This window comes from Candoia aspera, chromosome 1 (assembly GCF_035149785.1).
Source record: "Candoia aspera isolate rCanAsp1 chromosome 1, rCanAsp1.hap2, whole genome shotgun sequence".
Lineage (NCBI taxonomy): Eukaryota > Metazoa > Chordata > Lepidosauria > Squamata > Boidae > Candoia > Candoia aspera.
Genome location: NC_086153.1, coordinates 166,462,161 through 166,750,518, shown reverse-complemented (window position 1 = coordinate 166,750,518; position 288,358 = coordinate 166,462,161). Strand labels below are relative to the sequence as shown.

Sequence of the window (288,358 nt, the reverse complement as noted above, 5' to 3'; positions counted from 1 at the left end):
AAAGGCCCCAGGAGTTGACAACATCCCTGCGGAATTGCTAAGGCCAGGGCCAACTGCAATTATCAGAGTTCTGTGCCAGAAAATTTGGGAAACCAACACATGGCCACATAACTGGAAACAATCAGTGTTATTCCATTGCCAAAAAAGGGAGTGTTCTAACTACCGCACTGTAGCTCTCATACCTCATGCTAGCAGGATTCTACTGAAAATCATACAACAATGCCTGGCTCCAGTCATTGAAAGGGAACTGCCAGATGTCCAAGGTGGTTTCCGTCGGGATCGTGGCACCCGTGATCACGTTGCAAACGTTCAACGGATAATGGAAAAATGCTGCAAATATCCAAAGAACATTTATATGTGCTTCATCGACTACAGGAAAGCTTTTGATTGTGTTCATCATGACAAACTATGGAGAGCCCTAGCAGACCTTGGGGTGCCACTACATTTGGTGAAGTTGGTGAAATCACTGTATGTAAATCAAGAAGCCACTGTACAAACTCAATATCGTGACACTGATTGGTTCAAGATCGAGAAAGGTGTGTGACAAGATTGCATTCTGTCACCTGTCTTATTGTACGCCAAAGTGATCATCAGGAAACTGGAGCTAGACAAATCAAAAATTGGAGTAAAAGTTGGCAGAAGAAACGTCAATAACCTTCAATATGTGGATGATACAACCCTCCTCTCAGAAACCCAGGAAGGCCTAAAGCACCTAATCATGAGACTCAAAGAAGGAAGTGAGAAGTTTGGCCTCTTTCTGAATATCGAAAAGACCAAACTCATGACAACTGCAAAGAATGGAAACATCAAAATAATAATTGATGGAGAGGAGGTGGAATGAGTGGAAGAATTCACCTTTTTAGGATCACCAGTCAATCAAAATGGTGAATGCAGCCAAGAAATGAAACGCCGAATCATGCTGGGTCGCACAGCAATGATGAGTATGAATCAAATTTGGAAAAGCAAGGATGTCAGCTTGACGACTAAGTGTAGACTAGTCCGCACTATCGTGTTCCCCATAACTACATATGGCTGTGAAAGTTGGACAATGAAAAAGTTGGATAGAAGGAAAATTGATTCTTTTGAACTGTGGTGTTGGAGGAGGCTCTTGAACATCCCTTGGACTGCAAAAATAACAAAAAGTGTTGAAGCGCATAAAACCGGACATGTCACTAGAAGGAAAAATAACAAAACTCAGACTTAGTTACTTCGGTCATGTCATGACATCAACATTGTTGGAGAAAGACGTTATGCTTGGAACAGTCAGTGGCAAAAGACGACGAGGAGCCAAAGAACGTGTTGGTTGGATGTAATCAAAGCAGACACAGGCCAAAATATAAAGCTGTACAAGATCGGAAAGCTTATGGGATCGCCAAGGGTTGGATACGACTGAATGGATAATTCAAATATACATACATACGTACATACATTTTTTTTTTCAAGAAGACCTGCCCACAAGAAGGAAAGTGATTGGCAATTGTTTTCTGGGACAGAAAGGTGGGAGGGCACAGAGGCAGGGGAATTGTACAATAGGAAGATTGGTAGCCTGCAGTCTGGACAGAATACCTTGCAAGTTATGGTCAGTGTTTCATTCCAGATAGGATTTTCTTAAGAGATAAGCTGTAAGGACAAGAGCAGCTTAAGTGTGGAGTGCAGATCTGCCATAGCATATCAGAAAATAATATAGCAAATTTCAAATTCCTATGATATCCACAACATAGGATGTATTTTCTTTCTGTGTAGCAAGTTGTAACAGCACCATTTTCAGAGTTTATAATACTGTGGTCCTCCCTGGCAGTCAGGGCAAAAACAGACATAGATGTATAACCGTATTCCAATGTTGGGTTCATTTATATTTGGTTTATATTTATATTTATTTGGTTATTAAGGACAGATTAATATAGCGGTGGGGAAAAATTTCCCTGGAACAGTGATGTGTATTTGGAGGAGGGGGAGAATAACATCTTTGTGATTAACTGTTTTCCAGGTGGTCCCCAAACAGAAAAAGATGTGAAAGTACAAAAGAGTCAATACAAAATATAAAAATCAGAATAAATAATTCAGTGTTCTGTAACTGCAGATAAAAAGGATGTAATAAGCATGTAATAATAAATTGCTTGTGAATCTGTAACAAGTTAAATGACAAGTTTTCCTAAGACTCTCTAAATAGTCAATGCAACAATTTGAATATGGAAGTTACTTCTAATATGGAAGTAAATTATGATAATGCCTATGGTATAAAGACTGTAGAATAACGTTTCAAGCTGTACATTTGGTGCACTCCAGTCTTCTTGAGAGATTTAAATGTAAGAGTTTCAATTACATCCTTCCCCAATTGAGGCTTATTATCTCACTGGTACTAAAAGGCAACATCTGAAACCTCTAGGTATCAGCAACTTTGTTCATTAAAACCTTTCTTAACTAAGAAATGCATAACAGTCTAACTACAGATAGTAAAACACTTCTAGAATTACCTTTTGCTCAACTGAGATGCTTAATCTTATTTTCCTATTCAGTGTACCTCTATTGTCAGTGATAGAACAGTTGAGAAGGGCAATTAGAAGTGAACTCTCTTGTGTCCCCATTGCTCCAATCAAATTCAGAGATTACCCAAACTGCCTGTTAAAAGCAAAATACACCTCATGGATTAATGGTTCGTCATGTTGCATGTACTGTGAAAGCATATAGAGAAATTATTTTGGTTCTTAATCTGAAAGAAGTAATTCAAACAACTTTGCTGATACCACTACAGCTCCTAGTGAAAGAGGACAAAACTAAGATTGACCAGATCTATATGTCGATGAAGATGTTAAAAAAAGATAGGTGGGTTGAAATGAGCCAAAATAATCCCCACTGAGAGTAACAGTGGTTCCATTAAAGACTGATGGGCTTTGTGGGATATTTAATTGTAATTCCCTGAGCAAAAGGAAAATAAATATTCCACTGGCATCTAATTAATATCTCGGTTTGACCCTTCTGCTTAATATAAACTTGAAGGTGAGCCAATATTTAGTTGTATTGATTTAGGAAGTAGATTTGTTTCTGTGGTATCATGCCCTAAGGGAAGGCAGAGTTCCTGAACATTTCTTTCTCTGCATTGTTTCCTGCTTCCTCTTCACGCCCTTCTGAAGTAATTAGTCACAATGCAGTGTCCCTCATGCAACATGAACAGGACCAACCTTGCTAGGGGCAAAGAGGAATGACTACACACACACACACACACACACAAACAGGATGGTACAAAGAGGATTCGAACAAGGGTTTCTATGGCAAGCTGTACTCCTCATGAAGTTCACCCAAGTTCTTGGCAGTTATTTACAGTACATGTCATTACCAATTTCTCTGATTAAGTTTTCAAATATGTGTTCCAAAAACCAAACATATTGTAATTGATTAAACATCATGCATGGATTGCTTTTTTAGTCAAAAGTAAGATAACCAACATAACATCAGTGAAAAAGCATTGACGATGATGGTGATGATGATGGTGATAATAATAATGGTGGTGGTGGTGGTAGTAGTAGTAGTAGTAGTATACAGTTAGCACCAACAACCTATTTCATAGCCTCTTGATACAGAGGGTAAGAAAGCAACTTTTGGAGAGGATAAAAGTATCCGCTAGTCTTTTCTTTTGAAAGATTCTGAGTGCCAGACTAGGAAATCATAAAGAAAAAAACGTTCAAGAATTTCAAAGGAATAAATAAAGCAGTGAACAATGGGATGAAATGGGATTGCAAGGTGGTAGACTGATCTTACGGGTCTTTGTCATTTGTTTTGCTTTTAAAGACTTTATTAGCACTTTTGTACTTTTGTGGGATCACAAAGGAACATTATGTTTCTAGAAAAAAGCAAAGCAAAGCAAATGAAGCCTTAAACAAAATGACAAACTTCAGAAAGACATAAGGTTAGTCCTGCTAGTTCAGGACAAAGCTCACCATATTGTAAAAAGTTAAGAATCCATTATTAAAGAATTCTAGCAACTGCCATGTATCAACTGTGAGTTCCATTTTTAGTGAAATCAATGTTCGTATTCACCACCATGATGTAAAAGGCTGGAAGTGATTGTCTTTTGAGTGGGACAGTCAGTTCCTGTATGTTCCTTGTTTTGTTAACCAGTTTTGGAACCGAGGTGTTTGCCCCTGAACCACTGAGAACTTATTCTCACAGCTTGTTCCTGTTGTTGCAGCCTATCAAGGTCTTTTTGAATCCTAATACAGTCCTCCAATACATTTGCAAATCTCCCCTAATTTTTTGTTATTTGCAAATTTGAGAATCATATTTTCTAGCCCTTCATCCAACTGCTGCTTCTTCATTCAACACCTCTCTACAACCTGAGGCAGTCACTGATGTCATAGGGCCTTGAGGGACTGCCTGTCTCCCATAGCATCTCCCTGGCCGATTTGATCCTGGAGGGTTGGCACACTCCAGTTTTCTTCAGTTAAACAATGTCATCTATCGGGATCCTGGAAGCACACCTCTGTAGCAATGCCTGCCCTCTGGAACAGGGTTCCCCCCAAAATCCAGATGGCCCCCATTCTGTTGTTGTGTAGAAGAGCCATGAAGACCTGACTCTTCACTCAGGCCTTCCAGGAGGGAGAGTGAGACTTCTTGCTTCATCATGCTTGCCATCTTTTATGTTTTATTGATTTTATTGCAATTTCCTTTTTTTGTTTGTTTGTTGTGAGCCCCCCCCCCCCGAGTTATTGGGAGCCAGGCAGCATTCAAGTTTAATAAATTATTGTTGTTGTTGTTGTTGTTGTTGTTGTTATGTGCGGGTAATCTAGAGTTAGATTCACAGTCTAAGACTGGTGGAAACTTAATAATTCAAGTCCTAACCAAGGACCTAAGAATCATTAAGTGTCTAAGAATATAGGCAGATCCAAGCAGCATGGTTTTTTTGTAAAATTAGGGTGTTCAGGTCTGATAAATTCAATATTTCCAGATATCAAGGCAGTCCTTTAGTTATTGCTCTGAGGGCTCCAATCATGACTGGAATAACAACGGCTTTCTTTTTCCATACCAGTTCAACTTCAATCTGCAAGTCCCGGTATTTCTTTATTTTTTCCAACAGTTTTTCCTCATTCCTAGCATCACCCAGTACTATATAGCATCATCAATGAACCAGACTTTCTTCTTTTCAATAACTGTTATATCAGGCATGTTATGAACATGATTCCTGTCTGTCTGGATCTTAAAAGTCCCATAAAATCTTAACCCTCTCATTTTCCAAAACCACCTTAACTTGATGGTAGTTTTTACTACATTTGAATCCAAACCTCTGGCAAAGTTTCCAATGAATAATTTTGGCAACTGGGTCGTGATGCTGCTTGTAGTCTGTGAAACTTTGCTGGAGCTGCTTAGTTGGCAAAGCTTGTTCTTGAACCACTAAAACACTCCTGATCTTAACCAACTTTATATGGGGTTTTTATTGGCTTTTCCTTCTATATTGTTCAAGCATTCAATCATCATCATCATCATCTATAGGATTAGTTTGTTCAGCCAGCTCTGTACCCATCTGGTGGTAGCCTAGTCCAGCCTACTTTTTGTTGTCATCTCTACTAGAATCTTATGGGAAACCTGGCAAAAGATTTTTCTGATGTATGCATCAACCTCATTCCCCATGTGAAATAAACTGGTCACTGGGTCAAAAAAGGAAGGTAGGTGCATCATTTATTCTTGATAAACTCATGTTGAGTCCTGCCAAGCAATGCATTCTTTCCTAGATGTTCACAAATGAACAATTTAATCATGTTGTTGTGGGGAAAATAGGAGGAAAAAGGATTATTAGGTCTGTTCCCCGCCTTGAGTTATTTATAAAAATAATAAAGGTGGGATAGAAATACATTAAATAAATAAATAAATAAATCTGCTCCGGATCTTCTTTTTGTGACATGTAGAGGGCCTCTGACTTGAGTACTGAAAATTGCCAGCACTAACCCTAATCCTTTAGAAGCTCTCTGATCACAAGATCTCATTTGCTCCCATTTTTATGTCCTTATGAACACACATTGATAGATCCCTGTAATAGATTTTAAAGGTGTCTATCAAGAGCATGTGAAAGAAAAAAGAAAATTACGTAGGATATTCAGTCTGTTGGTTTCAGGACTCAAAATGAATTGTACAGAAAGGGTATCTTAGACAAGATATACTTAGAGTAGTATTTTCTAACCTTGGCAACATTCAGTTGTGTGGACTTCAACTCCCACAATTCCCCGCAATGCCCATGCTGCCTGTGGGAGTTAAAAGTCTACATATCTCGAGGCTGCTCTGATTGGGAGATAATGGCTTACAAATCATGAAATATTTTCACTCACTTTTTATGTTTTTATATTTGCAATATGTATTTGCATTTGGGTAAATCAGTAAGTATTTCCAGTGAGATACATGGTTGTGGTAGTAGTAGTGTTCATGTGCACAGGAAAACTAGGCACATTACATGACACTACTGGCAAGATTTGATTTAGCTAGAATTGTATGGCTACTGCAGTGAGCCTGCCTACCCACCTCTCACAGATGTTCAAATTTAGAATGTTTATCCTCTAATCATTTAAACATTCAAAATGATGAAGAAATAATTCTTGGCTAATTGCTGGATCCTACTGCCCAATCATTGGAAACTCCTGTATGCTGAAGCCTCCTGGCCTAAGGGCAGGTTATTTGCTCAGTGACTTTTAAAAGATGTCAGCAAAATGACAAAAACATCACTGTTGGTTACAATTCATTTCAAAGAACCTAAAGGATTTGGGAGAAAATAGGTCACATGCACTTCATCTCACATCACATGCTTCCTATCGAGAGGCCAATGAGGTTTTAGACCTCTATACATTTGAACAGGAAAATTTTATCCATTCACATTTTCATCTTTTCTCAATATGAAAAGAGTGACCATCTGTTTGAAACCCACATCAGTCTAAATCATTTCTAAAGCAGCTTTTCCTTTCTGAGGTAAGAAGATTGCATATACTGTTTTGATAGAATATAGTGGTTGTTGATGCTTCTCTTAAAAAAAATAGTCTCCTAGCCCAAAATGTGTCTTATTGGGAAGTATGAATAGAAGAATCCTAAAGTCTTCTAAGAGGTATTCTGAATAATTTTTTCAAAATTTTAATGGCAGGAAACCTAAAACAAGGTGGTACGTTTAAATGAACAGGAACAGAAAAGAATTAATTGAAGTGATTTAAGGGAATAAATGTCATTCTTTCGCTTGTGTTTTGGTAGAATAGTTGTGTGTATGCTTCTTTGTCCATGCATATACACCTTTACATCCAATTCCTTCACATAACATAATAATAATAATAATTAATCATCATCATTATATAGTGTGCTATGATGATTTAAGTTGATGGGAGATATATACTTTTCTCAACATGCCATTTCATATATGATTAAGTATATAATTAACCTAAACACAGAAAGTATATTATTATAAATAGTATATTATTTATCAAATCTGGTAAAAATAAGATGTTATGAAACAAAATATAAACATAATTATAATAGAAAGCTACAGTACTTTTAAGATCTGTTTGATATACATGTGAGGAATAATATAGTAATATACAGTCGCATTTTATTTGTTCTCTTTATGGGAGAAAGCATGCCAGTTAGGGAAGGTGGGGTTGTTTTCTAAAATTGCCCGATCAAGTCAAATTACATTTCAAAAATTACAGTTCTGATATCAGTTTGATAATAGGTATTTGTTTTAATATCTCAAAAGAGCTACATGAAAACTTGAAATGAGAGCACTGTTGATTTTCACTGATTACGTAAATAATTTTAGAGTAATTATTTTGTGAAGTGTGTTGGAAATTAATATATCAAATTTCAGTAACATATTTTCTTTGACTTTCCCTTCTGGATTTCATCCTTTAGGTTACTTCATTTAATTTTCACTCATCATATTTTTTTTATTGTTGCGCAGTTTCCTAAAATGAATTTAATATTATGTATCACATAAAATTTATATATGCATCAGTTATTATATTATCAGAGGAATGTTAAAGATTAAAATTGGTCTGTAAGTTTAACTTAATTTTTACTTAAATGTTAAAATTAATAGAAATTGTAAAATTGGGGAGATATATGCTATAAAGGAATCATAGATAGATAGATAGATGATAGATTAGATTAGATTAGATTTCTTTATAATACTATCAAAAACATTTAGATATGTTGTTTTATCAGTTAAAACCTAAATATTGCTAAAATGGCTGATATTAAAATATCATACAGCAAATTAATCTGAACCAAACATTTTAAAAAATGCCTGAGTTGCATGTACTCATCCCCACATTTCAGTTAAGCATAGGAATTATAAAGATGTGCAAGATACAATACTAATTTATCTTATTAGTGTTTATTACCTAATAACTGGATTTAAGATTGTAGCATTAATTATAAATACAAATATTCCATTTTTTTCCCAAATCAATTATGTATCTGAACTGTTTGAAAGTGACTTGCTTCTCAGAATAAACTATTGTGGTTCCATAAAATCAGAGAAACATGCGTTCTATTCCTGTGCTTTAATTTGGGGTTCAGATTGACTGAGTTCAAGGAAGCTTAATTCCTTGTCAGTGTGGTTAGAATATCAGTTTAAAGAATCATTGAACATCTGGGTGAAATATTAGAAACAAAGCTGGGGTTTATGTGCATCAGTGCTAGTAAAGAAATGAAATGACAGGTTGTTGTTCAAATAGAAAATGGCATCCACATTTTTTTCATCTAGCCCAGAATATCAAAACCTAAATAGAATAAAATAGAGATGGAATAAAATATATCCTATCTAATCCTTTGTAGGACAGAATATATATACGTCTACTTAACTTTTTTTTAATGGCATGATTTATGATTTCATAACAGAAATATTTCCCAGTGTCAGATCTGTTGGAACACCTATGGACTAATTCATATTATAAACGTAATAGAAAACATGAAACCATTTTTTCATCATAGAATGCAATTAAGTTAATGATGTTTTAGTTATTTTGCAGAAGAATCAGTATCAGAATATGATGGACAATAAATACAGTCTCAAAAATTTTACTATTCAAGTTTTATAAGTACATGATTTCCATATTTTCTGTATTTCTTTTCCTCCACCCCCATGCTTAAAATATTCACCAAAATCTAATTATGAGTTTGGTGAATATTTTAAGCACAGGAATGGAGGAAAAGAAATATAGAAAATAGGGAAATCATGTACTTCTAAAACATCTCTATAAACAAACACTGGTGCACAAAGGATATGGCAGCATTGGTGAAGAATACTGGAGATTAATCTGACAGGCGGGGTGCAGACATTTCATTTCAGATCTTGGAGGTGGGCTCTGGATTGTATGAAGGGTAGGATATCTTAGAAATGCCCAAAGGCGATCCCTGGTATACATAACATTTACACACATCTGTTAAAATGTTTTTTTTTAAATAATGAGATTTCATTATAATTATTTTCATTGCATGCCCCAAAATTAAAGCAGCAATATAACAATCATATTCTCTCTCCCTGCCCTGCCTTCTCTGTACACACGTGCACACGTGCACCACGCCCACATATACCAACATTTTTATGTAGACAAAGATACACACTTTCAGTTCTGGGTCATTAACAAGAGTCATTAGATGTTCAGGTGGAGCGATGTTGGTGGGTGAGCCAGAGCCAGTACACTTAGGATATCTATGCTGAAGAAGGTCCCTGAGGGTTTCCTTCAGCCAAGAAGGGAGTTAGACTGATGTTCCTGACATAGTCCCTGCACTAGATTCACTCTCCTGAGCTTAGCTCCTTAGCTTTTGATTTCTTAAAGAAAATGATGACTTCTCAGGATTTCCTCCAGATCCTAGGATTGCTAGAGAGGAGGTTGTTTATCCCCTCACCTCGAAAATGGTCATTCTGCCTCCTCCTTGCTGATGTAGCATTGCTGGAGCATTCCAAGCACTTCATATCCACCGACTTGTTAGTGTCTCCTCTAGTGCCCCAGCAAACAGGTCCTCAGACCATCCTCAAGCACAGATCTGAGCAGGCAGCTATACTGAAAGAAATGGACTTGATAATGAAAGGTGGATTCAGGGCAGACATAGATCCCCAGCAGGAAGTCGAACCCTGACTCTAGCAGGTGAAGGGAGTCTTTTAGCCGTGCCCAGCACCATTACCAAGCAACATATCATTTTAACTGGAATGCAGTAACAGTTAAATATGAATCTTCATAGTTCTCTACTCTAAAGGTGCTTAATTCAGTGAATCAATGGGACAGTGGTTTTCTTAAGACAGCTGGTTGATGCTTTGCTTATTTTACATACATTTCTGTGTTTTACAGAGACGTGTACCATAGTCCTACACAAAATGAAGCTGTCTGAAATGAATGGTAGCTAAGCAGAATTAATTGTGCTCTGGATTGCTCCTAACGAGCAGGCTGCTTTAAAACACAAAGAAAGACTTACCATTATTTTAATTCAGGCTGAGACTTAGGTGAAGTGAAAACAGGCATGGAGTGACAGGTTTAGAGATGGCTATGAGGGTCAGGATGGAAGCTTCAAATATTTGAAGGATACATACTGATTTCTGATGTCTGTTAAAATCTGTAAGATGGACTATTTATCTAGAATGGACTGTTTATCTAAAATGTAATACCAGTTAGGTCACACACACAGACACACACCAAGTTCATCTCAGCAATATAATTTAGGTAAAAGATGAGTCTTTTGTACCTATTGTTAACAATTAGAGCAAAATAATCTTGTTCTCCTCCTTCAAATCACTCAAAGATCTGCCTTGTGCCATTCCCTGATATCAACGTCTAGTTATTATTTGTTAGTTTTATATGCCCCCTTTTCTCCAGAGTTTAAAGCAGCTTATCTGGGGAACTTCCTTCATTTTATCCCCATAACAACAATCCTATGAGGAGCTGACAGAGAAGACAACTGGCCTGATACTGCTGAGAATAGGCTAGCTTCTGGGTCCGCCCAGTCTTAGTCTGACACTAGGTAGTACACCATGCTGGCTTATTGACAATTTAATCTGTAGCAAGAGGAAGGAGACAGAATGCATGGACTGGTCCTACTAGCCTTAGTTCCTATTGTAGTTCTGGAAGCCATTTCAAAATGAAAAAGGTAATTTTGAATTACATGAGCAAACTTTGTGATCTTTCAAAAAATCACATTTCTCTGGTATTTTCAGTGTATACTAATCTATCTCATTAGAAGTATTTAAAATCAGTTTAAAATATATTAGGGACAAGTTTGTACAAAATACATACATATTAATGAAAACAATGTAAAATAGTGCATTGTATTAGGAAATTGTTTGGACAAGGGAGATATATTAGAAATAAAATATAGTTATTAAGAAAATCAACTTAAAACATTAAGAAAATGTATAGCAAAACATTCACTGCAATAGCACATGACATATTTGCAAATTATCCAGGTCAGGTCGTAATCATCATCATCATCATCATCATCATCTTTAGATGTTTTAAAACGTTACCTATTGACACAAATTCATGCTGTGATTGTAAGTGGCATGGATTATTAAATACAGAGCCATATCTTGATTACTTCTACACAGCGTGTGCATTCAAATGCTACATTACATTTCAAAGGATTAAAAACAAGGCAAATCTGCAAATGAAATGAGGCCACTGAGATTGCTTTGCTCTTGAACAGAGGATTTGAGGAACTGGACTAGATCAAGAGATTGGAGGCCCAGGCCGATTACGCTTATCGATGCTGTGTCTGGGATTAAATCAAGAGCCATGAATGGTTTCAGGATGAGTGAGAGAGACTGCCAGATGTGGAAGCCACTGGTTGGTTCGGTAATTATGTTCTGATAACATCAAGGTGATAGGGATTTTGTCACATGCGGAACATAACTTATCCAGCTGTCATAGCAAATGGAACTCTTGTTGGGAGGGATGGGGAAAAGGACCCTTCATTTTTTATGTACAACTTGCAGAGAAAATATAGATATTTGCATATATACATACATACATACAGAGGAGGAAGAGATGTTCTAAGAGATAATTGCAAAACATTAGTCACAATTGCCACAAAAGCAACAGAGGCCTCCTCCAGCATACTCTATACCCAAATGCCTATCTGTATTAGTGGTCTCCTTACAGGAATAATATTCATTTCTCATTAAAATCCGAATAGAAGGCATAATTTAGATGGGCTTCAGATTGGGCCTTAATAAAAATACTGTAGAGCAATGGAGGTTTAGTCCCTAGATCGTGTAGGGACACGATTTTTCACACAAACAGAAAAAGAACGTGTTGAAACTCAAAGAGGGAAAACCTTAACATGGGGCTGCAAGAGATCCACAGGAATGCAGAATTAGGGCTGGATTTACTTTCCACTGTCAACAAATGATAGCAAAATGTGAAATTTTCTATCCCTCTATTTACTTGCCAGAGCAAGGAAAGGCAAAATTATCCCTATCCTTTAGCAAACATGTCATTTTTCCTGCCCGAAATTTAGTTCCTTTGCACTACGCTACTATACACGGCACCCTACTGTATGCATGGCACTGTGTGTCTCGACAGTGGAGGCAGGAAAGCCGCAGTCAGAGCTTTAGATGCTCTAACCCCACAGAAACCGAGGGATTTAAGCAGTGTACTGCTGGAGCCGGCTCCTCCTTGCTCAGGTTGCAGTCAGAAAGGGTAGTTACTGCCATTTTCCTTCTCTGTCACCTAGTCGATTAGAGCAGTTTAGAACAATCACCAGATCTCACAAGTCTTTTAAAATTGCTATAAAGCCTTTCTTCTTTTCTAACATGGCCTCATCCACACATCATTTAACATGTTTCTGTGTGTGTGCACGCACACGTGTGTGTGTGTGTGTGTGTGTATAAAGTTTTGCTGCATTACAGTTTGCATTACCCTTGAAGCCACAATATCAGATCCAAAGTATTGATCCAGAACAGTGGCCTGAAGTATGATCTGTGGCAGATTTTACACAAGGAATAATCACTACTGTGTCAATTTGGAAGAATTACAGAGTAATGTGCAACCACCTGTACTATTTTCACTGAAACAAAACGCAGTCTGGGGGAGAGGCCTGGCAAAAGTACAAGTTGCAGCAATATTGAGAATATGAAATGTGTGGCTTGACAGTGTTCAAGAGAGATTTCATTCTGTTGTACCTGACAATAATTGGTAAAGGAAAGATGGGCATCTGGAGGGAGGGCGCTGCAGCCTGAGGGTCTCTCTGTCCTAGACACTGAGGAGGTCAGAAAAGTAATAAAATATTACATACAGTTACATACAAACACAATTCATCTTTAAACATATTCGGTTGAATCCATATGTAGTCATATGTAGGATACTCCAATCAAAATCAATGGAACCTAAATTAGCCTGAATCAATCCAACCAAATGCTATGTTTTTATGAGAACATACTGTAATTGCAGAACAGCAAAACAGTTTCTCCAGGCATTTCAGATGCCCACAGCAGCCCTGCTTGACCTGGGGGAGGGATGTCCCCCTTCCCCTTCTCCGTTACTGCCTCCCCTGCTCAGAATGTTCCACAGAGGTGCCATATCAAGGCTCACTCTCAGTTGGCTCCCATATGAACTGACTATCCTGGCCTGTTACCACATTTTCATCAAGGCCAATACATTATCCGGGTATTTATTTCTTCAACCCTTTCCTTAACAGTTTTTACCCAATTTGCTTGTGAGTCATAATCAACTTGCCACACCAGTCCAGGAGTATGTATCATCCTTGTAGCTGTCTGGCACTGAAATTGGGGTTCACCAGATCTCAGTTCCAAATTATGTCTTCACAATTAGGGCTCATCGCTAGTAACATATGTAACATCTGGAAGATATAAAGATGAGTGTTTCTGAGTAAGAGTATTTTCTTCCTACCAAAAACACCCCACAGCCAGTCCCCATGTGCTGGTGTTTAGGTAGCATTTCTAAGTGAGAACGTAGGATACCTAGAGAGGCTTGACCCTGATGTATTTTTTTCAGAACAGACCGCTGCATGTGCAAGGTCAAGCTCCCCCATTCTGGCTAAAAGTACTGTATATAGATTAGGCAAGATCCCAGCCTGAGACTTTGAAAACCACTGGAGCTGAAATAAATGATAGAGTTTGGTTAGTTCAACCACTGAATTTATAACACAGCTTCATCCATAGGTGTAATTCAGATTGGTGTCATGACACTGTGTAAGATACGGAGTGAAAGTTCTCTTCACTTGTCTGCTGTGGTATCTGCTGTTAAATCTTAAGACCTTTGGTTAAATCTTTAGCATTCCTCTTTTAAAAAGATTAAGTACAGTAATATTAAGACAATTACAGCTCTTGCATTACTAAGCAATCATGATTATAACTCTTTCTGTTTTCCTCACTTCTCTTGTAAGTTTGCTTTTTTTATGCTGTCATGCAAAGGCAGCAATAATAATAAAGCAAATACAAGGAGGCATGTATTATGCCATTTTTTTCTCTTTTCCCCTTTTCTGGAAATCAGGATTGCATGGATACAGATTGACTGTATCTAGTGTGTGTGTGTGTGTGTGTGTGTGTGTGTGTGTGTGTGTGTGTGTAGCATATGGATTAGTGCTGTTAGACAGCTTTGGGGTTTGGTTTTGTTTGTTCGTTTTAGTGAAACTCCACCTCCCTCCTGCCTTGTCAAACCTTTTGGTAATGGGTTGCATAGCACTTCCCACTGTAAATACCCATCTTCCTGGAGGGAGGAAGTGCCTTGATTTGGCTCCTTCCCCTTAACATTGGCTTGCAAGAGAGACAAGTCTTCACAGGGCATGACAATAGCAATAACGGTGAGAATAATTTTAAAACAACAAGAAAAATTAAATAGTGTAACATTGCTTATTAGTCCTAGTAGCTTTGAGGCCACAGAACAGCAGCCTCTTCTCCTTTTGAGGAGTTGAAACAGAAGCATCAGTATAACTGCATGGAATAAGGCACTGGGTGTTTATAAAAACCTAAAGCAACTCAACCTTCAGTCTCCCATGACACACAATGGGTGGACAGGTACAGATTCTGTTGGGAAAGGCATGAGACTCAAATAGCTTAAGATGGTACCAAATAAACACAAATGGGGTTAGCACAAAACACTTCTGGTACAAAAAGGCAAATTCCTAACTAATCGCTGGCTTACATAAAAGGCATCCTTCAGCTTTAGAAACACTTCTTAAGACATGTGCTACATTTTAATTAAAAACATGCATCACAATAAATCCTGAATCTTGAGCCAATTGACTGATTCAGAATGTCTGGTTCCTGGTCTGGCACCTTGTCTCACTTCTAGCCCTTGGAATGGAAAAGACTGTGAGCACAGACAGATTCGGTGAGCAATGTCTCTCTGACATTTGGCTCAATAGGTAGCAGTGCTGTTCAGATGGATTATATACTCATAAAACTTTCTGCTGATTTTGCACCTTAATACTGAAATTTTGCACAAAGAGCATCATTTTTTAAAACAATGTTTTCTCAATTATAACAAGCAATAGCATTTTTTTTGTAATTTAAAAAATAAATAATACTGTCCTCCAGTATTTTTTCTGTGGGTCCATGAAAGTGCTCTACTGCTTTTCCTTGAGTCAGTTTCTGGCCCTGTCATTTGAACCTCTGTTGAAGAAAATTCCACCCATTTTATTTTCTTGCATTGGAGTGTAATAAGTTTGAAAGGACTTCCCTTTTTGAATGTAAAATTCAAGTTCGAACTAGATTTGATAGAGTAACTATTCTACTTGCTTCTCTTTTAGCCCTATAAAGAAGTCCTTTTTCAGGGCTTGGGAGGTCTGAAGGTTCATTTGAGACCATTCTTATGCATCATGTCTTAATTAAAAGCATGCATCAGAATGAGTCCCAAACCTTGAACTGACTGATAGATTCAGAATACACTCAAAACAGATCAAGAAACCATTCCAATACTTTGTGACCCTTTGGAATATCTGTAGGGATATAGACACACAGAGCACTTCCAGACCTGGAACCATTTGGTTGGAACCTGGCTCAGCCACTTGCAAACAGTCCTGCTCAACTTGGAAAGATCCACCACCCTGGTTCAACTCAATGCTAAGTTAGCAAGATTCAGAAATTTAAATCTTTATCTCTCCTGCTGACTGTGATAGGAAATTCCCAAGTGTTTTACAACTCTCCTTTCACTTTTAGCCAGATGGGATGCAATTTGCAGTCCTAGAGTAGCTTTTTGAGGCCAGCTTTCTGACAGAGGGAGAGTTTTATGCTAATCTGTTTACCCACCTCTAATAGAGAAGCCAAGGAACAGAAAGTTTACTTTCATGAACTGCAACTGCTCCTCTAGCTCAACATCCAAATGGCTGTGATCAGAGGTGACAATATTGACTGCTGTTGAAAATATTATCTCACTTGGATTGATGGTTGGTGGGCTGTTAGGCAGCCATGACTAGGTCCTATCATAATTGGTTTCAGATGTTCTAGAAGAAAGATCTATGTCTATATAGGAAGGAAGCAGATTAAACATGATTTAGAGAAAAGCTGGGGAAAAAGTAACAATGATGGGAGATGGTTAGTTAGTTGGTTGGATTAGATCAGAGGCAGAGAAATTTTTTGGCCTAAGGACAGTTTTTAAAAAATCAGGAACAGGACAGAAGGACAGAAAATTGTCAGCTGTTTTTAGAATGATTGCAAAGTTTGCAGATTCTTTTAAGAAAAGTATAGCTTTTGTCTTGCACAGTTTAATGCACCTATTTACTCTTTAGTTATTTTTGTTTAAAATCACACCACTGAATTTGACTGTTTTGCTGTTCTATTACAGCAGCATGATCTGGAAGAGCAATGGCAAAATGAGGGCCAAGAGCTGTGTGCGGCCCACAGGCTAAGGGTATAAGTAAAGATGTTCTCTGGAACGAAGTGAGACAAGAACCAGCAGTTCCCAAGCAAGGAAGGACCATTATGTAAACAAATCTCATCTGCCTCCCATTGCTTTGGAAAACAAAAATGGTAAAATATCCATTGACTCAGAAAGTGGGACGAAAAGCCTACAATTTAAACCCCCAGGCATCCACCTGTATATAGGCTTTTGTTGCATCAGGCAGGTCTTCTGTTGCATATAGCTTCATTCTTGCCTACAATAAAATAACTAACTCAGCTAAGTCATGTTTGAGAGCTTTCCACTGAGTAGACGATTCCTAAATAAGATTCTAGGGATCATAGATGATAGATATAGATAGATGATGGATGGATGGATGGATGGATGGAGCCATACCAGGTGGAATCAGATAAATGAATACATAAAATCATAGATGGTTCTAGAGGTAGATGGACATCTTAATGACAATAATATGTTCTTTCTGACTACTCCTGTGAAAAGGTTGATATTAAATGTCTGACACTTTATATAATAGCTGATGTTTCGACATCAGATAAATAATAATTTAGTGATTACATTATTACTTCATAATCAACAGATTCAATTACTGCTAGTTGGTGTAATTTAATATTCAATTTAATTTATTTGTTAAGGCATTATTGCAGAGAAACTTGATTTAAATCATTGGTATATAATGATTGATTTTTTCCCCCCATCAGCTTCATGGAACTCAAGCACAGTTAATTTTTTTCCACAGAGTGACCTTGATATTTAAAAGCAGCCTCACATATTATGCTGTTATGTATAATAGAGAATTATTAAATGTTCTGGGTATAAAATGGAAGGTGCTATTATGTTGCTTCTATATATTGTCTTATGAATTCATTATTGCATAGTTGCAGCTCATATTAGTAACCAGTACCTAACATCTGATACTTATATTTAAACTCATTGTAAATGTGATGAGCCTTTCTCTTCATTCTTTCCAATATCTGGAGCCAGCTCACTTCCATTTGGGCTAATATAGAATGAAAATAAATCAGTGAAGACCCAGTTTATGTATAGACTGTTTCTGGATAATTAGATATATCTAACAGTTTGCCTTAAGTTTCACTTGGAGATAAACATATATAGAACATTTTGAGCAACGTGACTCAAAAGTTTCTATTACTTAAATGATACAGCTTGTGAAGGTCCTAGCTTTTGGAAGGAATTTGAATGACTGCTTGTTGCTTATCCAAAATGAATATGATAATTCTTCCCTTAAGTTGTAAGGATAGTACAATTACCATGAGCAACTACTGTAAAGCGAATTCTATTTTGCCCCCTTGTTATTTCATGGTTGTATTAACTCACACATCAAAGGTCTTATCAAGTTAACGCCTCCCATTTTGCCTAACGAATTGCTCCCTGAAGATTTATATGCATATGATATAGTACTTCATAACATTTATTGGAATAAGAAAAGTCTTGCAAATGCTCAGTGTTAAGGAAGAACTGTTGTTCATCATCAAAAAATGAAATGTACAAATTAATAGAACATTAAATATCCATTACATTAAATCTAGACACATCATCTATATTATGAATCGGAGAATAGACTACAGGTGGTGGAGTGTTACTATATGAAAAGGAATTCAGTGTCTGGTTCAAATCATCTCACTAATACATACGTATAGTCACTATAGTGATACTAAGAACAATTACATATTGTTGTACAGAATCTGTTGAGGCAATATAAATTCAGGAGTGGTAGATATTGATCATCCATTGTGACAATTATTTAAAAAATTGTCTTCTGCATCTGATATTCCTTCTTTAACAATCAGTGTAGAGTTTCTTCTAATCAAAGTTGAAACTGCTCTTGCATGTTTATAATAACCATTTGCATAGACCATTCTCATGTGAGCTTTCTGTAAAGGTTGTTTAAGGAGAAGATGAGTCTCTTGCAAAAATACAGTTCCACTTCCGACTGGTTTTCATGTTTTTGCTAACACTTGTCTATACATAGTTTGAAACCTCAAGCTTTTACAAAGTTACAAAGAAGATTGTCATTGAATATTATCAATTTTAAAATGAGCAGGAAGAAATAAATATATATCCATTCATGCTCTAGCAAAACATCAGCCCCCTCCCCAGCAAGTGAGAACAACAGGATAAGAAAACTTAAATATAGTTAAAATTAAAAATAAAATCTAAGCATGCTGATCAGCAGTAATCAAAGATTGTGCAGTGCATCTTTGATATCCCCATACATAAGTAAATTAGGCAATTATTATTGTTACTGGTACATGAATCAGTGGAGGAAAAGAAAGTTGTACTGATTCATTTATTAAAGTACATAACCCTCCAATGAAGGCAAGTTTAGAACAAAAGTAATAAAGAGCAAGGGGATGGGGAAGAAATGGGAAGAAAGAAAAGAATATGTGGTTGCAAAAGAAATTGCAATTACTATAGTAATCTTTTTGTGTAGCCAAAAACATTCAGCTGCCACAAGCCAGTATTTAGTTAGGAACCAGATACAAAATAAAAATGTTTAGCAGCCTAGATGCAAATAAGCCAGAAGAAGCCACAAGAACATGATTTTTTTTAAAAATCTCATCTTCCACCTAATTATGAAATGTTTTCAAAGTGTCATTTGATAGATGTAGAACAAAAATAGCTGGAATGTTGATGAACTATTGAAGATTCATTTCTTAAGCAATGCTTTGTTGAACCTCTTTCTACATTTTTGAACTTCCTTGATATACTCAGAGGAATGAATCTTTTGAGTATTTTTATTTCCCTATTGAAATAAATCCCAAATGGGCTTTTAGTAACATGTCATTTCTCTAGTAAAATCCAAGGAAATTCTCAGTAAATGCTGACAATGATTTACCAGTATGAAAATGAGAAGCTGGAAATTCATGAGAGATCTTAAATCTACTGATAGTCTTCAGGCAAAGACAATTGTTTTTGTGTTAAAAGTACAGTAAAGAACATCTACTGGCCTTTCGCCTCTACTGCCACAATTCCAGTCACACAATTCCAGGGACCTTATTTTTTCCAGAATAATTTTAATACTCCAGAATAATCTTTCCAGGTAAATCAGGTACAGATGAATCAATTATAGCTATACCCACTGACTGCCCATGATATTCCAGCTGAGATGTTCTATTCATAGCCACATCCAATTTGATTTAATTTATAATTACAGACCCTCTCTGAAAAAAATCAAAACATAAAATAATAATCAGTTCCTTTAATTGCAATTAAAGTTGCAATTAAACAGTTATAAAAATATAAAAATATCACAGGAGGTGATGAAGGCTGATACTTGTCCAGCTATGATGCCGTCTTAACTAGAAACATTCTTTATTATGCCCATATTCATAAGCATGCCAGACAAAACTGACTTATATGTCTTTTACCTTTTATCAGAACAACTTTTGAAGTAGAATGTCCAACTTTTGTTCTGTTGTCTGCATTAAAAACAGCTAGCTGGTTTATTAGATGTTAAAATTAGTAAATATTAGCAGGATTTTAAAGGATTTTAAAGATTTTTAAAGCAAAGATGTCAATATACAGTATTTGTGTACAACATGTACTCCCTGAAGTATGAATTCTGGATGTTTCTTGTTCTCCTTGTTTCCTTGTTGATGCTTGAGCTTTCTGCAGTAGTCTAATTAACTGAAATAAACGAACAGAAATTAAGAAGACTAATTTAATTCCCTAAATTAAAGAGGGGTGGAAAAAATGAAACTACATTTGATTATATGTCCCTTATCCCAGAACTTATTTCCTGGCATATGCATCCGGTAGTCCAGTACTTCAGGAAAGAAGCATAAAAGCATAGTAATCCATTTCACAATTTCTTTAAAACTGAGCATAAGGCAATGAAATATACAAAGAATAAAATCTGTAAATGTCTAAGCTACAGTAGAAAATAATACTAAACAGAATCAAATAATACTTCCTTAAAAATGGCTTTCAAACTTTTGTCTACATCTGTATCTACAAGGAATCATCAACATACATATCAATGGATACGTAAATAAAAAGTAAAAACTGTTTTGTATTGTAGCTCATGTGTCCATTGAGCTTCTGAAGAAAATGCTTATCTTTCACGAGTACAATGAAGAAAAGGCTAATGCAGCTCTCCTGCACGCTGAAGCATGAAGTGTGCATAATTTAATAGCACTGATAGATCTTTAAGCCAGGAGCATTTGGCTAACACATGACCCACTTTTTCAATCAATTGGAAATATTTACGTAACAGCTTGATTCTCATGCTTTACATTTTCCAGGCAGAAAGAAAGGGCTACCATAGCCCACATGAGCAATTCCCAGAATTGGGGGCACCTTTCATCAAAATAAATTCCACTATTAAAGATTTATAGTTCCTTCTGCTTTCTGAATTCTGAGCTTTGCAACAAAAAGATTTGAGGATAAGAACAGTTATAATCATATCTCTTGATTATAAAGCCTTCCTCTTTCTATGAAGAACCTATAGTACATAGTGCTTTCACATGTGAGAAACTGAATTATGTTGGAGGGACATCTGTCCCTGTCCTAGACTGTCAGCCTCAGGGTGGCACTGGGTAACTGTGGCAGCTACGCAATCGAATACCACAAGGTTACCAAATCCTATATATCATTTATATGAAACCACTTGGCACTATCATCATGGGGGTTGATTATAAGTGCCAGCAGTTTGCAGATGACACAGCTTTACTCCATAGTAGGAATAAAGTGCATGCCCTGAGCCAAAGTCTGGATGCAATGAAATGACAGGTGGGGACTAAAAAACCTTGTGAGTGGGTTGGTAGGTAGAATTTACCTGTTCTAAATAGAGTAGCAAACCAGTTTTATGTGGTGGTTAAGGCATCAGGCTAGAAACCAGGAGCCTGTGACTTCTAGTCTTACCTTAGGGGCAAAGCCAGCTGGGTGACTTTAGGCCAGTCACTCTCTCTCAGCCCTAGGAAGGAGGCCATGGCAAACCACTTCCGAAAAACCTTGCCAAGAAAACCACAGGGACTAGTCCAGACTGTCATCAGGAGCCAACACAGACTCGGAGGCACAAAAAATATAAATAAAAATTAGAGTAGCACCTCCTAGGAAAGAACAGGTACATTGGAAATGCTTCTAGAACTGTTACTGTCACTGCAGGCCCAAGTGGCCTGCATGGTTACAAGTGTTTATTGGTGTACCTCCCTGAAGAGGGAAAGCCTGGCTGGAGATGTTCACATGCTGACAACCTTGTGTTTAGATTGCGGTAAGGAACTCTGCCCTTGCATTTGGGCTGGAAGCTGCAGCAGATGCACAGAGTGGTAGCTGGGTTGCTGAGTGGCAGCAAATGTTTATTTCTTATTAGATATTTCTTCTACCTTTATTTTACATATTACACCTTGGTGGACACAGCTGCACAAAGGGTTTCCTTTTCTGCCTGGTAGCAGGACTTCCCCAGCCATACCTTTCATAATTACTGTTAATGTATGCAATTTTATACAATATTTTTGAATAAGATCTCTGCTATTCACAAGATCACATCTTAGGACAGATCTAAGGTTGTGTCCTAAGGTTGTGGCAATCTTCTTTTGCCCTTTATCCTTCCCAGTCTGCCTCATTGAGTTCTGACAGGTGAAACAAAAAGGGCATTTTTTTTTCTTTTACAGGTGATCTCCTGTGGAGATACTTCTTTATTTCTTTGGGTCTCCAAACTTTCCACATCCAACATTCCATAACAAAAGATGGAATCTAAAGTCTCTGAAGGTGGTCTAAATGTGACTCTCACCATCCGGTTATTGATGCACGGAAAGGTGAGCGGGAGAGAAGTGTTTTTATGTCATTCCTTCTAATCCAAGCATGGTAATGAAGGCTTACTTTGTTTATATGTGAATCCAAAAATTGTGCATGTATGCCACATTTTGATTCCCTGAAAAGCACATGTATCTCATCATTCCTAAATATGGAATATTCTTTCATTGGGAAGCAAATATTACAGATATGGCCATAGAATACTTAAAAGAGCACTTAAAATGCCATGCTGTGGGGCATGCACGGACTTTGGGTTTGATCCCAATTTGATGATTTAGAGAATATTCTATCATGAGATTTCTGACTGACTTGGATTTCTGCAGGTCAATTTCTTAGAGTTCCAAGGCTCATGTAGCATTCTACTCACATTCTTCAAAATGTGCATAGGCTTGTAGTAACTGTCATTTGGGAACAGATCGTTAGCTGTCATCACCAGTGATGATATCCAGTTTATATCCAATGTTGGACATAGGAAGGAGGGGGGAAGAATATTATAGTGTCTGAATACTATCTGTACTAAAATACAGATGGAGTAAGTAGTAAAGTAGAGAAACTATAAAAAAAATTCTTTGCATTAACAGGTAACAAAAATATGTTCAACATATAAATGCAACAAAGTGATTCTGAACGTTTATGCTCTCTCTTTTTCTCTCTAAATCTTTTGTTTTCTAAACTTTGACATGTCTTCATCAGTATACAGAGAACATTTCCCTGAGCATTAACAGCTGTCCCTGTCTTTGAAGTCCTCTAAACATTTACATGCACAGAAGCCCCCATTATCACACTAAAATGACCAATCAAGGTGAATCAGCCCCATCCTGAGATTTCCCTTAAAGAAGGAGCATGTAAGGCATAGCAATAAGGCAGAGGAACTGACCCCTGTAAAGCAAAGCTCCTCATTGAGATGGATTACAACCAATCTCCAGAAACATGCTCCATATAAGTCTGGGACCAAATTGATAAACTTAGAGAAGGTCAAACATAGGCAATACATCAAGAGTAGACTTAACAGTGAAATGCAGAACTAGACTGCTGTTATGGAGAGTTGAAAAGAGTTGATGCCTTCTGGGGGGTTCATGATAAAGCTCTGACTGTAAAGATAGGAAGTCCATACTGAGGTTTATTCTGAAAGTACTAAAACATTAGTTACACAGCCAATGGTTACAATTAGCATGGGATTTTATGAAGCATTATCTCAAAAATTATATGAATTTTATTTATCCATTCAAACCATTGATCTGAACTGGGTTTCAAACCATGGCTTTGGATCCTTCCTTGACCTGCAGTTGAATCAAGGAAAATACTGTATGAACAGTCTGATTCTGAAAATGGGAGTTTAGGCAACAGATTAGAAAGGAGATTATATTAAGTAGGATGACAAGGACTTGATTATCTGAACAACTAACTGGGAACAAAAGAGAATCATTGAGGCTATGAACTTAACTTGGAAAGAAAAGATAGGTTTTATGATTGGACTATTTTGGGGGTTAGATTAGCTAGTTCAAATATTCACCTGTTTGTATTTATTTGCAAGGTGGTTTTATTTCGCCTTTTGTAAGACCTGGCTCTTCTCCCCAGGCATTTGGGCTGGGAGGTTGAGGCAGTTCTGCCAATTAATTGTTTTTTAATTGGGTTTTTTCCTGTAAATACTATCATTTGTGTGACCTCAGATATTTGTTCTTTGGATTGTTGTTGTGGTTGTTTGGGCTAGTTTTAATCATTGTACACTGCCCAGAGTCATTGCCATGAGATGGGCTAAATAAATCAATAAGCAATTATTTGAAAAATCAAGTATAATTTTGCTACTTCTTTGTGAGGAATGTGGCTTCAGGTATCCCAATAGTAAGAAATCTCTCTGGAACCAGTTAGGTCTCAGTAAAGTATTTCGTTTATTGAAAGATACAGTAACATCGCCCTCTGCATCTAAACACTCAAGTAATTGTATTGTCCTCTTCTTTTATCAGACCCCGGTCCCCACCTTCGTTTGAAATTGAATATTTATAACTGCTTTCAGTTTTACAACCTGGGCTTCAGCAACATTCTTCACTGCCCATTGGCAGATAACACTTTAGCCAAAGCATTCTGGCGTCAACTTGCTGGCTCTGTGATGTTTCCAGCTCTCAGTCACATCAATGAAGCCTCCCCACTCCCTCCTTTACAACCCATGACAGAGGAAAAGGCCCAGAAGGGGGGGTTTATGACTTCTGGGGCCAAACCAGAGATATTAAGGTGGCTTTCTTCAGCTGTGCATGGAAGTGCATGGAGATACACAGACAAAAGCAGTAAAAGCCTTTTGTGCTTGGCAGTTCTTCTGTCTTTCCCCATCCAGGCAGTCAGGGTTTCTGAATAATATCAAGCAAGAGACAAAGCATCAAAATACATGTATACAGAAAGCCAGCAGTTCTGAGTTCCTCTGTATCGATGCCGTTCTAATCACTATCCATCAAGATGGATAGCATAGAGTTGAAAAAGCCAGAGAAGGGAACAATCAACAGCATCATTATATATTTGTAGAAAATTTTATAGCAGCAATTTTTGTCTTCATGTATATTTGTATATTGTATATATGATTAAGACAGATTTGCTACTTCAGATGTAATGATGGAGGGTTTTAAAAAGGAATATGCATATTCATGTAGGATAAGGTTCTTTTTGTATTCAATTATTATTATTATTTCAAGAAAAGGAAAAAAAGAGTAAGACTGTTACAAATACGTATTTAAAAGAATGCAGAAAATATGATAAGGAAAACGGTATAAGCAATAGAATGCAAGTGGATAGCCAACCAATCACAATGAACCAGCAACTTGAAGATATCACATGGCTAATATATTCTAGTACACCATTAACAACTACTATAAGACATTTCATATCCAATTTCTGATCAAGAGATATATCTATAGAACTGTAAAAATATCTGGTTACACAATTAAGTTCAATAAGGAAAAAAAAGCTATAAACAGTAAACAAGAGACCTAGTCTGGTATAATGGTTAAGGCAGCAAGCTAGAAACCTGAAGACCATAAGTCCCACCTTAGACATGAAGCCAGCTGGGTGACCTTGGTCCAGCCACTCTCTCTCAGCTCTAGGAAGGAAGCAAGGGCAAACCACCCCCAAAATCCTGCCAAGAAAACTGCAGGAGTCACTACTGACTCAAAGGGACAAAAAAAAAAAGTGAACAATAGATTAAAAGAATACTGTAATAATGTGTAGATTATATGTCTGATCCTCTGATTCTGGAGGATAAGATTTTTAACCTGGAGAAGTATGTCTGCAGTTGCAGGCAAACTTAGTGGGCATTTCTCATATTGTGAAGACTGTTCCCTGGCACTCCCTCTCTCGCCAAAATATTGTAGGAGGAGAGCAGTGAGCAGTGTTCGTCCTTCTGACCTCTCACCAAGATGCTCTCCATCCTTTTGTATTGTATAGAAAGTCCAGAGGAAATTAAAATGATGCTAGAAGTTAGCGTTTTGCTTCACAACACGTGAGCTTCCCATTTCCTTTTTTCTTATTAAAAGAAGCTTTCAAAAACTTGAATGCCAAAAGTTGGAAGAACTAGAGCAAGTGTCCATAAACATCAGATTGCCAAACTGTAACATATTGGGTTCATTAATACTCCTGTTCTTGTTTACAACAGACCTGTTCATGCATCACATATTACTGTAAATAGTGGCAAAGGAGTGGACCCAGCTTGATAAATTCAATTGGGGTTGTTATTTTTGGCCTGCATGGTAGAATTCTTCTTTTCCTTATCTACTAATAAGGTTCAAATATACAACCACTGTTGCAGTACAGGTGGGGAGGGGATGCCTCACAGAAGACAAACATCTCTACTGATGTAAGTACCAAACAGCTACCTTTGTGGATTGATATCAAAGGCTGGCAGAGGTTCTCTCTTAATATCCAATGCAGTTTTCAGTTTCGGTTCTACCTAGCCAACATTAATATACAGTAATACCTTTTTATTTAATTCCAAATATGGCTAATACACTGGAATTTTTTCTGCCAGTCACAACAGCAAGAACTAGTGGTCCAAGAGAGGGTATCAGGGCAGGGGATCCTAAAATCTTTGGAATCCCACCAATCTTGCTCTTTTCTTCATTGCTTTATATTCTTGCTAATATAGAAATGGCTTATTTTCCACTGAGTAGCCATGTGATTGTGATTGCAGATTAATAAAGCCAAGCCTACCATGAGCAGACTAAATAACATTTACTGATAATTAAAGCTCTAACATTCTTACACTGTTGCCATTTTCTTTCCAACAGGAAGTTGGAAGCATCATTGGGAAGGTAATGTGTTACACTGTACATCTGAATGCTTGTACTTATTCTCTGTGGGCAGAGCTATGCAGGTGGAGGGGTCAGCAGGAGGCCCAAGACTCCTTCCTCTCCCCCTCCTCCTTCCTAGCTCATCTTGTGAGCATGACAGCGATATATAATTATAGCATGAGAGCTATAATTGGTAAAATAGAAGCCTGTGCGTTCAGCCATCTCCCTTTTTTCTAAATGTAAACTTCTGCTTTCCTCCACTGAGCTCTTTGCCAATCCTCTCCCATATTAATAGCAGAAGGCAGCAGGGACTGATCAAGCCACATCTGCATTCACTTAGATGGAATGTGGAAGGAAAATGCAGATATTCAAATTGGATCTTATGGAGTGCTGAGACCATATCTATAATAAACAAAGGGTCAATAATTATAGAAAAAGTCTGGAACAAAATGAATAATTGCATATAGGAAATTGATTTGAAAACATTTTGAGGAAATGCTTCTATCAAGGAAATTTTCCTAATATCAGACAATTCACTTGCCAGGAAAACTACATGGATATGTCCATGAGGTCCCCAGGAATCAGGCTCAGTTGAATGTAGTATTCACACCAGTTAAGTATTCACACCAGTTAACTATAATATATATAGCCTCATGTGGCGCAGAGTGGTAGGCGGCAGTACTGCAACCGAAACTCTCCCCATGACCCAAGTTCGATCCCAGCAGAAGCTGGATTCTCGGGTAGCCGGCTCAGGTCGACTCAGCCTTCCATCCTTCCGAGGTCGGTAAAATGAGCACCCAGCTTGCTGGGGAAGGTGATGACTGGGGAAGGCAATGGCAAACCACCCTGCTCTATAGTCTGCCAAGAAAATGTTGCGAAAGCAGCATCCCTCCAAAAGGTCAGACATGACTCGGTGCTTGCACAGGGGACCTTTCACCTTCACACAACTATAATGTATTTGAAAATACTTCTGTTGCTCAATTTCCTTTTGTTATAAGTCAAGTTTTGCATCTATCAATCTGTTATTGTTCCTGATCTGTCACCAATGAAAATCATTTAACATCAAGTACAATGGAATTTTGAGACACAGATAATCTAATAAAGCTAATATCCTGTTACTGTCATTTCTCCAAACAACATATATAAATAGCCATTATAAAGCTACAGTTTCAGAGCATCATGCAAATAAGAATTATCTGATTATATATATTAACACTGAAACTGTTTTCAACTATTCATACATTGATTTGCTTATACCACAGGAGATCATTTAATTGCCCTTAGATATAGATATAGATATAGATATATTTACTAAAGTCTGTGTCTGTGTCTGTGTATGCACACACATATTAAACAAAGGAGATTCCTTGCAGCTGTTACCATGTACAATGCCAGTTCTGTGTATTTTGAAGAAATGTGTAGTTTGGTGAAGTATAATAAAAATATTTCAGGTTGAAATGGGTTATGACTTTCAAGATTTGTTCCATTCAACAGTGAATTAATTTCCAATATTGTTGAGCTTTGCAACATTGCCACTGCAACTTGTTCATTGCATTTCCAGCATTTTGGGGAAAAGGTGCTACTCATTTAGCATGACTGGAGTGATAAAATTGGTGATAAAATATCTTAAACTAGTTGTCTCTAAATACAAAGTTTAAGGTGTACTTAATGTTCTTTTTCACTGAAATGCCCACTGTTTCATCTCTATAACTGTATACAAAATTTGCATTCATTTAATCATACAATTTTTGAGTTGTTCAAATTCTGAATTATATTTCATAGATTATAAATTGTGCATGTACAGTATTATGAGTTACAAGGTTTTCAAATGCAGTCCAATTTCTCAATATTCCCCCTTGCTTCCATAATACAACTTTATTGATTGGGCAGGGCTTACCAGTATTACATAGATTCTATACAAAGGATAACAACCTTGGTATTATCTGTGGCGTGGAGAATGATGATCGGTTTGTTCTTACGGCTTTTCTTATTTCAGAAAGGAGAGACAGTGAAAAAGATGCGTGAAGAGGTGAGCATCAGTACAATTCCATAGAGTAATATGGGAATAAATATAATAAAGTAGCTATTTACAGGTAACATAAAAATCGAGAGGGAAAGGTTTGACATTTGTTCAGCTGTGTTTCTTTTCACGCAGCTGCATCCTTTAATACTGAAGGAAGATTGGCTTCCCTGTGACAAAAAAAGTACAGATAACCATTCTGAACCACTAGAGAAAACCTGGATCCTGCACCACCATTTTTCCTAGTTATTAGGAAGCAGGTCCAGCCAACACAAGCTGTTCTGTATTTCTAAATGCCTGATCAGGGTTCTTTTCATAGGCCAAAAGGAGTTAAGGCTAATAAACACTTTGGGCCGTTATACATTGTTGTTTGGCTGCAACTTGGGTTAGAATTTGTGTGGTCTATGCGAGATTGTAGTTAACATATCTTTTGGTGGCTGGCTTGTCCTAAAAGCCATTCTAAAAACTCCTGTATAAAAATAATAGGTAAGTCATAATTAAACATAACCAATACAAAATATGAAATCTATATACTTTGTAAGAACCTCCTGTATACATAAGGCCTTCTAGTCCAATCCCCTGCCCAGTGCAGGAATTTTCATTACATTCTGGACAAATGACTGTGTAGTCTTTTCCTGAAAACCGCTAGTGAATCTATCTGGTGGTAGGACCATCCAGCCCACATTTTTCCAGTGTAGGAGACTATGGTCTACTTTATCAAATGCCTTACTGAAGTCTACATATACTACCTCTACAGCATTCCCTATGTGTATGACAAGATGTGGTCTTTCAATTGTAGAGTGGAGCACGAATCAATATCTCAGAAGGAAATTGTCCAGAAAGAATTGTGACCATTACAGGCCCTACTGATGCCATCTTCAAAGCTTTTGCAATGATTGCTTATAAATTTGAAGAGGTAAGAAAAATGTTCAAAAACTGTATGGAAGAATTATGCTAATTCCTCTGTTAAGGTTATTGTGAAGAAAGAAAGAGGCAGGGAGGGAGGCAGAGAGTATTTATCTTCACCTGACCCTTCCTTGGAAAAAACTCCTCAAAATGCTTTTAAAAAAAACATTATAGGAATAGGAACAATTGGTATATATGCACCAGGCCCATCCTTCATTATGGTTTAGTTTGGGATCTGTCTGGAGTTAAATATGGGTTCTAATAAATTTGATTTCCAGAGAACTTCTTGTGATATGGGCATATCAGGATGTGTCAGATATTTTTTTTGAATTCACTGAATTATACAGCCATTTTTTTCAGGAGATTAGCAATGCAAAATAGCTTTAAGGTAAAGGATGTTAACATGAAGTAGTCTTCTTTTAGTTTTCTCATATTCTGTGCCTTTGATGTTGTCCTAAATGTGTAATGGTGGTAAAGGTGAAGAACTACTGTAAAATATAAGATACAAATTTTCCTAAATGTGGAAGATCTGCTTGTTTTAACAACTTAGGCAGAAGAAAACTAATTCTCTTTTCTCACTTGCCCATTCTCACTTCCACAATGTGATAAAAATGTTTGGCTCGTTTCTAATAAAATAGCATTCAAACTTGTTTCATAGAGTCCTTCCTCCCTCCCTTCCTTCCTTCCCAAAGGATATAATCAACTCAATGAGTAACAGCACAGCTACAAGTAAGCCCCCAGTTACATTACGGTTGGTTGTACCAGCAAGCCAGTGTGGATCATTAATTGGCAAAGGAGGCTCCAAGATTAAAGAAATAAGGGAGGTAAGCCTCTGATTTCCTTGTATGCAAAGCGAGTTCTCTTCTGTTAGAAATGGAAGGAAGATAGGTCTTTAAACCGCTCTTCATGAAGTCAGTTACAAAGTGAAGCAGCACTCACACTGAGAAATTTCTTCATGTCTCCTGATAGCTATAGCTTCCACTTACAGAAAATCTCATTTGGCTGCAACCTATTTAAGTTCATCTCTGCTAAGTTGAAACAGTGTCAATATTGATGACAAAAGTCCAATTAGAAATGTATTACTTATATCTTAAAATAAATAAGTAAAATAGCTGGACGTTCCCTGGGAATAACTGCCTTCCAGCCATTCCTTTCTGTTTTATACAACATTGTTGAGGAACCAGCAAAAATACAATACTAGCAATTTACATTTATTTATGAATTTGAAGAATTTGAATTTGAATTTGTTATGGCCACCCACTCCAGTAAAATTTAGCTGGCTTACAAAATCTAAATAATCAATTAAAACAATTAAAAACTTAAAACAAAACAGAAAGTCTGGACTAAAAACAGCCATAATAGTAACAATAAAACACAACAGGAGCCCCAAAAACACATTAACCCCAGACCTGGGAACAGAGTCAGGTTTTAAGGGCTTTCTGGAACCCTAGGAGAGGGGGCACCATTCGTCTCTCTGGGGAAGAGCTTTCCAAACTGTGTGTCGCAACATGTTAGTGTGTCGGCTGCAGTGTGTAGGTGTGTCACATGGTTGAGGGATCATACAGGTACTGCACATGCACAGTATGCGTAATCGGGTCGAAACAGCTGTTTCCACGTGACTTCCGGTGACACGGCCTCACCTGCAGTGTGTTAGCGTGGCACCAACATGAAAAGTTTGGAAAGCTCTGCTCTGGGGGATGCTGTTCCAGAGGGCGGGAGCAGGAACAGTCAACTGCCTGCAATGGCTGCATGAGACAGCTGCCTCACTCTGCCCAGGGATAAGGCTAGCCCAGGTTATCAGAGTGATTTTTGATTTCAGATACTATACAACTAAAACCTGGACAAAAATATATTGCAGTAGTTATTCTATGATTTATAATATCCTGTTTGGACTATATGTTGCAAATTGTCTAGAAACTAAAATTGATCCAAAACTGAGCAGTTGACAGTAATCTAGGATTGGCTAATCTGATCACGTTATCACTGATTGAAATCTGCCCTGGATGTCAGTCCATTTCTAGGTTCAATTCAAAGGGCTGGATGGTTTAATCTCTAAAGCCCAAGGGCATTGGAGCAGGGTACTGAAACAGGATCACATCCTGCCCTCTCAATTCATTATCCAAGGCTTTCATTGAGCTGCCTCCTCACCTAGGTCACGGAAAGAAGGAGGCACTGTGGGGTGGTTGCACCGTGCCTGTGGAATGCCGTCCTGAGAGAGGCTCTCTCAACACCTGCATTCGTATCTTTTTCATGCCAAGTTTATCACTGGTTTTATTTTTTATTTTACTGATATGCTGTTCCTAGTTTAACTTATTTGCAACACAGTTGTTTTGTTGCAAATTTGTTGTCACCATTTATTTTAGTTTTTTACTTTCACAGAGAATCTTGGTTCTTAGGTAATTTCAAAGTACTACACACCCACACCCACAAACCCACAAAGACACACACACACACACACACACACACACACATATATATATATATATAGAGAGAGAGAGAGAGAGAGCACACAGACTGATTATACCTGGATGTTTAGGTTCCTGTGCAGAAATAATAAGCTGTTCCCTTTCTTTCTTCCGGCCTTTCTTCAGTCCACAGGTGCTCAGGTTCAGGTGGCAGGGGATATGCTGCCCAACTCTACGGAAAGGGCAGTGACCATCTCAGGGACCCCCGATGCAATTATCCAGTGTGTCAAACAGATCTGTGTGGTGATGCTGGAGGTACAGTCTGTAACAATAGGGGTAAAGTATAAAGGAACATATGTAAATAACTGAACACGCAAACAAACAAGAATGGATTGTACTGGTCCTTGCCTGCTCAAGTATTCAACCAATCAGGGGTTCAAAACAGCTTTGGGTGGCTACATGAGAACGTAATTCTGTGAAGACTTGGAGTAAAGTAGTGCTCCAGGGAGACAGAGCTGTCAGAGGATCCAGTGTGGAGCCTTGCAATGCCTAATAGCTAATTTGGTTATGGAGATATATATACATACACACACACACACACACCAATTATCATTAAATATAGTCTAGTTATAAAAGACGCAGTGAGATATGTTTATGCAGATTTAATGTGAAACAATTATATTCTTCAGAAACCCAAAGAAACAGAAATAAAAGAGGAGTGAACTAATAATATCACTTCTATTTTTCTAATTCATTAATTTTCCTGTATTATTTGCATTCTTCAGCTCTCAAGGATCTTCCTAGCATCAGACCAGTACATCATTTCTGTTGTCTCCATCCTGTGCTTTCAGATGAAAGCTCTCTTGATTTTAGAAGTTTTATCCAAAAACAAAAAAGAACGGATCAGTGCTTACTAAGGGGTTTTGCTGTGGAATCACCATCTGCACGTATGTGCTAGTGTATGAAAAACTAGAGACCAGAATGGGCATTGATCATACTGGATTAGGCAGAGGTTGCAGGTGGATTCATATTTATGAAAAGATGTTGAAGAAATCAGAGCAGAGGCAGATTTCTAGTAGCTGAAGTTAGTGAGCAATTTTAACTAATAGTGGGGTGCTTAAACCTCACTGAAATCAAAAAGAGGCTTCCCAATATATCCAAAAAAGTAAGTGCTTTGTGGGGGGGGAGGGTTGCAGATTTGCAAGCTAACATTTCATGAATATTTCAGCTATGACAGTACTTAGATCCATCTCCAGCACATTAATTTTTTCATCTAATTAAATAATCTTTCTATGTATGACTTCATTATGCTCCATCAGCTCCAGGGCAGGATTCATTATTTTCAGAATTCCGTTTTACATTTTTCCTTCATGAATTTCATTGTCCTGAACTTCACTGGTAAAATTAATGGTTGCTACACTTGGTACTGTTTTCTGATCCTGCTACAGCCCTGTGCATTTCTTCTCAGAAAATCCAAATATTGTGGCTTATGGAGCTTCTTTTATGCAGCATCAGAAATCACATTCATTCTAAATATTAGGGAGGAATTGAAAAGCCAAAACTATAATCTTCGTATATGCAAATATTGAAAGAAGGTGAAAATTCCTCAGACTAATATGCAGTACATGAGAATAAAAGCAAAGTTCACACAGTGCAAATCTGTTCTAGAAACCTGTTTCTAGTCTGTTCTAGCCAGTCATTGAAAGCTAAAAACGAAATGAGCCTCACATAAGAACTGCATGATGTCTAACGGTGTTCCATACAATAAGGCCTTACTGCGTTCCATTCAACCGCCAAGTGGAGGAGCCGGCGTTTAATTCAGCAATATGTCACTTTACCACAGGGATGCACAATTCTTTCCTGGGCCACACTTGCTTTTGAGTAGTCACTAAGGGCAGCACTCCCCCCAAAAGTAACAGATGAAGCCAGGACAAAAACTGAATTTGACTGTATTTCTATTTAAATGTCATTAAATACTCTTGCTATGGTTACTTTCCAGTTATATATTTAATACTTTTCTCCTTCTCCCCTATTTAAAAATTACAATTTGGTAATAATTTTTGGAAATTTCAGGGGGCCACATTCAAGCCTTTTGGCTAAACAGTTTATACCACATTGGTGGCTCTGTGAAAAAAATGGGGGAGGTGGGCTATACTACTAAACAGTTTGCAGTAGTTTTTAAAATGTTTATTGTGATTGTCCAGAAATACAAAGCGGCAGCTCCATGGCAACAGAAAAAATTGAGGGCACAAATGAGTCTAAGCCCCAGTGGAACCCTTTGGAAGTGGTCTTCAGAGGGCCGGAAATCTTCCCACCCACAGTCCCCCTGCTGCTCCCTTGAGCAGGTCACTGAGGGAGGGGAGAGCCTTCAACGTGGGCCCAGCTGTCCCCAGGCAAGTAAGGTGCCTGGCCTAAACCAGAGACAGTCGTCCTCGTCGGTGGTCCCAAAGCAGAACTCCCCACTAAATGATTCTTTCCTTACTTTCTGGACTGGTAACAAAGCCTTGCAGAGCTAACATTATCAGTTCACGTTCAGTATGGTTTGATCTGTGCATGCTTGGTTGCCCTCTAACTCTCTTTTTGCTACTGTTCCAGGAAATGTGGTCTAATGTTCTCTCTCCCTCTCCTTGTCCCTTTTCCTAGTCCCCACCGAAAGGTGCCACCATCCCCTATCGCCCAAAGCCTGCCTCCACCCCTGTCATTTTTGCAGGTGGTCAGGTAAGAGCCGACCCACTCGCAGCCTCCACTGCCAGCCTCAGCCTTTTACTGCAGCACCAGCCGCTGCCTGTTAGTGCACTCAGGTTTTGTTGCCTTTTCACTTGCATGGTGTCATCCCATTCGCATTGCGCCAGGACAAGTGGACTCAAAGCTCTTTGTTGGCAAAGTACGGGGGGTAGCTACTGAATAAGCAGCATGAACACCATCTGTTACAACAAAAGCAAAGAGGGGTCTAGATCACACAAGGCAGACTCTCCCCCATCTTCGTGCGAAGTGCAAGACCAGAGGACAGCATATGCTGTAAGTCCCCTCCCAGCCACCCTGCGAGAACAGATGCTTGCAGAGAGCTAGCCAAGAGGACTGAATACCAGGACTGATAGTTTAGTATTATTTCTTATTTATGTCCTTTGTCCTACAACAAAAGTTATCAAGTAAGATCTATAACAATATATGTGAGCTGATCCTACATACATTCGTCACCTATAAATGTAGTGAGGGGTCTGTTGACCTCAGAGAAAGGCCAGGATAGTTCATAAAATTAAAGTCAGAAAGAACCTCTGAGGTCACAATACACAGCAAGTGATTGTTCTGTCAACTACTTCTAAGAAAAGAATTGGGGGAAAATACCCTCCAAATCATGCCGCATTTGAATCCATTACACTATGACCTTTATATTTTTAGTGAGATGCTGGCAAACAGTAGGAAAGTAATTCCTGTTTATCTTGTCTTAGAGTTTCACAAGCTTTCCTTTATTTTCACATACAGCATTATAGTATGTTATCTGTTTACTTCAGTGCTCATGAAGCATATCTGAGGTAAGAAGGTACTTCATGGAATGAGAGGTTGTAAGGTTTGGAAGAGCTCTTGGAGATCACCTAGTCCAATCCCCTCCCAATTCAGGAATCCATTACTAAAGCACTCCCACCGGTGGTCGTGCAGCCTCTGTTCAAAGACCTCCAGCAAGGGAAGCCCACCATCAACCAAGGCAGTCAGTTTCACTGCTGAGCATTAGGAAATTCTTCCTGCTGCCCAGCCTTGCCATTTAAACCCGTTGTTTCCTTTTTTAGTCTTCTGAAGCGATTCTGAATAATCCTGCCCCCTGCCCTTCCCCCCATGACAACCCTTTATATAGTTGAAGACAGTCATCATGTCTTCCTGCAGTTTTCTCTTCTGCAGGCTAAACATATACAGTGCCTCCGACTGCTCCTCGCTAGATGTTACTTCCAGGTCCCCGATCATCTCTGTTGCTCTCCTCTACACATGCTCTGGGTTGCCTATCTCCTTTCTGAAAGGCAGTGACCAGAACTGGATGCAATATTCTAGATGCTACATGACCGACAGAGAATAGAGAAGAACAATGACTTCTCTTGATCTTGATGCTATTTCTGTTGATGCAGTCAAGGGTTGCATTGATGATTTTTGCATCACATTGTTGATTCATGTTCGGTTTGTGATCCACCAAGACACCCAGATTCTTTTTGACATACTGCTATCCAGTATAGTCCCTCCATCCTATACTTATGTCTTTGATTTGCATTTATCCTTGCTGAAATTCTTTTTGCTGGTTTCTCCCCATTGTTCCTGCCTGTCAAAGTTCTCGTGGCTCTTGGCACTTTCCTGTAAGGTATCCTTTCTATATTTGTAACATTTTGTAACCTCTTATCAGTTTCATTTATAAATATGTTGAACAGAATGGAGTCCTGCAGTTCACCATTTGACATTACTTTTCAAATTGACATGGAGCCACTGATGTATAGTTGTTGACTACAATTGTTCAACCAGCTCTATAATCTACTAATGGCAACATAGTCTAGCCCTCATTTTGCCATCTTCTCTACTAGAATTTCATGGGAGACTTTGCTGAATGTTTTGCTGAAGTCAAGGTACATTATGTGTAGCACATTCGCATAATCAACTAAGTGGTCACTTTATCAAAAAATATCAAGTTGTTGGGCATCATTAATTCCTGATAAGCCTCTGCTACCCTTCTAAGCATTGCATTCTTTCCTGAATGCTCACAAACCACTTAATAATCTATTCCAGAATTTTCCCAGTATCAACATCAGGGTGACTAATCTGTAGTTCCTTGGGACCTCCGTTTCCCTTTCTGAAGATATCAACATTTGCCATACTCCAGTCCTCTAACAATGTGCCTTTCTTCCATATTTCCATTTTCTTGAGCCAGGCCTCTTTTTTTCAGATTGAGGAGGCCCACTGCTAGGAGAAGATGCTAGAATAGTCAAAAAAGCTCTTTTTACTGCTTGCAGCTTTCCTTGGGAGGTGCAGTTCCTTTTGCATTTTAGCCCTTCTTAATTTCTTTCTGCAAATATTAACTACTTGCTGATACTTCTTGGAAATTACAACCCATTTTTGGTTTCCTATGCATTTCACCTTCAACATTTAGCTCAGTCAAAAGTACCCTATGCACCCACAACAGTTTCCTCAGCTGCCCCATTTTTTCCTCATTGGAATGGTGTGTTACTGTATTTCCCATACTAACCCTCCTGTACTTCTTTTGACATAAGGGTTTCTGTCAATGCGATCACACTTAGTATTTCTCTCAGCTTGTTGAAATTAGCTGTTGTGAAATATAGTGTATATGTATGATTTCTTTCAAATTTCTTCCAATTTCTTTCTGTAATATCTTGAACTCCAAGATGATGTCAACACTTCCTTCCAAAGTTCTCATTGGTTCTGCCTCTTCAACAGCTCTTCCCTATTCATCAGGGTCACCAATACTCTTGTCTCTTCTTCAACTTTCTGGAAAACGAAACAGTCAGACCACAGAAGAATTTTGGGAACCTTGCAGTCTTGCTTGAAATGGTTTTCCAATGGTAGTTAAAATCCCCCATTATTACCATTTCTTCTAAAAATTGTCACTCTAAATAAAACATTCTTTGGACTGCTTAACTTTTGTATAAACTTCAAAAAATGTTCCGAGTGCACTGGGGTCTGCTCGAAAAGTTTGTATCACCCAGGCTTGATTGTTAGCTAATTTTAACAATATAATTTATCTGGATGAATCTCAGTTTTCCATATAACATGTAATTGTACATTCTCATCTGATTGAAAAAAAATGTTCTGACAGTTCCAATGGCCAAATAAGATTAGCGCTAGAAAACAGGAAATATAATATTTTAAAACAAAGTTAATGATGTGGTTGAATCACTAACAGACATACGATCTGAAATATATCCACAGCTAACATTCAACAGAGCCTCTGAATGTACTGAGCTAAGCAACACGTCATGTTGGAGTTTCTTCTCCAAAATGCTGCTTTCATGATGGTGGTGGTGGGGTGGATTTGGTAGCAATATGGAAGAAGAGGTCCATCCCACCAAAACTGTACCTGTATGTTTTCCTTTGCAACTGACAGAGATTTGGGTGAGTCAAATTGTTAAACAGAAGATTATTTAACAACACTCCCCACTCATTTTTTCTCAATCTAAATCATATTCTTTGCCTCACTAACTTATCTTTCCCAGCTTACCTAGCAATTTAATACATTTGCACTCTCTCTGTTATAATTATATATTAAAAAGAAATAACTAAAGTTCAGTTGTGAGGAACAGAAATGCCATCATGACCCAACCAACTGTAACTGGAAATATCTGTTCAGGGCAGCCTTTTCTCTTAACTCTCAATCTGGTGAAAGAGCTTTGGGTCCAGCTTTTGCTTCTCAAAAGGGAGAGTAAAACAGAAGGAACTGTTATAATAAATGAAGTATAAGTCTCTTGAGTAGAAGATGTTTCAAGAGAAAGAAGAAATTAGGGACCCTCATCACGTAATATACATTATGTTATGAGCAAATGTGAGCTGCCAAGGAAATCAAATCAAATAGGAGGAGGCACACGAACATCAACCTGCCTGCCTCTTGCAACAGTACCAAGGCAGCTAACAAATATTCGGTATAAAATGGAATAATAACATTATTGCTACTATTTAAATACAAGAGGTTCATACGATATTTTCATATTTTGCTATTTGTCAGATTCAAATCTTGATCATAAGGTCAGAATCCAACAAGCCACAAAACTGGAAACACAGCAGGAGCCAAACCCAATTCAGCAGCCAGCAAGAGGCATTAACAAAGAAGGGCAGTAGCCACATTCTACTCTAAGCCAACACTCTTTGGAATTAGTTTCACCCATCTAGCAGGGAAATGCCATAACTAAGGTTTTCACACAGCAAGTGACATATTGAGCCATTTTAGCAGTCATTAAAATTGATGACTATAGGCTCAAATGTAGGGGTCCTGCAACAGGGTCGCTGGCTTCAAAATGAGAAGTGAGATTGGGTGAACAAACCTCATCCTTTTTCATATGCATGCAATTTGCGTGACACACATTAAAAAAAAGGGTGAGGCTTTGATTTCCTGGTTGTGCCTGCCATTCTGAAGCCAATGACTCTCACATAACCCCCTGCTCACGCATGGATGTAATTACGTATGAATATGAAATCTCCTGGTGGTAAAAGCCTGATAGCTGTGCATCTAGTTCTTTCAGGCTTCTTGGGTGACTGCCACCAAACCAAGGGAAATAAATTCAGCCAGCTGATAGGTAGTTTTCCTTCAGGTAGCAAATTATCTCAGGATTGCCAAAAAACAAAATTTGGCTGTCTGCTGTGGAAGAGGAAATGAGACCCCCACATACCCTACAGCTAGCCCAGGGCCACAACTGGGGGGGGGGGCAAGTGGGGCAGGTGTCCCGGGCACCATGCTGGGGGGACGCCAAAATGGGCGCGGAATCCATGTTTGCCCCGGGTGACAGAGACCCTAGATGCAGGCCTGAGCTAGCCAATACATTTTCTTTGGCCCTGGAAGGTAAAGATCCCATAAAGAATCATTCTGCTAATAAAAATACAATAATAAATAAGACTGCAAACCTTTCTCCATATGTCCAGAAATAACCCCAGTGATTGGACTCTGTTGCACTTAATTCCAAACTGGACACATGTGAACTTCTGAAAGTGTACCTGTTCATGTGACTTTCTGCCCCCCATCTGTAGACACCTGACAGCAACGTTAAGATTACATATTCAAAATTATCAAATATCAATACCCATAAAATAAAGTCAATATAAAAAATGTACTAACTTATTACACCCAGATACAGTACAGTATCAAAATAATCCCCCCTGAACCTGTGAGAAAGGTCCTTGCTTCCTTTATTTTGATTTACTTTATGTATCAAAAAAATGGCCATGTCTTCTACAACCTAAAAGGTTGATTTGTTGGAATGCAAATAGGGAATTGCTTTGCTTAATGCAAGGTAACACACTGTTCTATATTATGTGGCTTAAATATTTATTTATTTATTTATTTATTTTCTATCCCGCCTTTATTATTTTTAATAATAAGTCAAGGCAGCGACGCGGTGGCGCTGCGGGTTAAACCGCTGAGCTGTTGATCGGAAGGTCGGCGGTTCGAAACCGCGCAGCGGGGTGAGCTCCCGTTGTTAATCCCAGCTCCTGCTCAACTAGCAGTTCGAAAACATGCAAATGTGAGTAGATCAATAGGTACCGCTTCGGCGGGAAGGTAACGGCGTTCCGAGTCGTCATGCTGGCCACATGACCCGGAAGTGTCTATGACAACGCCGGCTCCAAGGCTTAGAAACGGAGATGAGCACCGCCCCCTAGAGTCGGACTCGAGGGAAACCTTTACCTTTACTAAGGCAGCGAACACACCTAGTACTCCTTCCTCCTCCTATTTTCCCCACAACAACAACCCTGTGAGGTGAGTTGGGCTGAGGGAGAGAGACCAGCCAAGGTCACCCAGCCGTCTCTCATGCCAGAGGTGGGACTAGAACTCTCAGTCTCCTGGTTTCTAGCCTGTTGTCTTAACCACTAGACCAAACTGGCTCTAAATCTTTCCTCTTTTATTGGTGTCAATATTTTCAACAAGGGCAACTGATAAAACATGCATATTAAAAACCAAGGAGAAATGAAAAAAAATAGACAAATGCATTGAAAGAGAATCCCTCCACCTCATCCCAAGCACTGCTTACTTCTCTGCAGCCACAGTATTATATTGAACCCTAAGTTAAGGACCCCCAGCTGGTTTGATTTTGAAATTAAACTAAGTTTTTCATTCATTTTCCTTTGCTGTCCTTACTCTCCCTTTATGTGTGATTGTTCATCTTTTTAGTCTATTTAAATGGAGCTGTCTTTAAATCACTTATGACAAGTGCCTTCCTTTAGCATCTTTATTGTTGCTTATAAAGTGTTCTTTATTTCCATTTTTCAATAAAAAAGAAAAAGTTAATCTGCAAACTTTTCATTTAGAAATCCCCAATAGAGGAGAAGCTAAAAGGGAATGGTGTCTGCTCCAAAACTGGCCCATTTGTAAGAATTAGGGCTTAGGGGTGTTGTGGTTGTGATTTTTTACTGTATTCTACTTCCTTAAGTACATCAGTGATTCTCTCTTTTTCACAAAAAGGAAGTGTGTAAAACAAGTATATGTGGAAAATGTGCTAATACCACATTTTTATCAGCCAAAGAATAGAAGGTACATCGTCATTTACTGGGCAATAAGTTTAAGCTCTTACACTTAGGGAGTCTAGCACCACAAATTCGACCACAAGGGAAGTATATGAAGCCAGTCTAGCATCTTGCACTAAGAAATCTCACAGCAGGTTCTTTGTTATAAGGCTACAGATTACAGTGCTATTATGACTGTTGTTCTTGTTGTGGTTTACATCCCTTTATCAAATACTTACGTTTGAGTTTCAGAAACTGAACATTTGATTGGAGATTTTTTTGAGCTGGGAAATCCTAAATAAGGAAAATGCAAAATTAGGTCCTGGAAATTCTATTTAGTTCAGTCATAAACTCTTGGGAAATGAATTGCTTTTCTGCCACACTTCCTCATTCTTTATAATGGAAATATTCATATATATTCATTGATTGCCACCATAGCCTTTTTGTGAAGAGATAACAACAACAACAACAACAACAACAACAATCCATCTATTGAAAAAAGGTACTTTATGGAAAAAATCTTGCAAGGTCATCCCTATAGTTACTGGCACATTAGGCAGAATAACGAACAGAGTAAAGAAATTTTTACAATAGCTAAATATTCTAGGTGTATCAAATGCAGATTAGCAAAAAACTACCTTGCTGAGCACATTATGGTGTTATTTGGAAAAGGCTTAGGTTCCTTGCTGGAACTCAAATTTCCAAAGAGCACCAATCAAATGTGTGATTCGTTTTGTTTGTTCTCTGTATTGTTTTATTTCTTGATAAAACAACAACAACAACAACGTCCAACTGCACAGAGGGAACTGGGGTCCACAAAAAGTCTTGGCAGCCCCACCCTCCAGTCCGGTGTCAGACCTCGCCTGTTGCCTGACCCACCAAGAGCAGCAGTGCAATGGGTGGGGGGTCACTCAGCCATCACTGTTTTCACTCACAGCTGAGTGCCTATTGCCAGGCACAGCAACTGTGCAACATAGGAAATTATGGCTGCTCAGGCTTACACGACTGAATCCAGCCAAGCAGCTCTCTTAGAAGAGGTGGGAGGACGTGCATAGTCAGGGCACAATCCACTTGACTAGCTCTGAGGACCCTTCCCTGAACTCCCCATTGCAAACTTAATCAAAGTTGCTATTTTTTAGCTGAGAAATCCAGGAGGAAATACTGATCGCTTGCTACCACCCAGCTAGGACAAATGCCACCCATAATGGCCTCTCTAGGCAGTCCAAAGCTTAGTGGAGACAAATATTTATTCTGGGTAGAAGTTAGAGTGGAGAGAAGAAATCAGGGACGCAGCTGTTTCAGAGAGGACTTTTGTTTACATCTGAACGTAGGATACGTATGGCAGAGTCTGTGCCGAAGACTCTCTCCCCCTCTCCTAATGGAGCTGTAAAATGAGTTAAGGTTGAATTAAGAGGGAAATTAAGGTCAAGACTTAATTGCTAGAAGAGAAAGGAGTTATTCTTATGGGCCTAAATGTGGGCCTAGCTTGTAATAGAGTTTAAACTTGGTCTGTATGGGAACAAATACCTTTTTGGAACAGGAGATGCCCAGTTAACTGGGCTCTTCTTCGCCCATGCCTCTCATGCCACGCAAGGGTTAGGGTGGGCCATCTCCCAGCCGCCAGCCCAAGATCTCTACTCAGCTGCCAGGTAATGAGGTGAGGTCATTGCACAGAGGGTAACCCACAGGTCTGGCAGGAGTTTTACTATCTACTCCTTTTCACTCATACAAGGACCCACTCTTAATGGAAACTCTTTAATTGTGATGACCTACCTAGCTAGAGAAATTATTCAAATTTTTTCTCCCTCTAATGCTGGCCCTCAAAGTAGGATGAAGAAATGCTGCAGAGTGAGTGAAGGGCCTGCATTAAAGGGAGGAGGAGAGACGCCTCAGGCTGCCAGGTAGTCCTCAACTTACGACCACAATAGGGACCAGAAGATTCATTGTTAAGTGGTGCGGTTGTTAAGTGAGGCATCATGTGACCACACCCAATTTTATGACATTTTTGCGGCAGTCGTTGGCAAATCACATGGTCATTAAGTGAATCACGCAGTCATTAAATGAATCACACAGTTCCCCATTGATTTTGCTTGTCAGAAGCTGGCTGGGAAGGTCACAAATGGTGATCACGTGACCTTGGGACACTGCAGCCGTTGTAAATACATGCCAGTTGCCAAACACCCAAATTTTGATCATGTGACCGCAGGGATGCAGCAATGGCTGTAAGTGCAAGGAACGATCATAAGTAACTTATTTCAATACCGTCATAACTTCAAATGGTTGCTAAATGAATGTTCATAAGTTGAGGACTACCTGTAAAGAGGATACGGAGGCTGTGCAACTGGCATTTGGAAATGCCATCTGGTCCCATTCTTGGCTTCTGGCTCCGCTATTGGTTGATGGATCCTCCTTTGAGTTTCACCGGCCTCCATTCCTAAGCGGGTCAGAGGCAAACAGCTTAGGAGGTATAGAAATGGTTGTTACCAGCTTTAGGAAATGCTTCATTGGGTAGATATATTTTAAAGGGTTCAGTTTAGTTCCAGTTTATTATATAGGCCTAGACCTATTTTATAGTATCGTGTTATACATGTATATGACAATGTCCTTGCTGTGCCAGACTCTGGAGGATGCTAACATATTGCTGCTATGTAGATTAGTGATAAAAGGCCAGCATGGAGTGAAGTAAATAGCAACTGGCTGTTATGTCAGTAACTTACCCTACTTTTTTTTCCAGGCCTATACAATTCAAGGACAATATGCAATTCCACATCCAGATGTGAGTTTATCTTCATTATTTGTATATGCATTTTATGTCACCTGCATGCTTTGTCAAATGAGTAATATTAATATTAATATTTAATATTAATATGCTTTTCTCAGAATAATTGGCCATGTGTGGTATTGGTAATAATTAGGATTCAATTACATTTCTAATGAGGACTTGGCCTGTTGTTAAATTATCAAAATTATTCTGTGCTATCCCTTTGCTATTTTTTTTTGTCCCCTGATATTAGCTGTAAAGGAGCTTTTCCCTTTATTTTTCCTGCCATAGAAATTGCTGATAATGAGATAAAACCACCTGAGTTTATGCGTCTTCTTATTTTATGACGTGGTTATACCCAGAATCCTCACTGTTTTTCTTAGTCTTTGCTTATTTATTTATTTTATTTATATTCCACCTTTTCCCCAGGAGCTCAAGGTGGCTTACATTTCCTTAGTTCTAATGAAAGAGAAGAGTGAATTCCTGCTTTGCTGAATCCCTTACTTTTAGATTTCTGGGGGAGGGGCTATTGATTGTTCTCCAGTTGTCATTCCAGTCCAGAGATGGACATTGTTATTTGCATTACATCTTTAGCAAAAATATTTTTCTTAATGTTCCTTCCTCCCTAAAAAAACATATAAACAATATCCGAAACTACTTTTGTGAAAATGCTTCTTGTAAGTGAACTTAGTACCAACTGTTGTCTGTAAGGCTGAGATTATGAATTAGTTTTATTTATACCATTCCATGCTGCCAAAGGGTGCCCACACTCAATTATTTATAGGGAGAAAAACTCTAGTCTAGGCTTCATTTTGATCTGTTTCCAGTGTCTAGGCCTGCATGCTTGCTTACGTACGTACGTACATATGTATGTATGTATGTATGTATGTAAGAGAAAATATGTATACTCTAAATGAATTGGGAGAGCAAAATTAATTGGGTTTGCATTCAAGGCAAATCTTACTAATTTTTATTTTTGGAATGAGTGCTCAATTTATTATGCAGTTACTGTTTTCTGATCAGGAAAAAATGTAATAAGATGTAGTTATAATAAGAATATTGCTTAGAAAATGTCTATCTGATCAACTGCATACAACAGTGAGTGTAATAGGAGAAATATACAACACACAAAAATATGGAAGGAATATGGAAACAAGTCCGAACAAACTTCAGCCTACTTCTCATGCAGGTACACTCAACATGCTGGGAGGAGAAATGGAGATGGAGATGAAGGTGCTATCTCCCTGGAGTACAGTAGAGTAGAGTAATGCAGTGCAGTAGTGCAGCTGCCTCTAATGGAGAGCTTTGCACAAGAGCTTCAGGGTGATACAGAACACTGGATAATCTGAAATTAAAACTTCAGGGTTAAACCATATAAACAATCAATATGTATTGCGCAGCTGTGATTCAAACTCCCCGTTCTTGAGAAAAAGAGCCCAGTGACCACTATTCATGAAGTTGCGGGGGGGGGGGGCAATCCACTCTCTCCCTCCTTTAGTTTAATGAAATTCCACAACCCCATGCGTATTATAAAAGTGAGAAAGTAAAGTCATTGCAGATTTGTACCATGGTTAAGTCGGAGTGGAGAAGAAAACTGATGCAGCTATAAGGGAAAAAATCACAGCATTTTAATAATTTGTACTCAGTTGTTTCAGTCCCAAACTAAATGAGAGAAATGAATAGGAGCGGGGCAGGAGATAATAAAGACCATATCAGCCTATGGAAATCAGTGCCATTATTTCTCAAATAAGGAATGTTATCACATCTCACAAAGCACATCCCTAACCAGAGAGAGCAACCGAAATAGTCATAACACTTTCTAGATGAAAGAAACATCATCAGCTTAGAAAAAGGTCAGCTGCTAGAGGAAGATTTTATTGATCACATATTTCAGTTTAGACTGTAATCAGTGAAACAGCACAATTCTTTCTGTGCTGATTTGGAGGTCTCTCTCAGTTCTAGCCAGTGTTGTCTGATCTAAATGTTTATTCATAAATCCAAAACATTGGCTCTAGAGAGCTTCAAAGAAGGCCTTACTTTTTTATAAACACAGTTGTCCACTTCAAATTTTGGATTATTTATTTATTTATTTATTTATTTTCTATCCTGCCTGTATTATTTTTTTAAATAACTCAAGGCAGGGAACATACCTAATGCTCCTTCCTACTCCTATTTTCCCCACAACAACCACCCTGTGAGGTGAGCTGGGCTGAGAGAGAGTGACTGGCCCAAGGTCACCCAGCAGGCTTTCATGCCTAAGGTGGGACTAGAACTTAACAGCCTCCTGGTTTCTAGCCCGTTGCCTTAACCACTAGACCAAATTCGTTCAAATTCTGTTATCTTAATCCTTGCAATATTTCAGTCCAACCCAGTTTCTAGTTCTTTTTTTAAAAATGTGCAGAGTTTCATAACTGTTAGCTGAGGTTTAATACAAAAAGTCATGTTAAAAAGTACCTATATTCATTTGCAGTCTCTCAGACATTTGTAATGTATGCTTATTTGTGTATTTTCCCTAGTGTGCTGTCAAGAGTTGAGTCAACGAGGGAAAAGAGATTGCGGTTTTTTTATTGTAGTATCTGTAATCAATTTGCCTAAACAAATGATTACATAAGTGGTTACACAAATTACATAGCTTCTAGGGAATATATAACATTTGCAGTCTGGCTTTCAAAGTCGTGGAAACCCCTGGTGGTTGAACGTCCAGAATAGTGAGCATACTTCACAGAACAGCAAAGTTCACACTGATATAAGTCTGCCAAGGAGCTAAAACCAGAAATCTAAAACAATTTCTTTTTAATGCAAAATTCTTTTGCATCCTTATTAAAATATGGAATTAATTAATGGAATTAATATTCCATCTTCTCTCTTTCCTCATTCTCCTTATATAAGAAACTTGCTCAGAAGACACACTGATTGGTTTGGAGCTATTGTATTGTATATACCTCACTGAGTTGTAATTGTGGCCTATTCAGGTAAAATAAACCTGGGCTTCCATGGTATGTCTTCTGAATATACTCTAAATTCAGGATGTTTCAGTTCCGAATTCACTCCACTTCAGGAAGCCCTACTTTACTTTGGCATCCCCAGAATCTTTCTGAATCAGCCCTGAGTTCAGTGCACATGCCTAACTGAAGCATGTGTAAGTCAAAGAGATGTTCAAGTGTGTATGTGTGTGTGTGTGTGTGTATACACACACACACACACACACACTGTACATATACACATTCACTAAATAAACAACAGTTTCAGGGTTTAACAAAACACTGTTTCATTGGGTCCCAAGTCCTAAAGTTCTTGATAGAAAAGTTAGATTATATTATAATACTTTACAAATAGGCCTGCAATGTAATGCCCAAGAACCTATAAAATGTATTTTAAAGTAGGATTTCTTTCCTCTCTGTATGGACAATTTGCAGTGTCTTTTCCTGAATCATGTATATCTGCATTATGGACACACAACTGTAAAACCCTCAGATCATGATAAGCATTCTACTTTTTCAAAAATTTGGGGCTGTGGGTGAGATTTGGAGGGTTGGGACAATCCCCTTGCTTTCTGCTTCATAGAGCTGGGAAGTGGACAACCATTGATCTCTGGGTTATCTGCAATTCAAACCCTTATTTTGTGGTCTCCAGCCCCTGAAATCTGGTATCACCAAGAGGAAAAATTTTCTTTAGAAAATAAAACATAAAAGATGAATGAGCTATAAAATAGCCTACCACATTTTCAAAAAACCCAGAAACAGAAAGCCCAAAAGCCCAGGTATATATACCAGAAATTTCAGACTTACCCATTTCCCTGTTGTGGTATCATTGCTTCTCCATCCACTATGGCTTTTAGGGGATGTCCCAACTTCCTATCTTGATCGAGAGGGCGCAGCATAGCTTTATATGTTAGTTGATACTACTTCCTTCTACTTAGAGATTCTGTAAGTATCTCTCCCACCATGCAGTAAGATTTCTTTTGACTGGGGCTAAATAAGTTTGCCACCCAGTTCCCAGCATTCTGGTTTATTTAGATCAGACTGCAAGTATTTATTTATGTATGTATGTATGTATTTATTTATTTATTTCAGTTTTTTTAATTTTATTATTTATTATAAATAACTCAAGGTGGTGGACATACCAAATACTCCTTCCTCCTCCTATTTTCCCCATAACAGCAACCCTGTGAGGTGAGCTGGGCTGAGAGAGAGGGACTGGCCCAAGGTCACCCAGCCGGCTTTCATGCCTAAGGCCGGACTAGAACTCACAGTCTCCTGGTTTCTAGCCTGGAGCCTTAACTACTCGACCAAACTGGCTCAAATAACAAATTTGGTTATTTTGGCAGGATTTGGGATGCTATATGGGAAATAGTGTGGCCCTCAGCTCTTATTTCTCAAGTGTGTTATAGTTTCCAATATATTCTTATCATAATGCCTATCTACATTTACCCACCCCCATGTATGGACACCCAAGCATGAAGCACATTTAAGAAGTCTTTGCTGGATTATATCAGAAGTCTATTCGGACTATTGCTTCCAACAGTAGTCAACTTACAGCTCCTCCATTGTATGTTCCCTATCTAGTATTCAACATCTCACCTTCTGAATATGCATAAAACACAGATGTTCTCTTTATCTGTCATGGCAAACATTTTCCCACCTGATTTTTTACCTTCTGTTAAATCCATCTGAAACACAGCCATCACATCTGATGGCAATAAAATCACAATAAGTTAGCTTGGCTTGAGAAGGCTTTTCAGTTTGTCTGGTCTTAAGGGTCACTTAGGCCATTGAGTTCAACTGCCTCTTAATTTAGGAATTCAAATTAAAATATCCAAGACAGAAAGCTGTCTAGATTCCACTTTAAAATGTCCAGTGAAGAGGTGTCCACCACCTCACTGGGTAATTGGTTCCATTATTAAAGCACTCTTTCTGTTAAGATTTTTTTTCTAACATTCAATCAGAATCTACCTTCTTGTTATTTGAATCCATTACTTAGTGACCTGCGCTGTGGAATAGGAGAAAACAGGGTGTGATCTTCTGTGTGACTATCATATCCCTCCTCAATTATCCTTTCTAAAGATATGTCCAGCTTCTTCAGTGTCTGTTCATAGGGCTTAGTGACTAGTCCCCTGATCCTCTTCATTGCCCTTTTCTGAGTCTGTTTCACATTCTCTGAAGCCTTAAAGTATGGTGCCCAGAAATGAACCTAGTATTTGAGGTGGATATAATCAAATAGAATGGATTGGGTTATTTTCTGTGATTTGGAAACTAAATATCTGTTGATACAACCTATAATTGCATTTACCTTCTTTGCAGCCACATCACATGCATGGCAATAAATTCAGTTTGCAATCAATTACTAATCCAAGATCTTTTTTGCAAGTAGGTATCCCCCATCGTATATCTGTGTGTGTGATTTTGTTTCCTAAACAAAGAGCTTTGCACTTGTCTGTTAAACTCCCTTCTGTTACTTTCAGACCATTTCGGCCACTTGTCAAGATCATTTTGAATTTCATTTCAGTCTTCTAGGATATTGGCTATCCCATCCAATTTTTCTATCATGTAAATCTGATAAGCAGACCTATACCTCTGCACCCAAATCATTAATGAAATCATTAGCAAAGAATAGAGGACTCAGAATTAATCCTTATGAAAACCCATTTGATACCTCTCTTCAGTTTGATGAGGAACCATTGATCTACATTCTTTGAAGAAGTTTGAGCCAGCTATGAACTGTCATGCCATTTAGTCCATGCTTAACTAGCTTGCTGATTAGCATGTTATGGGGTAATTAACTAATGCTTTGTTGAAGTCAAGATATATTGTGTCTACAGCTGTGAGGTTTCAACCAGCTTCTGACTCAGAAAACAAAACTCATTCCAAGTCAGGAGGGAAAACATAAACTTACCAGGCAGAAACCAGGAAACCAGCCTTGCCCAGGATCTCCAGTCCAGTTTCGTCGTTCTCCTAGCTTCCAGCCTTGCCCAGGATCTCCAGTCCAATTTCATCGTGCTCCAAGCATCCAGCCTTGCCCAGGATCTCCAGTCCAGTCTAGTCATGCACCAAGTATCCAGCCTTGTCCAGGAACTCCAGTCTTGTCATGCTCCAGGTTCTCAGCCTTGCCCAGGATCTCCAGTCCAGTCCGGTCATGCTCCAAGCTTTCAGCCTAGTCCAGAATTTCCAGTCCAGTCCTGCTCCTAGTTCTCCATCTTGTTTGGAATCTCTAGCCCAGACAATTCTGGTTTCAGGTCCCCAGCCTTGCCTTGAGTCTCTAGTCCAGCCCAGCCTAGCCTCCAGAACTAAGCCTTGTCTAGAGGTTCCAGTTCAATCTCGCCTAGCCTCCACATGCCAGTCCAGTTTGGTTCGTGTTCCAGATTGAGGACTCTTGACTTCAGTTCCAGTCTTGCCACACTTCCTCAAATCATCCAGTCCCACAGCTTCGGTCAGTGAATCCTGCCCTGTGGTTCTGCCACAGTGTGATCCTGCAACCTTTCCTGTTCTTCCATTGTTGCCTGGGTGGTCTTGATTGGAAACAGTCTTACTTCATTTATCACATGGACTTATTGTTGTAAATAGTTGTCTTAATAAAGAGTAGTTTTGATAATAATCCTGTCTGGCTGCCTCATAGTCTGAACAGGACAACAGCATGCTCACAATCTATTAAGGAAGCTTCTTGATCAAAATTTGGCAATATTTTTCAAGATCTTTAGCATCTGCTCTGGGATCTTCCCTTGTATCAGTGTCAGACTGAGTGGTCTATAGTTTGCTGGATTTTCCTTTTGCCCATTTTAGCAGTCATGGACAGCATCTGCATTTCTCCAGTCATCTGGTACTTTACCAGTTTTCCACAGTTTCTCAAAGATAATACATAAGAATTCAGCTAGACCACCAACAACTTCCTTTGCAATTCAAGAACTTTAAATTTATTCAAAACAGACACTTCCTGCCCATGTTGCTATCATTTTCAACTTTAATCCTGTCTCTGCATCCTGTCCTACCAAATATCCTGGTGGAACATATAGTTTCTTGTTGGAGAAGGCTGCATCAAATTTATATTCATTAGGTGATGCCAAATTTGAGACAGACCTTCAAAAGAAGATATGACTGAAGAGTAACTACATTTTGTTGGCAAAAAAAAAAAAAACCATAAGAAAGAAGCGCTACTGAATCATCCAAGGATTTGTTTTCTTTTTAAACTCCTACATAGATGAGATGATGGCTTTTACAAAGCAAAATCTTCCCAACCTACACACAGTGGTTTTGATCATAATTGTGTATTCCCTCCAGTGTACCCAATCATAACTGAAATCAGAAGGGCAGCTCTGTGTTACTTCCTGTCTATGTTTACACTTCATATTAAAGTAAACCAACCATATTATAGCTTAGCATGATGTGTGAATTTGACTACTGTGTAGTTTAGTCTTCCAGCAAGAACTTCTATATCCCATCACAAGTCCCTTACTAGAAATTAAAGCCATAAGTTGTTGAATAAGCCAGAAGAAATCTAGAAACAACCTTCTGGTTAAGCAATAATAATGGTTTGGTCAAATCTTGATTTGTTTTTCCCCAACTTTACTTGTTCTTGCAGAATCCCATGGAACTCTCACTACACTGACATAGATTAAAAACAACCTAATTTGTGCTTAAGGACAGATTTCAGCACAGTAAAGGTTACATAGAGAGAAATGAACGTCACACTTCTGAAGAATAGAACATTTGTTTTCAAAGTACTTCATATATAAACTTAATTTGCTTTGGATTTTTCCCCATCTTTAAAGTAATTTAAAGACAACATAGTTTGTAGGATGCCATTTCTTTCTCATGTTTTGCTTGCCAGCTTGGTTAACTAATAAGAGCTCTGTTTTTCAAACTCCTTGTAACTTTCCTGTCTTCTTTGGCCTCCCAGGTATTCTGGTTCCAACGCTTCATCTGACTGTTACAGCTCCTATGTCAGACTTCCCTGCGGCCTTCCCTCAGATATGCTGCAGGAGTAGGAGATTGGGGGGGTTGTTTTTAATCTTTTCCCCTTCTGAATTCAAAGGATCAGAGCCTCATATTTTAGCATGCTGACCTGGTTGGCTTAATGGTAATTTCCCATAGCCAATTACTATGGCTGTAGGGGGTTTCTGTAATGATATTGAAATCTAATTATCATCCTACCACCTCAGGCTGTTACACAGCATGGCTTTAAAAGCAGATTTGGGTTACTGTTATTTTGTTGTTTGAATAACAGCACAGATTTGGCACAAAATATATTGGAAATGCCTTCCTCTTTTGGAAATCTTTGTGAAAGAGTTGTTAGAAGTCTAACATTAAAAGCACAAGAAGGGATGAACAGGATCTGAAATACATACCTATTTTGGCCAAAACAAATATTGGACTTTTCATTTGGGTCATTACCTAGTTACAAAACTTACAATGTTTCGAAGTCCCCAAACTACCAATTCCAGGTTACAGCTCCAGAAGCACTGTTGGTACCCATGCAGTAGAACCCCCTTGGGAGCTGGCAATGTCACATCCACATATTCTCTTAACTGGCTCAGGTTTTGCGATGACCACATATTTACAATTTCATCGGGAAAGACACAGCACCAAAACTAGCTGCTGTATTTCAGATCCTGACTGAGCACATCTGCCAGAAATTTGAGCAATTGTAATTTTCCAGGCCAAGTCCTTCTATAAAACCTGTATGTTGCCATGATTCCACATGGCTTCCTGGTTTCTTTCTTTAAAACACTACTATTATAATTTTGTTCTTGGTTTTCAGTGTGACTTGTATTCTATAACAATAACCTTCTTAGTTCTAATATCCCTCCTACCCCTCAGCAGTTGACCAAGCTCCACCAGTTGGCTATGCAGCAAACCCCCTTTACTCCCCTTGGACAGACCACCCCTGCTTTCCCTGGTACGTACCCAAATTCCCTTTACAGATTTCCTTCTCTTTTTACCTGTGCAGTTCTCTCTTTTTCTAAGCTTGGTTTGTTGGATTAAAAGAAACAAAATATATAATCAAAGTGGAATTATGAATGGAGGACAAGTAAGAGGCAGACCCTAGAGTCTTCCTCTCTACCCCTTTGAGAAAAGGTCAGGTCATGTGTTTGCAAGTTACATGTTGCTATTATCTCCCCAAGACACCCATGTCATAACAGTCCTTTATTTAGGGGGTAAGGGTGCATCTGCATTGAGAGGCTAATGTTAATTTCTCACAATGGTCCCTGATTGTTTGGGCCATTCTAAGTGACACTACTAAGATTCAAAGATATATAGATGGTCAATGAATGCCTAGAATGTGAACTGATGCTTTTATGGGAAAACTAAGAAAGCTCCAGCCCTGTATCTGAGGCATCAACTGGATTTCTGACAGACATTTCTGATAACCTCAGAAATATCAGGAAAAAGAAATATTTTCTGTAGAAAACTAGGGTGGCAGATCTTATAATTTATGTGTTACTGAACATATAGTTTGATAGAATTGCATTTGATTTAGATGATCAGTACTTGCTTTTTCTGCCATTTTGTTCATCATATTTTGAGCTTCCTAGATGAAGTGACATTGCTTCTCTCCTTGAAGGCAAAAAAAAAAAAAAAATTAAACGTGTTTCTTCTTTGCTCTTCAGGAGAAAAGCTGCCCTTACATTCCTCCGAAGAAGCTCAAAATCTGATGGGCCAGTCCTCAGGTAAAATAAAGCCTACAGGAAATACAGTCATAGAGTCCTTTTTGTCATTGCTAAGGTCATATATAAAGCAGCTGCTCTGATTATATTGATGGTATAGTTTTACTGATATTCAGAAAGCAAGACAAAGTGCAATTATAATTATACCTACTACAATATAATGAAGAAAATGGCAGCAGTTAAGACAAGTTGTCCTTTTTTAGAACAACTTTCCAGCAGAATGACATGTCACTGTTGAAATGGCTCCTCTTTAGACCTTAGCTTTTTCATCTTTCTGTTTCCCTTCAGCTTTTGAAACTGTTCTTCCTTCATTCCTCAATTTTGGCTTGGACTAAACAGCACCCTCCCTCTCTCCATTGCACACCACACACTCTTTCTAAAGAAATCTGTGATTTGGCAGAAGCAATAAAAATAAAAAGTATTCCTGGGCATGTCCAAGTCAAAACTACTGCTCATTCTTAGATCCTGGCTTTGGTTCATGGAATGATTTTTTGTGGGTTTTACAGCTGTATAAAAGATATTTGTTAGATACTGTTACAAAGGAATGTGGAAAGTAAAAATTACTTTCATATAAAAGACATCTGCATAAGAAAAAATTATCTTCATTTCCTAATGTAACATTCTGTAATCAAGGATCACTGTTATATAAAATTATACAAAACTCTTACAAATGAAAGACATTAGGATTATTGTGCCATTGTGCCAACACAACACTTACAAGGGACACAGGTAAAGTGTGTGAAGCCCCCTTCTCTACCAATCTGAAGATTCACACAAATTCTCCTGGAACTAGGAGTATCTCTGAAAATAAATTCAGCCATTTATTAATCCTCATATGCACCAGATCAGGTCCCAAGATTCCATAAAATGCCTATAAGCTATATGGCTTCATTAAAAACTTTACAAATCAAATCTGTAAGTTGATGGGTGAAGACTTCAGCATTACTGTTTCATTTTTAGGTTTCAGCAGACTGAACTGGCGTTTAGATATTTGCTTAGTGTCTCTCTCCTCTCATGCTCCTACTTATTTCTTCCCAGGTAGTGGGTAGCAGACAATGGCTTCTCTCCCCACCCCTTTCTTTTTTGTTTTTTGGTTAGTACCGTGTACTATGCTGAAAACTCTCAGCATCTAGCATGGAGTAACTTACCTTCAAACAATTCAGAAAGAGGCACAAAACCAGATTCTGTTAGCTTGCAGTATTACAAATACAGATTCATATTGATCCCAGCACAGTTCCATGGAAGTAAATCTTATTAGTCTTAATGGAACACACTTCCGAATGACTATGCTTTACCTGAGCCTGCAAACCATCATTGTCAGCACTTACAAATATTATGTATGTATATTTCTTAATGGAGATCCTGAAGTTGGAATTATACCACGTCTTCCTTAGCAAGTATTCATTATCTCTTCTGGGAAAAGTTATACTTCCTCTGTTTTTTAACAAAGTACACATTATAGGATTGTTCACATGTTTTATTTGTGCCTGTTATGAATTATTCATAACAAAGAGCTTGCTCATTTAGATTTTTAAAATTACTGCATGTACCTATACCCTGAAAAATTTGTGATTAATTCAAATGTAGATTTGTATCCTCAGCCTATTCACCTGGCTAAGATTGCATGCAATGTTCTAACACAAAGCAATTTAAGCACAGGAAATTCACTATATAAATACAGATTTTTTTATGACGATTAAGTTGAATCAGGTGATTAAGAATGTATTTCATTCTTTCTCTTGGAGCTGAATTCATTTTAGAAAGCCATATATTGCACATACTCTTCCATAAAAGGTTGCCCAACAGGCTGCCCAGAAGATTTTATGCACTTAAAGATTTTATGCACTTATGAAAGTTTTCAGAATACTGTTCATTCTTACACTTGGACAAGAGACTGTGGTTCTGTGGCTCTTATTAAAAAGCAGAAATCCCGGATTTCATGGTGGCCCTTATTATTGGATATTATTTGGGTTTTGAGCATATGAATTTTTAGGCTAGATTAAGTGGTTAGGTCATTGTTTTCAGCTGTAAAGCATTTACCTTGCAACATGCTCCTGAGGGAACTATGTGGAATCATAAAGAATTAATTGTAGAAGTATAGTTCCAGTATTACTGTAAATTAAAAAGAAACACCACGGTTTTAGAAAACAGATTATGATGTTCCCAGTTTATTGGCTGAAATCCACATATCTTTTTGGATCTGTGTAATTTCAATACAAAGAATATATTATCATAAACTGGCGAAAGCATTCATTGTACTGTAGTTTTAGTGCCTATAATAATTTGTTTTCACTCTTGTACAAAAATATTCCTTGCTATTAACTCCCAAGATCATAATAAATTCTACTTCCCCACTGGCCAGAGTGGGGAAGTAGAATTTGTGCAGACAAAATGAGGTGAGGTTATCATTCATGCTATATACATTCAGAATAATTTTGCTATAAAAACTCAATTATTTCACTAGAACTGGGTTTAAAATATGCTTCTTCCTTGCAAATGTCATCAATACACAATGAGTAGCCCAGAGGGTATTAATTTGTCCTTTTGGTGTGTATTTGGGGACAATTTAAAATATCTAATATCACAGTCTAATATATCACAGTCTAAACACAATCTGCCTCCTAAATAGCCCCATGTTCTTCACTAATATTTCTAAGCAGATATATCTTTTATTTCATTGACCAACAGTAACATCTTGAACACTGAAAAATAGAAATATAGGCCAATATACTGATAACCTCACCTCATTTTGTTAATTCCAAAATGCAGACAAAATGAGGTGAGGTTATCAGTATTCAAAGAACATGAAATCACTGCATTAGAATCTACTGGACTGTTATCTACCAAAACATTATGGTAACTATTTTCAGAGCTCTAATTTTTATCTGTTATTTACTGAAACCTTCAACCTTCAACCTTCCTTATCCTATGGCCCTAGTTCAGTCGGGAAATTCACAAGATCTGCTATTTTGGTTCAATACCATCAAATGTACAGTATTTTCTCTTCAAGCAATAACCATTTTCCCTTGCATATGCTCAGGTTTGGATGCCAGTCCCCCGGCCAGTACTCATGAACTCACCATTCCCAATGATGTGAGTATCGCATCTCGGTGTTCTGCGTACCATTTGATAAACGTATGTAGCCTACCAATGACTTCTCGGTGACCCAGTGTAGAAAAGCCTCTCTATTAACTCTAGGCATGCAATTTTATTTGTGTGTAGATAAAGTTATTAAATTGAGAAATGAAACAAAGGGTTTGGGGGTGGGTCTGCTTTTGTTGCCATTCATTCATTCATTCATTCATTCATTCATTCATTCATTCATATATTTATACACCACCCATCTCACTATAAAAGTGACTCTGGGTGGCCTACAAATAAAAATAAATTGATAACTTGGTATTTATGCAGTTTACTTGCTTGACATCTCTTAAGAACAACACATTTTTTTGGTTTGTTTCAAGGACTCCAGTTTGAAAGACCTGCAACTTCCAGGCAGATGCCTAAAGCTTCCCATGCTATCTTATGGAATGAGAGGGGAATTGCTTTCCTCACCCCTCCCAATCCTGATCTGTCTCCTCAAATTTAAATTGCTATGGAGTGAAGAGAGCAGGAAAAAATTATGGCCCTTCTTTTGTGATGGGAGGAGTGGAAGGCCATGGAAGGATCCATGTCTGAGTACTCTTACGATATAACAGAACAGTTCTTTTTCAATTGAATGGTGTTCATGTAAATGTCATAGTCTCACATTTCAGGCACAAACATGCAAAGCAGCTCAAACCACAATTAAAAAAAATTCAGATATACATCTTTTGAAATCACTAATGGAGAAATTGTATTCTTAATAAGTTTAGAAAAAGCTTAATGATGTTTTATTTAATTTTTATATAATGGAAATGAAAATGCAAAGTGACTTTTTCAGCTATGCTATCATCTTAATTTCATAGCCTTTTTTGAAAGTATGCTTTAGAAATACTGGGCCAAAACAATTTACCATCAATCCATAATTTGATGTGTTTGATTTGATGTGTTTCTGAAGAAAGAAAGCAAAACTATGTAGGTAGAAGATTCTGGTAGGTAGGTAGGTAGGTAGGTAGGTAGGTAGGAAGGAAGGAAGGAAGGAAGGAAGGAAGGAAGGAAGGAAGGAAGGAAGGAAGGAAATGCATTCACACATAACTGTAAAAAAGATGAACATTTTTTCAATAGATGGCATGTGTATAGAAAATTAGGAATATGTCCTTCAAGCTCCATGAAGTTATAATTTTATTTAATGCTGTCAGCAAATGAGCCAAATCACTCCCCTAGTCTCCACTCTAAGGTGGACTTTGTATATTGTTTTAGAATGAGTGGCTCTTTTATATTTCTGAGTTTGAAAATAAAAATTATTCTATGATTAATAATAAACCCTATATATATTTAAGTTGTTTTAAAAGTTAAATGTTTTAAACATTATAAACTGTTCTTCTATTAACAATGACCAAAATAATGTACAAAAATGAAACCATCTTAATGATATAAATATACTACCTATATGCATTCATAGGGCATCTCAACAGAAAGATGAAGATGTATCACTATTACAGTAGAATTATATATTCTAGGTTTAACCACACCATGATATGTATCTGAAGAAATGTACATGAAATGGTATGGGTATTTTCATCCAGTGTTTAACTGGCTTAATCCATCCTGCATTAATCTATGAAGAAGAGTTGAGTTCCAGTCCTGCAAAGCCTGCTGGGTGACCTTGGGCCAGTCACCCTCTCTCAGCCCCAGGAAGCAGCCAAGGGCAATCCACTTCTGAAATCTTGTCAAGAAAACTGCAGGGACTTGTCCAGGCAGTCGCCAGGAGTCAAGACTGACTTGAAGGCACACACACATACATAAATCTTTAAAAATAATAATAAAAATAGGTGATCTCACAACTCTGCTTATGGTAGATATGCAAATCTCAAGCACATCTACCATAGGTACAATCTGGATAGGCAATTGTTTGGGCTTAGTGCATAGGTAAAAAGACTAGCAATTTAAAGAAACAGTGTAAAAGCATTGATAGTGAAGTGTCAGGGAAAGTTTCCAGGGAATGGGCGTAATTAAGTGACATCCAGAGTGGACCTCATTTAAAGTGCTCTAGACCATAACTTTGAAGCTCACTCTATAGATTCTCTAGTTGTCTTTTGATCTGGAATAGGTGTCTTACAAACCTATAAAACAGACCTCTGAAGTACCTTCATAGGTAAAAACTCTATAGCCTAGTTAAAATCTATATCAGGCTTCCTTTCCCTTAAGAATTAGCATATATGGTATCTGCGTTTAGGTGTTTCTGCAATTGTAGTCGCATATTTGAAATAAAAACCTTAGAGTGGGAAGATCCCTCTGTCTGATCCAGCTTCCTGGTCTGATCTAAGCTCCTGTTCAATGCAGCAATGGCAAGCCACAGCGGCACCACAGTCTCCCCGCAAAGTGGAAGAGAGCACATAGCTTTCGCTGTTGCTTCCACTCGTAAACAGCTGTGACCATTGACGTTTCTCCTAAGGTTTATATATCACTTTGGCTAGTGTTCATGTGCATTTCATAGAGTATTTGTTAAGGAACCACTGTTTAAAATATGCACTTTCCTATTGTAAGCATGACTCTGATTCACAAATAAGATTCCACAGAAATCCAACTTTGGGTCACAAGGTGATTGACTTAATGAACAGGACATCTCTCTCCAGCTTGTGCAACTTTCTCACATCAGCGTAGATTCCATCAGATCTTCATCCCTTTCTGGTTGTGAATGGGCTAGGCTTGCACACTTTTCTATAGCTTACAGATAAGAGTCATAAAACCGGAAAGGGCGTTAAGTTCATACATTCAGAACAGTATTGAAAATCTAGAGCCAACATGAAAGAAGGCCCATCTACAGTACCTGCCAGATAATTAAAGTTTCCCTTAGTATTCAAAAGTAATCTACCCTCCAAATACTGAAATCAGTTAGATTTATTCTTTTTCATCATCTGGTAGTCTTTCATTTGGTTGAAGAATGCGTTAGATATTACCCCAGCCTTTTCTTCTTTATTCCAAGTAAATGTGGTTCATTCACTTTTTCATAGGCCTTGTTTTTCATATCCCTAATCCCTGACCAGAACTGAGCACATTACTTTCAAATGAGGTCTGTCTAATACAATATTAAACTCTCACAGTCATATGACTCTTTGCAGCTTACAATATCATCCAGTTCATTAAAACTGTCAGAACAGTTTGGGCTTCCTATCTATATGACCGTAAGTTTAAAATTGTTCCATGGGACCTTTCAAGCCAGAAGATTTAATGATACTGAACTCCTTCATGTCAAAAATCTCACATTCTAAGACGTTAATGAGCAAACATGTCCACCAAACAGAGCTTATTCCTATACTTAATTTACTGTAACTATCAAGAGATTCTATATATTCAACTATGCAGAAGTACAAACATGGCATGATTTTTTCTTCAGTATGCCTTCTATTACAACTCAAGAATATCTATAATTTAGATGCAGTTTGCTGTTTCTTAACGTTCACTTCTTCTATCAGAGTCTAGTGATGCTTTGTTGTTTATTCGTTCAGTCGCTTCCGACTCTTCGTGACTTCATGGACCAGCCCACGCCAGAGCTTCCTGTCAGTCGTCAACACCCCCAGCTCCCCCAGGGACAAGTCCATCACCTCTAGAATATCATCCATCCACCTTGCCCTTGGTCGGCCCCTCTTCCTTTTGCCCTCCACTCTCCCTAGCATCAGCATCTTCTCCAGGGGGTCCTGTCTTCTCATTATGTGGCCAAAGTATTTCAGTTTTGCCTTTAATACCATTCCCTCAAGTGAGCAGTCTGGCTTTATTTCCTGGAGGATGGACTGGTTTGATCTTCTTGCAGTCCAAGGCACTCTCAGAATTTTCCTCCAACACCACAGTTCAAAAGCATTGATCTTCCTTCGCTCAGCCTTCCTTATGGTCCAGCTCTCGCAGCCATATGTTACTACAGGGAACACCATTGCTTTAACTATGCGGACCTTTGTTGTCAGTGTGATGTCTCTGCTCTTAACTGTTTTATCGAGATTTGTCATTGCTCTCCTCCCAAGGATTAAGCGTCTTCTGATTTCCTGGCTGCAGTCAGCATCTGCAGTAATCTTTGCACCTAGAAATACAAAGTCTGTCACTGCCTCTACATTTTCTCCCTCTATTTACCAGTTATCAATCAAGCTGGTTGCCATAATCTTAGTTTTTTGAGGTTTAACTGCAAGCCAGCTTTTGCACTTTCTTCTTTCACCTTCGTCATGAGGCTCCTCAGTTCCTCCTCGCTTTCAGCCATCAAAGTGGTGTCATCTGCATATCTGAGATTGTTAATGTTTCTTCCAGCAATCTTAACCCCAGCCTTGCATTCATTCATGTAGTGATGCTACAAATTACAAAATAAATAAGAAGTTGACATTGGTGATGCAGATCACTTCTCCAGGGTTTTGATGTGCCAACAGATAATTTTGGATTACAGACCCCACAATCCCTTGTCACTGGCCATTCTGACATTCCATAAATTAGGTTAATCAAGCTTTAGCTAGAGACAAAGCAATTTTTAAAAACAATTTCTGAAGATTAAAACTTCTATTTAACATCTAATAAAATTTTAATGAATGTCCCTATATTTGAGGCCTAACTAGAGAAGTCTTTTGTTTGGCCAGGTTTTTTTTTTTAATTTGGCCATTTAGAAGATTTTGACTTGGCTTTCACTTTCCATCCCTTTTTCTGCTTGTTTTTACATCTGAACAATTGATTTATGATTATATGTAGGATGCTTGAATGTTTACTGAAGTTAATTATTTATATTACTGAAGACATATTTCTAGTTGTTATTTTATAGTAGATGCTAATGAATGATTGGATGTGAAGGGATTTTCTTCTCATTCTTGCTTATGACCACTGACTCAGTTCTGCTCCAGCCAAACACTTCAGGAAGGAAAAGAAGAGAACATGTAGCCCACGAGTCAGCTCACTGACCAGGCAACTGATAGGCCCTCCTGTACCATTTCCTTCCTCAGAGCAGAAGCCCCCACTCTGTTCTGAGGACATATGGAGGAGAAAAAAAGCCGGATGATTTGTCCTGGTGACAGAAACCATGGAAGGGCTAAGACAAAGACTAGGTCGCTAAAACAAACCCTCTTTGGGACTGTGTTGTAGAAAAGAAAATGGAGAGATCCTTCAGGCCTCATCTAAGGCGTGCCCATCAGCACCTGTATGTCATGACACAGGCAGAATAAGGCATGAGATGAGACTGACTGCAGGGGGGGCGTCTGTGGAGGTGAGAATTACCACTTCTCCATCTCACAGCCCTTGTGGGAATAAATTCAGTGCTCCATGGTGGAGCAATACAATCCCTAACCAGCCATAGGAGGCAGGAGTATTAGGTATGTTTGCCACCTAGAGTTATATATAAAAAAGCAGAATAGTAGTAGTAGTAGTAGTAGTAGTAGTAATAATAATAATAATAAACATTTTTTTCAGTATGTGTATAGGCATGCCCATATTTGCTGTATGCCATTTTCCAGCACAACAAGCCAAACTTGGCCTGGTGAATCTGACCTTCATAGTTGGAAATAACATTTTAGACAAGGGAACATCTGGGCAGATTTCTGCCCTAGTAATTTATAGCTTTCTCCAGCTATCACAGAGGCAATGCAACACCAGTCTTCATTAGTGATATGGTATCTTTTCACAGTGATGGTTGGGTAGGGCTAAAAATCAGTAGTTTGGAAATCTCTCTGTGTGATTGTCTGGGGAGGAGCATAGTTCTGACATGTCCATGGTAAGAAAATAAAATAAAAGAGAAACTAATACTGACATTTCTGATAAGCTTTGCGCTCTGTGTTGTCCACAACCTTTAACACCTAATTAAGTTTAAGAAAGTCCTAATATCTTTTTTCCTAGTTAATAGGCTGCATAATTGGACGCCAAGGGACCAAAATTAATGAAATCAGGCAGATGTCTGGAGCACAGATCAAAATCGCCAATGCCACAGAAGGCTCATCAGAGCGTCAGATCACCATCACTGGAACCCCAGCCAACATCAGCCTTGCACAGTACCTCATCAACGCCAGGTGAGATTTTCTACTCAGGTCTTCATTCTTATCTGTACCAACCCATGTTCATAACTATTAAAATATGGCCAAATGGCTGTAATACATCACAGAATTCCCAAGAAGTAAATTTCTTTAGGAACCTATTTCTGGTGAATAAAACACATGGGGATAGCCTAACTATTTTAGCTGAAATAAAACCTGTTACTATTTGCAGCAATACAGACACTTCTATTAACATTTTATAGACTAATGTACTGATGTTAAATCTCCAAATATTGGAAAATAGGCTGGACATAAAAAGGGCTGGATTTGAACACAAATTGTTAATATGCTGATGATGTATGTTACTGATAATTATGAATGTTCTCTAGCAAAGCTATTGATATTGTGCTACAATTCAATAAATTATCAGATTACTCAGTTAATTGGAATAAATCAAATACTTCTTGTAGGCTCTAATATATCTATGGTTTTTTAAAATTATTTTAAATATCCTGGGTTAATTGTTGCAAGACAAATTTCTCAGTAGTTGTAAAAATTTCAACCTGTTTATCTCAGATTCATATTGATACAAATATGTAGTTTAAAATCCTAATGAGCCTCTGGAGAAAGATAAACATTAAAGAAATAAATCCCCTGAGACTAAATGAAGACAATTAATTTTGATTCTTGGTCACCAATTTTTCTTCTCTTCTCTTTTCTTCTCTCCTTTTCTTCTTTTCCACAGTTTGCAGCCATTATTTTTTCCTTAATTCATCATTTTACTGAGCCAGATATGTCACGTTTTTTAACACTTTGACAATATAATATTTTTTCACAAATAAAAAATCCATTAAAACAGCTGTTCTTTTTCATAGTAAGTTTATTAGTAACCAGTCTACATAGATAAGAGAAAAATGTGTTAAATATATCTTTTTTTGCTTCCAGTCTTACCAATTAAGGGAATAGCATAAGCATGTCTGAGGGATTAATACCATAACTTTAATTTTGAAAATTAAATGTTTTCATATACAAAAACATAAAATGACTGAGGAAAAATGAGTCATTATAAGCTTTAAGCAATGTTTTACTTCTCAGGGGTATACTTCTCATTAGTGTAAATTAGTGTTCTACTTGGACATTTTTATAAGCTCCAGGTTATCAGACTTTGTTTTTTAGATACTATAACCATTATAAGTCATTATTTGTAATAGCATTCTTGCTGTTGTATATTCAGTAATATGCTTTACCTTATTTGAATATGTTCTACTTGGACATTTTTATAAGTTAAAAAAAAATCTGGTTGCACATGAGTTTGTTTGACACTGTTTTGTATTGTAGTGTCCTTGCTGAAAGAGTTCCGGTGAACCACATTGGTTTAACACAATGAAATGTTTATACTGACCCTTGTATCATTTTTCTTCCTCTTTTGTCCCTATGTTAGGATGTCAGGGACAGAAGGAAGATGCTGGGAAGGCAAGGGGCAGCAGGCTCAGGGGATGTACAGTACCTCACTGGGACAATGGTGGTGATAATGGTGGTGGTCGAGTGGAGGGAAAGAAGGCAAGCCACTGAAGATGGGCAGGAAGGCTGGTGGGAGATGTTGTGTTGGGAGCTCCAGAAGGGTGGGGGGAGGAGGAGGGGGAAAAATGTGCCCCAGATGTGCCCCAGCCTTACCCAATTTGCCCATCTAGACTTTGCTCTCTCTGAAACACAGAACAACCAAAGTGATCTGGACTTGAGTTCAGATGAAACTATTTGCTCTGTTTCATTCATGCCTCCACTGAAAACTACTCTAGGCACAATCTGGAAGTTGTTATGTGGCTCCTCTGATACCATGGCAGGACCTTGGGTCCTTTCTTGGCTAAGTTCAGTCTTTAAAGGCTACATTTGGAACACACTGGGTCAAAAGTATGTTCTTACCCTTAGTCACATGATAAATTTAGGACAATCCCAGTATGAAAGCTCCAGGTATATCATCATCATCTTCTATCTGGAAACATCCTTGTATGTTATTTTACGATGCTGGATTTAGGCTCTAGCACAGTTTTTAATAATAATAAACTTCTCCTCCTCCTTGGAATCCATGAGCTAATAGGACATTAATAGTTTCAATCAGCTAATTGCCAGTCAGGTTTTTAAGCCATTTAAATTATTGCAACAGGGGGTTCAGTCTGTTAATTGAATATACTGTGGAATGGCAGTATATTAAATTATTTTGATTTCACAACACAGGCTACATACATCAGCAGCATCTCAAATCCCTGAATTACTATCAGCATAGAATCGTTTTTTGTTAGGATGGGTGTTATCTATTTGCAAGAACTTTGGAATAGAGTTGGAATAACTCATATTAACAAACCAATGTTAAGGAACTTAAAGAATATTGAGAATATTTCTCATACTCTTAAAATAAGATCAGTTCAACAAAAATTGCCCAGAGTCCCTCTCTTGGGGGAGATGGGCGGTAATTAAATTTGAATAATAAATAAATAAATAAAACGTTTTCATATTTATTGGACACTTCAGATAAAGTTTAAAATGGTAACTGTCAAATTCATTGTGCTGGAAGTGTAAAATGATGGAGAGAACCCTAATCCGTATGACATGGGCTTCAGCCACCGTGGTCCTATTTAGGTTTAATATCCATATGTTTGTTAATATGTTTTTGGGAAGAGTAATATGGTTCAAAGATGTGAACGTTATTTTGAATTATGCACCCCAAATTTGGAATTTATCATTATATGAAGAACTGTGGTTTTAGTGAGCATGGATTACTGCAGAAAAAATGGAAAGACAGTGTTTCCCAGATTTACATGATTGATCATGTATAATTGCTGTCTTTTAATGAACTGGTTTGTTATCAGTGTAATGGAAAGACTGATCAATATTGCAGTGTGGTCAAGGTTAGGTTTAATGCTGTGCTTAAAGCTGAGCTTTTTTATGTGTCCTTTTTCCTTTCCTTTTCCCTATCTGTTTGCTTTTCATTTATTTCTGTATCTTTTTCCTTTCTATATATTAAAGCAAAAACTTAAAATTAAAAAAAATTAAGACAGTCTGATAATAGCCAAGATTAAATAAAATTGCTTGTCGTAGCAGAAAGGCAAGATAGAATAATTTGTCAAAATACAAGACTGATATCAATACTGTTAATTCTTTGGCATGGTGGAGAAACCGTGGCATGAAAGATACAGGCAAAGAAATATATGACATATCTGGAGAGGAAAAAGAGGAGTATGGACGTGTCCTTCTCTAGTGCTGAGTCAGGCCTGCATGCCTGCTTGTTCTTTGGTTCAGCAGAAGCTGGAGAGCGGGGAGAATGTGCACAGTAGCGTAGAACAGAACGTTACACAGGAGAAGCAGGCAAGAGGCCCATGGCCGAACGTGCCTAAAGTACTCAAGTACATTGGGAGAGAATTCAACTCGTGATGCCACATAAATGGGATACATACGAATTTCAGCACATGTGGGTGCTGCTATCATATTCACTGAGGTCTTTCATCCTGTTGAATTTATCTGTAGTGCAACTGCTGAAAAGGCTGGCCAGCATTGTTCCATAGAAAAACAAGTCTTGTTACAGTTTCTGAGTGCAATATAAATAATCATTATTGCCTGATACTATTAGTTAAACACACTCTATCACAAAGTTCTGACTGGATTTGGTACTTTTGACTATTGGATTCTTCCCAAGGATCTAGGATACCATCATAATACATGTGCTGTTCCAAGTAATGTGACTATTTGTAATTGATGTGTTGAGATTCTGTCCATTCCTACCATGTTTAGGGGCGTTTCCAGACCTTTTGATAGGGCACCATTGACTTGGACACAATAGGAATGGACATAATAATAATAATAACAGCAACAACAACAACAACAACCACAACTCATTTTATAAAGGATGGAGTAAAACACAAGGCCTTTGATTTCTTGGTCATAAACTGCAAAGACTCTTGCTTTCCTTCATCTATATTTATCTTTATTTCTTCTAGGCTGACGTCTGAGGTCACTGGAATGGGCACACTCTAATTTGTCCCTGTCATCCTTCATTCTACATCTCCTGACTCCATCAAGTTAACGATCCTTCATTCAGCTTGTACAGTCTGCATATTTACTGCTTCACACACCCGTCTTCTCTCTTAGGGCATTTTTCTTCAAAATGGAATGTGTGCATGTACATCCACACTCACATGCCCATGTTAATAAGTGTCTTTATGAGTTGCATTTTGTGCTCCTGATTTTCTTTTAAAATTTAATTTATGCTCCAGGCCACTCTGTGTTTCAGATGTGCAGTGCATATTAATTTAAATAGATTTTGCTGGGGCTTTCTTTCATACAACTTCAGAGAAGGCATTCTCACTAGCCACAGTTTAGCTGGACCTCATTACCTTAATTCTCCCAGCTTTTTTTCAGCATCTGCAATAATTCTGAGACTGAGCCTCATTTAGAGCAATAGTTGCTTTGAAATAGTTATTTGGTTATGTCATTATTCTTGCAGTTTTTAAACCTCACTGGTTCTCGCCTCATCCTTAAAAGTATCCTTAGGATCTGGCATGGCCTCTTCCATTAAAATGGAGCAGACAAGTGCCAGTGAGCCTCAGCAGGAATCCTACTGGTTTCCAGGTAGTTCCTGCTGCTTTTTGGTGGCATAGCCAGAACAAGCCCTTTTCATGATCAGAGAGTCAACAAAGTGGGGGGAGAAAAACTTTTCCTGAAATGTAGAAAACAGAGAGCATGAAACTAAATTAAATTCAAAGTGTGGCAGGAACTGGCGAAAACAGCCACCCACAGACTTTTGGACTTAGCTTAGGAAGTTCCAGTTTCTGCAAGCCAGCTGTGTTTGCCATTGTTTAAATTCAATAAAGTCTGTGCAGCTTTGCAAGTAATAAGCCCTAATGTTGATCTCGGCACTTTTTTGGTTTTCATTGAGGGAGTTTGTGATCATTCATTGTCTCTATTTCTTTCACACTTTGGTTGGAAAAGACTGAACTGAAAAAATCTCTCTTATTTTTCCCATCGCAGTCCTTTTGGTGATCAGAAAAACATCTTTTCAGGTCATCTTTTAAAAATTCTGAGCAATATGAAAAGCCAATTCTGGGAACAATCTGTTTAAACAATTGGCTCAAAATGTTACAATGCTAAAAAAATAAAAGATTTAAAATCATCATATAATCACTGGGGAAACAAAACATACTGTTTATTGAGTTGCTAGATTTAAAAGCCATGTCTTCATGTTTATTATTAAAAGCTACTAAAATGGAATATAACCCAAGGACTTAGCAACACGTAACATTAGAATGAGTTCACACTGTCATCTCAATGCATGATTTTGGACAATACTGATAAAATAATAAAGGTATCTCTGTGCACTGAATTCAGCAAATATCAATCACTGATTCAACATCAACCAACATCTGTAGGCAGTCAACACTGGCCCTCGCATACCCCAACGGGATGTCCACAAGGAATGGTGAAGAAGTATGGGGGTTTAAGCATGGTGTTAAAACCTAAGAGGAAAAAAAATAATAAAGTATCTCTGAAAATACAGAGAGACAAAAAGGAATTCTCAAAACTCTATAGATTATAGTAAGGAGAGAATAACAGGATGTTATGGTAAGTTGACCAGAATGTAACACATAATAAAGATCAAATGAAACATTTGTTATAATAAAATACAGTCTTTGGAGTGACTGACAGGTCTATCTTTTAATAATGGGAGAGTTCTAATTACAGTGAATTCAGGGGGGGTTGTCTATACCAAACGTCATCTAACAAAGAATTCTGCCCCCCAAAAAACGTTTAAGACACTATTTAAAAAAACGAATCAGAAATTCAAGAAGCATAACTGTAAATGTACCTATCCTTGTCTGATTTCCTAGTATCTTTACAGTATTTGTGGTTTTCACAGCCATTAGCTACTAGTAATAAGGTAGATATCCTCAGTTACAGTGGCGACGAGTGCACCATTGGAAGACCTGAAAGACCAGGTTAGGGACAGATCGTCATGAAGAAAATCGATCTGTGTGGGCGTTAAGAGTTGACAATGACTTGATGACACATAATGAAAAAGCTATTAATAATAGGATATTAACAGTTGGTTTCAATGTTCCCAAGTTTGTAAGTATTTCCTTTGCAAAATTCCTTTAGGCCTATCTGCCTGAATTTGGCAGGATGCATTCCTATAGAAAGGCCAACTATGCCCACAAATGACTGTCCAAATACCAAAAAAACCTGAAAAGAAGTCTGTTCTGTTCTTATTCTGATAATGGACCTCATACCCTCAGAAGAGCTAGTATGCCTACAAATTCTATCCCATTGTATTAAAGAGATTTTTTCAGCAACTTTTCTAGGCAATATCCTATCTGAGATGCAAGTATCAGAACAGGAAACAATACTGTATTCCAAGTGTGGCCTCACAGATTTCTATAATAGCATAACAATATCGGAAGCTTAGTTTTTATCTTTTCCCTAATGACAATCTTTGCAATAAATGTTAGATCAACATCTTCATTAAGCTATCACAACTTCACAAACCCTGAAATTTAAAATGTTCTGAAGCAAATAGCTAAAAATTAAAACATTGATCTACAATAGCTCAGACCAGAGCAGTCTAATCAAACCCACTTGGGAAAAGGACAAAGTGCTTTCCTGAAGATTTGCCATGAAGGAACTTGCTAAGCACTTGTGATCACTCAATAATCCATTTCATCCTTTTTCGTACTGGACAATTGAAGGGCCCTGAGAAGTAGTCACAACAGAATTGTATTACTGGTCTGAAAATGTAGGCAGCTTGACACTGGTAGAGGTTGCAAGTAATTGTCCCTAAACTGTTTAAGGAAGTTTCAGCCTGCTTGACACTGACAGTTGCAGCTGAAAATTCAGTGGTAATGCAATTTGCATCCATGCTATGGAATTTCAGTGGCCAAGCGCTGGAAACAGTCTGTATAATACCAAGGCCTCCAAGGTCCTGGAAATCAGGTTCCTGAGCTGAGGTTCAGAGGGCTGAAAGTGGGAACTGGTTTCAATCCCCGTTCCCCTAAAAAAGACCAATCCTACCTCCTACCGTATATCCCTCTGCCACTCTGATCTTCATCCTTTCCTCCAAATTCCATGTCCTAAATCCTTGGCCTTGAAGGGATCTTCACCTAACATTATGTCAACCTCAGCCTCTTATAACCATTCAATTCCATTCCTCTAACTGAACAGTCTTCATTCCACAACCACACCACCCAAGGCTGCATTGAATGATGTAGCAACCACCACAGGTCACAATGTTCTTCAACCATGCTCCACTCACCCTAATCCCAGCCACTTTTTCCTGTCCCCTTCAGCCTCCTGAACAGACACTGCTATCACCTGGGATTGGTAGGGTTCCTGGAAGTCTGCTCTAATGACCCTCTCCAACTCTCATCTGGAAGGAAGGAAGAGATGCCCCTCTTCCTTCTCCCTACCTAACAGCTCTCCTAATACCCTATATTCCCTGTAAGTTCTAGACACCCATACCATTTTCCTTAAAGGGCTTCTACGCATTTTCCCCCTAACCAAGTTAAAAATACTATCACAGAAAATATTTCTTGTGAGATAAGTAAAACATATTTCACACAAAAAAAGAAAATACTGAAAATGCTATCTGCCTCATAGAGGATCTTGCAGTTTGGGTAACAGATCCCAAATTGATCAATCCTTACTTTTTCAAGGCACGTGACAGGAATTACATAAACTTTGTGAAACATTAGTACCGAATGAATGCCACACACAGGTAATTCTTCTGTTCTGCCATAATACATCAGGACATTCTCTATATTGAGCAACTTGGCTCAGATTTTCTTTCCATAGGTCAAACACAACTATTTTATAAGCATGATTGTAGTCTGGTAATGTCTATTCACTTGCCAATTTTCAGATCTATCAAGATCCAACTTCTTGATTTACAACAAAACTGAATTAGCAAGTGATTGTCTGAAACCCTGGATGACTTTTAACAAATAGGAGGACCAAATCTGTTCACACATGACTGTGGTTCAATAAAGCATCCTAACAGGTCCACATATAGTTTCATTACACTAGCACATATCTCAAGCTGAAGCAACCTATTAAACTTTCCAAATCAAGGAATAATTGCATGAAGAAATAAAACATACAGTTTATGAACTCTGCAATATTTGCTAATCTATTCTGAGTAATTTCAGTAGATAGAACAGGCTCATTATTACTAAAGTGAGTGACAAAATACTATAAGGGTATCCCAAATATTTGATATGACCAGACTCCTGATATTCTGCCAATTAGTTTACTAAAGCTTACGGCAAGTGGCAAATTGTCCTCCAATGGAGAAGAAAACCCTGAAAAAGTAGCTCTGTGTTAACTGCTCTGTCACAGGATTCTATGGATTGGACTATTAGTGCTCTGAAAAAATTAAACTCTTTATCTTTCCTCATTTATCCTATGCTTGACAGTATTTACCGTACGTGCCCCTTTAGATCCCGCCATTGGATGCTGAGAAGTCATGAGCACACATTTCATGAATGGCACAGGGTTCCTTTTCCAGACAGCTTTATCTATCTCTGCCCTCTGCAAAATGCGAGGATCTCAACGTTGCTTCATGACTTTTTTCCCTAGAAAAACATATTTTGAAAATGAAATATTAATTTAGGCAAGAAATTACTTCAGCTTTTGGGCAGTTTTTGATAGTACAGTACTTTTCTGGATTAAAAAAAACAATGAATCAGATAAGCAGTTTTTGAAAATAAAGTACTCTTCTAGATAAGTAGGGTTCCTGAACCACCCAAACTAGAGACTGCACTGTTGTCTTCTGTCATTCTGTGGACATATTCTTTTGGCCACTCTGCCCTCTGAGGAGTAAACTGACAAGATGGAATACAAGATGGGGAAAAGATCAGACCCCAAATGCACCTGCAACAGTGCAGTGACCAAGAAAGAGGCAAGCCTGTTATGGGCTTAACCCATGATTGCCCCGTCAGCCTCTCTGAATTCCCCTCCCCCTCCCACATAAGAGGCAAGTGAGGAATAGCTTTGTGGAGACCAGGATCAGGACCATTCACAGGTATGTTTTTAGTTCACATATGTTAGCCCTGACCTATTTTTCCCACAGGATCCCTCTTACTGTTTACAAAGTATACAGCTAATGCATAGAAGAGGCAATAGGACTGCACCAGAGAATTCCGACCCTAATATTGTGCAGGCTGCAATTATTGGGCCAAGTGCAGCAAGAAAAACCTATGCATGCACTCAGCATGATGAGACTTCTTGCAGTTACATGTAGACACTCCTTGCTACTTGGGGTATAGATAAAGATGGCTAGATATTGCAAACAGATTCGGGGGGCACAGTTCTGCTCTTCCTTCTGTGCATTGGCTTTATGTGATAACAGGAACACGTTGCCTAGAATGAATGCATTAGGTAAAGACCATGTCTGTGGATGGTGATGTTGGCACATTTACCTGACTTCCTACACAGAGCCTAGATTTTTACAAAAAGTTACAATGCCTAGGCTACGTAAATACGGTCAGATTCCCTGACAGTTCAGGGAAGAGCCAGGAGATGAGATCCCAGCTTCATTATTGCTTAGCCACATACATACACTTCCATCCCACACTGCAGTTGTGTTCACATGACATAGCTGATTGATTTCACAGAAAAACCCGAGCCCCTTTTACTCTGGAAGTGCATGACTGTCAGTGACCCAGTCAAATGGATAGTAGCCATTTTAGAAGATCTCTCAGCTGCTGAAAAGAAAGTTAGGAGACTGTCAGTTACTGCTCTCTTTTTCCTGGCAGAACAAACTCATGCTGACCTGATTTGTTTGGAAACAGTCAGGGGAGGCTTTGTAGGAAAAAGGTTGAGATAACCCTGACTGGGATCTATAATTAGCAGACCATATGTGACTCAGTAGAATCAAGCTCATTAAGCCTATCTACAGGCAGATGCTTAAGATCCAAAAGGACAAGTTTATTGATGGAGTTACGTACTATCTACTATCTACAGTAAGAGAATATGCATCTCTGAGCTTTTGGTCCTCAGGGTGGGGGGAAAGAGAAGTAAGAGGAAGAAAGTACTTGTCCTGAAGGAAGCCTGCTGAAGAGGCCACCCCAAGAGTTCCAGTCAGGGGAAAACACATCAGAAACAAAAACAAGATGGAGGGGGTCCATTGCATATTACTTCTGTTCCTAATTCCCCTAATGGTCAATAGGACCAAAGATTCAGTGATGCTGAGCTTCATCTCCAGCAACAGTGTTTTAACTCCCCTCCCAGGCTTGTTCTATTGTTGTGACACTACTCTAGGACTCCACTTCTCTTGGAGGCCAGAAGGAACAGCTAACCCTCCACAGTAACCCTTTCATCCCTGTTCAGAAAACACAATTGACTTCAGGGCTTCTTAGTCCAAAAGTTAACCCACTCAACACACTGCTGCTGACTGTGCAGTGTTCATAGGATATGTTAACCCTTAACCCAATTAAACATGTTGTATGAACAAAGCCGGATATCGCTTTCAAAAAAGTGTGTATAAGTAGGGAGCAGGATCATTAAGCAGGCAAGAGCATTTTCCAAAGTGGAAGAGTAAAGTCTGGGATCTTGCCATGTGCAAAGCTGATTGTCCTTGTATCAACCAACCCCCAGTGGGAAGTTTTGCTCATGGCCATGTAGAAAAGGCCTCATTTTCCCTATTGCAATCCTTTCTAATTCTTTACTCAGTCTTCTAGCCCTACCTTCTAGCCCTGCCAGTTTTCAATGGTAAAGATTAATTGTGTACAGCCATGTTCTTTTAGCCCCTTTCTCATCTGTTGCTTGATCTTCTACATGCCAACTCATACAAGCCACTAATGCTTTCCTTTGCAGAAGAGTTATATGCATCCTTTCTATGCATAGTACCTCTGAAATGAATATGTTGACAGCATACCAATTAGTATCCCTGGAAATGGTCAGTTCCATTCCAGCTGGTGAAATGTTTGTCAGAAAGCTAGGTCTGGGTGGTTCGTGGGATTGTTTGCATTCCAAGAACCCGCTGGCTTGGCCTGGCCAAATGGGTCATATTTATTTAGTGAAAGGGTGTTTCGAGATAGGGCTTTTGTTAGCATAAAGAGCTTTCAGATAAACTGAGAAACAGAATGGATGAGTGGAAACAATGAAGAGGGTCATATAACAAAAGCAGAGTATCAGGAAATAGTAAGGATGGGGTCAAGGGAAGCTAAGGCTCGGAATGAATGGAGGCTTGTAGTGAACACCCAAATAACAAAAAGGGTTCTTTGGCTATGCGTGGAACCAGAGGAGAGTCAGGGAAACAATTGGTCAGCTGGTTGGAGAAGATGGCAAGATGGTGACAGACAACAGGGAGAAGGCAGAACTACATTAATTCCTATTTTGCAACTTTCTTTCCATAAAAGAAGAGTTTTTTCAATGGTCCATCCTGTCAGAAGCTGCACTATGGGGAACAGAAAAGAAATGCAAGTCAAAATAGTCAAGGAATGTGTTCTTTTTTAAATGGTCAAGAGGTGAGCATTGGTCAGTAGTCATTGCAAAAACTTTCCAGGGCATAAGCTCTATCTTTTTTAACTAAGGAATTCTAATTCTGGCTGAATTTAATAAGTTTTGTTTGATTGATTGTTTTCTATCCTGCCTTTATTATTTTTATAAATAACTCAAGGCAGGGAACATACTTAACAGTCCTCCTCCTGTTTTCCCCACAACAGCAACCCTGTGAGGTGAGCTGGGCTGAGAGAGAGGGACTGGCCCAAGGTCACCCAGCCGGCTTTCGTGCCTGAGGCGGGACTAGAACTCTCAGTCTCCTGGTTTCTAGACCATTGCCTTAACCACTAGACCAAACTGGCTCACAACAGGTTCTGGTTTTAATTAAATCCTTTATTTTTCACAATGATTTATTGAAAAAGAAACATTTTAGAGCAAGTTATCTTTGCCAGTTTCATTTACAGTACAAATTTGTCCAACAGGGATTTCCAGAGCAGATTTAGGGGAAGGGCACTAGGGAAATTGTCCGCTTTCCATTCTGTTAATGGAAGTTTTGGGACTCTCATTAGAGTCTGTCCACGTCTATGTGAAGGATATATGTAGTATGTTATTCTACTCTTTTCTAGTTGTTTTCCAATGAATGATATTAATGACTATCTTGTAGACCCAATGGTTTGGCTTGCCTTAGCAGCAAGAACGAACAAAGGACAACAAGCCATATTGCTACAGAGAACTCCTTAAACTCCCCCACTTTTTTGTTGTTGTAGTGTTCCTTGCCTGGGAAGCTAGAAAAGCTGCCTGCCTTTTCTCTGAGGGAGGCTTTGTGAACAAAATGTCCCAAAGTGCAACTCAACTGCAATGCCACTGCTAAAGTAGATTTTAAGCAGCATTTTGAAGGCAAGCAATCCTAATATATCTTTAGAGCCTTCTCATGGTGCAGGCACTCTCTACAGTAACAGCGACCACAAGATGTTGCTCTGAAGAAAGCCTCTTCCTTCCCTTGAATGTGGCACCGAGGCTGAGTCGGCCCTGAGTAATCATGGCTAACAATGCTAAAAGCTAGCAAAACCAAGGGGCATATGTATCTGTGCTGCAACAGATTTTAGAGGAAGAGCCGGTCCTTGGCAGCATGTCATATGACAAACAGCTGTAGGGTCTGAGATTTTTATTCTTTTATTCTGATGTACTTATTCTATTGAACTGATATATTGCAGTGGATATGGTGTGCAGCTAGAACATTAAGCATTGATTGATTCATTCATCATGGAAGGGAAAAATATAGTGTCAGCTGGGTTGGAGGAAAGGTGTTATTAAGAATATACATGATTAAAGCTGAAGGCATAGAGTATGATGGTTTTCCAGATCAGAAGACATGGAAATATTCTATAGCTTTCTTTTATTTAGTTCTGTCAATGCAAGAGCAGGCATATGATGTAGAGTCCATGATGAGATTTGCATCCTTTTCCTAGCAGTTCTTTTAACTTCACCATTCCTGCCACCTCTTGTACTTTCCAGAGTGTAGTGCTATGTACCTTTGCTAGAGCTGACAGTTCTGAGTAAATCACGTAGGAGATTCAGCACTGGCCTGGGAACAATTATTCTTGTTCCTGGAAGGTTTAGGAAATTAAAAGCAAGTTTCTGCTTCAGCATCTGCAAATGGCAAGGCTCCTAAATCTGTACTTGAAAGTCAAAGCAGCTCACTGTCCTCAGAGGTACACCCTTGCCAAGGTGAAGTACTGATATCCAGCAAGACAGCTTAAAGGCCATTAACATCTCCAGAGGTTTACTTTCAATTTTCTGTTTTGGAAGGTGGGGTGAGGTTTCTCTTAGGGTTTACTTAACAGTTGCACATTCCAGCTTTTGTTTACTTCTCTCTTCTGACCAGCTGTGGCAGAGGATTCAAGGCCAAAGTTGATAGGCAGCAGAATTTATACTCAGTAAGTTGGCCTCCTATTCACTTGCTTGAAGTAGAACTATCTGTACTTCACGCTGAGAGCCAAGTTCAGTTTTCTTCCAAAGTCCACATGGCAAATTTATCTTGAAAGTATTCTAAGTACTTTCCCTCTTAATACTGGCACTACCATAAGGTGATGAGGTTTCACTGTGTTACTTGTAAGAGAGTTCCAGTTCTTTCCAAGAGTGCAGCTATAGGCTTGGGAGAGTGTACCAAGCTCTAAAATAGCACCATGTCACCCAACCTAATGTTATTCCGGCAATGCCGTAATAGCTTCTAGCTAGTTGGTGGGTTGTCTTGTACGCTACTTAAGAAAGAACAGAATCTGAGCTATTCATCAAAATATTTAATGTAATTATGTCTCCATATTGCTCAAGGAATAAAACAAGAGCAAGCAACGTATCACAGAAGGTGAGTGTCAGTGTAGCTCCATCTATTTCAAGGGCTGATAAAATTCCCAGAGAAACAGAAGTATGCTTTCAAGGAAGAAGTAAAACATTTCTGGTTTACTTCTCCCTTGAAAGCCACCAGCTGAGTGACACTGAAAGATTCTATAAACTGCAACTTGTATAAAAATTATAAATAAAGAGGGCTTGTAAATTTCTATAGTGATCATGGCTGATAGTCATTAGTCATAAATTTAAACATAAAGAATTAATGAGGACAGGAAGGAAATGTCGGCCTCCCTTTTTCTGTTCTAATGAAAGACCTTATGAGAACCCAGCTTCAGGCTATGGTTTCTTCTACAAGTAAAGGCATAATGTAATTATTTCATGTGGCCTCTGAGCTTTGGCTTCTTCTCTTGCCAATTTTGTTGTAATGTCAAGTAGGACAGTATCATTTGGTAACACAAGCAACATATTGGTGTGTGTGTGTGTGTGTGAGAGAGAGAGAGAGAGAGAGAGAGAGAGAGAAGTATATCAATGCTACTATGATCAAGGGAAATTAAAGATGCTATTATAAGCACATTTCCCAAGGAACTGGACACATTGGACACAGCAGTCTCAGGACTGAGTCTTGGATGAATCTCATAAATAGAATTAAACAAATACAAAGAAACCAGGCATAGTTAGCTCTATACCACTGAGTTGGATTTGATTCTTAATGACCACATGGAAAATGCTCACCATCTCAGCTTGTCCTCAGTATTCACTCTTAACTCTTCCAAGGTCATTCCAGTGGTCTCTTTCTCCAACCACCCATCTTATCTGTTATCTTCCCCTTACTTTAATTCCCTCAACCTTGCTCTACATAATAGTTTTCTGACATTTCTTAATGTTATATCTACCCCCTCTTGCAATTTGCTCTAGCATTTCTCAGTGTTTTTCTCCACTGTAGCTGTACTTTATGCTTACCTCTTTCTTGTATTCTCTTTCACTAATTCTTATAAATTAGCTGTCTCCTTTATTAATATGGCTACTACTCCATTCCTTTATAGTATTAGTATTATTAATATTTATTACATTTATATCCCACTGTAATCCAATTAAGACCTCTCAGTGGTTCAGAAATATTAACATATATAATTAAAACATCTATGGCAAAAATTAGGGATTTAAAAATAATACATAGTAGGAAAAACAATAAAATAATAATGAATGACATCAATCCCCAAATGCCCTATAAAAGAGCTCTCTTTTAAGCTATTTGCAGGAAGCAATTAGGGGGGGAAGCCAGTCTAATCTCAACTGGGTGGATGTTCCAAAGGGCTGGCACTGCCACAAAGCAGCAGCACCTCCAGGCCTCAGCTCCTACTTCCCAAAATTGGGCAACCACAAGCTGTTTCTCATGGAATGATCAAATCAATCACACCCATTCTAGTTAGAGAATGGGGTCCTGAAGATAACCTGGTGCCAAGCCACAGGGGGCTTTATAGGTTAAAACCAGCATTTTAAATTGCACCAGGAAGCTTACTGGTAGCCAGTTCATGGCCCATACCAGAGGTGTAATGTGCTCCCAACACCAGGTGTTAGTGAATGCATGGGCTGATATGTTCTGGACCATTTGCATCTTCCAAGGGGTTTTAAAGGCAGCTGCAAGTAGCATGTGATACTGTTGTCCAAGTGGGCAGTGATACAATGGGCATGGCCCACTAGCAAGGTCCTCCAAGTTAAGGCTGCAATTGGCACACCAGCCAAAGCTGGGCAAAAGAGCCCCTAGCCACAGCTTCCACCTGTTGTTCAAACAGAAGCCACAAGTCTAGAAAGAGCTACTCTAGGAGTAGACCTGCTCCTTCAGAGGCAGCACCTCCCCATCAAGAGATAACAGTGGAGCCGCAATGGACAAGCAGTAGCACTGTCTTGCTTAGGTTGCTTTGGTTCATTTTTAGCCAGGCAATATTAGGAAGGTGAAGAGAGAACCGTACTGTGAAGAATTTCCAAGTTACCATAAGTCACCTGAATTTAACGTGCAGAAAGATTGCCCAAGGAGGACATTTTGCTCCCATCTTTATGGGTTGGGGCTCAGCTCCACAACATAAAACAAACTCAGTAGTCGCTGGAGAACATGCTGGAGAAAAGAACTGATTGGAGCTGACCCCTCCCCCAACCTCAATAAGGGAAACAAATACGTAATAAAATTATTACATTATGATGTAGGAATACTTCCTTCAATCCCATGATGGTTATCCTGGCATGTAACCATATGAGTTCTCTCCAAGTGCATTTGGGTATTGCAGGATGATATTGTCTATGCATAGTCTGAAAAGGACAGGAGTGTACAAAGTCTTGGGCACCATAATCGGTTGGAACAGGCAACATGCATGCTAAGACTTTACCAAGAATTCTTTCCTAATCTGACAGCCACGTCCATATGGGTTGTTTGTTTGCTGTTTATTCATTCAGTTGCTTCTGACTCTTCGTGACTTCATGGACCAGCCCATGCCAGAGCTTCCTGTTGGTCGTCGCCACTCCCAGCTCCCCCAAGGTCAAGTCCGTAACGATCCTTTGCTGGAGCATATGGGTTGAGGAACACATAAATAAGATGGTTTATTTTGGTGGGACAATGAAGCCATCAGCCAAGTGATCAATTTAAAATCCTCAAAATCACTTATGAAAGTTATTCTGGTTCTAATAAAATTAGCATTATCATAGCACAGAGTACAATATTGCCCACAAAGTACAAATGCCTCATCTTACTTTCACTTTCACTGATTCAGAGAACAAGATTCAATAGACAATTTGCAGTCTTGGCTGGCTGAACCAAACTAGGCAATTCGAATTTCCTTAGCTCGCTCTAAAAAAAAGTTGTATTTTGCTCAATTATATTGTATGGTGAAATCTCACTGATTCATCTTTTGTGTATGAATAACATTGATGGCCATAGCTACCACTAGACGGAGCTCTTGTACCAATGCTGAAACAGAGCACTCATTTTTCTCTCCTTTTCTTTTTTCAGCAGCAAATTTAAGAATTTGAAAAGGGAGATTCTCTGAAATTTCCTATATGATATTCTGAAATCACCAACAAGATTTCTTCATGTAATTCATTTATTGGTTAAAATTACAGAAAAATATGACATCATGAAGACTACGGAACACTTAAACTAGGTATGAGGAAAGGAGAAAAGAGGGTGTATGTATATAAGTGCATGTGTGAGTAGGTATGTGTGTGATGGGCTTAGTCAAAGTGAGGGTCAAAGCCATTCGTGCCAAACACATCATCTTCTAATTGTGATTTCTCTACTGTAGAATTTTGTGTCTTTTGTAGTGATTACATTGGACTGATCTCTCAGTATAAAGAGCACAATTTCAGATTGAGGCCAGTCAAAGCATCTTCTAATGAGGGAGGAGATTAAATTATCTCCCTTGGGGGGAGATGGGTGATGATAACATTTGATAGATAAAATAAATAAAAATAAATCATTCTATGTGCCAAGTATCTTTGGCTGATTTCAAAATAGGTTAAACAGGATTAGACTTAGATACTACTTGGCTGGGGACCACTAGGGAATTCTAGGGCTATAGAGTAGACTAGGAAGTTAAAAAAAATCAGAAAAAAGCAATGGTGAACCACCACCAATCATTGTCAAGAAAACAAACATCAGAAACATCAGGAACTGACCTCAACTCAAGGGGGACTTAATATGTTTAAGAATATGGAAACCCTCAATCAATCCTAAGCTAAATTGTACTTTATTCTTAAGGCTATGTTTGGATGTATGTTACCCTGTAATTCCATAGCTACTGTCCAGGTCTTGTGGTTTGTGTAGTTAAACTCTGACTGTTGTATCACAGATAGGACCTTCATTTCCCTACAGGCATCCTCAGAGGTTTTCTCCATGATGCAGTTACAAACTCGTATCAGGAAGAGTAGGGCCACATTAAGAATGGAGGTCCTACTTGGACACACCTTGCCTTTCTCCATGTGTTGGAATACAAACTTTACTCATGGAGGCTCCTCATAGGATTTTCAACTCTTGACTCTGAAGCTTAGGGAGATCATTTACAGCAGAAAGACAATTCATTATTTCTACCATGAAAAGGGCCAGAAAAAGAAAAGTGGGAAGTCTATCTTGAGAATGTTTTTAACATTAATCTTTATGACGGTCACTGACCAGAACTGTACAAGTAAACAAATATTTAAAATAATTAAACAGTTTATGTTACAAATAAAAGGAGATAACGTAAAGTTGTAACTAGGTCATTGAGGTAGTCAGAGCCTGGCTAGTCTTACAGACAGTACAACAAAAATTAGGAAACATTAAGAAAACAAAATAACACTGGTCTGATAAAAGTAACTGTACATAAAATAAAATAGTTGGGACGCGGTGGCGCTGCGGGTTAAACCGCTGAGCTGTCGATCGGAAGGTCGGCGGTTCGAATCCGCGTGACGGGGTGAGCTCCCGTTGCTAGTCCCAGCTCCTGCTCACCTAGCAGTTCGAAAACATGCAAATGTGAGTAGATCAATAGGTACCGCTTCGGCGGGAAGGTAACGGCGTTCCGTGTCGTCATGCTGGCCATATGACCCGGAAGTGTCCTATGGACGCCGGCTCTAAGGCTTAGAAACGGAGATGAGCACCGCCCCCTAGAGTCGGACACGACTGGACTTTACGTCAAGGGAAACCTTTACCTTTACCTTTACATAAAATAAATCAGAGTTGCCTGGGTATTTCAACCACTAGGGAGTTATGCATCCCTTGTGTCCTTATAGAAGATGCAGTATAACAGGAAATGTTGTATAACGTTCAATAGATTCTTCTCCACAAAAGCACAATATTAGTTCCCTCAAGAACAGTGGTTAGGATGATATTTGAACAGATAATGCTGGTTGGAGTAGCTGAATAAGTTTGGTATAGCTCTGTGAGAGTTCTCAGACCCACCCTCAATTATTATTGCTAAAATCTGGAAGGCATCTCAGAAAAGAGCAAATTCAAGTTTTTGCTGTTTAGTTGGGACTAGCCCTAAATCTAGTTCCATACTGACAATTGAGTCTGATTCCAAAAGGAAATTATCAATGCTCTTACTACGAAGATGCTATCATGGATGCAATGGTCACTATCAAGTCAGCTGTCTAGACAAAGTATGTGTACAAAAGGGACCCAACGCCTTGAGATTACAGCATAATAAATCAAGGATTCTCCTCACCAGTTCACGGTGAAAATTCAGCAGGAATTGGACCAACCAAAATATTTCAGAATGGATGGCAAACTATGTTGGATTTCAGGCTAGATACTATATTTAAAAAAAAACAGCAAAAAGGAGGAATGTAAAAAAAAAACTGCAATTTCAGAATCATAGAAATTGCCAATGCTGTTTTAATCAGTTTCTTACAGTATTTTAAACATTTTGATTACTGCTGTATCTTTTCTGCTGCTCTGATGTTTTATAGTGATGATTTTAACTATTACATATTGTGAACCACCTAATGCATTAAATAAATAAAGTATTTGATGAAAGAAATCTTCACAGACAACTTGTGTTCTTGCACTTACTGTATTGTATAAATGCCCTGTCTTTCAGCAAACAATGATCTCTTCACTGGACCTCCGTCTCCCTGATTTCTCATACCTCATTCAATTCCAAAGAAATCACCATGAGGAACTCTGCCAGATGAGCTGCTTCAGGAGAGGAGCTACCAAGGCTGCAAATGGGAAATCTTGCTCTTGAGAAATTTGTGGAGAATCTCCCCTTCTGGAGAAATTCAGAGAAATTATCTACCCAACTTCTCTGTCCACTAATTTGCTGGAGAATTCTGAAAGGCTATTTGTGCCCAGTTCTAGAGTTTAGTATGCATGTTAATATATACTAAATGTTAGAAGTTTGTACTGAGCCATCAAAAATTATTATTGAACCTTGCATCTTAGTTCAGATGGTTTTAGTGGTCTTTTATTCACTCTCCCTTTGAAAATAGACATTTATTTATTTATTTGTTTGTTTGTTTGTTTATTTATTTTTATCCTGCCTTTATTATTTTTATAAATAGCTCAAGGTGGCAAACATACCTAATACTCCCTCCTCCTGTTTTCCCCACAACAGCAACCCTGTGAGGTGAGTTGGGCTGAGGAAGAGAGACCGGCCAAGGTCACCCAGCCGTCTCTCATGCCTGAGGCGGGACTAGAACTCACAGACTCCTGGTTTCTAGGCCAGCACCTTAACCACTAGATTTACTAAAGTGCACTTCCCAGTAGTTTTCCATAGCAGAGGATCCAAGTTGAACATGTCCCTACTAAACATGAATTCCTTTAAAAGGGCACGGTCTCACTGTGCTGTTTCCTTGTAGCTACCCTAAGCTGGCTTTCCTAAACATTTTATCTGCAAGTTTTGAAAAAGAGGTTTTTTTTTCAACCCTGATCTTCCTTAATATGAACTGATACATATTGTGCATCAGGGGGAGTCATTTGCACTCAACATTTTAGTTCTTCTCAGATCTCTCTTAAGTTTGGGGCTGCCTTTTCTGTACTGAGCATTCCTTCTTCAAACCAAATCTATCCTCATTTTAAGGAAATCAAGCCAAACCCTTCCATGAAGGCAGACAGCTATTAAAGATATATTATTACCAGATGTTTTGAGATTTTCCATATAACCAGAAGCCAACATGAGTTAACTGGAAAAATATTAACCCATCTAACACCAATGTCTATTGAAGCATACTACAGACTGACTGAACTGTTAGTTTCACAAATATGTCACAACTGTTTCATTCACCTTGAACCAAATACTGTATGAAGATGTTGAAATCCCACCCACTTAGTAAAGATGAGGTACTGGGGCAAGAAAAGAATGTAAAATAGGTGGTGGTGAGGAACGAAAACCACCTTCCATTTTTAGGTAAGGCAGGATAAATACGTAATAAATATGTGTGATTGGATGGTTCCTTACAACCCGAAATTAGAATTACTTGGAATCCCTCCTGGAATGCAGCAAGATCAATTACCCTTTAACATTAACCCCAAATATCCCAAGTCACAGTTTCCTGAGTCCACAGTTTGCTTTTTGAAGTACTATTCACAGCAGTTTTGCAATTCCTGGGTCTGTCATTAGAAAGAATTGTTCAAGGATGTGGGCTAAATTCATCTTGAAAATATCTAGAAGGTCGGTCCTCATCACAGGCACTGTCACATTAGGAAACCTTGTAGAATGACTCAGTCTGGATTCAGGCAACAAGCTCAGCCAAACCCTAATATGGCTTAGTGTGTTATGTGAACCAGGCTTTTCTCTGATGAGTATTAATTTATTAGTGGGAAGTTTGAGCACAGTTTTCCTGCAAAAATATTTGATCCAAAGCTTTACATGTTCAGCCTTTTTCTTACAGTCACCAGGCAAAAGTAAACCCTCAGGGTAAGAATCAGATTCAAATGTTAGGGCGTGGTTTCTGCTCTTTGCTCAGTCTCATGACCATAAGACACCACACATAGCCAGGATTTCCTCTTCATAGAATCCTAGAATTGAAAGGGGATAGTTATGCCAACAATGCCAACCACTTGCTCAGTGCAGGAATCCAAAATAAATTAATCCCAACAAATGTCTGTCCAGCTTCTGCTAAACACATTCAGCCAAGGGGAGCCCCACCTCACTAGGTAATTGGTTCCATGGTCAAACTGCTCTGACATTAGGACATTTTTCCTAGCACTGAATCAGAACTGCCTTTCTATAATTTAACACTGTGATTAATGGAGAACAAGATGTGAACTTCTTTAGTCAGGTACTTGAAAAGTCCTCCTCAGTCATCTTTCCTCAACACTAAACACACCCAGTCCACTCAATCTCTCCTTTGCTCATTCCTGTTATCCTTATTTATACTGGTTCTTAAGGAGCAGCCTGATTTAGGCAACCCTGTCATATGCATTCAAGCAGGCCATTCCCTCTCTCCATTGTGCTGCAACATCATTGATGAAGGTAGAGGAGCCTTCACTTGATCACCAAGACCTTCATGTGAGCTGGAAGCCTGAGATGGGATGGAAACCTTTCTGGGGATTGTGCTGTGCCCATGGACAACCATACAACCCAAAGAGAAAATGGGCTTTGACCACTCCTTGCCTGTTCAGTACCATATATGAAAGAATTACCTGAACAGGGCCAGAACTGAAGTCCAGCCATGCAGAATAGAGCAAAACCACTACTTCATAATGACGTGGCAACTATACTCTTAAATGCAGCCTCATTTTTTTAGCAGCCATATCCTACTGCTGAGTCATCTTCAGTTTCTGCTCAACTCCAGCATACTTTTCACATGTATTTCTGCCAAGCTGTACTGTACACTTGTACATCTATTTTCTTTTTTCCTAACTGACATATGTTGCATTTGCCTTTCGTGCATTTAATTCTGTTCTGGATTTAGAACTATTAATGGCTCCTAAATTGGGATAGCTATACATTACCTGTAATAAAAGAACAATAGGATTTTTAGGAGCCATTCCTGGAAAAACCACAAAAGAGCAAGGACAGTTGTATTCAAATCCTGCATCTGGTCCTCCATTTGGCAAGTGGAGAGCCAATATGGGCTCAGGATGCAGGACTAGGTAGATCTTCCAGTTTGATCCAGCAGGGTTATCTTTAAAAAAATGTTCTTAGAATTGGTTGTGCTCCCTGCTGCTAGCATCTATTCTGAAATGTGCTAGAGGTAGTTTAAACACCCACTTCAGAGGCACCCTAAGGTTTTAATGGTGGGAACCTCCATTCCCTATCTTGCCACAGTTCCCAGCTAATTTACTGTCACCCTATTTTAATGATGATGGTGACCACAGACAGCGATGCTTCTTTCTCCAGACGAAGTGGCTCCACAGGACCCATACTATTTTAAGTGAAATTATCTCTTTGTGGATAGGTTCAGTTGCATTCTGGTAACATTTCTGCCCCCTTAGGGATAATTAAGAAGACTATCATTCAGATACATTTTCTTTCCTGATTTGCCTTTTCTTTTCACACACAACACTCATTTCCCAGAGGTTCACTATATTTTCTTATTCTAAGACATTCTGTAATATGAAAATACTTTAATTATTGCCATTGCAAAATACAAAAAAAGTCTCTCCTTCAAACAAGGGATGACTAGGCTGGATCATCAGATAACATTTGAGCAGAAAGATTTTGTATCAAAGTTCGAAAGGGAGGATTCATGTTCTAAGGGAGTGTGTTCTGCAGAAAATATACAGAGCTCTGTAGCTAAAAGATGTTTGAAGCTGACTCATTTTTCAAATGTCTCTAAAGTTGTGGGGAACATTGTCCTGAAGCAGCCGGGTGTGCTTAAGCAACCGGCTGCAGAACCAAGCTCCGTAGCCAAGAGTGCGCTGTGGCTCTTTCTGAGAAAACATTGCCCTTCTGAAGGCAGCTGGGATTAAGCCCAGCTGTGATTCCACCAGGAAAAAACATGTGTCCTTGATGTCTTCCAGATGTGAAAAACTCCCAAATATGGTAAAAAAAAAAAAGCAGCAAAAACCATGCCATTATCACTAGGACATACTGCTTAAAAGAAACATTCTGATGGTTTTCTAAAGAAAGATGGAAAAGCCTAAAACACATGTTAAGCCTCTCTGTATTGTTTAAATGTTAATATTCATGTTAAAAAAAGTTCAAATCTCAAAAAACCTAAGGAGCTTGATAAATATAGGTTTATCAATAAAATAATAAATGTAAGTTGGCTTCAGGAACTTGATTAGCAGGATTGTAGCTTAGGAGGTCTTCTCTTTCTCTGTTGTGATTATCCGAAGAATATCCATGAGAATACGGGCAGAGGACAGGACAGAGACAGAGGGGTGAAAGCTGAGTTCCAGCAAGGGTTCCTTGTCATTTAATCCAGTGCTATACAGTATACTTTTCCAAAGGAGAAGAAAGCTGGATTTCCTGGATTCAGTGCTCCCCCTAATGGAAGAAGAGTGTGTCCTTGGCTGTGGGAGACCTTGGCCAGATACCCTCACGGAAAAACAGACAGACAGAGCTTGAGGAAGTCATAATCTATCCAACTTCACAGAAGAGCTAGGGTCAGGAAGACTTAGGGAAAGACAAAGGGGAAAGTCTGTTCTATAATAAAAAGGAATGGGTACAACCACAGAGAAATATATGGGCCTTGAATTAGTGATAACTAACTTACACCCCTGGGTTTTCATGTGTCTTTTCTGAGAAGCGCCAAGTCTGGGCCCAGCCTCCTGCTGAAGCTAAACCAAATTACTCTTGTTTTTTAGTTTTATGTGACTCTTTTCCAAAGATGCAAATGAAGCAAATCTCAGTTGTTACAACAATATTTCTGCCCTGAGTCCTACCATTTTCTCTTCCAAATGCCTTTATGATATATTGGCTAAAGATTTTACATTACTTGATAGTGCATAAGTGCTCTTTAATATTTTACGGAATATTAAATTCCATTCAGACAAGTTTCTCAAATTTGATTTTGGTATCTATTTGTTTAGATACAGCATCTCCTATGTGAAACCAGCAGGAATGTAACATGGGAAATGGATTCCCTTCCTAAGTATGAATTAAATTTTAGTGTTTGGATTTGTCAACACAGTTAAGACTCCTGCTCCATTTTCCTTGATTAAATTGTTTCTATACCTCCTTTCTATCTTTGCAAATCATTGACAAATCAGCCCTGCCAATGCTGCAGCTATTTCATTCTGCAAGATTTCCACGGAACAAAGTTTTTCCAAACTTCCAGAAAACCTCTCATTGTTGCTGTATAGGTTTTGGACACATATTTCTGCTAGAAATACTGATTTGTAGGCACCTTTTTTTCCTATCCATCAATTCATTGTATATGTACTTTGACACATATATGCTTTATTTAAATGCATGTCACACTGATATAGTTTTGCAAGCAACTTTCCCACATCTGTGCTGATGCAACTTTTCGAAATGTATCTTGATTTACCCAATCTCGTTCAGCTGAAAACAAAGTCTGTTTGTTGCTGCCCTGTGGCACGACTGAATCCACTTTGGCAGATTTATTTTACCTCTCTAGTATGCCATTTCAGTTCTTTTCTCATCTTGTCCCTGCAGTTTAGACAAAGTAAAGATTTCATCCTTACAGCCTTTATCCTTGTTCAGTAGTTTAGGCTCCAATGGATCAGCTTGGTTCAACCAAGGAGGCCACAGGTTTCCTTGGTGTTACCATATCGTATAAACCTAGAAGTTGTGGACTGTAATATATCAACCAGGACGCTATAGTATATCCAATCAATCCTGGTTAAAACAAAGCACGGCTTAACATGATATGTACATTGGCCATTCTGCACTATCTCAGCCTGCCCAAGACATATGATAGCTAAACAAGAGTCTCTCACGCCCAAACTCAATCCCTTTTTGTAAAAATAGAGTTGACGCAGGACAGGCAACCATCTTACTATATTTTATTTTGCCCCAGAACCACAGAGGTATTAAGCCTCCCCCTGCAATACCTTTTGCCTGAGAAGCAGATCTTGGTCTTGCTTGCCATACTGCTGCCCACGCGCTGGAGAGAGAAGGGCTAAAGCAAGGAGCTTCTTTACTCAGCCCAAAGCCATAAACACTAAAAGGCTTTACTTATTAACATAATAAGTGAACTAATTCTAATTCTAATAAGTAAAGAACTAATTCAGTAACAGCTTATAAAAATAGGCATAGGCCTTAATTGTTTGTATATTTTAAAATGTAATCAAATGAGGTTTTGTGATGGTAAATGCCATCTACCCTATGCCTCTTGGTAATAAGGCAGAATATAAGTTGAAATTAATAATAGAATTAAATCCATTCACGGTTTTCTGCTTAAGTATTTATATACTATTTTATTAACTGCAGACACACACTCTGTTCACCACCAACCAAAGACGAGGAGGACAGTAAATCCCATAGGAACCGTATCAAGATTCAGCAAGATCGTAATAGGCTAGAACAATGGGCAGAAACTAGCAAGTTGAATTTCAGCAGAGACAAATGCCAAGACCTCATTTGGGTAGGATAAATCAAAGGCATGCGTATACAAGAGGGAAGGCCACACTAGGTAGAAGTACAAGTGAAAAGAATCTGGGAGGCTTGATGACTTAAAGGCTGGACATCAGCCAACAGTATGTTCAGCTACAAAACAACCAGTGGAATCCTAGGTTGCATCAGCAAAAGTACCTTTAGCACCAAGAACAAGAGAAGTCACAGTCCCCCTCTATCCTGCATCGGTTAATCACACCTAGAATATTGTGCCCAGTTCAGGGCACTGCATCTTAGGAAGGACACTCACTATCAGACTGGAAAGTATCCAGAAGAGAACAAGCAAGATGATAAGGAGCCTGGAAGGTTAAAAGTGGGAGGTTCAGCTGGAAGCTTTGGGTATGTTTAGCTTGGAGAAGAGAAGATTGCAGAGAGACATTATAGCTCTCTCTTTCAGGCATATGAAAGGCTGTCATGGAGAAAATGCGGCTGAATTATTCAGAGTTGTCCCAGGGAACAACTAAATTACATGGAAGCAGAGTCTGACTGGATGTCCAAGAAGAATGTCCTAGTAGTAAATGCTGTTCAACAAACAAATTGAGGGGAGGGGGAGGAGAGGTGCCCTACCTGTCCTAACAGTCAGAAATCACGCTGAGACGAGGAGTAGGTCTCTAGTGTTTATTACTGCTACATAAAACAGAATCCTAACAAACTAAAGAAGCGTGGGAAAAACCCAGACAAACCCTAAAAGTTAAGGCGGGTCTGATCTGTGTCTCTTTGAATGGCTGCTTAATTCCTCAGTACTATGCATGCGTTTTCCCCCCTGGATAGAGGCCCCTTCCAGCTCACCATCAGTACTCATGACACTACCCTTTTATTTAAGCAGAGGCTAGTTGCCATAGTAGTGGGTTCCTTCACTGGCCAAGGGTTGGACCAGATGATCTCAAGAGTCCACTGGAGTTCGGCAGCTAATAAATTCACATAAATAAATAATGGGCCTTCTCCAACCCTTACATTCTCCGGCTCTATGATGATTTCAGATGGTTTGAAACAATACCTAAATTTAAGTGCTCTTATTTTAATTGCAATACATAGGAAGGTTTGAAAATGATTCTTGCAACATTGGGAGAAAGTATGTGGATCATGGAAGATGGAGAAACTGGGACTACAATTCTGTGAACATTTACTTACAATAAACTGTACTGAAAGTTAATGGGTTTGCATTCAAAGTAAACATGTACAATGATCTACTAAACTCTTGGGGACTATTTGTAGAGCAAAGTAATTTATTCTCCCCAAACACCAGATTTCTTTTCTATCATGACTACTTTATCATCTAATTAACATCTGTTTCATTAAGAATAATGAGAATAAAACTTGGTGATTTTGGCTTTTCATGGAAAACAAACAACAGATAAGACTGGAAAGTGAGAAAATAACCATTGTATAAGACTACGGTACTAAACTGTTTCCTGGAACTCCAGGGCTTCATGAGATATATTCAGGGGTTGCACATGACAGTTTCTGTATATTGTATGAAATGTATAATTGTAACATTAATTGTAACATTTTGTTCAAATAAAATGTATTTCATGAAACATATTTATTAATGGGTTCTGCACTGATTTTTCACATTGAGAAGGGTTCCTTGGATATCCAAAGTTTGAAGACAGTGTTTCTCAACCTCAGCAACTTTAAAATGTGTGGACTTCAATTCCCAGAATTCCCCAGCTAGCACTCACTCAGACATAGATCTGAGACCAAAGAATTAATAGCTAGGCTAGGACAACAGCAACCTATGAAACGTCCGGAGCAAGTGGAATTTTACTAGGACATAAGTTAACATTTTCACTTTTCACAGTCTCTCCACTGTACTGCCATTTGATCCTGATGGATACAAACTCACAGTATTTTGCCTATCAACCCTACAAGAAAATCAAACTAAAGCTATATCTGAATTCTGAAAACAAAAGGTTTTTTTTTAGTTCCTTCAACTTTATTGTTCAACTATGCACTCTTTCTGTAGTCAGCATCTGTACAAATAAGTTTCAGCAGATTTCTGTTCTGACTTTATTCCTGTCCTGCAGTTTTTCCATAATTATGGAAAACAAGGCAGCACAACACCAGAATACATTGCAAAGAAATCTCTTTGAATCTTACATTGTCACTGATTTAGGCCTACCAGATCCGGCTTGCAAAACTCCGGAGGCCTGGTAGGTGGCAGAAAAAAAAAATAGTTTTCTGCATCAGGTGTTGCTATCTAACCTTATCTTCTTTAAAGCAAGCAAAAGAGTGAATTCACATGTAACATGAAAGTGTAAAATTGTTAGCTTGATTTTGCTTAACATGTGATCTGAATCCAGCCACTGTAGTTTGTAAACCATGATGTGTGCCTTAATGGGTTCTGTGAATCCAGCCACCATGGCTTATACAATAAACCATGGAAGCCCAACAAATGAACTCAGTAAATATCTATCAAATACTGGCCTGTAAATCTTTGCTGAATGTTGTACAGCTACTCTGCAAATGGAGAGGTAGCTATTTTAATGTTCGTTCCTGAGAATCCACTATTCAGTTTTGATAGCTTGTATTACACAAGTTTGCAACTCTTCGGGGCATTCATGCGCTATTCTTTTGATACAACACTACCTACATTTTCTCTTTCCATTGTATCCATGCAAACATCCTGCACCTTGGAAAACACTTCATTAAAGAGTTCACATGCATAGTGTGGGCTCTGATCTAAAGGTCCTAATTGAAAGCATGGGCTAATATAGAAAGGCGGGTGAGAAATAATTTTGCAACGGAAGTCGATGATACTTCAGTACAAATTCATAGCCTCTAGAAACGTGCCTGCATTTGAGGAAGGTAAGAGAACTGCTTAGAAAAGATCCATTTGAAAGGAGGCTGGGGTGTTTCATGACTCACCAACTGGGGCTGAGAGTTCAGCTGCTGCTGAGGCCGCCTGCTCCCTCCCCTCTGGAAGGATTGCTCTGGCCCCATCGGCGTCCGCCGCCGCCGCCGCCGCCCTGTCAGTTCCCTTTCCTCTTCCTTACACTTTCCGAAACTCAGGGACAGGGTAGAAACTTCACAAAAATTGCCATCTAAAAGAAACTGGATTTGAACCCTCCCCTTTCTTTCTTTCCTTGCATTGCTTTTTGCATTTTCAGATCTCACCGAATGCTGACTCCACTCCGGGCAAGATGAAGTTAGCCTGCATTTTCCTTATTTTCCTTTTTCAGGATTGTTTTCTATTGAGGAGGGTCCTCGCTCAGGGAACAGAGATATCCAACAGAGTAATAGCCTTCCAAGGTAAGGATACGTTTCCATGGTTCTAGTTTCTCCTGTTAGATGCCTGTTTTAATGGACTGAGGGGATGAAGCTGTAAATCGTAATCCAGATGTACCTTTGCCGTACTGATTTTTGATGGTAATGTTTTATTTAAACTTTTCCTTCTGTATGACTTTTACAAACAGAAAACTTAGGTGTAGTATAGCAGGATACGTTCCACCACGGTGTTTAAATGATATCCGTGGTGCAGTTCTTTTGGGAGGGGCAGGGAACTTTCTGTGTCACGCTGTAATGAAAAGGAGAGCTGTATAGAAAGAAAATGGGTTTGCGAGGCATTCCAAAATGCGTGCAATATGCGTGCCTCGCAAGATTTTCTCTTCAACAACCAGCTGAAGAATCACAGCAAGTAACTGTAATGCTACTTTATGCTGAAGATCTATCAGCACAACTGATACGCAAAATAAAGAGCATTAGGTTTATAGAACGAAAAACCAGCTCTTGGGAAATGCCTTGAAAATTAATGCAGAAAAGTGACCAGTTTTCAATTATGGATAGTAAAGTGAAACGGGAAAGGAAAAAAAATGTTTCCATTCTTGTTGGAAATTTTTAACATAGCCAATATCAGAGTAACTACTGCCAGTTTTCATCTCAGAAATCAACTTTTCCTGTATAGGCTTGGAATGTGTGGTTTTTACCTGCTGATTTTGAAGGTTCTGAATTTTGTGATCACATTGTAATAGGCTGTCCATTTATGCAAACATAGTCTCAAGTGCCTAGGGTTTGGCCATGCTGAGGGCAGTCAGCAGATAGAACTCCAATTCTTTCCTCCATTGGTAGGTCTCTGCCCACATTAACATCCGCATAAGTCTAAGGATCATGTCAATTATGTTTGGTGTTAGAGGTGAAGTTACATTCTCTTAATTGTATAAATTCCTTCGGTCACACCCAGTGGGGTTTTCTCTTCTTTCCTTGTGTTTCCAAAGCCCCTCACGTTGTTGCCTGCATACCTGGATGTATTTACTAGTGATTCTTCTACTAGTTCTCTGAGGGTGGAGTGGGGCTAAGAGAACCTGATTTGTCTAGGCCAAGTGACTTCAGGGTAAGAACAAGCCTATATACTACTTTGCTGAGGTTGCAGTCCAAAATAAATTGATTGGTGAGTAAGCCCCAGGGAACAAAGTAGGACTTCGAATGAACCTACAGAGTGTTATTCTATGACTACAAGTTCCTTCTATATATCCTGATGCATTGCAAACTTTCTGAAGAATCTTGTAATATAAACATGTTAATATTTTATTTCTAAATTGCCCATTTCTGAATTTTAACAGATTGCCCGGTGGATTTGTTTTTTGTCCTGGATACCTCTGAGAGCGTTTCCTTAAGGGTAAAGCCTTTTGGTAAAGCCAACGTCGACAAGATCAAAGCATTCACTAATCAATTCATTGATAAATTAAATGACAGGTACTTATAATCAGAGATTTCTTGAACGTGGAAGTCATTTAAAAAAGCATTATTATACTGACTTGGAAAGCTCTTTCTCTTGACCACCCTGCCCTTCTTTCTCTCTCCCTCTCTGTCCCCCACCCCCAACATACACATGCACGCACAGAAGAGATCCTGATTTCCAGAGAGGCCATCTTGAAAATAAAAATGGGCCTACAATGTCTGGACAGCCAGAGGCTGCTGAAGCCTGGATAGAACTACAGAGAAGTTTTTGTGTGGATGTTAATATTTTCAAATGATTGCTAAAGGATCTGACATTTTCCTAAGAATTAGAATAAGGCAGTACTTTTTCTTGCACTCTAATTATCATGTGAGGGTGATAGTATTCCTTTTAAAAATGTTTCTTCTAAAAGTTCCCTAGTCATTAGTTTCCATTTATCTTACAGAGTTTGCTGTTCCCACAGATTCATAAAACACAGAGAGAAACTATTTTTCATATATGACTGGAGCCAATCTTGTTACTTTTTGCTCCCCTGGTGTAGTTCCTTTTCTGAACTGGAGGTTGTGCTGAAAAATGTTCCAGGAAGCTGAATTTTTAAATGTCAGCCTGCAATTAAAAAATGGCAATTGTAGTAGAAATACCACATTCGATATATTTTAAAATAGGATCCTATTTTAAACCAAACCACCCAGAGTCATTTGTCGAGATGGGTGGTGAAGAAATGTGATAAATAAATAAATCCTGTTTTGGATTTGGCCAGATCTTGAGCCCACAAGTCTAACTATTTATTTATTTATTTCTGTCTCTGGGTGGCCCACATAATATTAAAATGCAATACAAACAGCCCATAATAATAAATTATTACTGCTTCATGAGAAGAAGCAGTCTCCCTCCAAAATGTTAAAGACTGCATCTGGACCTTCCAGAAGTTTGTGGACAATTTTGATGCTTTGTTGGGCTGAATAAAGCCCAATGTCATGTTCACCGTTTCAATGTTCCTGGTACATTGTAACATTTCGCATGTCATTTACCTGATACGTGTTTGATCTCGGGAGGGAGGAGGATTCCACTTCGAGGAGTTGTTATCTGTTGGATGCTGGTTTGGAATGTGTTTGGGTTATCTCATGTGTTCAAGGTTACTTTCCCAGGATCAGTGGAAAACGGTTAACAGCACCTGGGAGGGGGGGGGGTTGCTACGATCGGGCGAGGGGAGGGATTACGTTTTGAGCCGAGGGTTTTTAGTTTGTATTTGGTGCGCTTTTATTCATTCTCAGCTTTCTCTGTATTTGCATACTATTCTTCCAATAAATCAGATATCATTAAGTGCCTGCTTGTGAGTCTGACTCTGTTAGGATAGGCAGTCATTACACCCAACCAGTTCTGGGAAGCACCCAGGTAGAGAAACCAGAGGCAAAGATGGTGGTAGATACCCTTCAGATATCCATCTACTCCTCTGGGGGCTGTGGAAGAGACCCAAAGCTTTGGTCAAAGAAGAGGCAGAACATATTATGAGACCATTTTCAGATGATGAAGATCTGAACTATGTTTCTGCTGGGTGAAGGAAACCTCTGAATAGGATCAAGCAACTGAATGACTCTACTACCATCAGTCTGGTTCTGTGCTGCAAAAGCTAGAAAGCACCTCATTTGCTAAGACTACAGAAATCAAGGAAAGTCTTATTTTTCCTCCTCGGGAAGCAGAGGTCACAATACAGAAATCTCAGTGCCACTACAGGGCACCAACCACAATGATTAGATGCTGATAGCACTTGATGGAGCCTTTAGACCTGAAGTAACACACTATTGTGATGACCAATCTCAGCAGACACTCCCTGTATGAACTCAGCTGCAGTGGACAGAATCATGTATGGAATAGCCAGGTGACACTCATGCCTGTGTGTGACTAGCCTTGCAGTGGTGGAAATAAAATTGGCCATTAGCTTGTTCTGTAATTGCTCATGAAGGAGAAGTTATGCTGAAGATGGGGTACATGTTGCCTGTGAACATGACATCATTACCAGTGTCCTACCTCATTGTAGCGCCTCAGAAGCTGAGAAAAGAAGTTCCTTCACTTGCAGACTGCAGCATGGCATAACACCATCTGATTTGGAATGCAGAAGTGAGGCGGTGCCTCCTATGCCCTAAATACATGCCAGTACATCCCTTCCTGTGACATAAGACGATCCAGTTCTATGACTTTGCATCCATATGAAGACTTCTAGCTTCCTGCAAGGATATTCTCCATCCATACTCACTGTCCCTGATGCCTCCCACTTTCTCATTTTTCTCAGATTCCTCTTTACTAGGAAGCGGTTGAACAAGTTATACTCTACCAGAACTAAGGCAAAATACATGTCTAGGAAAAAAGGGGTACATTCTTCCCATTCACCCCCTCCCTCTCTTTTTACAGATACTATCGGTGTGACCGGAATCTAGTGTGGAATGCAGGTGCCTTACATTACAGCGATGAGGTGCAGCTGATCAAGAAACTTACCCGTATGCCCAGTGGGCGAGCAGAGTTGAAGAACAGTGTGTCTGCAGTAGAATCTATTGGGAAAGGCACCTATACCGACTGTGCCATCAAGGCAGGGCTTGAAGAACTACTCATTGGGTAAGTGGGAAGCACAGTTTCTCATTCACCAGCAGGGAGAAGGAAGAAGGTGTGTGGAGGTTCGCCCCGGAAGCAAATTGGTCTTGGAGGGTCAGAGACCTTAGTCATTGCTGCCATCACTGCCTAACCCTAGAGGCCCAGCAGCTATGGTAAACAAGAAACTTGAGAATCCCAGCTATAATCTTGCAAAAACTATAGTTCTGAATGTGAAAGTATTCCTTTTCCTTGTGGTTGTATGGAGAAAAGCTTGGAATACTTCGCTTAGCATTTGTTTTACAAAACTTATTTTTTATCAGTACCAGTCGTCTGTCCCCTTCACTCTTATACACTATAGATATCTACACATGCCATGGAAATGTCTAAAACGTTTGACTCCAGAGGATCCTAAGAGGAAGTCCACTAAAGGATCGTTGGGGGCAGGCCTGGGGCAAGCATAGCCTATACTGAGATCAGCTATTTGAGAGAGGGAAGGGGAGCAACGCAGGAGAGGCAGCCGCTTTGCACATTTCCACAGACCTTTTGCAGGAACTTAAACCAAGTGTTTACAGTAATGTGGTATGTTGCAAGGTGAGCAGCAAGATGCCTCTGCATCTATAATACTCATCCATAGCAGGATGAGAGTCACTTTGCATCATTAAGATGTATGTGAGTGCAACCAATGTGTAAGTAGAAATAATCACATACGGTGGATATTTTCCATCAAATTTGTACTCTCCCAGCAGAATGATGTTTTTATGTGGAAGACCCAGGCAGTCTTTCATGGGGGAAGCAGTTCTTATGTGAGCTTTTATACGTGAGTCAACGAGCGAAATCGACTTTTTCTCTATTAAAAGCAGAATAATATCAATGGGTGAAATGTTTGGTTGAAACATGTTGTATCTCTGCATGTACCTCTTTATCTCTTCACAAATTAAATATTTGTTCTTGGTCTAGCATGTCTTTCTTAGTGATTTGGCTTTCTTTTATTTCAGGGATAGGATTCTATGCCTGAATTGTGCATAATTTAACAAAAAGTTGTCATTTTTCAAAAGTTGTAGAAGTATCAGGTGTGAATAAAACTATTACAGATACTACTATTGAAAATTGAAGGAGAAAACTCCCAGAGATGTAAAATATATCTGTTAATTTAAGACTGGAAATAAATGGCTATCACTCATTAGGTGCCTTTATGCAAACTTGACTTTGTCTCAGGCCCCTATCTGTAATAGTGCTGCATCATACGAAGTGGTTGTACCTGTGAGATTATAATAGAATGAAGCACTGAATCAATACAAAGTATTGCTTTATCTGCATGTACTTTTGCTACTGAGTACTGGAATACCCAAGAGCCTGTTTGGTGTAGTGGTTTAGGCGATGGGCTGGAAACCAGGAGACTGAGAGTTCTAGTCCCACCTTAGGCACAAAGCCAGCTGGCTGATCTTGGGCCAGTCACGCTCTCTCAGCCCTAGGAAGAAGAAGGCAATGGCAAACCACTTCTGAAAAACCTTGCCAAGAAAACTGCAGGGACTGGTTCAGGCAGTCTCTGAGAATTGGACACAATTAAATTGATTAAAAAATAAACTGGAATACCTAGATATCAGCCTTTCCTCATGCTGCAAAATCAAATTAAGAGGGCATTCAGGTAGATTTTTAAATGTGAAGTCTACTATATCTTTTTCAAAGCTACTTAAAAATGTTTCACTTTGAGACTTCAACCTCTGTACTGGGCATCACATGACTTCTTAAGGTTGCATTCTCTGGGACAAGTAAGTTACAGCACATTAGGGATCCACTCTAATACATGAATTGACCCTATGCTTTCCAAACTAGCTCTTCCTTGTCTCCACTGGTACCCTGACTAGTTTTCTGATCTACCACATAGAAGCCCTTTTAGCCTATTCTTAAGGCTCTGCTGATGTATCATCAGATATTATCATGGTTTATTATTAATATTATTATTCAGTTTTAATCCCATTGATTGATTGATTGATCAACTCAAAGGTGGCATATTACAACAGCACAACAGACAAATACTCCAGGGCAACCATGTAGGATTGTGATGTGATGAAGCTGTACACTTATATAATATGGTTTGTTCTTCATTAGCTGGTTTTAATTTTTTTTCAGAGGATCTCATCATAGAGAAAATAAGTACCTTATTGTGGTGACGGATGGACATCCTTTAGAAGGTTACAAAGAGCCCTGTGGGGGACTGGAAGATGCTGCCAATGAAGCAAAACATCAGGGGATCAAAGTGTTCTCTGTTGCTGTATCTCCAGACCATCTGGTATGAAATGTGCACACATGGATGATATTAGAGCAATTGCTGGCAATAAATTGAGGATCCAGGGACAGATCTTTCTTAGGGGATGTGCTTGATCCTATGATTTTGCATATTCTGTGACCAGCAACAGAGGTGGTACCCTTTGCACTAAACCTTGAATGTAATAATCAGAGATGGTGCCTTCTCTGTACAGCATTTCCTAAAAATATGTTGGTTCTAATTTATGCTGGGTGAAAAAAGATAAATACAAATTGTCTGATTTTAAAGGTGCAATAAGCCATATGCCTAATTATGCCAGGTTAGATATAATACACGTGCTAAAATGAATACAGCCTTGTGTAATCTTTAAAAAGAATCATTGACAATTCCTATTAAATGGCTGCTCAGATATTTCAGTGTCTAGCAAATCTTCACAAGAAAATAGTTGATAGTTGTGGGTCAATCATTGATAAAATCTTTGCATGTCAACTGACATGTGTACTTCATTTGGCAGAGAGGAGCAGTAATACAGAAAATTGCAGAAAACATGTAAAGGCCTATATATGTATGTGAAGAAATCTTTGCAGGTGTTACAGTGAGTGCACATATGTTAGGGACTAAAGGCAGCTGCCAAAGTTCCCCTCTTCTCCTGCAGGAGGAGGTCAGTCTGTTTCCTGGCACGTTACATAGGTAACCACATCAACATGGATGAGCAGGATTGTATTTGGATCTTCATGTGAAGATTGCAGTAACAACAGTTAGTGCAGCAATTAGATGAAGCTCACTGCTGAATTCACAAAAAGCTAACATTGGAGTGAAAACAAAGTTGTGATTTGTGTTTATTTCATCCTAGGAATCCAGATTAAATGTGATTGCTACAGACCATGAATATCGTCGCAATTTCACAGCAACTGAACCACAAAGGGATATTCCTAGAACAATTGACACCATCATTGAAATGATTGTGAGTCTTTCTTTTCTATTTACTAGATCTGCTTGAAAGGAAGACAAGTCTTTTCCCTAAATAATTTGCTAAGAATACAGTACTGGAGACTCAAGTAGATAAGTTTTCTTCTGCCTAATTTTGTTTTTCTGTGGCAATAATTTTAAATTTAGAGACATTTTCCTGTTGGATAAATATATCATACATTGGATAGGTTATCTTGATTATTTCTGCTCATTTGCTTCCTTATTCTTTCTTTCAGAAAAATAATGTGGAACATGTGGTAAGTTTTTTCAGTGCCTTTTTGCTCATTCAGGAATCATTTCTATCTTTGTGAATAGGGCTTGTATAGTGTTCCACTGAAAAACATTCCTTTTGCTGCTGGGTCACTCTGATCCAGCTTCAACCTTCTGCAGCAGTAGGCTGGCCCCAAAATGGAGGCTGCAGCATGAGGACTTGTACCCAGTAACTCAAAAGGGGGCATCCTGGAGCTGAGGCCTAGGGGCTGAGTGGGTGATCCTCTCATTTGCCTCCTGCTCTAAAGTGTCCGATTCAGCTTGGGGCTTGGCCCAATCTGATGCATTCTCCTTTTTAAGTGGTTGTCACAGGTGATCAAATGTTTTCATCCTAAAGCAGAGAGCAATGGGAACATAGTTGGGCTTCTTGGGGCTACCTTTCCCTCTTTCCTTAGCATGCTGGAGACCTGTGAATTGAGATTCAATATGTCAGACAATTTCTGAAGGGAAAAGACTGGAGCAAGTAGCAAGACAGACATTTTGGTGCGGTTATCATGCCATTTTCTGTGTTTGTTCACTAAAATAAGTCCACACAATGACATTATTCTTATAACTGAGTTTGTTTTTAATTTATCACATTTTTAGGCATATCTAAGCAACATAACTTTGTGGGGGGTTTCTTAATGGCCTATTCAATGGACAGCAAATTAATCTAGAAACTTCAACCAATTGCCTTACGTCACGTGGCACAGCCTCAGTCCCCACTAAAACTGACCAAGCATTGTGTGGGAAATCACTTCCCAATTATTCTAGCTTGTTACAAATGAAGGCATGAATTGCTTTTATGAACATACTCATTCTGTAAAAGTGTGAACTGTGGTATCTCTTGCTTAACTTTTAATGGTGTCCTTTTTTCTGCCAACAGTGCTGTTCCTACGAATGCCAGGTGAGTGTTGTTATCCTGACTGCCCAGCGGTATATGAAACCTTGCCTTTTGCACTCTTCTGTTCTAATCCCAATTTTTGTTGTTATTTCTTAGCCTCCTCGAGGACCCCCAGGACTAATTGGGGACCCAGGAGATGAGGTTTGTATTTGTAAGGCTACATTTAGATTGACTAAATTGTATTGTATTATCAATTTTCTAAGGCTACATTTAGATTGACTGCCAAGTATCTGGCAGGAATTACTGTCACCTGGGAAGTATTCAGACAATGGAGGGCAGTGATTTATAGGAGCAAGAAGATCAGACATTTGCCAGCTGTTCCCAGCCGTCCTACCATGGTTTCATGTCAGCAGCCCTTTGATTCTTTTTATTGCTGATGGTGAAACCCAGGTTAAGACAGCTGATAATTGTTGCCATTCAGGATTTAATTTTGAATGTATGAGCCAGCCTGATATAACCTGGCTGGTGTACAGTTAAACTGTCCCAGCTGTGCCCATTGGGGTCCTCAGTTCAGTTGCTAGATTTGGGGAGAAGGGGGTAGTATGGTTTATCTGGACACCATCTCAGCCATGCAGGATTCTGTAGCTGGGCCCTGCTCTGCCACCTAACAGTTTTCCTGATTCAGTGAGAGCGAGGATGTTCCACTCTCCCAGTTTGATTGTCCTGGAATATTTCTACAGAAAGGCGAAGGTTTTGCAGATGCTGCAGCTCAGAGTTCTATGACCCCATTGCTGCAATGGGATTGTTTCAAATATATCTGGATATAGGCTTAAATTGGTGCTCTGTCCGCCCACTTTGTAAGATGTTTGATATATAGTTGGGATAAATACAGTGCAATTCCTCTGTCATGGATGGATCACAGTATTTATTCATTACTTTGCCCACCTTCAGGAGCCTAAGAGGTGCTAAATTGGAGCATTCTCTTAAGTTTTCCCCATTACAAAAGCCCTGTAAGATATTCTGCCCCATATTGGAGTTAAGTCAAGGCAGGTCTGAATGATTTTATGAATAAAATACATTATAAATTGGTCAGTGAACTACTGACTTCAGCTCCTTCTGTTCAGCATCCTGATGGAGCACTGTGGAAAAATAATCCTGACCTATTATGTGTGGATGCAATGGAGGTGGAGGATGACAACAAAGGCATTTTTGTTACCTCTGGTCTCATGGAATATTGCTTCAAATATGCTTTCTGAGTCACCTCAAGACTTTCTTTTCCATTTGCCTTAAGTTGTCATCCTCATGGTTATATCACCCTCAGCTCTTCATTAAACCAAGGAGTCAACTTGGAAGACTAGAAGAAGTCTGGGATATTTCAATGCCAGCCTCAAGAGCACCATAGCTAGCTTAGAACAAGAGGCAGCTAGACAGTGGCATCCCTACTTGGCTGTAGCTACATGCACTCAAAATTGTGGTCATGAAGTTCTTAAATACTATTACCAATCTATCTCCCCACCCTCCAAATTATTCTGTGGCACTGTTGAGAGCTAAGAGAGGTTAATTCCTGTCTCTTCCCTCAGCCAGATCTCTACGATCTGAGCCAGACCAACATTTTCATTCAAAATTTTATTTAAGAGATGCCTTATGAGCAAATGGCCTTGCACTTTGACTTGTTTGGTTAGATTGCAACCTGAAAAGAAGTGAAGCCAGCTGATCCTCCTTTCCCTGGAATGGCTAGCTTGATGCCTTCTACAGGGTGCCCTTCTGTCAGTAATAGTCCTTCATTCCAAGCCTTTTCCTGTCCATCCCCCTATTGACACAGACCTCAGCAGCCATACAGTACTCACTTCCACTGTTCTTTGAGCACAGACACAGCCATGCAGACCTTTCCATAACAGAACAGAGGGGGTCCTTTCCTTAAAGGCTTTTTGGTTGCCATTTCTAGTTTCTTCTTGTTTCTGGACCTGTTAATTCATATGTATAGAGCATCTTCTTGGGAAAAAAATACTTTCTCATTTTGTAGAGTTTTGTTAGTCTTTTGTAACTATTTCATGTTAGCTACTTTAGAAACTTTTGTAAGGGACGCGGTGGCGCTTCAGGTTAAACCGCTGAGCTGCTGAGCTTGCCAATCAGAAGGTCGGCGGTTCGAATCCGCGTGACGGGGTGAGCTCCCGTTGCTAGTCCCAGCTCCTGCCAACCTAGCAGTTCGAAAACATGCAAATGTGAGTAGGTTAATAGGTACCGCTTCAGCGGGCAGGTAACGGCGTTCCGTGTAGTCATGCCGGCCACATGACCGCGGAAGTGTCTACAGACAAATGCTGGCTCTTCGGCTTTGAAACGGAGATGAGCACTGCCCCCTAGAGTCGGACACGACTGGACTTAATGTCAAAGGAAACCTTTACCTTTACCTTACTTTAGAAACATTAAGTGGAAAGGTTTCACTAATGCTAGATATATTGCAGTATTGGGCATTTGCCCAACACTAATATCCTTTGGATAATGGCAAAAATATTCATAACATGACTCTTTTTCTTCAGTTCTTTTCAAAAACTAAGTTGCATTTACTTTAATTGAAATGTAAAATTAAATAAAAACTGGAAACAGAATCTAATGCTTACTGTTCCAGGGAGAAAGGGGGAGACCTGGCTTGCCAGGAGAAAAAGGAGAAGCTGGAGATCCCGTAAGTAGAAAATACATTTGACCTTGGATGGAAGATACTCAAGTGAAGCAAAATCTTACATAACACTGAATTATTTTAATGCATATTCTAAGTAAATATGGGGTACTTTTCTTTTAGTCAGAGGGCTACATTCCTCCTAAGGAACATTGGGTTTCTGTGCCAGAAGTGTATGGGATCACAGCCCAAAGTGGGCAGGAGCAGACCCTTCTCTCCCCGCCACCCCCACAGATACCTTGAAGGAGCATCTCCCCAGTAAACTGGTCTCCCTTCTCCCTTTCCTGGCAGGAGAGGCAAGGGTGAACAGAGACTTGGGAACCATGGCTTCAGGGCTGCTCACAAAGGAACGAGCTCTGGAAGAGGAGCCCTGGTGGACTAGATGGAGAGCTGTCCAGCCAGTGGGCCAGAGGTGGTTCTGTGAGGGCATCCTTGAATTTCCTAGAAAGAGACCAGTTACTGTTTTTAGTTTTGTATATCAGTCAGTTACAATCATCTTACCTCTATATGCTTTAGCAGTGATGAAATAAAGTGACTAGACTAAAAATGCAGGATCCTTGATTTTTGTTTTTCTGTTTCTGATGGCCACAGATTATAGTCTTCCACATTAATGATAATTAAGCACAGTGAGGGTGCATTGTAACATTCATCTGAGTCTCACTGACTTGATTAGATGCAGATTTTAATGCAAAGAAATTGTGCATCTAGAAACAAGGGATTTTGTGTGATGGATGGAATATAAGCAGAGCTGGTTTAGAGCCACAGGGGCTGCCACTGTGACATGAACCTGTGCCACGTTTTTAATTTTTTTTCTGCTAGTGGCTAATTTATTTTTATATGTTTATAGTTTTGGCTCTTTTTCTTTTTTGTCTGCCAAAAAGTTTTTGCCCATCAGATCAGTTGGTTATGTCTGATTCATTTCTTTCTAAGTCTCTCTAGCCCTTTACACACTCTGTTATTTTCCATATATGAAGAACTGTGAGATACGTTAATCAGTTTTGCAGGCACACCATCTGCACGCTGCCCCTCCTGAAACTGCAGATTGCCAATGAAGTTTCAGGAGGGGTGGGATTCAGCCTCTTTCAGAAGAGCCACCCATTCCTTCTGTTTAGGCATCTCATGCTTGCTTCCGAAATCATCACATTTGATATTAGGTCCAGTGTTTGGTTGAATTTAATGCCCAACTGTAATATAATAGAACTATAGTCTTCAGGGGGACACCTCTGTGGTCTTCAAGGTGGATACTTGGGTCAGGAGAAATCACATCTTTTATTTTTATATATACACACACACACACACACACACACACACACACTAATAAACACTAATGCATTTGTCAGTGAAGTGTTTATTTTCACTGGCAGAAAGTCTTAGTTTGAAATTCTGGAGGCCCTGAGCTAGGGTGAAATTCCACTGAATTCAAAAGAACTTATTTCTGAATAGACATATGTAAGATTGCATTAGAAACAAGGTTGGATCCAGCCACGAGTCCCTTCTACATATGAATATGTCTGAATCCAACTCTGTATCAATCTGTTAAGATATATACACAAATATACCGTCATATGTGTGTATGGAAAGCAAGGATGGGTTTCAATTCAAAGGACTTAAAGGTTTTAAACATATTGTATACAACTGTCAAAATCCCGACAAACAGAAAACTCTGGATGATATTCTTTTCCTTACAATCTTGAGAGAATTTTCCAAGCAAGAACTTGATCTGACTGCAGTGGGATTTACTGCTTTGAATGTTATTCTTTACTCCAGGGAAAGCCAGGTGACACAGGACCTATTGGCTACCAGGGAATGAAGGCAAGTAGAAGTTCCTTTATTATTTATTTATCAATTTTTTTCCTTATAATTTCATTTATAATACATCTGACTTTTTTTCTCCTTCTCATTTTTAGGGAGAAAAGGGTGGCCGAGGGGACAAGGTGAGTTGTGTCAATTAACAGTGCAGCAAAAGCAAAGGAATCTGTGTTGAATTATTGGAAAATCTCCAAAATTCATGGTCAAGATATGCCATTATTAGGGCCAGTTAAAATGTCATAAGATTTTGGCCTTGATCTAGATCAGTGTTTCTCAATCTTGGCAACTTTTAGAATTCTGGGAGTTGAAGTCCACACATCTTGAAGTTGCCAAGGTTGAGAAACACTGATCTAGATAGATGTTGTAAACCAAAGAAAGAGGGGATGGGGAAGAGAAGCTGGCTTGTGGTTGAAGCTGCAAAGTCTGAATACTCTTAGAATCTTAACTCATTTCCTATCATTTTAAACCACAGTTTGTTAAATAAATCACAAGGGACTGGGCTCACATATCAAGCCAAAAACAAATCAACAGCATTACGATTTAATATGTCATGTGAATCTGGTCTATAACTGCAAGTATCTCAAAATCACGTAGCCCCTCCCTGCTGCTGACTCGCTTCGTGGAATCTACTGTAACACGCCAATAGTTTCCCATCAGCCTGCCTGCTCTGTAGCACCTCAGGAAGTTTCTCCTGATGTTTAGTTAAGGCCTTCCTTCTTCCTGAGATCCAGTTTCTTTGGAGCAAATAAAATACATGTGTCCTATGATCAGTTTGAAACTCAGATATGTTAAAATTGCCTCTTAACTGTCTCTTCTCCAGGGGGAGAAAAGGATATAAATGATTTAAATTAATTAGGTTCTACTTGGAATTGTTGGGATTTGAGATTCCCACTAGAACTGCTGGACGGAGAAACAAACCTTGGCTACTATTTTGCCCGTTTATCTTGCTCCTCATGGGGAGGGTAGTGCTGCCTAGTCTGACCACTGGAAAGTTAGGCAGCCAATTTTCTTTGCCCTTTGCCAGAGCAAGGATAGGGAAATGATGGTTCAGATAAGATTTAGGGTATTCTGCAAAATTGCATATATGCTTTTTTAGATGAAAAGCCTGGTCCTCTTCAATTAAAAAGGACATACAGTTTGTCCCTAGGATAGAGTCACTTTTATAGTGAGATAGGCGGTGTATTTATTAAATAAATAAATAAATAAATATTGTGTTAGGGCTTGATGCAGCTACTGTATTTTGCTAGCATCAGCGTCCAGAGTTTATCTAGACCATCACATATAACAAGTTAAATTCCATAGTGGGGTATAAAAGGAGAACAAGAAACACAATCAATACCCCTTCCCCGGCCCTTTTCTCTTGACCCCCAATGAGCAGTTGTACATCATTCTAAATCTTCTCCTCTCATCTACAGGGCTCAAGAGGTGCCAAAGGAGGCAAGGTATGTCTTTAGGTTTCGTTTGGGGGAGGACACCAATAACTTTTTGAGAGCTAGTTGAAATATTTGTTATACATGTGGCGTTTTTTTTTTCTGTTCTAGGGAGAGAAGGGCAAGCGTGGCATTGATGGCGTTGATGGCAGGAAGGTATGGTTGATATTTGCATGCAAAGGGTACAGTCTCCCTCCTTATGCCTTAAAAAAAGCTGCATTGAAATAGTTGCAATTGGACCTAAAATACTGGTTTAAGAAAGTGAATTCAGGCATAGCAATACTCCAGTGCTCTGATGACTCAGAATAACCTGATATAATAGAATGAGTGAGAATTCACTTAAGTCTCATATAACCTGTATTGGCTAAAACTTTTTCAGAAGGAACTAAGTGAGGAGAAACTTCACTACATACTAAAGGCGATTCCTTCTGCTATCCTTATAGAGATAACCTTGCAGAAGCTTTATTTAAGAATTCTCTTCCTCTAACTGCTATCTCTAATAAGAAAGGAAAAAGGAAATAATTCCAAAGGATCCATAGTAATTCATGTGAATAATTTTCTTTCTTCACAGGGTGAACAAGGATATCATGGGCTACCAGGATGCAAAGGATCTCCTGGGTTTGATGTACGTTGATGCAACAGATTACATGTCTATCCATTCTGGCTGCTGGCAAGTAACCTCAGAGTGCAGTGATGGAAGCAGATCTGTAAATATAGGTAGTCACGAAGTGCAGAATCTCAAAGATGGAAGAAAAAGTATAGTGTAGAGATAGGCAGAAAACAGTATGGAGAAATTCAGCCCAATTCTGATGGGGATTATTGTAACATACCAAAATATATAACACATTGTCATTAGTTACCTAAACTGATCACTGCTTGATTTCCATCAGGGCTTACAAGGACCTCCTGGACAAAAAGGGGATTCTGGTTCTTATGGACCCAACGGGATAAAGGTTAGCCAAAATTCATTGTTTTCTTGTTATGACTTGGATACTGTACTTTTTGTGATGTCTAGGTATCAATGCCATGATAAATTTTGATACTAGTTGAATATGGCATTGCATTATTCTTACAGTACAAGGTTAGAGGAGCAGCCAAAGGGGATCCAACATTTAAAACCATTGTTTTTAATAGGTTTTTGTTCACTAAATGGTTGCCTAAAATGATCCGTTTATTGTCCATGGCACAAACATCAGAACTGTTTTCAACAGTCAAGGTAATTGTATTACAATCATTTATGGTGCATCCATTTATGATGCATAGACACTACCAGCAACACAGGGACATTTCAGTTACCACAACAGTCCGAGGGTAACTTTAAACAATTATACTTCGTCTGTTTCACTAAAGTTTCCCATTTTCCCCTTTGGAGGATAGTCTTATACTGTAATTTGGTAAATGTCACTGTTTATCTGTTTTTCTTCAGAACAGATGTCCCAAAACAAAAGATTTAAAATGACATAAAATATCATGAATACATATTATAGGTCAACTGAAAAATACCTAAATATAAATATTGGCCCACTGGTTGCATGTCAGTATGTTGACATACATACATACTATACATACAAGAACTAACCAAGCTTTAGAACTATCAATGGGTTAAGTGCTTCATTCACACTCCAGTTGATCTTTTCCCTTAAAAAGATTTTTTTTCCCTCTGACTGCATTTATGTTAGTTCTTCTGGGTATTCACAGATTCTGTCTGTTACCAAGTACAATGAATTTACAAGGTATGATACTATCTTTTTTTTTACAAGAATTTTATTAAGTTTAAGCAAAGATAAAAGCTACAGAAAAACAAAAAACTACGAAGAAAAAACTAAAAAAGTGTGTAAACACAAAAGAAAAATGTTTGAAAGTTACAAAAAGAGGTGACTTCTGACTTTTAACAGCAAGGATATAGAAAAATTTCCATAATCAATCCCTTACTCTATATTAAACCAAAATCACATTATTTCCATAAATCATCCCATTGGCACATTGTAAAAAATCACTAAATGCAGTTACCCCTTCCCCTTATATTAAAAGGAAAAAAAAGGTTTATATAAACCTCCTAATCAACTTCCTCCCCAAACATAACATTTATTTATTTATTTCCTACTACTATTCTATACATTCCTGTCTACTATAATAAAGATCGAACTAAAAAACATATAAATTGTCTGTCATTGTACTTAATAATACAACAATTTTAATAATCACATTAAACCCAAAACTAGACATTTATTATTTTTTATTATACCTTAATAATCTTAATCCAAATTGTTAAAGATAAATGAAATCAGCCAAACCCTGAAAGCAATCCAGATAAATATTCTTAAACCCTTATCCCACTTCAAAATAAACCAGAGTATTTACATGTCCCCACAATGCGCAAAGAGATTTTTTCTTTAAAAAACCAAACACCCCAACTGCCCACCTCGAAAACTCCAACTTCTCTTCAGGAGACCTCCCATACATAATAACCCCTTCTTTTCCATGGCGTTCACCTGTGGCTTGCAACTCAGTCTCTCCCTTAAATTTCTCCAACTCGACTGTTCAATCTTCATCCAGTATTTCAACAGAAGCCCCGATCTCACTTTTACAAGAGACATTTCTGCTGCTGTTAAATTCCTCAGTTTCATCTACAACATCCCCAACCCCATGACACATTTTAGACCTCATATTTTCCATAATGTCCTGAATGTCTTGCATAAAAGCTTTGTTAGGAATCAGAAAAAATCTGTTTAAACTCTTGGTGGAAGTCAGAGAAAATCTGTTTAAAATCCTCCATGTCTCAAGCAGTAGATTATGGTGCCCCCTAGGAGCTTAACCAGCAAAAGTCAAAGATATGAAAGAATTCCAGAATGTGTTTACATAAGTGAAAGTGAGATATGCAGACAATTCCTCAGGGAAAGTAGAAACAGAAAACTGAAGGTTCAAAACAGCCAATTCAACGTATAGGAAAATGCGTCTTCAAATTTAGTATAAATGCATTAGGAAAGAAGACAATTATGCTCTTTTAAACCCAGGTTTCATTTTGTGTGGAAAGTGTTCTGTAAAAGTGAAATAATTGAAGAGGAGGGGAAGCCAAATCAGCAACTTAAGTCATCCCCAATAAGTAATATTAGATCACAAAGTTGTTCTTAGCAACACTGTTTTTATAGCAGAAATGTGGGGAAAAGACATGGCACTGAAGAGATTGTCCTATATATGGAAAAATTAAAAGCATAAGAGGATTTTTAAAATATAAAAATGATCTGTATTTGAAAGAATAGGAAATTCTTTCTGGATTTTCTGGAAGGTCCTGAAGACATGGTTTTGTCAGCGGGCCTAGGGATCCCGGGTTGCTTCGTAGCTGATCAAGTGGTTAATCTGAATGTGTTTTTTGCCGCCATGGGATGTATGTTTTGTTTTTATGGATTTTAATTCTGTAAGCCGCCTGGAGTCACCGTGTGTGAGTTGGGCGGCCATATAAATTTGTATAATAAATAAATTAAATAAATAAATTCTACTTTTATGTTTCACGTTTGGGCTGGCATGCATGGCCTTTCACAGTGATGCTAAAGCCATGGACTCCTCTATTTTGACCTCAGGTGATTCTCATTTCCACCAGGGAAAGGGGAGCAATGATAAAATACAGCTTATATGTAATGTAATTAGAATGTTGGAATGGAGACTGCTTGTTTCCTACCTAAACCTGTTTTGTCATATTTGGTCTTTACTTCAAGGGAGACCCTGGGCCCAAAGGAAATCCAGGCCCACAAGGAAAAGTTGGGTCTTCTGGAGAAAAGGTACGGCTGTTTTTGTGAGTTGGTAGCATTGTTTTGACCTTCCCCTTTTATCACTGCTGTTCATTGCCTGGAGGAGAGTTGCTGACTACACCCACTGTTTTTCCCCACTGCCCTTCATCACGCCTCAGACAGGGACAGCCGGAGGTGGATCACAAGCAGAATAGGATTGCCCCCTCCCCAACATACACCACCAGGTTAATGGAGAATGCAGAAGTTAAATCACGGCCACATGATGTCTCGCTTAATGGCCAAAGAAGAAGTGAGGTTGTAAGTCCACTGCAATCATGTGATGTTTCACTTAGCAACTGCGGTGCTTAATGATGGAGTTTCCAGCCCAAATTGTGGTCACTAAGCAAGGACTACCTGTATCTCCCCTATAAAGTTGAAATAACAGGTGTGTTTCCTTCATCATAGAAGTAATGTTTGGAATAATCACAGTTTTCTTTTTAGAAAAACCTATTATTCACACTTTGGCCACTTCCACTTCTTCTTCTCCCAAACCATCAGAAACAGTTTCAAATTGTCATGTGATCATAACCCAATTTCAAAACACTGGGAACAAGGAGCAAAAAACATCAAACCATTACTGCTCCCACCAAACTGCAGGAAGTTCTGGAGTAAAGGGAAAAGCTCTTTATCCCCATGTCATAGATAAGTAAAATAAATTGCTATTCCATATACCCCCAACAATCCATGTCCTTAATTCATGTTTGTCTAGTTGCGTTAAAAAAAAACACTTTGAAGCTGCTAAGCCATCATTTCCCATCAAGGACCTGTTAGGGCAACCAAAACTCAGGAACCAGCATTTGGGGATGAGACTAGAGATCCCTCTAATGGGGACATGGACTGCCAACCAGCTGCAAAGAGTCACCACGTTCCATAATATTACCAATTAAAATGTTAGTTTTGCTGCAGTTTCAGCTGTACTGCAGCCAAGCCAAACTTGAATCATCTCAGCTCCCCAATGCAGTTGATGTCATGGGATCAGAGAGATTCAGAATTCCTTTTAAACTGGCAGAGAATCTTTGTATAAAGATGTCATTTGTCTATGAAAGGCAAGCTAGTAGATTTTGATTTTGAAGGGCAATAATAACAATGAGGGAAATCTTGCTCTGACATCTCTATCCATTTCAGTTTAGATTACTTATGTGATTCACAGCTGCTGTATGAATACTCAAAAACACATTTTAAAATTAGTTATTTTTTCATGTCTTTTAGGGTCTGCCTGGAGATGCGGGAGCCAAAGGTGAAAAAGGAGAATGGGGAGATGAGGTACATGTTCAAAGATTTTATGGGCCTGAAGAAGCAGGTTTAAGTACATGACAATCCATTCCACTGTCTCTCTCTTTCTCTTGTAGGGAAGTCCTGGCCCTGATGGTCGCCCTGGACAGAAGGTAAGGCTACTGTTTTCAGTGATGTTTTCTATAGCTGGCAGCAAAATTGGGAACCAAGAAACTGGCCTTCATTACACCTCTGAGCTGAAATTCAGTGGATTGATTCAAAGCTGTTCTTCTTTTATTTACATGGAATGGAATACAACCATAGCAAAGAGCTAAGTGTAAGCAAAGTGAAGCCCATGAAAAGGTCTAGGAACTCCTCCAGTCCTCAGCAAGCCCTCAGAATCCTTCCCAACTGGATTCTCAGAACAGGTTTTAACACAAAATTCCCCTTTGTCTTCTTCATGAAGAAAAATATATTTAAAAGCGTTCTGCCACACTTGAGTCAGGCTTGTTGTTGAATCCAGTGTATAAAATGATCATAATCGATGGTATGTTCTTTTGCATGCAGGGTAGCCCTGGATCCGAAGGGTTACGAGGTGTCCCTGGGACTCGTGGATCAAAAGGAGAAAAGGTAAAATAGCTCACAATAAAATTCTTCACCTTGTGCCACGTAGTCTTTTCTTCCTCACAGCAAATATACCCAATCTTATCATTTTTTTTTCTTAGCACTTAATCTGCTTTCTTAACACTTTTGGAACGCTTTTTGATTTGTTTCCATCCTGTTGAGAACTGGACACAATACTTGTGATGAAGTTTGACTAGTATGGCATAAAGTGGAACAATTGCTGTTCAGGACCTGAAAACCACATATTCTTCTTTGCAGCTATATCACACAATTGACATGGTCAGCCTCATTCCTAATCATTTTCACAGATAGTGCTGCCAAACTAGAAATTTCCTGTATTTGTCTTTGCATCTGACCTCCTCCCCTTTTCAGCAGAGGGATTTGCCTTGGTCGATTTCATTTTTTTAATTTCGGACTAATTTTCCATCAAGATAACAATTGATTTCATTCTTATCCTTTAAAGCGTTAGCTCTGTTTTAGCATTACACAAAAACATTTGCTTCAAGGTAGTTATCACCTACAGTCAAGCAAACTAATTTTCATTAGCAATATTTACAAGTAGCTTAGAAGAAGCAGCAAGATATTACTCTTTTAAGTGAAAACTCAAGCCATTTTTGCCTAAGGCCTGGTGATCTTTTTAGGGAAATGTGTCAAGTTTAAGGGTGGTTGAATATTTCTAATAATGTCCAAATATGCGGGAAAAGATATTCTGCACTCTTAACTGCTTCTGTTAAAACTTGTTTTTCTGCTTGTGGCTGAAGCTTGGAGGATATGCATGACTCAATGTAGAGTTTATGGACTGAGTTCATGTATTGCTACTATATAAACTAAGAATAGCATAGTTGTACAGGAAAGGAAAATAATGCCTCTTTTAATGAGAAAGTTGAGTTCCCCCCTATGAGCTGGGAGTGAGTAGGAAAAAATGCACTATGTCTGTCCCAAACCAAACTGTCCAAAAAGCACATAAGTAAAACTGGGCAACTAGAAGAGTTCATCTGTCCAAAACCAATTTGGAAACAAGGAAGGAAGGTTTTTAAAATGCTCTGATATATTGAGAAAAGTTAGTGCTGCAGTGAGGATGAGAATGATGATCGTACCAAAATGGTGTGTTGTAGTTTCAGCTTCCCTCTCATGGGTGTTATAAGTACCTCCAGGGAGCTGGGATGAATTGACCTGTCTATTCATGTGTAACATGAACATTTATATGTTATTTTATCTCAGAAGACTAAAAAGCACTTTCCCTAAAGTAAGCATTCCAAACATATTTTGCTGTTTTAGGCAGAGAAATGCATCACAAAATTCAGAAAATGTATGCTTCTGAAGGGAATGTTTTGAAATTGTGGACCAGATTAATTTATAACCAAATTCAAAAAGAAGAAATTTCTCAGACATCCTATAACCAGAAAATAGACATTTTATGTCTTACCTTTAAGTATCAAAGTAATGTCTTCAGCAAAATTATAGTGCCTCTTTTGAAACTCTGTGCTCCTCCTCCTGTACACACTCTGATCCCAAGCCAATACAAAATACAGATTCATAATACAAGATTCCTCTGCTGTTTCTGACCAGTCAGGATCTGACGAGGCCCTGAACCAATAGGAACTATTGGGCTTTCACTCTCGTCTCATTTCGTGTCAGAAGTGCAGGAGGTAGAAAGGGGGAAAGAATTAACATTTAAAAAGTTAACAACACTTAATAAAAATATAAAATTTATATAACTCTAGCCCAGTGCCAGGCCACATTGATGGCAGAGGTGTTTCCGATCAATGTCACTCTGTGTGCATGTCGGTCCCAAAGGGCACTTGAAAAGATGGGTAGTTGTTTGAATATTGCCGCTTTCACTAGAGCAATGAGTAACAGAGGTGCCCCTTAGAAGCCTATAGCTAGACAGCTACCCCACTGACTAGTATCATAGAAGCCCACCATGATCAGCCAATATTAGAAAATAAATGAAAGCAATGAAAGGAGGGCAGGACCATGGGAATACATTTTTTTATTATGCCCCCCACCTATTATATTCCATTTCCCCTTAAAACAGCTACATCCTTGTGGTGGTAGTATTATTTATTTTGCTGTTTCTGCTGGAAGGAAGGAAGGGTGTTTTTGTATACGTTTCTGTGGATAAGAGTGGTTTCTGTGTGAGACACACAATGATTGGTATATGCAAATGGGTGATCAAGTTTATAAATTGTGTATGTTATTTTATAGTAGTTGGCAACCCTAGACTGACAAGGTAGATGGGCTGGGCATTGCACACCAAAAAATGTGGGTTTTCCCCCCCTTCACTATTTGCTCTTCCTTGCTAAGAGGACTTGAATATAGGATTGTCTTTCTTTTTGATAAATTTGATATGTAGACTATCTGGAATGATGGAATTTCCTGTTCTAACTACAAACAGTTTTGCTCCAAAGCCATAAAGTGCTATGTTACAGAAGCACTTAAGGAGGAAAGTATATATTTCATCTAAATTGGAGTTTCCTGTTTACATCTGATGTTTTCTGAAACAGAAGTGCAACTGTACTTGGGAAGCAGATGTAGACAGATGTTCTGTGCAACTAATTCCAAAAGGTTACTGTCCTAACAGTCAGAAATCACGCTGAGACGAGGAGTAGGTCTCTAGTGTTTATTACTGCTACATTAAACTGAATCCTAACAAACTGAAGAAGCATGGGAAAAACCCAGACAGATAAACCCCAAAAGTTAAGGCGGGTCTGATCTGTGTCTCTTTGAATGGCTGCTTAATTCCTCAGTACTACGCATGCGTTTTCCCCCCTGGATAGAGGCCCCCTCCTGCTCGCCATCAGTACTCATGACAATTACATTCCATGATTCTGTATCTCTTTGCTGTCATTTAGTGGTTGTCTGGAGTTTTGCAGCTCAGATGCGATAGCCCTAAGAGGTAGATGTTTATGGCTCCAAAGAACAAGTAGGGATTATTGAGGAAGTGACATGCAGTGATCGAAATTCTGCATTTCTGAGCTTTCTGTCCTCATGGTGGGAAGAAAGAAAAAGGAAGTTCTTGTTTTGTAGGAAGCATGCTGAAGGGAACAGTTAGGGGAATCCAAGACAAACGGGGAAATACAGAGGAGCCCCTTGTTTGTCATTTCTGTTCCTGATTCCCCTAAATGGTCCATAGGACCAATCTCTGTAAAAGATTCAGTGATGTTGGAGCTGCATCTTTAAGAGAGGGATGTAGAGAGACAAAATAGAACTAGGCGCTTCTTATGTCACCTGCCATAGCATTCTTTTTTATGGCCTCCGTTTTGTGGGGGAGCATATAGTTCAAACTCCCCTCCTCACTGTTCTTTGGGCCTTTCTGCTTCTTCAGGGCACCTCTAAGTATTACACTGAAGGCACAAGGTCATCAAAGACAACTGTTCTCACTGTAGAGCAAGCACCTAACAAGACATGCTTCCTAGCATACACAGTTTTCCTCCCCTGAGATTCCTCCCCACTGTTCCTCCAGTTTCCAAAGCTTATTCCTTCCATGTGTTGGTACCTTACCCTCTTATAAATTCTTGCGATGCTCCACTGCCTTTCACAGTGTTTCATTAAATGCTTTCTCGTTTTTTTTTTCATGTTGCAAATAAACTTTGACAGTTTTGCTTTAAACAAAATTTGACAAGTTCATCTCCCTGTGTGTAAATGTTGCTACAAGAAGAAAAGATTAGAGCTTCTGTCTAACATAATTTCCAGCCTGTGTAGGAATATAGTCCCAATTACTCATTAGACCTGGTTACAGCATATTCCACCCTTTTCTCCAAGGTGGAATGCTCAACCACTTCCTTCCCATTTTATGTAGGGAATAATCCTGGAAGTTAAGTCAAACAAAAAATATGATTGTCCTTAAAGTTAGTTGATATTTATGGGTTAATGGGGACTTGAATATGGATTTTCCAGGCCTGTGCTGATATTCTAGAACATGCTAACAAATAATTAAATATATGAATTCTGTATGTACAATGAAACAAACATACTGTCATTCTGGGAAGCACAGTATATTTGCTTCAGACTCAGATGATAAAATAATGATTATATTGTTGTTGTTGTTGTTGTTGTTGTTGTTATTATATAATTCTGTATTATTATAGCATAGAAAGAGTTTTTATTAGGATCCTTCATTGCACATTTCAAGTCCAAGTCTCCATGCTCTAAGTGCAGCATGTGTTTGCAGAGAAGGGATTCTTGATCTATCTCATCCCAAATTCATAAGGCAGAGACATTTTCTAATTCTTCACATGAACCAAGTATTCTGTTTATATAAACTTTTGGCAAGAGGAGGAAGGAGGGCTGCCATGCAAGTAATTGTGGTATATCCCTGCCCTACTATATTTATTTCTCAAATGAATAAAACATTTTCTCCACAAGTCCCTGGACTAAACTGGCCTTCACCACTGTCACATTTCTGCTTTTCAGCAATCTCTCCTCCTGTCCCCGTTTCCACTGTGCCCTTCACTAATGCTCTCACAGTCTAGGTTCCCATGAATTCCCTGTTTCCCAAGAGCTCTTAATTAGTACCCCTTGGTATGCTGCTGTGTTACACATCTCATTATTCTGGCTTCTTGCCCTTCCATTGTATGAGCACAGCATACTTTAGTCTGTAGAAAGAAATTGCGGCTCAGTTATAACATCTGAAACAAGAGAGAAATTGCTCACTGCTGGTTATTTGAGGCAATGATGTTCACTTGCCCCTGATGCAGTTGGAGACTCAGAGAGCGAGTAGTGTCCCTGACTGCAGATGACAGGAACGCAACCCTCCAATGGGGGACAAAGCTAGAGGTGCCACAGCCCAGCTGCCAGTTTCATTTGCATGTAGCCTTTGTGCACTCCTGCCAGGCCATCAATGCTGCATCCCACCAGATCAGCTCATGAGGCAAAAGAGCGTGTACGTGGAAGGCTTATATGAACAAGTATCTTCCTCTGGCCACTCTCATGGTTGTTTTGCCCTCAAGCCCATTTGAGCCATTTACTTCTTAGTAGTCTTTATTTTACAAGCAAATCAGCTTTCATGGAAATAGTTTGCTTTCATGAGAAAATAGTACAATGGATCCTACATATATTTACGCCAAAAATCCAATAGCTCTGCTGAAGATTCTGAGCAGGATGTGAATTTTTTAAAAATGACCTTTTTAAGTAGATAATCCATAGCTTTTAAGATCATCTGGACCTTTCATAGTTTTTGCTTGATACTGTTTTATCTATTGATCACAGGGAAAATATGGTATAGTTCAATGTATTAGAACACGTATGATTCATCTCTGCAGATGTTCTATTTTCTCTTATGCTCTTCTACTTAAAGTATTTCCTCATTTATTTTCCTCTTTTTTTAGGGTGACTCAGGTCCAGCAGGAGAACAAGGCCGTGAAGGACCTTTTGGATCACCAGGAGAACCAGTAAGATGCTTTCAATTGTTCTGCATCTCAAATGTCTCAATTGGGCAGAGGGATAATGTAAACCAGGGAGTGGAAAGGAAGAGAGTATCAGACAAGGCCCTTGCTCTGTATTGACTTGAGTTTCAGAGTAGTTAACCTTTTTGTAGCTGAGGACTCCCTTTTTAAAAACCTGGGGCAGGGGATTTACCGGAAAGGACTTGGCAGTAGTAATGTGGGGATTCACAAGAAAAAGCAAGGGTCAAAAGCTCAGCCTCTCTTCTTTCCAATTAATTCTTTTAAGTTGGGAACTATAATGTAAGATTATATTAGAAGCTTAATACATCTAGTATACTGCTTATGTCTATTTTAAAATATCTCAAATCACATATGCAGGCCAAGGGACACCCATCGCTGCATAACACATGGTATCATGTTTCCTACTCAAGGCTTCTCTATGTGGTATCTAATCCTACACTGAAACTGGAGATTGCATCAAGGAATAGCTTTTCAGGCCCTCACTCTAGTGCAATGCAACATATAGATGTATTTAGAGCATTTCAGCAAAGTTTAATTTTCCCACAGTGGGGAGCAATCAGTGTAACCAGTGTTCATGGCAGTAAGACAGACAGTCCTATAAGCGGTGAAGATAGTCAAATAAGACTTGATTCTTGCTCATAATGTGAGGATTTGGCATCGTATCAGACATTACAAAGAACAGATGGTACTGCTATGAAATATACACTGGGTAAGAAAGCCCACAGGATTAATGAGTTCCTCTTATGTTTTCTAATATAGGACCATGCATATAAGTTGCAGTAGATGCTATTATTTATTGTTCCTTTTGCTTTAACATTTTCCACTTATTTTCCCTGCACACATTTCTGTTGCCCTGTGTATTCCAGCTATAGAGGAAAAGTGTCCTTCCCCAGAAGCAGGACATTTCCATCCCATAATGCTCCAAATTGGGGCCTCTTGCTCTGTTCTGTTTGTCCAGTTCGTAGTGGTAACAACAACAAGTATTGTTAAAATGAAATGCAGATGTTCTGTGCCAAATTAGCAAATTGAAAACAGCAGCTAGGATAAAAGCTGGCATAAATCCCATTTAGGAACTTCCCTAGCAGCCAGTGGCTCACCCTGCTATAAGAGCCCTCTGGTTTTTCTATACAAAACTGAACATATTGCATCAAAGTGACTGGGCAAGAGTTTCTCAAGACATTAGGGAAACAGGCTCCTTAAAAACAGAAGGAAAAAGGACACCACAATTACTTGTTCTAACTGGGATACAAAAGGCATGAGTCACACCTTAAAACCCAGGATTCAAATGAATGAAATAAAAAGAAAAACAAGCTATCAAATAAATTGTCATCAGTAGAATAATAAAAATTGATACCAATTTTAGGAAAAACAAATTAGAAAGGGCTATAACAAGTGGGAATAGGAAGTTCTTGAGACTGTCTATTTTGGTTCTTAGGCCATTACCTTACAGAGTTTTTCTTAGGTCGGCTGAAAGCTAAATCCTCACAAATTATTTGATAATCCTGTGTACTTTACACTAGGATATTTTCAGTACAATTGCACAGAACTAAAATCTAAATTGTACAGTTTCCCTGATGTTTGCTGCCTTTGCAGTTTGTTCTAAATGACAAGGATGAAAATGTGCTTCAAGTAAAGGAATAAGTCACAATCATCCTAACAATATTCTTTCTATGGGGAAGCTGTCATAAATGTTCTGAAATGTTCACTGGTTCATTTCTAAAATACTGCAAGGTCAGGCTTCTGCATTCCTTGTAGTTTCATTGTTTATGAGGAACAGCACAGTGGGGAAGGAGGAAAAGGGATGAGCATTGGGTTTAGTCACTGACACATCTGCCTTCGGAGTGAACATTTACAAGCAAATCCACACTGGTTACTTCCATCACAGCATGTTCAGAAGGGTGACGAGAGCAAGACCCGTAGTTTTAACATTCGTTTCACCTCACCGTAGCTAAGTCTCTCATACTGCACAGTATAGGCTATACTTTGTGACCTCTATTAGCAAACTGACAATCCCTAATCCACTGTGTTAATATTACACTTTTGCTTCATTCCTCAGCTATCAGCTGTACTACACATTAAAGAAAGGGCATATGACCACCCATATCTTCAGCAGAAACGGTATCAAATTATTGGCCTTAGATTTGCCATAAATATTTCTTAACATTTTGCAATCATTTTTGCAAAATTAGAGATTTTATTTGGTGTCCATCATTCACAAATAATTATTTAGCTTCCCTACAAATAATATCCTTTTCCAGTGAAAATCCAAAAAAGTTACAGCTGTTTTGTATCCCAGACAATGGGAGGGTGGAATGCCTTTCAAACCCTACTCTTGAGCCAAAGCCCAGATCCATCCAAATCAATCACCTCTGGACTGGATTTGGTCATTCCAGCAGCTTCAGTTCAATGTAAAGAGGTAGTCTCTGCATTTGTTTATTCATTTAGTCGCTTCCAACTCTTCGTGACTTCATGGACCAGCCCACGCCAGAGCTTCCTGTCGGTCATCAACACCCCCAGCTTCCCCAGGGACGAGTCCGTCACCTCTAGAATATCATCTATCCATCTTGCCCTTGGTCGGCCCCTCTTCCTTTTGCCTTCCACTCTCCCCAGCATCAGCATCTTCTCCAGGGTGTCCTGTCTTCTCATTATGTGGCCAAAGTATTTCAGTTTTGCCTTTAATATCATTCCCTCAAGTGAGCAGTCTGGCTTTATTTCCTGGAGGATGGACTGGTTTGATCTTCTTGCAGTCCAAGGCACTCTCAGAATTTTCCTCCAACACCACAGTTCAAAAGCATCGATCTTCCTTCTCTCAGCCTTTCTTATGGTCCAGCTTCTTCTTTCACCTTCATCATAAGGCTCCTCAGTTCCTCTTCACTTTCAGCCATCAAAGTGGTATCATCTGCATATCTGAGATTGTTAATGTTTCTTCCAGCGATTTTAACTCCAGCCTTGGATTCCTCAAGCCCAGCTTGTCACATGATGTGTTCTGTGTACAAGTTGAATAGGTAGGGTGAGAGTATACAGCCCTGCTGTACTCCTTTCCCAATCTTAAACCAGTCTGTTATTCCATGGTCTGTTCTTACTGTTGCTACTTGGTTGTTATACAGATTCTTCAGGAGGCAGACAAGATGACTTGGTATCCCCATACCACTAAGAACTTGCCACAATTTGTTATGGTCCACACAGTCAAAGGCTTTAGAATAGTCAATAAAACAGAAATAGATGTTTTTCTGAAACTCCCTGGCTTTTTCCATTATCCAGCAGATATTGGCACTTTGGTCCCTAGTTCCTCTGCCTTTTCTAAACACAGCTTGTACTTCTGGCAATTCTCGCTCCATGAATTGCTGAAGTCTACCTTGCAGGATCTTGAGCATTACCTTACTGGCATGTGAAATGAGTGCCACTGTTCAATAGTTTGAACATTCTTTAGTGTTTCCCTTTTTTGGTATGGGGATATAAGTTGATTTTTTCCAATCTGATGGCCATTCTTGTGTTTTCCAAATTTGCTGGCATATAGCATGCATTACCTTGACAGCATCATCTTGCAAGATTTTGAACAGTTCAGCTGGGATGCCGTCGTCTCCTGCTGCCTTGTTATTAGCAATGCTTCTTAAGGCCCATTCAACCTCACTCTTCAGGATGTCTGGCTCTAGCTCACTGACCACACCGTCAAAGCTATCTCCGATATTGTTATCCTTCCTATACAGGACTTCTGTATATTCTTGCCACCTTTTCTTGATCTCTTCTTCTGTTAGGTCCTTGCCATCTTTGTTTTTGATCATACCCATTTTGGCCTGGAATTTACCTCCAATGTTTCTAATTTTCTGGAAGAGGTCTCTTGTCCTTCCTATTCTATTGTCTGCATATAGAATATACTAGTAGAAAGTGGTCTGATAAAATATGTTATCAGTACTACTCACAAATAGAAATACTCAACAGCTTGATCTGATTTCAGATGGTTAGTAAAAGTGTTGGACAATCCTTTCCCTTAACACTGAGTACAGCACTGAGTACTACAGATTCATTGTACTGAGATTTGAAAAATCAGTTGCCAAAAAAAAAAAATGAAGTAGCATTACTTTTGCAGAAATTATCTCAAAAGGAAGAGGAAAAAAAGTACCGAAGTTGTCCAGACAAAATACAAGCAGTATCAGAGGATGGACTTTCTTAACTTACCTGACAGATTGTTAGCCTTTAAATTTGAAACAAATCAGGGCAACCTGTGAACTAACTTGGAGTTTCCGGAGCTAAAATCAGTTATCAACAACAGATAAACTGGATGAGGGATTATAAAATTAAAGGTTTACTTGCTTGCAAAATATTTTTTTAAAAAAATAGTATATAAAAATTCTCTGCCTCCTGTAATATGTGCAATATATCAAAAGATTATTGATACTAATGAAGTATAAGTAGCTTGAGGCCTCTAAACCAAACCCCTTCCTAAGTCTGCCTGCTCCCAACTTAGGGAGGGGAATATGAAATGAACAGCAGATTCGGCAAATTCCTTTCAGATCATTTTGTGAGTTTGCTGGACAAGGTTTGTGCTTTCTGCAAAACTAGTTGGTTCTGGCCATATATTAAGAAGGATGAAACCACTGAACCACCATTTTTCTTCTAGGGTAAACTAGGTGCACCAGGACCTAAGGGATTTAGAGGAGATGAAGGACCTTCTGGACCAGAGGTTAGTGTCTATGGTTGGGGAGTATCCCATATCTCACTGAATGAAAATGTCACACATTTCACAGATCAGCAATGTTACAGGATGCATACAAGTGTCCACTAAAAACAAGGAAACCTTGTGTGCCTTTAGATGTGAATTTATGCATTTAGAATATTTGAAAAATAACAGTATTTTCCTGCTGGCTGGTGTAATTATGTTCATATTGTAAGGCCTGGAAAACAAGTAATAAACTCTGCAAAATATAAGTAAGAATGAAAAAAGTATGAAAAAATATTTCAGGATTTCACATTCAACATCCTTCAACATCAGTGTATCAGGCTTGTTTAAAGAGAGGAAAGCAATGTAACATAAATCTAGACAAAAATTAGTTGAAAAAGAGCTTGCCGCATCGAAAGATAGTGATACATTTTTTAGACTAAGTTACTACAGTATAGTTTTGTCACAGCCTAATATAGCTATCCCTCTGAAAATAAATTACAACTGTCTGTCATTTGGTCTAAATTAACACTAAATGTTTCCTTTTTTTACTTTATAGGGCCCTAAAGGGCAGGTTGGACCACCTGGAATAACTGGAAACCCTGGCTTGATGGGTGATAGGGTGAGTGATATGATACCTGGGAATGCAAAATTTGTGTTTGGCTGGTGCTCCAATTGTGTTTATTTCCAGGGAAGACAGTTCTGGCTGTAGTCATACATGGTTGAGCTTCATGAAAACTGGAATGCTGTTATAGGTGGAGCTGTCTTTGAAAACCATCCAGACCTTGCCACTGTGGTAGAAGGCAGCAGTGAAGCTGCTATCAGGACCAGTTTTGTGGAACCAGGAAGTCTAGACAATTGTTTCCTATTGCGTGATCTTGCTGCCACTGGGAAGGATTAACTAGCTTCCTAATCAAAATGGGGAGATCACTTTCCTGAAATCAAGAAACAGTACAACTATGGAATTTCCACAATTTACTAAGGAAGTTACACACGCACAAAAAAAAATCACGAAGTAAAGTTAGTCTGGCAAGACTGTTCTCAAATCTTCCCAGATATAGATGTCATATTGACTGGTTTGTAGTCCTGCAGTTCCCTCTTTTTTGGACATAGGAACAAAATTTGCCCTGCTGTTGTTGTTTCGCACTTTACTAGTTCTCCCAAAATTCTTGAAGATAATACATAAAGGTCTGGCCAGATGATTAGTAAGTTGTTTCAGTATCATAGGATGCAATTAATTTGGTCCTAAAGGTCTAAAGCAATCAAAATACATACTTATTCCCTGTTCCTACCTATCTCAAGCTTCAATCCTAACTCTTCCTTCTGCTCTCACAATTGCTTAGTAGAACTCATACCACACAACTGTGCCAGAATAAGAATTCAGTTGCTCTGTCTTTCATTATCCAAGGCATCTTGCAGCTGGTATATTAATTATTTTCTCTTTTATTTTGAGCATATCTAAATAGGATTGGTTTGTTGTCCTCAGATTATTCTCAGCTTTAGTTCTCATGACACCATTCTCTGTAATTTTCAGATCTTAACTAAGCTTTTTATGCTAACATCTTGGCTCTTGTACTGTCTCCCATTTCCCCGCTTTTGGAATAGTATGTTCTAATACCCCTTGGACACCTTTTCCCACTGACATTTCCTGCTATGGAATCCTGTTTATTGTTGCTTTGAGTTCATCAGAATCTCCCCTTTTAAGGCCAAGATATACCTTTGAGTATACTCAGTTTTAACTTCCTATAAATGAAGAACCCCATTAGTATGTGGTCACTTCCTTCAAATGTTCCTACTACTTCCTTCCTTGATTAAATCCATGCCATTGGTTTATATTAAATCAAGGGCAGCTGAACTTCTTGTTCCTCCCCCCTCCCCATCTTTCTGGAAGAAAGCTTTGTCAAGAAAATAAGTTGGGAATTTTCTGGAAAGACTATACTTGATAGAATTTGTTTTCTAGCAGATGTTAGGGTAATTAAAGTCCTCAATCATTACTGCTTCAGACTTCTTTGAAAGAACCATGTTTTGCTCTTGGGAAGTATCTATGTCTTCTCCTATGTTGGATGGGAAGTAGTAGACACCAATAACCAATATATGTTCCTGTACTTATTTTAAGCCAGAAGTTCTTTATGCTATCAGCACTAAGTTAATTTACTTGGATTTCTGAGTAGGAACGAATCCTTTTGACAAACAGTAGTGCAACTGCTCTTCTTTTCCCTTTTGAACAAATACAGCTATGCTCTAGTCATGGGAATTGTTCCGCCAGCTCTCCATTCCACGTATTCAATTATGTTGCGTCCTCTACTTACACTTCAAGTGTCTTTGTGTTAATGCCCATACTCTAAGCATTAGTTTACACATAACAAATGTCTTCATTTTATGAACCAATGTGTTTAGTGTTTTTGTTTGTTTTTAAATTTTTATTGAGTGGAGTTTAATGGACTCCATTAAAGCAAAACTGTTACTCTCCTTCTGTACTGCAGAAACATTTATATGAGAGGGATTTTCCAGAGAGGTTGTTTCCAGTACTCTCTAAATTCAGTTTAAAGACTTCTTTGCCATGTGCAAAATCACATTTTTACCAGCCCTTCAGTCCAAATAACCCAAACCAAAGGGTCCTAGGTTTCATTTGTTTAGCCAATCATTCATTTTTAGCATTCTTTTTTTTTCCATTTTTGTCCTCCTCTATGAAGAATGAATGAGATCACCTGAGCCACCAAATTCTTAACTCTTGAGTTTCAAATCAAGTCTTGGTCAACATGTCAGTTAATCTTGCTTTTTTTTTTTTGGTAGCTTTCATAGCTTTTATATTTTATACAGTTTTAATGTTTTTTCCTTTTTTGTCAATGTAGATTTAATGAGAAATTTTTAATACTCATAATAACTAATTGCTGACTTCTCCCAATTTCCTCTTAGGGAGATGATGGCCCACTAGGAAATGGAACAGATGGCTATCCCGGTGCCCCAGTAAGTTTCATTTCCACTGCCAAAGCTTTAGGCAGAATTTATTATCTTTATGCTCTTTCAGTTTTACTTTCCAATCTTCCCTTTTCCTTCCAGGGAGATCCTGGTATCAGAGGTGACCGTGGAGTCAATGTAAGTAACTTTCTCCTCATTACCTTACCAAGCAGCTGAAATGAGAGCTCATTACAAAACAAATACAAGTATGTCAGAAAAGGCAAAAAACTTCTGGAGAAAAAAGCCATCCTCTTCTTTCAGTCACTTCTTCAGCATTTGGATTTCTCAATTTGATCTATTTACTTTAAGAAAAGGAGCCTAAATTAAGCTGTTAGTTCATGACAATATTATGCCATGAAGCAAAATTATCGCAGGAAACTATCTCAGGATGGGAAGCTGAAATGTAGTCAAAAGCAAGACTTTTCTCACTTTTGAGAATGCATTTTTGGCCAAGTTTGGGAACAAAGAAGTCCAAATTTATATGTAGCAGGAGCCCCAGCATACCTCAAGGATGTGCCCTTTCTGGAACCTTTTAATAAGGTACTGATGTGCAGGGCAGATGGATTTGTCTGTCAGATCCATCTCAGAAGTTTCCATTTCTCTGTCCTCATCATTCCCATCCCCCAAGCTTTCTGTCCTTCCCAGCTCACACCAGGATTACCCTGGCCACTGATGGAGGTGTGCTTCACATGTCCAGCACTACGTCCACTTCCATTTGAGAGGAGGGCACTGGGGATGTGGGGTGGGATAGCACCTGAAAGGAAGCCCTACAGATACAGGAGAGCCTTCTTCTCATAGAGAGAAGGTAAGGGCTCTCACAAAATACTGTAAAATTGCATTTCTGCCACACTTATCTGAGACGAACTGGGGGGAGTTTGTCATTTGTTCTGAAAAACTTTCCTTTGCCAGCAGGAATTACTTCATATGATAAATAGTCTAATAATAACAATGTATGAGAAATTCTGATTCTGCTAAGAACTGGTTTCAGAACTACAATAGGGCACTGAATGGAAACCAAAAACTTAGTTGTATTATTATTAGTTGATTATTCTGACAAATAAGAGGACGAGGGCTACTTTTCTGAAGAAGACTTTGGAAAATGGAGTTCTCCACTGTCAGTTGCAGGAGTCAATCCCACACAGTTCATGTGCTGTTACTAAACATTGTCTTGTCCTCTTCAGGGCACCAAAGGCTATCCTGGGCCAAAAGGGGATGATGGTGAAATTGGAGAGCCTGGTGAGCAAGTAAGTAAAAAATGGGATAGAGCACAGTTGTCAAGAATCAACTCCTTTAGATAATATAGTCCATGTTTTTCATCCCACTCTACCTATTTATCTGAAATGAGAATTTTGTAGTAACATTAGATGTGTTGTATTATTCTGTAAAGACCCATGCATTATGATTTAGAAATGAATGGAATGGATGGAGAATTGTTCAACCACAGCAAATTTAGAAGAAGAAAGAGGGAACCCTGAAAGCAACTGTGACTCAGGCTAAAATCCTGTGTCCAATTACTTGGGAGTAAATTCAGTTGAAAACAATGAAGTTTTCTTATGAACTGGGTAGGAATAAGCAGTAGAACATTGTACTATTTAAGCTCTATCATTATCGTCACATCGTGACAAAGAATAAAAAATAGATTTGGAAGGTGATAATTCATACTTGGAGAATGGAACTAGATGGGGCCATTTTTTCAGTTAATTTTTGAAATGGCAAAATAATCCATATTTACTAATCCTTTGGAGAAAAAAAACCCATAAAAGGAATCATCCAATATAAAGTGTTGTGCTTTGCAAACATTCTGGAATGATCAAAATATACTTTAGTCAGCTTGAATTAAATTCACTATATCAGCTAAAATTTGAAATGTTAAAAAAATGGTAAGACTAAAGCATTCTTAGTATATTTGAGCTTCTAATATATAATAACAACAACATTGAATATATATGTGGGAAGAGAGAGGAATCTTTATTGTAAAATATTTCTGTCAAGATGGCTATGGTGCATTTATATCATAAAGTAAGGATTAAAGCAACTTAAAAACAAATGAACCTGATTGTGATTATATCACAATATGTATATAAAAGATCAGTAACAGACAGTTGAAATCATGAAGGAGACAGCACTCAAGAGAATTGGACAATTTTCGGCTGTGTGGTGCTGGGCTGAAAAGAGAGCTATAATGGTATGTCTACATAGTCTGTCATTGGGATCACCAGCCAAGGAAAGACTCTGGTCTCCAAACTCACGAAAGCAGAGGCATCCTGCTGGAGCAGGACACAGGATGATCTCACAGACAACACAGGTTGAACATCAAATGGTTACAGAGGTAGAGGAAGAGATACAGTGTTTCTGCTATAATATGTGATGCATATTTTAGTTTAATAATCCATTTGATAAAGCACCTCTCTAGAGCTGAACCTGTGTAGAGCACCTCTTTAGAGCTTGAAGCTGTGAAATAACCACTCAGAAGCTCAGCATCGCTGTTTCAAGGCCTTCCTAGGCTCTTGTGAGATTTGGACTAATACCCAAGTAACTTTCATAATTGTCAGTTCTTTTGTTGTAATTCGAAACTTGAACAAAAGGAAGCCAAGGAGCCTTTCTCCTCTGTTTTCTCATAGAAGAGAGCTGGCAACACTGCCATCCGCTTGAAAAATAACTGCAATGTTCTTGTTTTTTTCCCCCTTTCAGAGAAATGTAACTGGGGCGAAAGGCAAGAAAGGTGCCAAAGGTTACAGGGGACCAGAAGGAGAACCAGTAAGTAGCAAAATAAACTTCCTGCTAACTCTGTGTTACAAAGAATAGAACATCCCAGCCTCCCCTATTTTAGATCTTAGAGAGGGTAACAGGCTATGCTACTATCAGGAAGGATAGGGTTTCCCAAACCTAACATCAGTCTGGCACAAGTGACCAATACTTTTTAAGGCTACTGTAGGAAAAAGGTTTCTTTCTGGGAAGACCCCACATACAGGAGAGGTTATGTTCAGTACCCTGGAACATCAAGTGCATTGGAATTGTTGAAGACTGCAGTCCTTCCAGGTGATTGAGAAGGATGACAATAGTATTAGAGAGGGAGGAAAGGATCGTTTTTTGTGTATGAAGAATAATAAAGTTTGCTTTGTTATTTTATCTCATGTATTTTGGAGAGCAGCAATATTTTAAATAATGTGCTAAAAGTAATAGTCCAGGGCAATGGTGAAGATAGCACCTGGATCTTCAAGAACTAGCAGCAGTGGTGTTTGTGGCATATTTTCATCTCCTCTCCAGTCCAATTTGAGGGCTAAGCTCCATCAAAAGCAACAGGTCACAGCCACTAGCCATAATTAAGAAAACAGACCGTGATAAACAAAAAACATAACTTAATAAGCTAATAAACAGCTCTTTTAGGACTGAGTGGCTTAAGAGTTAGAGCTCATTTCATCCCTGCAGAACTCTGCTGCTTTGCTACAACTGTCTCTCATAGAACCTTTCTATTCCTTCGGAATTTCTGTGATGTAACGGAGATTTTTTCTCATACCTTTTACTGTGGTTTTATTCCCTAGGGACCTCCAGGACCCCCAGGACCCCCTGGGCCAGATGTGAGTAAAAGTGAAATGAAGTGGTATACCTTCTTCTCTACATAACAAAGCATTTATTCAAATGTTTTCATGGAAAGCTGAGGAAACTATTTAGCACAGCAAAACACTGCAGATATGAGAGATTCAGAATAATTTTATATAAAATTCAGCTGCCTGAATTACGGAAGGTTAGTTCCAAAGTCAGCGGCTTCTCTCTTTTTAGTCTAAGGTAGTATTATTTAGAGTAAACTCTTTTCTTCTGACAGACCTTCTTGGTTATCCTTAATTTATGGGTTTTTTCCATTCATGATACCCAAGCTTTAGTCATTCCTTGCTCTTTGTTCCAATTCTGTGAAATATACCAACAAATGGAAGTAGCTTTTACTACCATAATACATTGATCTGCTTTGTTTTCTATTCTAAAGGAGGGCAATTGGTAGCCCGTGTACTTAAAATATTCCAAGGCAAGGTGATAGCCCAGATGCCGTATGGGGCTGAGATTTGGGGGTGGGATGAGAAGGTCATTGCCCTATTGGAAGTAGTACAAAACAACTTTATAAGGAAGATCTTGGGCCTCCCCCAGGGCACCCCCGCTGCCTGTTTAAAGAGGGAGGTAGGGCTACCTTCCATCGCTGTTAGAATGCACCTTGCATTGTTAGGCCACTGTTGAAAGCCCTCAAGAATCCCATCTTGCCAAACTCTGTTTTCTCCATTACACAGCTGGGAATCAGTGGATTAAACTTTTCTCACCCATTTTACAAATGTATTCCCTACCACCTTTGGGAGAACTTAGATCTTGGAATAGAGAAAATATTAGAGATTGGCTTTTTGAAAGGGATGCTAATAAAGACGCAACTGCCGTACAGTCATCCAAATTTTCATCCTAGTACCATCATCATAAAAAACATAGAAGCCTCTCCCGGTACCTGGTTAACATAACCAGTGCTTCACTGAGAAGGGCTTTAACATCCCTTCGCCTGCAGACCACACCCTCCGCATATCTCAAAGGGAGGTTTTGTAAGCTCCCTGTCAAACAACGCCTCTGTCCTTCTGGTGCTGGTCCAGTGGAGGACGTCATCCATTATGCCCTCCACTGCCCCATTTACAACGAGATCAGGGCCAAATTATTAATGGCAGATGAACTCAAGGGCTCCGACCTTGAAAAACTGAGTTATCTTCTTGCAGTCGTGTTTCCAACTGTTAGCAACCAAGTTGCTACTTTTGCTCTGCTCTCATTTAAACTGGGGAAGAAATATTTATATCTTTATAAATACATAAAGAAATATATTTAAATAAATAACTAAATATTTAATATTTAGTTAAATATTTAACTAAATAAGCTGTTAGTTGTAGCTTTGGCTCTATCTTGTTGTAACCTTTAATGCTTCTTTTATTATTTTATTTTATAATTTCATTATTTTATTGCTTTATTGTTATTATATTTTATTGTATTTTATTGCATTCTTATATTATGACCTGTGGTTACAACAATAAACTTTTCTTACTATACTGTAGTGTACTAGCAAGAGACCCTTTCAGATAAGTAAATCTAGTTTTCACAGAAACCAAGAAGCATCCATTAGTAGTAGAGTAACTGCTCATTAGTTTAGCTTCAAACACAGATTAAAATGTCAGAGAACTTTTCACTACTTCCTCCATACTAAATCATTCTCTATAAATGCTACATCCTCTCAAATGAAGCTTATGTAAATATGCTATGTTTGATGTCAGGGGTGGACAGTCTACGCTTTCCATTTCCCCTTTTATAAGCTCTGATGACCTCCTCTGACAATGGCAGCAAATTTTGGTGATGCAGGTGCTGAAAATTGGCACTGCAACCTCCTGCAGTTTGGAGACAGCACAAATTTAGTCTTTAAATTGCGAAGAGCCAATCTCAAAAGTGTGTGTGTGTGTGTGTATGTGTACATAGACATAGATGGCAGTCACTCTTTCTTAGCCCTAGACTGGCTAGTTGAAAAACATCTGTGTTGTACCAGTGGTAGATTATGCTCCATAGTCTGTGGTGAATTCACTTGAACATTTATGTTATGTTATGTTATGTTATGTTATGTTATGTTATGTTATGTTATGTTATGTTATGTTATTATAATTTTCATTCAACTTTCTGGCCCTGCCCCCATAAAAAAAGAACCTGAAGTTCAGCTCTCGACTACCAAAAGGTTGTCCACCCCTGCTATAGTCTATAAGCTTCCTGAGCCATTTGCTGAATTTACTGTAAGGATGTCAAAGGCAATTTTCTGAGAGATTGCAGGGAAGGACACAGCTAATTCTACATTTCCAAAGTCTGGATGGGACCAACATTTCTTCCTTTGTTTTTAGGAATGTGAAATTTTAGATATCATCATGAAAATGTGTTGTAAGTATTTGACTTCAGCTCTTGCACAGTTAACAGGAGCATCACTAAGTGTTACCATAATAAGAATTGGCAACTTGTTGGTTTTGCCAAGCCACCACCTCAAACTATACAGTGTGTCTTCAGGTTTTCCAACTGATGCATCCCCAATATATGTGATTAGTATAACTTGCCCCAAATCAACACTGCAGTCCTTAAAATTTAATGGGAATATAGGAAGTATGAAGTTGCTTCAGCTGAACCACCACAAGCAAAAAATGCATCTTTTGTAGTACCATGGCAATCCATGCATAACAAATTGATTAGAACCAGACTAGAACTTGCTTTTCATTTACTTTGGCTGTTCTGAATTGCCAGCAAAGTGACACATTTGAAAGCCAAGTTCCACTCACTTATTGTTTGGATATTTTAGGTGATTTAACAAAAGTTTGTCTTCAAATATTGTAAATGAATGACAGTAAAGGAATAAACCATACAAAAGAAGAACCATACAAATAATTCCTTCCTTCCTTCCTTCCTTCCTTCCTTCCTTCCTTCCTTCCTTCCTTCCTTCCTTCCTTCCTTCCTTCCTTCCTTCCTTCCTTCCTTCCTTCCTTCCTTCCTTCCTTCCTTCCTTCCTTCCTTCCTTCCTTCCTTCCTTCCTTCCTTCCTTCCTTCCTTCCTTCCTTCCTTCCTTCCTTCCTTCCTTTGATTTATATGCCACTGAATCATATAGATCGTGCTATGGACCCAGTCAATTATTCTCAGAAACTCCTCTGGTCAGCATTACTCAAGAGCAATGGTGATAGAGATCCATTAGAAGGGCTCTCTTTAGTGTTTGATACTGTTCAGTTTCCTTTCTATGTTTCCTAAACCTATCCCAGTTTTGCAAGCTTAGATTCCTGGAAAATCAGGTGCCTCGTGCCTTTTAATAAATCGTATACCTTTTAATAACGTTTTTAGTTGGAAAAAATGCTATCAAATTCCTTCTCATTTTGGGCTCTCTTCCTATAATGAAAAATCAGTTTAGCTCTGACCAGCAAACAGTGGTGCCTAGAACTAATGTTGATAGCCCAAGAATCAAAAGTCCTCAGTTCAGTTAGGATAACAATAATATACAATGTATGCCAAAATCAAAATTATCTGAAAGCCAAAAAGAAGTTGACATAAGCCAAAACTATTACTGTGTCAGTACTTTATTTACTTACTTACTTACTTACTTCTTAATGTACCCAAGAGAAAAAATAGAATATACTGCCTTGGAATGCTATTTGGAAAAAACAAAATAAGCAATCAGGTTGTCAATTTGTCTTTATTCTTTATTTACATTTTGAAAAATATGTTATGGTTGTATTGCTGAATGATGTCAAGTAATTATTTATTGCATTTCATAAACTAGAAATTGTTAGGAAAAGGGCTCCTTCTTATGTGCTGCTTGCATGCCATAGTTATTTAGTTGAGCAATGTTTATGTTTGTATACCAGTGAAAACGAAGATTATATTCTTTTCTTAAACATCCCTGTTTGGAAATGAACTAGAGATTGACTTAGTTATTTGTGGTAAATGCAGTAACTGATAACAGGTAGCTAAAATATAGGTGCACACATTGAAAAAAGGTCTCCGGCATTTTTATTATATTCCCCACATTTTCATTTGTTTAATATAATAGTATATTAAACATCTGGGATGTGGGAAGCATTATAAACTGTAGCCAATATGAAGGGAAACATTTCCAATCTTTTTAAACTGTGTCCCTAGCTAAGCTTGTGTTTCTCAATACATTTTATTTTTCTCTTCCCCTCCCCCGACCCCCCCCCAGCCTGCTGTGGTAAGTGTCCTACTTGCAATTTCTTTACCATTCCTTCATTTACATGTATACTGAGATTTAGATGGAAATTCACTCTTCAGCCCATTCCTCAGTAGTGTCCTAGAGTTAACTTCTCTAAGACTGCCTGCTGCTGGTCATCATTTTTTCAACCCATTGTTATAGCTAACTGCTGCTAGAATTTTAAATTAATTGCCAAATCTGTTCAGCTATCCTGGTGTCTCAGAGATTCATGCTTAGCCTTACTAGTTAGTTTAAAAAGTAGATTAAAAAAAAGTAGAGAACCAGAAAATACACATTTATTCTTGGTATTTGTCATGAGAAGGATATTCTCATGATAGTAAAGGTAAGGGTGTCCCTTGACATTAAGTCCAGTCGTGTCCGACTCTAGGGGGCAGTGCTCATCTCCGTTTCAAAGCCAAAGAGCCGGCGTTTGTCCGTAGACACTTCCGTGGTCACGTGGCCAGCATGACTAAACGGAATGCCGTTACCTGCCCGCCAAAGCGGTACCTATTAATCTACTCACGTTTGCATGTTTTCGAACTGCTAGGTTGGCAGGAGCTGGGACTAGCAATGGGAGCTCACCCTGTCACGCGGATTCGAACCGCCGACCTTCCGGTTGGCAAGCTCAGCAGCTCAGCGGTTTAACCCGCAGTGCCACCACGATTCTCATGATACATTTATAGAAATATATATCCAGATATCAAAAATTGACCAGTTGAATACAAAATATTTATCTGAAAGCTCCACTCTTGCCACTTATTCTGGGATTTCTAAGTACACCATAACTAAATGTCCCCTGATGTGTGATGACTGAGATTTGACAAATATGGGGAGGCAATTATTTCTTCTTCCGAAGTTTTTTTTTTTCATCAGACTTTATTTCAGTTCTAAACAAGTTTATATAGAATTTTTTACATAATTAAAGTATGAGTATTAAGGCCTAATTTAGAATTAGTTTACCTGCTCTCAATCCTTGAAGGGGCTCTTTCTAAATAGTTCATTCATAATCGTTCTCCAAATTGCCCCTTAAATATGGACAAGAAGTCTTAAGTTAGCTTAGTTGCTGGCAACTGATTGGCAAAACATCCCAAAACAAAACAGAAGCGAAAAACCAAAATAAAACAACTCAGATTTTAAAAGTGTGTGTGTGTGTGTGTGTGTGTGTGTATAAATAAACACACACACACACATACACATACATAATATTCAGAGAATGAAAAAATTTTATGACAACAAAAATGAAAAAATCATACTCTGGTCACTGTAATAGAAAAATTATAAATGAAACTGTTTATAGTCACTTAAATAAGCATGAATAAAATCATACAGCATTTACTATACAAGATTATACATGATCAAATGTGTTTAATCTTTCTCTGCCATCTAATAATATTGCACATAAAAAACCATTTTAATGAAAACTGTTGGTAGATGTATAATTAAAATTACCCACTTAGCAGTTTCAGTCTGATGGTAACATAGATGAAATATTTGGCTCTCAGGGAAAATAGTACTGATGCCAAAGATCACTACTAAGTCTTCCATACTTATTTCCATGTTATTAAGCAACTGAGAACATAGTATTAATTATATATCAATATTTTTACTTAAAGTACAAACCTTTACTGGAAAAGACTTTGTATATTTGTGGAATCTCCATCACATCTAATATATTTCATCAGCTCTTTGACTGCAAAACTTTACTGTGCTGCTATTTACAGCCTCTGTCAAGAGGTCAAAGAATATTCTCTCTAAAAGTTGAGTTGTTAAAAAATCAACCTATCTACCAAAACCCAATATACTGCTAAATTTGTACATGATCTAAACTTCTCAGAATAAATTAAATAGCACCTGATATGTGCAAGGTGGCAAGTATCATACTTGAATTAAGAATCAAGATCAATTTCCTTAAATATTTACTTGTAGTGTCCAGGGACTCCTTAAGACAGATTTCAAAATCAGTAAGATATATGTACCAATTTGAAATGTGATTGTTATTTTTGTCATTTATAAAGCATGTCTTGATAATCACATTGGAAGTCAAACTTGGAAGTAGATTTTAAACTGTGGTTTGTACTCTGTCTAATTTGTATCATGACTGAGCTCACAAACCATAGTTACAATTCTTACTGTCTCTGAAGTTATATTAGAAATTGAAATTCCAATCCAGGAAATAAGAAACCACAATAATTCTAAACAATGAGTTCATTGGACACTTGGAAATGTCAATTACATTTTGAGTTTTAAGTTACACTTAACATCAACCAGCTTGACATGATACTTGAATTCAGCCTTAAATCATCAAGGAGACTTTTTAATTGACTTTTGGTGCTATAAATGCTATTGATGAAGAAGCTTCTGAAAAATAGAGTCTTCCCACTTCTGTATGTGCTTCTACAGTGCCCTGTGCTTTTTTACAGAATGCAAGTGTGGTCCCATTGATATTATATTTGTACTGGACAGTTCTGAGAGTATTGGACTAACAAACTTTGGCATTGCAAAGGATTTTATTGTTAAGGTTATTGACAGGCTGCGCACGGAAGAACATGTAATGGTAAGTTACAGTGCAAAAACATACACAAACACACACTCTGTTGGTCTTAATCAGCTTAAGAAGCACACTTTTTTACAGTGGTAATGTGCATTACCTTTATGCATTTTAAAATGTTATGAGCCAGCCCTTCTGTCTGCTGAGCCCTCCTGCCCATTCTGCTGAGTAGTGCCCTGGTTAATACCCCCAAGTCATTCCCTGATGGAGTCTCCAAGAATAAGGCTAATAATCAGTAACAGCTATTGAACAGCATGCAGTAGCGCACTGTTACCATGAAACTTCTTAAACAGGTCTCTCTGGAGTCATCACAGTCCAGATATTATAACCTCTAATTTTTGGCTTTGGTTATAACTGACCCTTGGATACTCTTTCTTTGACAGTTTTCCAAAGAGGAATCCAATCTTGCTATTGTGCAATATAGTCATGGTGGAACTGAGGAACTGGTGCTCATGCAAGGTGGAGACGTTAAAGGTTTCAAGGAGTGAGTTTATACCAGATGCCTACGAATTAAAGATTTCTTATGCTCTGCCTTCCATGTCACAACTCTGTTTGTGATGCCTTTCCCATGTCTGACTTCCTAAAAAAAACTTTCAAGTATTGATAGCCAAAAAGCTGCTTGCCAGGGTTCCATTATGTGCATGTGTGGATGACACACAGTTAAAGCATTCTTTCAGTGGGGTTGTCAAGTGACCTGCCAGGTCGAGTACCCAATTTAAAAGCATTTTTGAGTTGCACTTGGATACTTTGTGGGTCGCCTTGCTGCCTTGCTCTTTAGTGGGAAGAAAGGAAAGGGAAAAAAACCGGATTTGGGGGAAGCATACAATATATTGGAGACAACATTTCAGTGTCTTAAAGCTGTGAGAAGACCCAGCTACTGCAGCGTGTCCTCTTGATTACGTGACAGAGCTGACAGGGATGTGAAAGAAGGCTGATACACATTGCTACGGGTCTGAAAAGCCATTAGCCAACAAGATGGAATCCATTCTAGAACAAACAAACAGCCCTGCATGGATTCCACCAGAACTCCACTCAGAGGTTTAAGGAGGTTGAATGTGTATGCATGCATGTGTGGGAGTGTAGTAGAAATGCCTTCTTAAGAAGACTAGAATATGGATGGTTTTTAAAAATATAAGTATTAGTATTGTGTATGGGTACGTTGTATGCAAAATGCATAGATTAAAGAAAAACGTGTACACTAACAACCATAACTTATCCAGCTGTTTTTATGCAAAAAAAAAAGATAATAGAATAATAGAATCAATCAGTGCCAGTGACTCTGACACAGGTAGTCATGTCATCTGCAATAGATAAATAATGTGGATAAATGTTATCTGGCATTCAAGTATATATTAGCAAAATGAGGAATAAGCAGAACTAGGCGGTTAATGTTATTTGGCTCATGTAGACAAAGAGGCATCCTTTGAGTTCTCTTGAAAATTGGTTTAATTATATGCATCTGGTGTATATGTAAATATTTATGACAGAACAACTTTTTTTTCTGGAAAGACACCACTTCATCCTCTAGACAAACAGCTGCAATTTCCTCCAGTTTATTGCCATTCATTCCAGAAAGCAACAAGACATCTATCCAGTTTCTTTGGATAGTTTATTCTAGGGCCCTCCCTAACTCCATACTACTACCACCCCGATCTATAGCTGAAAAATATCCTGCTCAGATGTTCTCTACTTTAAAAAGAAACCAATGAAATACTTTGTGATTGGGTCTTGGCAAGTTAGGAATATCACTGTTAACAGATGAAAGAGGTACTGCAAGGATTTCTGGAGTGAAAACACAAACCAGGCTTTCTGAAAGAATTCAAACATCTGTCTATAAAGCATATAGTTTTATTGAATGAGGTACAATTTGCTGACCCTGATTCTTTCTGATGCTTGATTTCAAGGGCTGTGATGAACCTTCACTGGATTGCTGGTGGCACTTTTACTGGAGAGGCTCTTGACTACACCAAAAAACGTCTGCCCACATCTTTCACTCACAAAAGAGTTATCATTGTCATCACAGATGGACGGACTGACACATTTCACGATCAAACACCGATTACGGTTCTTTGTGAAAGAGATAATCAGGTGAAATCAACATAAGGGATGTTCATGAGACCATGTGTCTTCCTTTGGAGTAAGGAGAAGGCTGATACAGATTACATAAAAGCAGCATTTCTGCAAATAGATTAGCAGAAACCATCCAGATGTGATGGAGGTTGATTAGAGGATAATGTTGACTATCAAATCCCTTTACACATTCTTTGAAGAATCCGTGTATATGCTTAGTGCCCTGGATTTTGATAATGCTTGACTGTTGTTCACATTTCCTTGAAATGTCCATGATCTTGATGGATGATGGACTCTCTAAAAGGGGCTGCTTTCTTGGCTTTACAGATAATGCAGCTTGTGATAATGTTTGTACCTAAAATCTATAATATTTGTACTGCAGTTATTATTTTCTTACCATGTTTGCTGTATTGTTCCTCTAAACTTTTCAAGTGAAGAGTTAAGTTTCATTCACATTTTGGGGACATTGGAGAACCTCTGTAACACTCATTTATCTAAGTGTAAGTATTATAATATCTGTCATCCTTTAGGTTGTCCCTGTGGGTTCCAGTGACATTTTCCATGACCCTCCAGATTCTGAAAAATTGAGTAAGATGTCTTGTGGGGGCCTCACATTTACCCAACCAGAGTATATTGCCCTGTTGGATGACAACTTCATTCAGAATGTTACCTCTTATGTCTGTCGAGGTAGGTGTAAAAACTTGGTTTGCTGCTAACTTGGTTTAGCTAAAGCAGGAGTGAAAACAGCACAGCCTTCTGGCATGTCCAATGAAGCCTGCTGTGTCCCTTCATCTCCCCAACACCATCCTTTGCTTGTTCCACACCACTCCCCGTTGCCTTCCACCAACCTCCATGCTCCCCACAGTTCTCCCAGGCCTCTTCTTTTTGCTCCCTGCTGCCCCATGCTGGACTGCCCTTCTCCCCACCTCTCCCTTTGCATTTGGCCCCTTTCCATGGATCCCCATCATGCTCTACTATGCATCAGAACAGTCACTGGGTTGATGGGCATACCAGTGGTTGTATCAGTGTGGTAGTAGCAGGAGGCACAAGGGTCCAGTCTATGAATATAGCTGTGTGTGTGTGTGTGTGTGTGTGTGTGTGTGTGAGAGAGAGAGAGAGAGAGAGAGAGAGAGGCATTGATATTGAAGCTCCTCCTATTTTTACATGGCCCTTTGGATGGAAGACATCTGGAAAGTGTGCCCCCCATACCTCTCAAAGCAGGCATGGCTCTCAGCCCCCCGAGCCAAAGTGCAGCTGGGGTGTCCCCAAGCAAGTGGCTCACTCAGGTTCTCATTGAAGACCATAAATGCAAAAGATCTGGCAAAGAAAATGATAATCTAGATCTGAGTAGTATTTATTTATGTATTTATTTGCCCAATTTATATCCTGAAAGGTGAAAAGTCCCCTATGCAAGCAGCGAGTCATGTCTGACCCTTTGGGGGGACGCCGCTTTTGTGACATTTTCTTGGCAGACTATAGTGGGGTGGTTTGCCACTGCCTTCCGCAGTCATCACCTTCCCCAGCATCTATATCCTACCCTAATCTATATCCTACCCAACTCCAAGCTGGGTACTCATTTTACCAACCTCGGAAGGATGGAAGGCTGAGTCAACCTGAGCCGGCTACCCAACAGAGAATCCAGCTTCCACTGGGATCGAACTGGGGTCATGGGGAGAGTTTTGGGTGCAATACTGCCGCCTACCACTCTGCGCCACATGAGGCCCTAATCTATATCCTACCCAACTCCAAAGATTCTGGACCTAAAAATTATAAAGACAGCAGCATCTGTTTCCATATATCACAATAAGCCATGGTTGAATAATTTACATACGTGATTTACATATAACTAAATCCCATTATGGCTTGTTACAATGTGCAAACTAGGCACATATAATCTGTATATTCTTTAGCAATCCATACGGTATAAAGAATGAGTTTAAATGTAAGTAACTTAATTAGTATAATTCTGTATCATTAGATTCAGGGATCTGATGAAAAAGAAGAAAAAATGTTACTGTTAAAAGTAATGGTGGGAGATTTGTATTTTCAGACGTGCAAGATTGATGTCAGCCCTCCCAGGTAAACCAGACAGGAAACATGACCAGATAAGCCAATTCTACTTTATCTTAAGGGTATATTAACAGACTCTTGCACGTCTGAAAATGCAAATCTCCCGCCATCACTTTTAACTGCCTGATTTTTAGGGCGGATCCTTTTTAAGTTTCTTTCTTTGCCCGTTATGCAGCTGTGGGCTCCTCCCCCTTTTATCTGATTGTTCCCTAGGCAGCATCTCTTCCACTTGTCCCTCAAGGTTGGTTCTTCCACTCTTGTTAAAAGACGACTATTTTAAAACAAAGAGATGACAATTGTGGGATGCATGCAGTTGCCTTAGCACTGTTTTAAGTTAAGTACATGGTGAAATGCAGAAGGAGCGTCTTCTTAAATAGCCCTCTGCATGCTAATGTCTGCAAATCACTTTTAATGAAGTTTCCAAATATTGTGTTTGCATTTGTAATCAAAGCTAGAATGGGAAGCTTCAGGATATCCAGGGTCTTGGGACAGCCATGTATTCATGACACCATGACACTCTGCAGGAAAAGCCATGTATGAAATGAATAAAGACAGTGAAACAGCCAGGGCTGGTTGCCATTTGGTTACAGTGGCAGTCTGAGCTGTTCAGTCCTAACTACAATAAAAAGATGTTTAGTCTGGTGAGGAATTACAAAAAGTCTACTTTCATTTTATTGGTATTCAAGAGTGCTTTAATGGGATTTTCTTTGTTTTATAGAAAAGGAATGTCCCGACTACACCTGCCCAAGTGAGTATCCCATACACTTGTGTGTTCCTATTTTGGTGATATCTTGGCTCCATGCTAAGCTATTTCAACCTGCTGCAGCAATACAGTAAACAGTGGTCAGCTGCAATTTGTTGTTGGGGCGGTATTCCAACTGCCAGAGTGATGTCTGCCCAACCAATACTTCCTGGTCTTTTTTTAAAAAAAAGTTTCTGCTAAACACGAATTCACATAGTGATTGAATTCTGGCCAGAACCACTGTGAGCAGGATGAGAGAAAGTTGAGTCTTGGTGTCTCAATTTCACCTCTTGTACATGACGGAGGAGCAAATCACAAGAGCACAAGACATGCTTTGCAGTTGCTTCATTTTGCAGCTGTTCCAGCCTCCATGATAAGAATGTGAAAACAGTGCTAGAGAAACATAATTTTAACTATATGAATCAAAGCGCTAAAAATTTCTTGTCAGGGTCAAGCCACATCTTTTGAGCTGTGTATCTTCCTTTTGGGTTGCAAGATCTACCAGTTAATTCCCAAAGAAATCAAGTTTTAGAATAATATTAGGTTGAGTCAATGTGCCTCTGCATTGTGTAACAGCAGAAAAGTTCCTAATCCCTGGTGTTATTCTGCTCCTCCTTGTCTATATGATCAGTGCTCAAGGGGAAGGCAGCATCTCCACATACACACACCCCTGAGCCCTCTGTAACCTCTGGGACATGTGCCTCAGAAAGCTGCAGTGGGAGAGAAAATTACTCCAGATCAGCAAGAGGGTTCTTGCTCCAATGGAAACACGGCTTACTTACACAAGGTGTTTTCACTCAGTTTTGGAAGAGAGCCCCTTCCCAGTTCAGCCCAGTATGACTCACCCTCCTCTCTTGAGCCCTCACCTGAGCTCTCTCTAGCAGCTTTTCAGGGACATGTGAAGAGGGGAAGGGAAAGTATATGTGGAAGCTGCTTTGCACTCAGGCAACTACTGAAAGCAACCTGCTGAAACATATGCAGCAGGGATATCAACAAATATCACCATTTTCTCTTTTCAGTCACTTTTGCTAACTCAGCTGATATCACACTCCTTGTGGATGGCTCTACCAGCGTTGGCGCCCATAACTTCAATACCACCAAGAAGTTTGTGAAACGTCTTGCAGAACGATTCCTATCAGCTGACAAAAGTCCAGGTGCTTCTGTGCTCATCAATGTTGTCCAGTACAGTGGCAAAACACAGCAAAAACTGGAGGTGGAGCTTCAGCAGAACTACACAGTGATAGCAGATATAATTGACAAAATGGAATTTATAAATGATGGCACAGATGTGGTTGCAGCCTTGAACTATGTCACCAACCAGTATCAGAGGTCCTCTCATCCTGGTATTAAGAAGAGGGTGCTGATCTTCTCAGATGGCAATTCTCAAGGTATCACTGAAAATGCCATTGAAAGAGCAGTTCAGAATGCTCAACAGGCAGGCATTGAAATTTACATACTTGCTGTTGGCACACAAGCCAATGAGCCCAATCTACGTTTGCTCGTCTCCCAAACAGCAGCTCAGGATGATGTAGCCTACAGAGAGCGCCACCTTTTCAGAGTACCTGATTATCAGTCTTTGCTGAAGGGTGTATTCTATCAAACTGTCTCCAGAAAAATAGCTGTAGGAGGTGATTCCTAGAGAAGCAAGTTAATTCAGATTCTAAGATTTCAGAGATAAATTGTTAACCTCCGTGGAACCCATGTTTTTATACAGAGCCATAATCTTCTGTCCTTGCTTTCAGGCTGTGCTATGTTTATCCCTGTCCATTCCTGTTTTCTTTATTGTCCATGAATTCTTCGAGTCTACAGGAAGAAATACAAATCAATTTATTGTTGCCCTAGTTACTGAGAGAACTATTTTTGTTTCATATTTGACAAGAGATAAACTGGGCTAACAAGGAATTTTAATTGCACTAAGATTGATAGCACACTTCACATGAATATAATGATGATCTTTCCAAAATAAAATGCCCACTGACTTCATTGCGATTTTTTTTTTATTTTTTTTTGGTAACTAAAAAGGTACAATATAGTAAACATTTCCTGGGCTAGAGAGCTCTGGAAAAATTATTCTGCTCTTAGAAACGAGGGATGTTCCAAAGAATACTTACTGCCCTCCGTATCACTTGAGCGAGTTACTGAATGTTAACATGGGGTTAATGATCTGGTTCAAAACATTATTTTGATGATGATGATGATGGTGGTGGTGATGATGATGATGAGACAATAATAATCTCACAATATCTAGCCCAGCCCTGAAGTAGAGAAGCAGCTATGAGGGATTTATTCAACCATGATGTTATTTATATACAATGAACTCACAAATGTGATTTGTTTGGCATTATCGAAATTATTTTTAAATGAAATTGTATGAAAGCCTGTACAGGACTCTTGTTTTCAGAGGATCTTAACTTTTTCAATCTGATGTTCAGTATAAGGTGCTACACTCACTTCACAAATTGAGCTTTACATAGTTTACATATTCAAAGTTGGTTTGGACAGGTTTCATGCAGTATTTCCAATGGTGCTGTTGCTATGAATTCAGTGTGGTTTTAAAAATGAAGCAGTTGTTTTCAGAATTGCAGCTTGTATTGTTTTGTAATCAATATTCATTTTACCACTTTGTTTTATTTTATTCCTTTGTTTTACTGACAGATGTTCACTTTGAGAGTTTTTTGCAAATAAATTGTTTTCCACAGTTCCAGTGCTTTCTGTTAGTTGGAAAAGGGACCTCCAGACTCCTGATTTTTTGCCATTAAAGACTAATATGGCTCTCCTCCTACATGGAAGGGAAAGTGATTTTACACCAGTCTTTTAAGTTATAAAAGTGATGGTTCATAACTAGTGGGAGGCTTTGTTCATTTGGATTTGTATGCATATGTGACACTAAAGACAGCCTTAAATTCTTGATGAGACTAATAGAAGGGAAAGGATTGCTTGATTCTCTACATATTTATTCAGAAGCAAATCTTACGGTATTCCACCAGACTTTTCCCAAATTACAGGCATACAGTCCAAAATGGCTTAGACATAGTCAAATACACTCTCTAAGGATTTCTGAGGATGATAATTATTGTGGGTGGGTTGGGGGCAGGGTAAGAATTTCTATTTTTTATATAATAATTTTATTAAAAAATTATAAAATAATAAAATAAAAACTAATACAAACTAAAAAAATAAAGGAATAAAAAGAAAAACTAGCAGAAAAAAACGAAATAACAGTAAAGAAAAAAGAAAATTGTATAAACAATTTTAGTAACTTCTCACCTTCTCTTAAAAACAACAGATCTCTTCTTCCCATATCCTATCTATCTCTTATCTATAAACAAATCCTTAAAGCCTCGTCCTTCAGTCTTGATCAGCAAAAGTCCATTAAGGGTTACCAGAGGTAACAACGTATCTATTTTAACCTTGATCGAATAAACCAACATTATATTCCTTCCCTTTACTTTTAACAATCTTGATCTTTAGTCCCTTCAAATGATGTCCTAGAACTTGATGTCGTTTCATTTTTTCTTTGTCCCTTCTTACAAAATTCTTCAAAGCTTTAACAAGTCTCTTTTCTAAATCCAATTATAGGAAAGTTATCCAAGTCACTCCCTTGCTTTATATGTATATCCCTTTTAATTATTAAGACATCAGCTAGTTTCATTTGCATATCCAGTGTAGCATCTTTTTCCATTTCATTCTTGTAGCCTGCCATTTTTAAATCCACTTTCATATCAGTCTCGGCCTTGTCCAGTAAAACTTGTTCATCTTTCATAACATCTTTTAAACTCAGTCTGTCTATAATAGCAGACATTCTTAAAATTAATGTCTGGGTCCACTGATCATAACTATCCTTCAATACATCTAAAGTTAAGGTACTTTGCTCCATTCTGTATTAATAAGTCAAATTTAAGTTTTCTTCTTTACTTGTAATCTTCAGTTCCTTCTGGTTCCTTCTAGCGTCCAGCCTTCAAAATTCCTTCCTATCCTTTCATGTTTTTTAAAAAAAAGAATTCAAAACAAAAGCATTTTCCCACAGGAAGGATTCTTATGATTAATTCCAAAAACTTATTTCAAATCCATCTGGACCCTTAGTCCATTTGTAACTTTTCAAAATCAAAAGAGTTTAATCACCCTTCTGCTGTTTATTCCAAAAGAATTTTTTTATAAGTCCTTACAACTTTATTTAAACTTCTTCCACTAAGGATTGAAGGAAACTCACCCAATGCTGTATTGATCCAAAAATTCCTAACAACTGAAAAGCAGTTTACAAGCGATTTCCAAAAGTGATTAGAAAAGGAAGAATGGGAACCCAGTGTTCTTTGAAAAGGTGCTGACTGTGGACTGAGCAAAGATGGTTATTCCCTCATCTCCAGAGCTCCAAACCCACCAGAGACTGCTGTCTTGTGCTCTCCTCATGAGCAGCAACTGTCCGGAGTGCTTGTGGGTGATTTCAAGTCCTCTCCTTGTCCAGAGAGGAATTGCCAAAGAGCAGGTCTACTCGCTGGCTCTTCATTCCGCCAGTCATTGGCTCTGCTTTTACTGCAGCTATCTTCAGTATGCTATTTCATCCCCAGAAGTGGGGGTAGGAATATCTAGAAAAGCATTATCAGCACATCACCATATTAGGGTTCTCAGAATTCACTGGCAGAAGCTATGAGAGTTAGCACATAAATATTTATACAAAACTGTAGCACTTTAGATGTGATTTAGAAAGGGATAAAGACATTTTATTGTTCTTTCCAACACATTTTTTTCTTTTATAAATGGCCCATATGAGTGAAAAGAGCATTTTTATACATCTGTGGAAATGCATCTCGCAAAAGCAGCATTTCTGCCAGACCTGGTTATTTATCTGCTACTTCCGAATCTCAGTTACTTCCAAATGAGCAATTTCTCTGCCTTGTTTATGAACTAGAATTCACAAATGTAATGATAATGTTATCGTTCTGTAATCGCCCTTTGTTTTCTCATGGCTTCTCTCTTAACACACATAAAAATCTATTAAGAAATGGGAAACATTCCTTTATTCGTTTGTCTTAACTTTTAAATGTGAGACAGTATTTTTTTTAAAAAAAGTTATATAAATTAAATAAATTACAGCTCTTGTTGCCCTTTATCACAAAAATTACTTGTCTTGGATGCCTTACAAACTAAACTAGAAGTCAATCCCAATGAGTAATTGGTACTAGATGCTATATAGTAACAATAATAATGAGCAAGTTCATTCACTCTCACATTAGATAAGCAAATGCATGTCTTAGATGTGATTAAAAGGTTAAAAGTCTAGATATCCTGAACAATTTTGCCTTCAAACTGTTAATAAAGGAATCAACTAGAGGGACACAATCCTGGATTTAATCCTAAACTGTACCCAGGAACAGGTCAAGACATAAAGGTAACTGAAGCAACTGGAATAGCAATCATAATGTTATTTCTTTCCAAGTGAATGCAAATTGTGTGCAATAGGGAGGGGGAAAGGGAGCAAATGTTCTCAATACTCCATTGTATCATTGTATCACCAACTCAGCAGCTGTCAATACAACCTGGAAAATAAAGGCCCACTAGTTTAGACCTACTGACCTTACATTTCATCCACTGTGCTAGAACAGGCGGCTTTCTATAGTCAGTCAGTCATGCCCCTACCACCTGACATTTGGACTACTGCAACTCACTCTACATGGGACTGTTGGCGAGTGCTGGAAAGCATTTGGCCCAAGAGATCAGAAAAAACACACCATACACTTCTATAAAAATAAGTGTATTTAAAGAAAGCATAGAACATGAACAGTTTCCTTATCCAGAGCTGGATAGGCTCAAAAGCTTCTTAAATAAACATATTTACAAGCTCATGCACACGTGGTGAGCAAACAAGAGCTGCTGGGCTGGAAGAGAGGCTGCAAACAGAAACTGAAACTTCTGGTGGCAAGTCCCCTCAGGCAATACAGCAGCTTTTCCTAATATGGTCATCCTTTCCACACCCCAACCTGAGGACAATTAAGTCTGACCTTCTCACCCTGCCGATACTTAATTACCATGGTAACCAGGGCATCTTTGAGTCTTACTCCAAGCAGAAACAAAACAAATACCAACACGCCCCCTTTTTATGCTAAGGAGTAAGACACAGACCAATTTTCTCTGTGTCAAGTCTCTGTCTCTTGGTACAATAAGAGGCTTGGTTAATATGTCAGCAATCATGTCTTTTGATTCACAATATTTTAATATTATTTCCTCCTTGGCTATCAGATCTTTCATATATTGATATCTGATATTGATATGTTTTGTTCTATTCTTGCAATCTTCAGATTTTGCCACTGCAATGCAAGCTTGATTATCCTCATAAACAGTTACAAGCTATTTCACTTCCATGCCTATGTCTTTTTAACAGTTGTTAAACCATACAACCTAATTACAGGTCTGTGCTAGGGAATAAAACTCTGCTTCTGCAGTGGAAAGAGCAACAAGTGTTTGCTTTCTAGAATGGCAGCCTAAGCTTGACCCAGCAAATTGAATTAAAATCCCAGAAGTGGATTTCCTGTCATTGAGATCTGCTCCCCAGTCAGAATCGGCAAAGGCCTGCAATTTCTCTATTCCAGAGGCATTTAGCTTCAGGCAATAATTCTTTGTTCCTTGCAAATACCTCATTAACCTTTTTAATGCTGCTTTTCCAGTAGATGTAGGCTTTTCTGCCTGTCTACTTAAAATGGACACAGAACTTGAGATATCTGGGCGAGAATGATTTGCAATGTACAGTAAGCTTCCAATTGCAGGTCTGTATTTCTCTGCCTCAGTTGAATTTCGCCTATATCTTTTTGAAATTCAGGCATCATAGGGGTAGAGACTGGCTTACAGTCTTGCATGTTAAACTCTAGGAGCTTCTGAATTTTACTGCGTTGGCTTAACAGAAAGCTACCATCTTTCTGTGTATTTCCAAGCCTAGATAATTGGTTACTGTTCCAAGGCTTTTTAATGTGAAATGGCTTTTCATGCAGGCTTCAAAAGCAAGCCTTTGTTTACCTGTTGTGAATAGCAACAGAACATCAACATATATGCACATACAGCCTTGTTTGTCTTTCTTAACATAGACACATTGATCTGCTTTTCCTTTTTCAAAACCAAAATTTTGCAGTTTTTCATCTAATTTTTGATTCCAGGATCTAGCAGCCTGTTTTAATCCATAAATTGATTTCTGCCATTCACAGGCTAGATTCTCCTTTTTCATAGCCAGGGGGTTGCTGCATGTATAATTTGTGGTCTAAATCACCATAGAGAAATGCAGTTTGAATGTCATAGTGGTGAACTGACATTCCTTTGAGTGCAGCAATTTTTAACAGCAATCTAATTGATTCACCTTTTGTAACAGGTACAAAAGTCTTATCAAAGTCTAAATCTTTCCTTTGAGTGAACCCTTTTGCAACTAACCTTGCTTTATATTTTTGGATTTTGCCATCATCATCCCTTTTCAGTTTGAAAACCCACCTACAACCTAGACAGCATTCATTGGGAGGTAGATTTACCAGTTTCCATGTTTTATTTTAAGGATGCTCCTGTTGCATGGCAGAATGCCAATTTTGTGCAATCTCAGGTGGCAAAGCATTTACTTGTTCTAAGGATTCAGGTTCTGTGAATATGTGAAAAGCCTTTACTGTTTCAGCCTGAAAACGTGATGGAGGAATGCCTTTATTACTCCTCTGAGATTTGCGAGGTAATACAGGGCTTAAGTTCTGATTCCTATCACTTTCCTGAGAAGCATCTGACTTATCAGACAGATCTTCAGTTTGTTTTGCTGGTTTAATGTCCTCACCATGCAGAAGATCACTATCAGCAAGTCCTTGCTGTTCTCTTGTTGTTAAATCAACTGGAGAGCCAGAATTTAATCTCCCCCAGTTCTGCTCTGCAAAAGAAGTGCTTTTGCTAATTATTAATTTATCACCCACTATGAACCTGTAGCTTCTTTGGCTTTGTTCATATCCAACAAAGACGGCATTCTTTGTGGTGGGGCCTCCTTTCCTTCTCTGCTGTTCTGGAATATGAACCCATACAGTACTACCAAATACTCTGAGATGGTTTACCTTTGGTTTCACACCATAAAACAAGTGGAATGGAGTGTCCTGAATCACAGAGTTATACAGTCTGTTATGCACATAACAAGCAGTGGATATCACCTCAGCCCAAAATTTAAAAGATAAATGTGAATCTTTAAGCAAGCATAACATTCCTTCTTGCAAGGTTCTGCCCTTTCTTTCAGCGACACCATTTTGCTGAGGGGTGTAAGGGTTAGAAAATTTGTTCTATCCCCTTTTCTGCTAGGAACCCTTTAAATTTGTGAGAAAGGTACTCTCCTCCTCTATCACATTGGAGTGCAGATACAGGCCTTGGAAATTTTCCATTTGCCCATGTTACAAACCCTTTAAATTTCTCAAATGCCTCATCTTTGTGTTTTAACAGATAGATAAATGTGTATCTTGAGAAATCATCAATGATGGTCATTGCAAACCTGGCTTGTCCAAAACTTGGAGCAAAAGGACCAATAATGTCAGAGTGAACAATTCTGGTCTAGTTGTAACTCTGTCACTGTGCTTACTCACAGGAGCTTTTAGTGTTTTGCATTCTTTGCAAACTACACAGTCTCAGTATTTGTCACAGGGTTTTATCTTTAGGTCAGCACACAGCTGTGGCATTTGTGCTATATACCTGAAATTAGCATGACCAAATCTCCTATGCATCAGGTGTACACATTGGTCATGATATGGAGTGTTGCCAATTGGCTTCCTTGCATTTTGCACAATGTACAAGGAGTCTTTTAAGATACCAGTAGCATGCAATTTACCATTTTTATGTATCTCACAAGCATTTTTCTTAAATGTTATGACATACCCAGTTGCTACTAATTGTGCCACAGATAAAAGGTTTGACTTTAAATTTGGCACATACAGCACTCCTTTCACAGTTTCTCCCAAGCAGAATACATGTCACCTTGACCCATAATTTTAGTCACAGACCCACAGTTTTAGACAGTGAGACAAAAGAGCCTTTACAATTACATAAGTGATAATTGGCCCCAGAATCTAACACCCATACATCAGAATTACCCTTCTCAGAAACCTGTGCAATGTGGGTTGTCTGAACAGCCTTCTTCTGCATTGCCTCTTTGTTCTTCTTCCCTGTCTTCCTATTTTTGGGTATCAAGGCACAGTCTTTCTGCAAACATCTAGCTGAACCACAATTGAAGCATCACTGGCTGGCTAGTGCTGTTGCCTCAGCTTTGTTCCCCTTCCTTTCGCTTGCTTTCTGGCACTGTAGCTTCCAGAAGAGACTGGGGGGCTAAACGAGTAAACACTGTCACATATGATGGAGTGAGGTCCACTCAAGGCATAGCCTCTAGGGTACAAATCAGCGTGTCCCACATTTCATTCAATGAAGACAGAATGTAGGATTTTGTGAGAGGCGCAAACTCCATACCTCTCTTGTTATTCAACGAACAGCTGCTGAATATGATGCAGGTGCTCAGGAAGGCTATCCCCCTGTGTTAGGTAGGCCTTATACAGCCTTTTTGTCAGCATAACTTTACTCCCTCTGTTGCCTTCACATACAAGTCTCTCAAAGCATCCCAAAGTTGCTTTGCAGACTGCATGCCACGCACATGCACTAGCTGATTGTCCTCAACTCCCAAAATAGTGATGGCTCTGGCCCACTCATCCTGTCTAAGCCATTCAGCACTTGGATTTTGGGGAATTTCCTCACTGATAGGCCTCCAAAGATTTTCTTTCCAAAGGTACATTTCGATCTTGAGGCTCCAATTTAAATAGTTGGTAGATGCTTGAGCGGCATCACTGAGGGCTGGCAGGCAGCCATGGCTTCTTCCTTCTTTTGCAAGTCACCTCAGCTCAGCTTCTTTGTCCTGCAGACCAGCAGCAGCTGGAAAACCTCCAGGTGGCTCCAAGGAATATCTTCAGAAGCCCTCACTGCTTGCCTTTAAAAAGGGAATGAGGTGCCGATCTGCTCTCTGGTGCTGGGCCCAGAACCTGTTGGAGAGTGCTGGAAAGCATTTGGCCCAAGAGATCAGAAAAAACACACCAGGCACTTTTGTAAAAATAAGTGTATTTAAAGAAAGCATAGAACATGAACAGTTTCCTTATCCAGAGCTGGATAGGCTCAAAAGCTTCTTAAATAAACATATTTACAAGCTCATGCACACGTGGTGAGCAAACAAGAGCTGCTGGGCTGGAAGAGAGGCTGCAAACAGAAACTGAAACTTCTGGTGGCAAGTCCCCCCAGGCAATGCAGCAGCTTTTCCTAATATGGTCATCCTTTCCACACCCCAACCTGAGGACAATTAAGTCTGACCTTCTCACCCTGCCGATACTTAATTACCATGGTAACCAGGGCATCTTTGAGTCTTACTCCAAGCAGAAACAAAACAAATACCAACAGGGACTACCTTTAAAGGCCATTTGGAAGATGCAGCTGGTCCAAACATACAACACCCAAGTGATAACAGGCTCAGCTCAGTTTGCCTGTGTAACTACTTTGGGACCTGCTTCACTACTGGTAGACTTCTAGAGGCAATTCAAGGTTCTGGGAGTTACTTTTAAAGCCCTTAATTGTAGACACAAGTATCTACAAGGCTGCTTACTCCAGGTGGAATCTGCCCACCAAGTGAGATGGCAGTCTCCTCATCTAGACCAGCTTCCTCAAAGAAATAAGGAGAGCTTCATCCCTATGAGGCTTCCAGATAGCAATGAAGACCTTACTGCCTTGGAGGGTTGAACAGTGTTTGAAATGTTACTTTCAAGGAATTGGCACCAAGATGTTGGATGAGGATAAGAGCATGTGTTGGTGAAGATGATGGGTTATGAAATATTTGGGTTGTGTCATACTGTGTATGTTTTTAATCTTAAATACTGAATGGAGGGATTACAAGGCTGATCGACTGGAATAGCATACAGCAGAAGCCTACGTATTAGAGAATGAGAAACAGAGTACCATCCCGAAATAACTAGTTATTTTTCAGGAAGAACAGGTAAAAATACTTCTGTGGATGTTGGTGTGTGTAAAAAAAAACTGTTTAGGAATGGAGTATACTATTATAGACTGATTTTTCTAACAGCAAAACTGGTGGTAACTATCAAAATGAAACCACAGTACAGTTATTGCTGAGGTCCAGTACAGATCTTGAATATTAGCAAGATTGATCCATTGACTGCTGTATTCAAGAGACATAATTACACTCAGTGAGAGAAGGCTTACATTTGCATAGGTCAATGGACTTCAATAATACTATGCCATTACAAAAGATATTTTCAAAGGAGAAAATAGAACAAGCATCTGGTGGTTAGCACTGTACTGGTTAAGGAAATAGAATTTGCTCAATGCTTTCTCAAACTATCATTAAAAATAAACCATAAATAAGTAGTAAATCAAATCCACATATTACAGCTATAATCCAGCCAAAATTAAATGTTTCTAAATTCTGTTTATTCAGTTAGAATGTCTGTCTCCTCCTAAAATTAATAGGATGTTTAATTTTAAACTGCTCAACACAGGCTGGACCACGTTTCAAGTGTATACCTGATCCAAGTATGAATAAAGAGAGGTCATCTTACTTCTGGAATCATGTGTAAAATGCACATACACTTAGGACAAACAGATCAGTGGTGGCTTCCTAGGAAATCTGTTTTCAGAATGGAACCGTAAAGAAAATGTTGCATTAACCTTGACTGGCATCTTCCTGTTCATTCATTGAGGTCCATATTTGGCAGAGCATATGTGTATGAATAGGATGAAGCTCATTAAGAGTAACTACAATCAATGTTCAAGATCCAAGGTGACAAGTGTTTATTCAGGAAGTTATATGCGCTGATCTCTGAAGCAGAAAGCAAGCAGAAGAGGACACCCTAAAAGTCTTCCGATCAACAGAGACAAAGGAACTTTCTCTATTCCTACTTGATCAGTAAGGTAAAAAATGCAAAATTTAGCTGCTTCTGGAATTGCATCTCCAGTGCAATCTGCTTGTGTAGCTCTCCAAAGGGTGACTGCGGGAACAGCCTGCTGGTTCTTTGCCATTCCCTTTCTCCAGTACGTTTAGTCAGAGCTGCCCCAATGGTTTCCTTGTGTTCCTCAGCCATTTCATGTATTACCCAATGAGTGGGGGTGGAATATCTTAAGTCCAACAGGATAGCTAGAGTTAGCTTCTGTGTCCTTTCCATTTGAATAAGGTCCATACCCACCCCCACCAAAAGGCAAAGCTCTAGATACTTCATTTTTAAAAGTCACTGGCAATGAGCTTAATGCCTCATTTTGGCCTTCCTGGATGATGACTCATTCCAAAGCAGCCAAATCTGGCTTTACTCATGGCTGTCTCAGAAACTGCTGGGAAGCAGACAGGCAGAGGTCCGAGCTTGATATCCAGCTCCCACGTTTCAGCTGAGAGTGCTTTATGAGCTCAAGGGCAGAGCCCCAGCCCTTTAGGCATTTTATAAATCACCACTAGCAGCATCTCATCAATGCCACAGGGGTAAGTATGTTAATCTACTACACATGGAATATGGACCATTGCATAGATCAGGGTTTCTCCACCTTGGCCACTTCAAGACGTGTGAACTTCGACTCCCAGAATTCCCCAGCCAGCATATGAATTCTGGGAGTTGAAATCCACATGTCTTAAAGTGGCCAAGGTTGAGAAACAATGGTATAGACAATCCAAAAGATTATGGAGGGCCACAGGAAGCTTGGCATACCTGATTTTTAGTTATTAAGTTACCCTAAATGAGTAGATTTATTTGTTACTTACTTATTACATGATTTATATGCTGCCCTATTCCAGAATAACTCCAGCTGGTTTACAACAATAGAAGCACACTAATAAAATGCTAAATGAAACACATTAATCATAATTCATTAAAGCACTATCAAAAATAAACTAAAATCATTATTTTAAAAATACCAGCTATTAACACCCTTTCCATAAAAACTAGAGGAGTCAAACCAATCCAAAGATCCTTTCCAATCCTCTCGTGGTGGGGGAGGGCAGGACAGTTTTCACTGCATCCTTGAAGGACTGCAGTGTAGTGCATTTCAATAAAGCTGGACTCAAATCTTTTAAGAACTGGTATGCTTCATTTCTTCTGTTCCTATCCAAATTCTTCCTGACATCTGCTGGGTAGAAGCCTGACATCTAGTACTGCCTGGCTTCCACAGATGTGCATTTTCTTCCCTCTTTTCCAGTGACATTGGTCAGGCCTTGATACTCTTGAGGTGTACAATGCTTTTTTGAAACTCTGATGCAGCACTTGATAAAGGTGAAGGAATTGGCAGCATACAAACGATTATACTTTTTTATAATAACTGTGAAGAAGTGGCTGATTGTAGACCAGGAGATCTCACTTGGATTGCCATCCAGGCAAATATTTTTAACCAGCTTTATCCAAATAATGATTGGCCTCTTGTTGCTTCCACACAAAGCTCTAAATTATTACTTACTACGATTCCCACTATGCATACTCCCTGTGGAGCAATCTTTTCTCCTTTCAGTAGGAGCCCAGTTTTCAAGAACACCTTAAGAGAACTTCTTGCACAATTCTTGATGAGAGTTAACAATTAAGTATGTATCTAGTTCCATCATCAGCATTTTTACGTCTACCAATGATGCTATTCAGTTGGAAGACTCTCTCATATGTGCAATATTCAGTGCAGCTCAGTCCTCCATGCAGGTGTCTCTTTCCATTTCTACTGCCTGGTAGTACAGTCATGGAACATTTTGCACTGCACACATGGCTGACCTACAGGAGGCTTGTAGGTATGCCCTTTGCCCACAGTACCAGGAATCCATATATTTGAACCAGAAGCCCATGTATCCATTTCCTCCCCTGCCATAATGTTTTCTTTGGCTGCTGTGTTTTAGCTCCGGGTTGAAGACTAATATAAATTGTAGGTATTTTCACTCAACCTTGCAATTGCTGTGATTTGAGGACAGCAGCCTCCATAAATGTAGCTGTGTCCAGTCTTCTCAAAGATGATGTTGTCCAACTTTGGGAGGCACTTCTGAATTGTTTTGTCTCTGAGACCACAACTGATCTCTCAAAATCATTTGCAGGGTGTCCTCAAAATTGCAGTGGCACAACTCTGAAGTAAATCCCATCTGAAAAGTAACACAGAGGAACAACTCAAGCCCTCCAGTCGCTCTCCAGTGAGCTAACACAAGAGGAAAATCTTGACATGAGGGTATGACATGTATTTCTGCCATGGTTAGTTCCCTCACCACACCTCACCATTACCACCAGTGCGAGGGGCAATAATAAGCAGCTGCTTCTGTTTGCAGACTGATCTGCTGTTTCCTTCTGGGCAGGGAGGGTACGCACGGGACTAGTCACGATGGCAAGCAGGACTAGCAACCAAAGGAGAGACTATCCAGAGTTGGTTCTGCTGGGCTACAGAGTCTTCAACATACAGCATATTGGAACAAAGGTGTCTGACTGCTTGTTAGAACAATTATTCTGAATTAAAACAAAAACATTTCAGAAAAGGAAAGCTACATCCAAAATTAGATTGGCCCAAGAATTTTCCTTCATAGTTGCTCTACAGTTCACCGAACTGGTATTGGCAAGCTTCCATTTAGAGGATCTAATCCAATTTTAGGCCACAATAACAGACAGATATTGTCAAGTTCACAGTAAGTTACTTTTCCCGTCTACTGAGTGCTGCTCAAGAGACATTTGAAATACTCTGAAGTATACAGTATTAGACACCATATTTTAAGAAAGATGTAGACCACTGTCTGTAAACCCTGTGTCTACGTCCCCTGGAGGACCAGTATTCCCTGACCAATGGGAAGGTGTTCAGTAAGTTGATCCACCTCTATGTCTAGGCAATTCTTCCACAGACCCACAGGTTTGTCTAACAGAGCCAACAGAATGTGTGCAGCCCACACTTGCGGTCAACCATTAGTGTGGGGTGCTGTTTGGATTTCCTTTGTTTTTCAAAAGGCTTGCATACCTACTATGATTAGATGACAGCAAATCAGTAAGCTACACAGGACGTGTGAGATATCTCCATCATTTGGCAGACTGGAGGTGACAGAAGAGGGGAATCTTGCAAAGTAGTTTGAAGGAAGTTTTGTTTTGTGGCTCGTTGAAATATCATTGTGAGACATAGCCAAGACACCAATAGAAAGAAGTGATTAAGCAGAAAGATCACTCTGACACTGCAGAATAAATTCGGTAGGTCCTCAGATGCACCCTACACAGCCTGAAGACAACTGTGGAGAATTCAAATTCAAATATACGTAGGCATGTGTAGCATTTCTGTTGGTGAAAACTACAGGAACTAAGTATGTACACAGGAGATTACAGCACAGCCTACTCAGTTTATGGCTGTCTTTCCTGGTTCCCCTCCAAGTTGCCCCACCACCACCACTACAGAATCTCTAGCTGCATTGGGAGTCTACTAACTTTTCCTGCTTTATACTTGGCCAAATAAAAGAATAAGCAGAGGGGTAGGTAAAAGTGACCACCTGGCCTGTTCACAATCTATGAATGATGGTGACATCAATTGTGTTTCTATCAGAAATCACAGTAATCTGCACACACACACACACACACACACACAGCTCCCAATTTGTGCAAAGCACATCAGAAACCACAGAATAGTCTCCTTAGTATGTCAGCAAGTTTCATAATGCTCTAACAGTTGTATCTTTAATCTTTTCTCCTGAAAAGCCTGTCACAAAAGTGGCTATTTACTTTTCAATTCCAGTCAACCACAGAGAGAGATTACATTTTCATTGCCAGAAAAAAAACCCAAGATAAATAATGTTTTCAACTGGATAAATGGTTTACTTAAAAAGAGAATTTTTCATATACTTAAAGGGACTATGCTTATATAGTATTATTTCAAAGAATGTAATTTCTTGACCATATAAATTAAATTTAAAGACCATTTCCAAAGTAACATCACAGGACATGCTCAGATGTATTGTGAGAAAGTTGAGTGGTAGGATATTTGTAAGCTGCCCAGAGTCATTGTACGCGAGATGGGCAGCAAAGAAATTTAATTTATATATGTATGTATGTATGTATGTATGTATGTATGATGTATGTATATTCCTTTGCCCATAAATGTGTATGTGTGACACACTGAAATATTTGGTGCATATATTCTTGTGCTATATGTACATGTGCCTAAACTCACATTCCAGGGCCAGGCCAAAAATATAATTCAATTAATAACTACTGATCAATTGCCTGTAAACTAAGGTGCCCCACTGACAGACAAATCTCCATCTGTGCTTATGAACCATTATTTTCTGCTCACACAAACGAACTGCCTACGCACAGAGAAACTGATCAGAACATGCACGTATACGTTCTCCTCCCTCCTTACTGCTCCCCTATTCATGCATAATTATTGGGGGGGGAGTTATCTTCCTGTGCTATGTGCCAAGAGTTCTAAGACCTAACAAAGCTTTTCATTCCCTGTAATGGAGACCTCGGCTAATGGCTCTATTTTTGTACCACAGCCTTTTTCTCTGGTGTGGGTACTCCCTGCTGGGCTGTTGACCGGTCCTGCCTCTGGGGAAAGAGAGAGCGCCTGCCAAGTAGGATCTCCTTTGCCACCTCCCAAATCCTGTTCACTAAGAAGAACCTTAATTCAAAGGGGCAAGACAGCCTACTAAGATGAGAGTCTAGATCTCAGAGGCAGGCTTTTTTCCATGTGGGATGATGGAAAGTTTCTGCCAAAGGTGTGGAAAAGTCACACAGTGCCTTAGCCATCAGAATGCAGGCTGAAACTCCCTTTCCTTCTTGGAGAATACATTTCTTTGGTCCAGTCAGGCTGTGATGAACAGGTACAACTTTGCCCTTAATGCTTCATGTAAAAAAATAGACATGTTTGCAGTTGCAACATCCTTCCGACCAAGTTGACTCCTACTTGTGACAACTTCTCCTCAGCAGGATACAAACACAATTACAGTTGCCCTTGGAAGGATGGGGCTGTGGGTGTAACTTTCCCTCCTTCCCCCTTTTGCACCATACCCTCTGATGCTGAAGAAAATCTGCTGTAGAAGGTAGGAGGGATTCTCCAGAAGGGGGGCACTGCAAGGGAAATGCTTTGAAAATTGCCTCCCTTTCTCCCCCGCCTCAAGGAAGAACAGCGCATAAGAGGGGGTGCACAAGGGTACGAGGGAGGTGTGGTGTGGCGACGGTCAGGGGGGCATGGAGGTATGTGAGTGGCAGGCGCGGCGCAAGTGCAGAGGGGCTGGGGGCAGGTGCATGGGTGGGGGAGACTTACCCCAGCAACTTGCAACCTTCCCTGCTGGCTTCCCCACTGACTTTCTGGAGAAGCCAGGAGGGAAGGTCACAAACGGCAATCACATGACTGTAGGGCACTGAACTGGTAGTAAGTGCGAGCCAGTTGCCAAGTGCCCAGATCAGGACCGTGGGGGTGCTGGGATAGCCAGAACTCTGAGGACTGGTTGTAACCACCATTCGTTCAGCACCGTCATAACTTTGAACGATCGCTGAATGAATGAATGGCTATAGGTCGAGGACTACGTGTTTGTGTGTGTGTCTGTCTGTCTGTGTATACGTGCCAAAGCCTACTGTGCACTGAAGTAACATTACACATTCAACCAATAAAGTTTAACAGAATAAATAACTGTCTTTTCTCTGAAGCCATTGCCAAGAAGTTTTCTCCAGGGGACAGCAACTGAGTCATGCAGAACAAAGTAAGATGGTTAACTTAAAGGGAAAAATATGTAAAATGTACAAAAGTTTATTCTGAGAGGGCGATGCACCACGTCAGAGTTGCCCAAAGTAAGAGGCTGTTAAGGAAAATGTTCCTGTGACAAGAAAAGGCACAAGGAGAAATCCCTGCTTGCCGTTTACATCCACCTGGACTGCTTGGGAGACTAATTTCAATATTTCTTCTTCTGGTTACTCTGGTGACTAGAAAACAACAAGCAAATACAGCTGGATTTTCCAGTCCTGACTTCTGACCACATCCCACAAGCCACACTAATATCATGTGGAACAGCACAAGAATATATTAAACGTATGGCTAGTGTTAATTTTCTCTACTCTTTTTCTACTGCATGGCAATGGAAAAGGCAATGGAAAATTCAAACTGATCCTCTCAAGATAAAAGAAGGAAAGCTTCTTAAGGATTTCTCTCAACCAAACCTCACTTCTAAGGTCAGGAATATAATTTAAATTAAGCAGCAACTGATTCTGGGGCATCCCACTTCATGTTTAATCCCTGGCACTTCTAGGTTGTCAGATCCCTTCAGAAGTTGCTGCCCCTTTGCCCTGCTAAATGCACTGCCCATTACTTCCTAGTAAAGTCTGAGCAGCCAGCACCCTGTCCTAGCAAAAAAGCAGTACCAGCTCTCCCAAGCTGGAACAAACCAACTAGATCGTGATGGAGTTTTTAAGGGTTAATAAAAGAACTCCAAGCAGCTAACAACAATCTTGCAAAGTAGAAGCGTGAACCAAAAAGAAACTTGCACATAAAACTTAATTACATTCAGAAAAGAATTCAGTCTTCACACAGTAGTTAGATGAAGAGAAAAAAAAGGTAGCTTACATTTATTCAGTAGATCTGTATACAAGTAGCTTCATAGTAGAAAGCACTTATTCATCACTGGTTCTTTGTAGACACATTTCTATGTGGAATAGAAATATCTGCGTGCAAGGGAGATGAAGGGACGAGAGCTGCATTCTGCAGCACCTCCTGCTTGCAGGTGTGCCCAAGAGGTAATGATGGAGATTGTTAATCCCCAAACCCAAGGAGGAGGAGGAAGTGGAAATCAGATGACCAATGTGACATCCCACAAGCACAATAGAGATGCGTTTACTAGAAAGACCCCCTTATGCTTATGAGATAATGCTGAGTTGACCCCTGACAATTCCAACAGATAACACCCCTGTCTCTGTACTGTTCAAGAGGTCCTTTCTGTCTTCCCAGTCATGGTTTATGAAACAACAAATGAACCTTAAACCCAAGGTCCTCTATTTCTCTTGAGCAGCTGCTTCAACACTTCAGTCTTGGAAGATATTGTCTACCACATCTGAATATGGGCATGCTGGTTTAATGTAGGTTAGCTCCCAGGGGGTTCCTGGATTTCCTAGGAGCTCCCAGAGATGAAATGATAGAAGAGATACCTAGAACACCATTGGAGTAAATCTGACCAAACATGAGTAAGAGTCTACAGTAAGAATATCACCATTGTGATAAGGGTGGCAACATGTTACCTATTTTGCTGTTCTTATTGTGTCCACAGAGAGATGACAAACTGTCCTTTTTAAGATGACCCATTCCCTGCTGGGAGGAATAGCTACAAGAATATCTAAAGAGCCACAGTGAAGAATATTCTAGGCATTTGACAGATGAAACCACTCAGATCTGCTCAGTCAGACTCTGACTGGGCTGGTCTAGTTGAGGTAACTGAAGCAGAGTCTTGTCCCTTGGGATTGTTATATTCATGTTATATTTGTTATATTCATGTCTCTCCTGGTTTAGTGAAGGCCTCCCAAGTGTTGACATATAGTAGGGTTTATGTGATGACTTCACCTCAGGGAGGTGATGGTTCTACTTCCTTGAAGGAGGCAGTGGTGTATGTTCTCTTCAAGAGAACATCACTGCTCCCATGAGTCCTGGACAACTTTCATCCAGTTTCCAACCTCCTCTTCCTGGGAAAAGCTATAGCTTCAGAGGGCCATGGAGGAAATTTATCATCTGAAAAAACCCTTTTCATTTGGGTTTCAGGCCAGGATATAGTCCTGAGAAAGCATGGATCTCATTTGTTGACAAGGATGAGGGTGTTGCAACTGTCTTGGCCCTCCTTGAACTCTTAGTGGCCTTCAATACCACCATCATGGTCTGACTAAGGGGAGTGGAAATGGGCACCCAGCACTGTGGTGGTTCTCCTCCATTCTCCCTGGCCAGTTCCAGTCAGTGTTGATGGAAGAAGAGAAATCAAATACGAAGTCATTGACTTGCAGGATGCCACAAGGCTTGACACTCTCACCCCTCCTGATTAACATCTACATGAAGCTGCTGGGTGAGGTCATCCATGGGCAGAGTGGCAGGTATCATGATTCCATTAAAAAAAAATCTATCAAAATAGTGTTTCATTTTCTTTTATTCTTAACTGCTTTCTTCCTATCTTGGAGCATATTCCTTGCCACTATAATAGACACATTATATGATACCTTTCTTTTCTTATTTTTTGCCATTAATTATTTCTCATCCACAGCCTTTTTTACTTTATCATTCCACTCCTTTTTCATACATCCTATCAGTGTAACTCCACACATTTCTGTGGCACTCTGTAACATAGTTCTTTTCATTCTGCTCAGGCAGCTTCCTCATCATCTTTCATTACATCTACTTTCCACTCCTTTTCTTCCAGATCCATTTTCCCCCAAGGTCCACTTTTCACACAACTAAACAATGGCCTGTCCCACATTCAGAACCTCTTATCATCCTTGTAGTCTTGACTATTTCCTCAATCTCTCATCATAAATAATCAAATCAAAGATGGTTTTATATCATGCCCTCTGCCATGTACATACATAAATAGTCTTAGGCTTAAAAGATAAAGATAAAGATAGATCGATCAACAAGTAGGAGAAGAACCAATGACCTAACTGCTTAAATAAACCTGGAGAGAAAGTCAGATTTTCACCCTAGCCCGGAAGAATTGAAGAACTGAATCTTAAATGGGGTTCCAGGCAATAAATAATTCTACAAGATGAGAGATGTCTGAGTGACAAGTTCATATAGATGTAAAGGATCTTTTTTTTTTTTTTTTGCTGTTCAATCATGTCCGATCCTCGGCGACTGTCTGGACAAGACCCTGCAGTTTTCTTGGCAAGATTTTTCAGAAGTGGTTTGCCATTGCCTCCTTCCTAGGGCTGAGAGAAAGTGACTGGCCCGAGGTCACACAACTGGCTTTGTGCCCAAGGTGGGACTAGAATTCATGGTTTCCTGGTTTCTAGCTTGATGCCTTTACCATTAGACCAACTGGTTCTTGCAAAGTATCTTATATTCATATAAATATTGCAAATATCCAAATGTACCCAGTATCATCTGTGCAGGACCTGTCTGCTTATTTTAGTTGCTAAACTAAGTCCATTCAAGGCTTTCAGATTTCATATTTAAAAATATCAATTTGCAAGCAATGCACTTCAAAACTTCCCCACTCAAAAAAATCCCCATGACTTTTATATGGTTTGGTTTTCCAATAGTCTATCTGGTAGATCACCCCAAAGGACTCAGTTGCTTTTGCATCTCAATGGAATCACCTTAGAATAAAGACTATTTTTAAAATCTACTTTGCAGGGAAACATAATCAACTTATTAATCCCTCGTCTGTCAAATGAAGATAATTTATCTTTATACAATTTAGTCCCTCAATAATATTTAGAAAGATTCCATTTCTTAGACATGTGTTAAAATATGGTAAGGTGCCAAAATGCAGACAAGCTGCCTCTGACTTAATTCACTGTTAGAGTAGCTCCATCCCAAGTTACCCCTTGTTTGTTCTTTTGCTCTGGAGTAAAATCTTTGTAAATCACTTTTACATGACTTCCCCATTATTTCCTTAATTGTTACTTGGAGAAATTTATTAGCTTTAATGTCTATTTACTGAACATCGAATTAATCTAAAAAAGCACTCAAACAGTTCATATTAATAATGATGTTAATTTGGGAGAGTTATATTCTTTTCCTAAGGGTTTTTTTGGCTTTTATAAAAGAGAACTGAAGTTCTTAGATGCAGTGGTTGTGAGCAGTTTTACTGAGGGCCAGGAGAGAATCGGTTGGGGTAAAAACGTACAGTGTTTTTGACATGCGTTGTCCCCTCAAGGATCCTTCTGCAGCCGTTTGGAACAGAGAGACCACTGTCTCTGGACAAACTTCTCAAGACACCCAGTTTTATTGCTAGTAGGTTCAACAGTCTGGTGTTACTTAATGTCACCATTGTACCTGTGTACCAAGGATGTCCACAGGAACGGGCAAAAACCCAAGATAGAAGGTATGACTGTTGTGATCTGACAGACATACAAAGTGGCAGAGCTTCTATCATGCATTTGCCCCCATCTTCTTGGCTTTTTGGCCTCATCCCTGTGAACACCCCCACACAGAGGCATGGGGGAATGGGGGGTGTCAAGGGACCAAATGAGGAAAGAACTGAAAGAAATGAGAGTGAAAGTAGAACAACTGAAGAGAAAGTGCCCAATCCTCTGTGGAAAAGTATGGGAAGATAAGGCTCCCCACTGAAAGAACAGAAAATGAGCTTAAGGAAAGAGGATGTGGAAGCTGCTGGAACAGAGTATGAAAAGAATTAAGTTACGGAGGGCCTCAGGTGTGCATGGAATCAGGCTGATCAGAATGGGAAAAGCCTGTGGATGAGGAAAAAATGGGTAGGGGAGAATGACCGCTGCAAAGAATGAGTCTGAAACAAAGATAGTATGACATACTCAGCAAGAAAAAGATAGTGGCAAAGAATGCCGTCAAACAGCGAAAGAATGGTTAAAGTGTTAAAAGGCAGGGAAAAGGAAGAGTGCTTTTAATAAAACCATAAAATTGTTTTGAAAGTGGTTGAAAAGAATTAAAGAGGCTCCAGCAAAACGAATGGAATTAAAAATAAAACAGATGGAATTATTTCCGTTGAAAGTGAAGTGAGGAGAGGCTGGAAGGTGTACTTTAGGGATATCATATCAAAGAGTGGGATTGAAACAAAGGGTGTGAAGGTCCAGGTGGGAAACAATTGTGCCACAGAATTTACCGCTGGGGGGGCAGGTATCATCTGGAAATGGAGAGGCCAGAGGTAGGCAGGCAGTCTAAAGAAAGACCATCAGCCAACTTTTTCGCTAATTAAAGACAGAGGCTTGGTTTCAGTCTTATCCGGATTAAATGCATTGCCTAAGGTTGTGCATGTAGAGAAACGTTCATCTTTTCCTGCACTCTATCCTTCTTTATTGTTCTTGAGGATGTTGTTTTTATTTTGCTTGTCTCATGCCCCCTTTCACACCAGTTTAACGAGTGTTTCATGGCTGGCTGGGGAATTCTGGGAGTTGAAATCCGCACATCTTTAAGCTGCCCAGGTTTAGAAACACTGAGTTAAACTCTGGAACCAGAAAGAACAAAAAGAAGTGACCGGAAAATGGCCAAGCTGGGCTGCCCTTGAAGTCTGAGGCTTCCTATTTGAGCAGTTTTACAGAATCTCTTCTTTCCCCGGGGAGTTCAAGGGGGGAAAAAATCAGAATACTGTACAAACTTAGCAGGAAGCAAGCAGGTTAACGAGAACAGCACAACTCACTCTTTCACAAGCCTCTGTCATCCAAGAGTTCACTCCTCCTGTCGTGGCTTTGTAACCCATCCAAAAATTCAGCCTTCCTCCACCCTCACTCGCCTTCATTCGCGGCCCACCAACTGCTGGTCTGGAGGGAGCACAGCCGAAGAACTGCGCACCCCACCCCTTCCCGAGGTGGGATCGGTAGATCCACAGCTCCACCGGGTGGATAACGGTGGAAGTGACTACGCTGCTCGGAGCTTTCTTCAAGGAAAGACGCGAAGGAGGAGAATGACGAAGGAGGCAGTTACTTTCCCTCAGAGAAGTTACAGTCTGGAGCTGCAGAAAGCGCCGCCACACCCGATTGGCTCCTTCCCTTCACTCAAAAACTGAGAAACGGAGAGAGACCCCTTCTCCCTGAAGATGCAGACCCCCTCGTGAAAGCCAAGGATAACAAGACTGGTCTTCATATTACCCTTTTCACTCTAAAAGAGTATTGATGATCTCGGTGTTTTTCAGGTAAGCCGACTACAACTTCGTATTCCTGCCCTTTTTATGATTTTATTTTAAGAATTATCAGAGGATGGGCATGTTTAGAAACACTTAGTCGCTGTCGTTTATCACACACAAGGTAAGCGAACTGTTCCCGCACAAACAGATGTGAAGCTTTGCTGTGCTTTTGCTTGGATGTCCGGTTTCAGGGAGGCGAAGCTAAGCCTCCTGTGCACCCTTTCCTTTCGCAAAGCCTTTTTCTTAGCAGAAGTTCTTCTTATGCCTGCAGGAAAACAACTTAAGAGGAAAGTTGAACTCTTGGTTTAGATGCCAAAGCTGGGGATGGTAACATGGGGGGGGGTAATTAATTGCAACATGTATTATTTGTGGGATCATATCAGCGCAAATGATCACCGGATTATTCTCAATACATTCTTATTGAGATTTTAAAAAACATCACTCTAGTTTAACTCTGCTTAAGAAACTGCAGAACAATGATATTGGCCCACCAGTTGTACTCCTATTAGTGAGGACTTTTCATCTTATAATAATCTAGGAATACAATTAGAAGCTGCAATGATTTTAGCTTTTAAAAGCTGGCTAGTTTTCTCCCCTTTAATACTGCCATTCTAGATGTATTGCTTTCACTGTGTCACAACGGAAAGTGCAAAATTCACTGGCTATTTTAAATTGCTATCTTAATTCTGGATTTCTGAGTTGTACTCAATAGTGACTTTGACTAACAGATTGGAATTTCTCTGTGTGTGTGTGTGTGTGTGTATAGAACTTAATACAACAGTAATTTACTCATCAACACAGTTTGTCCTCCTGTATTGTATCATCTGACACAAAAGTAGTAGCACCTCCTGTACAAATAACATGCTGGATTTTTCCTTTTGGTGCTTGAGATTGCAGACTTTGGTCTCTAACCTTACAGAAGTCAGCCCCCTGTTCTGCTTGGTGGAAGGACATGCATGTGAAGCAGAACTTCCTCAGTGCAGGGAGGAAAAGTGTATTTTAAGCAATTCCTCATTAAGGAATCTCTCTTCAGGTCTTTGTTGAGGACACATTACTGTCCAAAAACAGCTTCTTTCACAAAGATCTATCACAAGCAGCCATAATGCAGGGAGAGGCCCAGCCTCAAGTGGTTCTTTAGAAAGCACTCTTTGATCTGATAAATGTCTTGGATCCACAAAACATCTAGATCTACAATAGAACATGCTCTTCTTCTGCACAAGGCCACCCAGCTGAGTGATCTGGAAGCCCTAAGGAAAGTTATATCCAGGTTTTTAGTTGAGGCTGAATGTCATATTCTTCAAGAAGGCAACATGAAATACAGGGAGGAAGTGCAAGCAAAGCAATCATAATAGTCAACGTTAGAGAAACCATTCAGTGTCTCCTTTTGTTAAGAAAAAAAAATCAAGGCCAGCTGTTGGTACGAAAACTTGAGAAGATCTCCATTCTAGGCACCTACTACAAATTGTTATGTTATAATTACTAAGGTTTTTTTTGCTCTGTGGAGAAATGCAATCTATTGTAGCATATGTGGGAGAGATTGTTTTAAGATCCACATTTTTCTGAAATCTTGTTGGCCTCACTATTAAACATAAACATAAAGGGGCAACTTAACCCAGAGCTAACTGTCCTATGCAGTCTGTTTTCCAAGTAAAGGCACAATGCAATTTAGAGATCCAAACTGGAGGCCTGGATATGCAGGCCTGAAAATGCCTGATTTGTTTAATCTTACACTTAAGCACTTTCAGCCTAAGAACTGGGAGTTCAGTGACTTTATTAAAATGGCTGCAGATCAAATCAGATTTGTAGGGACAACATGTTATTTTCACCAACAGCTTATATTCCTCAGTTCTAGGGTTTATGAGACTCAAGTTATGGGGAGAAGCCACAGCTCAGTATTCCGCTCCATATTCATTCCTTTTGGGAAAAGGCTTCAGTTTTTGTCCCTTGCATTTTCTAGTATCAGGGTTGGGAAAGAACTTTTATTTGCATTCTTGATTCTTCTTCTCCTTTCTTTTGAAATATTGTCTTGAAAAACACTCTTGTTTATTGAACTGTAGAATAATGCATTTATACTGTGTGTATAAGCCAAATCACAGCTGTCTAACTGGTAAACACTCATTAATGACCACATTATTTTTCTTAAGTACAATACACCAGCAACATCCAGTACTTTTTAAAATCCAGATACAGATTTTGAAGTTATTTATTTAACCTAACGGGCTGTGTGGAAGCCAAAAAAAACTGTGAAGCTCCTAAAACCTGATGAAATCAGTAAGACGTTGCTTAAAGCTGGACTTTTAGGCCTCCTGGAAAATACGTGATTCCATCTCGTCTATCATGGGTGTTCTCTCCAGTTTTAGAACAACCTTGGAAGCAAGTTGACTTGAAGAGGATGTGGTCTGGGCAGTGGCCTAGTCTTCTGCTCACCTCTGGAGTTCATTGATGGTCTGTGGCAAGTCATGGGGCTACAGGGGAGGTGGGGAAGTCCCTGATGGGGCTTCCATGCGTGCAGGGCAGTTGCTTGTGTGACTAAACGCTCTTCCAAACAAATGCCACTCCTTCCACTGACGTATGAAGAACCTTGCTTTCTGTGGGGAGGGACTTTATTTAGTAATCATGAAAATAAGCATTGCATTCTGAGATGGTACACTCCCAGAAATAATGCAGGTGAGTAAATTACAACATCAGTGACTCAGGCCAGACTCTCTCACTTAACCTGCCTATTGTGGAGGCAAAATGAAAGCAGTATTGTTTGTATACTGAAAACATTACAGCTGGGATGAAAAATACTGTAGTAGATTTAGAGAGTCCCACAGATGCAGGTCCTTGAACTTCTGCTGTTGTATCACCCAAAAAAGGTACAAAACCATCCACTTAATATAGGCACTTGGATACTTTGCCCAATTGTCTATTACCACTGAGCTTCCCTTTGGTCCAACTGCTATTGAGAGAGGTAACACTACTCTACAATAATTATACTATTTTCCCTGGCATCTGTAACAAACCACAGTGACACGACACCAAAATGATGACTTGTGCACAATGATGTCATCACATGAATTCTGCCATTTTGTATATGCATCCCAATGTCTCAGGCAAAGTATATTTTGAATTATTTACTTATTTTATTTATGAGATCTATCCCTGCCTGAATCCTTAGTAGATTACTTAAAGATAGTAGCATAAAATAAAACAATAATAATAAGTACAAAATGGCATTAAATGCAAATTTTACTTTAAAACATTAACTAATATCAGTGCTGATGACACCAGTCAATAGACTGGCTTCTGGAAGACTGCCCTCACCTTGTGAGGCAGTCTGTACCATAGAAGGAGAGCCCCACAGAGAAGCCCACCATTAGATTCCCTCCTGCTACATCTCTCAGTAGATTGGAACCCTCAGTAGAGGGGGACCCTCTCTGTCCAGATTGGGCAGGCAGAATCTATCTGGGACATGTGGTCCATTAGATACTCAGGCTCCAAGCCATACAGGACCTAAAGGTAGTGAATTACAGTTGTAATTGGTAACCAGTGAAAGTCCTTCAGCACTGGTATAATGTGATAGTACCAAGACTGACGAGTGGGCATGTGGGCAGCTGCATTTTGGACCACTGAAGTTTTCAAATGGTCCCCAAGGGCAGTCCCATGTAAACAAATTACAGTAATCTGCGAGATGATAAAGGTATGAGTGACCAGTTCCAAGTAAAGCCACTACTGGCACACCAACAAAAACTCAGTGAAAGAGGATCCAGGCTGCAAGCCTGCTCTCTTTGGGGAAGCATTTGTCCCCTCATTCCCTCATTGTGTCCCTCACGCCATGGCTAGAAACATCTGCCTAATTCTGCTTTCCTAGAACTTTCACAGATGGGCAAGGAAGGTGCTAGACAGGATGCATACGAAGAATTCACCAATGTCTAGAGTGAATGCTATATTGGTTCATGGCTATTTATACATGATTCAGCTGACCATACGTCCCATTTTGAATGGGACAGTCCCATTTTTTTAACACTTCCAGTCTGTCCCGTCGTTTTAATATAAATGTCCATTTTGTCCCGTTTTCTTAAAAACCTTACTTAAAAATTTGAAAGTTCCCACGAACCTGTCAGAATGCAGTCTGACTTTTAGTGGAAGGAGGGGGAGCTCAGCAGAAACAGCGGGAAAAAAGCCACAGAGCTCAACCCAGCAGGAAACCTAAAAAGAAAAAAACAGGATCAGCTGATAGGTGGTGATCAAATGGCGAGCCAATTGGCTCCTGCCTTGAAACCGCGGGAAGAAAAGAACGTAAAAGCACAGCCAGAGGAGGAACGGCTTGCCTCTCGCAACTGAAGGAATCCGAAGATTCTCAGCCCAAGCAAACCGGAGAAGTTCCTGCCTGCTGGTCCAGCCCATTGCCCAGCCCTGCCCCATTTTGTCTCAAGGAAATATGGTCAGCCTATACACAATATACATTATTTTGCAATCTGACCAGGTTAATACTTTATCTTCTTGTGGGGCAACCTCCTCAGAGCTCTAAAAGTCCAGGTTACCAGTAGATGGCAGCAAAGAGTTACCGTTTTCTGTATCTTTCTGTTGTTGTCTAGTGTTCCACTGGACTTTGCAAGCCTGGATATGATAGCTCTGCTTAACGACTAGAAGTCTGCTTAGTTTAATTCAGGATAAAGTAAGATATGGACAGCCCTGATCCTGTTGGCCTGCTAGAAGGCTGTGAAGACCTGGCTCTTCCCCTAGGCGCTGGGGCCAGGATGTTGATGGAGCTCTGGTGTGGATATGGTTTTATTAGATGTGGTGATAATGGGATTTTTAGAACCTTGGCCCACTTTCTTTTTAATGGATTTGTATAGTTTGGTTAATGCTTTTATTTCTGTTTGCCACTCAGAATTCCCTGGCTGTTCTATATGTCTGTTAAATAAATAAATAAATGATATAGTCCTCCCACTAGGCCACATTCATACTGGATTTTTACGAGCTAAGTTCCACTAAAAATTCAGGCTATTCCCAAGACTGATGAAATAACCACCCTGGTTTGGATTCCAGATTAATAATGAGATATCTCCATCCCCTTCTTCCATATTCATTCACTTGCCTTGTTCTTTCACTTTTCCTAGAAAAGTCTGGTAAGTTTGTAGAACAAGCTCAACCAAGAATGGGGGAAGGAGACAAATCTCTATGGTGGGATATTTAAAATACCACACCCTTTTTATCAAGGCTAACCTAAAACTGATCCTCCATATATTCCAAAGATCATGCTGGAAAGAAATGCTTGTTGCTATTTACAATATGCATGCCTTGTAAAAGTGGTGGTTCAGAAACAGAGGATGTGCTTTCCACGCAAAAGCTCCTTATTTCAATTCCTGACATCTCCAGGGAGTGTTGGAAAATCTCCTGCCTTAAACTCTGGGTAGCCTTTGCTGCCAGTTCATATATACCCTGCTGGACTAGGTGGACTAAAACCCTGACTGCATAAGGCACCTTCCGGCCATCCGACGCTCTGATGTCTTAGTCAACTCAAAACGTTTTAACTCTTATGCTGGCTCTATCCTAGCAGGACGTGAAGCATACGGCAGAATTGTTGAGATGTTCTCACAAGTCTTTTTAGCTGTTCTGCTCTACACCACCGTGGCCCCCCTCCATGCTCAAAATGATGAAGGAACTTCCTGTGCAGGTAAAAACATAGCTTCTCTATTTACTTCAGTTCTTTCTGAATAATTCTGTCATGCCTTCTGAAAATACGTAAAGCTGTAATAGTTTACTAGAAGAAATAATTTAAAATCTTACAGTGAAGATTACTCATGTGCTGTATGATGACAGTCCATGTCCAAAACCATTTATTTGAATATCTGGGGTTCTGCAGTGCTTTGGATTTGAAGGCAAAAAGGTGTTCCCTGTCATACAGGTGCACTCATGTATCTCTAACTCCTTAAAGAACCAGCATTTTTCCTAGGATTGAGTGGCTATCTCTGCACAACCACACAACCCCAGGGTGCGCGCACACACTCACACACACTTGCTTCATTTATCTGGAGCTCATACATTTGTATTATCTGACTCTTTTCAAAAGTGAGAAGAATACAGAAATGGACAACCAGAATTATCAAGTCATTGGATAATTTCCATACACAGAGAGTTGTCTCTGAATTTGGGAAAAAAGATTTATAAAAGTATCCTGAAAAAACTAGTGATATTTTTTTCTTCCTCCTTCTCTCACAGTACTAGAACTGAAGACCGTTCAGTGAATGGATTGGCAGCAATTGGTTTGGTGGGTTTATAAAAAGTCAGGGAGGGAAAGCTATGAGGATTTCCTAAACAGACTTTCCAAGCTGAGGGTCAATGCATCTTTGGATTCCTGTTACTATTGGCAGAACCGATAAACGGGAAAGAAAGAATCGGGTGGCTGCTATTGGAAAGCGGGTGCTTGCCTAGATGGAGTGCCTCAGGCATGGCCCAGAGAGACTTGGACAGTGGCCTGGAAAATGGCCTTGTGTCCAGTGGGAACCACCTTGAAACATTATGCATGCTGCACTGAATTCCATCATTCAGGAAGAAACATGTGATAAATGCAGAGAGTGTTCATTTCTTACTTTTACAAATTCATGGAAGCCATTTTGGCAACAAGATCTTGACAAGTAGGCAATACACTGCGGTTAATATGGGCAGGCAGTTACATGAGGGTAACCACTTCTATGTACGTCTGTGCATGCAAGGTACTTTATGTAGTTGTTTCCTCTCAAATTAAGGAGTGTAAAGTTTATGATTAGCACTGTGGAGTCAATATCTTCATAGCTTGGGCTCTAATCATATCTGAAACTTGTCCTCCAAGGATGAAGCAAGGAGTTAGTGAAAGCAACACAGTCTGCCTTTTGCTCTAAATGTCCCTGCATGGGTATCCATGGGGTTGGGGGAGTGATGAAGCATGTGTCACGATGCCATGGTGAAACACTTGACTTTCCTACTTGCATCACATGTTGGATGCAATAATGCAAAGGCAGGATTTGTGTCATGATGTCACTGCACATGTGTCATATTGCTGCTTCAGGTATCTGTGAATCCCTGCTGTTAGGAAGAGGGACACCACATCTAGGAACTTGGCATGGGAAGGGATACAAGAGATGTACCTAAGGTGCAGAAGAGAAATGCCAGTAGCCCATTTAGGAATGTCATTGGCTAAATAAATAAATAAATAAATAAATATTTGCTTAAGGGAGACTGTGCTTCTGATGGGTTAATTCCTAAGGTCTATTCATGTGATTACTTAGACTGAGAAATTGTATTGACCAAAGCTCCCATTTATGGTACCAGCTTTCTGTAAATCCAGACTAGCCTCATTAGTTCAAGGAATACATGTTCCAAGTGGAAATAAATAAGACTCACACAATATTCTGTATGTCACATGTTGATGCTAACCCTCTAATGGAGGTCAGAATTATCATCTCTGCTTGGGGAATGCGGCTTGGGAAAAAGGGAGGGAGAGACCTCGTGTCTTCATGAAGCTGTGAGAGTCAGTTCAGGAGCTGGTCCTTCACTCAGCTACTGTGCCGTGGGAATGAAAACAACCCAAAACCCAAGGGTCTCAGTGCCCCAGGAACACCTGGCAAGCCTCTAGATGGGAATGTTATCTAGTCTCCTGACCACATTCTTTCTCCCTTTCTCTTTACACAGATAAAACTGACTGTCCAATCAGAGTGTACTTTGTCATTGACACATCCGAGAGCATTGCCCTTCAGACTGAGCCTATTGAGAGTTTAGTGAACCACAGCAAGAAGTTTGTCGCTCAGTTCGTCAATAAGCTGGCCAATGAGGTCTACCAGAAACAAATATCCATAGATTGGCAAATTGGTGGACTTCACTTTTCAGATATAGTGATTATCTTTAGTCCTTTGACCCAAGAAAAGGCAAAATTCAATGAGCAGTTGAAAAAAATCCGTTACATTGGTAGGGGCACCTTCACAGACTGTGCCCTCTCCAACATGACTGCTCAGATGTCTCTCAGTTCCCCAGGGATTAATTATGCCGTTGTGATCACGGATGGCCATGTGACAGGGCATCCCTGTGGAGGGATGAAGCAGCAAGCTGACCGAGCACGAGAGGCAGGGATCAAGCTCTTTGCAGTGGCTCCCAGCTCAAAAATCTATGAGCAAGGTCTCCAGGAAATTGCCAGCCTTCCACATGAGCTTTTCCGGAACAACTATGCCATCCTAAAGAAAGGCAGTGTTGATGAGGATACTGAAACCATGGATAAGATCATCCAAGTTATGGTAAGAATTGATCCCTAAAGAATTGAGTTAGTACATTGTTTTACTAGGTCATTTAGTAGCCTGATTAAGGTAGGATTAGGGTTAGGTGGAAGTGGAAGCTGCAAGATACGTTTTTCTAAAAACCAGCCCTAATTTGCCTAATTTGCATTAAAATGTTTCCAGCCACCCTTAGAAACAAAATGTTTCAGGGAAGAAATGAAGAGAAACATCCCCGGGGTTGGGGGCAGGCTACTCCTGTTCCTGTTACCTAAAAAACCTCTGAGGAGGTGTTTCCTATGTAGGGTTCCACAAGTGTTCTGACTGCTGTGGTCCCACTCCAGAATTTAAGATGATGCTGGACTTTGTTCTCAGCTAAAACAAGAAGATGGGGTAGCCATCCCAGATTTTGTGCCTAAACTCTGCCCAAAATTCCTTTTGTTTTTCCAACCCCTGGCTATAAGCCCTTTGAAGAATATGGGTAACTAGCTTTTCCTGCTTCTCAGAAGTAGAGGAAATGACGTTTCAAGCATCTTTATAACTGTCAGATGAGAGCCAGTGGCTATAATGCTTTTAACACGTTCATCCTGGCTCTTCCCAGGTCTGTGATTCTACCAATAGTGCTTGTTGTTCTTGGGCTGTTTACAGATAATTGCAACCAATAGAAATAGTAGGTTTGATTAGTTGGGTCAGCCTCTCCATCACACCCTGGATCTTTGCTTCTGGAAAACAACACACTTCCCTTGATACTATGTCTGATCTGCAGATTGCTGACTCTGTTGCTGTCAGCAGAGAGTGACCCATGACCACCACACTCCTTTTACTCTTTGGGATACCTGTTGGATTCCTCATCTCTGAGGAGCCTGAGCTTCAAAAACTATTCTTCAGAAGTTTGTGAGTCATCCTCCAGGAGGAAGACCTGAAATTGATTGCTCAGCTCCAGCAACAGAAACTATTTCTTGGTTCTCTTGGTCTTCTGAGTTACATGCTTCCAGCCCTCCTCGTTGGTATCCTGACTGACTGACTGACTGACTGACTGTAGTAGTGGTCTCTTCCTTCTTTTGTTCAATCTGTAGATATCTTTCTGCCTTGTCCAGAAACTCCTCATATTCCTTGGTGAGTCTCAGTGTGGCTAGTTATCTCTCCAGACCTTCCATTTTTTCCTCCACCAGTGCAATGAGTTTATACTTGTTGCAGGTGTAGTTGGAATCCTCCTCAGACAAGAACACAAACATGGCACACACTGTGCAGGTCAGCACAGTATTTGCCTCCTTGTCCATGTCTTTGAGTCTCCCAAAGATTGCACAACTTCAAACAGCCCCTTCCTTTATAAATTCCCTTGTCTATTTTTCTGCTAGAAAAATAGAAAAAAGGAGGAGACTACTTGATAGGAGTATGCAAATTATCCCAATGAGTCACATCTCAGGCTGCTGATGACACCAAATCCAACTCCTCTCCTGCTTGTAGTGACCTTTTGCTCTTTTTCCAAAATACCCTGAGAGTTTGCAAATTATCCCAGTGAAGTTCGTAGTTCATGGGACCATCCTCAAGACTAAAGACACAAAGGAGCTTCAGTCCTTCTCGACATACTAATCCAGTTGCTGTTAGCAGCTAGGATGACCACCTTTTATCCTGCTTATGGATAAACATTATTTTATTTATTTATGTATTTATTTAATTAATTTGTCCCCGCCCTTCTCCTCCCTTGTTGAATACTTTGTATTTCCCCCTTATCAACTTTTGAAAGCCCTAATCTACCCTGAAGGAAAGTCCAGGATCAAATCTAGGACTTCTTCCCCTAAATTATGTCTTCTTTTTATTTTGTAACATTTTGTCTGCTTCTAAAATCCACAGTTTTGGAAGCATTAGGATTTCCATGTCAAGGGCAAAATGAAGAACCCATAGCCTGAGGCTTGATGGCAAGTAGGATCAGTGGGGATTCCAAGCAGAAAGGCGGAGCTAAGCAGAACACCAGTCATTATTACTAAAATAGCCCTACTCCATCCGTTGCTCTTGATAATTCAACAGAGAATCCTACCAGCCATAAAGCTTGGATATCTGCTTTAAAGCAGGGTGGGAAAATCCATGTTTGCATGGAGCACATTGGTGGAACATGCTTAGCCAGACAGATTCAACAGAAAGAGCTGTACTGGTTTCTTTTTTTTTTCAACTTTTGTATTAACTTTCTTTTTGTTCATTCCCCAACAGAAACAGGATGCCTTTGAAAAGGTGAGTAGCTGCACAACTCCAAACAGCCCCTTCCTTTGTAAAGTTGTTTCCATAGAACAATATTATGAGTGGGAACTTTGGGAAGCCATATGCATAGGCTGACCATATTTCCTTGAGACAAAAATGGGACATTGGGATGGCAAAACAGGATGGGGTTAAACTTATGTAATATTCAGTATTCACAAAAAAGATGATAAAGTTATCAACAGTAAGCTGGGAAGGTGCAGGAGGGGGAGGTGTGGCAATGGTTGGGTCTGGAGAGGCTGGTGCAGGGGTGGCATTGGGTGGAGAGGTTGCAGGAGGGCTGAGGGCGGCGGTGGGCTGAGACGGAGGAGAGGAACAAGGCGGCAGGAGGTTGGAGAAGCGGAGGGCTGAGGGCGGCAGCAAGCTGGGACGGGAGGACAGGAACGAGGCGGCAGGAGGCCAGAGAAGCGGAGGGCTGAGGGCTGCGGCAAGCTGGGACGGGAGGACAGGACCAGAGGAATCTAGTGAATGGTTGTCCCCAACAACCTGTTTCTCTCTGGCACGCCCTTTTATTTTATTTTCTTCCCACTGTTTTGGCCCGAGAGCCAATCGGCTTCTCTTCTGCTGGGCACGCTTTTCCGACTGTCTTCCACTGCACTGATTGGTGGCAGTGACTCTTCCCCTTGCTCACCGCCAACCAGCTGTTCCTGCGGTTCCACTCCAGGTTTCCCACCAGATTGAGAACTACTGCCAAGTCAGCCTCCTTTTCAATTTCAGTTTTTTCCTGCTTGTCCCAATAACGGCTCCAATGTTTTTAAAAAATGGGACAAAATTGACATTTATATTAAAACAACAGGATGGTCAGGAAATGTTAAAAAAATGGAACTGTGCCATTCAAAACGGGATGTATGGTCGGCCTACATACACAGCGGCATGCTTTGAATTACTGTCACCTATGCGTTTTCCTTAGAAGAAAATCCCTTCCGATTCAGTGAGACTTCTTTCTAAGACAACAAATTCTGGCCTGAGTTGCAGTTTTGTCCAAATCTGTCCAGTCTGGCTTACTTTTTTTATGCAATTGTCTTCAGAGATACTGAGAAAGAGATATGAAATATACAGAGCTGGTATTATCCAAAATCTTTAGAGAATGATGAACAATTCACATATCTAGAAAGAGACCCCCAAGTGCATGATATAAGGTTAGGCAGCTTTCCTTCAAGGAATGTTATAAAAGGGGAGCAGAAAGCTCAGAGTCATTTAGAGGAGTTATTTAATGAGGCTGATAAAACATAGCGGTCTTCCTTTTAAATATAATTTTGCCCCAGGCTTCCAAGACCTCCTTTGTAGAAAAAGAACAGAAACCATTATATTATTAATTATGAAATCTTCACCTACATTTTCTTTTCATTTTTTTTTTAGTGCTACAAAATGAGCTGCCTTGAAATTCAAGGTCCTCCTGGCCCAAAGGGATTTCGAGGACAAAAGGTAAAGATATAGGGGCAAAAGGGACAGTAAATGCGTAGCAGAAAAGAATAGATTGTGTATTATACCTCCTAAAGATTTCAATAGGAAAATCACATTCATGGCTTAAAAATACCAAGAATATTATTTCAGCTATCATGTAGCCATGACAAACATAGATTGTAGCTTTGGGGAAATGAAGTGAGGAAGAGGCACTTGGTGTAATGCTTCATTCTGCAAGATAATCACAGTTACTGTATCTTTAGACTATGTATGTATAGATTATCCTGAATTCTGTCTTCTAAAAATTGCAAGGAAAAATACATTTGTTTTGTTTTTTTATATACATTCCCTTAACATCAGCATTTTTTATGAATCAGTATTTTTTATGAATCTGGTACATAACACAAACAGGGGTGACTCTGTGGAGGCCTTGGTGCTCTCTGAGCTTCATCGTTTGCTTGCAGATATTTCGTTGCTGGACTAGGCAACATCTTCAGTGCACAACAAAATGTCTACAAGCCAACAACCAAGCTCAGAGAGCACCAAGGCCTCCACAGTTCAACCTGAGCTACAAATATTCTCTTCTATTATTGTGACTCTGTATACAGCTTTTCATGATTATATTTCATTCAATACCACTACTTCTGAAATTAATTTTTGCTTTTTTGGTTTGTGGGGAAGGAGGGTTAGTAGACAAATTTATATAATAATCATTCTTCTAATGATTATTATATAAACTTTCTGTAATACATGCTATTCCACAAGTTTTATATGAAATTCTTGAGCCAAGTACAGTAGATATAAACAGATTCATACCACAATGTTGATAAATCATCTTTTCCTCTTAAAAATAATTGTACCAGATTTTTACATCCATATTTTAGACAGTTGAGCAGCTGAGAATTGCAGTCTATTCCCTATAAATCTGCCATCTCTGCAGCTGCATAGTTCTCTGTATTTGAGGTCACACTTGCTGAATTTAGAATGTAAGCAATTCATGGGCAATTCAGCTTCTCATGTATTTGCAAAGAGCAGCATTTGAAGAAGCAAAAATGGTTTGGAAGTCTCACAACCCTAGCCTACCACCCTATATCCCCTTTTCTGGAACAAATGACCTTGAACTTTGCTTCCAAATGCTGACCTCTTGTCTTATCAATGTTCTTTGGCATTTTATGAAAACAATTAGAAATGCTCTTTCAGGATCAGTCTACCAAGACATTTCCAGAAGCTTAGGAAGTGGCCAGAAAACTTTTGGCTCACTCATAAAATTACAGTGGGCATGTGGAACCTTAACAATTAGTGGTTCCTTGATAGCAACACCCAGGGTCAATAACCTCCAGTTGCATACTTCTATTTTCATGGTTGACCTCTTGAGTGAGCAGCAGTCATTGGTATCAGTATCTTAGCCCCAGATTTGCAAGTTGACAATTGGCTTATCGAATAGTCTCTGAAGGTACAATATGAAAAGCCCAAGCCAACAAACCATATGAAGTGAAGTATGAGCGTAGGAGTCTGCATATCATTGATTCACCTTTTTGTATTATGGGAAATCTGAACTCTGAACTAATTATTTTCTTTATTTTACTTTTAGGGTGCAAAAGGGAACATGGGGATTCCAGGCTTTCCTGGGCTAAAAGGACGACAAGTGAGAACTGGAAAAAGAGAGGATTCTAATAAGTGTATTAACTACTATACAATTGCTGCTCCTTTGAATATGGAATATACAAGATCATATTGAATCAGATTCTCATCTGCATGCCAGTTTTTAGGGTGGCACTTAACTCTAAAGTTAAACTGTGATACTCAATCAGTATCTGAATCCCTTTGAGGATGCTCAGTCAGTATAAGTCTACTTATTTTTGTCATAGGATTTTCAACTGAGTTTAATGATAATTTATTTATATAATCAGTGTAGATTCTTCTATCATGCTGCTCTAAACTTCCTAATTCATAAAGAAGGTCAAAAGCTTCTATTTATTGTTTATTTTAGATCATGATATGGATTCTCTCTCTCTCTCTTTTTCTTTAATAATAGCAAGTTTAAGTGGAAGGCATCAGATTTCTAATGCAGATTAGGACCGCATTAGGGGGCAAAGAATTAAAGCCCATTTTACCCATACTGGGAGGGCACATTCCAGATTAGGATTCCCCACACCTGAAATATGCACAATGATTCATATTTTTATTGAAGGTATGGTATTCTATTGACATTCAGTGCACAAGCCTCAGTCTCACACACTTTATCATACATTGGTTGATAATTCTGGTAGTCAGAACGTATGCATGGAAAGGGAAGATGAGGGGAAAGTGTAATTTGAGTCTCTAACTTGCTCATGTATATCAACAGAGCTTAGCAGTACATCAGAACTAAGCCTATATCTTTTTTAGAGTGTGTGAAAGCAGTTTGGCAGAGGGGTAATTGTTCATGCATTCATTCTGTACCAGCCTCTAATAAACAAATATTTGATATAACCAGATGCAGTGATAGGACAAAAGAAATGCATTCATCACTCCTTATAAACTATAACAAGGTTCTTTCAACTCCCTTAAAATACGTTTTGTATTCTCATAATTTCTGTTTACTCAGTCTAGAACTAGAAACAAACCCTAATGCACTACTATTGCCAATAATCTATTATTGTAAATCACTTATAGGGAGATTCTAAACATGGCTGCCATAGATTAGTCATATTGAGTTCACAAGTAAATGTATATAGGATTGCAACCATAATGCAGATTAATATAACTGGTGCAATTAATAATATTGCATTATGCAATTATTACATTGTGCAAATCAATATAAGTAATATGTAAGACTGCCTGCCTAGTGTAAATGAACATGTTATGCAGATTATTTCAACTAATAATGGCATTTTTCTTTTTAAATATAGGGTGACCCAGGAATTGAAGGTCCAATTGGCCACCCTGGTCCTAAGGTAAGTTATTCTGGGTCTCACTTTTAAGCATTAGTTCTTGTGCCTAGAACTTGACCAAGTAAGAGAGTTCCATATATATATATATATTCATATTCATATTCATCTTGGTACTAACCAGTAATCAACAGAGCTGCAGAGAGCAAATTTATTTTACCTAGTGGCTCTCAAAATAGGAAGGATAATGAGCTACTCAAGAAAAATTAGGCAGATGTCATGTTCCGATAACTGAATGGTTGTTGGGCTGATGAGGTATCCATTCCTTTACCCTGTTCAACATCTAAAAACACCTGAAGCAGGAGCAATTACTCCATCTTAGGTTGTACAAACTGAGAGGAAAAGCAGCAGATGAGGACCCCTCAGTAACACTGATGGAAGACATGAGCCACGTCCTAAAAAGCACCCATCTGAGAGAAATATTGGATGACAGAAAGAAGAGGAAAAGTAGTGTGAATTCAGTAGAGAAATTCCAAAGAGATGTCATGAGTGCTGAAACAAAAAATGTGGGAATCCCATGCAAAGCATGGCTCTTCCACAGTAACTGACGGCCTGCGAATAAGCCTTAAGAATACAGTCTAGCCAGGAGCGAAACAGGAAGACAGGACGTGGAAGAAGACGGGTTGAGGCAAGCTGGGAGAGCATGAATTCCAAAGAAATCATTTACTTAAATATATTTGTTTAAAGTAATTAATTAACAAGTCTCAGTCTAAGTTCACTCTAGTCAGAACAGCATGTCAGAACCAAGACCGAACTTTGCACTGGTGTCATACATATCCACAAGCTCTAACTTTTTGCTTCTTTTCCAGGGTATTCCTGGTCTAAAAGGAGAAAAGGTAAGGTACTTAACACATACTAGAAAACCTTGGGAGATGTGCTGTGTGATTGGAATGTTTTATTTAGCCTAATTCTGCATCTCTAGGAAAGCCCCGAGCAATGTGTTCCCTGTCGCCTTTCCTGGAACTGGAGGCAAAGGGCCTTCGCCTGCATGCAGGACGTGCAATCCCTGGAACCTTCAGGTTGGGCTGAAACAAGCTCCTGGGACGCTGGAGAACCCCCGCCACGAGGGCAGTGCAGTGCTTTGGATTGGAAGGCAAAAATATATTCTGGAGCACAACTCCTTCAACCCAAAGCAGCTTTTCCTGGGTTGTGCTACAGAGATCCCAGGAAAAAATGTAGCTACTGAAGCAATTGCTCTGTGGATGTCCTCACATGCCTGAAGCACCTTCGGCCCTCAAATCTGAAGCACTGTCCAGCCCTAATCACTACCAGTGAGCAGTTGTCCTATGCTTTACCAAACTGTTCTTAGGTAAATTGTGTTTTGATTTTAATAGTATCTGGCTGATTGCTGGAATTGCTGGGATGTTATTTATGTTATCATTTGGGACTTTCATATTGTAAGCCACCTTGGTAAAATCTCTATCCCTAAATAATGCTTTTCACGTACACACACACATATACCCACTTGGCCAGGGGCGGCTTCTGAGGAGCAGGACTTAATTAACAGTTTGTTCTGTACATTACAGCTAAAGTCTCATGGTAGGCATAGGAACGGGAAGACCTTCTGTGTAATTTTAATTTTGTTCTAGGACAATATTTAGTGACACAGAATTAGTTCACTCTGTCCCAAATAATTTCTTAACTAGCTGCTATACTGTTATGGCTGTTTTTAAAGGAAGCAGGGCTTGACTCATCTTGTTTCTTATATCCTTTGTAGGGTGAGTTTGGAGCAGATGGACGAAAGGTAAGGTTTGACAAAGGAATGTAACACATTATTTCAGCGTTGGTCTTATGGAGAAAGCTGTCTCTGATGCTTTCGGTCTTTGATTTCAGGGAGCTAGTGGTTTCTCTGGAAGAAATGGCACTGATGGACAGAAGGTAAGGTTGTTTTTAGCACTATATTGTCAGCCTTTTGTTATATCTATAAAATGCCTTTTTAAAGGGGAATGAGCACCCTAAATTTAAGCTTTAACTGGCACTTTAAAATAAGGGTGGCCCAGACAGATCATTACTTTTCCCTTTCCTTTTACAAATGAATGTTCGCTGCTGGTTGGTAAGTTCTGTATTCTTCTGTCTCACTCCTGCAGTGCTCTAAAACCCACATCCTTGTTTCATTTAATCTAATTGGAGGAGAGTAACTATTTAGTTTACAGAAAGAGTCATTTGACCTGTCTGAAGAACTGTCAATACCATGTTGCATATTGATCCTGAACAGTTGAGACGTATCCAAAATTAGTGGAGCCCCTGTGAGTTATCACTCCATCACCCACATCTTTCTTAGACTTGTTACTGCTCTTCTCTTGGCATTTGGTCTGCAATCGTTTGCTGCTACTTTAGGTCAAGGTATGGCAACGCATGGGTAGCAGGCCGCAGGCAACTCCCCAGCCTTACTTTTTGCAGCTCTCCAGGATAATGTCATCAATGTTCAGTGGCAAAATGACACATTCTATTACAATTACTTTTTTTTTCACTCTTAAAAATTAGTTAAGGCTTAACACAGATGTTTTACACTTCAGTAGCCCCTGGGAGGATGAAAAAAATAGAAATATAGCTCATCCCTCCTGCCTCAAAGGCTCTCTCTTCCCAGATCATTCTCCAAAGAGGCCCTGAGGAGTTTTGGAGGGAGCTGGATATTTAAGCAGAAAACTAAGCACAGTGTGCTTCACCCACCCCACCCCCCTTTAATGGTGTTCACAATCTCTCCTTTTATATCTAATATTTTCAGGGCAAGATGGGACGGATCGGACCTCCTGGCTGTAAGGGTGACCCAGGCAACAGGGTAGGAGTGCTTTCTTATATTAACGGCAACTCTTCCTTCATATTTCTTGTGAAATTGTTGCAAGGGAGAGTATACTAGAGTAAGTTGCAAGTGTCTTGGAGCATTTTATGGAAGATGCAGGTTTCTTTGATCAAAACATACCTTGAAAATAAATTAAATATATTTCACTGGTTTGTTTATCAATAAAACAAATGACAACCTGAAATAAGAAGATGACTTTTATTTACAAATTCTGTGCAGCTCCTCAAGTTGAATAATAAAACACACTAATACTAAATATTCTGAAAGAACAATGTGAAGGGTGCAAGCAAATTAGTCAGTGAATTAATAGTGGAAAGAGGAAGAAGACTGACCAGTAGGAACCCTTTAGGAAAAAGGATTCAATTAACATTTAATGTATCGTGGATGTATAGTCAGCTTCTGCTTCTTTGCAGTTGCCTGTAATCATTCAGTAGACTGTTCTACCCACTAGCAATCACACCTCCGTGCATGACACTCACTCTGATTAGCCAAATTGCTTACACTACAGCAGTGCAAGCTCAGGCATTTGATCCGTGGGGTGGATATGACTTGTCTTCTCTTTTTGCAGGCAGTATGTATACTTGGTTTTTACATGGTTTGATAATTTTTTACCTTTTTTAATTGTATGTTTTAGTATTAGCTATCTGGGACATGTTTTAGGAGAAGGCAGAGTATAAATATAGTAAAAATGACATAACAATAAGGGTCACACACCAAAACCTCCAGTATGTGACCTAACACTGGAATGGTAGACAGTATTAGCAATTGGTGGACCTTAAGTCCGCCCTGCTCCAGGTTCACAAATATCTTTTCCGTTCACATCTTTTCCATTTCTACTCTGGAGTAATGATCAATTATTTGTGTGCTCAGTTCTCAGCATTCTTTTTGAATTCAGAATGTGGTTTACATCATTATAGCTGAGTAGAAACTGAATTGTATAGAAGTTCATAAAACTTGAACTTTCACAGACCCTTTGTATGGAAGGCAAGGGAACTAGCTGTACACTGAGAAGTCAAAAGTATGACATAGTTTTGGCTCTTGGCAGAACTCAATTGTGAGCAAAGCCATCATGGTTACTACCAGATTCCATCCTCAGCATTCAGATTTGCACCATATAAAGTTCTGAGAAGGGTGAAACGTACCTCTAAATATTTGTGCAGAGTCTTTTTGCATTCCTTTCTAGTACACTACCACCAAATAACCCCATTTAGATCTTGTCTGAACATTCCCAGATGCATTTCTGAAACTGACTGCATTCTGTTCAAGACATGTAGAGAAATAAGCATCAGGATGGATATCTTACACCTTAAACATGAGATGTTTTCACCATTGTAATATCTGCAGTCATAGAGCACTGTCCTATTGTTTACGTTCTACTTTTCTAAATGATATGGCTTGTGACTAAGTCTGTCTGTCTGTCTGTCTGTCTCTCTCTCTCTCTCAGGGTCTTGATGGCTACCCTGGAAGTCCTGGTGATAAAGGGCCACAAGGAGAGGAAGGGATAAAGGTCTGTACATTTCCCTACTCGCAGAGACGAAGGGCAGCCTGACATAGTCAGGAAGAGTAAATTAAAACAAAGGCAGTACATTAATCTGGCTCACTGTTGAAGTTTCATAAAGCTTCTCAAGATATTTAGTTTAGAAAAAGGATAGTAAAAGGGAATAGGAATGGTAGAGATTTTTTTAAAAAAAGGCTTGTGGGATTCTTTTCAGAACTCTGGGTTACCAGTAGGAAAACCAAAAGGAAGTTGCTCTTCACTCAGGGAATCCTAGGGCTGTGCTGAGCTTTGGAATGGACCTCCAAAAGGTGCTTCAGAAATACCAAAATGTCTGCAGAGCCTTAAAGGAGCCCCAAGCCTGGCAGTCTGGTGCGGATATATGCAGCTTCTCTGCAGCATCCCAAAGTAGCTGCATGTTTTCTCTGTTCCGCTGATTTTACCTTTATAATGAAAGAAATCTTATGATGAGTTTTGACTTGTAAAGGGAGCTAGCAATTCTGAAAAGGTAAGGAAAATGCTGCTGTCTGTAGGAAGATAGCTGAGAGCTACTTCCTTCCATGTCATTTTCTGTTTCCCAGTTGCTATTTTTCCCCATGGGCAAGCTGTTCATTGGGAAAAGTAGGGAACAATTTAAAAGGAGAAAAGCACACTGTTCCTTTAATGAATTTCTCCCAGCAACTATACAGTATATCACTGCTATTAAATTACATTTAAAATGAGACATTTATTTATAGCTCTTCCATGACTATCAGAATGGAATAGATTTTAGGAGAGCCTAGTCTACAGTCTGCATGTCTGGAAGTTGGGAAAGGCTGCTTTAGAAGCTTCTCAGTAACTCTGGAAGGCCTTAGGAAATGGGCATCAGAAATAAAACAAGTCTCCGCTAAGCAACTATGATGAGTTCCTTGGGGGTGGAATGGACCAAGACCCAAGGTTTGGTTGATTTTTCCCCACCCAGGGATGTTTTATTGTTCAAAATTAAATTTTCCAGGATCTGGATATGGAAGAGGAAGCTTAATACCTATTTTGTTCCTATACTTACGTATATCTCTATTACCCTAACCCTAATCCTAATTCTGCCTCTATTTTTTCTTATCTCTGTGGTCTCCTATCTCTATGTTTCTCTGTTACTAATTTTCTGATGTATGCCCTGGGCTGTAGATTGTGACCTGGAGAAATATTGCATTGACTGGTAAAGTTTGGGCTCTCTGTAAACCAAATTCACCCTAATTAATTGCACACTCTTCTTCTTTTCTGTCTCTTTTGGAGCTAAGGGGAAAGTTAAAAGGCTTCCATCCCCACCCCCAATCTCTGTCTCCTGGGATAACCAGGTCTCCTTGGGAGGCCTTCTTCTGAGAAACATGTTTATTCAAGAATAACACTGCCTTTGCTGCACCTCCCTACCTCTTTGGAGAATACAGTTCTGCTAACTTTTACAGTCCTTGTCTGCTTGAGAGGATCAAGTTACAGCTCCTTCCCTTTCAGCCTAGACAGTTTTTGCCCCCTTCAAAGTACACCACTGTCCCAGCCACCTTCTTCAGAGCAGGCTGGATGGATCAGCCCTCACCATGTCAGCTTTAGGTAGGGGGTCACTTATTACATCTTCACTTCCTTCTGGCCAAGTACTGGCCTCTCTTTTGCTGCTGGTCCAGAATCCAATCCTTTTGTTCCTTGCCAGTTGCTCCTTTCCTCACCATCTCCTCCTAGTTGGTGCTCTTTTGTCTGCACAAGGACCTCTGGATCTGGTCTGTCCCCTGCCAATCCCTTCTGCTCACTGATTTGTTTCTCTCCTGTTCCATCTTCTTTCTGGCTCAACTTCCCTTCTGTCCACACCTTCAATCTCCTTCCTAGCTTCCACCATACATCCTTCTGCTGAGTGTGATCATAACATAGTTTGATGGGGACTAATTTCATTTTGATTCCAGTCTGCTTGTACTGAAATATGCAATCTATCTATCTATCTTACAGCCATTACTTACTACATCTGTTTCAGGGAGATCCTGGCCGGCCTGGCAAAGATGGACCACCTGGTCTCAGTGGAGATAAAGGAAGCCCTGTATGTAACCCTATGGCTCTAGTTATTTGCTGAAATAATTGAATCCCTTGAACTTCAGAGCCATACTCTAACTGTACTGCATCAGTAGCATGATTTCAAACTGTGGATATAATCTATCTGGCTATGTTCCTTTTATAGCAACTGTGAGAAGTTAGGAAAATAGGGATCTTGGTTAGACTGGACTAAACTTAGACTAAACTCCTCTAGGAAAACCCGAAATGTTAAGGGGAATTTTTGTATTTGGGGACAAGCACTCAATGCAAATATGACTGAAATAAATATCTAAGACTTAGGGCGTGTGCTTCCAATCTGCAAAATCCAGGGTCTTCTGTAACGTTTGTTTGGGGATAACTCCCTTCCTCCAGTACAAATTTTACAATCCAGGCTATTGGCTGAACTCTCTAACGTTGTGCTTGAAACTATCTGTGAGCAGATTATCTGAAGGTAAGCTGTTCCCAGCATGAGCCTGTCTGGAGAGACTTTTTCTTCCAACCTACTATTTTCAGAGTTATATTTAGCAGGGTTGCAAAAAAAAAAAAAAAAGTGGCTAAGTAAGCCCAACACAGACCCCTTCTAATTTGGTCCCTCCCTCCTCGCGATAACTAATTACTGATCTGTATTAGAAGAGAAAGGAGACAAATTTGTCACAATGCGAAAGCCTAGCATTTGAAAGTGTGGTTCATAGATTGGAACACCACCTTCTATTGTCCGTGAAGCCTTTTCTGATGGGTTTTGCTTCTATCATTTCTCTTTTATTTTCAAAGGGACCGAAAGGGTACAAAGGAGAACCTGGTCTTCCTGGTCTCAAGGGAGGTCCAGGTGCCAAAGGACTTGAGGGACCAAAAGGAGAACCTGTAAGACCATTGATGGTTTCTAGCTTTGCTTTTTTCTATCGTTTTCAAAAGCAGGTTGCATTACAAGTCTTGAAATACACTGAGATGATTAGTTCTTCAGAGCTGTATGCAGTATCTAGATGCAGGTGCCATATTGGTAGATTTTCTTCCACAGTATATAATAGCTTGTGAAACAATTCACTTTATCAATCACTATATGAAGATTTGGAGGTTCCAATTTCTCTCTTTTTATGACATTGAAATGTCACAATATAAAAATGTATGTCAGTTTCTGAACTTTAATTTTCTGCTTTAATATTTAAATATTTAATAAAACGTCTCCCCTTAGCACATATTAGTGGGCCAAATACATGGAAGAAACAGACAATAATGTTAAAATAAATGCATTGTATTCCTCCTCTGTGAGAACTGATCCACCAGAAGCTATATCAAGTGCAGATGTGGACACTGTTTTTGGGTGAAAATGTTTTCATAAATTATGGGGACATTACAGACATTCAAATGAAAAGCTCAGTTCAGTAAATTAAAAAGTTCGGAGTTAACTATGTTTTTATTGTAAACCGCCCAGAGTCCCCCTTTCTTGGGAGAGATGGGCAGTAATAGAAGTTTGAAAAATAAATAAACAAACAAACAATTTTTGAAATGCAGAGTGCTTAGTAAATGTTGACTTTTTAGACAAAATAAACCTGTTTAGACTTAAAAAGAATTTTCTGAGACTTTTGTTAAGAAAAAAAAATCTTTATAATCTTGAAAGGTTGCTCTGGTCTGAATTTTGCTCTAATTAGTTGATACTTGAATCCTTTTATTTGGCCTTCCTTTCCTGGTAGTATCTACATGTCTTAAAAAGAATAAGTACTCTTTGTGCAGCTGTTTAGCATTCCAATGAAGTAATCTGCTTTTTAACCATCTTACTCTGTTTTGCCAAGGGTCGTCGCGGTGATCCTGGAGACATAGGACGTCCTGGAAATCCAGGAACCAAGGGGGACAAAGTAAGTTCACCAAGTAGCCAAAGGAATGGAAAGACACCCCCTCCCCTCTGGTGCGTACAGAAAACTACAGTATTGGGGAAAGGAATGATACATGTAGATTTCTAGTACAAATGAACAAGCTGTAACGAAGAACCAAAGGATGCCTGGGAAAAGTTTTATCTTTCTTCCTAAAGCTACATATACTGTAGTTATATTGCTGGGAATCCAGGAAGATGAAGGGAGCTGTTACTTATGAGGTTCTTTTGCCCTCATTAATACTTTTCACAATAATTTTTCAAGACATGTTGGTGGCTCTTTTATTTCATTGCTGGAATTCTTAACATGGTACTTATAGACTTCACTTTGCTTGCCAGTGTATGTCCTGGCAATTTCCAGTCTGTCTTGACTTTTAAAGTTTTAAAAAAAAAATATTCGGAAAGTGACATTCTGCAAAGCAAAGTGCCAACCTTCGGAATCATCTTTCTGCCTCGGGGACCCACAGGGCTCCATGAGCATTCTTTGAGAATGAAAATGGAGCAGGGTTATAGCTAGCTGGCAAGGCCATCTGAGAAAGAAGGAGAGATGAGGAGAGGCCTAGAGGGGACGGGAGATGGAGGAAGCATTCTCTCCAGTTGCCTCCTGATAAATCAGTGTTTTATACTTGGCCTTGCCTACTGTGGCATCCATTTGTGACAAAGCCCATTATATGTTCTGAAAGGTTTAAGTATATCCACTGACTCAAATGTCTGGAGGCCCTCCTCATGCCTTTGAATTTATTTTTAGTTATGTTTACCTGTTGCTTTGGGACAATAAACAGATTTAGAGATAAGTAAGTTAAGTGGTAGAATCCGGGTCCCCAAAGTTTGTCTTAAATCACGATTTAAATATTAGGATGTATGTCTTGCTGGAGCTTTCTCTCATACTTCCAATTATCAAATGCAGTAAGCTAGAATAGGGTTGAAGGCAATGACTAACATGAATTATTTCTTTATTCACAGGGAGATCCTGGTTCTGAGGGACAAAGGGGTCTACCAGGAGAAACTGGAGAGAAAGGAAGAAATGTATGAAAGAATGATAGAGTCCCAGTAAATGCCCTCCATTTAGACTTCTCTAGCCACTACTTTAAAAGCAGATTGAAAAATGTTTACCTATTAGTACTGATATTTACATATTATTGGTTCACATCTACTACTAGAATTTGTGAGACTGCTAAAAATATCCTGGCAAACCGGCACTTTACTATGTTAAACTCTGATGCTCTATTTCTGACAGAAGAAAAAAAAGATGGTGGGGTAGGGGAAGGTGAACAAGAAGTCCAGTCCCAGCTACCCACTATTAACCATACTAGTTAATAGAATTGAAAGGGAACAGAACTCTGGAGGTTACTCTGGGTCATGCACTGTCCTGAATAGATTGTATTCTTTGTCTGGGTTTCACCCCCAAAGTCTTGCCTTCTTGTCCAAACTTTCTGGGACTGGGTCTCCTTTCCAACTCAGTTAATAATATTTAATATTTCAGTTTTGAGGCTTCACAACTCTGGGTGGCTTACAATTAAAGAGAATTTAAAAGAAACAACATATATCAAAGAAGTGATGTACATATTCTACATGATTAAGAAACCTCAGATTCAAGAAATGTGCTGATAGTCTTTTATAGCCATTAAGACATCTTTCTTAGTATGTTTTAAGCAAATATAGCCTTAAGACTGCAAAGGTATGTAATAGAAATTGCTGCTCCTTATTTGTGGTTGCAGTGAAACCTAATTTTGGCTATTTCTGCAGCATGTGATTCTAGGACTCAGGAGCAAGCCAACGTTTGAAGTATAATACAGCAGGAGCATTGAATTCTAATGAACAACAAATGTCTCTGTCTCCTTGTTTTGCAATAATTATTAAATTCATTTTATAAGGATTGACCTTCAGTTGCTTTTCAACATATAGTTGAATGCAGTTCAGGCTTGATAGGCATGAATCTGTGAAATCCGTTATGGCTAAAACAAGGTTGACAACACATAAGCGAAATGTTTGTGTGAGTATTCTAATATATTACCATAATACAATATAATCATTTTCACATGTTATGACTTAGGATGGCTTTATTCTCTAAGTAAGCATCTATATGTCTACAGTATCTGAAGAGAGGGGTAGATCTGACTGTTCATCTCACATTTTGTTTCACAGGGAGATCAAGGACTGCCAGGCCAGCGCGGTCCACCAGGTGGTGTGGGAGAAGCAGGCAACCCTGTGAGTATAGCTGAGCACCTTTGCAGGATACAGCCATTAACTTCCTGTGTTGTTGCTCTCCAAGGAGCTTCAGAATAAGGAAATAATGTATTTTATTACCCCACGCAAATCATGACTTTCAGTCAAGATTAAATCTTTTGTTCTTTGCTTCTTACTGTAGATTTCAGTTGTCTCCCTTTTTGTCCAGCTCAATATAACTAATGTCCACAACATCTCTGGGAGGATCCAAAATCTATTACTCTTCTTTTATTAGAATTACCCATAATGACACAAGAGAATAAACAATAATAGCACCTCAGATGATGCACTGCATCTGTATTTCAACTTTTGGAAAAGTGTTTTCTTAATTTTTGTAAGGTATATTTATCTCTCTTACTTAGGATTTAAGTATAATTTTAATAATGACAATAAAAATACAATAAGAAGTGCACGCTTTTGAATTCTTCATCAGAAAAAGTGATGCAAATAGCAAGGGATTAAAAAAAATCAGAAAAGTTCAGTGGTTAGGCAAGGTATTTTAGCTATGCGATTGGACACTACACTAAATTGCAGTCTCTAAATGGACAAAGAAGCAGTGGCTGAAAATCTAAAGACTAGGTGAATCTCAAATCTATTGCCTGTAGTGGATTGGCAGAGAACAGATGGAAGGAAAAACATGACTGACTGTATATTAATAAAGTAATATATGGAGCCCATTCTCAGTGGCGGAAAGGATGTTGATCATGGATGAACTCCAAATGCTATAACTGATCAGTCACCTCTGTATTCCATCGCTTTGTTCCCTCCCCCCCACATCCTGTTTGCAGGGCTCAGCTGGAGATCCTGGGAGAGAAGGTGAGAGGGGCGACATGGGACCCAAAGGACCCAAGGTAAGACCTGTAGCTACCAGAAACAGACTTAGGTTTGTCCTACTTTGTTTTGTAATGTTAGCTTGATTTAATCAGCCAAGACAGCCTTGTTTTAAGACTGCCTATGGTCCAGACAGAGGAGGTGTCCTTTTCATTCTTAAGTGTTTGAAACTTCAGATTCGTAGCATTTTTAATAAGTTGTTCATTATCTTTCAGTCAGTGTTTCTTGCCAACTGAATGGGTTCTTCTACTTGCTCATTAAAGGCCTATACAACTTAAAAGGAAAGCCAGTTTGATGTTGTGGTGAAGGCAACAGGCTAGAAACCGGGAGACCATGAGTTCTAGTCCTGCTTGGGGCACAAAGCCAGCTGGGTGACCTTGGGCCAGTCACTCCCTCTCAGCCCTAAGAAGAAGGGAATGGCAAACCACTTCCAAAAAACCTTGCCAAGAAAACTGCAGGGACTTGTCCAGGCAGTCACCAGGAGTCAAGTCTGACTTGAAGGCATGCGCACATGCACGCACACACACACACTCTTAAATTAAAAGGCCAGCCAATTATTTTTTAATGGAGGTCATGTGCAGACTTTTAAGATGTATTGATTTTTATGGATTTTTTTTTTTTGAGGAGGATACAGTGGTATGTATACAATGTTGAGTAGAGATTATTAACCCTAAACACTGATGATTTAGATAACTTGGACTTTACAAATAAATAAAAAAGTTCATATCAATATTAACTATGATAAAATATTAATATTGATAAACGTAAGGTTGCTTAGATTTTACATCTAAAACATCAATAAACTGTAAAATACATTAAATTGTTTTTTATATGCTAAAGGTTTCTATCTTAAACTTGATATTTAATACGAAGGTTTCCATTCTTGTATTCTTACTTATTGTAGTTTTTGCCTATTAAAAAAAACAACAACAGAAAGAAAACAAAAAAACTCCTATTTGGTTCCTAACTTCCCCCTTCTTGTACCACTACAAGAACCGATACTGTGTTTATATTTGCCATGCTGTGTTATATACTGTATATTCAACCATTCTTGCTTGAATTTGGCTAAACGTCTGTTGTGAATATATGCTATTAACTTTGCCATTGCTGCACATTCTCCAAGTTTAAATTCCCAATCAGTTATTGTCAGAATTGAATCTTTCTTCCAGTGTTGGGCAAAATTTGTTCCCACTACTGTGAGCATGTATCTCAGTAAATTATATTTCTTGTTGATATTTTCTGAGATTATACCTAGTCAGAAAAGTTGTGATTTCATTTTGAATTTAATTTCCAAAATTTTCTGCATTGTATTATACATACCTTTCCAGTACTTTTGAGGTTCTTTAACATGTCCACCACATGTGATAAAATGTTCCATCTGTGTCATGGAATTTCCAACATTTGTTACTGTATGATATCTCTATCTTGGAGATTATTGACAGAGTTGTGTACCATCTCTAAAACATTTGGTACCAATTTTCTTTTAGATTATAAAAGCAAGTTTGGAGTAAATTTTATGGAATTGGTGATTTTATGGATGTTGTGATGTAATTAGATCCATGTGATTAATGTCAGCTGTCCAGAGTCATTAGAATAAGTGGTAGACAAATAATTATAATATATAGATAATAAGATCTAGGCTCAATTGTCTTACAGATTAGGACTAAGCCAACTTCTGGAGTCTCATATTTGAAATGTTTGAAATGTGTCTGTGCTTTTTTCTTTTTTTAATCATAGGGTGACGGGGGAAGACCTGGCTTAAACTTGCCTGGTCCCAGAGGATCCCGGGTATGTTTTCATGATGTGGCCTATTTATATTAAATGCTTCACATAGAAAGACTTCCAAGAACAACGCAGGAGAGCCAATAGAAAAGCTCACTTGCAGAACAGTCCATGAGAAAGCCTCTTCTCTGTCTTTTATTCACCTACTTATATTTTTAATCCACCCAAGAACAGGGGTTTCCTGGGTGACTTAGAAACTAAAAGACTTTCTCTCTCTCTGGGAAGGCCGGGTCTGTTACACCCAACTATCCTGCTCTGTTGAACTTCTTGGAATGATCCTGCAACCATGCGGTGTAAGGTGCTTATCTGACAATTCCAGGATATGCTGCCAAATTTAAAGTTGTAAAAACAGTGTCTGTGCAAATTATTTTTAATATGAAAGAGAAAAGGAGAAGATAGTCCTTATCCATCTCTTAACGTTTACTAAAATAAAGACAGTCTTTTTCATTGCTGCCTCCCAATATTTTTTAAAGAAATGAATCTCCTCTTCCCAGTTCTTTTGCTTACTTCATGGTCAGGTAAAGAAAATGAGGTGAAAAATTCATCAGAGTATTAATTAAAAACGTACAGCAGAAAATGTTTTTTCCCCCCTAACCAAGCAATTCTGCAATGATTTCCCATTACAAGTAGGTGAAGGAATTATCTTTGCAACAGATTATTTCAAATGCAGTTTTCATTTCAAAGGTGTTTCCATTCAAAAAAATTGTGAAAATTTTAATACTTATATGGAAAAATCAAGAAAATAGTTTTATATACAATTAGTATACTGTACTCTTTAAACTGTTATCTTGAGGAAAAGAGTATATTTTTTGAATGTGCAAGTCATATGGGTTCAACCCAGTGTCTGTTGACACTAAGAGAAGACACTGACAAGGTGCACAGATCATGCTTAGATACAACATATACTGTACATTGTATGTTGTGTGAACCAAGCCAATTCGGTTGCTATCCCTTGTTTTGGAATGTTGTTCATCGGATATTTTACTACTCTCATTCTTTATTGAAGCCAAGGGAAATTGCTTAAATACCTATGAAGATTCTCTTGGCACCCTAATAATTCTGTTTGTTTGTCTATCTATCTAATCTAATCTAATCTAATCTAATCTATAAATCACTATAAGAAACTTTATACACCACCTTATGTTTGAACAAATCCATGGCAGGGTACAAGGAAAACTGAACCACTTTTCTCTCTTTCTAGGGTGACAAAGGTGAAAAGGGGCATCTAGGACCAGAGGTATGGTACACTTATGTATTTGCTTTTGCTAACAAATTGGCTATTGGGCAATGTCCTGGTCTTTTCCTTCAATTGTTGAAGAACTGATCCTGGAAGCAGCTATAAGAACTGGCAAGAGGGTTGTGCAGGTGGTGTCCATACTGGAGCTGTTATGGGGACTCTTGAGGTGCCAGTGATATGCCAGTGTGTAAGTGAGCCACAAGATTAATACTGATCATGGCCTGATGAACTCAAGGGGATGGGTACAGGAATTCCTGGGGCCATTGTGATACGCAGGGCCAGACTTGGATTTTTTCTGCCTGCACAGCCAAACCTTTTGCTGTTCTGTGTGAAATCACCTCCTGCTGAGATACTCTTCTCATCAACTTCTTTTTATTTCTATTTAGCATTAAGCCCTTAACTGAGCCGGGCAGATAATTCCTTCTGAAAGAATAATAAAGGATAATGGGGTATTGGGAAGAAAAAAGTGAGCTGTAGAATAAAATACAAAACAATATCTTCTTTATACCATTTTTGAAACAGGGTTCAAGAGGTGACCTTGGGCCAAAAGGAGTTAAAGGGAAAAAAGGACAGCCAGGTGAAGATGTAAGTACACTCTTGATCTTACATTCTCTAACCTATTTAAGAACTTTAACAGTTCGAAGGCGAATTTACCATTCTGATTTGAAAAGCATTTCCGGTGTGCTCTTGCACTACTCTTTGGCTTATTATGGATTTGGCTAATTGTAAGCCCTATCTTTCACAGTAATAAACTCATATCTTTTATACACTTATAGCTTCTCTCATGGGTTTAAAATTATACTGCTGCCCCATATAATCTTAAGAATTAGGACATCTCTTACATCTCTTATATAATTGTGTGTGTGTGTGTGTATATAAAATTATAATTGTTCTATCAGTAGAGTATGAGGAAATAATGTGGATATCATATACCTATGAACAAGCAGATTTAAACACCAGGAAGCACCTGGTTCCCAGGCCTGTAGTTAAAATGCACATGCAAGGGTTGCTATGTGAGACTCTGGGTACCACAGATGTTTCCTGCAGTGATGATAGTATATGAAGCCGGCTGGATTTTTCAGCATTGTGTAAATTAGTAATTCACGGGTAGAGCTCAGAAACCTGGTTTAAATGGTTGTACTGGCTGGGACCTGTCCTGCTTTCTGAGAGCTCTTGGTTCCATTTCTGTTTCTGGCTGAAATGATCTTACAGGGGCTTAAAAACGATGCAGAACCCTGCAAATCCAGTATGTGTGTGTGGGTGGGGGGGGATAACTGTATGCCCAGGGAACTGTACCCCACTTTAAACCCTCTCTGAAGCAACTGTGATCTCTCTCCAAAGGTCTGTCATTCATTTTCTGTATGGTACAGTAAAACCTTCTGCATTCACTGCTTTTCACTGCATTCCTCTGTCTTTCTAGGGAGGCATTGGCCTTCCAGGTCAGCCTGGACCCAGAGGACCCAATGGTGAACCTGGACCTGAGGTACTATAGTTGTTCATCAGGTTGGACATTATTGCATTGCTCCCTTCCCTTGGCATGATGCGCTTGGGCAACTCCTTAGGCCCACACCAGATAAACAGAAGGCAAAAGATGAAGTGAATACCTTGACACCCCCAGCAATGTGCTTTTGTCGCTAAGGTGGGAGGAAAGTACATCACTTTCTAAGCCACTGCCCTGACAGCAGTCCATTTACCCCATCTCTGCTGAGAGGTTGGTAATGTTGTTGCCTGCGCTGCAAGTAACATCCATTATTTTCAGCATAGCAATTGGTTCCAGTAGACTGAAAAAAAGCAGGCTGGGTTTGGGGGCGGGTGGTCCTTTTCCCTTTAAGTTAATGCTTGCTTCAGGAGCACTACATTTAAAGGGAGAAGGAAAAGTAGGGGGATTTCCAGGAGAGCAAGTCCTGTGGGCCCTTTCCTAGTCCTTTGAACACAATGGCTGCATTAAAAGCACTCTTTGACATAATTCTTTCATTCTGTTCCAATCTGTATATTTTCCTTACATCCATTGTCTGTTCATTCTTCCATTCTTCCATTCTTCCTTTCTATTCATTTTTCTTATACCCCTTCATACAGGGTTCTTCTGTACCTGCTAATCTTCCAGTTCTACCTTCACTCTAGTTTCTTTCACTTCTTTCTATTTTCCTCATGTCCATTTTTTTCCCAAGAACCACTTTCGACTCTACCAAAACACATTTAGTCTCACAATCAGAACCATCTAATCACTCTTATATCTTTCACTAATTCTCTCAGTCTTTTATGATAGATAATCAAATCAATGAGACTTTTAGATCTATTTTTTTGCCACATACACACAGGAATAGATTTATGCTTAAACCATATATTCAGAACAAATCTTTTCCTAAGCAATTAATCAGCAAACTGTCACTGCCACTCACAATCATTCTTAAGTCTCTGAATGGCCATGACACATTTTCTGTGCTCTCCTGCCTGGATTCTACTTATCCACTCATGTCACCTAACGAAGTAATTTTTTCCTTGCGTTTTTCTGGAATTTTTTATTCCCCGCCAAAGAGGCATGGAGTACAAACTTACCGAGCAAGGGGAAATCATGGCCAGTGAGATCAGTCTGTTTTTCATTTAAGAACAGTCATTAGCCACCCTGGCCATCCACCCACCAGGACTGGGCTTCTTTCCATCTTCCAGTTTCTTCCTTCAGAAATGTTCACTTGGTATGCACGTTGCATGGGCATCTTGCCATAATTTGGCCATTTGAACATTTGACGAAATAATCTGCAACACATAGTGCTGTTTTGAGAGAGTAAGTGCACAGGAACTTATTTAAAGGTAAGTGGGGGGAAAGGAGAACCCCCTGGCCGCCTCCCAGACACAATGACTTCTTTTTCCCTCTTTGTTGACTTTCAGAAGAATTCTCACCATCGTTCCCCATTTCTACTTGTCACATTTAAGTGGGTCCTCCACTCCCCGCCTTTATGGACAGGAAGAATTAAAAGGGAACAGAAGTAGATGCAACATTAAGAACTGATAGCTCTGTTCTCTCTCCTTTTTTTGCCCTTGCTATTCCCTTCTCCTTCAGTGCTGTATCTTTTCAAAATGGGAGCCAGGGAAGGGGTGCAGGATTGTCGGTTTGGTAGTCCTCATTTAGCAACTGCATCATTTAGCAACTGTTTGCAGTTACGATGGTGATGAAGAAGTAACTTTGCAACCAGTCCTTGCATTTACGACCTTCACAGTTCTGTAAAGCAACGAAAAGCTGAAGGAAAAAGCATAGTCACAGTTTTACTCAATGACCACTTCACTTAACAACGAGTTGCTGGTCCCAGGTAGTCCCAGCAAAGACTACTTGTGGTGTGTAAATTATTCTGGGAACCTTTCAGGCTAAAGGCTGAAATAGATAATAAACACAGATGTGTTCGGAATCCATTTTGAGCATTTTTACTCTGTATATTAGCTTCCAAGGCTTCCAGGCAACTTACATTAATGAATGAAAGCATTTTAAAAGAACTGAAAAATCATAATAAAAAGTGCTGATGAACTTAGAATAAGTAGTTACTTCAAGAGGCAATCATAGCAGTGGAATTTTGCTCGTAGCCAGTTGTCAGCCGTACAAGGCAGACCAGACCAAGAAACCAAAGCCATATAGGTCTAAAACTACTTTTATTGGAACAGCTGTAGCAACAGAAACTTGGATGTCTGAATGCACTTCCCTCCTCCCTCGCTTTATCTTTGTGTGAACTAGGGAGGGGCTTATCTGAGACATTTTCTCAGGTTATTTTCTTGGCCTGGGCTCAGGCTGCTCTTATCTGTCCATTGCCTTGGTAGTGGCTCTGCCTCCCGTCCTTTAAGGCCATTCCCTATGCCCCCTGCACCACTTCTCTTCCTCCCCAGACAGCTGATTCTGGCAGCCTCAGTGGGCCAAAAGGAGTACCAACATTACTTTGCACAAAGTAATTAATGGATACAGGTTTGACATCAAGACTCAAACTCCCGGGAATTCCATCACAGATCCCAAAGTAGCAGTTTTGGAAGAAGGAAGTTTTGCCAACACAATTGAATGGGAGAGAGCCAAGTTTGCATATATGTGTATGTGTGTTTTGGACTATCCCAGAAGGTTTTAACAAACTCAATTGGTTTTTAATACATTACAATTGCTAATTGATAGGTGCTGGTAATCTGTCTCCCAAGGACCCCCCTCTGCCTTTCCCCTCCTACCACCATCCCAATGTGTTTAAATCCCACCTTAGTCATGCATCTGATGAAGTGAGCTGCAAGACACTTTCCTCTTTCTTCCGTTGCATTTCTGCAACACTTATATTTCCAAAAGTTGGTGAATGTTGAAAATATATTGCAAGTGAACATATTATTTTTCTTACATACTGAAATCTCAAAAAGACGGGTTTCCATTTTGTGAATGCCTCATTCGTCTTCTTTTCTAGGGTGATCCTGGTCCTCCTGGAGATCCTGGCCTAACTGTAAGTCAAGAGAATTTCTCACTACAGATTCACTTGGGTAGCTTTGCTGCCTTTATTATTTATTATTATTATTTATCGAATTTTATCACCACCCATCTCCCCCACAAAGGAGGGACTCTGGGTGGTTTACAACAAAAACAGAGTTAAAATTCGGTATCATTATAAATACAATAAATATAAATAGACAATAAAAAATATAAAATGTGATAAAATCCAGATGGCTAAAGATTGTATCTCAGTCCGTGAGTGTAAAGGCCATTCTAAGGAGCTAGCCGTCCCCACGAGTGATTGTTCCCCTTCCTGCTCCAGGCATGGTGACAGAACCAGGTTTTTAGTTCTTTATGGAAGTCCAGGAGAGAGGGGGCTTGTCTCACCTCTGGGGGAAGAATGTTCCAAAGGGTGGGAGCTACCACAGAGAAGGCCCATTTCCTGGACCCCGCTAGATGGAATTCTTTTACAGATGGGGTCTGTAACATGCCCTCTTTGCGTTACTGGGTGGGACGGGTCGATGTGATGGGGATGAGACAGTTCCTTGGATAACCTGACCCCATGCCATGTAGGGCTTTAAAGGTGATAACCCAACACCTTGAATTGGACCCAGAAGCAAACTGGGAGCCAGTGCAGCTGGCATAGCAAAGGTGTTACATGTGCCGATCTCGGGGCACTTAAAATTGCCCACATGGCTGCATTCTGGACCAGCTGTAGCTTCCAGATTTTCTTCAAGGGTGCCCCATGTAGAGTGCATTATGGTAGTCTATATGGGAGATGACCAGGGCGTGAGTGACTGTTCGAAGGGCCTCTTGATCCAGGATCCAGGAAAGGGCGTAACTGACGCACAACACAAAGTTGAGTAAAGGCCCCCCTGACCACGACTGCCACCTGCTCTTTGAGCAGGAGTCGTGAGTCCAGGAGGACCCCCAGGTTACGCACCGGGTCTGTCTGGGGCAGTACAACCTCATCCAGAACCAAAGATGACAATGTCCTGGTTACAGAAGAGCCATTAACCCACAGCCACTCCGTCTTACCAGGATTCAGACGAAGCCTGTTGTTCCCTGTCCAGGCCCCCACACTTTTATCACAGCCCAGTGATAAAATTCGATAAATTTTAAAATTCGATAAAATTCTGATATCATTCGTAATTTGCTGTGAACTATGAAAAGGTATAGCAAATGCTGCTTCACACTACCTGGCATAATAGAGATTATAATCAGAAGCAGATTTTTTTTTCATGTTCTTCTATATCTTCATGTACACACCCTCTGATCACATTTTGTGGAGGATAGGCGGATATTTGGAGTTTGTGGTATTACAATAATGCCATATTACAAGACACATCACTGCATAATATTTATAATAATCTACTGATGTTGGTGTATCTCTGGCATACATAATAGTGGTTGCTGTTGTTGTTGGTAGGACTGCGATGTGATGACCTACATCAGAGAGACCTGCGGCTGCTGTGGTTTGTTCAGAGTCTTCTTTGCATGATCTTCATTTAGAGCAGAAGGGTTCTCTGAGATGGGGAAATTTTTGCCATAGGAAAAAGCTGCCATTGTGTCATGGTGTTCTTCAGTTATTTGGTGGCTAGGCTAGTCCTGGGCAGTTTATGGTAGGACCAACTAGTAGTCCTTTCAGCAAAAGGATTTGCCAAACTGCAGATGACTCTAAAACGTAAATTTGTTTTTACTGCATTGCAAATAGGTAGAAATAGTCACAGCGTAACATGGATGGGTGTCCACTGTGGGAAATAACCCAGAAGAAGAAGTTTGTTTGTTTGTTTAAAATTATTGGCTGCCCAACTCCAGTGGACTCTTGCCAGCTCACCATTTCCCTCTCACTTAGCTTCGGAGGGACACATTTGGAAGTAAAACCAGAGTTAAGCTTTACTCATTTTTTTCCTGAGGTCTGGACTGACATCATTACAATTAACTCTGAGTTAACAGCAGCTGGCCAAGCTGCTTAATTAATGGTAAACAGCACTTGGCCAGCCATACTTCAGACAAACCAGAAGCTTCAGCTTCCAAATGCCAAGCTTCTGACAATGTAGGAAGAGACAGCTTGGAAGCGTAGTGTTGCCTGGGCACTCGGTGGTATTGCTTGACTTTCCCCACTCTGGTGCCTTCTAGATACTCACATCACTACCTCCCATCATCGTTACTGGCCATGTTGGCTGGGGATAATGGGGGTAATAGTCCAACATATTTAGAGAACTCCAGGTTGGGGAAAGCTAGTTTAGCATAATGTGTGAAACCATTCAAAATGTTAGCTCCTGCTTTGCTCACATATGCAGTGTTCAAATAGGCTTCAGGAGGCTCCATAATTTAAAAATACTTCTCAGTTCTTTGCAGTGCATGGTTGTTGTGGTTCTGGACTAGTTTCATGGCAAGGCTTCTGGCTATTCTGTCTCTCTTTTCCATAGACTGTGAGAAGCGGTGTGGTCCACTGGACATTGTCTTCGTCATAGACAGTTCAGAGAGTATTGGCTATACCAATTTCTCCCTGGAGAAGAATTTTGTCATCAATGTGGTGAGCAGGCTAGGCTCCATTGCCAAAGATCCCAAATCTGAGACAGGTCAGTTGACTGATGATTTTTTTTTACAGCTGAATATTCTCCCTAGCTATAATATCTTTGATATTTATATGATGACATACATTTTTTTCAGCCATTAATTGATTGCTACCCTAGGAAGCAATATCTGATCCATGTCACCACTGCAAATAGTTGCTATCTTGACCCATCAGTGTTCCACGTTGGTCTAATTTTTTAAAAAGATATATTAGAAAATCTCCATTTGGACCCAGCTTTCTCTAACTTACCTACAGCTCTTTCTCATCAACTTCTGTGTGCATTGGAAGCTTCCTTGGAGTAGTTGGTTTTCTACTTCATTCGTGCTTCTGTTAAGGGAAAGGAGTAATTAGAGACTCCAGTGGTGTCATCCGTCAATGCAAAGGAGATCCCAAGGTGTTCTGCTGGGTCTGTTCCAGAGGGCAGTAGTCAATGGCAGCTGATGCTTTGTAGCCGCCACTTGGGATGTGACTTTATGTCTGTGTCAATTGTTATTTGACTCAGGAATCAAGACTAACGGTCTGAAATGATATGGCTTGAAGAGATTTATACCCACATTTCTTGAATATCTGTACTTTTTCTGAGCACTTTTCTTACACTAACTGTATTACTGGTCTCTGAAAATGATTTGAAATCACTGACCCAGTACATACGTGAATCTGCCTTCCAGCAGGCTGGGAGTTACAGATCAGTATGATGAAGGGGAAATGAAACGTCAAAATCTGGGAAATGTAACTGAATTGATTTTACTGGCAGGTGCCCGTGTTGGAGTGGTCCAGTACAGTCATAAAGGAACCTTTGAAGCCATCCAGCTCAATGATAAGCGCATTGACTCACTCTCCAGTTTCAAAGAGGCAGTGAAGAAGCTGGAGTGGATTGCAGGGGGCACATGGACTCCCTCTGCACTTCAGTTTGCCTACGAAACTCTCATCAAGGAAAGCCGGAGAGAAAAGGCCCGGGTGTTTGCTGTGGTGGTGACTGATGGACGTCATGACCCACGAGATAAAGACTCCAACTTACAAGCCCTCTGTGATGGAAATGTAGTTGTCAATGCCATTGGGATTGGAGACATGTTCCATGTAGATGAAGAATCAGAGTCTCTGAAAGCAATTGCTTGTAACAATGAAGAGAGAGTCCAAAGAATGAACATGTTCTCTGATTTGGTGGCTGAAGAGTTCCTTGAAAAGATAGAGTTTGAACTCTGCCCAGGTCTGTCAGCGCAACCTTTTCTAAGGCTAACTGTAAAAAAGTTATATGACATGTCAGAGTTTTCATGCCTTGGGGGTTAAGTGTTATGTTCATGGCCTCTCCATTTTAAAAAGTAGCAACTGTCAAGGTCTAGTGCTATGCAGAGTTGGAAGGAATGGGCACTATGGAATGTCCTGATCCAGTAGCGAGTCCTTCTTTTTGAAGGTATTAGACAATCACAGTACTGACTGATATTTTTTAAAAAATAGGCTATGTGCAACATGGATTGGGAGAAAACTGCATCATTTCAGTAAGATAAAAAATTCACAGTCTAGTTCCACATCATACCCTACTGCATTTGTAATTTGCTATGAAGAAAATAGTGTTTGCCCATGCAGTTTAATCAGGGAGGCCTCTATAGCTCAAAGCATAGCCTCGCCATATTTTGTACCCACTAGAAGAGGCTTAAGGACAGATCTCAAAGACTGACCAGCGTAGTGGTTGCCAATACTAGAATGAGTCTGAATGCCAGTTCCACACTCTGACTCTTGATTAAGGCCATCATCCTAAATCAAAATGGGATTTAATTGATTTGTTGGTAATGATGGAGCAAATACTCTCTTAACCCTTTTGTTAGCAGCTTTGCTTTACTTTCATGCCAGAGAAAAGTTCCTAGGCCAACATGTCATTGTCCCTGCATGGAAAATCAGTGTGGATCATAATTGGCCCAGGAGAAAGGATTAACTAGCCTCTCTCTGTTGCACTTCATTCTTTACAGTTTAAAACTTAATTTCTTCAATATCCTGCCTAATTTTTAAAATTAAATTTAAATTTAAACATAGCATAGTACTGCAAGCTTAATGTGATCTGAGTGATTTCCATCAAGTATTTTTTATTCTTTTTTCAGATCCTCAGATTGTCTGCCCTGAACTGCCCTGCCAAACAGGTAAAACAAAAATAATTTGAACTATGATCCTCTTTCCCCTTCCACCCCAATTTATTATAGGATGTAAAAGAATTCTGACTTAAACAAAGAATGGATGTTTTAGCTCATAATCCTTACATTATTTCTAAATGATATTCCCTCCTAAAGTTTTTTTTACACAGGTAGGTACATTTTTGTATTACAGCTGTTCTGCTTTATTGAAATGTTGTAAATATTCCAAGTCTTTTCTGAAACAGTAATTTCTCAAGGCATAGAAACTTCTTCTAACCTGTCCCTTTTGAGAATAACAACCTAATCTTTAGGCCAGAGACTAACCATCAGAAAGTAAGGGTCTTGATAGAAGCATTTGGGAAATTTGCCATGTTTCTACAGATACAGAAAAAACACAACATTGATCAAACATTGGTTTAGGCTATGGTGCATTTGAAACTGGTTAGATCCTGATGCTGCCAGTTCTAATCAGTAAGTCATAATGCAGAAATTGAACTCTGGATCAATGCATGTAAAGTAGTTCTGGCTCTCAAGTTTAGGGCAAATTATCTGATATTTCAGAAATTTCCTCAGTCACTTTTACACCATGTTCTTCATTCCTCTCTTATTGGTACAACATGAAACATCTCATCCTTTTGTGTCTTACTACACCATTAGCTAATCCAGTTTACATCAACATGTCACCTTGACTGAGTTCTCCCTTGCACTTCTGGAGTGCAGGAGTCTCTACTACAATGTCATCCTTTTCCTAGACAACAACATAAATGAGGTACAAGCCTCCAAATATTTAGAAATTCCATAGCTTCCCTGAAATCAATAGATGAAAACTAAAAGATAGCAACTTCCCCATTGATTTCATTGAAAAACATTGTCATGTTCTCTAGGCTTCTGTACTTATTTATTGTACTACAGAAAGGAAATGCTGTTTGTGATTTGGTTCTTTTTTAAGTTTGGTTAAATAGTTTCTTATTCATTAATATATACATTAAAACTACACAGCTAACAACAGATTAGAATAAACATAATCAGGACTTCAAATAATTAAGTAAAAAGTATATTAATACTGGGCTGATTTGCAACCCCCTCTTTAAATATTCACTTCAAAATGATCTTTCAGCTTCACTCACAAAATGCATATCACTGTTCAGAACAAATGTCTTTGAATTGCTTCTCAGTGTTTAGCAAACTGAATGTTTTTTTAAAAAATTAGTTTAAAGGTTATTATACTTCCTATCCTGCAGTTTATGTACTATGACCATAAGCTTCTCCATTAAAAGTATTTTAATAGTTTGGAGTAGCAAAGGTTTGAAGCTGGAATACACGTCTCCTACTGTCCTTCCAGTCAGGGTATTCTTACTGCCACCAGCATAAATCTGACCATGACCTTGTTCTCCTCCAGACAATGATAAAATACCTAATTCTGGTATTGCTAGAACAGATGGTGTACAGATCTTGTGTATCTCCCTAAAATAAATTTCCAAAGCTCTTGGATTCTTGGGTAATGCCACCAAAAGTGCCAGTATGTTCCAATTTTGTTATACCTCTTCAACAATCCCTGGTTTCAGTCCTTGAATTTTTTGTTTTAAAAATGGGATATGGTATCATTATTGTCTTAATTCAGTGAACTTGGCCTAATCCTTCCAGTTTGCATTGCAGAAACCTTTAATAATACACCATAAATCCTTGATATTGCCCCTTTGCTATTTTCCTTTACTTCAAGAATAATTATTTCAAAGACTGTAAGACGGCACAAGACTATTTCCTTCATGTCTTCATTTAAAGGAACAATAGAACTTGTCCATATTGTAGTCAGTTTATTCCTAAGTATTGGATCTCTGACTCACCTTTTTCTTAGATATTATTCCTCCATTTATAAAATGGTCTTTTGATGGATATACTGTAAATGTGCAGATTTCCATCTCTTTGCAAGGCCTCTAAGTTGACTAGAAAAGACTGATGGGGCATTGGTGGGGAAGGATATGGTGCTGACCTCCCCATCTGGATTCAGCACCCTGCAGTCAAAACAAGTACAGGCTTAGTAGAAAACAGCCTGGGCACAGGACAAATACATTAGCCTGATTAAGACCTTGCCTAAATTAAAAGGAGAGAGAAGGATGTTAAGTGAATTAATGCTCTTCAGTTGATACTGAGAAAAAGGTGCTGTGTTGCCAGTTGGGCTTTGTATTGGGCGAGATTTCTTTTTTTCCTAAAAATAACCACATTTTCAGCCTTGTTCACTTACCATATTTATACCTGACACAATCATGCAGACACTCTATAGTATACAGTAACTAAGAAGATGCAACAATTAAGGCAATCAATATTGACACATCTATGGTAGAAATCAAACCAAACTGAACCAGGCCTAGACTTTCTGGCACTTGCTATAAGTTGAGGGTCTACTGGCACCTTAAATGGTGTTGCAGGCAGCCTGGCACCAAGAGGCACCATGTTGCTTACCTGGGTGCTTGTGGACTAGAGTCCATTTTACTGTGGTCCACAAAATCTATCAACCCTTTCTTAAATCTTCAAGGAACCACAACATTCTTCACTGTGTGTGCTGTAACAGACTAACACAACTACCTTTTTGGATTTCTGGCTAGTATCTGTATGTAGTGTTCATGTTTAACACATAGTACCAATTTCAGCCACAGTAATGCTTTTAAAATGTTATTTTTGCTTGTTGACTTCTAAATGGCCCAGTAACTGCAGTATCTTGGTAGCATACAAGGACGGAAGGAAGGAAGGAAGGACAATGTAACAAAGCAACAGCAACAGCAGGCAAAACTGACAGTAATAATAAATGCTGCACATAAGATCACATAAAAGTCAACAGCAGAACAAACATTATGAAGTTTTGAAAGATGTAAAAGGGCCTTTTCCTGGCCCTGACAAGACTATAACAGAGGGACCTCCAGGGAAGGTATTATCCAGGGACTTCCATATTTAAATTCACTGGCCAGCAATTCAGCACCAGCATCAATGTAGAAAACCAGCAGGATCTGAAATCAGAGCACAGCCCTGAAAATATTCTTTTGACACTCACTTGCAGATGGGAGGTACCCAGTTACTTTCCGCCCTGTGGAGGTCGAGATAACTTTGCCCAGCACCAAACCTAAGATCGCCCAGTTCCTGAACTCCACGAGGGAGATCCAGGACCCCAGCATGTATACCCAGCTGGTGGCCACCTTGGCCTATACCGCCGAAAAAGCCAAGTTTGCCACTGGACATGAGCGGCAGGAGTGGATGGACTTGTTCATTGATACTTTTAAAATGGTGCACAAAGAGATTGTGGGGGATCCAGAGACTGTAATAGGACTTTGCTGAAATGATGATTCTGCCTCTAAGAGAAAAAGAAATCTGTGGTTCAGCCTACAGAACATAAAGATATTTAAAAGGACACCCCTTTTAGCTGAAGAATTATTCCTGGACTTTTCATTAATTCCACATTATAACAAAGAAGCTTCTAGGATAGGAATGTTCTCAAAAGTCTGCTCAGGTGCGGCTAAGGCTTACATGCAGCTTTGCTTAGCAACCAGTGCCCTGGCCAAGAAATATTTGTGGCCACTGCGTCTCCCAGCAAGAACACACAGAAAGCAGGAGAGCTGCAGTCCTTTAGTTCCTTACCTCAAAACCTGTCTGGGCTGAGTTATTGGCATATCTTCTAAAGCAGAGACCCTACAGTCATGGTACAAACACACCCCTGCAAGAACCTTGCTCTAGGCCCCAAGAGATTGTTACCAACTCGTCAGAAGGAGGGAAAACATTAAAGAGATGGCTGGAGAGTAAGGATGTTAATTGTTTTTAGAGGTAGTCCTCATTGAACAACCACTTGTTCAGTGACTGTTTGAAGTTATGATGGTGCTGAACAAGGGGGATTTACAACAGGTCCTCATAGTTGCAGCCATCGCAGCATCCCCACAGTTGTGCGATCTAGATTTGGGCACTTGGCAACTGGCTCACAATTACGACATTGCAGCATCCCGCAGTCATGTGATCGCCATTTGCGACCTTCACTGACAGCTTCCCACAAGCAGAGTCAGTGGGGAAGCTGGCAGGAGGTCACAGATGGCAATCATGTGACCACAGGATGCTGTGACTGCACAGGATTCACCTAACAGTGGCAACTGGGACTGCCACAACTGCCGTTGTAAGTCAGTGCGGTCACGTGGTGTCATGCTGTATAACCACATTGCTTAATGATGGAATTGCCCGTCCCAATTACCATCATTAAGCAAGGACTACCTGTATTTTAATTAAAGTTATATGAAATGAACAGCAATTTAGTATTTGACCTGGCACAACCTGCTATATTTGGAGTGCAGCTCAAGGATGGCTCCCTCCCTGGAAGACATTTAACATCCTTGCTCTAAAGAATCCAAATTAAGAAGGGTGACACCATTCTCCTCTTTGACTTCCCAAATAGAATAGAATAAGGTGAAGAAAGTACATGGTGTTTGCAGTTAAGCTGCCACATGGAATGTTTCTAAGTGTTCAATGATTGTCTTTCTCTACTGAAGCCATGGCATGACCACCATATGTCTAACCCTAACTACTTTTTAAGAGCTGGTGAATATCTTACGTTCATTCTTCCATCAACTGATTGTCTGTAAATGTCTGTGTGTCTCTCTCTGTCTGTCTCTTTCAAGGGCTTTGGTAGGTAATCCAAGGAACACACATCCCATACAGTGGTTTCCATTATCTGTTGGGTTTCATCAAGCAACGTCAGTTTACTTTGCAACTACTAAATTCCATACTAGCTAAATCTTACCATAATTGTTAATGTTTCTGTGTTAACAACATACAACTAATTTAGTGCAAGTCTTTCTTCCACTCTTCCAACTGTATGAGGTAAATGTAGAATTTTCCATAAAGGCAAAAATTTTACACAAAATGTGCCACGCATGTTCATTTTTTAAAACTTATTTCAAGCTGCACATTCATATGAACGTTGCATGTTTTGTGTGTAATGCCAACAGAAATTCTGTATACGTGATTTCTGAAATTTATCTTTACACTCAAAAGACTAGAACGATCAAACCCGTTTACCACCAAAATTAGGAGGTGGGAGGGGAATTCTCCTGTCACTCCTGGGAGAAATGCTTGCATGACTATGCACTACGATGGCTTGCAAGAGGCAGTTTTAATACGTAAGAAGATGTTATAGATTCTCTAGATTATACTGAATTCTGCAGACTCATAAAGATAAGGGGGACAGTATATCCTACAAGTTGCCATATCATAAGGTACATAAGAGAAAACAGTATTCAAATTAAAATTCTGATGTGAGGAGACAAACATGCCTGATCTGTGCTGGTGTCTTCCTCACAACTCCAGTCCTGTAGCGGCAGCAATAAATAATTGTGTCTCAACAGTAGCTTCAGAAATGTTGTTTAGAGTTACCAGCATAATCTGGCAAGGCTAATGGAATTCAGTGGCCAGCATCACAGGATGCACAGAGGCCAGGGATGCTGTCAGGCTCTAAAACACTGAATCCTCAAGATTAAAGAAAAAATACATTTGAATATACTGTATGTATGTATGTATGTATGTAGAGATCTTGTAAGATTGCCCAATTTTACAGTGTTTTGGCAATCAGGATTTGTGGGGCAACTCAGGGTGTGAAAATCTGTGGAACAGTGCTTGGGGCCTGAAAAGGTTTCCAAAGCTTGGTCAGTTGCATGGGTGTAAAAATTATCCTGAACATCCCTTAATTAACGGTAGCAAGTATCTAGATATGCAAGCTCTTGTCCAAGCTAGTGGGTGTGGGGGTGAATTAAGAATAAGGCTGCAACCAAATGGCTATTGCAGGGTGCACCCCTTTGAAAGTAATGGATGGTATCCATATCTAGATCCATGTTTGAGATAGACCTTGCCCTTCCTAGAAGGAAGGATGTATGAACACCTTGTGGAGATGTTCATATAGGTATCACTGGTCATGAGGCAAAATATTATGCAAAGATACCTGGAAAAATACATATCTTACTTTTTTAGGGTAGAAATATGAGTGCCATTCCCATTATTGTAAACATAGCCTTGAAAGTGGACCACAAAGTTCAAACAAAATATTAACTTACTTATTCTAAGCATGCTTACAAAGTTCATGCTAAGAATAAATAAGACTGGGGCCCCAGAGTTAATACATTCTATAGCAGTGTTAAGATCTTTCAGAAGTCATATCAGTTTCCAGTTCCAAGTCAGTTTACCGCAAGACTAGTAGTAGTCGAGAGCCAGTTTGGTGTAGTGGTTAAGGCATCAGGCTAGAAACTGGGAGGCTGTGAGTTCTAGTCCCGCCTTAGGCACGAAGCCACCTGGGGGACCTTGGGCCAGTCATTCTCTCTCAGCCCTAAGAAGCAGGCAAAGGCAATCCACTTCTGAAAAACCTTGCCAAGAAAACTGCAGGGACTTGTCCAGACAGTCTCTGAGAATCAGACACGATTGGAGAAAAAAAAGTAGTAGTATGTCTGGACTAAGTCAGGTTTTAAAAACAGCAACTACAAGGGCTGGAAGCTGGCTAATACAATCCATGTTACAGTAAGAGATGAGTGGGTAAAGCCAGGATGAGCTTAGGTTGTATAAGGCCTAGTGAGGTTGGCCTGGTCCTCACAAACAGCTGACTCTGCACTACATCAGATGGCCAGATCTCTAGAATGGCAGCCTAGATGGTGTCCTGAAGCAGCATTAGGTGAGCACCTGGCTGTTGAGAGTGCCTTCTTCAATAGTCTGTGGGCGTGCTACAGTTAGGTCTACACAAGGCTCTTATCCAAAGAAATCAGTAGCAAAGAAGTTGCCAAAAGCCTGGACCTTTCCAAACATTTATTCCTGAATGGGTGAGTAAGCTCTAAATTCATACATGAATTCCTTTATGATGTTTCCTCCTCACATGTTCTTCATGCAAATGGTCCCTTAGTGAGGGATGTGCAATAATTTTCAGCCCAGCCAGGGACTGCAGGTCACTCCCTAGATCCACTGGGGAAACACAGAAGCGTTTCCAGAAGTGAAATCACATCACAGGATAAAGCAGAATGTAAGTGCCCGTTCTTCTGGAAGGGATGAAGTGGGAATTAAAGCATTGTGTCCCTGCAAAAGCCCATTTTTTACCTGACAATCTTGCTGCTCAATTCCAGCAGCATGATTGCTGCATGCTTCCGAGGGTTTGGGCAGGGAGAGGGGGGGAAAAAAGTGGTAATGGGCATATTTGGCCTCAGAGAGACCATGCACCATTTTTATTTGGCATTTTCACACCAGACCTAATGCCACTGAAAATTATTTGGTTTTATAACAAATTCCAGAAACACAGGGCCGCCAAATAGCATGCTAGAGGCAGTCCATATGGCTGCTGGCTCCTGCCATATATTGTACATTTTTCCAAAAAACTCAGAGATACGTTAAGCTAAACCTCTGGCTCTGGTGTTTTCTCTCTCACTCCAGGAGAGCCTGTGTTCAGAATGCTCTTACAACTCTCAGCAATTGTATAAGGTACATAATGACCTAGTTCATAGTCTGCAGTTGTCAAAGGCCATAAAAAAAATAATTGGAATGGATTGGATTCTAGTTTCAAGGCATGAACTGTAGGATGGTGAAGCTAAAAAGAAATCTACATTAGTGCAATCTTTCCTCTGTTTTTCTATTTGCTCAGTTTCTTATTTTCTCCCAATTACTCCTGCTCTTTTAACATTTCATATTATGCTAATAGCATTTCTCATTGCCTGCTTGACCTGCCAGTCCTTGCTTGCTGGGAGAGAGGTGACTTGAAAAGAAATGGTACTTTTTCTCTGTATTCCTTTATTTAGCCCTCTGTCAGGGCAGAGGCTATGCAGTTGATAAGTTGATAGGAATAAGGACAAATGCTGCAGAGGATAAAGTTGCAAACTCTTCTGTTTTAGAAAAACAGGCGGCAACTTTTAAGAAGCCACTGGCTGCACTTTAAAAGTGTGTGCGGACCCAAACAAAGGGAAAAAGAGATCTGAATTAACACTCATTTTGGGGGAAACCCTGGAGATATGGGTGTCATAGGTCTTCCCCTTTATTCTTTGTCTCTGGTCCTGCATTTTTCAAAGAGTCCCTGGCTCAACCAGCAGGTCACAACAAAAGGGCTACAAATCAATATGTGCAATATGCCAGTGGGTGATGGGTAGGTAGGCCAAGAGTGACTTTAAAGAAAGACACTTGGTACAGTGTCATCTATGCAATTGAACAGGAAAATGCATTGAAACAAGAGAAACACCTCTTTTGGCACAAATTTTGTTGGTACAAACTATGATCTACTCATGGTGTTTCCTGGCGTTCGCAGAAATAGTAATAGCTGGGGGGGGAAAGTACAGAGGGAAATATATTACCTGATTGATTTGTAAATAATGTTTGTCCATCGTTTGCATCATTGGTTAAATGTTGACACACTCCTTATAAACTGGCTCAGTCCAAGGAAAATTGCACTCAGAAACTGATGCTGATGCTCTGGAACTTGCCTGGCTGTATCATTAAGTACAAAACCCAACATTTGGTTTCCGACTCAAACCTATGCCAGAGTTTTGAATCCGTTTTGTATTGTTTTGCTCATCCAAGTCTGTCACACTCTGGGTACAGCACGCATCCGTTTTATGCCAGTTTCGTTGTGTTTCCTTCCACTAACTTAGGGTTCAATCACACCCACACAAATTCCTTGTATGAGCTTAGAAATAATTTGTTGCAGATTAAATGGAAACGATTTCTTGTTATTTATGTTTGACAATTCATGTGCAATGGTAAGGAACCTCAGCAAAGCTCCCTACGTCCTGTGTAAATCCGTTTTAGTTTGATGAAAAGAAAACAAGTGAAAGATTTGGAGACCTTTTACAGTGCTCTTCCCAAGGAGACATTAGTGTACAAAAATGCTTTTATTTGGGGTGAAAGTTTGCAATTAATTTATTCAGCCAGTAAAAGCTTTGTTCTTCATAAAATGTTTTATGAATACGTTTTTTGTTTTTGTTGTCATTTTTGCTAATCATGTCAACAGCAATATGTGTAATGTGCTTTCATAGGTGAAAGAGAGAGAAAAAAAGATGGCATCTCAATAAACAGTGCAAATCTTGGCTAACATTTATTGCAGCTCTAATAAAGCTTTTCAAACAAAAATCTAGTTAGGACTAAGTCTTGTTCTAAATACAGTAGTCCTCGTTTAGTAACCACAGTTGGGACCAGCAACTCCGTCATTAAGCAAAGCACTCACTAAGTGAAACCATGACTGTGCTTACGATCTTCCTTCAGCTTTCCTTCACTTTACAGACCTGTGAAAGTCATAAATGCAAGGATTGGTCATAAAGTTATTTATTTATCACCATCGTAACTGCAAATAATTGCTAAACAAGGACTACCTGTAGTCCTCTCCCAGGACATCCCTTTCTCATTTTAGGTCCTGAAGCAAAGTTTCCCAAATTCTTTGCACCAAAGAAACATTTGGAAAATATAGTCACCACCCAATTAAACAAATGCCTCCTCCCTATGTTGTAGTCTTTAAACCCAGGGGAGCTCACCTTGTTTGGTGAAGAAGGTAATGGCTATGGTGGCATTTGTGTATGTGTTCCTGCCTCCTCTATTTTAAATGCTTTTTAAACTAAATGTACCCCACAAAATTAATCAAAATTAAGTATTTTTACCACTTGAATTGTTCTATATATTCCATGCCATAATAATACCAACTCTTAGCACAAACTTGTTGGTCAAAAATGTTCTTCCGTGAAAAGCAGTCAAAACTAAGGGGCTTGGGGAACATGGTTTGCCAGCCCAAAAAAATTCCATTTTTTAGATATACATCATCTTTTTTTTCTATTTGTACATTTCTTTTTTGGTTGCATATGTGAGATTTTATTTCCACTCCACACAGCATGAGTCCTGATTGTCTGTTTTTTTTTCTTCCCCTACTCATAGAGCTTTCTGTTGCCCAGTGCACACAGCGTCCAGTTGACATTGTATTCCTCCTGGATGGTTCTGAAAGAATTGGCAGCCAGAACTTTCGCAGGGCCCAAGGTTTTATAGAAGAAGTGGCTGAGCATCTCACACTGGCCAGAAGTGACAAAGACGACATGAATGCACGCATTGCCCTGCTACAATATGGAAATGAGGATGAACATGTGATAGTTTTCCCACTGACATACAATCTTACTGATATTGCAGATCGTTTAGCTAAGGTCCAATATTTGGACTCCTCTTCCAACATTGGGTCTGCCATCTTCTATGCTGTCAACAACCTTGTCATCAACACACAAGACAGGGAGAAGGCAGCTCGGCGTAATGCAGAGCTGTCATTTGTTTTCATCACAGATGGTATTACAAGCAACAAAAACTTGGATGAGGCAATTGATTCCATGAAGAAGCAGAACGTTATGTCCACAGTAGTGGCCCTAGGCAGTGATGTGGACATGGATGTCCTGCTGAAGATCAGTCTAGGAGACCGGCCAGCCATATTCCAGGAGAAGGACTACCTAAGTCTCTCCCAGCCTGGCTTCTTTGATAGATTCATTAGGTGGATCTGTTAGTTGTGAGGAAGACACCGAAGCTTTTATGCTCCTATATTGTTACATGGGTTTTTTTTTTTAGCAAAAGTATGCTGCCAGAGGGTAGCTGGCACAAATTTTCAATGGAATTTATTTTTATATTCCAAATTGGTAGGCTCATTTCAAATAATGTTTATGGTGCTATTAAAAGCAAGATCTTAGGAGGATACAGAACAACACAGTATCATTTGTCATGCTTTAAAACATTGTTTAAAATGTTTATATTGTAATCCTTTTGGTGCTGAATAGAGGAACAGTGCATTCAACATAAAGCATAAAGAACCATCTCCAGCTGCCCCAAGGATCCAACTTAACCCGTTTATTTCCCACTCATCCATTTACTAGTAGACAGGGGTAATTCCATTTTGCCTTGATTGTGATGCTAACAGTTTCTCCCTTTTCAAGGAGATATTTCGCAAGTGAAACAGTAACAGGAAATATTTTTACCAGTACTGAGTCTTGCACTTGGTCTACTCCATTAGTAAATACCTAGACTTCCTTGCTTGCTTTTCATGTACTTGCTTCAGGGTTGTAACATTGGATGGTTTCCCATGTATCGTGGTGTATGTAATAAATGGACTTCAACAAAGGTATCTATCACTACTTCATCTTAGAAAGATCTAGGAAAAGGAGTTTTGTTTTATACTGGCAAGATATAGCATTCAGTCCTCCTGTACCTGCATTGTTCGGCTCCCAGGGAAGAAGTCTTTCACTGAAAACGAACGTCGTTATAATGTGAAAGAGATTCTGCTGGATTACCTTCTGGACTTCCTGCTATATTTAATTGAAGCCAAGTGCCATGAGCTTTCACTGTTATATGCATAAATCTGAAAATTCCCTGCTTGCCTTGGCAGACTCTTTTTTCCACAATAATGATGATAAGCACTGTTGAACTGAATCCCAATTTAAAGTGTACTACTGTACACATAGAGATGTAAAAGAGTCTCTTGGGAGTGTATTTGAGCAATTCTGCTCCTATTAGGCTTTGCAGCAGAATAAACAATTCCATCAAATTAATTGCTTTCCCCAATCAGGGAAATTGCATACAAACCAATTTTTAAAAGCCTGCAAATTTAAATGCAAAAGAATGTAAAAAGCATGACTACATTTTTAAAAAGAAGATGGATATAAAGATTCCATGCATTATGAACATATGAAACCAAAAATATGGTTTTGCAAATATATGTTTGTAATTCAGAATTCTGCCCTATTAACATGGATAATATTCTACTGATTTGCACACTCCTAGCTCCAAGTAGTTTTTTCCTTTCATTTTTCTTATTCTACACCACAGTGCCTTTCTTATACTTCCAACCTTCTAGTGAAAATATGTCTTCCATCCTATTTCTAATTGCTAAGGTTCTTTCATGAATCACAGATTATCCATTCTCTGAAATATAGTGTGAACTATCCAACTGCCCCTGCACAAAGCAATGATGAGCAATGAACACCCAATGTCAATGTATTTTTGATATACTGTTGCTGGAATAACATCCTTACTTGAGCCAAAATTGCACTCCTGATAAATAAACTCTTTTTTCACAATATCTGAATAATAGTGTCATTCATTTTGAATTTATTTGGGATGAAGGAATCAACAGAGCTCTTTTAGCATATGTGTTTGTCTTGAGATTTAGCAAGAAACCTCCAAAATTAATAATCAAACAAAAATACAAAGCAAAAGTTCATGCAATGTAAGTCCTAATTCATAATTTCCTATTAAATACAAAGATTTTTTTAAATTGACACAAGGTGCTATACTAGTCTTTGCTCTTGTATAAGGCCTCCCTCAAGCAAAACTCAGCTCCTGGATACCATATGAACATCTTCCATTGGTATTATGGGAAAAATATGGAAGTGCTTTGCCACTGCGTCTGATGTGGGGAGTGCCTGAAGAACTGTATTCACGCTGGGGAGAAAGGTCTTCAGTCTGAATCTGAGCCACTGCTGGAATTACCACAATGCTGAAAGAAAAATGATTACAAATGTTAATTTGTACAAAAGCTTATTACAAATGTTGATGTTTCACATCTATTTTTCCTCCTTTATTTAACTTCTGTATCGTTAACTGTTTCATTTCTACTAGTTTCTTCCTATGTTTCCACTGTGAACGTTGTACACAATACTGTAATACATGCAGAAAGGTACATTCTTCCCTGAAGCACCCAGACCCATGTCAGCCCTGCAACATGTAAATCTAGGGCTGTTGAAGCTATTTCTTCCTGCTGCTTGATTCATAAAGAGAATAGCCAAATTCCTCACCTTGTGGCCATGATGGGCATGGCCGTGCTTATGATGCTTATGCTTTTTGTGATGTTCATGATGACTCCCAGGAAGATGGCAACCAGGTGGTGGTGCAGGAGGATACCATCCAGGCCCTTCGGGGAGCATTCTAGGTAGACCAGATGGTGGATGAGATCCATGATGATTTCCATGATGATGTGGTCTGTGGAGAGGGCCCCCCACTGGCCCGGGAAATCCACATAGAGGAGGAGGCTGGGCAGGGTAACCAGGACCTGGGCACGGTTGCATTCCTGGTCCAGGACATGGTCCCATTTGTGGTCCAGGAGCAGGAGGAAAAGTCTGTGATGGTGGCATCCCACCTGGCATTCCTGCCAGCAATATAAACATATAGATACTAAGCCCTTGTTTAGCTATTGACCTAAAAGGGGTTTCATCCAGTTTAAATACATTAGCTATGGAAGATTACTTCTTCAGCCAGGAAACCTTGACCCACCCTTCAGAATGTCTCTATTTTTAGTACTCCCTAAAGGATCTGTGAAAATAAGGCCTTTAACCAACTACAGTTCCTAGGTGCAGAAATAAAAATTATTTCCCTGGACAACTATCTTATGAAGAACTTGAAGAATGTCAGGTTTTATAAAACCACATAATACTTGACTAATAAAACTAAAGTACAGTACATGCAAGAGACAAAATATAGAGGACAAGTTTAAAAGACAAGCTTTCACCTACAAACAAGGGCACAGAAACTGGGAATAGGAACAGGGAACCCCTCCTTCTGCTCAAAATGATGTGTGAGTTCATGAATGTACAAATAAATACGTAAATTTGCATGAATTCCCATATTTTAAAATTTGGAGTGAAATTCACAACCTCCAAAGTGTACAAAGAACTGGCCTTGGGAGAAGCATGCCTAAAAATGGAGAATACGATGGAAAGTAATATTGTTCCTTAAACTTTTTTTTTCCCTCAGGACCCCTTCCCACTTTTAAAAATTATGGAGGACCCCAAAAGAGCTTTTTTTTTAATGGATTATATTTATTGATATTTACCGATTAAAAACGAAATTTGATGCATTCGCTGCCACTGTTGCTTCTCAAGATTGATGAAATTTTTAATAGTTATTATTTTTCAACATAGGCTGACAAATAATTTTGATTTTGAGGACCCCTTAGAGGTCTTGCGGGACCCCCAGGGGTCCTAGAACCACACTTCAAGAAATTTATTTATTTGTTTGTTTGTTTGTTTATTTTTCAAATTTCTATCACCACCCATCTCTCCCAAAAAGGGGACTCTGGGCGGAAATACTGGAATATAGGAAAGAAAAATCACTAGCAAAAACTGCACACCATGAAAAGGGCATACAAAAATATACCTGTTGGAAGAAATGCACACAAAATTGCAGATCAGGTTTCATGCAGACTTTGAGGGTTTGGTGGGGGGTTTTTTGCTAAATGTACAAATTGATTTAAACATGATTTTCTTTTCCCTGGAGCAAGAGCTTTCAAAGTATTACCTGCATTTGGATTCCACATGTCAGCAGAGAAGAAAAAGGCTCAACCTGCAATAAAGTGATACTGCTAGTGAGACGTGTCACGCCACATTCCCCACAGCGTCCCAAATGCCTCCTCTTCCTGCAGAACTCCCAGGCTTAAAATAACTGCCTATGATGCCTCTTGTCTTTGCTCTCACCACTTCAACCAAGTGCACAGACCTCACGTGTGAGGGGAGTGTTTGTGCATGTGTTTCATTCATCCAGATTGCATTTATGCATAACTCTTATAGGAGACTTTGGTACAGCTTTCAGTCAATGTATATGCGGAATTAAAGGCAAAGGAGATGGTTAATTCTACACGATATCAAGTTTCACTGATTCAAGTCGGCTCACATCTAAATGGCCTAGAGCCTGGTTATTTGAGGGGCCACCTGTCTCCCATGGGATCTGCCTGGCCGATCTGAACTGGCAGGGTTGTCACCCTCTGGATTCCTTCAGTTAAACAATGCCATCTATTGAGAGCCCGGAAGCACCTGCCCTCTGGAATGAAGTTCCCCCCCAAGATCTGGATGGCCCCCACCTTGCCCGTGTTTTGAAGATCCTTGAAGACCTAGCTCTTTGCCCAAGCCTTTGGTGGGGGCGGGGAGTAATTTGTTCCCATCCACTTTTGTCATTTCTGCCATCTTTATTCTTTGTTTTGTTGTTTCCTTGTTTTTAATTGTTTTTAAGAATTTGTTAACCACACAGAGTTGCTGGGAGTTGGGTGGCATATACGTGTTAACAACAGCAACAACAACGAGGAGGAGGAGGAGGAGGATGGGGGAGGAATTGGCAAGACACTGTAGGTATAATTCTTATAAAGATTTTACTTGTTATTATTGTTAGCTACCTAACCTAACAGCATGTTATATTGAGTTTCAGTGAGCCAGAATTCTTTTGAACAAAAGAATAATAATTAAATATAATGCTTTTTAACAATAAAATATTACTTTATTTGGCTGTAGAGTTTGGAATTTAAAAGTATGCATTCAAAATGATGAGAGGTTCTCATTAAAATTTCTATTTCAGACTTGCAGACCTTCCTTAATTATTAAAACAACTATAGCTAAACTCTCCTGACTAGGCTCACATGTTCCATTATTCACATACCACGTGGGCTACAGTAAATGTCATATATAAACCAGCCCAAAGAACAACACTAGACAGAATTAGGAAAAGTATGGTCCTGTTTTTTGTTTTTTGTTGTTGTTGTTTTGCTTCTTTCATAGAAGCAATACGTTATAAACTCTTTATCGTCCACCAGGGAGCCCCCTCACTCATCTGCAGCTGTTCTGAATCCAAAAGAACAGCAGGACATGGACCCCCCCAACATTATGTTCATCAATTCCCCTTCAGGGATGAGAGTCAGGCTTTCTTTGGCAAGTGCATAGTTTCACATAAGTGAGTTGCAATATACAGTATGTCCCAGAAATTATCAGTGCTCAGAAGAACTAAGCCGTCACTTGAATCCACATCTATGTCTTTAAGAGTTCTTTCTTTGACAATATTTGTAGACCACACCAGGAGTATCTCCATATCATCCATCATGAGCTGGATAAGAAAGATCGCTATTGCTATTAGGTTTCTTCTAAGTAAGGGGGTATTGAAAGCCAGCAAAATTGGCTATATCTGTCCCACAGGCCAGATGGAAGAATCATCTGGAAGGAGGAGGAGATGGAAGAATGTTGCACAAGGAACCTTCATCCTGCGGTTTACTTAGCCTGTAAAGTCATATTTTCTATTACAGTCAAACAAATACAGATATATTCAGTCATTTAGTATAATGTTTTTGCCCCAATTCCCTGCTTCGGCTTACCTCTGTCTCCCATAAGCACAATGTTGTTCATGAAGCTGAAGCTTACCTAAATTCAAGACTTCACTGTAGCACGTCTTTATGGCTTGCCTTTTTAATTACTGAATTTTCAGTTATATAGCTCATCCTAAACACTTACAAATTTTCCTGCCAATCAGAGAGCAGGTCCAGCCAGTGTATCTATGGGCAGACTAATCCACCAGTAATTTAAACCCTTTTTATTGACTTTGCATTTTTCCATGATTTCCAGTTCGCATGCATTCTTTTAAAGTCAAGACTGCATATCCACACCCAAGCACAAGGTCACCTGATTATATTGGAAATCAGGTACACAGTGATAATACAAATCAAATTGAGGAGTGGCAGTAAAGGAAAATCATTGTTCCAAGGTGAGCTATATTTTCTGTCTACTGGAAGGGAAAATACAGGCAAGTAATTACATCACAAAATTGTGTGGTCAGCCACTCTTGTCTACTAAACAGGAGTGTTCAAGTGGATGCATGAACTCCAAATTTTGTTGAGAATCTTTCCTGAGATGGCAGAATTTATTAGTTTCTGCTAAGAAAAACGTATTTTTCCAATTGATAAACCTGCCTATGTTTCACTAAATTAGCTAATTTAGTAGTCAAAACTATAAAAAAGCAAACAATGTCTATAATAGTTGTCAACATATACCAGGAGCATTTTTAAAATCTGACTAAAGCTTCTTCTCTCCAGGTTTTCTCCCAGTCTCTCCTGAAAAATTCAAAATGAAGGCAAACACATAAATGGATTCTGATGAAGAGAAGACCAACTGGGGACATAATCTGGAGGTTATGAAAGCTGCAGATGGAGAAAGAGTTTTCTTTGCAGCTATACATTTTCTCATCACACTACTATCACTTACTCCATCCTGTAAAAGAATAACCATACCTAGGAGGGAGTCCTGCAGGGGAAAGGGGACACTGGGGAAAATTGCCTCCCCACTTCTGTTGGCAAGAGTCTCTGTTGGCAAGCCTTCACATTCACAGATGCCAAGCTAAGTTTCCACTCAGTAAAATGCAAGGACTTCCCCAGAATTTTTGGCTCGCAGGAGATTTGCTGAACTGCACTCAAGTTGCGCATTTTGCCTGGTCTTATATAAAGTCCCTTGGTGTAGAAACTGGAACAGAAATCAAAGTATCTTCAGGCTGGAATTGGTTTTAGCTTCCACCACAATACCATGTAGGCCAGAGGGAATGATTGCCCCATTCAAATCTTTGAGATAAATACACTGACTTTAGTAAGTAGGATAAAGACTCAGCAACCAATGATATGGATATTATTCATTGTTGGATTATACAGGTGGAACAGCATGCCCATTTATTTATTCAGGAGAATAAATAATTGAGAATGTGCAAAGAGTTACTCATTAACAAGAGTGAGTAATGAAAAAATGGTTTGATCACCAGTGCTTGATAAATGCAGTGTATATTCATTTCTGTATCAAGTTAGAAAACAAATAAAAACAGTTGCTATGGGAGATGATGAGAGACAGCTGAAGCTGCCTCTCCAGAGCAGGCCCAAAATATTTTGCTGCCTGAGACAAAAAACAAGAACCATGCAGGCCCCTCTCCATTCCATGATGGCAGAGGTGGCACTATCCTCCAGTGCCTCAGAAGCAGCCCTTGCCCCCCTGAGCTCTCCCACCAGGGACGGATGTCTCACACTGGCTGATGAAGGGTCTCTCCCTGCAGGCTCTCCAGGGAAGAGCAGGGAGCTTGTTTTATCTAAGTATAGAGGCTTGGACTGTCAGTCCCAACTTCTGGAAAATGAAGGGCTCCAAACAATCTCAGGTAACATTGCTCAACTGAAATTATTACTGCACAAGCAATTCTTTAGAGCATTACTGAAGAATACACCTATGAAAGAGGAAGTGTTGTGGAGAGATCAGGTAATCAGGATAAGAATAAACACAGTACACATTTGCCATAACCATAGTGCCATTGCAGTACCATATCACGAAGCCCTGTTGCATATATTAGGACAATGGAAAAAACCTCATAGCTAATGTTTATTGATGACAACGTGATTTATTTCCACTTTACAAAATTCCACTCAACGTACACCTGGCATTCAAATAATGAACCAAAGGATTGTGCTGGAGGTGTCAGCACTTTCCCACAAGTAAGTTTGCTTAATTTAACAATCTTGGCATTATGAATCAAACTGACTAAGCTGTAGCTGTACCTCATTTTTTGTAGTAGATTTAAAGCTTTCTACAGAAGACTGTTTTGATCATTGGTGGATCACTTAAAACTTGCTTCATACTGCTACTGTGATGATTAACATAGTAGGCAACAAAAAGAGATTCCTTGCAGCCACAGAAGAAACATTTTGTAGTACCAGGGGTACAGCCTAGTAAACTCTGGATTTGTAACAAAATCCTTGCATGTATAGGATAGAAGGTAAGCTAGAGTTCTTTCGTTTTCTCAAAAAGGTCAGGTCTGTCTGAATGAAGCTTAGCAATACTACAAATGGAAATTTTATATGCCTAACCAATTGGTTGTAGATACAATATTTCATGCTGCCCGTTTCTCCAGCTGCTCTAGGATAAATGCTGTATTCTTTTGGGCTTCCTCCAAGAAGTAGGAAACTTTCCTTTGCATCTGCAGGAGAGAGAGATAAAATTGCTTACTTTAGTCCTGAATTACAAATGAAGGAGTGGTATTTTGTGAAGTCAGGCTCAAATTATCCTACTTTGGACACATTATGCAAAGACCTAGCTCTCTGGAGAAGCTCTAATGCTGGGAAAGGCAGAAGAAAAGAGGAGAGGACAACCAGCAGTAAGGCGGGTGGACTCAGTTACAGCAGCAATAAGTGTTGGAAGAGCCGAAAGACCAAGACCATCATGGAGAAAATCTATCTATGAGGTCGCTAAGAGTGAACAATGACTTGACGGCCCAAATCAATCAGTTTTGTAAAGTCTAAGGAAAGAATAGGATGAGTGTACTGGGAGTTTCTTGTCACAGCATTACATCTTCTTTGCATGGACTACACCACCAATGCCTGTGTTTGAATTACCTGCGCCTTTAAAAGCAAGAGGGATTGGCTCATGGAAACTTGGGGGGCTCAGAGAGACCTCAAGACAGCACCATATAAAAGCACCCCATGTGACAAGTATTTATGTTTATTATTTCGGGGGGGGGGGTAAGGATTACCAAGGGCTTCACATCACTCACAATATCATATAAGCATTCGATAACAGGAAAGTGGTGAATTATAATTTCAGTAGATGACCCCACGCTCTGTGGATTTTCAAATGGCAATGATGCATTTGCACAGTTACATTTAGTGTGTCAGCTGCTATCTTCACTAAACTAGTCTGATCTGGCAACAACTATCCATGTTCTGTTTATGTTATATTTAGAACATAGTTATGCACTCTAACAGAGCTACTCTTGCCGAGCTTCTGGTGCAAAATATGGTAGCTAATTTGCTAACCAATGCATGCTTTCAAGCCTGTGGCACCTCACTGTTGAACTATCCCCATTGGTTGGAAGTTATTTTTAATTTCAGGAACTCAAAGCTGAGGGGGTTAGCTATCCAAGGAACAGATACTTTTCCAGATATTAAATTTTTCCAGATACTAACATTTGCAGGATGGACCTTCTGAGGACACTGCAACTCAGTTGTCAGACACAGTATAGAAAAGATATTTTCCTGAATTGTTTTCAAATTGTGGAATACTGTATGATGAGATTTTGCAAAAAGGGTAGCATGAATGTATTAATATGTAGCTCCTGCCAACCTAGCAGTTCGAAAATGTGCAAATGTGAGTAGATTAATAGGTACCGCTTCGGCGGGCAGGTAACAGCGTTCCATTTAGTCATGCCGGCCACATGACCACGGAAGTGTCTACGGACAAACGCCGGCTCTTTGGCTTTGAAACGGAGATGAGCACCGCCCCCTAGAGTCGGACACGACTGGACTTCATGTCAAGGGAAACCTTTACCTTTATTTACCTTATAGCAAAGTAAACAAAGGAAGATCAGATCTCACAATGGAATGTAGGTCAGCTGCCACAGCCACTGCCTTTTTTAGATGAAAGCATGTAGATCTCAAGAGTAGCCCATTAGCCTGAATCAATAAGGCAAGGATAACAGACTCCCCTGCTCAGACAGGCACAGAAAAATAGGGGAGGCTAAGGGAAGGGGCATGAGAGTATACCAAAGGGGGAGGTGGGACTTTTGCCTTTTAAAACTTGACTGAAAATTGGCAAATCCCTGATAAGTAGCCCTAAGGGAAGTGATGTCTATCATGAGTAGAAGAAGCTTAGTGAGTCTCTTGAGTCATTGTGGTGAAGTATTAACTCCCCCTCCCCTCCACAGCCTTAGTTCCGCCATACCTGAACTAAGTAAGGCATAGCTAAAAATGAGCTCCAGGGCATGATTTCAAACCAAGATTGAGAGAGGGGGCAATGCAATTGCCATACCTGGGGGCATCTGTCCAAAAATTGTATCATATATTTTCTCTTAGAAGTTCCTTGTCTGTGAAACTGTGGCTGAAACCCTTAACAGAAAGAACTCCATCTGCCAAGTCAACTCTCCCTTGACTTGGAGAAAAATCTAAAAGACCAGAGTCTGACAAGCCCTCCAGCCCTCCAGTCCAATTCACATCACCCAGATCCATTCAAATATTACCAGGCACAAACAAGAGGCACAAGCAACGGGACTGGTGAGGAATCCTCCCAATGGGTTCAAGCATCCTTTTGAGGGAGACTTTGGATGGACTTAACTAGGCAATTTTTTTTCATATATTTCTTATTTCAATAAGTGCCCTGTCTATATGGCACTTCAGGTAACTAACATTCAAGACTATTACAAAATGTGACCTAGTTAAAACCCTAGTTTGGAAAAAATTGCCAGTCTTAACATAGCTGCAAAGCTATTTCAGCCTTTTTTAAGAATACAAATTAGTATTGAATTGTGCACAGTTCTATACAAATGTGAACAATTCCTACCTGTTGTGTGAAGCCTTCATCTGCTATATCTTTCAGGTTGGTGATGACATTGAAATAGGCCCCAAACACACCTGCTTCTAAAGCTTTAACTGCCACCTAAAATCAGAAACAGGAGGAGGAGAAATGCCAGTGATCACGAAAAATGGAACCTACCAACCTCATGCGGTCAGCTGAGTCTACCGCCACAACCAAGTTGCAACAAAAGTTCAGCTCAATAAAATAATTAGTTACACAACTGAAGATCAGTTCTGTCCTCAGACTGGGTATCATAAATACCTGGATATCTGATCTGCAGGCTATGTTTCCATGCTGTGCCATTTCTTTCAAAAAAGGCCATAAAGAGTTAACCTTTTCTGCCAAGGAGAAAGGGACATCAACAGCATTTTTCAGGCCTAGCTGCATGGCTGCTGTACGCCTGCAGACAGGGAATAAGCAAAGAAAACAACGCAATAAATCTGGTGGGACAATTCCAACCCAGGAAAGCCCCAATAATGCAGCTGGAAAAGCATCTATCTTGCAATAAAAACAGATTAAGAACTACCAGACTAATTTTGCCATGTTATTTTACTTTTTAAAAAAAAAATTAGATATGCATATGTATTCAATACAAAGAGAATGCCTCCCTCCGAGGAAAGCCAGTGTAATGTAATACAGTAGCTCAGGTGCTACAGCAGGCCCAGGTTCACTGTATTGGCCACAGACGTTCAGCCACTCTCTCAGCTCAACCGACACCTCCCTCCCTCCCCACAAGTTATAACTGGGCAGATCCACATTTTCTGTTTGGCTGCTGCCAGGACAGGCCACCCGCCACTTCCTCAGTGCAGGAATGGATGACTTCATCCTCTTTTCACTCCCAGCCCATTGCAAGTGCACCCGCAGCCGTTTCTCCTGCTTCAATTCAAAAGTGCTGTTTTCTGATCAAAGCTCTTAAGCCCTCCAGAGTGGATGGTCTCCAACTCTTCATTCCATTCTAACAGCAGACCCAGTTCTGATTGGCTGCAGGGCCCCTCGGTGGCAGCTCCAGGTCATTGTCCAGTGCAGCCATTTCATTCTGGCCTGAAGGCCTGCTATGTTCTCTGCTTTCCTCCTCCTCCTCCTCCTCCTTCTTTTGTAATTGTGCAGTTAATGGTCTGTTAACTCCTTGAGCCATCCTTATCTCTAAAAGCTCATGATCCATTCATTCAGCCATTGCATCTTTCAGAAAGTATTTATTCCTCCTCAGACTGAGTGAAGCAAAATTTTCCAAGATTTCTCACCCCCATAAGATTTCACTTCCTTTCCCTTGTTTAAAAACATATTTATCTTGCAAAAGTAGGAATGTTACTATTTTCTTTATATGAAGCTGAACGATCAGATCTTCCTTGCTAACGAAGTTTGCATGGGCCTACCAATGGCCATAAGAGCCAGTTTTGTGTAGTGGTTGGGGCTCCAGACTAGAAACTGGGAGACCGTGAGTTCCAGTCCCGCCTTAGGCACAAAGCCAGCTGACCGACCCTGGGCCAGTCACACTCTCTCAGGCCTAGGAAGGAGGCAATGGCAAACCACTTCCGAAAAACCTTGCCAACAAAACTGCAGACGTAGTATATTTTATGCTGTACTTGGGGTGTCCCCAAGTCACCAGGAGTCAACACTGACTCGAAGGCACACAAACACACAGACAGGAACAAAAGAACAACCTGTTCCCCAGTTGCTTTGCATACATTAGCACTGGAATAATGATGGCACCATAAGGGGAAAACAGAAAAAGAAAGGAGTTTAGTGACAGAGGAAATAGTATTGGAAGGTGAAGGCATCCATGTATGCAAACATCTGCGAAAGCCGACGAAAGGCACAGGACTCATGAGAAGGGAACAATCCCTAAAAGAAAAGGGCAGTCCTGGTGAACCAGTCCACACAGTTGCCAGCCAGCAGTGTGGAACTGTCTGGAGTGGAAGACCAAGTGCTCTATATGCTGCTTTATGCTCCAGGAGGAAAAGTATAATATTAACTAAATAAAGAGATTCTGAGGAGGAGAAAGACTCTGAAGAAAAGAAGAATCTGAAAAGAAGAAAGCCCCAGATTCCTGAAAACTAGAGTCAGAAAGGAAGAACGTCTTGCTGTTCTTCACTCCTTAAAAAGAAACAGTCCTGATTAGGGACACCCCAAGTACAGCATAAAATATACTACGTCTACAGGTAAACAAAAACGGTCACCCACTGAGAATTTCTTTACGGAATTTAATAAAGGGCAGTCTGCCACTTAGAGCAGGATGGGAAAGGTGTTCTGTCCCCAAAAGCCACATCAGTTACTACAGTATATTCAATACTGGGCACTGCATGGAGCTTCCTCCACTCCAAGATTATTGTTTGCTTACTGGCATTACTTCCTAAATCACCAGCCTGAACTAGAATCCCTGGCAGGAAGGAGGAAGCCCAAGGCCTCCTGCCTCTCACAATCCCAGGGAACAAAGCCTATCTCTATGGCCATCCACAAAGGGAAGCCAGCAATCTTGGCCACTGGGAGAGAAGGAAAGGAAGGAGCCTCCCACAGCACCCTGCCTTTCTTTGCTGGTCAGCTGATCCACCACATGTTGCACCCCCTGTCCTACTGCACCTTAAACAGGTTTTTAAAAACAACCTTACAAAGGACTGGATTTGTGAGATGAACTAAGATTCAGTCATTCACAAATCAACTGTGATTTATGAGGTGTACTAAGAACCTTTAACAAGAAACCCTGAAATCTCAACAAAATAAACATCTTGGAACTCTTTGAGGAGTCTCTGAACTGATATAAAAGCAAGTCATTTCTTCATGAGAAAAAAGGCCCAGCAATGCCTTGTGGCATACCTCTCTTTCTCCTCAGGGGTCTGCTTAGGAAGTTTCATAGCATCCTGTAGGGAAGACAAACACATATTTAGACTACTATTCTAATGGACGTGGGATAGGCACGGGGGGAGGCTATAGCATGGATTCCCAGAACTTCTCTTCACTTTACCTTTCGTGTGCAGTCTACCCGTCTCCCAGAAATGCAGCTTCATCAAACAAAAAGCAAAAAACTCCCCAACTCCATCCCACATTTTTCTTGTCCAAAGATACCAGATGCACAGAAATACACATTTGCTAAAAGTATGCACCCTTCACTCACCATGTAGCTGCTGAAAGCTGAGGAGTCCCTATCTACTATGGCAATGAGCTGATTCATGGCCTGATGAAACGGAGGTATGAGCTGCCTCATAACTGGGTCCAGATCCTCAAACTGACGCTTTCCGTATGTCATTAACCCCACCATGCAGCCAAGTGCTGCTCCCTAGAAGGAGAAACATTATGATCTGAAACCTTTGCCACGCAGGAGGAAGAAAAGCAAGATGCCTACGCTTCCCTAATTTCATTGACACCCAGGACTCAACCCTTTATGTTATATTAACATGCTTACATCAAAATACTGAGGAAATGATGAAAGATCTGGTAGGACCCTGAAGGAGAAAAACTGCTTGAAGGACAGACAGACAGACAGGAAAAATTAGGTTCTTTACAACAATTACTTAGTCCTTTGACTACAGATGAGATCAAAAAAGTGATTTGGAATAGTGCATGAGTAAACTTTAGAAACCATACTCTAAGCATTTGTACTTACCTTGCTGTGTAGTATGTAACATATATGGAAGCCATTCTTGCTTGGATTTAATTAAACTTCTATTATGTATGTATACCGTTAGTTTTGCCATTGCTGCATATTCTCCAAGTTTAAGTTCCCAGTCAGGTATCACTGGTGCTACATCTTTTTTCCAGCATCATGCAAAGTTTGTCCTTGCAGCCCTAAGCATGTATCTTAATAAATCATGATATTTTTATTGATATGTTATGGAATTATACCAATTAAAAATGTAGTTTCATTTCTAATTTGATTCCTAAGATTCTCTGAATGGTGCTATGTACTGTATGTCTTTCCAATACTTTTGAGGGTTTTTTGCATGTCTACCACATACGGCAGAATATTCCTTCTGTCTTGGGGCATTTCCAGCATTAATCACTGTATGATTTGTCTGCTTTGGCCATTACTGACAGAGTTGTATACCATCTGTAAAACACGTTATACCAGTTTTCTCTCCAATCAGAGCTTGGGGTGAATTTTCTAGACTTGTTCCACAGTTCTTCCCATTGTTGTACTGGGACAGTTTCTTTGAAGTTTTGCATCCAACTTATCATGAATGTTTTTATATGTTCTGTCTCTGTATCATAACTAAGTAGAAGTTTATAAATATGGCCTAATAGGTAATCTTGATTCTCTAGAAGTATTTCAAATTCTATCATTTTTCTTAATGTCCCTCCCTTGTTTCTGAGGTCAGATTTTATTCTTCCAGCAATAGGTGTGTAGGTGTGTTGATGGTACGTTCTGTCCTTTGCTAAGTAATTCTTCCCGTGTCTTTATCTATTCATGGGATCTGGGTAGACCATGTTTGCATATGTAATTACACTTTAATTACTGTAGTCATCTCCAACATGAAATGCATTTAGAGGAGAGGCTAATGGTGAAATCGGTGGACTTATTATTTTCCTTGTGGAGTTCCATACATTTATCAAGCTTTGTTTTATAATGTGTCCTCTTGGGGTCTTATCTGTTTTTGTGTCCCTGTACCATAAGTATCTATGGAGCCCATTAGCTAGGCCGGCTCCTTCCAACATTGACATTCTGCTGTCAAACAGCTTGCTCTATAATACACTTCGAAGTTTGGAAGAGCAAGGCCACCTCTGTCTTTTGAGCCTTGTACAATTTCTGACTCCAGGTTTTTTCCACTTCATATAAATTTGCTAACAGTTTCTTGCCATTGTTGTAAAATTGGAACTGGAATTGGCGCCATTTGACAATAGATTTTGACGTTTTACATTTCAATAGATTTTAGATTACAGCTGATTCAATCAAAAAATGTATATTTTGGACTCACTGAACCCCACAAAAGGAATGGATGTATTGTTGGAGAGTAACACTTCATTAAAACATATTTTTAGTGATGGTCTAAAATTGTGATGTAGTGATGTTCTGGGAAGAAGAAATTGCACATAATAATTTGATTTTGAGAAATTTGTTAGTATTTTTGGATATCCATATTATTTGGAACTACAGGCAGTCCTCATTTAGCAACTGCCTCATTTAGCAACCATTCACAGTGATGAAAAAGTAATGTTACAACCAATCCTTGCATTTGTGACCTTCACAGGTCTGTAAAGCAAAGGAAAGCTAAAGGAAGATCATAAGCACAGTCATGGTTTCACTTAGCAACTGCTTTGCTTAATGACCAAGTTGCTGATCACAATTGTGATTGCTAAACGAGGGCTACCTGTGCATATCTATTACATGGAAATAGATGGGTGGACAACAAAAACTAATTAATTTCTGGCATTTATGTGGCTATGGCTCATACCCTTTCCTCTGCTGGGGCCGTTTCACTCATTGTCTTTAATTATTTTTATTACGTTCTTTTATTAGTTACATATCCCAGCTGTGTGGAATGAAATGACAATGTGCATATATTTTAAGCAAACATGTAAAATCACCTGAGGAAAAAAATTCCTCAGAATGCCAATTTCAATGTCATTTGGCTGGTGGATAGAGAAGGACCTTTTAGCTACACTCAACAAAAAATGCAGAATAAGTAATTCCAGGGATTATCAAATAAAGGAAAAGCTTGCACTCAATATTGGCTGACAGCAATTTATTTCCAAACTTCCAAGTTTAGTAAACTTGGATCTTGCTAGTGGAGCTCAGCATTACAATACTGTTATGGAGGAAGCCCTGTGTAGAACCACTTTTTGAAACTGCATCCAGCTAATTGCTCAGCACCATAGACACACTGGATGATGACAGATGCTCCTTCCTTTCTTCCCTTCCATTTTTCTATTCTTCAGCTATGCCTTTCACAGAATGCCTGATTAACGCAGCTATGCAATAATGTTCCTGAAGCATCTTCTGTTTGCATGTATCCTTGGAAATCTGAAGCCCCTTGTCTCTCCACCCAGTTGAGAGACCAATGGGGGAGTGCAAGAAAGAAGAAAGGATCTTTTTCCTAAGATATCCTGGTTTTTGGTTTAGGTTACATCGGGAAAACCAAATATTTGTATTTCCTCATTAATGTGAGTTTCTTCAAACAAGATAAACAAGATAAGGAAACATAGCTTTAAGGACTATTTAGGGCAGTAGCTTTAAAATGGAATGTTGAAGTAACTACGTACCAAAGATGATATTGCTGCTGATACTGATCCTCCACCAGGAGCAGCTGATCTTGCACCAACTTTCTGCACAAAGTCATGAAGAGACAAAGATACCAGGCTGCCTTTTTCTCTGTCATCTGCCACCATATCCCTTCCGAAGGCAAAAAGCATTTAAAAAATCAGTTCCATGAACTGCAAAACTCTGCTGACTAGAACAAAATAAAGTCAAGAAAGGAGTGTGCTCAAACATCTCTCTGTCAGGTATAGGTGCAGCTTCTTTGGATCATGAAATGATCCAAAGTAGACAGAAGTTATTCAAAACTGGGAGAATGTTCCCTCCCCAATAAATAGAGACCTCTGTACTGTAAATTGTTTTGCCTCATTTTAGAATATGGCTGTGAGTTTCTCAAGCAAAAGCAGGCCACTTTGGGACCATGGCATCACATGAATTAAATAGTACTTAAATAAATCTTAAATATGTGCAACACATATTTGCATAATTGTAAACTGGAAATGAAATAATTTGCACCTTTTAATCTATGCCTAAGATACACGACACGCTTTCTGGAAACTGCCCACCTTCTGAAAAAGTTAAGAAATAGAAGCCAATGTTCATTTCTCCAAATTGCACTTTTACCTCTGGCCCCACAAGTCAAGACTTCCAATGCAGATGGATAAAAGTCATGCTAGGGACTTCATTATATGACACATCCATAGACAACCCACCCAGCCAAAGTCCTCAGATAGATGTTATCACCATTTAGCCAACTAGGAGAAAATGAAAATATCCATACTCAATTATGCGCTCCTTGGGATTGAATGGAGACAAAGAATCCAAGCCCAATCGATTAATTACCTGAGATTCAAAAATGCAAATTCATAGATGATTATTTCATTAAACAGAAATTGACATTTGAAACAGGTGAGTGTCTTTTCAGAGAAGGTGATAAGGTACTGAAATTGTCTGTACTTGCTGTGATGAAAGGGGAAGTCATTTCTTTATGTATTTCTTTTCTTTTTTGTTACTATATTCTTATTTTTTCTTTTCTGTTTTTTCTTTTTATTTTATTTTCTGCACTTTCTATCATTTCTTTTTATTCTTTTATACTTTTTTAGTTTATATTAGCTTTTTATCTTTGTAATTGTAACCTTTAATAAAATTATTATTTAAAAAATGAAACAGGTAAGGGTCTTTTGTTCCTTATTTTTCAATTCAGATTACACTGAGCAAGGCACCTGGAACAGTAGCCTGGATGTTGCAGATCTGTAACTACAGATTGTATTCTTCTGAATCAATCCAGTGCAAACTGTTCCATTTCTTCATGAAACATGTGATAAGCAAGCAGTCCACAATTGTAAGCTCACAGTGCACTGACCCTGATAACTCCTGCCCACTTGAGCATAGTTAGCAAGCTTTATGCTCAGCATCTAGAATGGAAACTCTCAGAATAGATAGGTAGGAAAGGAAGGTATGTGGGGCCAGGAACAGACAAGTTTCAGATCTGGGCTCTCCACCACAGATCATATTTTAGTTCTTCCTCATCATTTGTTAAGAAATAAACCAGCAAATCTAAATCTTCCTTGTATGTACCCTTTGCTGATTTTAAATCAGCATTAGACTGTGGGAAATACTCAGGGATACTGAGATTGCTTGGTGTCTTCAAAAACTGCATTTCAGTTAGAATAAGATGTAATTCACATGGCTTACTCTCAAATCAAACCTCTGTACTCAGAGGAGTCAGACAGGCCGCATACTATCATCCCCTGTTCAAACTATAAGAATTCACTTGGAAAGAAACTCAATGGCCCAAATTTCTACCCTCCACAATAGCTATTTTGAATGTCCCCTTTTGCTGTTGTTATAGATAAGATCTCCAGCCAGTCTCAGATGAGCTTGATGCAATTTTTTGAGAGAAAACCATCTAATAATCAATTTTCAGAAAATGAAAATAATCCTCTTTGCCTAAAACCTAAGAAATTGACATGAATTATAGATAGGCAGGAGGCTGAACAAATGAGGTGTTTCACGTATCTGGGTATAGCGTTCTGGGAACAGGGTCATGGAAAGCACACATGGATTTTGTAGTCTTACTGCAATGTGCTTTAATGGGTTTAAATTCTTATGCACAAAGTATTAAAAGGTGATATTCTAGAACAGTGATGTGGTTCACTCAAGACACTAAGCCATAAATTATGATCATGATTTACTGGATAATCACAGTTGGCTTGATTTATACAGCACAACAAGCCAAAGCCAAACAACCCACATTATAATTAAGCATATTGTGTGATCCCATTCTCTAAAAAGGCATGTTATTACAAAGGTTTTGGATGGTAGGTAATAACAAGGGAATACAGCCTATCTTCAAGCTAAGAGCTTAAAAAGTATCTGTGTCATCATGAGGAGTGAAAACAAAACCTCTATTTGCAATTTGAATGATTTTTGGAAAGGTAATCAGAATTTAATTAAAGATATTAATACATTTTATAGGACACTCGAGTTTTTCTTATGTGTGGAGTCCTTAGTGCTCTCTGAGCTTGGTTGTTTGCTTGCAAATGTTTCATTACCCAGCTTGGTAACATCATCAGTGCTTTTTCTTATTTTTCTGTTATAGTAAACCAAGATATAAATGGATATCAAAAAGTTACCAGTCTAATTTTATGTTCCTCCTCAAGGATGAAGATATTTTCTTTCTTGATATAAAATTCTGCTGCATCTAACATGGCCTTTTTAGGAATCAGACCCACTAGCTGAGATCCTACCACTGGCAGATGGAGATCCTAGAAGCAAAAACAGGCATTTTATAGATAGCCAGCCTACAGTCCAAAGAGCCCACAGGAGCCATTTCCACAGAGACTGAAGCACTAGATCAGGACCAGGAAATCCCTACAATATAACCCAGAAAGTAAGAAGGTACAGTCACCTCAGCACATTCCTCCTAGCAGATCTGGTTTTCACCTTTTTAGCTGCTGTATTTATATACATTACTCTGATAACAATACTAGTTCACCACATTTGGAATATTTCATTACCACAACATTGTTACATCTTATTACTATATAGGCATCCTGGGTTCAACACAATTGTGATTCAGCCCTCCATGTATTTAAAATTTGAATTCTATCTGTGATTGTTTTCAACCATACCTTTGAATGCCATTTTTCAACTATTGTCTAAAAGTTTCCATTGTTGACTTATTATAGATTTGGCAGCTAAAACTAAGAGTATAATTAATTATTTATTAATCAGCTTCACATTCTCTCCTCAGATATATGTAAAAACCCAACTCTGGGTCATATTCTATTTTTTGTTTAATTATAGACCTTACTTTCTGGAAATTTTTCTGCCAGAATGATGCAAGTTTTTCACAGGTCCCCCACATATGAACAAATGTACCCTTCTCTGTATATTCTTCTAACATTTTATTGAATAATTGCTAGACATATGCATTATTTGTACTGAGGTTAAATGCCATCTTATGTATAGGAACAAAAGAAGAACAAAGATTTCATCTTTTTCACCAAACATGGATGTAACTGGACCAAGAATAAAAATGAGTAAGATATTATTTCACTTACTTTTAAACCTACTATGTCTAAGTGTGTGATTCTTTATGCTTGGGAAGGCTGTGTGTGTAAGATCAATAACCTTTTTTAAAAACATTAATGAGCATCTGGTGTGTTCATTAAAGCTATTTTAAGATAATATTCTTCTTCTGTGCCAGCTTCTCAGCTGTGTTAAGCTCTGCTCCATTCAGTGGTTCTAGCAGGCCACCAAATGGCTTCACTCTTCACATCCTGACCTGCATTTAATTCCACCATAGTTGTAAAATTGGAGAACAGTTATTGTAATGGGCTGTGAGAATAATCTTGAGAGACAGGAAAAAGAGCTGCAGCTTAGTCTGATGTCTGTTAGTCTGTTAAACAAAATCTGAACCCAAACCAGAAATGTAATTTGAGAAAGCATCTCAGAATTGACCATCCTGAGTTCTCTGGAATGTAAAGGCAAGGAGGGGGGGAGCACTTTCAAACTAGCCAAATTCTGCTACTGTAACCTTACAATTAAGGTAGTATTAGTATTCATGATTTTGTTTTCCTGGTCTGCCTACCTTGAAGGGTTAACAGCTATGTGGAAATGAATGTAGAAATGTTAAAGAGCTTCAGGGGGAATTTCAGACAGGACTTCCCAAGCCCAGCACATTTTGCTCCACTTCACCCTAATCCCAGGTACATTTAGTTAAGCACCCTTGTGCCACCCACCTTGGCATCCTTGCAGACTTCTTCATAGACCACATGAAGAGGAGTGGTTTCAAAATCCAACAAATTCGTAGAGACTTGAGCAATGTTTTCCTCATCCAAATACCATCCCATGCCTTGCACCTGTTTCAACCGCCCAGGCTATAAGTGAGAAACAGAGAGGGCTCTTTGAAAAGCACGCACACAGGAAAAGACAAGTCCTGCCTTTTGTACTAGATTCCAATTTGTTGATCTAATGTTTTTAAAAAATGACAGGCCCCACCAGTCTGATGTCTGTTTAGCCCTGTTTTGGAGGCTTTATTGGGTACAGGATAGGGAAGATCTACAAGCCAACCCTTCCCTGGAGTACCTGGTCCTTACTACGGCCCTGCTCCCGAATGTTAAGTGCTATCCGGTGTGCCAGTTCCTTTGTGCACAGCAAATTGATGTTGTATGCTATGAGGAATTTTCGTGCTCCTGTTACAGTTGCTCCCCATCTTGGAACAAAGGTTGCAGGGCCAAAATCAGGAGTCCATTCTGCCTTTTTTAGCTTGAAGAGAGAGAAAGAAAAGAGTGCTTTCACTCTAATAATATGAACATTCTGTCTGTGCCAAATTTTAAAATTTGCTAAGCAGTATCATCCTATGGAAATAATTTGACACTTGAAGTGATATCAAAATATCAGAAAAGATTGCTTTTCTATGGGATGATGACAATATATTGTATCAAGTCCTGGATGTTAGTGTGCTAGACAGAACGTGTTCTAGGGTTGCTGTGACTCCATTTTCCATCAGAAATATATGAAAAAGACTTTAGTATACTTTCAATAGTCTGTTAAACTTGTGATGGACAATGAAGAGGAAACCATCTTGATTCTCTAACTCTGACATTTACTAAGTCATTTAGAATAATTGTTATTATGACTTCTGATTTCAGCTGGACTCAGAGATAGACCACACAACTGCTTTTTGCAATAACTCGTTAAAAGCTGGAATTATTTATAGGCTGAAATATTCAATTACTCACCGAGGTCTTTGGGAATATTGATATATTTCTATTAAAAAGAAATCTTAAGCTTTTATTATAGGATCAGGACTGGTGTTGGAGGTAACAAATACCTAAAGCAGATGTTCTACTTATTCTCTAATGATATGTTGTATAATATTCAGCTGATGGCAGTCTACTTGTTACTTATAAATCTCATGTGCTATTTAAAAGAAGTTGGGAGGTTCTGCAAACAAAAGGTGAAATAAATATCTTATGGCAGTGCAAAGCAATGGAGACACCTGAACATATGGATTGGCAAAGGAAAATATAAGAATGAGCTTATTTTAGGAGTAACTCGTTTTATTAGACCACAACAGAACTCAGACAAAATTAAATATATACAAGGCTAACATTCCAAACACTTAAAATGATGCATTTCAGAATAAGATCTAGCTATGTACCTTTTCTCTAAGTGAGAAATTTGAGTTGTGGTTTTTAAAAAAATATTCATAGGTTTTGCATGGGTTTTTTTTTCATATATGTTTACTGGGTTCGAATTTGTTTTAACAGTGAATATAATATTATTGAAAAAGAAGTAAGTCAGATCAAATATAACTTACAGAATATTCACAGAAGACTACCCATAGAGAAATACACATAAAATGTATACATGAGCACAAAATCCACAAGATGATTATAGGAAAGATTCATGTGTAAGAAAAAAGGGTATCTTCCCTCAACCATCTAGAAGGACTTGCCAGTGCTTAGTTACTGATAAAAAAGTCAATAGCAGTTTGAAGATGCAGCTGCAGCTGTTTCATTCTTTCTTAGACTAGCCAGAAAACATTCCAACCAAATCTGAGCTTCCTTTCCGGAAACATCTGACTAAGAACTGTAATCCCGAAGCAGAGATCCTTGTTCTCAAGACAGTATAGCTAATGTTACAAATAATATTGTTATCTTACTTTCTCAGGCAGGGCTTCATATTCTCCTGCTCGGACAGCAGGCAAAGCTCTTCTGTTCTCCTTCAGAGCTGCTTCACCATATAGGTACACTGCAAATAAAGGCTAGATTCACTGAGAGTTGCCATCTTGAAATCTAAAGAACCCAGCTTGCAGGAAGTTGATGGCGCATTGAAAGAATGGAAAGGAGGCCTAGTCGCTGTACAATTCTATGCTGCATAATCAGTGCCAGCTTCAGGCTTTGATGGTCCCTGGGTGAGATATTGAGGGACTTCCCTCAGGAGCCCCATTTCTTCTTTATCATTCTTATAACTGCCATTTGCTTGCCCTGGCCTTCTATCCACAACCCATATCATAACCTAGAAGGTAGGTCAAAGCTAACAAAAGTTGGGGCTCTTCTCCTAGTTCCTGTCATTGTTCTTGCTTGGAGAAGATTTAGAGATTGAAAATCGAAATAATTTTACCGGGGGAAAAACAGGATTACTTCACTGAAATGGAATTGGTTGACTGAAATGGAAAAAGCCATGAATTGGAACACAATCCTTGGCTGATTGCCCAGTGCTTACATATTATGGATGCAGTAGGAGACCTCTAGTGGCACCTCCTGGCCTCACACCTGTCCTTCTCCAGCACTGGCATACGAGCAGCATTGTGGCTTCAGAATCAAACTGAGGACACAGGATATAACCTCACTAACTGTTGCTCATATAGCAACAGGAAAACCTTCATAAGGTTTGACACTCTGCTCAGAACTTCATCACAGCAATGGAAAAGTCTTCCTCAACAAGTCTGCATAGTGTATCAAGATCTTTACCCAAGTTTGATAGACATGTTGACACTGAGTAAAAAGAGCACAGACCTTCCTTGGGACTGGAACAAAGGCTCCTTTCTGTGAATGGCCCAAGAGAATTTTGAACTAAAGCTGATTAGTCATTGTAGTCTTTCAGACCCAGCTTCCTTATTTTTCCATGTCAAACTCACCAGGCACCTGCAGTTCATCTGCTAAACATTTTCCAAAGAGATTAGCAGAATAAACACATTCTTCCATAGAAACATTCCTCACTGGGATGAATGGGCAAACATCCAGAGCTCCCATCCGGGGGTGCTCACCTATATATGAAAGCAAGGCATTAAAATGTTCAATAAAATCAGAAAGAGAGGTCAGAAATAGTAAAATGGAAAAGATAAAATGTAGGGTATGTTTTATTTTCACATGTTGGAATATATTGAATATACTGTACTAGAGGACTAAGCTAACATTCAGGGTCACTGTCAGGTCTGGGGAAAGTAACTGATTAATTTCAATGAATTTGCTTTCAGAATCATTAGTTCTAGGCAACAAGTGGCATGTCGCAAAGTCAGGACTGTGCCTAAAAATAACATTAAGAAGCAAAGCATGGTTATCTTTCTTCTGAAATTTGATGACACTGTCCTATTCTGAGGCAAGACTTTTGACCAAACTGGAGATGATATGAATTTCTGTACTGATGTCCTTCACATTCACATGCCAAACAGAAGTGGTCAGTCTCACTGTATAAGATTTCCCCCCTTTCAATCCATCTTTTGGTCAATAGTTGTAAGTGTGGCACATTCCAATCTTCCCAAAAATATAAAGACTCACATTGTATAAAGAACATGGAAGCACTTGCTTGGGTAATCTTTTATTACAAAGCCTCCAAGCAGCAGGCTATGTATTGTTGCACTTTATCTTTACAACAATTTCATGAGGTTAATCAAGGCTATCCAAGATTCCTAGCTGAGCAGTGATTTGAGTTTGGATTCGAAAAGTCCCATCACTGGTCCCCACGCTGCATCATCTAAAAGATCAGGGCTCAGAGAACTTTCATACTGAACCATCCCCAGAGGGATGGTCGGAGTTGTCGCATCACAAAACACCAGGCTGCAGCCCTAAATCCCAGACCTTTTCACTCACACATTGGCTCTCACTTTTTGTTTCCTCTTCTCTGATTACCTTTATGTTTTGCCATGTCAATGAGTTGAAAAGCAATTTTAGCTGCATTCAGTGCACCCACAACAACATCCTCAGGACTTCCAACAAAGGTGTAAACTGTCCGATTAGTGGAAGGGCCCGCATCCACATCCAGGAGGAGGCAGCCCTTTGTCTGAGAGATGGCCTTGCCAATCTCATCTATCACCTGTGACAGAGAAGAACCAATGAGAGAGCGTGAAAAAGAAGCACTTGATATACATCAGTTAATTCCAGTCACTTGCCTTAACTGGGAACTAGACTTCGATGTTCTTATGATTAGTCTTAATTCATTTTACCCTGAAAAACTTAAGAATGCACTTTCCCCTTTCAAACTGTTACAGTAGAATCCACTGATTAGGATTCACTTCAAGGGTGAATTAATCAAGTTCACAGTTGTAAATAAAGACAGATGAACAATTCCTAATCTACTGAATGAAACTGCTTCTTCTGCACAGCACTGATTGCCTAGTTCTGGTATCATCATAACCTCTCTCTCCCTCGGAAAGTTTTAAAGTGAATGTTAGGTTTTGTTTTTTAAGTGAAAAACGTATAAATAAATGCTTATGCCACTTAGAAAGATCAGCCTCTCCTCGTGATCTTTTTCACAGCTAATTTGTAGGGAGATGAAGTGTGCCCTGTGTTGGGTTGTTCATCCCACCTCCCAAAATCTGTTTAGCCCTCACTGATGATATATGTAATTTTTATTATTTCTTAGAGTTCAGAGAATTAGGGAGGTGACTGCCTGAGTCACTTCCCAATGTTACCTCATTCTGGAGGTTAAAAATGCTTCAGTCCCTTCTGCCTAGGCAACAACTCCTGCATATCTCCATCAAGGTCATCTTTCTTACTCTCTACAGCTTATTCCCACAGCTCAGGATTGTAAAACTCACTTAGAAAAATGGATTTCATAATTGTCCAGTACATTATACAGCCACACAATAGGTCTCCTTAGAAAGAAAATAATACAGAACTTACCTTTTTATTGTTTCCTTCGGAAAAATTGGGAACACACTCCACTAATTTTGACATTATTCTAGCTGGGACCTGTCCTTGTCTTAGGCTTGTGAGAAGCCTGGATATTTTTTTCCCTTTTGCTCTTTTGCTTTAAAATGAAAGTAAAGCAGAACTGGGGTTGTTATGGCATGCATCTAATGGCATTTCTCAATCCTCATGGTTTCTCATTAACTACCCAAGTAGCATCAGCTACGAAGTCATTTGCTGGCACTTTGGACTGGCCTTTCTCTCTTTTTCTAGAGTTTAGCCTTGGCCCTGCTCATCATTGTTGGGGTTCAGCAGTTGCAGCTGCCTTGAAAAGCAGAGTATTGCTGCAAATATGCATTCATGCTGCTCTGCAAAGAACTGAACGGAGATGAAATAGAATTCTTCGTTTCTCTGACTGATGAAATGAGCTTTATCCCATTAAAATTGTGTTAGAATATATCTCGTCCCTTTAAAAGCCAGAAGACTTCCTCCATGCACTGATCAACAGGAAAGTTGCACTAATGTGAGAAGCACTGCACTGCAGTATTGTCCAATTAGGCCTTGTTTAAATCAGCGCATCCCCGGATGCCTATGAGAACGCGCTTTAAAGCGGATGATGCCTTCCATTCGTTTAGGATCTTCTCACGTTTTTATTGAGAGTGAGACTACCATTGCACGGACTCTTTGGCGCCTCACAGTTTCCTGACCACAGGGTGCTTCAAAATGTAAATAAAGAAGCAGGGATTTTCTCTGTGTTTGTTTGTATTTATTTAATCAAATTATAGGTTGCCTTTGTTTCCTTAGCAACTCTGCACACAATATCACACTTAAAAATTAAAAACAGCAACAAAAGAGAAAAAAACACAAGTCAAACAAGTAACAGTAGAAATATTAGCAACCTGCTTTAGGAAAAATATGCAACATATGAAACAGGGTCACAGATCTTTATCCCTCCCCCCGCCTGCTCTTTGTGAGACTGCTAATCACAGGATACTTCCTGCCTCCCTTTCACAGGCCTCCATTCTTTACCAGGATGATGCCAAAATGTTGAAATAGGAATTGTTATGTCAGGACAGGAGAAAGCCCTACCCTTTTGCATCACGATATTGCATGGAACAATGCAAGGGGCAGAGTTTATATCACCACATACACTTTGTCACTTGCTCCCTGCAGATGCCTCTGTCTTCTGACATTCACTTGTTCTCTGACTCTCTGCCTGGAAGGATGTAGCTTGCTGGGAGCTAAACTTAGCCTGGTCCCTTGCCCCCTAGATATTTGTTGTTTATTCGTTTAGTCGCTTCCGACTCTTCGTGACTTCATGGACCAGCCCACGCCAGAGCTTCCTGTCAGTCGTCAACACCCCCAGCTCCCCCAGGGACGAGTCCATCACCTCTAGAATATCATCCATCCACCTTGCCCTTGGTCGGCCCCTCTTCCTTTTGCCCTCCACTCTCCCTAGCATCAGCATCTTCTCCAGGGTGTCCTGTCTTCTCATTATGTGGCCAAAGTATTTCAGTTTTGCCTTTAATATCATTCCCTCAAGTGAGCAGTCTGGCTTTATTTCCTGGAGGATGGACTGGTTTGATCTTCTTGCAGTCCAAGGCACTCTCAGAATTTTCCTCCAACACCACAGTTCAAAAGCATCTATCGTCCTTCTTTCAGCCTTCCTTATGGTCCAGCTCTCGCAGCCATATGTTACTACGGGGAACACCATTGCTTTAACTATGCGGACCTTTGTTGTCAGTCTGATGTCTCTGCTCTTAACTATTTTATCGAGATTTGTCATTGCTCTTCTCCCAAGGATTAAGCGTCTTCTGATTTCCTGGCTGCAGTCAGCATCTGCAGTAATCTTCGCACCTAGAAATACAAAGTCTTTCACTGCTTCTACATTTTCTCCCTCTATTTGCCAATTATCAATCAAGCTGGTTGCCATAATCTTGGTTTTTTTGAGGTTTAGCTGCAAGCCAGCTTTTGCACTTTCTTCTTTCACCTTCATCATAAGGCTCCTCAGTTCCTCTTCGCTTTCAGCCATCAAAGTGGTATCATCTGCATATCTGAGATTGTTAATGTTTCTTCCAGCGATTTTAACTCCAGCCTTGGATTCCTCAAGCCCAGCTTGTCGCATGATGTGTTCTGCATACAAGTTGAATAGGTAGGGTGAGAGTATACAGCCCTGCCGTACTCCTTTCCCAATCTTAAACCAGTCCGTTGTTCCGTGGTCTGTTCTTACTGTTGCTATTTGGTCGTTATACAGATTCTTCAGGAGGCATACAAGATGACTTGGTATCCCCATACCACTAAGAACTTGCCACAATTTGTTATGGTCCACACAGCCAAAGGCTTTAGAATAGTCAATAAAACAGAAATAGATGTTTTTCTGAAACTCCCTGGCTTTTTCCATTATGCCAGGATATTGGCAATTTGGTCTCTAGTTCCTCTGCCTTTTCTAAAGCCAGCTTGTACATCTGGCAATTCTCGCTCCATGAATTGCTGAAGTCTACCTTGCAGGATCTTGAGCATTACCTTACTGGCATGTGAAATGAGTGCCACTGTTCGATAGTTTGAACATTCTTTAGTGTTTCCCTTTTTTGGTATGGGGATATAAGTTGATTTTTTCCAGTCTGATGGCCATTCTTGTGTTTTCCAAATTTGCTGGCATATAGCATGCATTACCTTGACAGCATCATCTCGCAAGATTTTGAACAGTTCAGCTGGGATGCCATCGTCTCCTACTGCCTTGTTATTAGCAATGCTTCTTAAGGCCCATTCAACCTCACTCTTCAGGATGTCTAGCTCTAGCTCACTGACCACACCGTCAAAGCTATCCCTGATATTGTTATCCTTCCTATACAGGTCTTCTGTATATTCTTGCCACCTTTTCTTGATCTCTTCTTCTTCTGTTAGGTCCTTGCCATCTTTGTTTTTGATCATACCCATTTTTCCCTGGAATTTACCTCCGATGTTTCTAATTTTCTGGAAGAGGTCTCTTGTCCTTCCTATTCTATTGTCTTCTTCCACTTCCACACATTGCTTGTTTAAATATAATTCCTTATCTCTTCTGGCTAACCTCTGGAATTTTGCATTTAATTGGGCATATCTCCCCCTATCACTGTTGCCTTTTGCTTTCCTTCTTTCTTGGGCTACTTCTAGTGTCCCAGCAGACAGCCATTTTGCTTTCTTGGTTTTCTCTTTCTTTGGGATGTATTTTGTTGCCGCCTCCTGAACAGTGTTGCGAACTTCTGTCCATAGTTCTTCCGGGACCCTATCTACTAAGTCCAGTCCCTTAAATCGATTCTGCACCTCCACTGCATATTCCTTAGGAATATTGGTGAGCTCATATCTAGCTGATCTGTGGGTCTTCCCTAATCTCTTTAGTCTGATCCTAAATTGTGCAATAAGAAGTTCGTGATCTGAACTACAGTCAGCTCCAGGTCTTGTTTTTACCGACTGTATAGATGACTGCCACCTTTGGCTGCAAAGGATGTAGTCAATCTGATTTCGGTGTTGTCCATCTGGTGAAGTCCATGTATAAAGCCGTCTCTTAGGTTGTTGGAAGAGAGTGTTTGTTATGCAGAGTGAGTTGTCTTGGCAAAATTCTATCAGCCTATGTCCTGCTTCATTTTGTTCTCCCAGGCCACGCTTACCTGTAATTCCAGGTGTCATTTGACTGCCCACCTTAGCATTCCAGTCTCCCGTGATGAAAATAACGTCTCTTTTAGGTGTGTTGTCCAGTAGGTGCTGCAGATCCTCATAGAACCGCTCTACTTCAGCTTCTTCAGCATCTGTGGTTGGGGCGTATATTTGGATCACTGTGATGTTAGATGGCTTGCTCTGAATTCGAACTGAGATCATTCTATCGTTTTTTGGATTATATCCAAGCACTGCTTTAGCCACTTTACTATTAATTATGAAGGCTACTCCATTTCTTCTGTGGTCCTCTTGTTCACAGTAGTAGATCTGGTGGTCATTTGATGTGAAGTCCATTTCAGTTCACTGACACCCAAAATGTCTATCTTTAATCTTGACATCTCACCAATAACCACATCCAATTTGCCCTGGCTCATAGATCTTACATTCCAGGTTCCAGTGGTGTGTTGATCCTTAGAACATCGGATTCGCCATTCACCACCAGCACCGTCGGCCGCTAGCCGTCCTTTCGGCTTTGAGCTAGCTGCGTCATCACGTCTGGGGCTAGTTGAACTCATCCTCTGTTCCTCCCCAGTAGCATTTTGACCATCTTCCGACCTGGGGGTCTCATCTTCCGATGGTATACCGACATATCTCTGGTTGTACTGATCCATTTAGTTTTCATGGCAAGAATACTGGGGTGGGTTGCCATTACCTTCCCCAGGGATCACATTTAGTCTGACCTCTCTGTCATGACCTTCCTGTCTTGGGTGGCCCTTCATGGTTTAGCTCATGGCATCATTGAGGTACTTAAGCTCCAGCACCACAACAAGGTAACGATCCTTTGCTGAAGTCCCTAGGTACAGCCCATAATAAATCTTTCTTTTAGTGTTCCGAAGAGATGCTGCCAAGGTGAGATTTTGCTCTCCAGAACACACTCAGCTCACTTTCTTACTTATTTGTTAGATTTATATGCTGCCAGTCCTCTCAGACATCAGGGTGGTGTTCCTAACGCTCCCTCCACAACAACCCTGTGAGGTAAACTGGGCTGAGAGAGAGGGAGTGGCCGAAAGTCACCTCATGAGTTTCTGTGGCTGAGGATAGCCTTGAACCTGGGTCTCTCTTACCAAACCAACCCTATGAAGGAGGAAAGATGTAATAGCATTCCAGTGTCATTTGACTAGAAACAGTTTATTGAACTCAACAGTAATATATCCTTTCCAAAATGGGACAGAAGACATGCTTCACTAAATAGACAAATGGCACATAAACAATATATCAAGAGAGAGAACACCTCTTTGAAGAAAGAGAAAGAGAACAAGACAGATGGTTCTGGGAACTACCTAGCATTTTGGGAGATAAATTTGATGAAAGTCCTAGGGAGTCCATGGCTTTTCAGGGGTTGCTGAACTACAGCTTCCATCATTGCCTATCATTGGCCATGTTGGCTGGGGCTAGCGGGCAAATCCAGTTTAACAGCATCTGGGGAGTCATAGAATCCCCACTCCATTAGTGACATACAGGGCCACAGAGTGCCTGATCACCAATTACAGGCCTAAAGCAGAATGTCGATAACTGTCAATCACACCACTAAATGAAACTTTGCAACAGCATTTCAAATTGTAGTTGTGTTCATTGTGAAAAAATGCACAGACCACTCATCGGAACAACAACTTAAGGAAAAAGTTAACCCCTCTCTTGGCCATCCTAATACCAGTTAGGAGGCTCCATTACACTTTCAGACAAACATATGAATGCACATTTTTCGTACTAAGCAGTATGGCAACAGGATTCCAGAATCCAAGAGTCTGGAAGTACTGGAAATGTTTTGAAACACTGATGCAGGAAACTGGTGATATTATACATGCAATGCTGTATCAATCCAAAGGAACCTATATACAGTACACGTTATTCCCACTGAAGCAAAATGTCCCAGGTTTAATGTAGGTGTGAGAAAGAGGTATGTCTCTTGGAGAGCATTCAAGACCTAAAGCAAGTCATGTCACACCTGCACCTGTACATTCGTGGAACAAGCAGAATAAAAATTACAGTCTGACAGGCACCTCCTTTCCCATGCAGAAATAATGCAGCATTTAATTGGGAATTTGTGAACTGTTGCAATAAACAATCACTTCTATTTCATTTTATTGATGCTAAAAATTATCTCCCATCAAAATATAGCTGATACAGCAGTTACCAACTGAAACATATCAATACAGTAGCAGTTTTTCAAAAACGTCATGAAATACACACCTTATCAGAACCAAATTGAATGAGACACAACATGAAGCAGTGATTTGGACAGCAACCATTTGATTAAAAAATCATACTCATATTATCCCACACCCTCTTTCAGCAGCTGTTCTTTATTACATATATGCTGTGCTTAGGTGCTCTTTGTATTAAAAATGGGGAATCAAGAGTTGCAGGAGGCACTACCAGGCAAAAAGGGTCTTGTTGTCTTTAGAAAGTTCACACAAACAGTTCAAGAGCAGTAAGGTATCTCCAAGGATCTTAGCTGGGACAATGTCTATCACCATCTTCCTGAGATCATTGGGACTGTTGTTCATGGGGCAGGAGCCCAGGTCAGGCCTTTGCTTCAGGATGCCATAGGTGTTGATGAGAAATTCACTAAACATTGGGTGGACATCTGTGCGGTAGCCCATTTTCTCCAAGCGGGCAATCAGGTCAAGGTAACGCTGGGTCATGGCTTGATACTTTTTCTCGTCTAGAGAGCCATCTAAAGATTTTATGGAGACCTAAGTATTGTCAGATATAAACCTATGGTTAATATTTTATGGAAGTGTAAGTCAGCCTGTATTTTGTATAGCATGAATAGGAGCAGAAAAGAAAAAATGGACAATTGCATGGTTTTTCTTTTTAATTTCTGAAGTGGACCTTCCAGTACTATTAATATTTTTGTTTTAGGTTGGATAATCTCCTGATACAATTTCTGAAAACTTGCAGTTCTGTGGATGTTTGTACTATTGGTGTAAGTTTCCTCAGGCATGCCTGATCCAAATGGGTTTTGATAGTTCTGGAAAAGTTTTCCTTTGAATGTAAAAAAGATCATCTTGTCCAAATCCTTGCACAATACACACCCACCCACCACACAGAGTTCCCTACTGCAACATTGTTACAGTTACTTATAGTACGTATATAAACGAGTTTGTATTCATAAAAACACACTGCACCTTGGAAAAAACAAGGCTGAGAAGATTCAGATACTGTACAGAGTGGTAGCTGGACCTCAGAAATCTAATGCAGTGTTTCTCAACCTTGGCAACTTTAAGATGTGGTGGGGAATGCTGGCTGGGGAATTCTGGGAGTTGAAGTCCACACATCTGAAAGTTGCCATGGTTGAGAAACACCCATCTAATGTAACAGCAATGAATCCTGAGTCTTCTGTGTATTTACTCTTCATCTGGTATATTTGTAAAAAAAAAAAGTATAATAAAAAACTTTCTATTTCTCTAATTACCAAATTTGAAACAAAACCTGTTCATGTGTTCTTTTCATGCAAATGTTTTGTGCTGGTCAGTGACCAAAATAAAAATGAAGAACTGAAGTGAATATCACACTGTTAACGGTGGAGTCCTTGGTGCTCTCTGAGCCCCACCAACACAAGCAGGGCAAGCCACAGTATATAAACTGAGAGCAAGGCCCACTCCCTCTTCGCACTGAAGATGTTGCTTAGTCTGGCAATGAAACGTCTGCAAGAAAACAACCAAGCTCAGGGAGCACCAAGGACTCCACAGTTCAACCCTGAGCTACAGATATTCTCTTTGATTGATAACACTGTTAACTATTATTTTAGAAACACAAGTAGAGAAATTGAGTTGGCAGTGGGGGCTTCCATGGAAGTAGAAAAAGTTTGTGTTATGAGGCAGATTACATTTTTAGAACATATTTAATAAAAATTAGGTTCCCTCTCTTTTTTAGCAGATGGGTTAAAATTGTTGGAAGTCCTGGCAAATCCAGCATGACTCATTAGCATGTGAATTAGCATGTAAATTAGTTGAACCCAAGATGCAATTCACTGTGCTTCTGAGGAAGCTATTTGTTGCCACTCCCACTTCCTCTCTCTCTCTTTACCCTTCTTCCACCCAAGGAGAAGTAAGCATGCTGCTCTGCTCTCCATTCATCAGGGCCGTGTGCTCAGGCCTTGATGAAGGATACTGCCCCTTTCTTCCACACAGCCTTTGGCAGCAAATAGGGCTGAGGGTTTAGGGCAAACTAAGTATTTAGAAAAAAAAGAACAAAGGAATGTCATCTTTTCCACCAGGATGGATGTAACAGAACAACAAAGAATAAAGTCAGTAAGATTCTTTTTACTTCTTAACCTACTGTCTAAGCATGTGATTCTTTATGCTTGGGAGGGCTGAGTGTGTAAGATCCATAACCTGTGTTTCTCTGGCATGCTCATTAAAGCTATTTTATGATAATACTCTTTTTCTGAGTACAGCTTCTAAGCTGTGTTAAGCACTGCTCCATTTCAGTGGTTCTAGCAGGCCACTAAATTGGCTTCAAAAATGTGGTATCTAAATCCCTCAGCTAAAGTTGTAACAAATTCAATTATTTCTTCACTTATTAAGATGTCCTCGGGAACTGATCAAGGATGGCTTTTATCTCTGCTCGTATTTAACTTTGTTTTGAGACATTGACCTGTTTTATTATATAGTCAAAGGATATTTTGAGAATGAAAATGGATAAAACTCCAGTTGTCACAATACCTACAAGATATTTTAGCTCTTACTGGCAATTATCAATGCTTTTTGCCTAACTCTGTGGATGCATACAACAGTTTGGAAAATTATCTGGTTTAGAAGAGAAATAAGGTTTGATGATTGTGACCTATAAAACAAAAAGTTGGAATTTATCAGTTTCTGAAGAACTCTGAATTTATACAGTTTGGAATGTAAAGTACTTCTGTGGATTTCTGTGGTAATTCTGTTGGCAAGAAATTATCATTCCAGTTTTAAAATCCTGGACTGAAACAATGTGTTCTCGCTCATCCTTCAAACGGCACTCTCCTAGGGAACATGAGGAGGACCACATTCATTATGGCCAGAGTTCTCTTCTTTGACCCCTTGGGGACCCTTCCCAGAAGCTGCTATGCAAAGAGGCTGCCTTCCTCTGCCTCATGATGCTGCCAGCTGGCACAAAAGCTGAACCTCTGAGTTTTATTAAGGGTCTGCCATCTTGACAAAAAAAGTCTATTTATTTCTAAGTGTTGGGATAGAATCACTTACTTGCTTTATTTTCTCAGGGATATTGGATACTGTGAATCCATAGAGCCGTGTTATTCCAGGGAACACATGTGCAAGGATACGCCTGTCTAACTGGAAGGCAATCTCTCCCACAATGCGTCCATTTTTCTTGTTGCTTTGGGCAATTTCGATATCTGAAGGGAGTGAAAAAACAGAGATAGACTTGATCTTAGCTAGGAGAGGCCAAAGCCACTTTTATAAAATTAAACCTGTCTATAATAAACATTTTTCCGTGAAGGCTTAGGTTTAAAAAAAGTTTCACTTGTCATCCCATGTTAATACTGAAGGGGGGTGGGGGTAGAAATCACTTAAACCACAAGACCTGAGCACATCAGTAGTCTTACTAGAGCCCAATGGCATCAGAATTGGTTTACCTCGGTTTATATACAGTAGTTGAATAAAAGTTGAAGTTGTGTTAAATAAATAAAAACTAGAAAGATAATTTCTTATATATTATCTGCTTGCAGAACTGTTTTATATTAATCTCACTGAATGTAATACTATTTATTTGTTTGTTTGTTTGTTTGATTTATCCTGTCTTTATTTTTTGTGAACTCAAGGCAGCATACATACCTAATGCTCCCACCTACTATTTTCCCCACAACAACAACCCTGTGAGGTGGGTTCAGCTGAGAGAGAGTGACTGGGCCAAAGTCACCCCACCAGCTTTCAGGCCTAAGGTGGGACTCAGACTCAGACTCCTGGTTTCTAGCCCAGCACCTTAACCACTAGAAGTGACAAAAGGAGAGGAGGTAAAGTACCATCAGGCATCCAAGATTCTGTTTCAATAAAGTATAGTTCTAATCTTCCTCTGGAGCTGATTTTCTGATCTGACCTACCTAGTGGGGCTGACATCATCCTACAGAAAAAACTAGTGTTCCTTGCCAAATGAATGGGGCCAGATGCCAACTTGAGCAGGCCCATAGAAACCATGAAGGCAATCATATAGAACCGCACCCAGCAGGATGGCCTTCACAAATCTGCTGATGTTCCCTGATGGAGAAACAAACTTGCCTCTCCTCCTGATAAATTATGCCCAGATCACCAATTTTCATTGTTTTCAGAAAGAACCAGTCCTTAGCCCTCTAGAAACCAAGGTGTAAAGCTGGAGCCTGTAGTGATAGAGGTTTGAACCCTATCTGTTTTGCAAGGACAGCTTGCTTTTCAATTTTCCAATGATTTTAGCCAGTGACTGAAGAGTTCTAACTGTGACTGACATGGACTGGAGAAGAAAAGGTATATTTTTTCTGAAGGGAAAAGGGACTGATTGGTGCCTTATAAATAACAGATCAAAAATCCAAGTTTTTGAGATGGCTATGACTATGCAGTAAGAGGAGAAAGGAGGCAAGAGACTGCAAAATTTCAGTTAGATTGTATTCTTTAAACAGTGTTTGTTTTTTGTTTTTAAACACCCACCAAAGCATGCAGATAAAATGCAGCATTGTTATATGACTATTGTAAAAAGCAGGTTGGTCTGAGGAGCTGCATGTGAGGGTGGCTCTGCAAGGTATATCACCCAATGCTGATATATCCATAAAAAGGGTAGGGAGAAGAGCATTGCATAAGAGCTCTGCAGAGTAGTCTAGTTTTGTTAGTCACCCTTTTTTAGATTTTGTTTTTGTTTGAGGGAAATGAAATATGATTGAGGGTAGTGTAGTAACAGTGCAATATATTAAAGATAGGATGGATCTTTTGCATATTGTATTAAGGACAATATAAATAAAAGTGTTAAGTAAAGCTGTTTGATTTCCTACTCTGGATGGGGCATTGAGCTGCTGAGCTTGCCGATCGGAAGGTCGGCGGTTCGAATCCGCATGACGGGGTGAGCTCCCATTGCTAGCCCCAGCTCCTGCCAACCTAGCAGTTCGAAAACATGCAAATGTGAGTAGATTAATAGGTACCGCTTTGGCGGGCAGGTAACGGCGTTCTGTGTAGTCATGCTGTCCACATGACCATGGAAGTGTCTACGGACAAACGCCAGCTCTTTGGCTTTGAAACGGAGATGAGCACCGCCCCCTAGAGTCGGACACGACTGGATTTAAAGTCAAGGGAAACCTTTACCTTTACTAAGTTATATATAATGCATTTTAAAAAGCTACAAAAATAACTATATATCTGGTATGGGGTGGTTGGCGGATAGATTTGAGTTTTTATTGGGCTTCAGTGTAGTCTATTGTTCTGAATGGTTGTTTTTACTGTATTGTGCTCTTAATTTGTTCGCCACTCAGAGTTCCTTTTGGTAGATGGGTGGTTGTATATATTTGTTTAATTAATTAATTAATTAATTAATTAATATCCCTAATGAGTACTGAAAGTATTAAATATATTTGAATTCTTCTCAAAATTCTCATTTTCTTCACACAAACACATACACCACACACAGATTTTGAAAATTCTAAAAAAAGGATATCTCTAGGCCATCTTTTTATAGGAAATGATAGACTGCACTCAGTTTTTCACACTGAACTGCAACATGAAACAGGCCCAAAGTCTCACTATTACCATTCAGGTAGAATGTATGGAACTTCCTTATCTTGTCTGTGGCAGGTGAATCTGGGAACCAGACTCTCTTCTTCTGAGGCATCTCTTGCGTTTCAGGCTGTGATTTGTCTATGCTGGAGTCCTGAGCACCACCTCCAAAGCAATAGGGCTGCCTCTCAGGAATCCCTCCTTTGTGGATGTTTACATCATCTGAAAATGCAGTCTGTGCTTGGGCATCTTCTTTGTGTGTCTTTGAGGAAGGTGATTCTTCTGGTAAGCAACTGAGCATCTCTTTTGAATTCAGGAGTCTTCCTGCTTTGTAATGAGCTGCAGTTAAGCAGATTTAGCACCAGGTTACGCTAAAGGGCAATAAAACAGCAAGTGGCTTGTAGAGATTTCTCTTTGACTGGACACATCCACCCAAAATGAATGTTTTCCTCTCACTGTTCTCCCCATCCTCTGTGAATAACTATGGGCATAAGTGGCCGGGGCTTGATGAAAGACTGTGTCCTGCTCACCCCTTTGAATCACAATGCAATATTTTACACACACAGAGAGAGAGAGAGAGAGAGAGAGAGAGAGAGAGAGAGAGAGAGAGAGATTGCCCACCTTGTTGGTGTTGCTTGTTGGTGCAGTGTGCAGTTTCATGCACCACAAAGCTCATTTTTCTCTATTAGACACGTCACAATTTAATGGAGGAATCATGGAGAAAACCTCAGGGAGAAAATCTATGTGGTCACTAGGAGTCAAAAATGACTTGATTGCACATAAACAATCACTCAATCGATCAGAGAAATCACCATGCTGTGATTTCTTCTTCATCTGATAGGTTTCTTCACAAGATGTCTTAAATGAAATAGTTCTCTTTGTGTTTTTTCATTTAACAGTAATGAACTGTCAGGCTCTTTCATTTGTGCTGAGGGTATTTTAAAAAATATTTGGAGTGTTGATTGCTTAAATCTTGTGGGATTATGACAAGATTTGGGTGGTGATGCATGTATTCCAACTTTTTGTGCAAACTTAACATGATTAAAAAAAAGTTGAGTGTATGAACGAATCGATAGCTTTTACAATAAAGGGATGTAAATAATGAGGTTCCTAAAACACGAGAACATTGATTTTAATGTATTTGTTTACTAAAATTGATAAACCATTAATGATCAATTAAATGGCCATGTTGGCTAGAAATGACAGAGAAGAACTTCAAAAGGCTATTTCCAAACTGAAGGAAAGAACATTGTAGATATGGCTTTATATAAGCAATTTTAAAGTAATATTCATGAGGCAAAGCTCCTAACTAAATATATATTCTGTTGTGTCTTGACTGGCAGAGGCTGGTCTGAAAAGGAATCTTGGTGTTGTAGCAGATACCTTGATGAAACCAGCAACTTGGTGCCTCCATCTGCTGTAAGGGCCAGTTCCACACTTAGGAGGTTTAGATAAGGAACTGAAAATCACACTGTTAGTGTGTTAATTTTCTTACTCAGCTCTATGGTGCAACCATAATTGGAATCTAGTAACATTTCTGGTTACTTCACCTCAAAATTGGATATTGAAGATCTGAAAAGGAGCAACTGAAATAAGGAGCTGTCTAGCTGTCACTTAGATTTGTCCACAGATAGAACTTAATTATTCATGGTGATTATTAATAGTAAATGTCTGTTCTCATGGACTGAAAGTGGAAAACATTCAAATGCTTTTAGAACAAACTCTACCCCATTATCTCTGCAGACATATACATAGAGAGTTGACATCAAATATAATTTCTCACCAATGCTAAATGGAAGTGTTTGAACCTTATCACCACCAGGGAAAGGACCATCTGTAAGCCAAGATTTCCTTAACATTGATATGTCTGTGGGTTCCTCAAGCTGTTTTCCAATCATGGTAGAACTTGATATATTTGAGGCGTGTATGGATTTCTTTTCTCCACTTCTAGATTGAACAGCAACAGGATCAGTGTGGAATAGTTTAATCTGTGTCTGGGTACTGGGACATGACTTTGCAGTCTCCTTGGAAGTGATATGGGGATAATAATTATAATCTTTTCTGATAGACTGAGCTGAAAACAAAAACAAACAATAAAAATAGTTACATTTATGTCATGTATGTCATGTACACATCTAGACCCTGTGACATGATTTGGCAGAATACTTTATAACATCATCAGAGCTCATGATATTTCTAGAAAACATCAGTGAACATATCTAGTGTGGTATCTATTAACGGATCTGGCCTTGGAAAAATGACTGAGATAACAGGTCTATCTATACTGATTGGAATGCTTCAAAATATCCTCCCAGAAAATATGAAGAAATCATTTAATCTTCACAGCCCAAATATGCTTTCTTGAACATCAATAGGTCTTCATCCAATTCTTTTTGAACTTTGGTTTTGTACTCCAACTTAACACCACATTGAAACAAGGGCATGACTACAGCCGATGATGATGATGATGATGATGATGATCCTTGTCATTTTGTCTGGGACTTTAACATTTTTGTGTAGAATGAAAAGGAAAGGCAAAAAATGAGAGAGAGAGAGAGGGAGAGAGAGAGAGAAATTGCTGAATATATCCTTGGTTTAATAACTCTTCAAAATAAGCTATTTTATCCTAAGCCCTGTGAGCAAGCAAACAGGAAGAGCAAATAGGAGTTTGGCAAGAGTGGTCAAGTGGGAGGCCTGAAGGGATTTAAAGAGATAATTGGTCTACTGAAATGCATCAGGGAAGTCCTGAACAGAATGACTGAAGCTCTCCAGAACAGCCAGGAAAGTGAAAAGAATACCAAAGAACAGGAACAATTATCTTTCACAGAGGTACTGAAAAGACAAGCAAAGGTGACCACAGAACCATTTCTACGTAATCTTTGAAAATTTCAGGACTGGTGAGGTTCCAGAAGATTGAAGAAGAACAAATGTGTTCTTATCTTCAAGAAAGGGAAGGAGGAGGATCTAAGAAACTACAGGCCTGTCAGTGTGAAGTCTGTACTCAGCAAGATCTAGCAGTATGTGTGTTGAGCACTTAGATAAGCAAGCTACAATTAACAAAAGCCAGCATGGGTGTCATATAGGCAAATTATGCCAGACTAACCTTATCTCCTTTGTTAGAATTACTAGCAGGACAATGCCATTTACACTTTACTTGGACCTTGGCAAAGCCTGTGACAAGAGTGCCTTATGATATTCTTAATAAAATAGTGACATAAGGGTTGGATCAGGCTTCTGCAAGAGCTTGATGGGCTTCTGTCAGAGACTAAGGGCAAAAGAAAAAGTTACCAAGTTTGTGGATAACACAAAATTGGGAGGGGTGGCTAATACTTTGGAAGAAAGAGAAGATTCAAACAGATCTAGATTAACTTTAACGGTCTGTTAAAATGAGTAATATGGAATTTAACAGGAAGAAATGCAAAGCTCTGCTTCTGGGGGAAAAAAGGGAAAGGCACCAGTATAGGATTAGGTGAACTGGTTTGGCAGTAGTACATGTAAAAGGGATCCAGGTGTCCTTATCGACCAGTCAGACTTCCTGAGTGTATGAGATCTCATTTCTGGAACAGGCTACCCCACAAAGTAGCGAGTTCTCCCTCACTGGAGACCTTCAAACAGAGTCTGGATGGACATCTGTCAGTTATGCTGTAGTAGATCCTATGATGAACAGGGGGTTGGACTAGATTACTCAAAGGTACATTTCAACTTTATGAGTTTATGAAAGAAAATGTTATTGTTTACAACAAATGCTTCATGTGGCATGGATGGCACTAAAGTTGGTCTACACTTTCTCAATAGTATCAAAAAGTTTTATGTGAAAGCCTCAATTGACCTAAGACATGAGAGGTGGTGTCTGTGTTCAGACCATAGGAATGAATGGATGCTAAAATAATGTGGATTGAATACAAAAGTGAGGGAACAATATTAAACATGTTTACTGAGATAGTTTGGCCATTTAGAGAGAATTGGTGGGGGCTGACTTGCAAAAGGAAGAATGCGTTGAGAGGAAGGGAAAACCAAGAAAGTTGTGGTTGAATGGAGTTGATGAGATTCTCAGAAAGAGAGAGATGAAAAATCTAAAGAAGGAAAGGCAATGTATGAAGCCATCTATGGATACAGTGGAAGTAAGGATAGTTTGCAAGGTTAGAATGATATGGGAAGTATAAATGCAATTCCTCTATATTGCCCTTCCTTTTTCTGATTTCATACCTTTAATTTCGTTGACTTACAACGTTTTCTTTCATTTTTGTGCTTTGCATAAGGATGTTTACCCTGAAAGGGAATACTGTGATAGGGATGCAGGGAGTAAAAGCCTATAGGAATATGAAACTGTAAAGTTCCTGAAGATGCATGTGCACATTTATAAATGAGCAAATCAGGAAATTGGTCCTCTTGCCAATTTAATCATGTGTAGCCTTTCCTAGTTGGGCCCAATATAGTTTCTATTATAGATAGACATAAGGTTGGCCAAGAGTCTTCTTCCCATAAATGAACTCACTAAAGTCTTACTGAATTGTATGTATAAATTTGGATACATGATGAAACGTATTTACAATATATTTGCATAACAGGGGCTTTTAACAAGCTAACTTAGCATGCTCCTTACCTGTTTTTACCAATGAACCAGTATTAGGATATGAAGGAGAAATCTGAGGTGGTGCAAACTGAGCCTGACTGTTGTTCTCACATTGCTGACCCAACAATGTGCGCAATTCATAGTTTTCCCTGAACAGCCTAATTTCATTTTTGAGTTGTGCATTTTCTTCCCGAATTTTTTTTATCCACTCCCTTTCCTCTGTCATCCTCCTCTTCCTTGCTGGTGAGGAAGGATTAATTTGTTAGGGACAGCCTTGCCTAGACAGGTCACATCAGTGCTTCAAGAGGTTCAGAGGAAGTTATCAGGCTTAGAACGTTTCTACACAATTATGATGTCATGTGTTCTTAAGAGAACACTTGGTTTCTCTACTAGAGCATTTTCTTTGATTAAGACTGGCTTTTCTGCTGTGAAATCTTGAGGTATGGTCTGTATACAGAATAGAACAGTATGTCTAGGAGCTCCTGATCATGCGGGCAGATTATTGTTGAGAATACAGTCTCAAAATAGCACTGACTAAATCTGAAAATGGCCAACACTTTTCACTAAAGGCTTTCTTCAGAGACAACTGAAAGAATTAACTGGTTTAATATCAGTACTGTAAGATATATCTCTATGCAGCAGGAATGGGCAACTCTTTCTTTTTTACCAGTGGTTGTTTTTGTTTTTGTTTTGGTGGCTGAGAGCTGCAGAGGATACGATAATGAAAACCTGGTACTACCAGAAGGTGGGAACAATCATTTTATTATTTTATTTTATTATTTTATATTATTATTTTTCAATTTATTCAGGTGTGTTTCTCATTAATAGGAATGATAAGCCTGTTTAGTGAATCTATTTCCTTTCATTTCTCATCCCAAATCAGCATATTGTCTGCTGCTAAATTTCAGTGGCATGTCCTTAGGTGACTCCAGGGGTTACAGGTGGCCTGCAGAGAATGAATTACAGTAATGCCATCAGCATAATTTTCGGCTGAGATGTCATCCATAAGAAGAGTAAAAGCTATCATTCAACATTTTCTGCAGAGTAATTGTAAAGGCAGTCTACCAGTCTGAATTAGAGTGGTAGAATGCCTTTACAATTACTTTGCAGAAAATGTTTCTGGAACAGCTGACATAACATCATTCGGTACTAAACTGAGGCTGTGGGCAGCACATTGGACCTATGCAAGAATTGTTGTGCTATAAGTCTAGCTTGAACACCACTATATAAACCATGTGTCAAAAAATACGAACACATATATGCAGATGGATGGGGGGGGGGGAGAAATTGGTAGCACAGCCAAAAAAGACTTGCATGTCCCTTGGCCCACAGTTTGCTTTCTGTAGATTGTCCCAAACTCCTCCATGACCAGCCAGCCTCATCAGGACTCCAAGGGGCTGGATCTTCAGCCACAGGAAAATTCAGAAAAACTGATGGTGAGTTCCACGGATCCACAATCATGTGAGGAGGTTAAACCACCAGAGACCAGAAAGAGAGCCTGGGCCTCTGTTCCTATTCTTTCCAGCAGGGGCAATGCAAAAGCAAGTCTCCTTTGTCTCTGTTACGGAATACAGTCAGAGATAATAAAAGGAAGAACTTGTAGTCTGAAATCTAGTAACTTCAAGTTGCAAACCGTCTAGAATTTAACAGTGGATACAATTTCTATCACAAATCATAAATAGGAAATTTACACCTACATCTGGGGCAGATTCCATTTATAAGCAACCTGAAGTCAGATCTTACATACATGAGCAAATGAGGAAATGATAATCTGAGTAATATAGTCTGGGAACAAACATAATAGTGGAGTAAAAATGGTTTATTTGGTTTTCCTGCACATTTCAGAGGGTTGGACTAGATGATCCTTGTAATATATTCAAACTCCACAATTATGTGGTTGTATAAGACTGTAGAATAGAAGGTACTTTCCAAATACAAAGGGAAAAAATATTTTGTTGTTGTTGTTGCTTTCTCCAAGTTATATAAGCTATCTGCTTGTGAGCAACTATGCCAAAGAAATGTTGCAGCTGTGCTTAACCATACTGCTATTTATTTTCTATTTTCTGGCAGGTTCCTCCCTCCCCCACTGTGAAACATTCAGAACCTGAATTGCCCTTTGTAAGGTAAAGCGATACATTTCTGCCTGTGACTTCAGATTCCATTCTGTGCCACGTACTGTATATGTCTGACCTATTGGAGAACTCCATCTGACTTGGGGAAAATGAGCATCCCCTTAAAAAAGGAAGGGAAAGAAAAAATCCAGAGCTAAGTGGAGAACAAAAAACTCCTATCACCTCCAACAGTCATCTTTTAATTTTTCCAAAAGCTACACTTCCTTTGCTATTGCTGTATATAGAACAAACATACTCTGGATGAACCAGATCATACTTCCCTAATATACAGTGACCTCTATTAGGATAGGAATTCTTGGTTTTTAGCCTATGTAAATTACACAGATATTTGCACCAGGTCAGGCTGTGGGTTAGTCTGAAAATCAACATTATTTGGATAATTCCTGTCTATGCAAATTCAGTGTTATGTATCTTGCATACTGAATGCAAATATGATCTTTTACATACTTTAGTAAGCCCAGAGAAGTGAGGAAAGCTTGAAAACAAAAACTAAGGATAATGAAGACTAACAACAGTTTTAAAGCAGTTATTTGTTTATTAAAGCAAAACTATGATGAATGAAAAGGATATGTCATACATACATACAAAAGACATTAAAAAGCATTTAAAAACCAGAGTTTGAGAGGAATTTAAAACTATTTAATAAGGATTTAAATAAAACCAATCCTTCAAGGTGGAGACAAATGGTGGTCATGAATAAAATATAGATCAGTAGGTAAAGGAAAGCGGGAAAGGAAGTAGGGAGACGAAATCTTAAGTATCAAAAGGGTCCGTTGGTCATATCTGCAGCCAGGTCTTTCTCCCCACTTCTTAATATTTTTGTTGAGAGCTTTCCTGAAAAGGGGCTGGCAGGATATAGGGAAGAAAAGCGCCCCAGGGTCCAGATGGGGAAGATGTTTCGATAGGAGCTGTAGCTAATAGCACAAGTCCTGTTGAATACTCCCGCAACATTCTCCTGCAGACAAAACAAGAAATACAATGCAAAGCTACCCTCTCGTTTTTCCTGTGTATTAACTAGCACAAAAAGATCCTGCAGTATCAGGAACACAAAAGGAAAAGAAATATGTAAGTCATCTGCCACCTAACATACATTACCACACATACTGAAGAAGCCTCTGACAAGGTTGACCTGCTTTGAATATCAAAAGAATAAAAAACCTGTACATTTTAAGGAAAATGTAGTTTTAATTTTAAGGATAATGTATAATTTTAAGGATAATGTACTTACAGTCACTCATGCCCTAGTCAACTCCAGATTGGGCCACTGTAATGCATTCTAGATGGGGCTGCCCTTGAGGAGTATCCAGAAGCTTCAGCTGGTACAGAATGCAGCGGCACAGGCAGTTATGTGCACTCCTAGAATGTATTGCACCTCTGCTCTGTGAACTGCCTGGTTGCTGATTTGCTTCTGGGTCCAATTCAAGGTGCTGTTTTTGACCTTTAAAGTCCTTCATGGCTTGGGGCCAGGATATCTGAGGGACTGCCTCTCCCCAATTACATCAGTCCACCCCATTAGATCTGGCAGAGAAGGCATGCTGCTGGTACCATCAGCTAGGTACAATACGGACATTTGGTGGGTCCCAGGTGATGGACCATCCCTGCCATAGCACCCGCCTTATGGAACTGTATTCCCCCTGAAATTAGATTAGCTCCCTTTTGATGTTCCTGAAGTCCCTCAAGTCCTGGTTATGTCACCAGGCCTGGGGCTCCCAGGGAACTGGAGACATGCTAAGATGGCTCCATTGCTGAGGTGGCTTTCTTATTCTCTCTTTGCCTAGGGCTTGTATATTTCATTTTTATATTATTTATTTTTAAATATTGATTCTTATATTTTTATATTGAGTGTTTATATATGTGTTGTTTTTATTGGATTGTTGTATGCTGCCCAGAGTCACTTTCTGTGAGATGGACGGTTATACAAAGTTGATGATAGATAGATAGATAGATAGATAGATAGATAGATAGATAGATAGATAGATAGATAGATAGATAGATAGATAGAATGTAGGAATTCAAAAAGGAGGGACTTGCTGCTGTAGGAATGGACTGAACCAGAAAGGCTATCAGAATAAATAAAGACTGAGGGCATGATATTATTGCAAGGTAAAAGGCAGTAGGGGCAGATGCTTTTTTGTTCTCCATATTTAACCATTATGTCAGCAGGTTCATGAGAGGACTTTGAGAGCCAAATCTTTCAAGCATTAATAATTGTTGGGACAGCAGTTCCTCATGAGTAGCCTAGGAGCGAGAAAGGGTATACCACCTAGCTGGCATGGATATGCAGAAGATAAGTGAAAACTTATCAGTAGATATAACCAAGCAACAGCAAAGAAACCCTTGTGATTCTTGAAGAATTGGCATGTAACTTGGGAGAAGGATTATAAGGGCTAAGTAGCTGAGGTGTGATGCTCGTAAGCAAACACGGATGAACTGAAGAAAGAGACATTTTACCTGAGGCCAGTCCCCATTAGGCAGCTGTTTGTCAATCAAAACTTTAATCCCCTTCTCCAGAACTCTGACATCTGGGTACCTGCAAACCAAAAGGAGTGGTCCTGTGAGCCAATCTGGTGTAGTGGTTAAAGGGCTGGACTAGAAACTGGGAGACCGTGAGTTCTAGTCCTCCCTTAAGCATGAAAGTCAGCTGGGTGACTCTGGGACAGTCCCTCTCTCTCAGACTAACCCCACTCACAGAGTTCTTGCTGTGGGCAAAACAAGAGGTCAGAGCATTATGTACACTGCCTTGAGCTGCACAATATAAAGGCAGGATAGAACTCCTCCTCTTCCTCCTCCTCACCCGTAGAAAACTGCTACAGTTAGGCTTAGGGAACTTAACTTGCAGTTAAATTTAGAGAAAGAAAAAGTATGACAGGAAACATCTATGTTCAGAAAAGCTTTTTCCATGTGCTGCTGCAGTATCCCAGGCACAAAAATCCAGTCCAACCTATTAGTAGAGCTTCAATCAGAGGCCTGTGATTAGTCACACAGTTCACAGCAAACAACTAGAAAGGTGGCCGAGGGCATTGCTGAATGGTCCTGGTGGTGTGTGGAAGGTCCTTAGATATAGTCTATTCCCGGCTCAGCTCACTTTATTTGGAATTGCAGAAGGCTGAATATGGATGCGAGACTACGAAGAAAATGTTGTTTCAGGAGACGTCTTGAGGATACTGTTTTACACAGTCAGTTACAACACCTATGCTGGAAGCTACTGTGTGGGCCTGGATCGAACTGATGCCCCTACCCAGCTGCCAGATAGTCAGAACATCAAAGGAAGTGCTACCATTCTGACTCATGCTCAGAACAGAGGCTGCTGGCCATCAGAAATGGGAAGCCAACGGCAGTGGGTTTGGCAAGCTCTTACCTAACAGCCATGAGTCCCAAGAGAGCCCAACAGGTGTTGTGGATCTGCGACTTAGCACTCTGGATGTATCTGCGTTGTTCACAAGACTCAAAGTCCTCTCCCCAACCACCATCCTCCATCTGCTTGGAGACCAAGAACTCACAAGCTCGGGACACCGCCTGACAGGCCACTCTAGAAGAGGAAAGGCAGAAGGATGGAAATCAAGGGCCACCCTTGCCAAGAGGATACTGTAGTAATTGGAAGGGCAAGGCTAGAGTTTTTATCCTATGTTGTTCATGACAGCAGAGAGGTCCCTTCCACTGCCAACCTTTCCTTTTAGCCAGCAGAAATGAAAGGAGAAAGGAGGTGACTCACCCACCACGGTAAATCTGCTGCATACAAGCAAATGCTTCCAGTCCAAACCATGTACCGTAAGTGAAACAGACACCCCAGCTCCTAAAAGGGAGGAAAAATTAGTCAGCAAATGCAGAATGCATGGGGCAGCAGGGAAGAGAGGGGAAAACGCTTGGCAGTCTGCCCATGCTTGTTCATTTTCTCCAGCAGCCTGAAAGAGACAGATGTTTCCCTGAAATGCCAGCCAGAGGCAGGATTGAACTAGGTGGGAGCTTCCAAGTCCACAGTGTGTATCCATGTGCTACAATGACTAAGTGCAACTAAGTGCAACCCAACAAGTGAGAAAGGAGGCTATGTGAAACAAACCAGGGATCTCACTATCTGTGATGAAATATATTTATATCCTAACAGATCTCTGGGGTGGAGAGTCCCAAAACTGTCAAGCTGCATTTGTTCAGAAGATACTCACCCTTCCCAGGATCCATCAGCTCTCTGCTTTCTCTGACAATACTTCAAGCCCTTTTGCAGTATTTCTCTAAGTAAAAAGGAGAACACAATGGGAAACCCTTTCAAGCTGTGATATCCACTCATTGTCCCCTCCCTCCTAAGTCCAAATGGGAAGCAGTAAAAATTCTCTCCTCCCTTGTGGAATAATGATCTGATTCCCCCCACCCCCACTAGACAATTCTGCAGTTTGTCCTCCAGCAGACTTTCTCAGAAAGAAGGTCCATCCTAAGAGTAAACTCTGAAATGGTCCTTCCTTCCATCCCCCCCTTTGTTTACTTGATTTCCAAGGTTCTGTGTTCAGGGAAGCCCTTGTGGAAATGCTTCAGTGCCTGCATCACGGCCGAGGTGCACTCCACGTATGTGTAGTCAACCATGATATCACCTAAACAACACAGAACAACAAGTATGTCAGCAGATAGTGGTCTACAGGCTAGAAGCAGGATATATTTTATTTTCTTTCCAGTGCGATTCTGACAAGAGTTTTACATGGTGAAGCCACCAAAAGGCCAAGCAAGCTGCTCTGCAGTGGAAGGTGAGGAGTAGATTGAACCCATCTTTATTCTACAGAGGCAACAATGCCCTTGGCCAGAATAAACAATGGTAGAAACTGACCCCAGTTGCCCATAAGGGGAGCTGAACACCATCTAGAGAAAGTAAAGATGCCACACAAGTCTTCGTTCTTACCAAATAGCTCTGAAGGATTCAACAGCTCCAACAGCCAACCCCCGCGCATGGTTTCATAGGTTGCAAAGCCACCATCAGCATTTTGCATGTTCAGCAACTAAAGAGAGAGGAAAAAGGACAATCTGACTTGGCCAAGGAGGAGCCTGCAGCAAGCTGCAGAAAAGCTTCAAAAGTTATCTGCCTTGAAAACCTTCGCTGACGGAGCCACCACTCCATTGGGCCCCCTACTTCCGTGTATATCTCAAGGGATGAATTCAGCCTAAACTGATTGTGTGTGGACATACACTGTACTGCTGCTTTTATTTGGCTGTTATTGTTTCTATCCTGCTTTGTTGTTTACCACCCAGAGTCTTCATTGATCTTAATTGATCAGGGCAGCCTACAAATACTGCAAAGAGAGAGACTGAACACAAGTATACCTACTTAGCCTTATTTCTTGCCTGGAAATTTCTACAGCACTGCTGTCTTCTGACCACTAGCTAGCCAAAACAGATTATTGGTGGCAGTGTCTGGGTGAAAGGGCGGGGGGAGAATGGACTCTCAGGGAGGGATTTACTTTTCCTTGCTCACCACATTTACAGCATCAAAGAGACGACTGGACGAGATGTGCTCCTTGATGAATGGGCACTTTTCCTGTAACAGGATCACAGACTTCAAACCTTCTGCGGTACAGTCAGCGACAATCCAACCACAGTCACGAGTACTGAAGGGAAATCCACCCTAGTGGTTATTAGACAATGGTAGTTTAGTTTAGTTTGGAGCACAGAAAACAAAAAAAAGAAAGCAAATTTGCAAAATAAAATATAGCAAAATTCATCAAGAAGAAATAAATGAATTTATTACACATCCTAGTTTACTATGAAAGATGGTGAAAATCAGACATGAAAATACTGGTAAAAAGGTAGTGAGTGGTATGTTAACTATTAGGAGGAATGAATGTGTGTTAAAAGAAGCAAAAAAAAAAAATAGCTGTGGCTTCTGTCCCCTAGAGTTGGATATGTCAGGTGAAACATAAAAGTTGAATGCAGTGGGAAAGGTAACCTTGAGAAATATGTGTCATAAAACAAGAGAGGAAGTCAAGAATATATGGATTCTGAATGAATATTAATTGAATACAAAAGTGAGTGACCAATACTAAGAGCCAGTTTGGTCTAGTGGCTAAGGTGCTGGGCTAGAAACCAGGAGGCTGTGAGTTCTAGTTCCGCCTTAGGCATGAAATCCAGCTGGGTGACCTTGGGCCAGTCGCACGCTCTCAGCCCAACTCGCCTCACAGGGTTGCTGTTGTGGGGAAAATAGGAGGAGGAAGGAATAGTAGGTATGTTTGCCGCCTTGCGTTATTTATAAAAATAATAAAGGCGGGATAAAAAAATCTAATAAATAAATAAAATACAAAAGAAGTATATTGAGTTTATGACGGACAAGCCAATGAGTTGAGAGAAAGGCAAGTCATGTCTGGATGGAGTTAAAGGGATTGTCAAAAGGAAAAAGAGTAAAGAACAAAAGGCACTTATGAAGCAATGTCAGAACATGGTGGACTCAAGGATGGCTTACAAAGACAGAAAAGTAAAGAGAGAGATGGTGAATGGTGCTGCTGTAACCCAGGCTCAACTATCTTTCCTTTTTTTCTTATTCTTATGCCTCTGATTTCTTTGGCTTACTATTTCTTTCTCCCTTTCTGCACTTTGCATAGCACTGTTTACCCCCAAAGGGGGTATTTATGCATGTAAATTGCTTGCATGACCCAAATGCTGATTTAAACACATTGCTGTAGCTCTCAGGCATCAGCAACAAGGTCATGAAAAATTGCTGAAAATCCTCAAATTCTTCCTCGGGTTGGAATTACCAGGCAGGAAACTCCATCTGCCTCTGTTTAGCAGATCTGAGCTACAAGTCTAGCTATTTATTTATTTGTTGACCTGCATGTATAAGATGGCAGCAGTGAAACTCTGCTTCTCTAGTGATGATGCAGATTTCTGCAGCACAGATCTGGTTGCTTTACTTTAAAGGCCTTGAGTGAAAGAGAGTCCATATCCTACCATTGCAAGCAGTTCCAATGCTATTAAGTTCTCACCCTATCCCGCCCACTGGGGCAAAAGGGAACAATTCTGCCACATCTAAAAGAAAGGGAAGTGCTAAAAGATATACCCCAATGGCTAGAGCCTTTTTCACTGAACAACCCTACAGGATGGCTGTCCATGGGGCTTTACCATGTTAGATCACCCAACAGTGCAAGCAGGAATGCAGAAAGTTCCTTCAAAGAAGCCACAAAATCCACTCAATCACAAATCTTTGCTCACCCTGTTTATTCATTCTAGCTTCTCATTTCTAGGACACAGAGGAGCTTTCACACCTAACTTAAGATCTAGTTTCCATGTCCCCAGAAAGGCAGTCCTTTCAAATACTTTCTGTCGCCTTTTATAATCATACCTTGTTCATCTGACGGTAGTACTTTTTATAATTAGGTGGATTATCTGGAATCTGGAGGAAATAGAAAATTATAATTAAACACATCTTGTAGGAATTAACCACAACAAAGCTAATCAGTTCTAGCTATGGGCTTGAGGAAAACAGCCCCAATGAGAAAGGAAAGGAGGTATCATTCCCACTCCCCATAGTAATATTGTCCAGATTCAAGGCTTTCATTTTTATGAAGAGCTATTCTCTAGCTCTTTTTAAATTAGTAGTAGTAGTAAATAATGCAGACAGTAAAACTACACCATGCTGCCCATGCTGTCACCAGAACTACCAGAAATGATTGGTTTGTTCTCTGATGCACTTAGTCCTTTTTAATCAAATGTGCAACCAAACACAAAATCTGCAGTTACAAGAACAAACATGTTCTAAGATTACTGGCAAAGAATAATTCAAGCATTATCAGAGACTAGAATGTGGCATTTTTACCTGTGAGATTCTTAAGTACTGATGTGCACGTATCAGACAACTGGCAAATTCAGGCTTCTCCTGGGCACCAGCCTTTTAAACAAAAGAGTTTAACTGCACTTGACTCACTGTGACTTTTTAAAGAAAAGCAAGAAGGTCATTCAGATCAATCTCTGTAATTTCTTCTTTAATATTTTATTACCATTAATTTCTTTTCAGGATTTATGGCTAGAATATTATGTACACTCACTGCAAGTTATAGCCAAAGTAGTTACAATATTAATTATATCCACTTTAAAAATGTAAATAAAATAAGAAAGGAAGAGAAGCCAGAATAAGGCTATTAGCATCATGAATGGATAGTGGAAAACTGATGCAGTTTCATGTGTTTCACTTTCCTCTCACAACTGCAGTTTGAAACTGAAAGCGCTTTGGAGCAGGAATCTGGTTTAAATCATGACCCAGGAAAGAGCAGCTAGTTAATTTTCGCACAAAGTATATTAAAATTAACAAGGAACACTTATGAAAAAACACTGTTACCTCCAGGAAAGCTTGAATAGCAAATACTGTATCCCAAACCTGTGATCCATTGGTGCCCTGAAAGAGAAGGTAGTTTGAAAGGAGACTTTTTGGTGGCCTTTTGAGTATTCCAACATGCGTAATTTTTCAGCCAGCAAACTGCTCAAAATCAATTCCAGCTGGTCTCCCACTAAGAGTACGCTAAGGGACACACCTCTAGCACAAGCAGGTTTCTACCTGGAGCCTTAATGTGCTCTTCAAGAGGATCTCTCTCTCCTACAATATAACCTTAAATAATGCTTCTCTATTCAGGGATTACTTTCTAAATATATTCCTTCCCACACATGGAGCAAGAAAAAATGTTCTTCATAAGAGCTTCCTGCTCTCACAACTTCCTTTATCACTCTTATTTTGTCTCATTTAAAGGCCTGGGGGGGTGGGGTGCGGGTGGGGAATTATCAGAGGAAGATCAATCAGAAAAGAAAGGGAGAAAAGAAGCAGTTCTCCACCTCTCTGATCCCAACTTCCCCCCTGGAAACTTTTTTTTTTTTTTAGACAGTCACTCGTACCCCAGTCATCTCATGGCTTGACTACCTCAACTCTCTCTACATTGGGCTGCCCTTGAAGACCACCCGGAAGCTTCAGCTGGTCCAGAATGTAGCGGCGTAAGTGGTGGACAAGCCTCAGTATGCCCATGTAACACCTCTGCTGCGCAAGATGCACTGGTTGCCAGTTTGTTTCCAGGTGCAATTCAAGGTGCTGGTTATTATCTATCAAGCCCTACATGGCCTAGGTCCTGCTAGCTTGAGGGACCGCCCGTCTCCCATATTATCTGCCTGGCCAATTTGATCCTGTAGGGTTGGCGTCTCTGGGTTCCTTTGATTAAACAATGCCATAAATTGGGACCCCGGAGGTACGCCTTCTCTGTAGCAGCTCCTGCCCTCTGGAACAGGGTTCCCCACAAGATTCAGAAGGCCCCCACTCTGCTGTTTGGAGGAGCTGTGAAGACCTGGCTCTTCACTCAGGTCTTTGGTGGAGAGAGGGAGACCCCACACTTCATCACACTGTCATCTTTTATCTCTATTTTTTATGTTTTATTGATTTTATTGAAATTCTTTTAATGTTATGAGCCACCCAGAGTTGTTGGGAGTCAGGTGGCATATAAGTTTAATAAATGGTTATTGTTATTGTTGATTTTAAACAGAGCTCTTGGCAGAGACTGCAGCAGTCATTGCCTTGTGAGATGGGTTTGGTCCTCAGCAAAAGGAAAATATGCCAGGAATTATTACCTGCATCTTCATTCCATCCAGACCCAGCCTGCAAGGGAAAAAAAAGCAAGCAGTGAATGCTTGCACCTCGCTGAGTGAGAGGCATGGCAAAGCACAAACAGTTAAGAGACCTGTAACTTTCACTGCCAAAAACAATGAGTCCAATGTCATGAGTTGCACTGGGATCCTGGAAAGGCCTTTAGATAATAGACAATAGCTGAATTAGGGTTGGATATGGGAAAGCAGATTTCTGTTCTGTAGTTCAAAAGGCAGTCTTGGGCTAGATCACTCACCCTTACCGACTGACTGCTCAGACTTACCTTACCTACTGACCTTACCTACTGACTGCTCAAACTCTGCAGTGATTTCCTAGGGGGATGGGCCACAACACAAATATACGCGAATATAGGAATGGCCCTTGTAAGACTTTCTACCTGGAGCCTTAATGTACTCTTCAAGAGGATACCTCTGTCCTACAATATAACCTTAGATAATCCTTCTCTATTCAGGAATTACTTTCTAAATGTATTTTGGAGTAAAGTATGGTGTCTCCTAAGGGACAGTAAGCAGTGGACATATGTAAACGTAAGAGGCATATTGCACTTACACAGCAGCCTTCATAGCATGGTACCTTTCAGCTGTGTTGGATTAGACTGGAATTCACACTTTGCAAGGTCAGCTCCTAGGATACCCAAGCAGAATTGCCCATTCTAGGACTTACAGTCCAACATACCAGGAAGATTCCAGGTTGGCACAAGTCTGCTAGAGAAGTTTGAGTTTCAACAAAGCCTTACCAGAGATAGTCAGGGATCCTGGAGACATGTCCCTGGAACGCAGGAGACTTCTCTCCTTCCACATACCAGCACACTAGCATGTTAATTGTTTTAGATATCTACAAAGGCAGAGAAAGAACAACCATTATTTTCCTCCTAAAGTCTAAAGCCATCAGAGGATAATATCTGTGCTTCTTCACAAATGTAGCTCTTCATCAAGTTATTGTAAATACAGATGTTAAAAAAAAAAAATCTTGGGGAAAATAGTCATTGGATGTAGGGACCAGCCTCCAGCCATAATTATAACTGAACAGCTTTCTTACCTGGGGCCACATAAAGGGGATGGACCAGAGAAAACCAATATCCTCTTTTTAAGTGTAGACGTAGATCAGAAATATATAAAAGTGCAATCTTTCTCATAAAATCAAAGGTATGTTTTCAAAAATAGCATTGATTTTAACTCTGAAGGGCAGAAATATTAGAGAAAAATACCTTAGAAAATAAATGCAACAAATGTATTCTAGTCATTTATTAAAAATACAATGTTTAAAAATGAAGTTCATTTTATTTAAAAATGGGTGAAATTTCTAAACATGGAATATTCCCGTTTGATGAAAAATGCATGATGTCTACTGATGCATTTCCTTGCTTAACTCCACAACTGTAGGAAACCAGAAGTATGCAGCTGACACCTTCGAGCCAGAAAAGAGCCCATTCAGGCTGATGTCCAAACAGCATCACGCCTTTCTGGTATAATGGATGTTCAGTTCAGATTAATGCCATGTCTCCCTTAACAGCTGGACTATGTATCCTTTTCATATGAACTCTTTCCACAGCAACAGCACACACTGAGCAGCAACTGGCTATACCATCCCTTACCCCACCACAGACTGGCCATTGCTACAATGTTTCCCACCACTTATCACAGAGAGGCTTCCTCCCCCAAATTAACATCCCTCTTAATTATTGCAATGCCTAGAGGGCAGAGTGGGGTGGATGAAAAAAATACTGGAGCTAGAAAGAGAGGAAAGTGGGATTCGATGAGGTTGTTGGGCAGCTGGAATGTTCAGAAGTGGAGTGTTCATTGTTTGCAGGCTCCTCCACATTTGCAGGAGAAAGAAAACATTCCTCTTAAGGCACATTCATAGCTTCCAGGTTGGGGCTGGGGCTGCTTCTGTTTCAGTGGGAGGTGAGCATGACAATTGACTGTCAAGGACAAGGGTCCTCATCACCAAGGTATCTGAGAATCAGAGGCAAGTGCAGCCCGATTCACAAGTACATCTGAGACCATCACGGCCAATTGCCCCTCCTGCCCCGTTCAATGAGTCCAGGGCAGTCCTAGAACAACCAGTAGCACGTGCCGTCATAAGCATTCGTCATCCATTTAATAATCCTCCTATTATCTTACTACTTTTATGTTTTACTTAAAAAAAAGGGAACTTCCTTCTTTGACAATGTTCAGCTGGATAATTGGATCCAGGGTTAGGCAAGGGTTAATGTTTGGGGTTTGGTGGCTAGGCAGAGACTTTATAATAGTCTTTTTGTTCTCCCTCCACTCCTTTCTGATAGGAGATGTAAAATCAGCCTGATTGCAAAGCACAGTACACTAGGAAAAAATGTTTCCAAGGAAAGTTGGTAAGGATTCCAGATACTTTGCAAAAACTCCTCTACTCTGCCTAGGAGCTAGTGCAGATGCAAGATAGCACACATTTGCTCCTGTTTATTCTTATCAGTTTAATCAGGGTATTGAACCATTTGAGGCCTCGAAACTTATCCCAGGGCCCCTCATCAAAAGACAAAACTCCAGTGATAGAAAACTGGCTGTGTTTGAGTGAAGTTCTTCTTTTTTTTTTGGCGATAATCTCTCACGGAATCCCATCGAGTTCTCACAGGATTTCTGCAGATCACAGTTCGAAAGACCCTGAGCTAAGTCACACCTGTGAAGGCATTATGGATGGATTCAAAGACGGTGGTGGAGCCAAATGATCTGATTTCAGAGGAGGAACCTTTTCACTTTGTAGTTGGCAAGGACTAAAGGAATTGCAAGCTCAGCTGAGGACAGCCAGTGGCTCCTGCATCTCGACCATACCACAAAAACAAGCATTTGAGTCAGTGATGCTGAGCCAAATTGTACAGCACTCCAAAGGTATTTGGGCTACTGGGAGAGAAGAAATGGATCAGGTACAAGGAAGAGAAACTATGGTGCCACTGGTTTTCTGCAGAGCGATTCACGGCTACACTTTTGGCCAAGATTTCTAAACAAGCTCAGTTTCAGAGCTACCGAGTTAAACAACGCTTCAAAACAACTTACTGGGCCAATGCTGATGAACTTGGTAAATTGGCCATCAGCCTTGATGTGATCATATAATTCCTCCATGGCTCGCTGTCTCAATTTTTTGCTGTGGAATTGCTCATAGATGTTGGCTATTGCTGGAATAGAAGCAGAAAGAGACGTATGGAAGACTCAGTTTATCTCCTGAAAAATCTAAAGCCAATATGAGAAAAACTGTTCTTCAATCAATTTGCAAATCCAACATTTTGGCTTCCATAATTATTCAGGTTGCAACTGGGAAACACACACATTTCTAATTCCTGTTTTGATGTATTGCTCCAGGCTAAAGGCAAACTGCACTTAGTTTTTACAACTTTCTTAGCTTCCATCCCCTGCAACGGCCCATAGCTCTTGCCTCTCCCTGTTAAATATACAGATAGTCCTCAAGTTATGATGGCAATTGGGACTGGAATTTCCATTGCTAAGCAACGTGGTCATAAAGCGTAATGTCACATTGCTGTATTGCTCAGCGATGGCAATCCCTGCAGTCCCTATTGCTGTTGTTAAGCCAGGATCATGGGTCGTTAAGTGAGCAGCTCCTTGCAACTTCCTGCCAGCTTCCAACAGCCAAAGTCAGTGAGGAAGCTGGCAGGAAGTTGCAAGTACCAGGTGGCTCGCAAGCAAGCTGGCAGGCAGGTAAGTGGCTGCTGCTGGGTGGGAGAGGGAGCAAGGGGGTGCACGGGTGGCCAGGGAGGCACAGCACTAATGTGGCGGGACTTGGGGTGGCTGCTGCTGGATGGGGAAGGGTGCGCAGGTGGCTGGGGAGGTGCAGTGCCAGCACAGTGAGGTTCAGGGAGGGTGTGTGAGGGTCTGTGGGTAGTGGGTAAGCCACGGCATGAGTGCAGTGGGGCTTCAAGTGGCTGCTGCCAGATGGGAGAGTAATGTACCCATTACTTTCACCATTACCTTAGGGTACCAATAAATACAATAAAATGAAATATTAGGAAAAACAACTATAAGGCTTATCTTCCTTCTATTCTCAGGACACTTTAGGAATAACAAAGGTGCCTCCTTGACAGCACTTTCATTCTGACAATGAAATGGAGTCCAGCAAGAACAAATGAGGGGCCCCCTTCAGCAGGAGGCAGGTTCACTCACCGTAGACCACTGTCAGTAGCCAGTTGTGTGGTGTGTATAAATCCCCAGAAGCAACGTTGTTCTTTTGTGCTGGCCAGTCAATACTGTCATAATCTTGTACGTAGAGTTCCTAGGAAAGAAGCCCAGAAGAATACAAAATTAGCATTCGAAAATCCACAAGAGATCTCAGTGGGTTTTGAACAGGCCAAATCATTCCTTAAGCAACATGCCAGAGACACAGGCCTCCAAAAGGCTTTCAGGCAGGCTCCACCTTATTTTATCACCATGAGACCAGGAAAAAAAAATGTATCTGCCCATTACCTGTTCAACATTGCATCCCAAAAGGACTATTAGATTGGTCCATTGTAACGCCCTTCCATCTGCTCTTTTGGACAGCAGATTTTGCAACACCCCTAAAGAGTGTGTCTGACCAGGTGGTGAGGGGGAAATAGAAACTGTGGGCCAGGTCCAGCTGTGCTGCCTCCTTGTCGAGATATTTGGATTATGTGTATTTCCCTAATTACAATATATTTAGGCAGAATTGAGGGTGACTTCCTTGACCAACACCTATTAGCTGATCAGAAGGTGGAGATCTCAGGTAGTATAGCATAGCTAGGTTCTGTATGCTGCCAATGATGAAAGGTAAACAGACAAATGCTTCACATCTGAGTATTCACTTACGTAGGTTTATATGTATCTTGATATATTATTTCAGTTACATCATGCTTCTATTTTGATGCATTTATTTTACTGCAACTTTATTTTTAAGCTGATCTCTAATATATGACCATAATAAACTAAACAAACAAGCATTATAAAATCAAAACTGGAAAGAGAACCTAGTGCAGCACTGGCTTAATAGTATTGTGTCACAAAATATTATTTTGATAAATAATTTTATCCAAGTAGGGACAAAATCAAGTATATGTTATTTGTACTGTAGCTCCCAATTCATCATGTACATTCTGAAGATTCCAACTCTTTCAAAAATTAAAGATTACAAAAATTACTTGTCAATACTGCAGCATAAACCACCAGATATAAAGTACTACATTATAAGTTGAGAAAAGTGACAGTGCAGGAACTTTTGGAATCAAACAAAACTTTCTGTGCAAGCAATTATGTAGCTTTGGTTATTTAAACATGGTATTTTGCACAGTACCGGACGGTGAACCTGATGAATTTAGTCTCTGCTTTATTTCTTTTCAACCTACATAAACTAGCATGACTGGACCACAATTACAGGAAATGATTACAGGAAAATTTTGACATCACTTTTCAAAACCGTAAGGTAGAGTCATGTTCAGCTTAAAGGCAGTTTAAAACATACACACTGACCTGGTGTGCCTGTTGAGAGTTATATTTTAGGGATGGAAAATTACAAACCCTAAATAATAAGTCTATGCATACTTTGAAAATTATTTGAGAAAGATGCTTTGGAACATGAAAGAGCACAAGCACAGCACCTCTTTAAAGAAGCACTAAAGACATGGGTGCTTTAATGAGCTGAATGTATGGAAGCCTGAAAAAAATGTAGCTGTTTTAAAAAGGTGCTATAGTCCCATGCATTCCATCATACCTCTTTGAAGTAATTTTTGAAGCATGCACAGCCCTTCTAAATTGATCTAACACAACTATGAAGTATCTTTTTAGGGGAGAAAGAGGAAAAATCACACCACAAAAAAAGCAAGTTTTCCTACCAAATTTCAATTCTGGAGTGCTTCGGGAACTATAAACTGGGAAACTGGAGGTTGGCCCACCCCAGCCATAATGGACAGTATCTTAAGCAAGATCAGAGATTCCATTAACTGAAAGGCATTGGATTAATATGAAAGCTATGACAGAAGAGAGAAGGAAAGAGTCTTTGGCAACTACCTGTCGAAGGCTCAAGATAAGTTCGTCTTCTTCTGCAGTGAGGCGGACAGAATAGCAGTAGGCCATTGGCAAGTAAACCTGGCGGCAATGACACCAAAGTGTGGAAGGGTTAGCTGGCATCCAGGAAGGAAACAACCTATTGGAAAGTAGAAAGAAGGAAAAAGCTCCTAACATTGGACTGATAGCCCACAAAGACAATGTAACAATTTGACTGTAAGAAATCTTCAAAAAGACCATGACAACACAACATGGGGTGGCTGCCTATACACACTACATCCAGCAGGCTTTGAAAAATCAGCTACTGGCATACCCATCTCTTTGGCAACTATCAGAACTCCAAGAATTTCCATGAAGTTGTCCAGTGTATAAATTATTTCACATTTTGGGGACAGTATCAAAAATCAGATTGTACTCTTCTGGGATGAAAACTGCTGTGATACAGTGAACTCGACAATACTGATTTATTATTCTAATAGGTAGACAAGTATTTTTCTCCAATGAATTTGGCAAGGGGACTCTTACTTTTGCAGAGAACCAAAGACACTATTAGAAAGGAACAAATGGATGAGAAATGTAAGTAGCTGCAAACATCTCTAGCATGGATGACTTTGAAGATAAGATTAGTCATAGCTAGCCAACTACTGTACAAATAATTATTATTAATATATATATTTTTGTTCTGGTGCTGCCATTTGTGGGAGCATGTTTATATACACACATAACACCTATAAACACACACGTGTCACATGTTACTGAAAGAAAAGGACTGGTTTCAGCTATAACCCTACACTGACAAGGTAGGGACAACAGGCACTGCACATAACTTTTGTCTGTCTTTTTTTAAATATATATTAAAAAAAACTATATATATATATATATATATATATATATAGTCTCCTCTTTCTTTGCAGGGGGTGAGATGCTTATCTTAAACTTTGGGTTAAATATTTTTAAGTAAATATGGCAAATTCCTCATCAGAAATCTGTGGAGAAGAAAGCAGAACAGAAAGCAAAACAGGCATTTAGAAGAGATTCAAGACATAGTATGCCCATATAAGAAAAAAAAATTCCAAAAATGCCACAGTGAAATACTAGTCTCATAGTAAATACTGAAACAGATTCCACTAACAATGTGCCTTCTTAATTCTCACAATGAAAATACAATTAAGAGATCATTGTGAAGCTTGCCCTATAAAACGTTAACTCTTATATCACAAAGAAATCTTTAGCAGCTGTAAATCGACAAGAAGTCTGTTTTGGAAGGGGAGAGGGGCCATGATCTGGAACTTAGGTTGAAAGGTGGAAAACTGATCTGAATGAATTGGGGTGCCATAGAAATTATGGATAGGAAATTAATTGACCTGCAGTCTCTACGTTTTCTAGTAATTTTCCTTAGTTTTTCACCCATACATATAAAACAGCATATGTAAATTCTAAGAAACTTCTGTCTTTTTTTTTTTAATGGTACAAATTTTCTTTTTGGTCAAGTGCATACATCCACCTAGTGAAAGTCAGAGAGAAGCTGGGCTTAATTTCCCTGAGTCCACACAGAAACAACATACCACTGCACGCTCTCGATGTCAGTACTTGCAAATAGCCTATTTCCGTTCTTCAACTTAAAACGACAAAAAATGAAGCTGGGTAAGAATATCTGCCAATTGCTTCTGCAAAATACACAGCTCCAGTTCATATTTTACAATGAATGATTTACACACCACATCTCAGGAAGAAGCGTATTCATTCCTTCCCAACTGTAGACATTCAAGACAGCCAGCCAAAATTTACCCCAGGAAGCGACTCCTACAGCACCACCTGGAAAAAACCCAAAATAGAGTAATATCAAAAAAGCTGCCAACTTTATAAAACCATAAACAGTTCATGGTTATTACTGGATAGCAGGAGGAGGAGAAGCGATCTCTCTAAGAGCTGGGATTCTCCTTTTCTCTCTGCATGTGTGTTGTGTCTGTTCTCCTCGCTCCAGAAGAGGCTCTGCTCCCCAAACAGGTTGCCTTCATCCCTCCTCTTCTCCCATTAGTCCTGACTATAACAGCAGCTTTTCTGTGGTTGACCTTCTACAGATAGACTTTCCATATCTCCTGGACTCCCTGGCCAAGAAAACGTAGAACACAGAAACGGGGAATGAAAGGGAGACTTCAATATACCAGAGAAAGAGAGAGAGCGAAGGAGGGAGGGAGGGAGAACTAATGAGTAACATTTGACCTATCATAGAACTGTTACAAATACCTGATATTCATTGGACTTAGAGCAGACACCAGAAAAACAAGCCAACTCACACAGCTAACTAAAGCAGGGGAACTCATAGGAAAGAAGAGATGATGCCTCCTGCTTAAAGACCTCCCAAGAAACTAGAAGGGTCTAAATACCATTTAAGATACAAGTGGTCACATATTGGTTCCCAAAAGCACTTCCTGCAAATAGGAAACTATTAATCAATGAACAGCATTAGCCATGAGGATCAGTTACTGGAGCAGCCTCAACCATGCTGAGAATACCATCAAACAGACAACCAGAGGAGCCATGTTAGCTATAAATTCTAAAAAGGAGGTAGGTTGACATCAGGTTGGTCTTTTTTCTTGTCCCAGATTTTCATAATAACAAAAGGGACCAAAGGACAACCAGGAATGTATTGAAAAATCTAAAGTGTAAATGTAGTCTTGCCCCTCAAGTCCTGCTGAACATGGGAAAGCTCAAAACAATGAAATATGAAATGGATGTGTTACCTGTTGAGACCTTAGGCATCAGAGGCTTCTGGTGGGGGAATTATGGCAGGCTGACACTCTCCAAGGCACAGAGTGACACTGCAGATGAAAACACTGTCTGGAAGGCAGACTCTGGCAAGCACAATCTCCCTGGATCAAAGGGAGATCGTGAGAGCAGTTCCTTGGTTAAGCAGAGTCCTGGGAATCCATCCATCCTAATTGTGACAGAGACATTAAGCTTTGCCTCCCCCATTTCTTAATCACTTTGGGAAGTAATTAATTTACAGATGAAAAGAAATTTCTTCTGCGGTAAAGACTCCTTGTGAGTTAAACCTTCTTTCAAGATTACAAAAAAATAAGAAAGAGAGACTTTGATTCAAAGATTCAAGAACTCTTTGCAAAAAGCTTAATTAAGAGAAGATGTAAGAAAGTTTTAAAACGGACAAGGGGACAGTCTTTTTTCCTCTATTTTTCTATTTTTATTTTTATCATTTTTACTTTTGATGAAAATGCTTTGGTATAAATTTTCACTAAGCCAGTTAAAGAGACCAGTCTGGTGTGGGAATGCTTGTTATTCTTAAGGAATGTATTTAATTGGTGGAATCTACATAACAAAAGGTAAGGTAAAGAACCAGACTGTGACATTTAGTTGCCATGGAGGTGTGATGCCTGTTGTGGCTGAAGCTATTGAGAGCTACTAAAATGAAAAGGGGTGGGGGGAGGAGAGGCTTGTCTTTTTATTTCGCCTGCTTGAGACATCTTCACTTTTGGATTAAAAATGGCAGGAGGGGCTCGCTAGAGCAACCTGCAGAAAAAATAATTACACAAGATACACTTCAGAATTTTTTTGAACAGATGGGAAATAAATTTGATCAGATGGGGAAAATGGATGCTTTGAAAAAAGAATGGATGAAATATTTGTAAAGTTAAGAGAGAAGATGAGAGAAGATGTTAAAAAGATGGAAAGTTCTACAAAGCAAATATTTAGAGGTAAAATAAATTAATGATAAGAGTGCAAATTTTAGAGAGTAAGACAGGTTCAAGGCAGAGAGTTGGAAAGAGAATTGGATAATTCGGCTTTACTGGAATTGAGAGAGAAATAATTCTGTTTGAGATTCAGAACTGTTTCAGAGGTTCCAGATGACGATATTAGAGAGCAGATTATTAATGTTTTGGCACATTTTTTGGACCTGGAAGAGGAAAATATGGATGCAGAAACTGTAAGATTTATAGAATAAATTCCAGATTTGCCACCATGAGGAATGTCCCTGGGTCCTGCAGCAGCATTTTAACACAAGACTGAAAATGGACAATACAGATATAGTTGTTTTAAAAGAGATTCCTATTAGAATTTTATGTAAGAAAAAAGAATATGCCTTCTTAGGAGAAACATTAAAACAGAAAAAGATCCCATTTTGATGGGATAAATTGGATCACGTCACCACGAGGATGCTACAACGGTCATAAGTGCGAGAAATGGTTGTAAGTCTTTTTTTCAGTGCCGCTGTAATTCTGGACGGTCACTAAATGAATGGTCTGCCTGTATACCCTTAATTTCACATGATAGCAAAATAATGCTTAAGATCATCTGATGCAGTTTACGGCCTGATATGGAAAGGGAGATGCCAGATGTTCATGCTGATTTTAGAAAAGCGGAAGAATAAGAGACATTTTTGCTAATGCAAACTGTATAATTGAGAAAGCCAAAAAGAAGTCAGTATATCATTCATGGATGGACTTGGTTACAGTGGCAATAGACGCACCACTGAAGGGCCAGAATAGAGACAGATACTCCTGGAGAAGGTGTACCAACGTGGTTGCTAAGAGCTGACATCAATTCGATGGCACCTAATCAATCACTTGTGACTGCTCTATAACCAGAGAGAGCCCTTTTTCCACAGTCAGCAAATGCTGGTAAAAAGGAAAATAAAAGCCACCTCTACTTCCAGACTCCAGCTGGTTATTCACCTTTGCTGTGGAGGTTGTTTCGAGCCCTCAGTAAGTCTGGATCATCAGGGCTGACTCCGAGGATACGCAGGGCCGTGTAGTTGAGAGCAGTGGAAAACACCTTGGACACGTCCTCAATGTGTCTGGTGGACAACAAACAAGAAAGGTATTAGGCAGATGTGTTCACACAAGGAAGCTCAGTTGTTCTCCCAGTCTTCAGAATTTTCGAGAACGTCAAATAAGGCAAAATAAAAGAGCATGGAGTAATTTTATTACAACATGGCTGACAATGGCTATATTCTAGAGCTTTATTTTAAATGCGTAATAGGGAAATATAATGCCGCAGATTGAGATCAGTAGAATTTCAGCTTGCTTGCACAATTAACCTGAGATAGGAAAAATCAACACTGTAATCCCTAGCAATAAATATCAAGCTCTAAGGATTTGTTTGCTATTCACCCAGGAAATCATATAAACATTAGCAACATGGTGCTATCGGGGCTGTTTCGTGCTTCTTTCCATCTTCCATCTTCTTTCCATCTTCTTTAAATAAGGTAGAAGACAGAAGTCAGTGCCTTTTAGACAGAAAGTAACACCTGAGCCTCACTTGTGGAAGAAGCTATTAGCCCATTTTACCCACATAGTAAATTTAAAATTTCTTTCCAAAAAATATAACCATATGAAAGACAGCTTTCAAAACAACACAGTCTGTGACATTTCACGATCTGTAGCTAAGATTAATGTGCCTGCTAAGCGAAGCATTGTGAATGACTGCAGGAACCGGACAGAGGAGGAATTCCCAGCCCAGAGGTGGGTAGGAAACATTTCAAAGTAACTCCACCTTAATTGGCCTGCTATGAATTTGTCTTTGGTTTTCAAGACTATGCTTTTACTAGTATTAAGATGCTTTCCTGAAATTCATATGGTTCTCCCTTGTTGAGTTTTCTAACTTTGTGGGACTTGAGAAGCATAAACTTTATTGGTCTGAGCAAAAGAATTTCCACCTATTCTGAACAATGCCTAACAATGCTCTGTTCTAAGCCCCACATTCTTACACTTTTTCTACCCAAGTCCTTCCCTCTGCCTTTATTCTATATTATTTTGGTATTATATTCCCCCTTGGCTTCATAAAAGGTCTGTCAATCTTACAGCTAGAGTTACTGGATGGTTATCAAGAAGCAGTGTTTTATGTAAAGGGAAACCTATGCTTATATTACCTATGCTTGTATTAGTCCAGATTATGACAGGACAAAAATTGTTATTAAAAATAATAAATGCAAGTATGGACAATGTGGGACCCCCAAATTAGTAAACTTTAGCAGACATGACCAAAGTCATATATAAGATACACAACAGAATAAGCTAGAGGCTGTTACAATAGCAGGTAAGTTGGATAAAACAAAGTGCTGGCAGGGAAGGGAATAAGTGAAACAGGTTATACAAGGATTAGAAACCAGCTTTTTTGTTCAAATTGTCTTATACATTCCCTAGAGAAGGAAGCAAGTTAGAAATAACTATGTATGATGGACAAGGCTGTCCTTTTCCTAAATCAACCACTGTTGGTTTCTGGTAAGGTAAACAGGAAGATGACGTACAGTATATAATCAATTTGTGAAAAGTGAGTGTTTGCATATAATTTTTGTCTTCTCCTCTAAGAGAACACTCTATAGCTATGGATCAGTAAAACTTCAAAGCACTCTTCAGCTGTTGGTTGTATTGCCTGTGAACTGGTATTAAGGAAGAAAGATTTTTTTCCCCCTACAAGAAGTTTCAAAGTTTCAGCTGTGTATGTTTAGTATGATTAATACACAAGCTGGGGGAAGATTCTCCAAAGCTTTGCAAAATCTTTCACTTATCACTTTATTGCGATAATAAGATTTTTGCAAAAGAACTGACTTTCACACACACCCCTTTCAAAATGTGGAGTAATCATAGTTTTCGTACAGATTTCTTGAGGCACTAAGCACTCTTGGCCAACTCCTGAAATAGGTACTACCTACTCCTTAGGAAGTCCCAACCATTTACTCCCAAAGTAATTTGCTGGGCATTGATGCCCATCAGCAAGAAGAGCCTTCGCTTCCTTTTTTATGCTGTTGGCTCAAAAAATGTATGATGTGCCACTGTGTGACATGTTCACAAATTTGCACTGCTCACACCAAGAGCAGCATATCAGTCCCTTCAGAGCCAGGATGGCAGCTCTCCAGCTGGAAAAAGGAGAGACCATCAGAGATATTTACAATGAAACCAAAGATTCTGGGGCTTCTCTATTTAGCATTAAGAGGACTGCAATGTTGCTCCTGCTGCTGCCATCCTGGCTGGGATAGCAGAAATTTGCAAAAGTCCTTCTGAGACCAGGCCAGTAGTTTCCTTAGGTCATGAATCCTCAAGCATAAACTTAGTTATCCTACAGTTGCTCCAAAATAAAATTAATCCCATTGACTTTTCCAGCACTCATGAAACTAGGACACATCTTCTTTTATAGCTATAGTTTCAATGGGCTCTGACCTGGCACTTCCAGCCCTCTGGAGTCATGGCAATTCCTACTATTTTCCACCTCCAAGGTCTCTTCCCTATCCCCCAGCATGCAGCTGAATATGAGATTGTTGGTGTGCTTGTCTGAAGCACTGGCTTTTGAGCTTTACTCACAGGCCCCATCCTCCATCTGGGAGCTGCACTGAACGCAAGTAGCGCACCATCTCCTTCCTACTTTCTTCTGGGATTGGAACCTTGGCAACATAGCACGCAATCAGGAACCCTGTTGGAAGAAGGCCAGGAAGAAGAAAACTGCAGCAAGGCTGGAAAGCCATTTCAGACAGCAACAACCACAAGCTCTTGAAATAATGAATGGGAGCCTCCTCTGCTCTCACTTCTGCTAATATCAAAATGGACTGGGATATTTAGACTTAAAGATTCCAAAAGGCCCGGAGACAGAACCCTCTGTCCTTTAAACTCACCACCACCACGAGCCAATCTCTTCTAGCTGAATCCTACATCAATATAATATTTCTCTCAATTCCTTTTAAACCATTGTGGTCAATAGTAATGGTAGCATGTAGGGAAACTTGTAATTAATTCTGAAATTACTCCAGCCAATATAGCTTAGCTGATTAGATTTTTTGCCTTTAATACAAAACATTGATCTTCTGACCAATGTGTGACCATCTGGGAGAAGAAGCTCTGGGGACTTTTCTGGTAATCATACCTGGCAACAGAAAGAGGGGTCCTCCATAGTCCTCAGCCCAGTGACCATCTTCTGCTTGTAAGCCTGAGAAAAATTCCATCCCATTTAGCACTGCCTCCTCTGCAGTACCAGCTTTAGGCAAGACTGGGAAGAATTTAGTCTGCAAAATAGAAAGGAATCGGAATGAGAAAGCAATATAGATGACCGGACTTTAGGTCCATAAAAGTATAAAAAAGAGAACTGATGTATGTATAAAGGCCATACACTGAAGTCTCCTGCTTTATTCAAGCAGTGCAACATGTGGAGGGGCAGCTAGCTGCTCTCCGTCTCTTTCTCTCCCCACTTCTGGCAAAAGAGAAAGGGAAGTGCAAAGCGTAGCAGCTGGGACAGTGGCCTTGGATTTGCTCCCCAGGCAAACCAAAGGCAGACAGAAGTCTCTGATATCAGCCAGGAAGGATTCACACTGAATCCTACTATACGCTCAACCACAAACTACTTAGCCCCACTTTAGCCTGGTCTAACATACTGTGGTACCAGCCAGCAGGTCTATATGCTTCCTTAAAGGCAGCATCCCCACTTTACCTCATGAGAATCTGCCAAGTGAGCATTGCTTCTGGACCCTCTATCCAGCATACTTTTCTTAGGAAAAACCAACTTCCAGTATGGAAGCACAAATGGGTGGGGAAGCCTGAAGTACCAAAAGGTTCTGGTAAGGGAAATATGTAGAACATGAGCTTTCTTCAAACACTTTCTTGAACACCCTGGGAAGTAACATTTCTAACCACAAAAAAGCTAAAAATACAAGTTAAAGCCTATAAGACTAATGTATTTCAGATGCTATCTTTCTAAAAGGAGAGATCTGGATCACTTTCTGTCCTAAGTCCTGACTAACTGCTTTGCTTGGCAGAGACAGAAATGTTTGGCACAGACAAGCTGGTCTGCTCCCAGACCACTGAAAATTTGGAAAGCCCTCCCTAAAGACCTAGCTTGAAAGAAGTTGCTGGGAGCTATACAAACTGCCCATAACCCTCATACCCCATATTTGCAAAGACATCAGTCACGAACCGTGTCCAGCCCTAGAGAGTGAGCCTCCAGTGCAGTCTGCTCCCGCTCCACAGCCTCATCATCTGCTAGATATCGCCATCGCTGCCGACCCTCTTCATTACTCAAGCGCCAGCGGGTTAAGTCTGTGGCTGGCTCTGTCTTATATGGGCCTCCTCTTCTCCGCAAATACCTAACAGGAGTGAAATGCAAACAGAGAGAGACTCCAGGTAAAGCACTCATCCTGTTATTGCAGATGGAAAATGTCCAAGCAGTAGGATCCAAGTCATGTGTGCGGGTTATGGTTAGGACTCCAGCTTAAAGCTCAACTATTAGGTCTGCTGGCCCTTCTTTTTCTGCATCCTGAGAGCTCCTTTTTTAATTCACATGTGAATGATGGGGCCAATACAATATTATAGCTACAATTAAAGTAAGTGGTCAGAGTTTTCTTCTCAAATCACTTTATTTGTTGTTTATTCGTTTAGTCGCTTCCGACTCTTCGTGACTTCATGGACCAGCCCACGCCAGAGCTTCCTGTCGGTCGTCAACACCCCCAGCTCCCCCAGGGACGAGTCCGTCACCTCTAGAATATCATCCATCCATCTTGCCCTTGGTCGGCCCCTCTTCCTTTTGCCTTCCACTCTCCCTAGCATCAGCATCTTCTCCAGGGTGTCCTGTCTTCTCATGATGTGGCCAAAGTATTTCAGTTTTGCCTTTAATATCATTCCCTCAAGTGAGCAGTCTGGCTTTATTTCCTGGAGGATGGACTGGTTGGATCTTCTTGCAGTCCAAGGCACTCTCAGAATTTTCCTCCAACACCACAGTTCAAAAGCATCGATCTTCCTTCACTCAGCCTTCCTTATGGTCCAGCTCTCGCAGCCATATGTTACTACAGGGAACACCATTGCTTTAACTATGCGGGCCTTTGTTGTCAGTGTGATGTCTCTGCTCTTAACTATTTTATCGAGATTTGTCATTGCTCTTCTTCCAAGGATTAAGCGTCTTCTGATTTCCTGACTGCAGTCAGCATCTGCAGTAATCTTTGCACCTAGGAATACAAAGTCTTTCACTGCTTCTACATTTTCTCCCTCTATTTGCCAGTTATCAATCAAGCTGGTTGCCATAATCTTGGTTTTTTTGAGGTTTAGCTGCAAACCAGCTTTTGCACTTTCTTCTTTCACCTTCATCATAAGGCTCCTCAGTTCCTCTTCACTTTCAGCCATCAAAGTGGTATCATCTGCATATCTGAGATTGTTAATGTTTCTTCCAGAGATTTTAACTCCAGCCTTGGATTCCTCAAGGCCAGCTTGTCGCATGATGTGTTCTGCATACAAGTTGAATAGGTAGGGTGAGAGTATACAGCCCTGCCGTACTCCTTTCCCAATCTTAAACCAGTCTGTTGTTCCGTGGTCTGTTCTTACTGTTGCTACTTGGTCGTTATACAGATTCTTCAGGAGGCATACAAGATGACTTGGTATCCCCATACCACTAAGAACTTGCCACAATTTGTTATGGTCCACACAGTCAAAGGCTTTAGAATAGTCAATAAAACAGAAATAGATGTTTTTCTGAAACTCCCTGGCTTTTTCCATTATCCAGCGGATATTGGCAATTTGGTCTCTAGTTCCTCTGCCTTTTCTAAAGCCAGCTTGTACGTCTGGCAATTCTCGCTCCATGAACTGCTGAAGTCTACCTTGCAGGATCTTGAGCATTACCTTACTGGCATGTGAAATGAGTGCCACTGTTCGATAGTTTGAACATTCTTTAGTGTTTCCCTTTTTTGGTATGGGGATATAAGTTGATTTTTTCCAGTCTGATGGCCATTCTTGTGTTTTCCAAATTTGCTGGCATATAGCATGCATTACCTTGACAGCATCATCTTGCAAGATTTTGAACAGTTCAGCTGGGATGCCGTCGTCTCCTGTTGCCTTGTTATTAGCAATGCTTCTTAAGGCCCACTCAACCTCACTCTTCAGGATGTCTGGCTCTAGCTCACCGACCACACTGTCAAAGCTATCCCCGATATTGTTATCCTTCCTATACAGGTTTTCTGTATATTCTTGCCACCTTTTCTTGATCTCTTCTTCTTCCGTTAGGTCCTTGCCATCTTTGTTTTTGATCATACCCATTTTTGCCTGGAATTTACCTCCAATGTTTCTAATTTTCTGGAAGAGGTCTCTTGTCCTTCCTATTCTATTGTCTTCTTCCACTTCCGCGCATTGCTTGTTTAAAAATAATTCCTTATCTCTTCTGGCTAACCTCTGGAATTTTGCATTTAATTGGGCATATCTCCCCCTATCACTGTTGCCTTTTGCTTTCCTTCTTTCTTGGGCTACTTCTAGTGTCTCAGCAGACAGCCATTTTGCCTTCTTGGTTTTCTCTTTCTTTGGGATGTATTTTGTTGCCGCCTCCTGAACAATGCTGCCAACTTCTGTCCAGAGTTCTTCCGGGACCCTATCTACTAAGTCCAGTCCCTTAAATCTATTCTTCACCTCCACTGCATATTCCTTAGGAATATTAGTGAGCTCATATCTAGCTGATCTGTGGGTCTTCCCTAATCTCTTGAGTCTGATCCTAAATTGTGCAAGAAGAAGTTCGTGATCTGAACTACAGTCAGCTCCAGGCCTTGTTTTTACCGACTGTACAGATGTCCGCCACCTTTGGCTGCAAAGGATGTAATCAATCTGATTTCGGTGTTGTCCATCTGGTGAAGTCCATGTATAAAGCCGTCTCTTAGGTTGTTGGAAGAGAGTGTTTGTTATGCAGAGTGAATTGTCTTGGCAAAATTCTATCAGCCTGTGTCCTGCTTCGTTTTGTTCTCCCAGGCCATACTTACCTGTAATTCGAGGTGTCATTTGACTGCCCACCTTAGCATTCCAGTCTCCTGTGATGAAAATAACATCTCTTTTAGGCGTGTTGTCCAGCAGGTGCTGCAGATCCTCATAGAACTGCTCTACTTCAGCTTCTTCAGCATTTGTGGTTGGGGCGTATATTTGGATCACTGTGATGTTAGATGGCTTGCCCTGAATTCGAATTGAGATCATTCTATCATTTTTTGGGTTGTATCCAAGCACTGCTTTAGCCACTTTACTATTAATTATGAAGGCTACTCCAGTTCTTCTGTGGTCCTCTTGTCCGCAGTAGTAGATCTGGTGGTCATTTGATGTGAAGTGGCCCATTCCAGTCCATTTCAGTTCACTGACGCCCAGAATGTCTATCTTGAATCTTGACATCTCACCAATAACCACATCCAATTTGCCCTGGCTCATAGATCTTACATTCCAGGTTCCGATGGTGTGTTGATCCTTAGAACATCGGATTCGCCGTTCACCACCAGCACCGTCGGCCGCTAGCCGTCCTTTCAGCTTTGAGCTAGCTGCGTCATCACGTCTGGGGCTAGTTGAGCTCATCCTCTGTTCCTCCCCAGTAGCATTTTGACCATCTTCCGACCTGGGGGTCTCATCTTCCGATGGTATACCGACATATCTCTGGTTGTACTGATCCATTTAGTTTTCACGGCAAGAATACTGAGGTGGGTTGCCATTACCTTCCCCAGGGATCGCATTTAGTCTGACCTCTCTGTCATGACCTTCCCGTCTTGGGTGGCCCTTCACGGTTTAGCTCATGGCATCATTGAGGTGCTCAAGCTCCAGCACCACGACAAGGTAACGATCCTTTGCTGAAGAAATCACTTTATACCTGCCATTAATTCTACCTCTAGGCTGCCTAGATTGGCAGGTAAAAGCAGCACTCTTCTGCAACCACATAAAATAGAAAATGCAAGGAAGAAACCCCACTGGATAAGTCTGTTTAAGTGTGCTATCGCAAAACCCAATAAAAAATTAAATCAGGGCTTGCAATAGGAAACAGAACCTCCACCACTTCTCACTGCACATTTCCAGCTCCTGCAACTGCTTGGCTGGTGGGCGGGTTCAGTCCCATTCTTGCTCCTCAGCATTTGCTCCCCTTCACTTGCTGACAGGGCTGTAAGCAGCCCCTGGGGCCACCCTCAGGCACCTGGCAACAGCAGCTGCTGCCTCCCAAAGGTCTCACCCTGCTGAGACTGGGCTGCTGGGATGGGAGGGCTGGCAAATCTGACTGGAAATGCAGCCTCACAAAGAGATTTCTTGCACCTCATAGAGTGATTTTGCTTTGACTAACTGCCACTGCATAAATCTTCAGAGAAACTGACTAGTCATAGTCTCCTGGACGCTTGCACACTTAGTCACCCTGGTTTTAGATTAGTTATAAAATGTGGCTTATAGCCTAGCATACTGTTCAGACCCAGTCAATAAACCATAGTTAATCATACCATGACATGCAAAGTATGGCTTATTCATCTCATGGTAGTTCAATAAGCCTTGGTTTAGTTCAGTGTATATGCTCAGCCAATATGCCTAAACTTCAAGAGTAAAAATGTATTAGTAATTACTTGCACACCATCTGGTGGTGTGATCTTGTGGACTGTTCCAATTTAAACAGGTGCTGTGGGAAAGGATACCATGCTTGTAATTCAAAAGGGTTTCTATTGTTGGACAAAACTCTAGATACCTCAGGAGCAGACGACCCGAAGAAACATCTCTGCTGACATCAAACCCCACTCAAGAAGGGCGGAACGCCTGCGCTCTGAGACTGCCGCTCAGTGACCGTACATTGGTGAGCTTTTTACATGTTTGGGAATGACCTGCTTTCCAATAGCAGAGAGTATATGTAGCTCAGGGTTAAACTGTTGGGTTCCTGCTGTTCTCTGAGCAAAAAGAATACCAAGAAACCAACAACCGCCTTCTTCTGCTGGGTGCCAGGCCCAAAGCTGATGTGTTGCAGGCATTCTTACCAAACCAGCCTTTTACATCAGCCTTCCCTAGTCATTAACTCCCTCAACACTTCTATTTTAATGGATTATTTTTACCATGTATCATTTTATTCTGCTACTATATGGGAGTTGTCAATTTTATGATGTTTACTCTAGAATAAGTTTTATAGCTATTGCAAACCAATTCAAGATTTTCTATGATGAGACGTGGTAGTGAAATACAATAGAGGAGAAGAAGGTACCTAAAGATACAATAATGAATTTGATGAAATAGATTCTATGAAATGTTATCAAAATTATTAGATTTCACAAATTCTTTGTTGGTTTATGAAAAAGACACCCATCAGCTAAGTGCTTTATTGAACGAAAGGACAACCAATGCACAAAGAGCCTAGCTGTGATTTAAATTGTTTAACACACACAGCACATAACTTATGCATCACAGCATATATGCATAATACAAATGTGTGTGTAAATAATACATTTTAATTATTTCCGTTTTAAAAAAGTCAACGGGTAGACGATCTCAGGAATTTCAAATCCCTGCCATGGGAATAGGTCCTTTTTTGTCACCAGTTACGTGCACGGACTCTTCCCTCCGTTCTTTTCTTGCATCGCCACAAGTAAAGCAGTCTAGTGATTGTTCCAAACACATCTAAAGCTAAAACGACGGCGGAGGCCCTGTAAGAACTCTAAAACAGGAGAGATGCCGAAATACTCACGTCCCGTCCATCCTGCCGCTCTGAGCTAAGAGTGAAGTCTGCAGGCAGCAGCACAAGCACAGGCACGCCAAAGCTGGAACGATCACACTCCATACCTTTCAATTGACTCAGCGGCACGCTGGGATATGAAGTCTTCTGTGTGAATCAGAGGCCGAAGTAGTTCCTTCTTGACGACTACAATTCCCAAGAAGCTACTCGAAACATCCGATCTGGACTGATATAAGCCTATAAAGATCCGGGCCAATCCAAGAGAGCTTAGATACAATTGGGGGAGGAGTCAGCTTCGGCGCTCAGCGTGGGTGAAGAAACTTTTCTGGGGAGAAGGGCTTGTAGCCCATCAAGAAGAGTCCGGACTCGCGAGGCGATAACGAAAAGCTTATTCATGGGGGGAGTAGCGGCTGTGCGACAGTAATGACGGCGATAGGGAGCGTTACCGTAGTGAGCGACAGGGTCCAAAGAAATGCAGGTGTTCAGAAACTCAGAGCGCGGCGCTGTCACCATTGCGAAATCGAGGCCGAGGCCGCGGAGGCGAGCGAACCCTTCAGCGCTTTTCCTGGCTTTCCCTCCTTGGAGCTTTCAACAGGTGGCCTGATGCAGAGCTTCCAAGCGATTCTAACTCAGATCCGTGACAGGAACATGGGGATGGGATGAAAGCCGCGAAGGAAGGGCATGGGAGGGACGGTTCTAAATTAAGACGGATGGCGAGAGAGTGGAAGCTAGAGTAGTACAAGAATCGTGCTTTGGGGCCACAACCCTTGCCCTGCACATGCCCACACCACCTGCACATGAGGCAGAACTGCCCAGAAAAATCACTTCCAAGCTAACCAAACCAATGAAACTCCCCAGATATGGGCAACTGACACAAGATAGAAATCTTCCGTGAAAATCACATTATGCTCGAAGAGTTCAGTAACAATTCACTACTACACAGGAACCAAGTCTGCAGCTGAGTGGCTTCAGTGTTAGTGCAAACAGGCATACTAAAATCTCACCCTTAAATGAATCCTTCTGAACTGCAAATTCTGCATTCTGAATGATCTTGCTCCCCATTGATGAAATTGACAGCATTTTCCATTTAAAGAAAACCATCGTTGACATCCAATGAGAATTCTGTATGTTGATGGGAATGAGGCAGATGTTCACCATATCACATGGATTTCTGTTGGGTACCCATGTCTTTCCATAAAGCGAACTGAAAAGACTTATATCAGTACTCATAAGAGCCTTGTCAGGCCCCTCACAACAGGGCACAAGAAACAAGAATTACACAAATTGCAATAGGAACTTCTGGCTCTTACTACTAATGAGTTCATTAAGCAGGGCTGCAACTGGGGGAGAGGGAAGTGGGGCATGTGCCCTGGGCGCTGAGCTGGGGGGGTGTGCCAAAATGAGCTGGGGGGGGGGGGCACCAAAATGGGCGTGGAATCCATGTTTGCCTCGGGTGACACAGACCCTAGTTGCAGCCCTGTCATTAAGGCAGAGTCTCTGTGCATTTTGAATCTTTTCTTCCTGGGCTGAGCTGCCATTTGCAAGATAGCTGCTAAAATTCTCTTTCTATTGGTTTTGTTTCTCATGTCTGGATACCTGTTCATAATTTCCCATCTAACATGCCGGATTTATTTATTCTTTCAGTAGCTTTCCTCAAGGGTTATTCTGAGAGGGCAATGAAAAATGTGGAGCATTTATTTCAGAATCCAGGGCAAAAGAAGATAATGAACTTGTCTTGCAAACAGTTT

General features: G+C 39.7%; 6 protein-coding genes across 14 annotated transcripts; 3 read left to right on the top strand and 3 right to left on the bottom strand.

The window, feature by feature from the left end:
* Positions 1–22,473: 22,473 nt before the first annotated feature.
* Positions 22,474–67,527, top strand: PCBP3 (poly(rC) binding protein 3). 6 transcript variants are annotated; one of them, XM_063291578.1, is made up of 13 exons: positions 22,474–22,612; positions 26,879–26,902; positions 28,878–28,910; positions 29,701–29,817; positions 30,500–30,631; positions 32,399–32,527; positions 34,856–34,930; positions 44,142–44,183; positions 52,982–53,057; positions 53,770–53,829; positions 56,867–56,919; positions 62,764–62,933; positions 66,887–67,527. In XM_063291578.1, the coding sequence occupies exons 1-13, from the start codon at positions 22,544–22,546 to the stop codon at positions 66,921–66,923; spliced, it is 1,017 nt and encodes a 338-aa protein (XP_063147648.1). In that variant the 5' UTR covers positions 22,474–22,543; the 3' UTR covers positions 66,924–67,527. The 6 variants fall into 6 exon arrangements, with proteins under 6 accessions (XP_063147648.1, XP_063147637.1, XP_063147683.1 ...); XM_063291567.1 differs by having other exon boundaries at positions 52,979–53,057; XM_063291613.1 differs by lacking the exon at positions 34,856–34,930.
* Positions 67,528–91,607: 24,080 nt separating this feature from the next.
* COL6A1 (collagen type VI alpha 1 chain) lies at positions 91,608–142,735 on the top strand. The gene is made up of 35 exons (XM_063317832.1): positions 91,608–91,975; positions 93,283–93,415; positions 95,808–96,008; positions 98,115–98,274; positions 99,104–99,214; positions 99,456–99,476; positions 100,355–100,375; positions 100,469–100,513; positions 102,939–102,992; positions 104,754–104,798; positions 104,894–104,920; positions 106,211–106,237; positions 106,337–106,381; positions 106,797–106,850; positions 107,116–107,178; positions 109,939–110,001; positions 111,220–111,273; positions 111,360–111,395; positions 111,790–111,852; positions 117,177–117,239; positions 121,873–121,935; positions 122,471–122,533; positions 124,828–124,878; positions 124,972–125,007; positions 126,051–126,113; positions 127,561–127,626; positions 128,412–128,447; positions 130,767–130,803; positions 132,599–132,607; positions 135,028–135,161; positions 135,539–135,639; positions 137,060–137,243; positions 137,756–137,912; positions 140,014–140,043; positions 141,057–142,735. Exons 1-35 carry the CDS (start codon positions 91,867–91,869, stop codon positions 141,674–141,676), a joined length of 3,045 nt encoding a protein of 1,014 aa, XP_063173902.1. The 5' UTR covers positions 91,608–91,866; the 3' UTR covers positions 141,677–142,735.
* A 20,871-nt stretch (positions 142,736–163,606) lies between these two features.
* COL6A2 (collagen type VI alpha 2 chain) lies at positions 163,607–213,196 on the top strand. Of its 3 annotated transcripts, none has more exons than XM_063317831.1 (28): positions 163,607–163,837; positions 169,374–169,490; positions 171,485–172,080; positions 174,265–174,285; positions 175,669–175,734; positions 177,305–177,358; positions 178,605–178,649; positions 179,453–179,479; positions 180,361–180,387; positions 180,477–180,521; positions 181,369–181,422; positions 182,888–182,950; positions 184,935–184,997; positions 185,762–185,851; positions 186,778–186,840; positions 187,818–187,880; positions 189,000–189,062; positions 189,869–189,931; positions 191,649–191,699; positions 192,895–192,930; positions 193,453–193,515; positions 194,351–194,413; positions 197,349–197,384; positions 198,801–198,846; positions 199,804–199,956; positions 200,707–201,159; positions 202,046–202,084; positions 205,128–211,153. In XM_063317831.1, exons 2-28 carry the CDS (start codon positions 169,403–169,405, stop codon positions 205,400–205,402), a joined length of 2,706 nt encoding a protein of 901 aa, XP_063173901.1. In that variant the 5' UTR covers positions 163,607–163,837; positions 169,374–169,402; the 3' UTR covers positions 205,403–211,153. The 3 variants fall into 3 exon arrangements, with proteins under 3 accessions (XP_063173901.1, XP_063173898.1, XP_063173899.1); XM_063317828.1 differs by lacking the exon at positions 205,128–211,153 and adding an exon at positions 211,982–213,196 and having other exon boundaries at positions 163,615–163,837; XM_063317829.1 differs by lacking the exon at positions 205,128–211,153 and adding an exon at positions 211,982–213,196 and having other exon boundaries at positions 163,615–163,837; positions 169,371–169,490.
* Positions 213,197–220,233: 7,037 nt separating this feature from the next.
* On the bottom strand, positions 220,234–238,664 carry FTCD (formimidoyltransferase cyclodeaminase). Its single transcript, XM_063317827.1, has 14 exons — positions 238,516–238,664; positions 237,523–237,706; positions 236,532–236,660; positions 235,554–235,642; positions 233,972–234,151; positions 233,626–233,763; positions 232,015–232,146; positions 230,160–230,221; positions 229,387–229,516; positions 226,304–226,465; positions 226,006–226,049; positions 223,456–223,594; positions 223,180–223,275; positions 220,234–220,825 (listed from the first exon to the last, which is right to left on the bottom strand). The coding sequence occupies exons 1-14, from the start codon at positions 238,567–238,569 to the stop codon at positions 220,739–220,741; spliced, it is 1,626 nt and encodes a 541-aa protein (XP_063173897.1). The 5' UTR covers positions 238,570–238,664; the 3' UTR covers positions 220,234–220,738.
* Positions 238,665–244,583: 5,919 nt separating this feature from the next.
* SPATC1L (spermatogenesis and centriole associated 1 like) lies at positions 244,584–254,686 on the bottom strand. Its single transcript, XM_063317826.1, has 5 exons — positions 254,491–254,686; positions 251,704–251,961; positions 249,921–250,226; positions 247,401–247,552; positions 244,584–244,907 (listed from the first exon to the last, which is right to left on the bottom strand). Exons 1-5 carry the CDS (start codon positions 254,684–254,686, stop codon positions 244,584–244,586), a joined length of 1,236 nt encoding a protein of 411 aa, XP_063173896.1.
* Positions 254,687–257,337: 2,651 nt separating this feature from the next.
* Positions 257,338–286,717, bottom strand: LSS (lanosterol synthase). Of its 2 annotated transcripts, XM_063317823.1 has the most exons (22): positions 286,623–286,717; positions 281,112–281,280; positions 280,068–280,206; positions 279,512–279,620; positions 276,887–277,008; positions 273,914–274,010; positions 272,199–272,334; positions 270,345–270,453; positions 269,226–269,344; positions 266,936–267,033; positions 266,163–266,190; positions 264,895–264,951; positions 264,376–264,447; positions 263,902–263,952; positions 262,045–262,194; positions 261,475–261,571; positions 261,067–261,172; positions 260,753–260,818; positions 260,305–260,385; positions 259,951–260,121; positions 259,044–259,122; positions 257,338–257,547 (listed from the first exon to the last, which is right to left on the bottom strand). In XM_063317823.1, exons 1-22 carry the CDS (start codon positions 286,631–286,633, stop codon positions 257,353–257,355), a joined length of 2,262 nt encoding a protein of 753 aa, XP_063173893.1. In that variant the 5' UTR covers positions 286,634–286,717; the 3' UTR covers positions 257,338–257,352. The 2 variants fall into 2 exon arrangements, with proteins under 2 accessions (XP_063173893.1, XP_063173894.1); XM_063317824.1 differs by lacking the exon at positions 286,623–286,717 and having other exon boundaries at positions 281,108–281,215.
* Between the last annotated feature and the right edge of the window lie 1,641 nt (positions 286,718–288,358).

Coding starts and splice junctions, on each gene's coding strand:
- PCBP3 (XM_063291567.1), top strand. CDS start 22,544: ATGGAATCTAAAGTCTCTGAAGGTGGTCTAAATGTGACTCTCACCATC. Junction 28,911..29,700: donor TGAAAAAGATGCGTGAAGAG/GTGAGCATCAGT, acceptor TTTCAATTGTAG/AGTGGAGCACGAATCAATAT. Junction 56,920..62,763: donor AACTCACCATTCCCAATGAT/GTGAGTATCGCA, acceptor CTTTTTTCCTAG/TTAATAGGCTGCATAATTGG.
- COL6A1 (XM_063317832.1), top strand. CDS start 91,867: ATGAAGTTAGCCTGCATTTTCCTTATTTTCCTTTTTCAGGATTGTTTT. Junction 125,008..126,050: donor GAGGTGACCGTGGAGTCAAT/GTAAGTAACTTT, acceptor TGTCCTCTTCAG/GGCACCAAAGGCTATCCTGG. Junction 128,448..130,766: donor CAGGACCCCCTGGGCCAGAT/GTGAGTAAAAGT, acceptor CTTTGTTTTTAG/GAATGTGAAATTTTAGATAT.
- COL6A2 (XM_063317828.1), top strand. CDS start 169,403: ATGTTCTCACAAGTCTTTTTAGCTGTTCTGCTCTACACCACCGTGGCC. Junction 197,385..198,800: donor CTGGAGATCCTGGCCTAACT/GTAAGTCAAGAG, acceptor TGTTGTTGGTAG/GACTGCGATGTGATGACCTA. Junction 202,085..211,981: donor TGAACTGCCCTGCCAAACAG/GTAAAACAAAAA, acceptor CCCTACTCATAG/AGCTTTCTGTTGCCCAGTGC.
- FTCD (XM_063317827.1), bottom strand. CDS start 238,569: ATGTCAAAATTAGTGGAGTGTGTTCCCAATTTTTCCGAAGGAAACAAT. Junction 236,661..237,522: donor TGACATGGCAAAACATAAAG/GTAATCAGAGAA, acceptor TTTCATATATAG/GTGAGCACCCCCGGATGGGA. Junction 223,595..226,005: donor ACCCCTGAGGAGAAAGAGAG/GTATGCCACAAG, acceptor CCCTGTCTGCAG/GCGTACAGCAGCCATGCAGC.
- SPATC1L (XM_063317826.1), bottom strand. CDS start 254,686: ATGACAGAGGAAAGGGAGTGGATAAAAAAAATTCGGGAAGAAAATGCA. Junction 251,962..254,490: donor TGGTTCATTGGTAAAAACAG/GTAAGGAGCATG, acceptor TTTTGTTTTCAG/CTCAGTCTATCAGAAAAGAT. Junction 250,227..251,703: donor AGATGGTCCTTTCCCTGGTG/GTGATAAGGTTC, acceptor GCTTAACTGCAG/CTCATTACAAAGCAGGAAGA.
- LSS (XM_063317823.1), bottom strand. Junction 261,173..261,474: donor GAATCCTTCAGAGCTATTTG/GTAAGAACGAAG, acceptor TGTGTTGTTTAG/GTGATATCATGGTTGACTAC. Junction 260,819..261,066: donor CACAGAACCTTGGAAATCAA/GTAAACAAAGGG, acceptor CTTTTTACTTAG/AGAAATACTGCAAAAGGGCT.